At 39.5% G+C, this 288,358-nt stretch overlaps 2 protein-coding genes across 3 annotated transcripts; both read left to right on the top strand.

The window, feature by feature from the left end:
- The first annotated feature begins 12,481 nt into the window (after positions 1–12,481).
- Positions 12,482–20,335, top strand: ARL14EPL (ADP ribosylation factor like GTPase 14 effector protein like). The gene is made up of 4 exons (XM_044239888.1): positions 12,482–12,532; positions 12,805–12,923; positions 15,623–15,762; positions 19,308–20,335. The coding sequence occupies exons 2-4, from the start codon at positions 12,828–12,830 to the stop codon at positions 19,528–19,530; spliced, it is 459 nt and encodes a 152-aa protein (XP_044095823.1). The 5' UTR covers positions 12,482–12,532; positions 12,805–12,827; the 3' UTR covers positions 19,531–20,335.
- A 15,181-nt stretch (positions 20,336–35,516) lies between these two features.
- Positions 35,517–237,550, top strand: COMMD10 (COMM domain containing 10). 2 transcript variants are annotated; one of them, XM_044263267.1, is made up of 7 exons: positions 35,517–35,602; positions 36,942–37,032; positions 44,985–45,095; positions 47,170–47,325; positions 80,531–80,641; positions 235,599–235,658; positions 236,390–237,550. In XM_044263267.1, the coding sequence occupies exons 1-7, from the start codon at positions 35,562–35,564 to the stop codon at positions 236,426–236,428; spliced, it is 609 nt and encodes a 202-aa protein (XP_044119202.1). In that variant the 5' UTR covers positions 35,517–35,561; the 3' UTR covers positions 236,429–237,550. The 2 variants fall into 2 exon arrangements, with proteins under 2 accessions (XP_044119202.1, XP_044119211.1); XM_044263276.1 differs by lacking the exons at positions 235,599–235,658; positions 236,390–237,550 and adding an exon at positions 85,996–86,019.
- The last annotated feature ends 50,808 nt before the right edge of the window (positions 237,551–288,358 follow it).

Genomic DNA, 288,358 nt, shown 5'->3' on the forward strand with positions numbered 1-288,358 from the left:
TAGTCAGTTTAACACTAAGAACAGTAAAATGATCTTTTAGAAAAAAATGATTCACTTGCACATGATATAAACTTACATTGATCTCTGTTCGAATTACAAAAAAAAAAAAAAGGTGTAAAATCATTTCCCTAGTTTTCCAGAACAGAACTCCTAGAGCTCTTGGAACTACATACATGCCCCGATTCCTTTCTTTTCCCTTGCCTTCTGCCCGCCAACCCCTCCAGTTTCATCTTGGGAAAGACATTTATTAGAGTCTGTATAAATACACAGATCCCACTGATAAGGTTTCAGCCTTATCATAGCCCAGATAACTACTCCACCTCCCACTGGACCCTTCCAGAAAACGTAGACTTCTCCTACATTGAGCTCCTGCTCCAAACAGTTCCATCTCTGCCTGGTTTTCCCTGTTCATTTTTCTTTTTTCTTTTCTTTTCTTTCTCTCTCTCTCTCTCTCTCTCTTTTTTTTAAGATTTTATTTATTTGACAGAGAGATCACAAGAAGTCAGAGAGTCAGGCAGAGGGAGAGGGAGCAGCAGACCCCTGTGGAGCAGAGAGCAGGGTTCCATCCCAGGACCCTGGGATCATGATCTGAGCTGGAGACAGCCACCCAACCGACACAGCCACCCATGTTCCCCTTCCCTATTCATTTTTCAAGATTAACTCAATGGCCACCTCTTCTCGGGAGCCCTCCTTGACATCTCCCTCCCCAGGGAAAGCCATGTGTCTCTTCAATCCCTCCCCTGCCCCCTGCCCCCCCACCACACCCAGTGTCCTGAGCAATCGTGATGCACATGTAGTATGTCTTTGATTACATATCTCCTTCTAGACTTGTGAGCTCTCTGGAGAGGAGCCATGTTTTAATGGTGTTGCTACCTTGCACACAGTTCCTGACCAATGACAGGTATTTAATCAATGCCTGCTGAGTGAATGATGGGATGAGTAGCAGTAATGGATAACCACTCCCTACCCTCCCCACCTGGGGAGAGGGAGCCATGGCTTCTGGCTCAGGCTATGAGTTCCATGCACTCACTGGACCTCCTGGGTGATTCCTTTTCAAAAGCACAACCCATCATGGTTTCATAGTGTAATAGCACCTTACTTAATCAAACACCAGCCACAGTGAACCTGCTGCGATAGTGCCCAGACAATAAGAATTATTCTCAATTGGCTTTTTTTTTCATTAGTCGGCTAACAAACCCATGAGAGGCTGTTCAGGAGCTGCTGAAGATGCTAACACATTTAGCCAGATAAAGCTGGAACCTTTCCCACGGCAGCCCTTCCCTAGATGCCGACGACTCTCAGAGCCGGTGACTTTTTAATTATTTCCCAAGCCATGCCCTACATCAGATTGAGTTGATTGGAATTATTTGGCTACAAGTAACAACTTGTCTCATATCCTTATGTATTATACTAGTAGAGCATAGGTACATGGAGGGTAGATATTCTACGGTACTCTGTCATTTTCATTAATTATTATAGTCTGTAATCACTCTATATCCTTGCATAGGGATATATGCATATATATCCCTGCATAGGAATACATCTTCCTCACTTTTTTCTCACAGATGCATTGTATCCCATGCCTACAAATAGGCATTCCAATATTTTGCAACAATAAACTATACTACAAGAAATAAGCTTATGAGCCATGTTGCTTGTAAAATACAGTGTATATTTCACATTAACATGCAGCTAGCTACAAATTGCTATAATAAGGTAACACAACTCACAAACGTATAAAGATTTTTACTCTCCAGGAATTAGTATGTGAACTGAGGGGAGTTTTAGTAGGTGAATCCTTCATTCAAAAAAGCAACCAGTTTTATTTTACCTTCCGTTTCTTCTCCCGAAACCCTGAGCATTATCTAAAGAGAAAAAAAAAGTAATATTTTCTTAGCAGAAGTCATGTTGAAATTGCACTAAAGGGATGCCTGACTGGCTCAGTCTGTGGAGATACAAGTCTTGATCTCGGTGTCACGAGTTTAAGCCCCATGCTGGGCATAGAGCCTACTTTTTAAAAAATTGCAATAAATTCAGGAGTTGCAAATTTGCAAGATATTATTAACTTTAAAAAATACTCCAACTTTTATGATTAAATGTTTATCTTTTTGAAAACATGATGTAAAGTTCTTCTGAAGATTTGCCAGTTGAGCCATTAGTCTGAATAGCTAGTAGATTTTGCGGGAGAAACTTGGAAATCATACAGGACAATTATTTTATATGATTTATTTTCCTTCTTAAGTTAAAGAACTAAGAGGAAGCAATAATTTTCAATCCTCTGGTTCACTGTTCTTTCTTAGAACTATATATATATATATTTTTTTTTATTTTTATTATTTTTTTTTTTTTTTAGTTTTCAGTTGGGACTTGGGTTGGTGAAAATCCTTATGCTTTAAAAGACTTTCTGCCATCTGGTTTTTAGAGGATTCCTATCCTTGCATTTGGCCCATAATGTGTTTGTTCTTTGTGTTCATCTTGTGTGGTGAAATCAGGGAGGAGTCCCTTTTCCGGTCGGGTGTGTAAGAACAAAGCCAAACGTGGGCCAAAGAATGTATATTTGTAAGGTGTGATTGCAAAAAAGCCTGGTGGGATTTTTAGCCGCTTTGAGGTGTTTCAGTCCTTAATTTGCAAGATGGCATTGGCAATCCTTAAGTGGCAAGATGGCAAATTTTTTATATGCAAAAATGCCTGTGCGATCTCAAAAAGGTAGCCGTAACTTCACGGATATAAGGAATAGTATCATTGCCGGATGGGTCACAAACTCTTCTAACTGAAGATTTTGTTTCTTTTCCTTGCTCTTTGTACCAAAAGTAATTAAGAATGAAATGGTTGTTTGTACCCTCTAATTCACAAATGAATGGGGTGGGTATGAAACTGCCATGAAGTAGTTTTAATGACTCACAGCACAATATCCTAGCTCTCGAAGCAGAGGCCGGTAGCGAGGGGGCTGTGATTTAGAGAATAATATGTATTTTAGGCACAACTTATAAACATGATTTCATTTTCTCTTGGGACAATGCAGCTTTTCCCTATACGGTTTTTAGCTTAAATGTATATATTTTTAAATTTCGATGTGCAAAATTTACTGTGTAATCTCAAAAACAGAGCAGTTGCTTAATGGATGTGAGGTTTAAATCAAAGATATTTAATCCTGGCACAACCTTAAGTTTTTATAGCATTGCCAGATGGGTTGAAGGCTCTTATAAGTGAAGATTTTCCTCTGCTTATTCTTTCCAAGAACACTATTTTATTCATTTATCTTTTCAAGAGTGTATAGATAATATGAAATATATTACATAAAGATTATGTAATAGAAATAATATATCATATATAAATTATATATGCTACAATTATGTATCATATAAATTATATATAATATGTTACATATAAATTATATAAATAGTATATGGTATATAATAAAATAAATAATATAAATAATAAAGATAATATAGAGATACAATTTTGCAGTGATAGTGTTTTAATATAACTATATAATATAAATTATATAATAATATAATAATGTAAGCTCTATTCTCTATATACTCTGTGTGTGTGTGTGTGTGTGTGTGTGTCTATGTGGAGGTGTGTATGCTATTTACACTGATCTATAATTACAGCCAGCGGGAAATTGGTGTTAATATTAGTTGAACATTTGAAGTCAACATATGAGACTCAAAAGTAGAGTCAAAACTAAAGGTCGAGACCGGAAGATGGTACAGATGAACGATCATTCCGTGATGTTGTATAATTTTAGAATAGGCTCTCAGTGGAAGAGTTGACACCACTAACCAGCCCCCACCTCTCCGTCTCTCAGCCATTGTTAAAAAAAGGAGCACCTTGGAGGCCTTGTGACTTTCTCCCCAGGGGGCTCTACGGTTCCTCTGCAAAACAAAGGAAACAAGGAAGGACAGTTTCTCTTGTTTCCAGTATTTCTTCCTTCTTTTTCATCCAGCGGAAAGGTATGTGCACTTTCTCTCTGCTGCTGGCCCCGGGGCTTGCTGAGCGACTGTCCTTAGGAAGGGGTGACAGAGGCGGGAGATCAGTCCTCGCAAGGTGGATCCTTTTCTAAGGGTGCATTTACACCGGATCCCCTCTGAGGCTGGGAGAGAGAGATGAGGCGAATGGTGGCCACCAGATGTTGACTCTGAAAATATATCGCCATATTAATGTGTTGTAGTTAGGAGTGGAAGAGAATTGGGGTCCTTTTGTGGCAGCATGGACTGAAATAAAAATGGAAGCAAAGAAATGAGCTTAAGAGAATGTTCAGGGTCTGGAGAAAAGAACCTCCGCACTTAAAATGTGGGAGGACTGGTTGGAAGTGTACTTACCAGGACAGTGCTGTGTCAGGGAAGGAAGAATTTCCTCTACCCTTCACGATTCTTCTAGCTGGACTTAGAATCAAATCGAAAGCAGACCGATTAACAGGAGAAAATCAAATGTAATAGTGTACAAACAGAGAATTCACAGGGACATGGGAATTCCAAAGAGAGTGAGGCAATGGAGATTTATAGGAGCTAAAGAGAGGGGCAGGCGGCTGAAGATACAAGAGGAGGAAGACCATTGGCAGGAAGGTGAGAGGAGATGTTTGGAAAACAAAGGGGTTGCCTGGTTATGTAGGTATGTTTCTTAGGTAGAGGGGAGTGTCTGTTAATTGCTCTCTTCCTAGTACAAACAGGCAGTTAAAGGGGAGATAAAAAGCTTTTCCCTGAATCTGCTGGGTTTTGATGGCTTTTATCTCAAAATAATGTTCATGATCCAGTGGCCCATTTAGGGGTGGCCTGCCCTTGGCCCCTACAGCTGAAAATGGGCTAATCTTCTGATCTCCTTAAGAGAATCGCCTTCCTTCTCTCTTTTGCATTGACGGCGCGGACTACACACGCAGGTTTCTGGCTTTTATAATCTTTAAAACTGCAGGGAACGGTGAAAATGTATAATTCAGGAGATCCAGGTTATGAGGAAGGCATGAGGGGAGAGGCCCTCATGGCTGTGGATCTGCTCAGTGACCCCGATGGGTTTTGCAAGGGGTTTGGTCTCAGAGCAATGGCAGATTGCCACATTCCGGCAGCAGGAAGGACAGTTCTCGGTCACTCTGTGCTCCTGTCACTTACCCATCTGTGCTGGGCATCCCCTCAAATTACTTTAAATACAGGATACTTGTTTTCACTTTTTATTTTATTTTATTTTATTTCTTATTTTTGGGGGGAGGGAGATAGAAAGCAGAGGCGAGACAAAGGGAGAGGAAAAGAGAATCTCAAGCAGATTCCCTGCCCAGCATGAAGCCAGACACGGGTCGCCATCTCATGACCTGGAGATCATGATCTGAGCCAAAATCAAGAATCAGACCCTTCACTGACTGAGCCACCTAGGCATCCCTGTTTTCACATTATTTTACACTGAGCCACAGAAGGGTGTGTGTGTGTGTGAGAGAGAGAGAGAGAGAAAATACAGCATAGGATATATCCTTCTATTTTGTAAATCAAGCTGTTTCTAAAGCATTTGCATTGTTTAAGAGCACTCCCAAAGGCTTGGATGCAAATTACCATTCATTCTTAGGGACAAATAGCCAGGAAGATTTTGTGGGAGGTTCTTGTGTGGTTTTGTGGCTTTGAAAACAGCTGACTGAGCTGGGAGGGAGCCGCAGGGGAATGGCTTAATTGATCAGCAGCACCGCTGCTGTTTCTCTCTCCCGCCCGCGTCCCTGGTGGGGTCCATCTCACCCATCAATTACCTCCGTGACCTGTCCTTTTTAGCAAGTAGAGGAAACTAAGGCTGGAGACCGGATGAGATTAAAACAGCTTAAATCTGCTCTTTGATTCACACATTTTCCTGAAAACCTTTCCATTAAGTCACTACTGGATGATGCATTTGAATGTTGCCCGTGGATGTCCACTTGCAGTCTCTTCTAAATCTTTTCTGCAGAGCGTCTTACAGAGAGTGTCTCAGAATCAACGGCTTTATCAGCTCCTGAATAAAAGCAGAGGCCAACTTTTCAGCGAGGATGTAAATGCAGGGTTTTCTTTGCTTTGATAATCTGCTAGTGTCATTAGAGATAAAAGTAGAAAAAAATACTTTTTCTATCTTATGCAAGATATAATCAGCCCTCAAAAATCCAACTGTATGGTGCCAGGGGTGGGGTGGGGGCTTCCAAGCATGGGCCATTTTGCCCTCGTTCTCATCCATGACCGGTGCCCCAGGTTGAATGGGAAAGTAACCCTGACCCAGAGCTGTTTCTGAGGCGACCCGGTACCCGAGGCCCCTGCAGAGCGAGCAACTTGCCAGGGGATGTGATTCTGAGGTTTAAAGGTCAACAGTTTATCTGTGATGGCTCCTTGGCAAAAGCCAACTACTTCACTTGGTGGTCAATCTATTCCCTATGTAGCATTTTGAAGGCATTTTCAAGGTAATTTTGTTGGCATGTGACTTTCTTCTTCTTCCTCTTCTTCTTCCCCTCCTCCTCCTCATCCTCCTCCTTCTCCTTCATCTCTACACTCAGAACCCAGGACCTCAAGGTCAAGCGGAGCACGCTCTCCTGACTGAGCCAGCCAGGCACCCCTCAGGGCTTTCTTCTTTTGTGCTGCCTTCGGGATTCCATCCTGAAATCAGGTGGGGCTCCTGTGCCTAAGGTGGGAGTCTTTTCTCAGCTCACCCTTTGAGATGTGGGGGCAACTTTGAGAAGCTCTATAAAGTATATCCTCCCTTATTCCTTCTCCACGTTTCTCTTTGAAAAGGCTCTGTGTGGCTGGCATGAACTGCATCCCCTCCTTTGGCATCGTCCTGTGTAGATGTGATGGCCATCATTAAAGCAAACCTTAACGCTGTGTAACCCTCTGGAAAAAGTTTCATCTAGGGAGCCAGACAGATCTGGGTTTCAAACTCATGTAGCCTACGTGTACCTACGGGGCCAGAAGGAACTTTCTGGGCCTCAGTTTGGTCATCTGAACGATAGAGATATCATCTAATTCACAGCTGTCGTGGAATTGAAGGAAGTAGTACATGTAGGATGTTTCGCCCCGTGCCTGACACATAGTAGGTCTCTAATCATTGGCATCCACTAGTGTAATATTCATGAGGTATCTCCTGAGCCTTGTGTACTTGTTCCAGGCTAGCTGGGGGGGTGGGGGGCGGTGGCGGCGATAAGGAAAGGTATCAAGACTACTTCTGGAGCTCAAGACCTCACAGAACTCCAGAGCTTCTCAAGGTCCCTGATCTGGTGAATTACAGAACTTGTATTCCCGGTGAACTCCCTCCTCTAGGAAGTCCAGCTTGCTACGAAGAAAAAAATGTCCGCTACACTACCCGATGTTCTTAGTGACTCAGTGGATTCCCATTCCAGCCCAAGCCTGCCACTAAAGAGTTGTCCCATCCTTGGGCCCTGCTTGGAGGAGCCCTGCTCCCAGAGTCTATGCGACCCTAGCCCCGAGGGGAGCCTCTTCTTTTTGTGCTAGACTGTATTTCGGTTCTTTCAGACGCAATCAGATGTAATGTTAGGACAAAACACAGAGCTGGTCAAATTGACGTCCTTTACTTTGTGTTCCATTGACTGCAGGAACCTAGGCTAGACCATGCTGCCGCCGACCCTGGGCTTGAAGATGAGCCTCTTCTGTGGCCAGAATCTGTGGGGGGTTTTTGACTCTATAATCAGTGGAAGTGGGGGCAGGGGGGCCTCCCTGCCTCTCTGCAAGGGTTCTTCACGTTACTTTTGTGTCCTAGACCCCTTTGATCAACTGTGACATCTATGGACAATTTCTGAGAATGTTCGTTTGTTTAGAATAATGTTTTTATTTTTTAATTATTTTTTTTTAAGAATGTATTTATTTGAGAGAGAGAGAGAAAATAGGAGCATGGGGAGGGCCAAAGGGAGAAGGAGAAGGAGACTCCCCCTTGAGCAGGGAGCCTAGTGAGGGACTCGATCACAACCTGAGTCAAAGGCAGACCCTCAACCACTGAGCCACCCAGGTGCCCTTTTTAAATTTTTTTTAAAAAATTTTATTTATTTAAATTATCTCTCAGGGTGCCTGGGTGGCCTCTCTTCCTGCTTGTGATCTCTCTCACTGTCAAGTGGATAAATAAATAAAAAGTCTTAAAAAAAAATAAATACATTATCTCTCCACCCCACATGAGGCCCAAACTCATGACCCCAAGATCAAGAACCTCCTTGACGAAGCCAGCCAGGCACCCCAGGGATGCTATTTTCAATCATAGGGAATAAAATCTGTAGGGTTGCAAAGGAAACCAATTATCTGGAAATACACTTACCAAAGGTTAGAAACAATCTGTGGCAGTAATGCATGTGTTTCATTATTAACCTATCAAATACATCTGAGTAGCGGGCCTAAGAACTATCATCATTTTGAAGTGAGAAGTGTAAATAACATTTTGACATAGATCTACAGCAGCTCTAATGGGTGATGAAAACATCTGCGTTTTCTCAGGCAAGAAATTCACAAGTCCTGCTAGCATTGTTTTTATTTGTTGTCTGCCTTTTATAATAGAAGGAAATGCCAGAATTTCAGTTAGAGGTTAGTTGGAAGAAGCATGCACTGTATGCTTTCCTCATCCAAGATCAAGGGCCCTGCATTCCTTCTCCGGTTAAGAATCCCTGTCTTGCTAAGGGGGCTAAGCTAAGCAGGGAAAAATGGGGGGGAATTCTATACATATTCATTACTTTTTTGTGGGACAGATAATTTGGGCTTATAATAAAATCCAATTAAATTTCAGTCCCCAGTGAAATTCGATTATAATTTCCTTTTGATTTATTTGAAATATAAAGGGGCAAGATCCATCCCCCACAAACCTATTTGTGGAGAACTGTATTCCAGAGAGGACTTAAATAAAAAGCCTCTCAGGTGGAAGGTTTTCGTAAGATATTCATTTCTCCCCTTGTGGTTACATGGATGCTGTCTTAGGAAAAATTCTAGATTGCAAAGATGGTCATAAGGTCGTATGTATTTCCACGACGAGGAAAATGTATTACATGAACATGGTAGGGTCCCTCTGGGGGGAATTTTCTTGAGGAACCACCAAAGAGAGCCCCAGGGAAGAAGGGGCCTTCAAGGACTAGAAAGGTAGGGGAGGTTTCTAGAGGCTTCCTAGAACTCAGGTGAAGGTTCAAAGGCTGAGTGCTGAGTTAGGTAAGAGATGGGAGGTGTGTTTGTTAATGGGAGTGGTGAGGTCCCATAAGGTTGGCCTGAGAGGAGGTGTGTGAGGGGAGCTGAGCCTAGGCAGATGGGCTGGGGGTAGCCACGAGGGACCTTCTCTGCCTTGTTGAGCTTGTGGGATATTACTAGCAGAAGGAAGTCACTGAGGCCTTCTAATAGGAATGAGATAAAGAAATATCTGATTTAGGAATATTAACACAACTACAATGGTTCAGATGCATTTGAGTGTAGGAAGAAAACACAGATAATACTTTTAGGATCAGATGACAAGATCGGATGCAGAAAATTCTACCGACTTTCCCTAGCCTATCTTCTCCCATCATGGCTTAAGGAGAGGATTCACCTGTGGGGCTCATTAATTATACAGATTACCAAGATTCTCCTCTGCACATTATAACCCCAGGCCTGGAATTTGACAGGGTAACTGGGCCCTAGAGGTGACTCTGGGGTTCCCAAACAGGCCAGGTTTGGCCACTCTCCGCTGACCAAGTACAAAGGGAGAGAGACAGGTGGTGGTCCAACAAGAAAGGATTTATTTCCGTGAGGCAAACACCAGGAAGACAGTGGATGAACATCTCAAAGCCCATCTCCAAAGTGCTAGAGATACTTTTAGTTTCATAGGAGGAAAATGGGGGACAAAGGTTAGTGGGTAAGTGCACGTGGGCAGTAGAGGTCAAGTGTGTCATTGTCTTGGGGTCAGTCACAGGGTCTTCCTGGCTCATGGGGGGTAGTTTTGTTCCCATCAGGGGGGCGCCTTGCCCATCAAATCTTTTGCCTGGGGACGCCTGGGTGGCGCAGTTGGTTGGACGACTGCCTTCGGCTCAGGGCGTGATCCTGGAGTCCCGGGATCGAGTCCCACATCGGGCTCCCAGCTCCATGGGGAGTCTGCTTCGCTCTCCGACCTTCTCCTCGCTCATGCTCTCTCTCACTGTCTCTCTCTCTCAAATAAATAAATAAAATCTTTAAAAAAAAAAATCTTTTGCCTGAATTAAGAGTTAAGCTAGAAAAAAGAGCTTAATTAGGAAGTCGAGACAGAGGTCACATTGGAGACAAGTTGAAATCCTCTTGAACAGGGGATTTCCAATTCTTCAAACAGCCCCCTGTGATTTTATCTCTAGACATATTGGAAAATGCTCCCCAAGAATGTTTGGCTGATCAGATATGAAATGGCACGGGCGGTCGTCAAAGTCACAACTGCACCAGACAAAGTTAAACTTTTGTCAAAGAAGACTCTATTCAAGGCAGTGGTGATGGGGGGGGGACCGGAAGTCCGTGTGAACTCAGCGTGAAATAAAATAAGGAAGGAAAATGCTGAGGGACTTGAGGGAGATAGATCATGGGACATGTGGAGCACATGGAGTTGTTCTCGAGTTTGCAAATGTTGTTCTCTGTGATTAAGCCACCTGTGTGTCTAATTGGCACCCACCAATTAGCAAGTTAGGCTTCTGCCTTTCCCACAGAGACTGGTGAACGTAGACGCCATTTTTCTGACGGATTACATTAGAAAGGGACGCCTCCTCATCTTTGAGGAAGACATTCCTGGGTTGTAAACCTGCCAAGAGGCTCAGAGAAGATTTACATCTCAATGGGACAGAGAAAGTAATTTTCAGGGATGAGTCTTAAGTAAAAGCTCTAAGGAAAAGGAGGTCAGGGCCAAGAGTCAGGAAGAGAAGCCTGGGCTGGGGTTTTGTCGAGCTGACAGGAACATTAAGGCTGTCCTTGTCAAGGGTAAGTAATGTTAATTCTACTATCCTATCTGGAGGGTAGATTTTGTCCCATACAGAAGACAAGGAAAATCAATGTTAGGGATGCTATGAAAGAAAAATCAGCTTCCTTTTCTTCTTCTTCTTTTTTTATTAACATATAATGTATTATTTGTTTCAGGGGTACAGGTCTGTGATTCATCAATCTTACACAATTCACAGTGCTCACCATAGCATGTATACACTCCCCAGTGTCCATCACCCAGCCACCCCATCCCTCCACACCCCTCCCCTCAAGCCACCCTCAGTTTGTTCCCTGAGATTAAGAGTCTCTTATGGTTTGTCTCCCTCTCTTGTCTCCCTCTCTGGTTTTGTCTTATTTCATTCTTCCTTCCCTCCCTCCCCTATGATCCTCTGTCTTGCTTCTCAAATTCGTCATATCCGTGAGATCATATGATAATTGTCTTTCTCTGACTGACTTATTTTGCTGAGCATAATACCCTCTAGTTCCATGTATGTCATTGCAAATGGCAAGATTTTACTTTTTGATGGCTGCATAGTATTCCTGTGTGTGTGTGTGTGTGTGTGTGTGTGTGTGCGTGTGTGCGTGTGTGCGTGTGTGTGTGTGTGTGTGTGTGTGTGTGTATCTTCTTTTTTATCCATTCATCTGTTGATGGACATCTAGGTTCTTCCTATAGTTTGGCTATTGTGAACATTGCTGCTGTATACATTCGGGTGCACTGCCCCTTCAGATCATTTGCCTTCAGATACATTTGTATCTTTAGAGTAAATACCCAGTAGTGTGATTGCTGGTCATAGGGTAGCTCCATTTTCAACTCTCTGAGGAACCTCCATGCTGTTTTCCAGAGTGACTGCACCAGCTTGCATTCCCCACAACAGTGTAGGAGGGTTCCCCTTTCTCCACATCCTCGCCAACACCTGTCATTTCCTGACTTGTTAATTTTAGCCAGAAAAATCAGCTTCTTGACCTAATACTGGAAACTGGAGAATGGGCGGTCAATGTCGACTGACCCAAACCTGGGAGCACAGAGAAGGAACGTCAAGCGGACAGGCAAGTGGGGCACCATATGACCCAGGCCTCCTTGGTAAATCACAACTCAGGCTCCTTTGGTAGAAACAGCGCCCTAAGGACGGCACCAGTAGCGGATATGGGAGAAGAATATCAGAGGGCTGTGGGTCTTGGTCCTTTCTGAGAGAGCACTGCAGAGCAGCCTGGGCCGTGAATTTGAGATTAGCATCCTGTGCTGACTTCACCTGAGTCACACACATGTCTTGGTGTCCTGTGTGTACAACAAAGTAAATTCCAGGCGTGTCCGCAGCTGGGTTTTATGGAAAATCGATGCCTTCCCTTGAGCTCCCATTGTACTAGAAATTTGTCAGAAAATGTGAGTGAGGAGGTCAGGGGTTTTTGAGACCCCCCGGGAAACTCTCTCTGCAAAAGGGTGACACCGAAACCACAGGAGTGGATAAGATTTTCACAGGGTTACCGGGGATGTGGGACATCAGTGCATCTTCCTTTTTTCCAAGGGACTGAAAAAAAGAATGGGGGAAAGAATGGAGGTCTAAGAATTCATACTCCTCTTCAAGAGAAGTAGATGGTCCCTGTGTGGCCTGTTCCAGCAAGGTCTTCGATATCAAGAACTGTAAAAGGTACGTTTGATTTGCTCGTGGGACACCCAGAAGAGAAGAATGTCAGTCAAGTGGTTGCGTGAGCAGGGCGGGGTTGGGAGGGAGGGGGGTATGCCAGATCTAAGAGTGAGTGGCAAAAAAGCGACCAGGAGGGCTGATGGCTTTTGCAGGAAACCTGGCTTTGCAAGAGAGAAAGCTACAGGGAAAGAGCCAGAAAGTTATAGGATGAAGTTACCGCGGACATATGATATTAATACGTCCTACTTCCCCTCTACCCGACCTGCCCCCTCCAGTTAATTTTTTTCAGTGAACAGAAATGAATGAACAACCAGACAAAAACAGTTCCACTCACGAGGGACACACAGGTCAAAGTCCTCCTGAGAAAAACTGTCAGATTGGACAAAAGCAACTGGTATGGCAAATGGATATATTAGGGGTTCATGGTATTTGGAGAGGGTTCAACTTGGGGATCTCTGAGGTGAGCCTGGACTTGGGTGGAATGTGGGTCCCCTCAGGATTTCACGGGGAAGGTTCTCTGCTGCTCTGTGATGATGGGGCTCCCCTACCCCACCCCCCCACTTTTCACTCTGCTCCTGGCAGGGCTGGTCACATTTCACACATCTTCTCTCTGTCACTCACCTCCCTTGATTTTATAGCCCAGTGTTCTGTGCAGTAAAATCCTGCCCCTGGAGAAGAATATTTGTGGAGAAGATAGTGATTTTATAGGGTCCAGTGTTTTTATTTTTTTAAAAAACCTAACTTTTCTCCCCTGTGTTTTTAAAGATTTTATTTATTTATTCGAAGGAGAGAGAGCGTGAGCTTGAGCAGGTGGGGAAGGAGCAGAGGCAGAAGGAGAAGCAGACTCCCCGCTGAGCAGGGAGCCCCATGTAGGACTCGAACCCAGCACTCTGAGATCATGGCCTGAGCCCAAGGCAGGCACTCAACTGACTGAGCCACGCAGGCGCCCTGTGATTCTAAATCTTTGCATATATGAATCCACCAAATCCTTCTCCCAAGATAATCCTGTTACCCCATTTTGCAAAAAGGGGGCACTAAGTCTCAGAGAAGTAGGAGCTTGCTCAAGGCCTACCACTAGCAAGTGGCAGAGCCAAGATCTGGACACAGAGAGGCTTACCCTCGTGTCTCTGTTCCTGAACTTTTGCCATGGGAACCGAGAATGGTAATAGATGGTACAAAGTTGAATTGTCTCGTAAGGTTAAGTTTATTACCCCCGCCCCCCTCCCCCACACACACCAAGGTGAAAATTTAAAGAAATGTATTTATATTATTTAGGACAGCCTGGACTATTATTAAGCTAAATAAACAGCATATGAGGCTGAGATTCCGTTACTAATCTGTTACACTGAAATTCACACTTTCAAAGTTTCCCTTTTGTTTCCAGGTGAAGTATTTCATTTGTATGTCAGTCTCTGTGTTTGGGGGCCCTTCAGATTATATTCTTCTAAAATCTTTCAGAAGAACCTTCCTTTCCCTACGTGTGCTACAGTTTTAAAATAAGTTATCGGGGTTTACCGAAGCATCTTTGTTGCTTGTCTTTTCCATTAAGCTCCCTTTCTTTTCCAATGGCAAATGTCTCCAGGTCAAGTCTTTTGAAATGTTCCACTAACGCTCTTGAAAGCCATTCTGGGAAAATTCTCCTTTTCAAATCTGGCTTTTACTGAGAGTAGAGCTTTCAGGTAGCTGCAAAGCCCTGATGGGTCTACACGCCCAGGGGTGTGATTGTTCAGAAACTGAACCTCAGAACACCCAAGGGGGGGGGGCTGTGTGCCCCCTGGGTTCTCACTGTGCCTTGAGACACTTCAGACAATCCACCTGAGTCTGTCCAGCCAACAGCTGCAGAAAGGTTTTACTCCCTTGTTCCTGTCCTCCATAAATGCTAATTGGGACTTTCATCCCCATCAGATTTCAGAAGCCAACTGGTATTTTGCAAGTATAAAGGGAATTCTGTTCCAGCTTGGTTGCTGGTTTTTTTTTTTAAGACTTTGTTTATTTATTTGACAGACAGAGATCACAACTAGGCAGAGACAGGTGGGGGGGGTTGGGGGGTTGGGGTGGGAAGCAGGCTCCCTGCGGAGCAGAGAGCCTGATGTGGGGCTTGATCCCAGGACCCTGGGATCATGACCTGAGCTGAAGGCAGAGGCTTTAACCCACTGAGCCACCCAGGTGTCCCTGCTTGGTTGTTTTTAATATTGTATATGTATATTTGTATATATTATATATTTATATATTTATATTTTTAAGCCTAAATATATATTTATATGTATTTATTTTAAAGTAGGCCCCATGCCCAGAATGAAGCCCAACATGGGGCTTGAACTTGCAACCTTGACATCAATACCCAGGCTGAGGGGCACCTGGGTGGCACAGATGGTTAAGCATCCAACTCTTGATCTTGGCTCAGGTCACGATCTCAGTGGTGACACTGAGCCCTGTGTGGGGCTCTGCGCTCAGTGTGGAGTCTGCTTAAGACTGTCTCTTCCTGGGGTGCCTGGGTGGCTCAGTGGGTTAAAGCCTCTGCCTTTGGCTCAGGTCATGATCTCAGGGTCCTGGGATTGAGCCCCATATGGGGCTCTCTGCTCAGCGAGGAGCCTGCTTCCTCCTCTCTCTCTGCCTGCTTGTGATCTCTGTCAGTCAAATAAATAAATAAAATCTAAAAAAAAAAAAAAAAAAAAAAAAAAAGACTGTCTCTTCCTCTCCCTCTGCCCCTCCTTGTCTTTAAAATAAATAAGTAAATTTTTTTAAAAACAACAATCCAGAAAGTCCCAAGCTAAGATCAGGAGTCAGAGATTCACTGACTGAGCTACTCAGTGCCTTATATATATATTAGGTACCATTACCTTACTTATACCAGGTACCCTTATATATATATATTTATTATATAAATTTTATACCATGGATTTCTTTATTCAGAATCACCTAACTTGAGGAAATTCACAACATCTTTTGAAAATCAAATTAAGCTGTTTATTTCTGTAGGTGAAACATCTGTACTTCCATGACATTATGGCAAAAGTTATGGAACATTTACTTTCATACAACATAAAACAAAATTATCCTGTTCTTACTCTGAATACGTTGTCTGTTTCATAGCAACAGATAGAGCGGCAGTTAAAATGCTTGGCGTTTCAAAACCCCGGACCACAGGTAGCAGACTTTAATCCTGAAACAAGGCAGCAGAAAAAGAAAGCTCGGATGTCAAAGATGAATGAGTATTTTTCTGTAAAATACAAGTAAGATTCATGATTTATTACATTTGATTTGTGGGATTACAAAATGCAATCCTTGGCATTTTTGGCATTTCTTGGCAAAGGAAGAGTTGCCCCCTTTTTATGTTTTAAAAATCTCTTTTCTAAAGTACAATATCGTCCTGTGTGTTTGGAAGTTAGCAACTTCAAGAAATAGACAATAATCCCAAGCTGCGAATCAATTATTTTTAAAGGCTTCAGAAGCTCTTTGGTTAGAGTAATAGCTTCAGTAAGAAAGATGATTAAAAGTAAGAAAAATGTTCTCACTTGAAGGAGAAATAATATAACTGTGGGAATGGATTCAGTGTCAAATGTGTACAGATATGTCATAAGTACAATGATAACTGATGTAGGAAAGATGTTGGGGTTTGGAGCCAATGGCCAAGAAAGAATTCTTGAGATGTCTTTGGTGCACAAAGGTGGTTTTATGAAAGAAAACACAGGGACAGGATCTGTGGGCGGAAGGAGCTATACTGTGGTCACGAGGAGAGGTCCATCATATACTTTCAAGTTGGGAGGGGGTTAGGGATAGAGTGAGTCTCTAAGGAATTTTGGAAGTAAGGTATTCAGGACTTGAGGGAACTAGCTATTGTTGGGATAAGGTCATTTATTACCATCTAATAAAACCTTAGTCATGAGAGCCTTCAGATGTCTGTCGGTGGGTCATATGCTTGGGGGCTGACCGCCAACGTATATTAAGTGGTAGAGATAAAGGAAGTTTCCAAAGGAATTTTTATATGTGAAAGCTGATGAATTTGACAAAATGAAAATTAAGAATTTATGCCCATCTCTTGATCATCAAGAGATGGGCATAAATTTCATTAAAAACAATGAAAGACAACCACAAGACAGGAGAAGCTATTTGTAATTTGAAAGATCAGTGTCCAAAATATACACAAGTCAACAAGAAAAATATAAGCATTCAAAGAAAAAAAATGAACCACTCAATGAATAGGCATTTCGTAGAAAAGGCTAATAAATATTCGAATACAGCATCTCGTCAGTATGATGAGAGGCAGAAAGACAGCATTTAGTCTGATGATATCAATGTTGATGAAGCCACTGGACATGGGTTGAGCGTAATATTATACAACCACTCTAAAAAGCCTGGTATTACCTGTTTTCCTTAGGACCTAACATCTTCCCTCCTGGATATGTATCCCAGAAAAGCTCCTGTAGAGGTATACCAGGAGACACGTTCAAAAGTCTCATAGCATTGCTATGATAGTAAAGAAAATAAGATAGTAATAATTAAAATGCCTACCCACAATGGAAAAAATGAGAAACTTGTATATTCATACAGCAGAATGCATATAGAAGTGAAAATATTTCAGTAACAGCTAAATGCACCATCATGGTTGAATCACAGATAACGATGTAGGGAAATGCACTGTTCTTGGAATTCACACAAATGTAGCTAGGACCGGGAGGTGAATTTTTATTTTATTTTATTTTATTTATTTATTTTTTTACACCCAACATGGGGCTTGAACTCACGACTCTAAGCCCCGGCACCCTGAGATCAAAAGTTGTGTGCTCTACCGACTGAGCCAGCCAGGGCCCGGAAGGAGATGGTTTTTATAAGAACAAGCTGTGGTTCCTCTTGGAAGGCAGGGTTGAGGGATGCAGTGGGCAAGGCACCCAACTTTTATTAAGTTGGGTGGTGAGAATGTGGAGGTTGTCTTTATTGTTCTTTTTCTGTCCATGTACATTTTGCACTCTTTTGTGTGTATGATAATTCAGAATTTTAGAAAAGATGGCCTACGGTGGGCAGGAAACGATAACATTTGCCTCTTGATGTCTGAGTTAAGGCGAGGTAATATTTGGGTTAAGACAAAGGGACAAGGACAAAATCTGACGGGGCAATTTCATGGCTTCAAGACTATGATTTCCATTGTGGATTTTAAGTCTCCTGTCTGCGGACACCTGCATTTCCTGGTGGGCTTGGGAGGGAGTGGGGAGCCCTCTTCCCACAGATGAAATGCGTCAAATATAAATCCTGCCCAAGTGAGAAAGTCAGGCAGCAAGTTTCCATAGGGTTCCTCAGCCTGCCCTGCTCTGTGAGGAGAGGGAAGGAGAGGGAACAGCGTTACTTAAATGGAACTGGGGGGAGACGTGAACACCTGTTTCAAGATGAAGGGTGGAGAAGTTCATAATCTCACCACACCAGCTGAGGGCCGACTCCTCCCCCCCCTTTTTTTTTAACTCCCAGTGGTTAATAAAGGATACAAACTGTCTAGAGACGCTTTGGTCCTCCTCAGACTTTCAAGCCGCTCAATTCTGAAAGGTTTATTTCTCAATTCTGAAAGGTTTATTTCAAAAGGGCCCGAATGTGAGAGGGTGGTAGAAATCTTGTGACAGCTTTCGTCTCCCGGACACGTTGTAGGGGCTGACACAGAAAGTGTGGGGACTCAAGTGGGGTGTAGGCTCTGGTGCGTCCCTCTGGTACAGAACTTCTTGCCTTCACCTAGAGCTTCTGAGGGAGCCCGCCATCTTGGTCACCTGCCCTGTCGCTCCACGCTGGGTAGCAAACAGAATCAGAAAGGAGCAGAAGCAGCATGGCACCTGGAGACTCTTACCAAAGGAGTGTGTGTGTGTCTCTGTGTGTGTGTGTGTGTGTGTGTATGTTCTTCTGTTAATGATGACAGCGTAATCACGGACCGTTCTTATGTTTATCTTGAGTCGTTAAAAACCATAATCGTGTTCACTAGAGTGCTTTTCGGTAGAAAGAGAAAAGAGTGTAATTTATCAGGGAAAACCCCATCAGGAATGATTATATTTAAACAGTATTCATTTTTTTTTTAAAGATTTTATTTATTTATCAGAGAGAGAGAGGGAGAGAGCGAGCACAGGCAGAGGCAGAGGCAGTGGGAGAAGCAGGCTCCCCGCCGAGCAAGGAGCCCGATGTGGGACTCGATCCCAGGACACCGGGATCATGACCTGAACCGAAGGCAGCTGCTTAACCAACTGAGCCACCCAGGCGTCCCAAGAATGATTATATTTAAAGATTTTATTTATTTATTTGACAGAGAGAGATTACAAGTAGGCAGAGAGGCAGGTAGAGAAGGAGGAGGAAGCAGGCTCCCTGCTGAGCAGAGAGCCCGATGCGGGACTCGATCCCAGGACCCCGAGATCATGACCTGAGCCGAAGGCAGCGGCTTAACCCACTGAGCCACCAGGCGCCCAAGAATGATTATATTTATAAAGAAAAATGGGGGGAGGGCTGGAATTTATAGGAAGAACCTTTTATTCAGCTCTTCTTTTTGATTGGTTTCAATAGACTATCACATTCCCCAGGGTGCTGGCAAAACAAAGGGTCCCATCAGTGACTAGCCCAGCTGTGTTGGAAAGCGTGGCACGTGGGCTGAGTCTCCCAGGACAAGGCTGCCATCTACTATTGGGAAGCATGGCTGGGTAATCCTTCGGGTGCTGGTTCCTCGGAATAAAGGGATCGGATTTATGGAGGAGGCTGGTGAATGGTTCATTCTCCCTGATGGGGACACTGGTACTGTCTTCTGTTCTCTTGGCAGAGTTAGGAAGAAGTATGACAAGAGTGGCAGGCTGATCTGTAACGACGCCGATCTGTGTGACTGCCTGGAGAAGAACTGTCTGGGGTGCTTCTACCCTTGCCCCAAGTGCAACTCCAACAAGTGCGGGCCCGAGTGCCGTTGCAACCGACGCTGGGTCTATGATGCCATTGTCACCGAAGCCGGGGAGGTCGTCAGCTCGCTGCCCTACCCGGTCCCGGACTAGGGGCTGTTGCACATGGGCTGGCTTGGTTCTCCTTCCTGAGAGCTAAGCCATCCTCTTTCTCCTGGGGGGTTAGTTTTAGGATGTAGGGAAGATCCTGGGAAAGCATAGTGAAGACTTATGTTCTCTGAAGAACAATGTAGCAGGGGCAGTCACGCTGTTCCGTCTCCTGTGTCATCCTACACACCTTCACCTTGTACCCAGAGAATGACAGTGTGTGATCTCAGCATCGCCTCCCTGGGACACCCCTCTCTCTGCTCTTGGTGAACAATCTCTTGCATCTTTTACTACCTGCGACCAGGTGGTTTTATGATTTTCAGAATTCTGCAGCTGGGAGCTTTTCTTACGTAAGACACAAAACCCTGAGCTTATCAGACCCGCTGACCCGTGCCCCAGTTCCAAGTCGGAAGTGCTCTCTGAATGAAAAATAGTCTCACACCTTGTGATTTTGTACTGTATGTGCATATCTTATTTTCTTATTACTGTTTTGATAATATTCAGAGTAAATTTGGTCACACTTGGCAAAATTTTTATGAACACCTTGTGTTTTACTTGTAAAATTGAGAAATTAGGACTTGAATGTCCTAAAAGGTAGTAGTTTCATTTCCCGCCCCCCATCTCAGGATCAGTATTTTTGTTGAAAGGAGGAAATGAGTTATTATATAAAAGTGTACTGTTGCATGTTAGTTCAGGGGTAGTGTTGATATGCAGTTGACTAGACACATGTGATTTTTTTTTTCAATGCTGATACATTGTAGGGGGTATACAGAAATTTGAGCTAAGCCTTCTTTGGATTTCCTTTTTTTTTTTTTTTAAGATTTTTATTTTTAAGTAATCTATAAACCCAATGTGGGGCTCGAACTCCCAACCCTGAGATCAAGATTTTCATGCTTCACTGACTAAGCCAGGCGCCCCTGTTCTTTAGTTCCGTAAGTATTTATTTCTGCACAGTCCCTAGGTGTCAGGCAAGGTTCCTAATAATTCTTGACTTGTTACGTGACTGTATGTTTTGGGGCTAAAGTCACAAAAATCCTAAAAGCCCTCCTATGACTACGGTTTTCCTGTATGTGTAGCAGGAGCACTTACTCTGTTTTCTGCATAATTTTTTGGGTTTTCCAGGTTCAACTCACTTCTGCTGAGCCTCTACTGACCTTTGTGAGCCGACAGAGATGCTCAGGACCTCCCGTTCATTACCCTGCAAAGAAGGCATGAGATCAAGTTACCCAAGTCTGATCCTTTGAAATGCTTACCAGCAATGTGCTGGGAGAAAGGAGTGGATGCTTTTTTTGTTTTGTTTTGTTTTGTTTCTATTTTGTTTGGGTTTAAGAATAACTATGGTTTTGTCCGTGGCTGACCAAATAAATAGGTGCCTTTTTTTTTTAAACTTATTTTTAGAATCGTATAATTTTTTACACTTGCAAAGGGATCTTGCCTGGGGTCTACTAGTGAATTAGTCAACAGATTCTGGGAGGTTCTTAGGGGATGCACACCAAGCTAGGCACAGGGGATCTAGCTGTGAACATAGTCCAGCAGGGACTATGTTATAATCTCCTGTCTTTGAGGGGACTATAGGCTATACCCCTTCCTGTTGTTTTATTTTTACAACTGTGGGTTTAGCCCCAGTGAGATAAAGGGACTCAGTTAAGGACACATAGGAGAGCTGGCCGCCTTGGAATTTTGAACCCCGTGACTAGGTCAGTGTTCTTTCCCTGACAACAAGTATTTCCCGAATTTGCTAGATTGCAAAGCTTCTTCAACTGCTTTTAATAACACCCATTCCTGCGCCCCATCCCAAACCTCGGGAGTCAGAACCCAAGGATGAGGTCTGGAAATCCTCACTTGTCATCCAACACCCCAGGTCAGTCTCTTGTTCAGATAAGTTTGAGAAACACTCTCTTATTGCTGGCTGTCCTTTTTCTCATATTTAAAAAAATTAATCTGAGGCAGATGAACCTTCAAGGATCTTTCCCTTTTGTCTCATCTCATCTTTTAGTCTTAAACAGGAGATGGGATCATCTGATTTAAAATGGACTGGTTTAGAAAATGTGCTGGTAAATGGTGCTGGTAAGTTTTCCAAGTAATGCAAAACATGAAGTAAAAAATTGTATGATTAAGGAGCAGACACCTAATAGTGCTTTTAGGAACCCCTAGCAAAATACTTGATGGAGGGGCATTTTTTAAGAGATCGCATGATTTCATCTGAATCTAATGCCAAGTCTATGCATTTCTAAAAAGGCTCCCACACTAAATGATTGGGGCATAGATAAATTTATGTGAATTGTTGGAATCTTATTTTGCAAGTGTCTCATTTTGTCACAAAATGAATACAGCTCTTCAGTGATTTGAACGAAATTCACATTAACGAGGAGTATAGCTGTACTGTCTGAGGACATTAACCAAGGAAATTGTCTTATCCGTAGAACAGGATGTTCCTTTCTCTGCTTGGCCCTCTTTCAGTTCTGGTGGTGCATCTTCATGAATATGTATAGAAATCGTAGATATCAGGGTGTCATTCTGTAATGCCTTGGAAACTGAAACATTTATTTGAGCTAGTGTTGGCCAGCTAGGATATTAGCTGTGTGCCTAAGGGGTGCCTTTTGTAGGGATGATACTGTGAACAACGCCCCCTACAGTTGTTCAGCAAAGTGACCCCTCAAGCAGGTGTCATTCGATGCAGGGATTTCTTGATTGTCTAGGATTTATCAGTATTTGGTACATGTGAAGCATTGATGACCTCCTATCCTTGTATAAAATAGTGGGCAGAGAATCCTTATATCTTTTTTTTAAGATTTTATTTATTTGAAAGAGAGAGAGTGCATACGAGGTGAGGAAGGGGCAGAGGGAGAGAGAAAAGCAGATACCCCGCTGAGGAAGGAGCTTGACGTGGCAGGGTTCGATCCGAGGACCCTGGGGTCATGCCTGAGCTTTCAGCTCAGATGCTTAGCCGACTGAGCCATCCAGGCGCTACAGAGAATCCTTGTATCTTATTTCTTTGCCATCCTTCTCCATGGTGTCTACAACAGCAGAAGTCAGTTTTCAGGTTATTCAGGATTGAATCGCTCACAGTTACAATCTAGCCAAGCAGCTTTACACTGTGTTTCTTTCTCACCGTCTCTACTTTAATCCTGTATTTGGAATATTCTTTCTCATCTTCACAGATTGCCTAAAATTCTTCTTTTTTCCATGGTACTGTTCTTTGCTCTGTAGAAAGGAAATGACATCATCACCGGTCATGGCTAAGAAGCAGCTGATTTTTGTTCATAGCTTGTAGTTTTAGCAGATCTCTCCCATCCCTTTGGATGACTGTGTGTTCTTACACTGGCCAACTATATATATAATATAGATAATAAATTCAGAGATCAGGGACTGAATTTAATTGTTTTTTTTTCTTCAATAGTGTTTTCAATAGCCCTTCATGCTTAATAAACCCACTCCTTAGTGATCTCTCAGCCATTGATTTATTCATTCATTCATTTACCAGGCACCTCTTACTTGCCTCACACTTTATTAGGTGCCAGGGACATGGTGGATAAGAGAGAAAGAAAAAAATCCTAGGCTTTATGAAGTTAAAAAAAAAAAAAAAAGTGCCCTTTCCCAGTGTATCCTTCCTTCTGTCTGAGGTCCTTGTCCATCTGCTAGCCTCTCTCCACCTTTCAGAATCTTCTTATTATGTTTGTTTTATTTATAATGTCCTGCCTTCTTCTCCATACATACTGAGAGGAATAGAAAAGGTACCTCTGCCCCATCTTTCTGGAAGTGGAAGTCCCTTGTTTGGGTTTCGAGATCCAGGTAATACTAGCTTCTTATAAGAAGTGGGAATTACTTTCTCTTTTTTCTTCTCTGGAAGACTGTGTTTCAGATGACATTCTCCTTCCTTAAATATCTCTTGGAAATTGCCAGTAAAGCCATTTGGGCCTGAAGTGTGTTTTTAAAATCCATTTTAATTAAATTCTCAAATTCGTGAATGTTAAGTCGCACAAAATAAACTCTTACCATTTTTATGTAGAAAATATCTTCTCCCAAATTTTCACTATAAACTACTAAGAGGATAGTGCCAACTGTATCCTTTCAATAAATTCCTTTCCCCTCTTACATGGCCAAAAAAGGAAACACCCTGACTAAGGCAGGTACCACCCAGAAAACAGAGAGACATTTATACTTGCAGAAAATCCCTTCTCAACAAACTTTCATGAGGAGTGTGTGTTCCTTTTTCTTTCGTAAGGTATCTGAAGCCTGATTTCAGAGGTCTGAGTTAGAGGCAATATGACTTCTTCTCAACACACCTGTTTCCAGTGTGAACCAAGATGCTCCCCACGGTGACAACTGAAAAAGTGTTGTTATACGACTCAGAATGTGTCACCTGAAATAGAATATAAACCACCTACTTTTTAGGAGTTCTTGTGTGCCAGTGCCAGAGAGGGAAGAGAGGGGAGAACAAGCAAGATTTTTAGAACTACTTGAAATTCAGAATTCTCCTTCCAGCCTTAAGATTTTCTATACAGCACTTGGCAGCAGAGTAGCATGAAGTTATATGATTTCTATGATTTTTGCATATACTTTGGGAAGATGAGGCTCATTTGCATTTTGCAGTTTTTAATCCATGCTCCTGAAAGCTTTGTAGCAGGAAAAAAAGTGACACGCGTGGTTTTGGCTCCCTCTGCTGGCCATGCTTAGGTACTTTAAATTTTACCCAGAGAACAAAACCAACATGCCATTCCCAAAACAGATTTGGGGTTTTTTCCCCTCAAAATTTAACCCAACATTTTAGTTTAACATTTCCAAATCTACAACAGACCTTTAGGTTTGCTAAATATATTTTTATTTTGGTACTTTTTTTTTGGCTTCAGAACTATAACTGAAAATGATCCATTTAGCAGAAGAAGAGTTTAGAAAATATTTCAGGTAGGGGTGCCTGGGTGGCTCAGTGGATTAAAGCCTCTGCCTCTGGCAGGTCATGATCTCAAGGTCCTGGATAGAGCCCCACGTCAGGCTCTCTGCTCAGCAGGGAGCCTGCTTCCCCTTCTCTCTCTGTCTACTTGTAATCTCTCTCTGTCAAATAAATAAAATCTTTTAAAAAAATATTTCAGGTAAAAAGTGTAACTCCCATGATGTGTCTTTCTCAAGCTGTCCAAGGTGAAGATACCCAGTTGGTTATGTGGACTGATATTGGATTGTAGAGTAGCTGATTAAAGCAACAAATGAGCCAAAGCAGAAGACCCAAGCCTTCATTCACGGTCATGGCATAAGAGGGATCTCACAACAAGACAGGGCAGGGCTCCCTCCATTCCATCTTCTTCCTGGTGCAGGTTCAAGTGTATCTGTGAAAACACTGCTGAGGGAACCCCAGACAAAAGTGTCCTGAAGTTCTGTTGGGGGAGACAAGGTGAGTAAGGTCTAGGAGTGGAAGGGTACTGGCTACCGAGTCAGGGTGGGGAAAGGTGTCTCTCAGATTCCCTCCTCCCCCCGGTAAGGAACCCCCAGCAGAAGTGCCAGAGGAAGACCCATGCCCAGAGTCTCAGATAAAGACGTCAAGGAATGAAAGCACATGGTGAGAAATACTGGTATGTTGAGAGCATGAGCCGAAGGGGCTTAGTCCTTGATGGTTAACTCCCCTCAGTCTCAGTGCCCAGGCTGTGCACCCCATTGGGCACGGGGCAGGCAACTTTCCTCCTGAAGGGTGCCAGGGAAGGCTTCAGTATGGTTAGGCTGAAAAATCACACAGAGGTGTTTAACCTGGAGCCAGACTCCACATCGTTGTTGGGATGAATCAGCTCTGACCATTTTTGTCCTGGTGACATTTTGTCCGGGTGACCATTTTGTCACTCATGTTTCCAAGTCCCCTGGGGACAGTGTTAAATGGTCCTAAGGTGGGTCAGAAACTCCTGCCCTCCCACTTCAGACTCTCAGTCCCAACCAGACAGCGTGGAGTGGGAGAAGAGGGATACTCTACGTCAGGTCCTGCTGCAAAACTGAGTGGAAGAGAAGCCAGGCAGGTCAGCTCAACATCCAAGCACCACCATGCTTAGATTTCCTCTTTCTTAGAAAAACTCAGTCTTCTGTTGTGCATTCATCAAAAGTTTCCGCTGAGGTCTTGAAGGTCATGCTCCTAGTTGCCTTCTGAAACTGTCAGCGGGAGAGTGGGTAAGAGCCGGGTCTTGAGTTAGCCCATGGGGTTCAGGTCCTGGCTCGCACCCACCACCATTGAGTGACCATGAGAAAGTCATGCAAATTCTCTTTGTGAGTTTCGTTATCTAGGCAGGTGGACCTGCCCACAGGGCTCTTGTGAGATCCAGTGAAATAATGTTTGTTAAGTGCTTACAACCATGCTGGGCACATGGTCAGAATAGCTTGATAAAGGTTGTACCATGTTATATTCAAAGTATCCACAGTGACCCGTGTTCACATCAATCGTGGCACTCTTTTCTACTTTGTATTGTCTTTATTATTATTTTTTAAAAATTTCGGCTGAGTTTGTAAGTTCTTTGAAGGGAAGGACTGTGTTCTTTAAATACCAGATCTTAGATTAATATGGCATATTTATTATCATTAATAAAGCAATACAGACACATTGTTATTAACTCAAATTCATACTTTATTCAGATGTATTAGCTTTCACCCAATGTCCTTTTTCTGTTTGAGAGCTTATCACGAGGGAGAAATGACTCCAGTCTAGACACAGAGCTGAGAATGGGCTGGTGTGTTTGTTGGAACAACAAGGAAATTGGATGAAATGTCAGACAAATCCTAGGAGTTACCTGGGGTTCTCATGAGACCAGGGAGTACCTCTCTGGATATTTGACTTGAGAGAAGGATCACCTTAGCTTCAGTAATGCTATGCTGACTGATTATGAAGGAAAGTAACCACATCCCTCTCATCAATTCACTAATCTAAACAAACACTAAAAGGAAAACCTCTTCAAATCCTGTGTAAATGAAAGATGGGCAGCTACGCTGAAGAGAAAAGTGTTCTCGTTCGTTCCAAATGGAGTAGTATTAATAATTTACTTTGAACCTTTCTTTAACACTGGAAAGACCTTAAGTGAATTCTGATGATGATTAATGAATTACTATTATTTACAAGTTACCACGAGAAATGATGTTAATATTTGGGGTCACTCAAAGTAATGTTATTGATGTGTAATCTCTTTTAGCACCTAATGTTAAGAAAAAAAAAAACACCAAAACCTGGGCACATAAGTAATTCACTTTGTTTTCATTACGTTTTGAATGATGACTTTACTGTTTCTGTGCAAACAATATATTCTTGTTAGTGGAGATTCCAGCAAGACAGAGAAGTACAAAGTAGAGGGTGAAAAATTGTAGAAAAATCTTACTAACCAGGAACTGTGAACATTTGCCAAACTGAACTCCAGTTTTCCTTATATGCGTATTTATGTCTTGATCTCTACCTGTATGTGATATACAGAAATGATTTTAGTGGGAGCGGATAAGAGAAGGAAAAGAAACCAAATAAATTATTTCAGATTGTTTTTTTCTTTCTTAAAACTTTTATTTATTTATTTGACAGACAGAGATCACAAGTAGGCAGAGAGGCAGGCAGAGAGAGAGGAGGAAGCAGGCTCCCCGCTGAGCAGAGAGCCCGATGCGGGGCTTGATCCCAGGACCCTGAGATCATGACCTGAGCTGAAGGCAGATGCTTAACCCACTGAGCCACCCCGGTGCCCCTAGATTGTCTTTTCTTTAACAAAGGCATGTATGTTCCTAAAATACTGCTTGCTCTAAAGCAGGGATCTCAATCAAACTCAAGTGCCTTCAGGAGTAGAAAATGATTCATGAAGCCAGCTATAAATATCAGGTCACTTTCATATTGTTTTCAAAATAAAAACTGCTCTTATTACATTGCGTCTGTCATCATCGAGTGGATCAAACAAAATGAGCAAAATGTTTCCACAGGAATATTGATGGACCTTATTCAGACCACAGTTCTCCAATTTGTTACCCTTGCAGAGATTAAGAAAAGACTAAGAAATTATAGTGAATTTATTGCGTAAGCGATATCTTTCATTTAAGACAGTGTGAAAGATTTAGAAATTAGTACTCTTAAAACTTGATTGCCCCTGTTTTGTCCATTCTGAAACTAGTTTCTTAGCAATACGTTAGTTTTATATTATCAAACATTAAAATACTTATATATCATTTCATAAACCTAATTTCCATTTTAACGAAACCTTGGTTCTAAATGGATTTAATATTCACTAAATGCTAACACACCCCCCTTCCTGATTTCTTTATTTTCATTAATCTCTCAGTTGACTTGTTTTCATGTCAGTTTTCCGAAAAGGAACTCATAAAAACTATGAATGCAATCCTGGTTGAGAATATGTAACTATTGCTTAATAGTTGAATAGCATTTTGGCTCAAGATTAGCTTTTTTTTTTTTTTTTCTTCTCAAAACTTTGTAGGCTTTGCTATAAAGAAGTCTGGTGGATTCTTTTTCTTCTTACTTTTCTCATTTGGCTGCCCAGAGAATTTTCTCTTTATCCTTGGAGTTTGATAACTTGACCAGAACGTGTCCCAGGATCACTGTTTTATATCAGGTTCTTTGGAACACAATATGCTCTTCCAACAAACTACACAAGCAATTTTTCCAGTATTATGGAGAAATTTCTTCTGGCATATATCCCATAGAAATGAGGCGGACTCGACCCCCACCAGTTGGAACTGGGTTTGGTGTGAAGACTGATGAAGGTACACACACACACACGCACACACGCACTGAGAAGGTCTGAAAAGGTTTATTACTGAAATAGTGAGGCTTTCTGGGAGGAGCAGGGCGGTGTCCAAGCAGGTCTAAAAATGGCTTGGGAGAAGGCAGAAGGGCTCTTGACATGGGGTTTCAGGGTGTTTAGGGACAGGGCTCCAGCACCAAGATTACCGCGTGCAGATCATAAGTTTTTATGTTTGGAACTTCTTGCCAATGCAAAAACAGAGAGTCCTGGGTTTCCTGATTCGTCTGCCTGGGTGTGGGGCAGCACGGGGGAAGGGGCGACCAGGGCTTGAAAGCTTTGAGCCCTCAAACATCAAAAGCGGAGTCAGACTCCTTACTACAACATTTGAATGTATTTTTGTGTCTATTTGTTGGGTTCTTTGCCTTGGGGACATAGTTATCTTTGGGTTGGCCTTTCTGTGTTCTCAGTATCTACTTTGTGTTTGTCTCTTTCCTTTGCTGTGATTAGTCCTTCCTTTCTGTTAAAAACTCAATTTGCTATTGTGTTTAGTCTGTTTCTCTCCATTTCTGGTTTATGTATTAGTTAGGAGATGGTGTGCTTTTAGTCCTCAATCTCTTTGGTTTCCCAACACCTTCTACGTCTAATTTTTATGTTTTTTTCCAAGTTATCTTTTAGCTCTTGTTCCACTGAATTAATTTTCTTACTAAGTGCTATCTTGAGCATTCACATGGGATTTTCTTCTGTCTCTTAGGCTATATTTTATTCCAGATTGCACTTTTTATCTGTTTTTGTGGGTTTTTTTTTTTTGCATACTGTATCTCTCTTTTTTGTATATTTTTAGGATGACTGCAGAGTTGCCGTGTCCCTTTTTCTCATCCTATTTGTGCAGACCGTGGACAGCTCTGCCCAGACCTCTGATGTGGTGCCAGAGTTTTCTAGTTCTTTTGCCTGCTGCTGTGAGAGCTCTCATCTGTGTGTTTTTCCATCCAGGATGCCAGCTTGATGGCTCATTATTGCCTTCCATCTATTTCTCTCCCAAAACTTAAGGGGATGTTGGAGCTGAGGGTAGCATTTTTTTTTTTTTTAAATTTTCATGGATTTAATTTTCAGCTTCTCTACTCTGAGATTTTATTCACTGTCCTGTATCCGGAATTACTCCACTTTTAGGGGCATGTTCGGTCCCCGAGCAGGGATGCCCTAGGCTTTTTAGATCAATCCTTCATTAACTGTGGCACCACAGAGCCTCTGAGTCCTCCTGAGCCAGACCTGAGGTTCGCTTCCCTATTCCTTAAGACTTGCCCCCTTTTTTGAGGATTGGGGCGGGGGCAGAGGGAGAAGGAGTGAGAATGTTTAGCAGGATCCACACTCAGCATGGAGCCCCCACCTGGGGCTTGACCTCAGGACCCTGAGATCATGACCTGAGCCAAGATCCTGAGTCAGACTCTTAATCTACCAAGCCACCCAGGTGCCCCTCACTTCCCTATTTCATTCTTTTGATTTCCACTTCGTATAGGGGAGGGACTCGGGCGCCCACAGATTTCAGCCAGTGTTAACAGGGCAGGGGGAGGGTTGTTGAGGGGCATCTGTTTTCACTGCAGCTCCAATGTAACTGTTCCCACTGACTTCCTTCTTACCTTCTCTTTTCAAATTTCCAACTCCTTACTTCTCACTTGGAATACGAGATATAGTTTTGTTGTTCCTGCCTGACTGCTCTATTTTTCCCTTTGACCAGAGGCAACGGAAGAGAGATTTCTCCACTGGGTCCCTTATCGGTACTTCACAGACTTCAAGCCTTCAGGGATTTCCCACACCTTCCCCTTGGCTAGTTACCTCCCATTCTGCTCCTCTCTAAATGGGGGAATATGTAAACGGGGGAATTCTCGTGGCTTTGTGGGTGCCTTCTTTTTCTAGCCCTGTTTTAGCAGGCGGGGGAAATCACCTTTAGAGTCCGTCTTAAGCAGGGCAGATGCTTGGTTTCTTTTCCTGGCCGACATTTCTGCAAATGTGTGATTAAGTTACGCTTTTCTCGTTCGCCGTTGATGACTGGGTTTTTCTTTTTCTGTTGCATGTTTTTGGTGTCTACTACTTTTATTTCTTTGCTAGTCACTGGGTACAAGGCACCCATGCAATACGTGTGGAAAGCGCCACCAACTTATTTTCCAACTGTGTTCGCTGGTGGAAATTACTGAAGAAACCGTTTAATCCTTCACACGGCTTATGTGTAAATATCAGTCCCGTTAATGACACAGGCCTCGGGGAAGAAGAATGGAGGAAACTAGGTGCAAATTAAAATGGAGGGGTGATAATTTGAGATGGGTTTCAACTGTAAGAATAGATCAGAAAGGGATCTGTTCATGTATCACGGAGTAGCTATTTGTCACATTTTAATAAATGTTTCTCTCCCATGCCCTTGCCCACCCTCCATTTGGTAAATACTCTTTGTTATGGGCAAATGTGGCTTCGATACTATTCCTTCTTTTCTTTTCTCTTTTCCTTTCCTTCTAAGCTTCTCACCTCCTTTCCACATCACAGCCTGGTATGCAAATACTCAGAGGACAGGTGATGCTTGTGCCTTCTTTATTCCTGATGTATCTCACATCAGACAGGAACAGTCACATAACTGCCTCATAAATAAAAATAGGCAATTTTGAAACTTCGTTCCCCCGAGAACTGATGGAGAAAATGTGGACGGAACAATTACATGTGTCTCATCTAGAACGGTGTTCTTTAGTTCCACGCCGAATGATTCTCTCACACCTATGAGGCAAGTGCTGGCTAGGGAGCTAAAAACAGGCCTCACAACTGTGACCGAGGGGTGGTGTGGAGAGGGGGAGGTGTGTGCTCCGTGTGGTGTTGAGGAGGAGAAAAACTGGGCCGATGGCTTCTGCAAGCGAATGCAACAAAGCAGCTGAATGTGAATTTTGTGTTTGATAATCATCTGGGGCATAGGGCAGTGAGTAGCGGGTAGTTCTGGCCTTCTGCCCTTATGTGACTATAAACTACCTTTGATAGTTCACCCAAAAACCTCAGGATGGGTTTGAAGGTCTGAAGGACAGACCTTCACAGCATTAAGGACCTGGGCTAGAAGCTTAGCTAACCCACCGCCAGAATATTCTAGGTGCATAATAAAATGTCTATACCCCCCAGTTTGACTCTATTTATCAGGAGCTTACTTGCAAGGTCATCCCTACTGGACTGGGTTCCTGGGGCTCAGATACTAGTGTGTTGGGTGAATAGTGTTACCCTTTCTCCAAAGATAACCATTTGCATGAATTTGGTTGGGCTGGTCTCTTGGGTGTACTCACGGTTTACTTAAGGTTTGGTGGAGACTTTGGATGGGGGAAGGCTCAGATCTTGTATTTACTTCACTGAGTGTCAAAGATATAAATCACGCCCAGTGGGGGAGAGAGTGGGTGCAGACTGTATTGCAGAAAATGGTCTTGGGGCCCTTGAGAAAGAACTCACCCAAAGGGAGGGGCTCCAAACAGGGCAAAGGTCACACCCAGAAGGCAATGTTAGCTTCCAGCACACAGTGGACCTCACTCCAACCGTGCTGCTGTAGACTTTGGTAAAACCACCAGGCATAGGTGAACTAAATAGGTTGCATCACCAAAGAGCTAAAGCATTCAAGGATCAAGGAACTAACTCCTTGGTTGACATTCCACCTGAGGAGCAAAACCATCTCTGAGTGATGTACCTCTCCAGATATGCTCAGCCTCGCTGTGTCTCAGGCAGTGTCTTGTTCAAATTTCCCAGTAAATGGGCCCTGGGAACTTAGAACTGTTTTAGGGCCCCTGCCACTTGCTCCCATCCTTGGCTGGTGCGGGGTGGGTAGGAGAGGAGATATCTGGAGGGAGGGGTGGGGAGGGATTGAGCCCTGAGCTCACCTCTGCTATAGGTTTGGGAATCAGATCCTACTCTGGGTTTTCCAGTGAATGCCTACAGGTGCCAGGGGACATACCCCAGGGGTCCAGAGGAGGTCTGAGCCATGGGACAAATTTTGATAAACAAGAGACAGAACACTGGAAAGAGTCTATAGACAAATTTGCTCCTTCCCACCTCCTGGCTGTTCTAAGACACAGTACCTCGAAATAGTGTTTCTGGAAATATGACAGTACTGAGAAATACACAAGGTTTTCAATCTGTAACCAGCTAGATAACACGCCACCTTGTATTTTCTTCCCTCCTTTTCTTCCTTCCCTTTTGCCCGCACACTCCTAGTTCCCTGCAATGACTGTCCCCAGGGATGCCCTAGCAGGTAATTCAGGCTGTTTTCTAGAGAACGCAGGCTAACACAGAACGAAAAAAAAAAAAAAAGTTGGATTTGGCAAAAGTTGCAACGAAGGCAAGGATATGGAAGAAATTGGGGGGCATTCAGTATGTGTCATAGTCCTAACCGATCAGGGGCAACTGATCTGGTCTATGGATCGATCATCAAGATGGGTTGACAGGTTTAAGGGTTAGGGGTACAGTGTACTATAGAACCGTGTTTTGAGGAGGTGCGTATCCTGTCTCTAGCAGGTGGTCACAGGTAGACAACTACGAAGGACTTCTTCATAGATCCATATGCATATACGCCAGAGACCACAGAAATATTTTGGCTGAGGGTCTCACTTAAGGGGTGAAATTATTCTCTGCCTCAAGCCTTTATAGCAACAAGTACCAATAAAAAGTGATAACCCCCATCAGTGAAACCAAGAAAAATCCTGGAGACTTTTTTTTTTTTCCAAAATCTTGGAAGTCTGTGCTTTGAGTTATGAGGAGGGGAGAGTGCTTCTCCCATACACACGTGATACTGTTTAATTCTTACCACAGCCCAGGGAAGCCAACACAGACATTATAAGACATGAATAAGAAATTTTTTTTTTTAAAAGATTTTATTTATTTATTTGTCAGAGAGAGAGGGAGAGAGAGCGAGCACAGGCAGACAGAGAGGCAGGCAGAGGCAGAGGGAGAAGCAGGCTCCCTGCCGAGCAAGGAGCCCGATGTGGGACTCGATCCCAGGACGCTGGGATCATGACCTGAGCCGAAGGCAGCTGCTTAACCAACTGAGCCACCCAGGCGTCCCTGAATAAGAAATTTAAGAGAGGAAAAGTGCTCTGTTCCAAGTTACATGGTTTCAGGGCTCCAACCATCTTGATGCTATTTCCCTCAAAATCCCAGCTGTGGTTGAGAAGGAACTGAGGAGGTAAATTTCACTAGTGATTCCAAATGGTTTTAAAAGGGTGGTAGCCCTGCTTCAGGCAATGAATGAGGACTAAAGGAAACTTATTCAGAAGTCAAGGGAAACTGGGGTTCTTCTAAAATTATGCCAGGTATAGTAATCTGTGTTTGTATCAGAGACCTATAATTTATGTAGATTCGCATACATCTTTTTCAGACACTGCACAAATTGGGGAGTGTGTGGAGTGTTGTGGAATTAAATGTATTTGTATGTGTTCAACACACTGTATAATTGACTCAATTATCCATGTGGGGATTATTCACTTTTAATTTGCAATCTGGCTTCTCCTTTCAGTTAGGATGTTTTTGGGGTTGCTCTAGGAATGCCAACTAATTTAAATAATAATTTAAGTAAAACATAATTAGGTAGGAAAATTAAATTCAATCTTTTGCCAGCTCCCAAAGATTCTACAGCTGAAATGTAACACTAACTCACTCGCTATATTTCTTCACTCTCCAAAGCTATTTTACTACCATGGGATTTTACTGCTTTCCATAGATTATTGCAATAGTTCCCTGTTTGACTTTCTGCTTACCTCTTGCCAATCCAATCATCATTCCACTGACAGTAATTTTCAAAAGACAAAAACCAAAAAGAAGACCAACAAAAGGACGGCAGCTCTCATCACAAAAATTTCTCTGCTTGAAAACATTAATGGGGGCGCCAGATTGGCTCAGTCGGTTAAGGGTGCTCAGGTCATGATCCCAGGGTTCTGGAATCGAGCCCCCCCCACCCCCCACCCCTGCATGGGGCTCCCTGCTCAGCCGAGAACCTGCATCTCCCTCTCCCTGCTTGTGCTCTCTCTCTCTGTCCAATAAATAAATAAATATTTTTAAAAAAGAAAAGAAAAGAAAAAACATTAATGACTCCCCATTTCTCACTAAGCTCCAGCGCACATGCCCTAATCTTTCCTTCAAGACCTCAAGCCACCTGCAACAGGAAATTTTCCCGAACCTATCCCCCGTGCTCGCCACTCTTCCCATCCCTGAATCCCTGGAGGGCCCTTCGTGTTTTTCTCTGAGGCGGGCAAACGTATTTATGAACCCACGTTGTGCCCCTGCTCTACTGTGAGGTTCTAAATGGCATTCTCTGCGGGGCTGAATGTCCCCCTACGAAGCAGTACCTAGCTCAGCACCGCACCGCAGAGGGGCGCAATGAAACGTCCGTTTGAACTACGAGCAAACCCCGAGGGCAGGAATTTTGGTCTTTTCGGTCCCCAGTGCCTAGCACAGTATCTGGTATACAGTAGGTGCTCAATGAATACAGGGATACAGATACAGGAAGCGCCGAGGCTGGAGCTGGTGGCAGGACCTCTCCAGTGGGTGGGTGTGGGACATCCAGGCTGCTTTCAGGGAGAGCGTTTCACGGCCTTCCCCTCTGCAGCGCAGGCTAGACACTAGCTATGGTGGGCACTTAAAGTTCCTCTGTTAAAAAAAATAATAATATGTGTATGTACACGCACCTAAATAGATGCTCATACGTGCCAACGACGTAAAAATACATGCCCATATCCAGGTATGTGCACAGCTGACCCTGGCACAGCACAGGTGTGAGCTGTGCAGGCCCACTCATGCTCGGGTCCTTTTGATAAATGGACTACAGCACCGTCATGTGTTATCCTTACGGTTTTCTCAATAACATCGTCTTTTCTCCAGCTTTCTTCCGCTTATGTTATTGTAATAATGGAGTATATACTATATACAGCATGCACAATACACATACCGACTGTTACCGGTAAGGCAAGGCGTCCAGCCAACAGGTGGGTGTTCATACTTAAGTTTTGGGGGGGATTCAAAAGTTCCATGTGGATTTTTGACTTGAGGCAGGGTGGGCAACCTTAGCCGCTCGTTGTTCAAGGGTCCGCTGTGCATGGATAATAGGCAAACAGGTAAATATACATAAGTTCATAGGCGAACAGGCTTGAGGCAGAACAGGGACAGCGGCGGAAGACAATGAGGAGGGTCCCCCTTCCCTGGAAGACCCAGCACGGAATTCGCTCAAGCGTCCAGAGGCGAAGGCGGAGGCGGCGCGGCTTGGGCCTTCCGGCCTTCCGTAGGCCTGCGGTCATTGGCTGGGCTGGAGGCAGCTGACAGGCGGAGGCAGGCGAGGGAGCTTCAAGGATGGCGGCCGCCACGGCGCTGATCCTGCCGGAGAGCCCCAGGTAGCCGCCCAGGGGTGGCACGGACCGGGCGCCGCTAGGACGCTCCAGCTGGCTGTCGCCTTGGCTCCGAGGCTGGGCCCGGCGGTGGGGGGTGGGCGCCGAGCTGGCGAAGTCGCGGTGCGGCCCCGCGGGAGTGCCGGGGGCTGTGGGCGTCTCACCCTCTCGGTGGTTCACCTCCGTGGGGCTCCAGTGCCTGGCAGCTGGGGTCAGTAGGGCAGTGTGTCACCGTGCCCAGAGTGTGGGGTCTAAACTGCCCACGCCCGCCTGCAGTAGTGCTGAATCACGTGCAAAGCTATACCCTTTTTCTGTTTTCGGCTCGCTCTCAGGCCTGAGTATGAGAAACGCTCGCCATGGGGCTGGACGGTCTTGAATCCGTAACAGGTGTCAGTGTCCCTTTTCAATCAAGAGAGAATAGTCCTCAGGTTGGGAGTTTGGGGCTGGTAACAGTATCAAGCCAGAGTTTGGTAACATGGGTTTGGATTTCATTTTTTTTTTTTTTTTTAAATTTCTAGTTCATTTCTACTTATGGTAGGTAAGGTCGGGGGCCCAAAGTAGTGATAGAAAGTTCTCTGTTAAAATGCAGTTACTTGAATAGAAATGACTCCCATTTCATGAAAGATAAATACTAGGGCAGGTAGTGTGCGGATCCGGGAAAAAGTGCTGAGATGTTGGCAAGTACTTTCCATGTCCCTGAATTGGACAGGGATCTTCTTGAAGAAGAGAACTGTCATTTCAGAGTTCTTCCTTATTTCTGGATTCTTTGAGTCCTGACTCCCAGTTCCTCCCCTCACTTCAGTGTCCTGTTTAACACCCACCACGAGTAAGCCATAACCTGTATGATAATTTTAAAGTTGATTAATACCGTTGAGGCACAACTTTAAAACAACTGTGTACCGTTATCCCAAATGACTTTGCCTTATATGTATTTATTCCATTACCTGCCATGCAGCATTCTTTTTTTTTTTTTTTTTTTTTTGTATTTTGGTATCAATCCCACTTTCCTCCTTCCATTCTTTTCATAGTTCCGTTGTGGGTTAGGGTTAGTAAATATTCACTGCTGAGTTAATGCCATCCCCCACGAGGTGCAAGCTTCCTCTAGTTGCAGGCCTTGCCCCCAAAGAAAGAGAAACTTCCCAAATGGACAAGTTCTTTTGGGAGGCATCTTTTTGGAATCGTCCTGCCTCCTTTGCGGGCCATCATTTGGACTTCTTTATAGCAATCAGAGTTGTTGAAATGGAAACTCTGAAACAGCAGCAATTGTAAACAAGTGTACTTATGGCAAGAACAGTTCACTCATTTTAAAACTCATTTTAAAATTTTGTTTTACAAATTTATTTAGCATGAAAAAAGCAGTGTCGCTGATAAATGCAATAGATACAGGAAGATTTCCACGATTGCTCACCCGAATTCTTCAAAAACTTCACCTGAAGGTTTGTATTATTGTATTTCTGTAGTTTCTACTTTCTTGTGATTGCACTGAAACTCTTTGTTTCTCCTTGGAAAACTTTTTCCGAAGTGTAGTGTTCCCCAGTGTGTCCTTGGCTCTCTAGGACATTTTGTGATGTGCCATGGTCGTAAGTTTGGGAAACTCTCCTTTCATTAAAGCTAATCTTCTTTATTATGGAACTTTTCAGAGTGTATATATTATATATATTTTTTCGGAGTATATTTTATGGTAATGTTTACAGTAAATATTTAAGGGTGAATATGGTGTGCAAGATTTTCCAAACATGTGTGACCTTGGAACTGTCTTATCATGGTAAATATTTGGAGACTCAGGTTCTGTGTAATATGTTTTGGGAAAATTCTGATTTCATTCTTTTCTTAAAAATAATGTTGTCGTTTTGTTAACACCCTGTATTTAATATTTAATTTAATGTGCCTCTTCTTTTTATTTCAAGGTTTTGGTCATTTTGGACACATTGACGTTTACTGATTCACTGCTTGGTCACTGTTCTTAGTTAATTTCTGCATCGGTTATACAAATTTAATTCCATCCAACACATGTTTATGGCACACCTAGTAACTAGTAACTGCTCTGCCTGGTGGTGTCAGGTACCACCATTAAATGAGAACCTGGACTTTTTTTTAGTTTTCACTTAAATTCCAGTTAGTACAGTGTAACACTAGTTTCAGGTGTACAGTACAGTGACTCAACACTTCTTTACCATACCTGGAGAACCTGGACCCTTTCCTCCTCTTTTTCCTGGGAGCCGGCCCCCTTCTGAGCCCTTTCTTCCTCTGATGTGTCTCTCAAATCCTGGTTTTCTTTATAGTCCTAGTTCACATCCTTAACACCCCTGCTGTAGACTGCAGTAACTGCCTTCAAACTGGTGTCTCTGCCGGAAGCCTTCTCCCTCCTATCGCTGCTTCATAATGCCAGTCCATTCATCTCTCCAAATGTTTTTTTTTTCCCTAAGAAACAAAAAATGAAAAAAAAAACCCCAATTGATCATATCTGTATAGTGTTTAAAGCCATCGTTGACTTCCCATTGCCCCATGGGAAAAAGTTCAAAATCTTTCACATTGTATCATATTAAAATCACCTTATAATGACAGTATAATAATGGCCACAAGCCGTATTATTCCCACTTGCAAGTGCTCCAGTCACACTGGGCTGTACTCTTTTACGAGACTAATACTGCGAACTTTTCCAACTCTTATGTCTGTGTGTATACTCTTTCCCTTATCTGAAATGCCTTTCTTCCCTTCTGTTTTGAAGAAACTAGGTCAAGGATTTGGCCGTCTTGCTCTCAGCAGTTTGTTTTCTGTGCTTCTAAAACACTCGCTTCATTGGTACATCGTTTCAGTACTGCATTGTAGTTGTTTTAGGATACAGGGTCTTTTGCTGACTTTGAATACCTTGAGTATCATGTCTTAAATCATCTTTACATTTTCCATACCTAACTCCTTGGTGCTGATGCAGTTGGCACCCAAGAGCCATTCTTGGAGTTCATTCTTTGCCTTGTGTGGGAAACACAAAACCCATGCAGGCCCTCTAAATTCCTGGCTATAAGGAGTCTCTGATAGAGATGGAGAGACAGGAGGAATCACCACAGCAATCTAAGAGCAGCCACATTCTGTGGTTTTGTTATTCACAGTTACATCACTCTCTCTGCTACTGCTCTAATGGCTTTGTGTTATTAGTTCATCTGATCCTTAAAGCAACTTTAGGAAGTAGGTACTATTGTTATCCCTATTTTATCCACACAGAAACTGAGATAGAGACCAGTTAAATAATTTGCCCAAGGTCACACAGCTAGTGAGTAAGCAGCCTGGTTCCAGAATCCTTTAACCCCTTACGGTACACCTCAAGAAAAGCGCACAGTACATTATATAAATTAGTCTAAAAGTAAAGGATGTAGGCAGTCAATATAGAAGTTCTGCTTTGATTTCCTGAGCTGGTGGCTGCCTTCTTACACTTATTGAAAACATGGGACAAAAAACTCTTAGATACATCTTTTGTTCTCTATAGCAAGGGAGGCTGGGACATTAGCAGGAAAACTGAGTAGTTTGTCTTTGACCCTCTCAGTCATATCGAGTTCTAAGTAAGTTAGTGTCCATCTTAGAGTAAGTGGGTGGCCAGAGAATTCCACAGAGGTGTTTGAATGCTACGCTGTCGGTGGTTGGGGGGGGTGGATACAAGAAGGTGAGGTTGTTGGCAGCTGAAGCAACTGAGAACAAAAACATACGTAGCTAATAATTTGCCCGCTAAGAAAGAAAGTCAGGAAAGGTGCAATTTTTTTTTTTTCCTGGGCAGTTTCAGGGAATGTGCTTAGAGGGGCTCCTCTTGTGATAAGAGTTCTAATCGAATAAAGTTTGCATTGACATTCAGGATATGCCAGCTTTCTTTTATGTACTCTTGGTCTGTTAAGTGGACGTTTGCCTTGAGACAAGCTGAGTCCTTCGAACAGTGAAACCTGGCATGGGTAGATCGGTGAAGAGTTTTAGAGATTGGGTTGCTGTTCTAAATGTTATCAGCTTGACACTTTGATTTGCTTGCGGGCAGAGGGTATCTGTTTTTGTCCAGACTGGTTCCATGAATTCCCTAATGAGAATAAACATAGGAAAAGTAAGCGGAGATATAGAATATAGGTGTGTCTAAACTTGGGTCTGGAAGTCGTCTTTGAACTGATCATCTTCTTGGCTTGTCCTAGCATATAGAAACACTTGGGAAGTTTTGGAGTGTTTTAGTTTTTCTGTTTGTTTGTTTGTTTGTTTTTGCAACGTGTGGAGGGTGCTGTTGGCATTTAATGCCCAGGAACTAAATGTCTTGCAATGTGCAGAACGGTCTTGCCCAAATTGCCCTGTCTAGCATGCTAATAGAGTCTGCACTGGAGAACACTGACAGAAGTCAGAGTAACTTCCATAGCTGAGGACTCAGAGATAACAATTTATGGCCTCAGAGTTTAAAAAAAAAAATGGCTTTCATAACTCCTGCAATTAGAAAGACTCTTGTACTTTGCTCTGCTAGAGAGACTTATAGGTCATACACAAAGCCTGTTGATCTAACTGTGCTGTGTGTTTCATTCGGAGAGATCGGCTCGCTGAATTCCTGGCCATGGCAGACTAGACCCAGCCAACCAGGGGATGAAGAAGGGCCAGTGATGGGCATGGGGGCGATTCGAAGAATTGACAGCTGATCATGGAAGGAAGTGGGAGAATCATGCAAATTAGACTCAAGACAATGAAATGCCCAGAAATCTGAGGGTTTTTTTTCCTGAAGTGAAAAATCACCAATGTCTCTTAAAAGTTTTTTATGATACTGTACCCCAGGATTCTGATGCTCATAATTGTGACCTGAGTCATCGTAAAAAATGAGTTTAATATGAAATACTTTGTTTACAAAAGTCTAGAATGGGTACTGTAAATTTCAGAAAGATTGCTTTCAGAAGTTTAAAGTAAAAGTTCTTTTACTTGATAGATTCACTTGTGACTACCTCTTTTTCCCCCATTTTGACACAATGAAATCTCTCATTATGTTAAATAAAGGACAATCACACATGTGAACTCCAGCCTTAGAATTTTTCTGGGCTGTTACAACGTATGGAGGGTGCTGCGGGCGTATAATGCCTGTGCTTTTACGTGGCTTGTGTGTAGGAGATTCTTACGCGAAGGAGCATTTGCCCCGCCTGTGTGGACCAAAAAGTAAAGGGCACTTAATCTCTGCAAATATATTTATTTTGTAGTTACTGTAAGATGAAAGGCTTCTTACAAATTGGTTTATTGAGTAAGAACAAATTGGTTTATTGAGTAAGAACAATGCTCTTTCAATTACGGTATTTCCAGAATACTAGTACCGTGTGTTCTTTCACGGAGGTCTTTGTGTGTATGTATGACTTTGAACGTGAGTCAGAGCTTGGGCTCTGGACAGTGGGCTGCTCTGTCTCTGAATCCATGCTCTGAGTTTTTAAAAGCTAACTACTTTCATAATTATTTAGATAATATCCTATGTTCATAGAAGACAGCTCTCCTTTTCTAAAGAATGTGATCTGATTTCAACTGAGGTTAGTTTACTCATCACACATATTAAGGAAATGAATTCTTAAAAAAAAACAACCCAAAAAGTTGGAAAAAGGGATTTTTTAGTTGCTTCTTTTGTGCCCTTCTAGTTCAAAATTCTCATAGTGCTTAATTTAAGCATCTTAATAAGTTTTAAATTCCGTAGTTTCTGAATAAGTTTTTTTTTTTTTTAAAGAAATTTAAGTAGTATGGCAAACTGAAATGCCCCCTTGGTTAACTTTGGCCCTCCTATCCATCTTAATTCTCCCCTGTATTAGTTATCTGTTGCTGAATTACAAGTTAACTCAAAACTTAGCACCTTGAAATAAACAATCAACATTTATTATACTCACAGTCCCTGTAGGTCAGGAGTTTAGGGTGGCTTGACTGGGTGATTCTGTCTCGGGGTTCTGGTGAGGGTGCTGTCAGATGTTGTTTGGGCTGCTATAACTGAAGGTTTGGCTGGCGTTGGAGGATTTCTTTCCATTATGGCTGCCTGGTGGGAGTTACTTGCTACACAAGCCTTTCCTCTCGACATGGAAGTTGACTTCATCCAGAACCAGTAACCCAAAAGAGGGAGGTGTGTCCTTTTTATGAACTCGCCTGGGATAACACATAGCTTCACTTTTACTATATTCCTTTTTTTTTTTTTTTAAGATTTAATTTATTTATTTGACAGAGAGAGACATAAATGAGAGAGGGAACACAAGCAGGGGAAGTGGGAGAGGGAGAAGCAGGTTCCCCACTAAGCAGGGAGCCCAATGCTGGGGTCGATCCCAGGACCCAGGATCATGACCTGAGCCGAAGGCCAACGCTCAACAACTGAGCCACCCAGGCACCCCTATATTCTTTTTGTTAGGAGTAATTCACTAAGCCTGGATCGCATTCAAGGGAAAGAAATTAGGCTCCATCTTGAAGGGAGGAGTGCTAAAGAATTTTCAGGTATCATAAAACCACCACTCCTTCCCAGGGGTAGCCTTCACCAATTTGGTTTCTATTGCAGATCTTTTTCCATGTGTTAGTAAATACACATATGCATACACACAAGTGCATACACTTAGAAATGTGTAGTTCGTGTGTTTTTGTGTATCTTCTTCACTTACCACTTTTATCAGAGATCGTTTCATGTGAGTCTATATAGTACTACCTTGCATTCTTTTTTTTTTTTTTAAAGTTTTTTTTTAAATTTATTTGTCAGAAAGAGAGAGAGAGAAAGCACACAAGCAGGCAGAGAGGCAGGCAGAGGCAGAGAGAGAGGCAGGCTCCCTGCTGAGCGAGGAGCTCGATGCGGGACTCGATCCCAGGACCCCGGGATCATGACCTGAGCTGAAGGCAGTGGCTTAACCTACTGAGCCACCCAGGCGTCCCCTTTTTTTTTTTTTTAAAGATTTTATTCATTTATTTGACAGACAGAGATCACAAGCAGCAGAGAGGCAGGCAGAGAGAGAGGAGGAAGCAGGCTCCCTGCTGAGCATAGAGCCCGATGCGGGACTTGATCCCAGGACCCTGAGATCATGACCTGAGCCGAAGGCAGAGCCTTTAACCCACTGAGCCAGCCAGGTGCCCCTACCTTGTATTCTTTATGTGTTGTTTTTCCTTTCTGCGTGTGTATGTGTGTGTGTGTGTGTGTGTGTGTGTGTATGGTCTACTCTCTTTAAACATGTAGAAAAAAATTAGCAGTCACTTTCCATTTTTAAAATTTAAGTTTCTTGGACACTCATTCTCTAATTTTATAAACCTGGGCTTTAATTTTTTCGCATTGAGAGGATAAAAAAGAATGTGTCTCTTTTACCTTCTCTTTTACTCCTAGGTATGGGGAGGTGTTTTTGGTAGAGAGATAAGTGAAATGGCTGCTGTTTTGGAAACAAATAGAGGTACTTAATGTTTGGTATTTATCTACCCAAGGTGGTTTTTGGAGCAAGGTGTTGACTCTCTGTTTGGAACTTCTTGTATAGCTGTATTCTCTGTTTAAGCTCCCATATTTTAAGCTCCACCTTATTTGAAGGTTGCATGACTTGTGTTCCCCTTGTGGATGGGGGAAGATAAATATTCCCTCGTACCGCTTCACTCCACACCACTTTATTAATATAAGTCCTTGAAAATCTTGAGAGTGTCTCTCTCTCTCTTTTTTTTTGTGTATCTTTTAAATTTATTTTTGTTTATTTATTTATTGTTTTTTTAAGATTTTATTTATTTATTTGACAGAGATCACGAGTAATCAGAGAGGCAGGCAGAGAGAGAGAGAGGGAGAAGCAGTCTCCCCGCCGAGCAGAGAGCCCAATGTGGGACTTGATCCCAGGACCCTGAGATTATGACCTGAGCCGAAGGCAGAGCCTTTAACCCACTGAGCCACCCCAGGCATCCTGGTGTATCTTTTTTTTTTTTTTTTTTTTTTTTTTTAAGATTTTATTCATTTATTTGACAGACAGAGATCCACAAGCAGCAGAGAGGCAGGCAGAGAGAGAGAGGAGGAAGCAGGCTCCCGCCGAGCAGAGAGCCTGATGCGGGCTCGATCCCTGGACCCTGGGATCATGACCTGAGCTGAAGGCAGAGGCTTTAACCCACTGAGCCACCCAGTGGTGTATCTTTTTAAAAAACCTCCCTTCCTTATACATATTGGGGACACTGAAGTTTATTTTTCTACCTGCTCAATCACTAATACTATTTTGTCAAAGCAGCTTACTTGTTAAAAGGAATCCAGTGGACTAACTTGGAAGTTAAACTATAAATATCCGTTGAATTTAATGCAACATGTGGTTCAGTGGTTATATATATGTAATATCATTGGTATATTCCACATATTGATAAAATCTGGTACCATAGGTCATTTTTTCACGAAGATATATGGTAGTCACAGAAATGCTGAAACTTTTAAGTCAGAATATTGCTTTGAGATAAGTGATGGGCCTTTTGGCCAAATTCAGTTCACTATTTTCTCAGTTGTAAAACAGGTAGTAGGGGCTGGGAGTTCTGGCGACTGGCCTTCCAAAATATGCTTGCTTCAAGTTCCAGTGCTGCTTCGGTTCAATAGCCGTCTAAGTGTACCTCATCCAAGCTGGACAGGCAAGTACTCGAGGAACTTCTGAAATTTCTCCATGTTGCTGTTAGGGAGAGGCGGCTGCATGGAAAGGTGTTTTTAGTATGTGTGGATGAAGTAGTTCTTTTTATTTTAAAGTTGTTCTAGTAGTGTACGTTTTTCATACTTACTAGACCAGTGTGTTTAGATCGAGGAGATTATTTTGGATATGAAAGAAAGGAGACTAGGCAGAGATTCTACTCAGGTGGCTAACTATCTTTGATATATTGGTCATAAAGTTAATGCATAACATAGAGATTTTGGAAAATATGTATTAAAATTCTAAAAAAGACTTAATTTCCTGCTTTATAGAAGCTCTTGTCATAACTCACATTTTTGCAGAACTCCTCAAAATGAAAATTACTTGAATATTTGTTTTTATGTGCCATTCTAACTTGAGTATTGTATACTTGAGGACGTGAACTTTCTCTATAGCACGTAATAAATACTCAGTAAATATATTTGCGTAAGGAAGATGGACATTTCTATTAATTGTTATTAACGTTTTGGGGTTTTACCTTCTAGTATTTTTTTCTAAATGTCCATTTCTTTTGGTATTTACAGTTAGTTTCCATATCCTCTAAATCATAGAACTTAATGTCTTTTTTTAAATTCAAAATGAGCTTGATTTGGCGTGATCTAACACTCCGATTGTACTCATTTTGAGATATTGAAATTTACAGACACTTCTCCTTTCAGTTTCTCATCCATGTATGAATATATGAATCTTCAGGGACTCTTCTGTCAAGTGTTTTAAGTTTTGAATACCTGATGTGGGCTACTAGCTTGCTTTTTATGTTCTAGGCTGAGAACAGTTTCAGTGAAGAAGAAGAAGAAAAACTTCAAGCTGCATTTTCTCTGGAGAAACAAGATCTTCATCTGGTTCTCGAAACAATCTCGTTCATTTTAGAACAGGTATTCCAAGTGCCCCAAACTTTGTAACCATGGTTTGTTTACTGCTGATTTGTATCGCTTTGGTAGCTGTAACATTTTATTTCTTCAAAAAAAGTGTACAGATGGGAGCTATGGATGTATTCTAATTGAGAATTTTAATGTATTAAAAGAAAAAATTGAGGGGGCACCTGGGTGGCTCAGTGGGTTAAAGCCTCTGTCTTCAGGGTTCCAGGGTCCTGGGATCGAGCCCCCTATCGGGCTTTTTGCTCAGCAGGGAGCCTGCTTCCCTCTCTCTCTCTGCCTGCCTCTCTGCCTGCTTGTGATCTCTGTCTGTCAAATAAATAAATAAAATCTTAAAAATAAAAATTGAATGTATGGTTTTTTCCTACAGTATTGTGTTCTTCCAAAAATCTGAATGTTGGGTAGCATAAGTAAAGTATTTGACAGCATGACTCAAGACTTCATTGACTTGAGACAGGTATAAAACATTTTTATTCATTGTTACTTGGTGTGATAACTTGGAGAAACAAACACCTCTTATTTAAGAACAATGATTTGGGGGGATTTCTTTAACTAGGATGATAAATAAAACATTTAGAAGAGAAGTAGTTGTCAAAGGGCTTTTGTCAAGTTCTTCCTACTGAGCTTCCATTTTGCTTCCCTTGCTTTTGTCTGTGTTCAGCACACTAAGCTTCTGTTCATCTGTTCAAGTCCCATCTCTTCTCACTGCTGCCGTGACCCTTACACTTGGCAATCGTCCCCTACTTCGGATTCCTTTTATCCTTGGCTTATCAGAGTGGAGCACATCATTAGTCTTTTATTTCCTGTGTGTCAGCCTTCTCTAGCTTTTGAATTTGTGAGGGACCTATCATATCTTTAGCTCATCTTCTATAAACCGAGCACATTGCTGGGCTTAAATTAGGGTCTCCGTAAATTCCTGAAGGTTGACTTCGTAGAATATTTGTGAAATTAAAGCTTAAATGGAGGCACCTGGGCGGCTCAGTGGGTTAAGCCTCTGTCTTCGGCTCAAGTCATGATCTCAGGTTCTTGGGATCGAGCTCCACATCGGCTCTTTGCTCAACAGGAGGCCTGCTACCCGCCCCCCCCCCCCCCCGCCCCACGCTGCCTCCCTCTCTGCCTACTTGTGATCTCTCTCTCTGTCAAATAAATAAATAAAATCTTCAAAAAAAAAAAAGTTTAAATAGTACTGTAGTTTCATGAGCCTTTTAGTGAACAGACACTGTTTAGGAAGACAAGCTCCCAGGCATCTACTTCATACAGCCTTGTACAGATTACAGATACTAAGATGATTACTGTTCTTAACCCTGGGGAGCTTTTACTAGTAGTAAAGGATAATTAAGTGGGACAGAGAAACATGGGGTTGAAGAGAAATTTGTTCCAGAATTATATTAAGAAATAGAACAGTTGTTATTAGAAATGTTTATAATATTTTATTATGTAGTACCTAGGAAGTTGACAGATGAAGGTAGTTTTGAGAAAGTGCTTCTTGGAAAAATTTTTGTTAGTTGTTGTACATTTCTTTGTTTTTTGTTTGTTTTAAAGATTTATTTATTTGAGAGACGGAGAGAGAGAGAGCATGAATGGGGTGGAGGGCGAGCAGAGGGAGAGAGAGAATTGCAAGCAGACTCCCTCCTGAATGTGGGGCCCAGCTTGGGGCTCGATCCCACAACCCTGAGTTCATGACCTGAGCTCAAGGGAGATACCTAACCGACTGAGCCTGAAACAGTTCTTTGAAATTGTTAAGTGAAATAAGGAAATGATAATTTAATTAGGGTACCATTTGCACAGCTAAAGCAGAGAAGTTTTTGTGTTAAGTGGTATTAGGATTACTTAAAACAGAGGCAAAAGTGGAGACGTGTAGCCTGAATAGTTTAGGCCTTTCAACCCTGCATCTTCCAGTTGTGTATATTATTATTGGTAAAACAACAAAAAAAAAGATCTACAATAAAATAGGAAATGTTCTTTTAATTTAAATCATTTAGAAATAATTTTGTATTTGGTTATAATCCGAGGTCTCTGCGTGAATATTGGGGATATATATGACTTATTTATTTATTTTTTTCCTCTTGCATAGGCGGTGTATCACAACGTGAAGCCAGCGGCTTTGCAGCAGCAGTTAGAGGCCATTCATCTCACACAAGACAAAGCAGAGGCATTCAGCAGTGCTTGGTCTTCTATGGGTCAAGAGACCATTGAAAAATTCAGGCAGAGGATTCTTGCTCCCCACAAGGTAGAGGACTCTCCTATGCCAATAAGAATGACAAACATCGGGGTGCCTGGGAGCTTCAGCCGGTTAAGCCTCTGCCTTTGGCTCAGGTCATGGTCTCAGGGTCCCGGGATCAAACCCTTCATTCAGCTCTCTGCTCAGCGGGGAGCCTGCTTCCCCCTCTCTGTTTGCCTGCCTCTCCACCCACTTGTGATCTCTCTCTCTATGTCAAATAAAAAGTAAAATCTTAAAAAAAAAAAAAAAAAAAGAATGTAAACATCGTTGTATCTTAAGGGTTTTAAAGGTAGTAATGTTTTATAGAGAGATGGTTAGGAAAAAGAAAGTATATACAGTATATATTCCTATAAAATTATTTCCAGACATATTGGCTGCCAGAGTGTGACTTAGTTTTACTTGCCAGTTTAAAATTTGCCTCTGTGGCTTCAGAATAGGAATGAGGCAGTCCAGGATGCCTGGGTCACTCAGTCTCCCTCTCCCACTCCTCCTGCGTTTGTTCCCTCTCTCTCTGTGTCTCTCTCTGTCAAATAAATAAATAAAACTTAAAAAAAAAAAAAAAAGAATGAGACAGTCCTCCTTTTTTTTCCCCCTGAGTACTGGGGCAGAGTTGTTTTTTCTTTTCTTTTCTTTTTTTTTTTTTTTAAGATTTAGTTTATTTGACAGAGACTACTTATGAGTAGGCAGAGAGGCAGGCAGAGAGGGTGGGGGGAAGCAGGCTCCCCTCCGAGCAGAGAGCCCAATGCGGGGCTCCATCCCAGTACCCTGAGACCATGACCTGAGCCGAAGGCAGAGGCTTTAACCGACTGAGCCACCCAGGCGCCCCTTGTTTTTTCTCTTTAATTGCGTACCCGAGTGTACGACTTCCAGCATTTGAACTGAATCACAGAATTAGTTTGTTTCTGTGTGTCTGTGTTAGTGCCTCACAGAATATATGAGCACCAATTAGCGAAGTCAATGCTTTGAGGCAAACACAAAATAACAGCAGTGTTTCAGAGCTCTTCAGTAACCTTTACTCAGTGGAGGTTAAGAGGATCATAGAGATTTTGACCTTTTTCTCCTAGTAGGTTCTATTACATAACTGATTTTCAGGTTTACATCCCACTCTGTCTTCCTGGGATCAATCTCACTTGCCTGTGGAGTATTGTCCTTTCATATGTTGCTATTTGGCTTGCTAATATTTTGTTAAAAATTTTTCTGTCTGTGTTCTTAAAAGAGATCAGTCTGTGGTTTCCTTGTGATGTCTTCGGCAGCATCAGGGAAAAATGGCATTGCAAAACCAGCTGGGAAGTGTTCTCCCTCCTCTCTGATTTCCTGTAAGGACCTGTGAAGGATTGGTATTACTGCGTATTCTCCCCGTGTTCTGTGAGAGTTCCTGTACCCGTCACTACTTGGTATTGTCAGTTGCTTTTATCAAAGCTATTCTACTAAGGTTTGTAGTGGTATTTTGTGTTTTTAATTTGTATTTTCCTAGTAACAAATTAAGTGGATGATCTTTTTTCTTAATTATGTTATGTTTACCCAACATAAAGTAGTACATCATTACATACATGTAGTACATCATTAATTTTAGAGGTAGTGCTCCATGATTTATGGCTAGTGTATAATACCCAGTGTTCCATGCCATCCATGCCCTCCTTAATGCCCATCACCAGGCCAAGCCATCCCCCTACCCCCTCCCTTCTAAAACTCTTAGTTTGTTTCCTGGAGTCCTTAGTCTCTCATGGTTCATCTCCCCCTCCAATCCCGCCCCCCCTTCATTTTTCCCTTGCTTCTCCTAATGTCCTCCATGCTATTCCTTATGTTCCACAGATAAGTGAAACCATGTAATTGACTTTCTCTGCTTGACTTACTTCACTCAGCATAATCTCCTCCAGTTTCATCCATGTTGATGCAAAAGCTGGGTATTCATCCTTTCTGATGGTTGTATATATGGACCACATTGTATATATGGACCACATCTTCTTTATCCATTTGTCTGTTGAAGGGCACACTTGGGCTGTCATGAACATTGCTGCTATGAACATTGGGTTGCATATGGCCCTTCTTTTCACTACATCTGTATCTTTGGGGCAAATACCCAGTTGTACAATTGCTGGGTCAGAGGGAAGCTCTATTTTTAATTTTTTTGGAACCTCTACGCTGTTTTCCAAAGTGGCTGCACCAATTTGCATTCCCACCAACAGTATAAGAGGGTTCCCCTTTGTCCACAGCTTCTCCAACATTTGTTGTTTTCTTGCCTTGTCAGTTTTTGCCTTTCTAACTGGTGTAAGGTGGTATCTCCATGTGGTTTTGATTTGAATCTCCCTGATAGCTAATGATGATGAACCTTTTTTCATGTGTCTGTTAGCCATTTGTATGTCGTCTTTGGAGAAGTGTTCATGTCTTCTGACCATTGTTTGACTCGATTAATTGTTTTTTGGATGTTGAATTTGAGGAGTTCTTTATAGATCTTGGATATCAGCCCCTTGTATATAGTGTCGTTTGCAAATATCTTCTCCCATTCTGTGGATTGCTTCTTCGTTTTGTTGGCTGTTTCCTTTGCTGTGCAGAGGCTTTTTATCTTGATGAAATCCCAAAAGTTCATTTTCGCTTTTGTTTCTCTTGCCTTTGGAGATGTGTCTTTTTTTTTTTTTTTTTTTAAAGATTTTATTTATTTGTCAGAGAGAGAGAGGGAGAGAGAGCGAGCACAGGCAGACAGAATGGCAGGCAGAGGCAGAGGGAGAAGCAGGCTCCCTGCCGAGCAAGGAGCCCGATGTGGGACTCGATCCCAGGACGCTGGGATCATGACCTGAGCCAAAGGCAGCTGCTTAACCAACTGAGCCACCCAGGCGTCCCTGGAGATGTGTCTTGAAAGAACTTGCTGTGGCTGATGTTGAAGAGGTTACTGCCTGTGTTCTGCTCTAGGATTTTGATGGATTCTTATCTCACACTGAGGTCTTTCATCCATTTTGAGTTTATCTTTGTGTATGGTGTAAGAGAATGGTCGAGTTTCATTCTTCTGCATGTGGCTGTCCAATTTTCCCAGCACCATTTTTTGAAGAGATTGTCTTTTTTCTATTGATTATTTTTTCCCGCTTTGTTGAAGATGAGTTGACCCTAGATTTGAGGGTCCATTTCTGGGCTCTCTATTCTGTTCAGTTGATCTGTGTGTCTGTTTTTGTGCCAGTACCATGCTGTCTTGGTGATCACAGCTTTGTAATAGAGCTTGAAATCAGGCAACGTGATCCCCCCAGCTTTGTTTTTCTTTTTCATCATTTCCTTGGCAATTCGGGTTCTTCTTATGCGCTTGCTTGTCTCCATATATCTTCATGGGTAAAATGTCTGTTCAGATCTTTTGCTTGTTATTTTCACACTATGACAGATAAGGAAGTTCCATGATAGTAATTTAAAGGACAGTCAGGTGTAAATACCAGCACACAGAATGTATGGGAATGCTTTTGCTCTAGGTTGTTAAAATGTGGGGAGGGTGTTTGTTTTCTTTCCATTGAGTTTTTGAGTTTTTTATATATTCGGGGCGTGTTTCCTTTCTCCAGCGGGGTTTGGAGATACTTTCTCCTTGTCCATAGGTTTTCATTTTCTTAGCAGTGGCTTTTGCAGAATAAAGTCTTTTAATTTTGATGAAGTTTGACTTCTCAATTAATTTCTTTTATCACTCCTGCTTTTGGTTTTGTATCTAAGAATTTGTAGCCTAATGCAGTGTCACAAAGATTTTCTCTTTGTTTTCTTCTTTTTTATAGGTTTATGTTTTACATTTAGCTATAAGATCCGTTTTGAGTTAATTTGGTATAACGTGCAGATTAAATTTCCTTTTTTCTGCATATAGTTGCTCATTTTAGATGTTCATTTATACACATGCAGCATAATTTATTGATAACATCCTTTTGTCACTGAATTGCCTTGGCCCCTTTGTCAAAAATCATTTGATGTATTTGTGTTAGTCTTTCTCTGGACTTTTGTGTTTGGTTCCATTGATCTCTTTGTCTATGCCAATATCATACTGCTTTAATTACTCTAGCTTTGTAGTAAGCCTTCACATCAGGAACTGTAAGTCTGCCAACTTTGGGTTTTTTTCATAATTGTTTTGCATATTCTAGTTTCTTTGACTTTCCATATAAATTTGAAAAGCAAGTTTTCTAGATCTATAAACAAATCCAACTGGGAGTTTGATGGAAATTATGTTTAATGTATAGATTACTTTGGGGGAAAATGGCTTCTTAGCCATATTGAGTATAACTCTCCATGTATTTAGGTTCTCTTTGATTTTTTTATATCAGTTTTGTTCATTTTTCAGTGTACAGATCCTGCACATACTTTGTTAGACTTGTGCCTAAGTAGTTCTTGTTTTTGGAGTTGTTATAAATGGTAGTATTTTTAAGATTCTGGTTTTTAGTTGTTTATTGCTAGTATGTAGAAACACAATTGATTTTTGTATATTGACCTTGTATTCTGTAACCTTAATAAACTCATTAATTAGTTAGAGCAGTTTTTTTGTGGGTTCCTTGTGATTTTCTTTATAGATTAGTTATTTTGTCCGTGAATAGAGATAATTCATTTCTTCTTTTCCAGTCTGTTCAGCTTTATTTGTTTTGTTAAGCTTTTTATTGTTTTGTTTTTCCTTATTGCATTAAGTAGGACTTTTAATATGATGTTAAGTAGAAGTTGCAAGCCTAAACATCCTGCCATGTTTCCAGTATTTAATTAATTAATTAATTTTTAAAAAGATTTTATTTATTTTATTTTGAGAGAGAGAGTGAGCGAGAGAGCATGAGCAGGGTTAGAGGCAGAGGGGGAGAGAGAGAGAGAGAGGAGCAGACTCCCCGCTGGACAGGGAACCCAGTAGTTTATTTTTGTTTTTATTTCTCTTGCCTGAAGAGATACAACCAAAAAAAAAAAACAACGTTGCTATGGCTGATGTCAAATATATTTATATATTTACTGGCTATGATTCCTTCTGGAAATTTTTTGATTTTATGTTTCACATTGAGATCTTTAATGCATTTTGAGTTCATTTTGTGTACGGTCTGAGAAAGTGGTCCAGGTTCATTCTTTCTTGTGTCGCTGTCCAGCTTGCTTGGCGCCATGTATCAAAGACACTGTCTATTCCCCATTGTCTGTTCTTGCCTCCTTTGTCATAGGTTCGTTCACAGTATGTGTGGGTTGCTTTCTGCGCTCTCTGTTCTGTTCCGTTGATCTCTGTGTCTGGTTTTTAGCCAGGACCATACTGTTTTGGTTACCACAGCTTGGCAGGATATCTTGGAATCTGGAAGTGTGATACCTCCAGCTTTGTTCTTCTTTCTTAAGATCATAGCAAACATTTCTTTTGTTTATTGTGGGCCAAATACTCGACTAAGTGCTTTGCATCTTGTCAAACCTTTTAATAGTTAGAGTTTGTGTTGAAACTAAAATTGAGGCTTGGAAGGATTAAATAACTGGTTCAGGGTCACGCAGCTGAGCAGGTGGCGGAGCTGAGATTTGACACAGTCGTCACACTCCGGCTCCATCATACAGTATTTCCACCTAGGTGTTTGCTGCCAAAGTTTTCCTATGTCAGGCACAATGTTTCTGTGCTAGTGTGGTTTACATAGTTCTGTGTGTATGTATGATATCCTTGAAAAGGAAGAAAATAAACGCTTATAAAATAGAACTTTATCAGGGTTTCGTGTGTAGCAGAGCAGCTCCCTCGCTGAGATCTATTGAAAGTCAGCCCTCGACACAAGGGCTTGTAAATAAATAAATAAATAAATAAAACAAAGAATAAGGAAAAAACAAAACAAAACAATATATATATAACTTTACCACCTCCCCCCAGTTGGTCTGTGGTGAAACGGACAGGAGAATCGGATCTGTTTCTGAAGCCTTGCTCCTTTTCAGTCATGCTGCCTCTAGCAGCTCGAGTGCTCTGTTCCTTTTTGGCTCTGATAACTATTTAGGCTGTATGTTAAAATAGAGCCCGTCATTCAAATTCCAACAGAAATTCATGGCAGAGACTTCCTAGGAAATGAACCAAAGGTGTATTTACAATGACTGTGTTTTGGGTAATTTAGGGGCTCACTCGCCTGAACTCCCTATGCAGTTCTTGCACGGGGACATTTCTGGGTAATAATTCCAAATTCAAAGAGTCAGATTCAATTAAGTAATACGTTAAAAATCTTAGGTGCTTATTTTTAATTTCATTTTTAAAAACACCCCTTTTCATCCTTTGCTGTTTATGTCCAGTAAGTGGGAGGCTGGTTGAAAACTGATCTTAATGGCAGCTTTTTGCCCAATATGATTGAGGGGATTATAAAATTTTATCCCATCTCACTTTTTTTAAAAATGTACTTTATCTTAATCTCTTTGGAGACTCGAGATTGAAATGTCGCCACCACTTATTTGCGTTTTGTTTTCTTGCCTTAATCAGCATTGCCTGCATCCTCCTAAGACGGCTTTCTCTTCATTTTGTTATAATGCCTGTGTGATGACATTTATTAAATTGTGAATTTCCCTTTGGACAGAACTTGAATCCTGTATTCAATTTTACTCCTCTGACATTCTGTTTAGAGTTCTCTTACAGATATTCCTACTCTACTAAATGTAAAAACTTACATTTCAGATATTATTGACTTAATTTGTCTATTTTCTGAGACCTTAATGTGCCAGGAGCTGGGATTTGACACAAGTAATCACACTCACACTCCTAAGCTGTTAAGCTGTAACACCTAGGTGTTAGCTATGTGATTTTTTTTCTGTGTCCTGTGATATTATGGAATATTTTTATTTAATGATATAATTTTCCTCCCCAAATAATTTTACATTCCAAAATTACTCTGCTCCTCTGTAACAGATGTGATGATGAGAAATAGATGTGAGACATATTTTAAGCACTCTGAGTAGCCTGCTTCTTTTTAAAAAAATGCATTTATATGTTTGTTAGGGAGGTTTTAAATACATATTTGACACTTAAATTTGCTTGAAGTAGGTTTAACGTGAATTTCTCCTATTAAGAGTATTCTTAACTTTACCAATTACATGGCAAACTTATTCACAATATTTACTTATTCATTGTACACTCCAGTGAAATCTCATCATATCTTCTTGCAGGTTCTTGAGAAATCTCCATTTAAAAATGGATAGCTAATGTTTCTAAGATCATAATGTTCCTCTAACAGTCCTCAAAATATATTCTTCTTAAGCCTTTATAGTCCAATTTATTGTTAAGTGTTGTTGAATATGTGTTTTTTTATATGGAGTATAAGAAAGTAGGCATTTGGATTTGATATTTATAAAATTTATTGTATTATTTTGCTTTAGCATTTTCTTTTTTTTTTTTTTTAAGATTTTATTAATCTATTCGACAGACAGAAGTCACAAGTAGGCAGAGAGGCAGGCAGAGAGAGAGGAGGAAGCAGGCTCCCTGCCGAGCAGAGAGCCCGATGTGGGGCTTGATCCCAGGACCCTGGGATCATGACCTGGGCTGAAGGTAGAGGCTTTAACCCCCTGAGCCACCCCGGCGCCCCGCTTTAGCATTTTCTTTAATATCCATATTACTTCATTTCTTTTGGAATTCTATGAATGGATGAATAGCTTTATGTAAAGAGGGCAGGAAAAGCATACTTCATGAAGCTGAATCTTGAAAGACAGTGTATGGCTGTGACCATGTATTTGAACACTTCTAGGTTTGAATACTTCTTAACATTATCATCTGCACTTATAGGAAAGGTATTCTGTTGTAATTATAATCCACATACAAGCTGAATTTCTGCCTGTTGTTACTTTAGTTGTTAGCATGTTATGAATCAAGTGAAAGGCGTATTTTTGCCGTGTGCTGGGATTGACTGAATAAATGTTTGTGAGGTTTAAAAGCTGCTAGAGTTAGTTACTGCTTTTTATTGAAATACAATTTACCTGTAGTAAAATACCTAGATTTTAAGAGTCCGGTTTATGAGTTCAGAAATTATATACACCCATTTTATCACTATCCATAACAAATTAAAGAAAATTACCATCATCTGGAAAATGCCCAGTTTCGATTCCTCCATTCTTGTCCTCATTTTCTGTCACCATAGATTGGTTTTGTCTGTTCTTCAAGTCAGTGTAAATGGACTCGAATGTGTCTGACTCATATCTTCTAACATAGTGTTTGGAATTCATTCATGTTACTTGTAGCCTTTATTTATTTATTATTTTATTTTTTTGTCACTGAGTAGTAAGTTTACCCTATAAAAATATCACTGTTTGTTTATCCGTATTCCTGTTGATGGACCTTTGGGTTGTTTCCAGTTTCTGGCTATTGTGAATAAGGCTGTTGTGAACATTTATGTACAAGTCTCTTTGTGGATATATATTTTGATTTTTCTTGGGTCAGTACCACAGAATGGGTTTGCTGACCTGTGCAGAGAAATCTGAGGCTTTCTCTTTGAGCAACCCATCTTCATGGATTGGGGAAACACATATAAATGTGAATCTGTTGCCTTGTGTGGTTCTTGTCATATATGAGTTGAATTCCCTTAACTTCTAGCTGCTTTTAGTTGTCCTCCAATGCTTTCAAATCATTGTTTTTAAGATATTTTGCCTAGAGGCACGTGGGTGTCCTAGTTGGTTAAGCGTCTGGATCTTGATTTTGGCTCAGGTCGTGATATCAGGGTCGTAGATCAAGCCCCATGCGGGACTCTGTGCTGAGCAGCAGGATTCTCTCTCTCTCTCTGGCCCTCTGCCTCTCCCCCATTCTCTAAAAAATAATAAAAAAATAAAATATTTTGTCTAGTAGTTACAATTTTTACTTGTAAGGACGGTAATGTGGTATAAATGGCTTTCTACCATTATCAGATTAAGAACTCTAAAAGTGATTTTTTAAAATTCTAAATCTTATTCTATCCCTCTTTTGCTCCAAATCCACCAAAGACTTTCCACGAGTTTTGCAATAGAAATTAAATTTCTTGTGATTGCTTTTAAGGTTCTTCGTGATCTATAACCCCCTCAGTTCGCTACCTTATCTCGTTGACCTTCACCTCTTAACGTCCTAAACCTGCCTGACTTTGGTCACATCCAGTCTCTTTACTTCAGAAGCTTTTCTCCTGGAGGTCTATTCCCTTTTCCAGCTGTTTGTTCTAATGTCACATTTGTCGTTGAATCTTGCCCTGATCATCATAGTGGAAAGGGCCCTTAGGTCTATGGTACTTTCTTACTTTACTTTTTTTAACATAACATTCATTCCCATCTGGCACGTTACATATTTTATTTATTTTTTTAAATTTTCTGTCTCTTACTGAACCCTAAGCTCCGCAAGAGCATTTGTTTACTGTTGTATTTCCATTACTTTAAATAGCCCTTGGAGGATAGTGGGTTCTTAATAAATAGTTGTTGAATGAGTAATTGCACAATATGTCTAATTTACAAATTGTGCTCTTTTCAAGTGCAGTTTATTGGGTTTTCTTATAAAGAAGGATATTTGTACTTACTGGAGGAGAAAGAACAAACAAGAAGGGATTGTGGATTATACCTTTTTTATTTCCTAGTTTTTTTTTTTTTTTAAAGATTTGCTGATTTATTTAGAGAGTGGGAGAGCATGGGTGGGGAAGGGGCAGAGGTAGAAGAAGAGAGAGAATCTCAAGCAGACTCCACGCTGAGCGTGGGGCTCGATCTCGTGACCCTGAGATCATGACCTGAGCTGAAACCGGGATCAGACACTTAACTGACTGAGCCACCCAGGAGCCCCTATTTCCCAGTATTCTTTTTTTTTTTTTTTAAGTTTATTTATTTATTTTAAGTAATCTGTACCTCCAGCATGGGGCTTGAGCTCATGATCCCAAGATCAAGAGTTGTATGCTCTTTTGACTGAGTCAGCTGGGCACCCCTCCCAGTACTCTTTTGTGTTTTCACTTTGTGAAACCTTTTGTGGTTCATTTTTTTTTTTTATGACTCTTGAATTTTGCTGGAATCCTTGACCCAACCATTTAAGTTTTTTCCATTTTCAAAGTGGAAATAGAGAAAGAATGGCTTTAGTTTGAAATGGAGATTCTCCAGGAAACAAGGTGATGTCATTAGCTGCATTACAGCAATCAATTTAAATAGCTTTAGATCTAAGAGACCCTTAATCAGTCTTATTTGAAACAGAAATGTGTTCCCTGCTTTATAGATAATTGCCTAAAACCAGAACCATTAACAAATTAAATAAAGATTTTACTAATGCCAGAAATTGTGCTGTTAGCAAAATTAGTCTTATTATGTGCATAGTATTCAAAGATTGTTAAATCGAGTTGATGTACTCTTTCAGAGTGTTGCCAATTGTGAGAGCATTAGTTGAATGACATTTCAGTGTCCTCAAACTTGTGCTGTCGTTTTCATATGTTCTTAGTAGGCAGTGGGGGCCAACAGTTTGAAGGATGGTTCACTGATGATTTCCCTCATCACTTTCCAGCTTGGATATGAAGACCATGATTAGGTATTCTGGCCATGTTGGTGAGTCAAGGCATATAACGAAGTTCCATGCCACCCTTGCAGTGAGATGAGGTTGACTTTAGTGGCATCTGAACTTAAGGATATAGGTTAGGGGGTATCCCTAAGTTGGATATTTGTAATAAAGCATTTGAACCTCTTATTATGATTTGGTGTAGCATCAGCATTAAAAGAAGGGCTTTGGTTTAGTCACTTTCAGATTTTTGATGTCTTCTGAAGATCACCTAACATGTAGCTCTTTGCAGTATGATTTATGCAGTGTGTTTTGTCAAGGTGGGCCATCACCCAGGTGCAGGGTAACTCCAGTATTAATTCAGGGCATTTATCTGCATCTTTATGATAAGTGGTTGTGTACTCATATTTGTGTCATATGGTCTAATAGTCATCTCTGAGGTCCTGGCATTGTCTTCATGTACTTAGAGACGTTACAACTGAGGCTTCTTTCTGTAGGACGCAACTGGTTGTACGGTTTGGTCCTCGAGGCTTATTGTCCCCTGTTCTTGCAACGACTAGAGGATGACAAAGAGAGTGGTGGGAATGGGCAGCTGGACATGTGCTCCCATTGCATGTACACATTCTTTGGTCACAACCTTTAGTACACTGGATCTTTTAAACATAATGTTATTACATTATAATTTACATAGTGTAAACTGCTTCCTTTTAAATTGTACAGTTTGAGGAATTTTGATAACATGTGCACTCAGGAGATCACTCCCGTCATCAAAACACAGAGCATTTTCATCACCTTCTAGAGTTCCCTCAAGCCTGTTGGACATCCCTCTCGCCCCTAACCCTGGCCCGAGGAAACCACTGATGTTTGGGCTATTTCTGGTTTTTGGCTGTTTTGAATAAATCTGTTAATACTCCTGTTTACATTGTTATATAGGCATATCTTTTCTTTTTAAGATATTTATTTATTCGAGAGAGAGAGTACATAAGCAAGGGGAGTGGGAGAAGGAGAAGCCGACTCCCCACTGACTGGGGGAGTGGGAGAGGGAGAAGCAGACACTACCACTCCCCGCCCCCACCATGTGGGGCTCAATCCCAGGACCGTGAGATCGTGACCTGAGCTGAAGGCAGACGCTTAACCGACTGAGTCACCCAGGTGCCTCGGACATATCTTTTCATTTGTCTTGGAAGAATACTTAGTCATGGATTGATTGGGCAGCTATAATGACCAAACAGTTTTCCAAACTGATTTTACTAGTTTACATTCCAACCTGTCATTTTTTTTTTCACATATTGGTCAACACTTGGTATTGCCAATCTTTTAAATTTTAGTCCTTCTAATAGGTGTAAGGATCGTGAACATTAAAGATGTTGAGTATCTTTTTATGTGTTTTTTGGCCATTTGTGTATCTTTTGTGAATGATCTGTTCAAATCTTTGCCCCCTTTTTTTTTTGTATAGACTTCTTTGTCTTACTCTTATTGAGTGATAAGAATTCTTGATATAGTTTGGATACAAGTCCTTTGTCGGTGTATTTATTATGAATATATTATCACCTGGTAGCTTGCCTTTCCTTTTTCTTAATGGTGACATTTGAAGAACAGAATTTCTAATTTTGGTAAAATCCAGTTTACAGTTTTTTTCTTTTATGATTAATGCTTTTAATGTTCTTTATATCTTTGCTTTATATCTAATGCTTTTAATGTTCTTTATATCTTTGCCTATCTCAGGATGACAAGGATTTTCTTTTGTGTTTTCTTTCTAGAAGTTTGATGGTTTCAGCACTTACATTTAGGTCTGTGATGCATTTTGAGTTCATTTCTGTGTTGCTGTTAGGAAGGGGTTGTTGTATGTTTTCTTTCTGTTGAGATAGCTAGTTGTTCCAGGATCATTTACCTTGGCATCTTTGTCAGAGTCAATTGATATGTCTGTATTTCTGTTCTTTTGCCAATGGCGCATTATCTTTATTGCTGTGGCTTTATAATAAATCTTGAAGTTAGGTAGTGTAGCTTTTCCAAATTAAAAAAAAAAAAAGAGAGAGAGAGAAAACTGCTTTGCCTCTTTTAGGTCATTTCCATTCCATTTAAATTTTAGAATCAGCTTGTTAATTTCTATAGGAAGTGCCTGCTGGGAATTGTGTTGGATTGCACTAAATCTGTAGATCACTTTTGGTGGAACTGACATTTTAATAATATTAAGACTTTCAATTTATGAACATGGTATATCTCCATATACTGGTACTTTCTTTAATTTATTCCAGTAACTTTTGTAGTTTTTCAGTGACCAGGATTTACACAGATTTTGTTAAAATGTATCCCTGTGCTGTAGACTGAATGTTTGTGTCTTCTGACAATTCATAAGTTGAAATTTAACCTTCAAGGCAATGATATTAGGAGGTGGGGCCTGGGAGGTGATAGTTCATGGGGGCAGATCCCTACTATTTGGGATTAATGCCCTTATAAAAGAAACCAGAGAGAGCTGCTTTATCTCCTTCTGCCATGCGAGAACACGGAGAATTCAGCAGCCCTCAAGCCACCATGGTGGCACACTGATCTTGGACTTCCAGCCTCCAGAACTGTGAGAAGTATTTATTATTATTAAGCTATGTAGTCTGTTGTATTTTGTCATAGCAGCTAGAACAGACCATGACACTATGCATTAGCATGATTTTGGTTGCTATACAAATGGGATTGTATTTTTTTTATATTTTCTAGTTGTTTCTGTTATCTTGAAATACTGTTGATTTTTTACAATAATCTTGTGTGCCATAACTTTCCTAAAATCATGAACTAGTTTCTGAGCCTTTTAGTAGATTACTTCAGATTTTCTACATACGTGATGACATGTTACATCAAAATTGTTTTTGTACATATTTATCTTCATCACTAGACTTGGAATTTTGAGGACGGAGATTATAAATTATTCATTTTTGATTGTCACCAGAACCTAAGATGGTATAAAAGGCAGATCCATACTTCCTGATTTTTCTTCTTTCTGGATGCCTTCTGTAGTCATGTTTGCTACTTTCTCATTTGCACAATTTTGCATATTGCCAGGACTCACTTCCCTGGCACTTTCATCTTCCCTGGCCATTTCATCTAGTTGTCAGGGTTTAAATGCTAGCTTATGAAATTTTTTTTCTCTAGCCTGGGCCTGCCTACTTGATAATTTTATTGGATGTCTAATAGGCATCTCAGACTTAACATTAAAAAAATAAATAACCTGATCCTTGGATCTTCCTCTTGAAATTATTTTTTTTCTTTTTTTTTTTCCAATTTATTTATTTTCAGAAAAACAGTATTCATCTTCCTCTTGAAATTATTACTGTAGTTTTTCCATCTCAGTTCATGGTAACTACGTTTTGTTTTTGTTTTTGTTTTTTTCCATTTGCACAAGCTGTCTTTTTATCATTTTGCCATTGCTATTTAAAAATGAATAGAAAACCAGGATGAAAGTTGGATTCTCTTGATAAGAAGTGGAGGTTTCTTAAAGTTAATGGAATCATTAGTATCCTGAAAGCACCAAGTTATTTCTCAAATTGCATGCTTGTGTTTAGGCTGCTAAATATGTACATAATACTTAAGAAAACCACATAGATAAAATGCTGGAAATTGAAGATTTGTCTTAATCCTAAAATATTGCTTGTTATTAGCCATCAGATGAGAGGATTTAACTTTGTTATGTTTTGAGCTTTAGGTACTCCCTCTGGTTAGGACAAAAGTAGGGAACCACTTGTGTTTCTTCTGTTAAATCACTTTGTAATTTAATCACCATTTATAATGTTCATCTACTTGCAAATTCATTCTAAGTTCCACAGGGACGTTTTAAGAATGCAACATTGTAAATTGTCCACAACCACCTTAAAAATGGGGAATAAAATTTGAAATTTCCTAGAGAGCCTCCAAATGGTAGACTGTGTAACATTTTGCTAATTTGATTAATGAATCTTTTTGAGCTGATAATAAGTACCTTCTTCATAGTTGTTAGCATTTTTCTTTCCAAAGAAGGTAAATAACTGAGGGAAAATAATCTGTATACTCTTACTGGTATATAGAACGTTTCCAGTGAAATGTACTCCTTAATTGGTAGTGTCAATTTGGATTTTTTTGTCCTTTGGCCTGTGTTCCCTGAGGAGGTAAATCTCCATACATTATAATGGAAAAAGTGGAAACTTCTCTGTTTTAGACAAATGTAAAAATTACTCTGGCTCTATCATTTTAAATAAAGATTAATTGCATATGCATACATATACCCATGCTATTACTGAAGGATCATGAATATGACCTTTTATATATTCAGAAATTGATTTTCCCAGCAGGTATTGCTTTCTTGGTGATACATATTTATAATGAGAAATGCTTCAAAGAAGCTAACCTTATTAAACATATTACATTGAATTGAGAAATTCCCTTTTACCCTGTGTGAAAGATGTGGAAGAAGTTCTTTATCTCATGCTTTATTTTTATCCATGTAATTTTGGGAAACAAAGAATATAGAAAAACCACTTAGAATTATAGAGACCTTGTAGAGCAGTAGGTTTTCTTTAAATGCCATAATCTTGTACCTAAGAATGAGGTATAAATATGAATTTAGCAGAATTTCCATAATTATGTACATTTATTAATAATCTTTCTCCTCTTCTCCATGCTAGTGAACTAGCCTTTTGATAATGATAGAGATACATGCAGTAGGAAGAAGTAATACAGAAAGATCCCATGTACCCTTCACCCAGTTCACCCCAGTGATAACATCTTGCTTAAATACAGTGCAACATCACAAGCAGGACAGTAACATTCTTACAGTCAAGATACAGGATATTTTCATTACCACGAGGTTCCCTCATGTTACCTTTTTTTTTTTTTTTTCTTTTTTCCTTTGGTCTCATGTTACCTTTTAGGGCCATACCACTTTTCTCTTATGCCCACCCCACACCATTTAGGCAATCATCTATTTCTTCTGTATTTCTATAGTTTCTGTGATTTCAAGAAGTGTAATATAAATGGAGTCATACAATATGCAATGTTCTGGGCTTGACTTTTTTTTCCATTTACCATAATTCTCTGGGTATTCATTCTGATTGTTAGAAGGTTTGTTTTGTTTTGTTGAGAGAGAGAGGTGGAGGGAGGGACTGAAAGAGAGCAGGGAGAGAGAATCACAAGTGAACTCCTCCCTGAGCGCAGAGCTCAACACGGGGCTTGATCTCAAGACCCTGAGATCATGACCCGAGCTGAAATCAGAAGTCAGATGCTTAACCATTTGAACCACCCAAGCTCCCCTCTGGTTGTTAGAGGTATTAAATGTTCATTCCTTTTTATTGCTATGTAGTATTCCCTGGCACATATAAAAAACAGATTAATTAAGTACTTAGCTTTTGAAAGATATGAGTTGTTTTCAGTTTTATGGTTAAAAATGAAGTTGCCATGGATATTTATGTTTAGGTTTTTGCATGAACTTAAGTAATTAGTTCTCTAGCATAAATACGAGTGCAGTTTCCTGGTGGTATGGTAGTTACATGGTTAGTTTCATAAGAAACTCTCAAACAGTTTTCCAGAATGCTATATCATTTTGCATTCTCATCAGCAGTGTATGAAGGATCCACTTCCTCTGCATCCTTTCCAGCATTTGGAGTTGTCACTGTTTTTTATTGTGATTGTTTTGGTAGGTGTGCAGTGATAGCTCATTGTGGCTTTAATTTGCATTTCTTGGATAACTAATGACGTTGAACGTTTTTTTCTTGTATTTATTTTGCCATCTGTATATCCTCTTCCGGGAGATGTCTCTAGGCTGTTTGCACATTTTCTAATTAGAGTCCTTTTTTTTTTAACTATTAAGTTTTGAGAGTTGTTTCTATATTTTAGAGACTTATCCTTTCAGCTATGTGGTTTGCAAATGTTTTCTACTAGTCTGTAATTTGACTTCTCATAGGGCTGATTGCAGAGCAAACATTTTTCATTTTGTTGAAGACCAAATGATCAGTTTTTCTTGGAATGGATTTTGTTTTTAGTGTCATGTCTCAGAACTTTTTCCCCTGCCTTAGACCATTTAAGCACTCTTGGCTTAGCTATTTTTTTTTCTCCCAAGAAGTTTATAGTTTTATATTTTTTATTTGTATCAGTGATCTCCCCCCCCCACCTTTAAAAAAATATTATTTATTTATTTATTTGTTAGAGAGTGAGACAGCATGAGCATGGGATAGGGTAGGGAGAGATGTAGACTACACGCTGCATAGGGAGCCTGATGTGGGACTCACTCCCAAGACCCTGGCACCATGGCGTGAGCAGAAGGCAGACACTTAACTGACTGAGCTGCCCGGGTGCCCCCATGATCCCTTTTGCATTAATTTTTACATAATGTGTGTCTTGGTTGAGGTTAATTATTTTGCCTGTAGTTCTTGAGGTCTTAGATTATGGATTTAAGATTTTTCCTCTTCACGTTTAAGTATTTGGTGCTTTAAATTTTCTTCTCAGCATTGCTTCAGCTGTAACCCACAAATTTTGATACATTGTGTTTTTTATTTTCAAGTAGTTCACTGTATATTTGGGTTTTCCTTGAGACTCTGTGATTATTTAGAAGTGTGATGTTTAGTTTCCAAGTGTTTGGAAATTTTCCTCTTTTTGTTACTGATTTCTAGTTTAGTACTATTGTGGTCAGAAAACACTTCCAGTATGATTTCAGTATTTTTATTTGTTAAGGCATATGTTTTATGGGCCACAATGTGGTCTATCTTGGTATACGTTTTTGAGTGTTTGAAAAGAATATGTATTCTGCTGTTGTTGAGTGAAGTGTTCTATAAATATGAGTTAGATTGTTTTGGTTGATTATGTGGTTGAATTCTTTATAGGCTTGCTGATTTTCTGTCAAGTTATTCTATCAGTTGTTGAGAAACAAGTTTTGAAGACTCTAACTTTAGTTGTGGATTTGTCTAGTTCTTTTAGTTCTATCAATTTTTGCTTGACATATATTGCAGGTCCAAGACCTTTAGCGTTGTTAGGTCTTGGTGTATTGGTCCTTTTATTGTTATTCAATGTCCTTCCCTGTCTTGGATAATTTTATAGCCCTCCCTGCTTTGTTTTGATTAATGTTTACATGATACATCTTTTTCCATCATTGAACTTTCAAACTGCCTATGTCGGTATTTTCAAAGTGTTTTTCCCAAGACAGCGTGTAGTTGTGTCATTTTTAAAAAATTGAGATCACATTGGCCTATAACATTATTTCCATTTCAGGTGTGTAATGATTCAGTATTTATATATCTTATAAAGTAATCACTACAGTAAGTCTAGTTAATGTCCATCACCACACATAGTTAGCAGTTGTTTTTCTGTGATGAGAGCTTTTAAGATACACTCTCTTAGCTACTTTCAAATATGATGCAGTAGTATTAACTGTAATCACCATGCTGTACATTATATCTACAAGATCTATTTATTTGTTTCCTGCAAGTTAGTACCTTTTTTTTTTGATGAATGTGATTTTTTAAAAATTTTTTATAAACATATAATATATTTTTATCCCCAGGGGTACAGGTCTGCGAATCACCAGGTTTACACACTTCACAGCACTCACCATAGCACATACCCTCCCCAATGTCCATAACCCTACCCCACCTCTGAAACCCCCTCCCCCCAGCAACCCTCAGTTTGTTTTGTGAGATTAAGAGTCACTTATGGTTTGTCTTCCTCCCGATCCCATCTTCTTTCATTCATTCTTCTCCTACCCCCTTAACCCCCCATGTTGCATCTTCACTTCCTCATATCAGGGAGATCATATGATAGTTGTCTTTCTCTGATTGACTTATTTCGCTAAGCATGATACCCTCTAGTTCCATCCACGTCGTCGCAAATGGCAAGATTTCATTTCTTTTGATGGCTGCATAGTATTCCACTGTGTATATATACCACCTCTTCTTTATCCATTCATCTGTTGATGGACATCTAGGTTCTTCCCATGGTTTGGCTATTGTAGACATTGCTGCTATAAACATTCGGGTGCACGTGCCCCTTCGGATCACTACGTTTGTATCTTTAGGGTAAATACCCAGTAGTGCAATTGCTGGGTCGTAGGGTTGTTCTATTTTCAACATTTTGAGGATCCTCCATGCTGTTTTACAGAGTGGTTGCACCAGCTTGCATTCCCACCAACAGTGTAGGAGGGTTCCCCTTTCTCCGCATCCTCGCCAGCATCTGTCATTTCTGACTTGTTGATTTTAGCCATTCTGACTGGTGTGAGGTGATATCTCATTGTGGTTTTGATTTGTATTTCCCTGATGCCGAGTGATACGGAGCACTTTTTCATGTGTCTGTTGGCCATCTGGATGTCTTCTTTGCAGAAATGTCTGTTCATGTCTTCTGCCCATTTCTTGATTGGATTATTTGTTCTTTGGGTGTTGAGTTTGCTAAGTTCTTTATAGATTTTGGACACTAGTCCTTTATCTGATATGTTGTTTGCAAATATCTTTTCCCATTCTATCAGTTGTCTTTTGGTTTTGTTAACTTTACTTTTCTGTGCAAAAGCTTTTGATCTTGATAAAATCCCAATAGTTCATTTTTGCTCTTGCTTCCCTTGCCTTTGGCGATGTTCCTAGGAGGATGTTGTTGCGGCTGAGGTTGAAGAGATTGCTGCCTGTGTTATCCTCAAGGATTTTGATGGATTCCTTTCTCACATTGAGGTCCTTCATCCATTTTGAGTCTATTTTCGTGTGTGGTATAAGGAAATGGTCCAATTTAATTTTTCTGCATGTGGCTGTCTAATTTTCCCAACACCATTTATTACAGAGGCACTCCTTTTTCCATTGGGCATTCTTTCCTGCTTTGTTGAAGATTAGTTGACCATAGAGTTGAGGGTCAATTTCTGAGCTCTCTATTCTGTTCCATTGATCTATGTGTTTGTTTTTGTGCCAGTACCATGCTGTCTTGATGATGACAGCTTTGTAATAGAGCTTGAAGTCCGGAATTGTGATGCCACCAACTTTGGCTTTCTTTTTCAATATTCCTTTGGCTATTCGAGGTCTTTTCTGGTTCCATATAAATTTTAGGATTCTTTTGTTCTATTTCTTTGAAGAAAATGGATGGTACTTTGATAGGAATTGCATTAAATGTGTAGATTGCTTTAGGTAGCATAGGCATTTTCACAATATTTATTCTTCCAATCCAGGAGCATGGAACATTTTTCCATTTCTTTGTGTCTTCCTCAATTTCTTTCATGAGTACTCTATAGTTTTCTGAGTATAGATTCTTAGCCTCTTTGGTTAGGTTTATTCCTAGGTATCTTATAGTTTTGGGTGCAATTGTAAATGGGATTGACTCCTTAATTTCTCTTTCTTCTGTCTTGTTGTTGGTGTAGAGAAATGCAACTGATTTCTGTGCATTGATTTTATATCCTGACACTTTACTGAATTCCTGTACAAGTTCTAGCAGTTTTGGAGTGGAGTCTTTTGGGTTTTCCACATACGGTATCATATCATCTGCGAAGAGTGATAGTTTGACTTCTTCTTTGCCGATTTAGATGCCTTTAATTTCCTTTTGTTGTCTGATTGCTGAGGCTAGGACTTCTAGTACTATGTTGAATAGCAGTGGTGATAATGGACATCCCTGCCATGTTCCTGACCTCAGCGGAAAAGCTTTCAGTTTTTCTCCATTGAGAATGATATTTGCGGTGGGTTTTTCATAGATGGCTTTGATGATATTGAGGTATGTGCCCTCTATCCCTGCACTTTGAAGAGTTTTGATCAGGAAGGGATGCTGTACTTTGTCAAATGCTTTTTCAGCATCTGTTGAGAGTATCCTGTGGTTCTTGTTCTTTCTTTTATTAATGTGTTGTATCACATTGACTGATTTGCGGATGTTGAACCAACCTTGCAGCCCTGGAATAAATCTCACTTGGTCTTGGTGAATAATCCTTTTAATGTACTGTTGAATCCTATTGCCTCGTATTTTAGTGAGAATTTTCACATCTGTGTTCATCAAGGATATTGGTCTGTAGTTCTCTTTTTTGATGGGATCCTTGTCTGGTTTTGGGATCAAGGTGATGCTGGCCTCATAAAATGAGTTTGGAAGTTTTCCTTCCATATTTATTTTTTGGAACAGTTTCTGGAGAATAGGAATTAGTTCTTTAAACGTTTTGTAGAATTCCCCTGGGAAGCCGTCTGGCCCTGGACTTTTTGTTTGTTTGGAGATTTTTGATGACTGTTTCGATCTCCTTACTGGTTATGGGTCTGTTCTTTCTTCCTGCTTCAGTTGTGGTAGTTTTTATGTCTCTAGAAATGTATCCATTTCTTCCAGATTGTCAAATTTGTTTGCATAGAGTTGCTTATAGTATGTTCTTATCATTGTTTGTATTTCTTTGGTGTTAGTTTTGATCTGTCCTCTTTCATTCATGATTTTATTTATTTGGGTCCTTTCTCTTTTCTTTTTGATAAGTCTGGCCAGGGGTTCATCAATCTTATTAATTCTTTCAAAGAACCAGCTCCTAGTTTCGTTGATTTGTTCTATTGTTTATTTGGTTTCTATTTCATTGATTTCTGCTCTGATCTTTATGATTTCTCTTCTCCTGCTGGATTTAGGGTTTCTTTCTTGTTCTTTCTCCAGCTCCTTTAGGTGTAGGGTTAGGTTGTATACCTGAGACCTTTCTTGTTTCTTGAGGAAGGCTTTAACCGCTATATATTTTCCTCTCAGGACTGCCTTTGTTGTGTCCCACAAATTTTGAACCGTTATGTTTTCATTATCATTTGTTTCCATGAATTTTTTCAGTTCTTCTTTAATTTCCTGGTTGACCCATTCATTCTTTAGAAGGATGCTGTTTAGTCTCCATGTATTTGGGTTCTTTCCAAATTCCTCTTGTGATTGGGTTCTAGCTTCAGAGCATTGTGGTCTGAAAATATGCAGGAAATGATCCCAATCTTCTGATACTGTTTGAGGCCTGATTTAGGACCGAGGATGTGATCTATTCTGGAGAATGTTCCATGTGCACCAGAGAAGAATGTATATTCTGTTGCTTTGGGATGAAATGTTCTGAATATATCTGTGATGTCCATCTGGTCCAGTGTGTCATTTAAGGCCTTTATTTCCTTGTTGATCTTTTGCTTGGATGATCTGTCCATTTCAGTGAGGGGAGTGTTAAAGTCCCCTACTGTTATTGTATTATTGTTGATGTGTTTCTTTGATTTTGTTATTAATTGGTTTATATAGTTGGCTGCTCCCATGTTAGGGGCATAGATATTTAAAATTGTTAGTTCTTCTTGGTGGACAGACCCTTAGAGTATGATATAGTGTCTTTCATCATCTCTTATTATAGTCTTTGGCTTAAAATCTAATTGATCTGATATAAGGATTGCCACCCCAGCTTTCTTCTGATGTCCATTAGCATGGTAAGTTGTTTTCCACCCCCTCACCTTAAATCTGGAGGTGTCTTAGGGTCTGAAATGAGTTTCTTGTAGGCAGCATATAGATGGGTTTTGTTTTTTTATCCATTCTGATACCTTGTGTCTTTTGACTGGGGCATTTAGCCCATTAACATTCAGGGTAACTATTGAGAGATATGAATTTAGTGCCATTGTATTGCCTGTAAGGTGACTGTTACTGTATATTGTCTCTGTTCCTTTCTGATCTACTACTTCTAGGCTCTCTCTTTGCTTAGAGGACCCCTTTCAGTATTTCCTGTAGAGCTGGTTTGGTGCTTGCAAATTCTTTCAGTTTTTGTTTGTCCTGGAAGCTTTTTATCTCTCCTTCTATTTTCAATGATAACCTAGCTGGATATAGTATTCTTGGCTGCATGTTTTTCTCGTTTAGTGCTCTGAATATATCATACCAGCTCTTTCTGGCCTGCCAGGTCTCTGTGGATAAGTCTGCTGCCAATCTAATATTTTTACCATTGTATGTTACCGACTTCTTTTCCCGGGCTGCTTTCAGGATTTTCTCTTTGTCACTCAGACTTGTAAATTTTACTATTAGGTGATGGGGTGTGGACCTATTCTTGTTGATTTTGAGGGGGGTTCTCTGCCGCTCCTGGATTTTGATGCTTGTTCCCTTTGCCATATTGGGGAAATTCTCTTCAATATACCTTCTGGTGTCCCCCCCCCCCAACTTTCTTCTTCTTCTGGAATCCCAATTATTCTAATGTTTTGTCTTATAGTGTCACTTATCTTTCGAATTCTCCCCTCGTGGTGCTGTTTGTCCCTCTTTTGTTCAGCTTCTTTATTCTCTGTCATTTGGTCTTCTATATCGTTAATTCTTTCTTCTGCCTCATTTATCCTAGCAGTCAGAGTCCCCATTTTTTATTGTACCTCATTAGCTTTTTTTATTTCAACTTGGTTAGATTTTAGTTCTTTTATTTTTCCAGAAAGGGCTTTTATATCTCCTGAGAGGGTTTCTCTAACATCTTCCATGTGTTTTTCGAGCCCGGCTAGAACCATGAGAATCGTCATTCTGAACTCTAGATCTGACATATTACCAATGTTTGTATTGATTAGGTCCCTAGCCTTCGGTACTGCCTCTTGTTCTTTTTTTTGTGGTGAATTTTTACGTCTTGTCATTTTGTCCAGATAAGAGTATATGAAGGAGCAAGTAAAATACTAAAAGGGTGGCAAGGACCTCAGGAAAATATGCTTTAACCAAATCAGAAGAGATCCCAAATTGTGAGGGGGGAGAAAGGGGATAAAAAGAGGTTCAGAAAGGAAAAAGAAAAAGAAACAATTAAAGAAAGAAAATGAAAAAAAAATGAGTAAAGAAAAAATATAAATAAATAAATAAATAAATAAATATATATTAGATATACTAGTTAAAAAACGTTAAAAAAAAGAAAAGGGTAAAAGTTAAAAAAAGATTTAGCAGAAGAAGAGAGAAAAAAATTGAAAAAGAAAAAAATTAAATTAACTGCAAGACTAAAGAATCATGGGGAGAAAGCCATGTGTTCCGTGCTTTGCTTTCACCTCCTCTGGAATTCCGCTGCTCTCCTTGGTATTGAAACTGCACTCCTTGGTAGGTGAACTTGGTCCTGACTGGATTTCTTGTTGATCTTCTGGGGGAGGGACCTGTTGTAGTGATTCTCAAGTGTCTTTGCCCCAGGCGGAATTGCACCGCCCTTACCAGGGACCGGGCTGAGTAATCCGTTCGGGTTTGCTTTCGGGAGCTTTTGTCCCCTGAGCGGTTTCCGGAGAGAGGACAGGAATGAAAATGGTGGCCTCCTGGTCTCCGGCCCGGAGGAGCCGAGAGCCCAGGGCCCCACTCCTCAGTGCACCCTCAAAGAACAGCGCCCAATTATTCCTATCTCCCTGGCCTCTGGCTGCCCTCCGAGCTTACTGAGCCTGCAAACGATTCAAGGTAACCCCGAGCTGTGAGCTCACTGTCGGCTCTGTCTCTGTAGCCGGCTTCCCTGTTCTAATACCTGCAAACTCTGTGACACTCAGACACCCCTGATCCTTCTGTGACCCTGCGGGACCTGAGGCCATGCTGACCCCGCATGGGCTTCACCCCGGTTTAGCCTCTGGAGCAATGTCCCTCAGCGGAACAGACTTTTAAAAGTCCTGATTTTGTGCTTTGTTGCTCCGCAGCTTGCCAGGAGCCGGCCCCTCCCCCCAGGGTCTACTTGTCGCTTTGGATTCACTTCTGCACAAGTCCTACCTTTCTGAAAGTGGTTGATTTTCTGTTTCTAGAATTGTTGTTCTTCTTCTCTTATCTCCTCTTGGATATGTAGGTGTTTGCAAACTTTAGATAAGCTATCTAGCTTATCTCCTGCTAGCTGAAGTAGTCTCAGCCTGCTACTTCTCCGCCATCTTGACTCCTCCACCAAGATTGTACCTTTTGATAACCTTCATTCATTTCACCCACCTGCCTCCCCTCCATGGCCCTCTACATCTGGCAACTCCAGTCTTTTCTTTGTAGCAATGGGTTTGTTTGGTGGTAGTTGGTTTTTTAGATTCTGCATATAAGTGAGGTCATACAGTGTGTATTTTTGAGTTTGACTTATTTCATTTATATAATGCCCTCAGAGTTTACCCATGTTGTTGCAAATGGCAGGATTTTCTTCTTTTTTTGTGGTAGAATAATATTCCTCTGTGTGTGTGTATCTCATTTTCTTTAGCCATTCATTGTTCTTGGACATGTAGGTTGTTTTCACATCTTGGCTATTGTAAGTATAGCTGCAGTGGACATGGGGTTATGGGTATCTTCTTGAGTCAGTGGTCTCAGACAAATAGCCACTTTTTAATAATCACTGAGTCTGATTGCTGGATCATATGTAGTTCTATTTTTAATTTTTTGAGGAACTCCATATTGCTTTCCGTAGCAGCTGTACCAGTTTACATTCTCATCAGCAGTATACAAAGGTTCCCTTTTTTCCACATCCTCACCAACACTTGTTATTTCTTGTGTTTTTGATAGTCATTCCAACAGGTGTGAGATGACATCTCACTGTGGCTTTGACTTGTATTTCCCCGATGATTACTGATGTCAAATGCCTGTACATGGATGTGTTAGCCATATGTATGTCTTCTTTGGAAAGATGTCTACTTACACATCTGTTCATTTTTAAAACAGGTTGTTTATTTTTTTTTGCAGTTGAGTTTTATGAGTTTTTACATATATTTTGGATATTAACCCCTTATCAGATATATGATTTGCAAATATTTTCTCCCATTTGGTGGGTTGTGTTTTCATTTTGTCGATGGTTTCTTTTGCTGTGCGTAAGATTTTTGATTTTAATCCCACTAGTATATTTTTGTTTGTGTTACATTTGCTTTTGGTGTCAAATCCAAAAATTCCTCACCAAGAGTGATGTCAAGGAGCTTACCTTTATGTTTTCTTCTAGGTTTCAGGTCTTATGTTCAAGTCTTTAATTTATTTTGAGTTAGTTTTTGTGTGTGGTGTTAAGATAGCGCTCTGCTTTCATTCTTTTGAATAGGCTGTTCAGTTTTCCTAACATTGTTTATTGAAGAGATTGGACTTTCTCCGTTGTATATTTTTGGCTTCTTTATTGTAAATTAATCGACCATGTATATATGATCCAATATATGTGGACTCGTTTCTGGACTTTCTTTGTGTTCCATTGATCTACATGTTTGTTTCTATGCCAGTACCATGTTTTGGTTACTATAACTTTGTGATGGAGTTTGAAATCAGGAAGCATGTTGCCTCCAGCTTTGTTCTTTCTCAGGATTGCTTTGGCTATTTGGAGTCTTCTCTGGTTCCATACAAATTTTAGGATTGTTTGTTTTATTTCTGCAAAAAACCATTGAAGTGAATTTATAGATTGTTTGGGTAGGATGGAGTACTGATTCTGTGATATTGATTCTTTTAATCCACAAGCATGGATTATTTTTCCATATTTTTATGTCTTCATTTCCTTTCATCAGTGTCTTGTGATTTTCAGTGTACAGATCTTTCACCTCTTTGGTTAAATTTATTCCTAGGTATTTTATTCTTTTGATGCAATCGTGAATGGGATTGTCTTCTTAATTTCTTTCTGATAGTTCATTATTATTGTGTAGAATTGTAGTAAATTTTTGTATGTTGATTTTGTGTCACACAGCTTTCCTGAATTCATTTATTAATTCCAAGGGTTATTCGGTGGAGTTATTAGGATTTTTTGTATATAAAATCTTACCATTTACACTGGCAGTTTTATATGTTCCTTTCTGATCTGGATGCTAATTATTTATTTTTTCTGGCCTAATCACTCTGGCTAGGACTTCCAGTATTTTATTGAGTAAAAGTGGCAAGAGTGGCCATTCTTGTCTTATTCCTGATCTTAGAGGAAAAATAATCAACATTTCACCATTGAGTATGATGCTAGCTGTGGGCTTGACATATCTAGCCTTTATTATGTTGAGGTATCTTCTCCCTGTACCCAGTCTTTGAGAGTTGTTTTGTTTTTATCATAAATGGATGTTGAATTTTGTCAGATGTTTTTTCTGTGTCTATTGAGATGATTATATGATTTTTATCTTTGATTTTCTTAATGTGGTATATAGCACATTGATTGATATGTGGGTGTTGAACCATCCTTGTGTCCTTGGAATAAATGCCACTTGATCGTGGTGTATGGTCCTTCTAATGTATTGTTGAATTTGTTTTGGTAATATTTTGTTGCGGATTTCTGCATCAGTGTTTATCAAGGATATTGGCCTGTAATTTTCTTTTCTTGTGGTTCCTTTGTCTGGTTTTTGTATTGATAATACGGGCCTTGTAAAATGAGTTTGGAAGTATTACATCATCTTTTGTTTTGGGGAAGAATTTGAGAAGGACTGGTATTTATTCTTCTGTAAATATTTGGTAGAATTCACCAGTGAAGCCATCTGGTCCTGTACTTTTGTTTGTTGGGAAGTTTTTGTTTAGTGATTCAATCTCCTCATTAGGAATTTGTCTGTTCAGATTTTCTGTTTGTTTGTTTATTTATTTATTTATTTGTGATTCAACCTTGATAGGTTGTATGTTTCTAGGAATTTATCTGTTTCTTATAGTGTGTCCAGTTTGTTGGCATGTAATTGTTCATAGTATTCGTTTATGGTCTTTTCTCTTTCTGTGGTATTGGTTGTAATGTCTCCTCTTTCATTTCTGATTTTATTTCTTTTCTCCCCTGCCCCCCCTTTTTTTGGTGAGTCTAGCTAAAGGTTTGTTAATTTTTGTTTATCTTTTCAAAAAAAAAGCTCAAATCAATGAATCATGGAACACTTGGGGCATCTGGGTGGCTCAGTTGGTTGGGTGTCTGCCTCTGGCTCAGGTCGTGATCCTGGGGTCCTGGGATCGGGCCCAACATCAGGCTCCTTGCTCAATGGGAAGCCTGCTTCTCCCTCTGCCGGCTGTTCCCCCTGCTTGTGTTTTCTCTCACTCTCAGGTAAATGAGTAAAATCTTAAAAAAAAACAAAAACAAACATGTAAACTAACGATGTACTGTATGGTGACTAACATAACAATTTAAAAAATTAAAAAAAAAAACCACTCAGCTCTTAGTTTGATCTTTTTAAATTAATATTTTTAGTTTCTATTTATTTCTAATATTTTTTTTTCCATCTTTCTGCTTACTTTGGGTTTTGTTTGTTCTTTTTCTAGCTGAGGTGTAAAGAAAGTTGGGTTGTTAGAGATCTTTTTTGTTTATCGGTGCAGGCATTTATTGATATGACATCATTCTTAGAACTGCTTTTGTGGCATCCGAGAAATTTTGGTATGCTGTATTTTCAATTTAATTTGTTGTGAAATAGTTTTTTTAGTTCTCTTTGATTTCTTCTTTGATACATGGCTGCTAACATTGCGTTATGTTTTGATTCTCCAAAATCTATATGCTTTTTTTTCATACAGAGCCCTAAGATAGTTGTTCTTTGTGTTTTGTTGAGAGTTTGTACATATTGTGTGTGGAAAGGTGTTTTTCTTTTTTTCTTTTTTCTTTTTTTTTAGGTGCATAGTCCTTGATACCAGAAGTCACTTTCTTAAATTGGCAACTTCATAGAATTAAGCAGTCAGAAGTGGCTAAGAAAAAATTTGTGGAGCAAGTATCTAGCTAAGCTTTACAAATAGGTTTATGTTCTTATATGAAACATTTAGTCAGCTGCTTAATTTTTGTATTTCATTAGAGTAAATAGAGGTGTATAGTTTCTGTAATTAGCCATACAGAAGTGAAATTTCTGCTTATGGTATTTTCTAGTTATAAAGTAAATGGTGGCTTATAGCAATGGAATATAGATAGTGTTTTCTATTTTAACAGTTACAGCCCTAATTTTATGTGTTTTCATGATTTATCATGATAAATAATAAAATGTTTCATGAATACCTATGCACATGGTTCCTAAATCTCATTCAGTATTTCTGAGTAGTTTTTTTCTAACTATAGATAGCCTGAAATGTTAGTGGTTTAGTGGGTAATGAAATCAGTTTAGGGACGCCTGGGTGGCGCAGTTGGTTAAACGACTGCCTCCGGCTCAGGGCGTGATCCTGGAGTCCCGGGATCGAGTCCCACATCGGGCTCCCAGCTCCATGGGGAGTCTGCTTCTCCCTCTGACCTTCTCCTCGCTCATGCTCTCTCTCACTGTCTCTCTCTCTCAAATAAATAAAATAAAATCTTAAAAAAAAAAAAAATTAAAAAAAAAAAAAAAAAAGAAATCAGTTTAGAGGGTTTCCAAATAGCATTTTCAAAATGAAACATAATAAAGCTTGTTAAAGAACATGGCTCCAGGAAAAAAATTTTCTGTGGAACTTCGGGTTGTGTATATCAGTTTGCAACATAGAAAGTATTTTTTACTGTGTTGTATGGTTCAAACAGTGACTACTCTTTTAGAGCACCTCACTAGTTAAAATCTGGTGTAAAACTTTACATTTTCTTTTTCCATTTAAAAGGGTTAATATAGGGGTGTCCGGGTGGCTCAGTGGGTTTAAACCTCTGCCTTCACCTCAGGTCATGATCTCAGGGTCCTGGGATCCAGCCCCACATCCAGCTCTCTGCTTAGCAGGGAGCCTGTTCCCCCCCTGCCCCCCCACGCCTGCTGCGCTGCCTACTTGTGATTTCTCTCTGTCAAATAAATGAAATTTTTTAAAAAATAAAAATAAAAGGGTTAATATAATCATAATTTTGGATGATTTTGTGTGAGCTTGGAATTGTGGTTTACAAAGCACTTATGAGAATTTAGGCTTATGCTGAGATCATTACATGGAAATATGAGATAGAATGAAGAAGTCATATGTATAATGGATTATTTTAAGTCGTTATATTTTGAACTGACATCTTGGTAACATCAAGTAAGAAGTAATGTTAGTGAGATGGGTAAGAACTATCACTTAAACAGTTTGGTTTGGGTTGAAAAACATTAAAAACATTAGTGTCTTATTTTTCTTGTGTTTTATGTTATTTTGATGACATTTAAATCTAGGAGGTTAAGATATAAGGACTCTCAGATTTAAATCTGAGTATGGAATAAGAAAACAAATATTAAAATAGTTCCTGGTATTTTAATATACTATCTGCTGTACACAAGGCAACATTTTATTTTAAATAGAAGCAAATATAGTCGAGCTTATGTAAGTCAAAATGCTATACTAGATTGACTTGTTTTTTTTTTTTAAGATTTTTTAAATTTATTTGACAGATCACAAGTACACAGAGAGGCAGGCAGAGAGAGAGAGGAGGAAGCAGGCTCCCTGCTGTGCTGAGAGACCCCTGCGGGGCTACATCCCAGGACCCTAGGATCATGACCTGAGCCAAAGGCAGAGGCTTTAACCCACTGAGCCACCCAGGCGCCCCTAGATTTACTTGTTTTATATGTAATTAAAATATTGACGACCATTGGATTTGTTTCTTAGTTGTGAGTCACAAAGGAATAATGATTCAATAGTATACTATACAGTTTTCACCTATGCAATGGGATTTTGCTTACTCTTATTTCTATTATTAGTGCCAGTTAAAGACACAGCCAACAATATAGTGGTATGTTATAAACAATGTAAGGAATGACTTCTTTCTCAGCGTTTCTTTGTTTGTTTGTTTTTTTAGGACATTTATGTTTTTGAAGTGTATGTGTCACTTATTTTTCCTGATGTTCCTCCATTTTTCTTTTTCTTTTGTTTCTTCATAATCAAATGGAGGTTATGATTTTTTGTCTAGAAAGCTACATCAGTGGTGTTGTGGTCTTTGTAAGGTATCATGGGCAGAGACACGGAATCTTGTGTTGCGCATTTGGATGATACTGATTTTGACCTCTGGTTAAGATCTTTGTTTTCTTCACTGCATAATGATGTTTTTCTTTTCTAACTGACAAGCGGGAGTGGGTGGAGACTTCTGTGATTTTGCATTTCAAACCAAACTTTTCTGGACTGAGTATCCATTTAATATCCACTGATGATTTTTAATTGAATTAATTTCTTAGAGAAGTTTTTATTTTGATTTTTATGTAATTTCAAACTTAGAGAAAAACTGCAATATTTTTTTTTAAAAGATTATTTATTTATTTATTTGACAGAGAGAGATCACAAGTAGGCAGAGAGGAAGGCAGAGAGAGAGAGAGGAGGAAGCAGGCTCCCTGCCGAGCAGAGAGCCCGATGTGGGACTCGATCCCAGGACCCTGAGATCATGACCTGAGCCGAAGGCAGCGGCTTAACCCACTGAGCCACCCAGGTGCCCTGCAATATTAATATCAGAAACTTTTCTATCTTCTTTGTTCCCAGTTCCCCAATTGTTTACATTTTACATATTTAAACTGTAAAATGAGTATGAGTCCCTGTCTCAAGCAGTATTGATTTTCTTTGTCTCCTACTTTCACTTCAGAGGGTTTATTTGTTTTCTTTTTCTTACTCTGTGTAGTTGTACAGAATTCTTTTATAATTCTTGTTCTTTCTGCATCCCCTCTTCATTTAAAGTTGCTGAATACTGATCATTTTCTGAGAAATTTTATGAGTGGGTGTGCATATGTGCATCTATATACATATGAACTTAGCAATCTTATTCACTTCTTAAATTGTTCTTTAAAATGGGCATGGGACAAATATTTTTAAATCACAAGGTTGCATAGAAAAGGCTCTAGAGTTAAGGAAGCCAATCCACCAGCTCATTTTGTCATGACTCTTAAAAATTACCTTTCCTTGGGGCACCAGGGTGGCTCTGTCATTATGCATCTGGCTTTGGCTCAGGTCATGATCCCAGGGTCCTGGGATCAAACCCCACATGGGTCTCCCCACTTGGAGGAAGCCTGCTTCTCCCTCTCTGGCTGTCTCTCTCTGTCAAATAAGTAAGTAAAATCTTTTTTAAAAAAAATTACCTTTCCGGGCGCCTGGGTGGCTCAGTGGGTTAAGCTGCTGCCTTTGGCTCAGGTCATGATCTCAGGGTCCTGGGATCGAGTCCCACATCGGGCTCTCTGCTCAGCAGGGAGCCTGCTTCCTCCTCTCTATCTCTCTGCTTGCCTCTTTGCCTACTTGTGATCTCTCTCTGTCAAATAAATAAATACATAAAATCTTTAAAAAAATTACCTTTCCTTGTGAGTATTCTTTGATTTAATTCAATTCAACAGATATAGAATGGCTGCTGTGTTTAAAAGATACCGTAAAAAGAATCAAGTCGTTAAAATGCCTAAAATTTATAATACTTTGCAGTTTCCGAAACATCTTTGAATATGCATTTTCTTAATTGTTATTACCAATAACTCAGGAAGGTAGATAGTTCCGATAGATTTAGTCCCATTTTATATGAAGAAATTGAGGTCTTGAAAGATTGTGACTTAACCCTGGGCCCAGTGAGTGACAGCTGAAGCATGAACCAAAGTATAAGCTCAGGGCTCTTGTAAATTCTCCTTTACTCCCTTTATGCAGTGACTAAGGATGCATTAATTTATGCAAATTCCTGGCCACAATGAGGGTGTGTTTTAATTCATTCACTTAGTATTTTAAATGTTTCAAGGTCTGGGATAGGATCAATAAAATAAGATCAAGACAGTGTCTCATAGGTTCATATAGTAGCATATGAGTAAGGTGCTTTTCGATTTAAGACAGTGACACATATCAAAATGCTTGGGTATGTGAGAGTGGTTACAGCATGCTTTCTCTCGATTCATCGGTGGGTCTTTTGAACGTGTGTGTTGAAAGTAGTGCTGGGCTGGGATCAGAGACTGCCGCTTACTGTGATCTGTGAGTAAGATCGGTACGTTCAGGATCCTTACTTAATATGCACCATTAAATTGATGTCTTCCTTACGGGATTGTGGATTTTGTCCATGCAACATCTTCCCTCTTGTTACCATTACCCCTCAAAGGTTCAGTGCCAGAAAGAACAGGACTGTATCTTTATTTTCTCATCACATCCTCTCTTGAATAGATCATACTTTCATTGCTGTCTTTCCAGTTTGGCTCTGACTCACTGCTGTGATTCTAGCTGTTGAACAGTCTTTCAAGTTAGCAGTTAGTATTCTGGTTAAGTAAAAATTGTCACGAGGGTGCCATTCTTAGTACTGTAGCTAGGGCAGTTTTACTAAATCAGTTATTAGGCCCCTTTTGTCAGAGGCATATATAATGATTGCATGTCACAGCCCTCCCTAAATATTGATATTTGAGATTTCCTGGAAATTCAGTCTGAAACTTTATTATACTTCTAGTTTTGAGTTTAGAGAAACCAAATGTCAATAAAGCGATATTTGTACTGTTTTAATATTTTAGAAGAAAACTTAAACTGTTGTAGTCTGTCTTTACTATTTTTGCCTTACCTGATTAAATTTTGCTGTTGTGTTAATAAGTTCAAAGGAAATGTTCTCATTAGTTTTTGTCGTAACTGGGAACCGTAAGTTAGAGTACTTTGGAAAGTATGATAACACCTGCTCACTAGTAAATATCAATTCTTTGTCTGGCTCTTTTCCAGTCTCACTAACTGTGTCTAAATGTGTGAACCTCTTACCATCTGGGTACTTCAATTTTCTTCTAAATTTAAACAAAAACTCTTCCCTGTATTCTACCTAATACAGTTTTGAAAAATAATGGGAGGTCATGAAAGTGCTAGCTAAAATCTAACTATTTAGAAATCATTGGCTTTAAATATATACTACCTTAAAATACTAATTTACTACTTAAAAGCCGTTGACTCTTTTATTGCTTAGTCTTTCATTGCTTAGTCTAAGACCTCTATTTTTAGAATACAGTGTATTTGAAGACCAAGCTTCATTGTTGAATTTGACAGGCATGGCATAAGGCCAGTGTGATGAGCCCAAAGGGAGAATTTGCAGAATATGCAGGTTGAAGGAGCCCCGGGACTGACTTTCCACGAAGTCCACGCTATCTGTGTTCATTCCCATTAATGAACTTGAAGATTTGCTTCAAGTTGACTGTTGTCTTCCTTTTGTACCATCTTATTCCAGTCTGCACTTGTCTTTTATAGCTCGAGACCGTCGGATGGCAGCTTAACCTTCAGATGGCTCACTCTGCTCAGGCGAAACTGAAGTCTCCTCAGGCTGTATTACAGCTAGGAGTGAGCAATGAAGATTCCAAGGTAAGACATGGTATCTCACTGAAATGGTGTATTTTGTTTACTAGGTCTTGTACTTTATTGTTAGCAGGGTCTTTGCCCTCTGGATTGAAAATTTAAACACATTTAAATTAAATAAGGATTAATGAATCGACCGATCTTTATTTGTGACAGTTTTTGATATCACATTGGCTTATTGCTTTATTATTCCTTTGAAGAAGTATCTTGTCTTGCAAGGTGCCTCTCTTGCAAGAGCATTTCATAGTATCACCTTTTAAATTCTGCAATTGGTAAACTTGGTAATGCCAGATAAAAGTAAGATTTTTAATGATTCAGATACTTGTGGATATTTCTGTGTGTTTTAAGCTGCATATATATGGTAGAGGGAATGTTGTTGCCTAATCAACACCTGAATTATGAATGTAACGTGAATTGTATATTTGTGTGTGTGTGTGTGTGTGTGTGTATGTGTATGTCACTTGTGTGCATGTGTTTAAATCCCAATTCTTGCAAGATAGAATTTGGGATTCGTTTTTTCTTTTTTTAACTGCTTGATGATTTCTCCTTTAGTGTTAATTTCAGGAAGTTTAAACATGTTACCAAGTTTAAAGAGTTGTCATGGAGTTTTTTGTTTGTTTGTTTGTTTGTTTGTTTTTTACTATAGCATATAGAGAAATATATATTTAAGATATCAATAAAAGATACTGTATCTTTATTGTAATTAATTGTGTTTCTAAGATAGATAAAGTGAGGTAACTTTTTCTCCCTAAATGAAGGAGACTTTGCTTCATTTTAAGACAAAACAGAGGTGATAATGAGGTAGAAAGATCCGAGGAAGGACAGATTACTGTGTCTGGATGTGATCAGAGAATGCGGGGAGAATGTTATTGCTTATAATGGGCATTGAAAGATGGGATACTTATTTGTTGGAACTTTTATGATGTATTATATCATGCACATTTTTGTCTTCCATATTGGTGAGACCAATACCTGGCCCACGTTCCATGTCTACAGAATTTTAGGCAGTTGAATTGGGGCTCACTGCATATAATTAATTAATTCATTGCAGTGTGCCAAAGTATTTCATTTCACACATTTTAAGTTGGTAAATATAATACAGATAATAATATGTAAAATAATATAAATTTAGTGGTTAAGAGTTGCACTGACTAGTATATATGGTCTAGTATATATAGTATTTATGGTACTAGTATATATATTTAGTAGCAATGTAGCTTGGGGCAACACTTTAATCTCTGAGTGGGGCAACACTCATAATCTTTATGGGTATCAGTTTCTTCACCTATAAAATGGGGGTAATATTACCTGTCTCACAGGGTTTATGTGAAGAATAGTTACCCAATGTATGTAGTTCTTAGTTCAATGCCTAATACTTGGTAGATGCTCAAAAAATGCAGGCCACTACCACCATCATCATCATCAATAAGATGTTCTTTGGCCACTGAATAAATAAAAATCTTTGTTTAAACTAAAGCTGACAATAAACTTTTTTTTACTAATGGAGTTAATCTTTTCCCTTTTTTTTTAACTTTCTTCCCCTGTTTTAATTCTTGATTATGTTTTTCATATTTAGGCTAACTGGGAGTTGGGGAGGCAAAGGACAGCCTGGAAAGGCCTTTTTTTCTTCTCATAAACTAGGCAGGGAAGGCATTCCCTTAGGTTTCGCATAATAATCTGGAACTCCTTGGTATAGACTAGGACTATTCTGCATGAAAACACACGTATGTACCTGGGTACATTGTACATTCTTACACACATGCATACATTCTCCAAGGGGCCGTACCCCTTGACTGTTGTATTTCTCATGACTACCATATGTTATGTCTGAGTAGCTAAATGCAAATTATAGGTGGGACGGATGCTATTTTGATCATATATTGGGTATAATCTAAGTATTATGGTTTAGGCAATGCTTGACTATGGGATGTGTGAGTCCTCCCACCTCCTTTATTATGTCCTCAAAATATGTTTGTATGTCAGTTATATTTTTAGGCAGATGTGAAATTCAACTCATTGGAGAGAGAGGCCTGAGTGCATTAGATTTTTCTGTGCATTGCTAGTTTGAAATTTTGAATGAACCTTTGGTTATCTTTAACAACTTGTAGAGCTAGAGAACCATTTTCTTTTTTTTTAAGATTTTTATTTATTATTTGACAGAGAGAGATCACAAGTACCATAGCTAATTGGGTAAATACCCCAAATGAGATTCTGATGTTTCTATAGCAATTGCTATCTTATTATTCCACTTACAGAGGATGTCATATTATAAGTGGAGATAAATATATGATGAACTAACATTCTATATTCTTCAATTTATGAGACATAGGTAATTCTGAAGAACATTTAATTGTAGGTACGCATGCTTATAGTTGATCATAAAAATGGCCTTGGTTCTTTACTCTTCCCATGGAGTCAGGGTCTATGTCCAGGTCCGTTGAATATGGATTTATGACTTGCTTTGGACAAAAAGGTAGGCAGAGAGGCAGGCAGAGAGAGAGAGAGGAGGAAGCAGGCTCTCCGCTGAGCAGAAAGCCCGATGCGGGACTCCATCCCAGGACCCCAAGACCATGACCCGAGCTGAAGGCAGAGGCCCAACCCACTGAGCCACCCAGGCACCCCTAGAGAACCATTTTTATGGGCAAACAGACCCTTGGGAAGAAGAGCAGCGGCACACAAAGGCAAAGGATACCATGTCAGGCTCTTTGCTCAGTGGGGAATCTGCTTCTCCCTCGCCCTCTGTGCTCTGTCTTGTTCTTTCTGAAATAAAGCTTAAAAGCATTAAAGGATATTTTCATTTGGTATGCAGATTTAAGTGAACCTCTTTGTCCGTATGCCCATCTTCCCTATAGCATTGTGGGGATTTGGCTGCTGTTTCTTTGATCTGCTAAACAGAAGACACTAAATGAAGTGTCTTGCCCCCTGTCAGCCTGGACAGACACTTGTCATTTCCAGGTGCTGTGTGTCCTAACTCTAAGAAACAGTTGACGGCTTTACCTCTGTTCTTTCATTGAGCTGCTGCTGGGAAATGTGCTTTTTGTTTTTGTTGTTTTCATTCTCTTTTGTATGATCTGGTACACTATTCTTTGTACTTAAATGAGAGTTTGGGAATTCTTGAGCTGTTGGAATATTAGTTGAAAGGGACAGGAATATGGAAGATGTTTTAAAAGCCACGTTTGTTAAAAGAAGGCAGAGCTTTTATTCAAAGAACCATGAAAAGCTAACACCGGTTAATTTATGATGCAAAGTGTCTTAGAATACTGTTTCCATATGATGAAATTGGCATTTGTTTAAAACAGGAAGCAGTAAATAAAATTCTCTTAAGTGTGTATGACCCAGGGCAGTTATCCTGAAAATATACATGCATTGACATAATTCTGAGAGGATTAGTCAGTAAAAAATCATGAGAGAGACTATTTTTGATGGTGTTTACTTTTGAGCTGCTGAACTGAAAACTTCCTGTAATTCACCAAAGTGTGTGGTTTCTAAGAGTCTTTCTTCTCATTCGCTTCCAACGTACACATGAGAAGTGTAGCCTGCAGTGAAGTTTTAATTGCTATCACATTAGATAACATTGTTGTACTGGTCTCGTTTCTCTTGGAACATTCTTGTCTCAAGGCTTTCCTGTTTTGCTACTAATTTTATCATGAAAACTGGGTGATTGTAGCTTTTCCTACAGTATTTTGATATATATTCTTCTTGTTTGCAATTAATTGTCTTAGTGTTTCTCTGCTGTATTTAGCAAAGTAAGATTATTTTTCTGTTCTGAGATACCTCAAAATGAAGGGTTTTGGGTTTTTTTTTTTTTTTTTTTGGTTTATTTCATTAGAGGGCAGTAGAGCTCTTTGCTTACCTAACCTCTGGCATTTACAGTGTTATTTGAAATAACATTCAAAATAATGTGTGAAGTCAGTAGTTGTGGGAAATGCTAAGTGTTCACATTTCTAATCTGTATATAACAATAGAGTTCTCTTGTTTCCATCAACAAAATTAATGCCTATTAATCAGATATGTACAGAACAAATAAATGAAATCATTATGACTTCATTGTTTGTTAATTTTTTTATGATTATTTGCCAAAATGCAATTTATTAAAAAGCCTTCAACAGTATTGACATTTTTGTTACATTCTGTCACTTGAATTAATTTCTTTATGAGAAAAGAGAACCAAATAATTCCCAAGATAGTTGAATGGCTCTAATAAGTTTTATAGTTTAACTAGTTCCAGGCTAATTATAGACAGTTGGAGTTTCTTTATTTATAGAGAATAGCAAATTTATACTTAAGAAACATTGATAATTGTGACTATGCCAAGCACTTTAACTTTGAATATTCTAAAAACACTAAAATATTTAAATTTTGCTATTAAGTGTGCATTATTGCATTTTACCCAATAACTTTGCAATTACATCATATTTTGTTAGTACAGTGGTTCTGAATTTTTTTGGTACATCTTTTAAGAAAGAATCTTTGTGTTTCATTCTTTTCTCCTTTTGAAACAACTGGGATGAAAATCACCTTAAAAGGGAACTGTCATTTATTTACCTTAATGTTAAGTTGGATTATGTTTAGGTTGCACGTGATACTTTATGGATGGGTAATTATGATTGCAGCTGAGTTTAGGACTTTCAGTACCAGTTTTTTGAGTTAGAGACCTTTATTCTTATCTCCAGAATGGATGGCAAATTCTATTTAGAATGAAGAAAAAGGAGGGAAAACCCTGTTTTAGTGCTTACCCTCTGCTAGGCATGATCTCTCCTCCATTAAACTACATCTTTGAGGTGTGAATTCTTATTATTATCCATATTTTATAAAAAGGCTGAGAAATGGAAACAAATATGCCTTAAATTATTCCCTCAGGTTGTACAACTGAAAAACAGTAGAACTAGGATTTAAAACCAGACAATTTTACTTCAGAGCCCTGTGCTTTATTCATTGCTAAGATACTATATCTTTTCGCTTGTTTAATAACTTAGTAGTTGGTCCTGTGAGAAGTATATATGTTTGAGGGTGCTGAAAGCTGTTCCTTTTTTAAAAATTAATTAATTTACTTGAGAGAGAGAGAGAAAAGGAGGGGCAGAGGGAGCGGAAGAGAGAGAAAAGCGGGGGCAGAGGAAGAGGGAGAGAGAGAGACAATCCCAGACAGACTTTGTGCTGAGCATGGAGCCCAGCCTGAGGCTCGATACTAGGACCTGATACCACGACCTGAGTGGAAACCTGGAGTCAGACCCTTAACCTGCCGTGCCACGCAGGCGCCCTGAAAGAAAGACAAGGCAAAGAATGTCTTATCGTTGTTGGTTATTGCTCTCCATAAAGTGATAGGTATGCGTATTCTAAATTTCCATTTCTTTTTCTTTAAGTTGAAGTAATTTTACACTTTAAGTGAATGAGAGATACTACTACACACTTTCACACAGTAAGTAAAGTTGCGTGTTTGGATGTTACCTCCATTCAGCAGAGGCTCCATCTAGCAGCACTCTTCACTCTCGCAGCTGCATGGCATCATTGGTGTTGGCACCTCATGAACAAGGAAGTAGGCCATGTCATTGAAAAGAAAACCTCCTTAGATCTGTTTATGACAGATATCTTAGAAGAAGATATGTATATTGTTCAAATTATGAACTCTTGTAGTAGAAATTTAAAGTAGTTTGATTTCCTTTAAAGTGATGTTTGTACTGACTGATTTTGAAGGACCTTCAAATTTCTCTGAGCTACTCTAATAAGCAGGTCTGAATTTTACAACTGTTGTACTTTCTATAAATCTAATCTACACAGTGAATACATTTCAGTGTATTCCCTTGATAATTTCTGTTTATTTTTCTCTTGTATCATAGCTGTATTTTTATAATGGACATTTTCGGAAAATATAGGGGAAAACGTGGATTAAAACAAGGTCTAATTCTAATACCCACAACACTTGTTTGGTTTTGCTCTAGGACCTTCCAGTTTTTGTTTTGTTTTGTTTTGTTTTCCTATGGAACTCTTAACTTATGAGTGGTTTTTTAAAAAATAGTGATTACATTTGGTTGAAGCACAGAAATTGAGGTTTTACTATTATTGTTCAGTACTTGGTATGGTTATGAGAAGATAATCTCATTTGTTGGAATTTTTTCCCATTTTGATAAGAAGCAGTTTTTACCTTTTCTATGACATGCTTTCTGTGATCTGAAGAAACAGTCTATAAAGTCTTGGGCTTTTTACTCACTGATTTTGATGAGCAGTTTTATAAAATGAGCTTTGCCTCTGGCAGTTCCGTATCAAGATACTAATTCTCATTTTGTACAATATGGGATGTTATTTAGGGTTCCAAAAATTTTGAAGACATGTCAATGGTTTTTCTTCTCTAATCAAATGATTGATAAATATTGATTGTCTTTCTTTTTAAAAAATTATGGATTTTCTTAATTACTGAAGCTATGTATGTTTATTATAGAAAACTTGAAAATTCCAGAGATATAAAGAGAATCTCATAGATTTACCCCCAGGACGTAGCCAATCTATTCGATCTCTTTTATTTTGGTGTTTATTCTCCGAATACTTTATTTTGAGAGTGGAATCATATGAATTCTTTGATTTTATGTATAACTACTTTTTCACAAATCATGCAAAACCTCTTCCACATTGCTTCAAACTTACCATGAATGTATTTTAAATGACTGTGTCTTGCTTTGGCTATGACATACTATGATTTTGTGACAGTTCCTTTATTGTCAGATAATGGGTTTGTTTCCAGTATTTTCCTATTAAATTGTGATAAACATCTTTGTGTATATTGAGTAGGTGCTTAACAAACATGTACTGAATGATCGATGAATGAATTAAATGAATGAAGGAAGCCTCCTTGGTATAAAAGGTTGTTCTCCAGGAGTATAATTAGTAGATGAAAGGTCATAACCTAAAAAGAGGTCCTTTTAGTTTCATAAATGGCTTTCCATAATTCTTTTGCAAACACACACAGAAACTCAAAGGTCGTATCCAAAGAATTTAAGAGCTTTTAGAGAAGAGTGTAACATTACCATCTTAAATACAGATTCTTTGATAACTAGTTAATTACTTTGGATAATTTTAGGGGACCAGTGAAAAGCTCAGGTATTTCTGTAATATTAGAGAGCCCTCTATTTTATAATTTCTGTATTCCAGTAGTGTACAAATTAAAAAGCTTTCATTATACGTGTTTTATTTTATTATAGAACATGCAGAAGCAATTTGATCAAATACTCCGGCCATTAGGGAAAATAGAATCAACCCTTATTTGTGAGATAATTGCCCAGATACTCTGGGAAGAAAGCCTGGTTCTTTGGAATCGAATTTATTTAAGTATCGCTAAAGCTTTGTGGCTCTAGTTTTCTGATTCTTAATTTTGTTTTGTGTCTTTTTTCATTGTAATCAATTTCTCAATGATAGTGCCCTTCAGGTGTTGTATTTTCTACATAAAAGCAATACAAAATGTTTTTCCTCAATTTAGTGTATTTTTTTTTTTTTTGGTTCTGTGGTCAGCTGGACTTTCTAAAAGACTTTATGTATATAAGTACCTTGATGTGTTCTGATCATGTATGTAGAGCTCCTTGATATCATAGCGAACCCCCTTGTGTCTGAGAGTGAGTTTGTGTGTGTTAAACTTTCAGATTTCAGGCTCCCTAATGGAAACTCTGCATTTATCCATGATAAGACTTTATAAGCTAAAAGAAATATTGTTTTGGACACTATCTTTGATGGGTAAAGACAAGCAGAATATTGATACACAATTAGAGTGTGATAGAATTGAGTATTCATGTGGAGGAAGTGATAAAAGAGTCTTGGAGGAGAAAATCCTTTTTAAAAATACTCCAGAAAGTTCATACATTTGAGAATTAAAATACCATCTTTTTACTAACATTCTTTTGAAAAATGTTGTGGGATTCCAAAGTAGGGAAACAAATAATACCACCCTTGTTTGTCTTTCCTATCCTTGTAAGCTTTTTTTAACTTTTTATATCCAGAGGCAATTGATAATTATAGTATTTCACAGACCTAGTAGAACACATTTAGAAATACCTTTACATTTTGTTTAATGTATTTCTGTGGATTAGAAATGACAATAATGGAAACCTGTGGTTTAAATATTTTGAAATAAAAGTGTTTATATGAATTAGAAAGCTGAACAAATAAAATGCAGTTTCATAAATTAAACAGTAACTTTAGGAAGTAAACTTAAGGCAGACGCTTAACATCAAAACACTTTAAATAGCTCAAATTCCATTCAAGAAATATTTATTAAACATTGCCTGGGTAGGAAATACTAGACAAGGTATTACTGAGATGGAGAGTTTTATTTTTCATCATGGAGCTTCTGTTGTAGCAAGCCAGGAAATAGAAGTTTAGTGATTACTACAGAAGAGGAAATATATGGAGCTCTGGAAACTGACAGCAAGGAGTTAGAGACTGTAACAAGTTGGGGAGTTTCAGATGAGGAAAAAAGCACATGAAAAAGGATAGAGACTTACCTTTCAAGTGTGTGGAGTATGACATAGCTCTGATATCCAGGTAGAGATGGTTGGCCATTGGGGCTTGGGAGAAATTATAGACTAGAAATTGAGATTTGGAAATCGTTAAGGTTTAGATTATAGTTTCAGTCATGAGACTGGAGGAAATCAATCACTTAGGGACAGAATATAGAAATTTATGAGCTCCTAAATTTAAAAGGCCAGTAGAGCTTATGACAGTGATTGGAAAGGAACAGCCAGAGACTGAAGGAAGAACATTTCTTGGAGAATGAATTATGTCACATGCCGCTAAGGGGTAGAAGAGAAAAAAATAAATAAATTATCTCATCTCCCCCTCACAGCTATGAATTAGGTGCTAATATTTCCCCTAGTTTGCTCTGTGGTTAAATCTCAGTACCTAGGTTGGGTCCTAGAAACTGACAGAGTCAAGATTTGAATCCAGGTCCATCTCACTTAATAACCTGAGCTTATAATTACTATTCTGTGGTAAAAAAAAAAAAAAAGAATTTAGTGACATGGAGATCATTGGTGAGCACTGTCTGGGGCCAGGAGGAGATGTTTAAGTGGAAGGCAGTGTGGAATGCTGTTGAGGGGTCAGGAATAAGATAAGTGAGTGACTGATTTGATTGGTTGGACTTCTTTGATAACTTTGACAATTGTAATCTCAGTTACATTTGAGAAGAAGTAGAAACCTGATTGGATTAAATTGAGGAGAGAATTGGGGATTAAATTGGGGACACCAAGTGTAAGACTCCATCTAAGTAACTCTTTCAAGAAGCACAGAGATAGGACAGTCCGTGTAAGGGGTGTGGATTTAGTGAGTGCTGAAGGGAGAGGAGGTTGGCATGTTGCGGATCCCTCAGGGGAGAAATGGATAACGTAGGATAGAGAGGGCTATAATTACCTGGAGAAAGTGAGAAGATCCAGAGCCGTAATGGAAGGGTTGGACTGTGATGGGAGTGGGAACCTACCATTTGTTGTAATAGGAAGTAAGGAAGAGTGTGGGTGAGGTAGGTAGTTTTGGGTGTTAGAAGAGGAAGTTGTGTCTCTGATTGCTTCTGTTTCCTCCAGGCAGTCATTTGTTGGGAGAATGGGTAGGTCTAGGAGGCTTGAGAACAGAGTAGAAAGTATAAGAGTTTGTATACGGGGAAAATGAATGAACTAGTTATTTTAGTCTACTTTGCTGTGTTGGACAGTGCTGATTGCCCATTTGAGATTTGTGGCCATGGATTTAAAATGAGAACTGTTAGAAGGTTGCACATTTTTCTTGATCCATTTTTTGTTGCTTTGGTCTAGAGGTAGAATAGATGGATAATTGGATTTAAGCAGGGTTTCATCTTTGCCTGGTGTTATCAGATGAGGGGAAAAAGGGAGAAAGGATGCCATACACACACATGCACACACACATACACATGTGATTGGTTCTAAACGGGTCAGGTGGAAAGTGAGGCTGTGATATGTGTTGGGGGTGGGGTGATGGAGGGGCACTGGCTGGAAACAGCTGGAACCCTGGACCATAGCCTCCCTAGAGTAGTTTGTGGTACAGAGGACCCCCAGAGGGACATTTAGTTCCAGGATCATTCAGGGCTTTTTTTTCATTTGAATCTTCAGACTTCTGTGGCTTGGTCTAGTGTATATTGTATCCTTTAAGAGGGAAAAGTAGATAAAAGTAAGACTTAATATCTGTTCTTGTCTTAACTTTTATCCTTACATCCATTTGGAAACTGAAGTGGTCTAAATATATCAAGATTTGCTCTAGGTCATAGGAGTTCCTTATGTGTGGCCGGTGGCTACTCCTTGATCTGTTGCTTCTCTGGTTGAGGATATACCCAGCATCTGTAGGAAAATACTGGAGTCATTCATAACAAACCCTCTAGACCAATGATACTATAGCTAGAAATCAATTAAAATGTGAATGTTTTATATCTCAATTGAATTTACTGGTTTTTGAATATCTTTGGTGATTTTCTAAATTGCTTTTCTAAATCTAGTATTTTAATTTTAGGATGGCATTATAAATTTTATTTTTATATTTTTCAAAGATTTTATTTATTTGTCAGAGAGAGGGCACAAGGAGGGGGAGAGTCAGGCAGATGGAGAAGCAGGCCCCCTGCTGAGCAGGGAGCCCAATTTGGGGCTCGATCCCAGGAACCTGAGATCATGACCTGAACTAAAGGCAGACACTTAACCCACTGAGCAACCCAGGCACCTGGCATTATAAATTTTAGATTTAGGACACAGTAAGGATGGCCAGATTAGGTTTTTTCATAAGTAAATTACATTGTTGAATATTGAATCAGTCGTAATAATTTTGGCACAAAAAGGAGTTGACAAACACTTTTCTTTCCTGGCCTAGCTTTTTTTTTTTTTTTTTTAAGTTTTATTTATTTATTTGAAAGAGAGAGTGCAGGAGAGAGAGAGAGCAGGCATACAAGCTGGGGAAGAGGCAGAGGGAGAAGAGAAGCAGGCTCCCTGCTGAGTAAGGAGCTCGACGTGGGGCTCGATGCCAGGACCCTGAGATCGTGACCTGAGCGGAAGGCAGATGCTTAACCAACTGAACCACCCAGGCACCCTTCCTGGCCTAGTTTAAATGAGATTTTAGCACTTCTGGTGTGAGGTTGCCATATGAATGCTTAAATATATCTTTAATGGATTATGTAAATCGTGTTTCTTTCAAATTTTTTCTTTATAATGAGAATCATTTAGAGGAAATTAAACATATAAGGAAGAGGAGTCACTTTTATTATATAAGATACTTCTCTCAGAGCAAATTATTGGGCACTTTTGACTGTTCTTGTGGGATTTGGGAAATAAAGATTTTTCTAATATGTTCACATATAAAATCTCTTTATTTTTATTTTAATTTTTTTAAGCTTTTCAACTGTCTTTTATACTTATCGTCCAGCATTATGTAATCTTTAAATCTCATGTCCGTATATAAAGTGCTTTAAGGTTTTAATCATATCCTCAGATCTTGGGTTACCTGCCCTCTTACCTGGACACGTGGCCATCCCTAGATGCTGTGCCGCTCCGAGTCTGTGGCAGGCTACTTGTTTGTATGTAGCAGCAACTCGGCGTCACCAGTTTTGTTTTCGGTCTGTCTTTGGATGACATGTTTGCGAGTCAGTCTGTGCATGGGGAGGAGTCATGTTCAGTCACCTTATATAACGGGAAATGAAATTCGTGAGCAGTGGGAAAATGTCCTTACCCTGGCTTTTAGATGAACGAAGCAGTAGCGGTAGGAGCCGGAGAAGCAGAGTTATCCTCAGTAGTTTTTGTTAATTCATGAATTTCTCAAACAGAATTTGTTCCTAACTTCCTCTCTTCCTCTCTCTCTCTCATTCTCTTCCCCGTCCCCCAGCCCCCACCCCCGCCTTCCTTTCTTCTTTATAGTGGAGGAGAAGTGTAGTTTCTTTCAGAGATAACCCATTTTATCTCAAGGAGTTCTAATCATCCATCTTAGCAGGGTAATTTTATCTAAACTTAAAATGCCGCCACCTCCTTAATAAGGGCAATGTAATAAACACTACAAAATAACCCTGTTGTAATTCTCAACAGTAAAACAGAGAGAGTTATTCAGGTACAACTTTATTTATGGAATGAGTAAAGGCTCATGAGATTTTCCAGCAAAAAGAGATGTTAGATGGATTTGGCAATGGAATGTTAGATATGACATCAGAAATGCAAATGGCACAGAAAGAAGATAAATTGGACTCATCAGGGTGCCTGGGTGGCTCAGTGGGTTAAGCCCCTGCCTTCGGCTCAGGTCATGATCCCAGGGTCCTGGGATCGAGTCCCGCATCGGGCTCTCTGCTCAGCAGGGAGCCTGCTTCCTCCTCTCTCTCTGCCTGCCTCTCCATCTACTTGTGATTTCTCTCTGTCAAATAAATAAATAAAATCTTTAAAAAAAAAATTGGACTCATCATAACTGGAAACTTTTGTGCATCAAGAATGTTATGAAGAAAATGAAAAGATAACCTAAAGAATGGGAGAAAATATTTGCACATCATATATCTGCTAAGGGATTTGTATCTAAAGTATTTGAAGAACTCCTACAACTCAACAACAAAAAGACAACTCAAATAAAAATGGGTGAAGGACTGATAGACATTTCTCCAGAGAAATGTACAGCTCCAGAGAAGCTGTACAAATGGCCACCAAGCTCATGAAAAGATACTCAGCATCATTAGTCATTAGGGAAATGCAAATCCAAACTATACTCACTGGGCTGGCTATAATTAGAAAAGGAAGGAAGGAGGACAAAGGAAGAACATAGGTGGGGGTTAGAATGGGGAGATATTAGGACCACTGTGATTACTGATGGGGTTGAGCCACTGTGGAAAATATTTTGTTAGTTTCTCAGAAGTTCAAACACAGAGTCATCATATGACTCCACAACTCCAGTCATAGATATATACCTGTAAGGACTCAAGGAAGTACACGTGTGTATGTGCAGGTTGGTAGCAGTACTAGTCACCATAGCCGAAAGGTCCCAAATGTCCATCAGTGGATGAATGGATAAACATTGTGTGGTTTATACATACATTGGAATATTAATGAGCCGTAAGAAGGAATGAGGTACTGATACATGCTACAGCGTAGATAAACCTCAAAGACTTCTGCTTACTAAAAGAAACCAGACACAACAGGTGACATAAGTGATCCGACTTATATAAAATATCCAGATTAGGCAGAGCCATAGAAACAGCAAGCAGATAGCAGTTGCCAGTGCCTGGGGGCAGGGAAGATGGAGGAGTGACACCTTAAAGGTTTTGAGTTTGTTTTTGGGGTGATGAAATCTTCTGGAATCAGATAGTGGTAATGGTCGCACAATTCCGTGAGTGCATTAGGAGCCACCAAATTGTATTAAAACAATAAATTTGAGAGAGAGATCAAGAGAATAAGGGAAACCAACTTTAGGAATATATATTTTTTAAAGAATGATTTATTTATTTGAGACAGAGCAAGAGAGTGTGAGCTGGGGGAGAGAGAGGGGGTCTCAAATAGACTCTCCACTGAGCCTGATGGGGGGGCTTGATCTCCTGACCCTGAGATCATGACCTGAGTCAAAATTAGTAGTTGGACGCTTAACCAACTAAGCCACTCAGGTGCCCCCGACAGTGGGAATATTTCAACCTTCTGCATTTATTGATGAGAAAACTCAGGCCCAGTGAGGTTAAATGATAGTTCAGTAGATTATTGGCATAGCCAGATGAGACCCTAGTCTGACATAGGAGAGGGGACATGGATCGAAAGGGACAAAACTGAATTTAAATTCTTGGAATATGGGCGAGAATCTGAATCTTTCTGCAACAGACTTCCAAATTTGAAAATGTGGCTGGTAATACAGATCAAAATTATTGAAGAATTGAGATAACATCAGCGAAATGCCCATTCGAGTGAGCCTCACATAGTAGGTACTTAATATTAATTGAATTTGAATTTGCATTGATATGGTTTAACCTTGTGTTAGGAACATAAGTAATCCTGGAAAATATTTTGAGGAATATATTATCTTGGAAAATAGTTGAGTACTGGGGTGATAACTTATATAATAGTTTGTTCTTTTATTTTTTTTTATTAACATATAATGTATGATTTGCTTCACAGGTACAGGTCTGTGAATCATCAGTCCTATACAATTCCCAGCACTCCCCATAGCACACACCCTCCCCAGTATCTATCGCCCAGCCACCCATCCCTCCCAACACCCCATTCCTCCCCACTGCCTCCCCACAGCAAGGCTCAGTTTGTTTCCTGAGATTAGAGTCTCTTATGGTTTGTCTCCCTCTCTGGTTTCATCTTGTTTCATTTCATATTGTTCAGTATTACCATTTTCTAGTTTGTAACCATTGAGATTGAATTGTCTGTAGCCATCATTTTTTAACAAACCACTGCTCCTTTTCTCTTAATTAGTAGAAAGGATTCTCAAATGAATATAGAGGAAGAGTACTGTTTCTGTAATTGCTAATATTGCCTTGTAGGCGACTTGAACTCCCTGTGGGATTTTTTTTTTTTTCCTCCCACAGTGACCTTTCATAGAGTATGTGCTCTGAAAGAACAAGTCCACAGGGGTAGCATGGCAATCTGCCAATTATCAGTGTAATTTTATGTGATGTTAAATCATCTTTGCATTTATTTGACTATTCTCAGTGACAGTATTTTGTGTTTACTTAGTAGCTTTCAACTACAGGGCTCAAAATTCCTTGCAAATACTGAGCCTCAAAACACTCCTTTGAGGCGGCGTACTGTAATTATCCTTATGGATTAAGAGAGGAGGAGGATGGTATCCTTTAACTGTTAATGCTGTAATAAGAGAAGAAATCATCTGCAAAAAATAGGTTGCTAGTTATAGATGGTTTTATCTTAAAATGAGAAACTAGAAGTTTTTCTGCCTTATTAGATGATGCTCACGATTTTCATTCCCATTTTTATTTGGCCATTTTTTCCTGCTTTTCAGCTGGTCGTAAGGTGTACTGACTCCTTTTGTTTCTAAAGTACAGGAAAATAAGAAAATTGTAGCATGTATCCAAAGTAGTTTTATCCAACTATGTAAATTTATCCAGCCTTTTTGCTCTAGACAGATGAGTAGAATAATGTACATATTTCCTTTTTTAAAAGATTTTATTTATTTATTCATTTGAGAGAGAGGGAGCAGGGAAGGTGCAGAAGGTCAGGGAGAGAGAATCTCAAGCAGACTCCTTGCTAGGCACAGAGTCCCACATGGGGCTCCATCTCCTGATGCAGATATCAGCAAGAGTCAGACGCCCACTGACTGAGTCAACCAGGCAGGTGCCCCTATACGTTTCTTATCTTTGAGAGCGAGTACTATGTAGTCAGTTACAATAGTCACTATGTAGTCACATAATAGTCATGTCCTCAGGTATTTTCAGTTGGCATGGAAGTGACCATTTAATAATATTGCTGCCATGTAAGCGTATTCATGCTTCTCTTTGATGATGTGTTTTAAGAGCAAAGTACTACCTAATCCTGTATCTTTTGGCTCTTTCTTGGTCTTTGGAGATGGGGAAATATCCTACAGGTTAAGATACAGAACAAACTTAAAAATACAGTTTAAAATGGGGCCTACTTAAAAGTAATTCCTAAAAAAATACACAACATGACTCACAAACAAATTTAGTTTGTGTTAAGAAGCAAACCCCTAAGTTGCCTTATGTAGGTTTAATGTGGGTCAGGGTCCATTTGGAGGCTGAAGGGACATCTTAGCTGAGCTATATAGTTGTTGCTTCTGCAATTGTCTTTTGTTGAATTCCCATCAGCCTGGGTGGGGGGAGCTGATCAGAACCCAGTCTCAGTATCTGCAGCGCACAGACCATGAACAGCTATACTGACCCTACCATGTTCCGCCAATCAAGAAGATGATGGTAATTGATACCGTTTATTGACCACTTAATATATGCCAGGTATAATTCTTTGTGCTTTTTTGCTTTGTCTTGTTGGACCCTTGAAGTTAATAAACAGTAGAGTCACTTTTTATTATTTGCCCAGGGGGACTGAAAATAATTTACAATTTAATAAAGTAGCCACCGTGCTTCCCCAGTGATTACTTTGCCACCTGTCTTTAGTGAGGCCCATGGCGAATGCCTCTTCTCACAATCTTTATGGTTTTATCGTGCTCTTAAACATTTTGTTTGGAAAGCCATGAAAATCTCCTGAGGGTAGGTGATTTATTTCCGTTTGCCAAGTGTGCAGAGTGAGAGAATGACCTTGATAGAGATCAGACTGAGAGTTGGTCCTGTTCTTTTCTGGCGGGGCTGTCTGGGTGATAAAGTACATGTAGTACCAGAGAATCAGAGAATTTCTGGTAGGAAAACAATCTGTACTGAATTTTTCTAGAGCACAGCTCCTCTGCTGAAGTACAAGTAGCTAACAGGTCAGCTGAGATACCGACTGTTGCCCGTAGGGCCCTGGGCAGCGAGGCTGTGTCCACGGGGAGCTGGCGTTCCCGGCCAGTCACCCAGCCTCAAGCTGAATTGCTGGCTCGCCACACTGTAAAGTACGAACATACCATTTTTTTTTTTTTTTTTTGGTCCATGCCAGGATGGCAGTCAGTCTCCGGAAACAATTCCCCTCCAAAGTGGAAAAGAAGTAGAAATCAGAGGCACCTGGGTGGCTCAGTGGGTTAAAGCCTCTGCTTTCGGCTCAGGTCATGGTCCCAGGGTCCTGGGATCGAGCCCCATATCGGGCTCTCTGCTCAGCAGGGAGCCTGCTTCCTCCTCTCTCTCTCTACCTGCCTCTCTGCCTATTTGTGATCTCTGTCTGTCAAATAAATGAAATCTTTAAAAAAAAAAAAAAAAAAAAGAAGTAGAAATCGTACTTTATCTTTTTTTTTTTTTTTAAACCTAATTCTCTCTCACCTATTACTTAGTTCCCCAGGGGAGTGAGTGTGTTGGATTTAGACCTTGAAACTTGTATTTAGTCGCTCATTGTTGTGATCTCAGAAGTTAGCAGTATGACTTGCGTACATTTCCTGACTAGTATGTGTCCTCACTGATTGTGTGGATTAACAGAGGGCAAACTTGATCTGTTTTCAGAGGGTGCTTGTTTTTGCCTCTGTTATTCTTTTGGGGGAAGTTCGGGTTACTAGTCATTTTAGGTAATTTTTGGAGCTCTGGTGCAAAAATTCTTTGACACAGTAAGACTTTTCTTTATCATTGATTAACATACATTAAGTGGTTCATATGGCAAGTTGACCCGAATCAACTTCAGAGTGGATTCAGAGACCACCGTTATGAGTCCTGCAGTCTCATTTCCGCCAGCCTCTCCCACAAAACTTCTTAGTCTTCTTTTTGCACATTAATGTTAAAAAGAATGACAGCCACTTTTTTTTTTTTTTTTCTCTCATGTACAATGGCACCTCTTCTTAGGGAGATGCAGGTTTTAGAGTCCAACGCCTTGCAGGTGCTGATGATCTCATAGAGACCAGACTATTCTCAGGCAGAGGGAGTCCCTTAGGAATGCGCCACATGGGATCCCAGCATCACATTCCTGAATAAGTCGTGTCACCTGTGTTACTGCCCTTCAGGACTTGGTTAAACAGTCTGCCAGTTCTTCAGTTGAACATGGAGAGTTCACGTATGTGTTTTAGCTCTTGAACCACTGTCCGCCCACAGGGGCCCTCAGCACGCATTGACTGAGGTACTAAAGATGGACTTTTTCCACCTCACGCCGGGACTTACATTCATTCAGGGGAATACTGGGCCTAATTGCCCCCATGATTCAGTTCTCTGTTTGCAAAGTGTAGAGTTGAAGTCATGTAAGTGAATCACAATAGTTGAATTCACATAAATTTGCTATCATGTCACTCCCTTGTATTACCTGATGACTTGTGCTGTATGCGCTTTGTCTCTCAGATGTTTCACGTATTTATGCCTTCACAGTCTTTGGGCTCCTATTTCTTAGAATTTAAAAGTACTGCTGTGTTCATTAAGAAAGTCTCCTGCCTATTACCAACCTCCTACTGATTTATAGGATTAGAGCCTGTTAGGAGAGAGAAAGGTTTCTTAAATAGAACCTCACTGGTATTCTGTTATTTTTTTTTTAGCTGAATATATTCCTAGGGAATGTTGCAGGTAAACATTCTGTGTGCCCAGTAAAAAAGGGAAGGGGTAAGATTGTGAAGGTGTAAGCTGCTAATTTTTAAATTGACAGGGAGGAGTGTGAGTATATTGACCTAATAGCTACCAGTTTAAAGAATACAAATTCTAAAAGGATTCTGTTTCCCTCCAAATATATTGAGCTAGGTTCTGTTGCTAGCAGCCAAATAATTTTAATTGGATTTAGATTCGGATATGACTGTCTCCCATGGTTTCCACTCTTGGAGCCTCAACTTATGCCACTTTGTACAGTAGGGGTTTGCCTTAATTTATATTAGCAACATTAATCACCTGGGTTTTTTTTTTCTTCATTCTAGGCCATTAAAACATATCACATTCATTAGTGTAAGAAGAATTCTGCAAGTCAGTTATCCTTACAAATTAGGATCTGAAAATTTTGAAAACAGCTGTTAGGTTTAATTTACTGTATTTTAAGGGGTCTGGTTGAAGATTACTATTTGTGATTGTTGGTTGTTTTTTCTTTTGTTTTGTTTTCCCATGTCAGTACCCTTGCAGACTTTGTTCCCACCTAGGTGTGTGTCCTGGGACAAAGCATTTCACCTCCCTGATTTTGATGCTTTCCTGCCCAAACTAAAGGGCTTGCATGAAATGGTTTCTCCCATCCAGCTCATGAATAACTCCATACATATTAGATTTGACAGACAATGCAGAGTAAGGCGAACTGAAGGTGGCATTGATATGCAGTGAAAACAACTCAGGTTTCAGAATCACACTATTTGCCTCTCAGGAAGGAAGTAGTTGAAGGATCTCCAGCAGGTGACTTATCTCTTGGAGGCTCAAATTCTAATCTGAAAATTTGGACAATAATAGCTACCTAACAAGGTTTGTCCGAGAATTCAATATGATATAAAATGTAAAAGTGTCTATTACAGTACAGTTTAGTTCAGGGGTGTCTTTATCCTTTAAAGATAAGGTTAAGACAGGAAAATTGAAATGTCCTGCTCTTTACAAGGCCATTACTGAGTTCTGCCAAAAGTGGAACTAGCTGTGCAAGTAGAAGACATAAAGAAGATAATTCTTTGAATTTGCAAATATCCTCTAATATCTTTAGGATAGATTGCTATTTGACAGCAATTGGAAGAAAATACTTAAGAGACGTCTAGGTCTGTCACAAGACCTTACTGAACTTTTTTCTTTGGTGCTAGTAGCCTTCTTTTCTTTTTCCTGGCGCCTTTGAACTTAAGTCAGAAATGAACACTAGGTAAACATTCATGCAAAAGGCAGGATCCAGTTCAGTTCCTTTTTGAATGACTCTGGACTAATCACTTAACAGCTACTTACATCTCTAGAGATAATGTCAAATTTAGGAGTACTAAAATATACACAATATTGTGACTTTGTAAAGGAAATTTGTTATATATTTAGAAATAAAAGGTCAAAGAATATGTACCATCAGAACATTTGAGGAAATGGCTCACTCGTACAGGCAGATAGTATAGCCAATAAATTTGCCAGCATTTTCGGTTAGTGCCTCATTTGGTAGGCAATCTTAATGCAGTGGACCATCTTTTGAATTTGTGGCTATAATAGTTGGTATCTTCTAAAAATTTCTGGATATTTAATTATAATTTGGCATGCGTGTAGCCTTAAGCTGACTGTATTGGGTAATTATCAAGTATTTTATATACTAATTTGTTAAATACATTATTGATAGATTAGTTATAGTTGTGGTGTTCGAATTTTTGCTTTGTTTTGTTATCTTCTGTTAGGATTGCAAAATCTTTTATCACTAGTGTTGGGGTAGTCATTTGGGCTTATTGTGTTACTTGTGTAACTTTTATGTAGAATAAGTCAGTAAGATTCAACAATGGAAAAATTTAAAAAGCTGCATGCTTAAGAGAAAGCTTATCCTTATGTTTACAATAAATGAGAGAATAGTACTTTGAATGTTTGATGAATGCAGGACTTTGGCAAGAGTTACTGAGTATACCTGCTCAGTTTTAAGTTAAAAGAAGTTAGAAGTAGATTAGAGTATAAATTATTATGGAAAAATGTATAAAAGATAAAAGGAAGATTCTAGACATTCTAATTTCACATTTGTAATGAAGTTATGAAAAGTTAAATGAAGTCTTTTCAAATTTTGAATTTCTAACCAGGAAAAAGTTGTTTTCTATGAATACTTCTTTCAAAAAAAGCCACTGACTTGGTTCTTAAATATTTAGACTAAGTCCTGTAGAAGTTTTATCTGAAATGGTTGTAGAAGCATGCAGAATTAATGATTGTAATATATGTAATATAACACAGCATGGTGTTTGGATCTTCTAAAGCTGGTTCATGAAATTTGCTGAGTGCAATTTTACCCAAATGTATGTGACTCTGAGAATTTTTTCCTTTCTTTTAAAAATTTTTTACTTTAATTCCAGTTAGTCACTGACATTGTTAGATTAGTTTCAGTTTATAATACAGTAATTTAACACTTTTATATATCATCACCTTGTGCTGACAATGATAAGTGCAGTGCACTCCTTAATCCCCAAGAATTTTTTTTTTTAAGATTTTATTTATTTATTTGATAGAGACACAGTGAGAGAGGGAACACAGGCAGGGGGAGTGGGGGAGAGAGAAGCAGGCTTCCAACTGAGCCCGATGTGGGGCTCGATCCCAGGACCCTGGGATCATGACCTGACTGGAAGGCAGATGCTTAGCAACTCAGCCACCCAGGTGTCCCCCCCCAAGAATTTTTTTAAACAGTATTGCATACTGGGCACAGTGATGTTCTGTCAAAGAAGTTCAGTTAATTTGAAGCTAATTTTTTTTTTAAGATTTTATTTATTTGACAGAGATCACAAGGAGGCAGAAAGGCAGGCAAAGAGAGAGGGGGAAGCAGGCTCCCCACGGAACAGAGAGTCCAATGTGGGGCTCAATCCCAGGACCCTGGGATCATGACCTGAGCTGAAGGCAAAGGCTCAACCCACCGAGCCACCCAGGCGCCCCAAGCTAATTTTTTTTTAAAGGAGAATTTTTTTAAAATTTTTATTTATTTATTTGACAGAGATCCCAAGTAGGCAGAGAGGCGGGCAGAGAGAGAGGAAGGGAAGCAGGCTCCTTGCCAAGTGGAGAGCCTGATGCGGAGCTCGATCCCAGGACCCTGGGATCATGATCTGAGCTGAAAGCAGAGGCTTTAACTCACTGAGCCATCCAGGCGCCCCAATTTGGAGCTTATTTAAAGTTACTTAAGATTGGCACTTCGTTACGAGAAATTATTTCACCTGGCATTTCCCTCAGTTGAAAATGACATAAGCAGGGGTGCCTGAGTGGCTCAGTTGCTTAAGCGTCTGCCTTTGGCTCAGCTCATGATCCTGGGGTCCTGGGATCGAGCCCCGCATTGAACTCCCTGCTAAGTGGGGACCCTGCTTCTCCCTCTCCCTCTGCTGTTTCCCCTGTTGTGCTCTCTCTCCCAAGTAAATAAATAAAATTAAATTAAGTTAAAAACCGTAAGCAAAGAAGATTTAAAAAATATTATTGGTGAGTTTTCTTTCATTAAAGCCAAGAAAGTAAAGTTGTAACAAATTCGTTATTGATATAAAATATTTAAACTTAAAATGTTATGAGTTTCAGTTTTTCAGTTAATGTTATGGAAAAATATTAACCATTTAAAATATGCATTCAGGTATGTGCATGGCCTGCACAATTTTTTGCCTCAGGTTCCAAGTAAAGTAAATTACTCCTAAGTACTTTAAGAGTAGTATACTATTGCTTCCCCACTCCTGGCCTTTTGCTGTTGTTGCCATACATTTTTTTTTACATATGTCATAAAGCTCACACTATATGATTTTTGTTTTAACAGATAATTACCTTTTAAAAAATTTTATTTAAAATCCCAAGTCAGTTGACCCAAGACAGGGAGATTATTGGGGGGTTCCCAACCCATTCAGGTATGCTGTTTAAAATGTGCAAGTTTTCTCCGGCTGGTAGCAGAAAAGGAAGTAAAAAAGGTTCACAGGGCACAAGGGACTCCACATGTTGCCTCTGTGAAGATAGAGAATTGGTGAGGCAGAATGCGGGCAACCTCTAGAAGACAGTGTTCTCTGGTGGATGTCAGGGGAATGCAGATCGTTAGCTGCAAGAACTAGATTCTGCACCAGCCCAAGTGAGCTTGGAAGTGGTGCTTCTCCAGCACATCTGGACAGAGCCCTCCCTGAGTGACATCAGATGGTGTATATACCTATGTGCAACCCAAAGCAGAGAGGCCAGCCTGAAATTATGACCTACAGAACCATGACCTAACAATTGGATGTTTTTTTAAAAAAATTTGTTTCAGAGAGATACGTTGAGACAGAGATAGCACAAGCAGGGGGGGAGAGAGAGAAGCAGACTCCCTGCAGAGCAGGGAGCCCAATGCGGGGCTTGATCCCAGGACCCTGGGATCATGACGGGAGCTGAAAGCAGAGGCTTTACCCACTGAGCCACGCAGGCGTCCCGGATGCTTTTTTAAAGTCCCTATGTCTCTGGTAGTTCTATAGCAATAAAAAACTAATACACTTTGTGAGCCCTCTGGGGCTCTGTGTTAGATCCTTCTGAAGTCTCAGCATAGGATCTTCCAGTCCCACTCTAGATTTGATTTTTACCTGGAAGCTATTTCGTTCTTTGAGAATCATGTTATCACCTCGAGGTTACATCACAGAGCTTTACACAGAATTAACGGTGTCTTCTTTACCTCATCTCTTTCCTCTCACGTGTTAGCATCAGATGCAGTGAGAAGAAGCCTGCTGGCCCTTGAAGTCGTTGAGCTCATTAGGAACATGTCCTCTTTTCAAGTGTTGTGCCCACAACAGTATTTCTGAACTTCCTTCCAAAATACAACAAGGATCCCCTCAACCCTCGCTAGGTCTTCAGGCCTTCCGCTAACCCTCTCCTCAGTCTGGCCCTTTGGCTTTCGTGTTCTCCGTCTGGTTTCAAGGCCGCTAAATACCACAGGCGAGCATCCTAATTCAGAAGTGCACGGCATGTCTGTTGCCCAGCCCCATAAGTCACAGAGCATTATTTCTGTTGGCCTCTGTTGGTTGAAGCAATCACAAAGCTCTACTAGGTTCAAGGGGGAGCGGTCTGGACCCGACTTCTCTATGGGACAAATCTTACAGTTATATTTTAAGAGAGGGATAAGCAATACAGTGTCTGTGTTTGGAGAATTACATCCCTCACAGACCTCAAAATGTTGGCTTGTATTTTAAAATTGCATTTTGTCTGCTTTGTAATGCTCTTTTAAAATAAAATGGTACTAATCTACCCATTTTGCAATCACGGAGTCACGGGAAAATGTAAAGTTTTGTTTATACTAGTCCTACAGTACATCCACTGCTAACATCAACCAAATGGGGCATTCTAAATCTAATTAAAGTCACTAGGTGCCAGTTGCAGCCGAATTTTCTTTTTTTCTTGTTAACAAGTTTATCATTTTTAAAGAAAAGTATTCTCTTAACTGAATCTGTCTGTAACTCTTCTGTAGTTGTGTTACATATTTCAAAAACTGTCCAGCAGTAGACTATGAACTGGACAGGTGTGGATTTTCTGCATTTGTTTCAGAGAGGTGCCTTTTTCTTCTAAAGAGAAAGCTCTGATGGGAACTAGGTAGTATAGTGTGTTATTATCCCGTGCTGTCCGTATCTCTTCTCACACAGGTCAAACTGATAGTTCACCGGGCTACAGCATGGAAGCCTTGAGGGAGGTCGTGTCTTGCAGGGGTCCTCATCTCGGGGTTTCCGTTGCATAAGACCTTGCGCTTTCAGCTGTCGTGGCACGAGGAGGGACTTCTCCTCAAAGGTTTCTCATCACGTAAAACTCCACACAGAACTTGGGAAGAGCCACTAGGTAAACGATGGGGGAATCCTATGTTAATACGCCCAGACTTTCTGAACTGCTGGGTCACACACATCTCAGCAAACTATTATTGAAAGTGAAGGCGCGTTCCCGTTGAGACGCACTTGTGGCTCCGGTCGCCCCACAGCACCTGCTAGATTCTGTTAGGCTGTCGCTGACACAGGCAGTCCTTTCTACCCCTCCTCCTCTTAAACAGGCAGACAGAGTGAATCAGCATTGCTTTGATTACATGGATCGAATAAAAATCTCAGCAGAGCATCTCCTTTTAAAACATAGTTCTCTTCCGTGGTGCTCGCCAACCTGGGCAGCTGCCTCGTTGTGCGGCTCCCGCAGTCTGACCTGTGCCGTGACTCACAGCTCTCACACATGCCAAACGGTGTGCCTCCAGAAGCACGCATGGAACACAGAGGTGCGGCGGATCACAGAGCCAGCATCTGTGTAAGCACCACCCAGAACAAGGTATAAAACACTGCCAGCGTGCCAGACCTCTCCTTCACTTCTTCCAAATAAGTTCCCGCTCGTTCCCCTCTCATGCACTCTACCTCCTTTGATAACCTCCTGTTTGTCCGGGTATTTTTATCCCCTGCTCATAGATCTCTGAACACCACAGTTTGGCTTTGATAGTTTTATTTTTGACCACATTTCATGTAAATCATACTGATTGTGTTCTTTTGTTCCTGGCTTCTTCAACGTTATGTTCTTGATACTTATCCTTGTCATGCAGAGCTGTAGTCTGTTCATTTTCAGTGTTGTATAGAGGTTTTTTATATGAATAAACCACGTTTTACTTACTCATTGTAATGTTGAAATGCATTTGGGTTGTTTCCAGTGTTTAGCTAATTCATATACTGTTCCTGTGGATGGTCTTATATGTTGCCTCTTGTTACATATGGTCACCATTCCTGTTGGGCGATCTGCCCTATGAATGGATCTGCTGGGCATAGGCCCCGGGCCACACTGAAAATTCTTTCTGAGACCTGCCTCTTTCGGTAGACCTTCTTTGGGCATGTTGGATGTCTGTGAGACACCTCCTTGAAGACTGGGAGGCTTTTTACTTAACTGAGAGGCTCTGGTAGGCCCCTCCATGGTCCATTTAGGGCATTAACAAAGGGTTTTATGTGTACTCCCTTGATTTGGGCTATGGTCTTGTATATGGAGTCTCTAATCATATTTGGAGAATGTTTGCCAGCTGAGAGACTAGAGATGAGAAGCAACTCCTGGCCCCTCTTTCTTCCCCCTAAATTTCTCTTGTAAAGTGATCACTTTTTTCTTCAGGTCATCTTTTGCTTGCCATTAGTATCTTATCATGCAGGGCTATGAACAGTGAGCTGACTTTGAACATTTGCCTACACATCTCAGGCAAATCCAAATGTCCGTAAAGTAACTTTTTCACCTTCTGAATATTATATAGGTAACACAGTTTTGCCACTTACTATTTTTTTTTCACTGTGCACACAGGCTCCTTAATTTTTCAGCCTCCAATGAGAATTTTCATACCCTTCTCCAGCTCTTGCTAACAGTTTGCTCACCATTTTTCCAGCCTTAGGCTACTGTTAGGTTCCAGAGCCAATATTACATATATAATATATGTATAATTACATATAACTATTGGTATAATTATGGCAGTACTACACTTTGGGTACTGTTAGAGATTACTTTATAACAAACCACTTCAAAATTCAGCGGTTTGAAACACTAACCATTTATTAGTGTTCATGGGTCTGAGAGTGGGCAAGGTCCTTTGCTTTCGGGGCTCGGCCGATCCCCGCTGGCCTTGCTCTTGTGTCGCAGTTGGCTGGGGCAGGCCAGTTCAGCCTGGCTTTTATTCTCTGCTGTGACTGGGGTGTTTGGGCTTCACATCTTTCATCACTGAGCGGCTTAGCCTGGGCTTGCTCACTTGCTTCAGAGGGAACAGGAAACGACACCAGGCTCCTTGAGGCCCAGGTGCAGTACTGGCCCCCCGTTGTTTTCTTCACATCCTCTTGGCCAAAGTAAAGCCCACAGTAGGGAAATAGACCCTGATGATTTATGGAAGATGCTACAGAATCACATTTCAGAGATGATGTCTGTAGTAGGGGGTAAAGAATTGGGGTCATTTTTCCAATCTGCTAAAGTATGTATATGTTTGGTTTTAAAGTAGCTGTATGGAATGCACACCAGCTGTGTGTTGGAGTCATTGTTCAACATTGTCGCTGGAACTCGGTAATAAGTCTTTTTAGTTTTAGACTTTTTGGTGAATGTCACTTTTACTTTATTGTGGTTTTCATATTTATTTTGTAAGTTGCTAATAAGATGGCTTGTCTTTGCCCCCCCACCCTTTTTTAAATTGCCCATTTGAATGTTTGCCTCTCTTTCTTAAGGAAGGGAGGAGTGCCTCCAGGGGCCTGGTTTACTTCCCTGGGCTACTTCAGGATCCTGAACAAAAAAATCATCACTTTGTTGTTAGCTATCCGGAGCTTTCAAGGGAATGTTTTTGAATTTTTGTTCTTGATTACTTTTTTTGTCAAATTTTTCTATTTAATCCTTGGTGAGAGAGAGTTGGTCTTAGTCTCCCATTCTGGAAGGAGAGAATTCATTCCTATCTTTGTAGTTTGACTTTCATGAATCTGACGGATTTGGACTTGTGCATCTAAAGCTTTAAGGATTAATCTACCTTATGGAAAAACCTTTGTAAATAAAGTGTCATTTGCCTTGCAAACAATTATTTTATCCCCAGGTCTGACTAATTTGTTGGCAAACAGTTTTGTTGTGCTTTGACATGTAACAGGTACTAACATCCTTTGAAATCTTGTCGCCAGGAACAGGGGTCCTAGGTCACCATGTTCATTAATTAAGTCCAGGAAAATTTATTTCTCCTGTGTCTAATCATTTATACTTGACAAGCATATGTCATCTGTGCCTCTGATATCCCTGCTTTTGCCTTTGTTCTCTGAAGCTTAGTTTTCACCCAGTAGTGGTAATTTCTCAGCCTAGCTCAGATTATGTCCTTTCTCTGCTCAGTATACTGTGAGGGCTTCCCTTATTACTCAAAGTGATGACCCAGAGGCCTTAACATAGCCTAAAAGGTCCTCTGTGAGACCTACACGCTAAGTCCATCTCTTACCCTTTCCCCCTGCTCACTCTGTTCTAACCACAGAAGTCGCCTTGTTTTTCCCACAGCCCTTCCGACCTGCTCCTGCCTCATGACCTTTGCAGTACGTTCCTCTTCTGGAATGCTTCTTCACTTGATGTCCATGTGGATTGCTCTTCCCCCCACCCCTGTTAGGTATCTGCATAAATATCATAGTAGAAAAGGGCCTTCCTGGAACATGTTACACACAGTTACAGTGGCCCTCCTGTCACTCTGTCTCTCCCTTCACTTACTCTCCTTTTCTTCCTGGAACTGTCATGCCCTAACATCCTAGTACTTAGTATTTGTTTATACACTGTTCCCCCATCCTGAAATGTAAACTCCCAGAGAGCAGGAACATGCCTACCACAGTGCCTGGCACACAGTAGTCTTCAGTTATTACTATAGTTTTAATAAATGAATCTGTAGCCACCACAGTATTTTTTATTTCACACATACAGACTGTTTTAAGAGGCTGAGCTAAATTGTTAAGTTGGACAACAGTAAGGCACAGAATCTTTTACCGGCAGATAGAATGGAGACCTCTCTGACCCAGCAGAAGGGCAGTTTTGAGCCCTGAGCACATCAGGCCATGGTGATAATGTGAAAGACCTCTCTTCATGCACTGACAATGATAACTAGGGCGGGCATTGTTTTTCTGATGTTAAAAACCAGCAAACCTCCAATAAGGAACTGATTACAGAGGGAAATAGTTTTTCTACATCTTCATCTGGATAAGAATTTAAGATCAGTATGATTATTTTAAATAAGCATGTATTGCTGAGGAGGCTGGCTCTATAGGCAAATATTTTGTTGACAAGAATATGTCTTTTCCCCCCCAGATTTTTATCTAAATTCTAGCTAGTTAGCATACAGTGCAGTATTGGTTTTGGGAGTAGAATCCACTGGTTCAGCACTTTGACATTCATACATCACCCAGTGCTCATCACAACAAGTACCCTCCTTAATGCCCATCCCCCATGCACCTCCCACCATCAACCCTGTTTGTTCTCACCCTTTAGAGTCTCTTATCCTACTTCCCTCTCTCTCCTTTTTCTTCCCTCCTCCCCATATGTTCACCTGTTTTGTTTCTTAGATTCCACATATGGGTAAATCATATGGTAATTGTGTTCCTCTGACTCTTTCACTTAGCATAGTACACTCCAGCTCCATCCACAAAATATGCCTGTTTTAATGGGATGTAGGGAATTCAAATTTGGCATTGTAACAAATCCAACGTTTTGGTAATAAATGGGTTTGTGAATGGACTTAAAAAATTTAATAAATGTAATATTTTAAAATAGTGATTTCAGCTGTGATTTCAGTGTCATCAGGGGTAGTTTTCTCCTTGTCTGTACCTACCTTCTCTTGTCTTCCACCAATCAGAAAGCTCAGGATAGTCACCCAAGTGTTTTTTGGTGTTCTTTGTTAAACGCCTCTTTTTGAGTCCCACTGTCTAAAGTAAGATGTAGCCATTGCTGGAATGGGACCAGATCTGTGTCACAGGGACAACAGTGTCCATGTATTGGGTGTTTAGTATATGCCGGTGCTTAAAATACATTCTCTAATTTACTCTTCACTGTAGTTCTGTGAATTAGAGACTGTTTATCATCTCCATTCTAGAAGCAGAGAAATGGAGCAAGATCATACAGCTGGTAAGTAACTGGGTTGAGATCTGAATACAGGTCTGTCTGACTTCATTATAATAAAGCAGTCAGTGAGTGACTCCCGATTCAGAGACAAGTTATTTCAACAATTGATTTTCTATAGAAAAAGTGGAAAAAGAGTCAGGAATGAGAATACGATGTGTGGAAAAATATATTGATGCTGAGCAGTTATTTATAGCCATTTCAACGATAAAAGAAAAATCAAGAATCAAATTTTGCATTAGAATACTAAAACCTGAAGGTGCCCATGAAATGATATCTTATATTTTGGGTGAATACAGTTGTATATTCTGTAAAATGCATGGCGTTAGTAGAGTATGAAAGTCCGCCAAAACCTATTATGTGCCATGCTCTGTGATAGATGATGCTGTGTGGGGGGAAAAGGGGCGGGAAGGTTTCTCCTCGGGACAGACTGACAGTGATATGAGCAAGGCTTGGAAACAGTGCAGGTAATTGGGAAATTTGTTAAGCACCTAAAATGGTACCTGGTATGCTAATACTTCTAAATGGTAATGAGTGTGGAGGTTTATTCAAAGTGCAGCGTGAGCACCTAGATGTGTGGGATTGATCTTTTCTAGATCCCTAGGGAAGACTCCACAGAGGAGCACACGTTTGAATTAGGCCTTAAAAAGTGAGTGAACAAAGGAACGGATAATCTGAGTAAAGGGAAGAAGATACGCAATGAGTGACTAAATTTAGTAAGATTGAATCCTAAATACGGGATATTCTCCTTCTCTGAATTAATTCACCTTCTGTGTGTGTGTGTTTTTTTTTCTTTAAACAGAAAGCATTTTATTTACAGTGTGAGTAGATTGTTCCAAGAACATCGTATTATGACCTTAAAGGGAGTCAGTGACAAAATCGAGAATTTATTTTAATTTTTTTATATTTGTGCAATGTAGTTACATAACCTAACTGCACCATGTAAAGTATAGTACGTCAGGATACTGTTTAATCCTTAAAGGAAAGAATTTCCCAGCTATGTTGGCCTATAACAATTATTTCATAAAACCAGGAACTTTATTTCCAAGTAACCATTTAGAAGCTTTGCTCATCTAGTGGGTAAGCTCCATTCTGAAGACTTTTGAGAATAAACGAGGATGAAATAGTAATGGTTCAGGGACTGGAGGCAGTAACGTACCTGCCTCTCGTGGTACCCGAGACACTGGATGCTTATAAATGGTCATGAATTGTAGAGGTCAATTCCAGGTGCAATTGGGCAGCAAACAGCAGTGGTTTTTCTGTCCACGTGCCTCCCTTCCTAGATGTGATCCCATCCTCTGCCTAGTAAGTCAGGGAAATTACAAATACAGTGTTTGGAAAAAGGTAGATATCTAGATTTCCTTTTAGAAAATTTTACCAAACGTATTTATAATTTATTATGAAATGGTTGTATTAGTGACAAAGATATAATTTAAGGGGGCTTAATCAAATAATTAAGAAAATTGTTTTTTAATTGGATAAATGATTAAGTGAGAAATACCAGAGAAGCATGTTTATCTGCATTTTGAATGATACCAAACCTGTAGAGTGATTTTCCTTCTTCCTTGGTAAGCACTCTTATTGTTGGTAGTGTTCTTGTCAGCATATAGTATCAGCCGTTCTGTGGCCTGTGAGACTATCAGGGAATAGTTAAGGTGTTTAGACTGCTAAAATATCCAGAAACTTTCAGAGTTTTCATGCCAGCAGAGAAGCAATGGTATACAATCTGAAATTCCCTGTGTTTATTATTTAAATATGGAAGAAACTGTAGTGAGTATTTAGATGTATGTGCTCAGAATTCTTGTCTTTTGCTACCAGTCCCTGTTTGGAGGACAAACTATGAATTTATTAAAATACGAATTTATTCTGAAAATTTAGTTCAAATTCATCATTATTTACATATTTTTCTGGCTTGGCAGTGAGCTAATAAATTCATTATCTACTGACCCTCAAAGAGTAACTGCATCCTCATGTCAGATGCTGCATCAAAACATGAGAAAGACACAGTCCTTGCTCGTTTTAATTAAATGTGATAGGTAAGGCTGGAAAGACAGGAAAGCAGCTGAAGATGGATGAGTCTCCCAGGCAGGAGGTAACAGATTTATTCTTTTTAACTGTTCTTTCGATCGCATCAGGTGTAAAGATTTTAGCAAGAAGGACTGCTGTCTGTGAAGATACATAGTAATAGAGAAAATGTTCATTTGTTGGTGCCAAAGCTCCTTTACCTTCTTTGTAAGCCTCTGGTCATTTCTTTGTCCTCAGACCCTTGAAGGTCTTTCTTGAAGTTGTAAAACTTCAAGAAAACCCATGGCCTTGGTCAAGGTGACATGCCTTCTTACCACCTTGGTACTGAAAATTGGAAGAGTATGTAGGATAGTGTTTCAGGTTCCATGTTTTACTTCTGTCAGTGGAAACAGCATGCTTCAGCTCGCTCTTCTCATCGTCCAGCTGGAGGCCCTGTGCTGTTCTGTGGTGAAAATTGTGAAATAAGAAACAAGTCCTTCAAAGAAAGAACAGTTTGACAATCTTGATAACTGTTCTTTCTTCGAAGGGTTTGTTTCTTATTTTGTGATTATATCTTTCTGTTCTTTTTCATGGCATTATCCTTTTTTTAGAAAATGATGCTGATGGTAGTAGATGATAGTAGAGCTTTAAATAAATATGTGATTTCTTAGAAAATAAAATGTTTCCCATGTCATGAGGTCGAACAGTGTGTGTGTGTGTGTGTGTGTGTGTGTGTGTTGTACTGATCTGTTAGTCCGTTTGTGGGAACAGATGTAACTTTGTGTGTCAGTTACATTCAAGTAAAATAAAGGTGTGGAAGGCTGACACAGTGGATAGATCACAGGCTTTGTGTTCAGCGAACCTGGTTCAAATTCTTTCTCTGATGTGGTGCTCCTCTTGCTCATCTCTAAAATGGGTTGTGAATGCCTGTCTCCTAGAGTTGTTGTGACAACTGACTGTGATAATGTGGGTATAAGGGTGTCGTGCCAAGTGCGTGATGGTGTGTGGAATACTTTTAGTTTCCTCTCTTCTTTCTTCTTAGAGGTCATTGGGGGTGGAAGGGAATGTCAGGTAAAGTTACCATCTAACTTGAATGTAAACCCAAGAGAACAAATATAAAGCAAAGAAAAATACATCAAATTTAGAGAAAATTTGAGGTTTTAAATTTTATTGTATTGTATTATAGTAAAGTAAATCAGACAGTGAACAAAATACCATTTTTACATTAGTAAGTCATTTTGTTAAGTATTGAAAGTACGTTTTCCCAATCTCATTATTTATGCTTAGAACCATAATTGGTGGCAATTCAAATATGTGTTCTTTATTGTTCTAAAATATTTTTACATACTATGTCATTGATACTTCTAACTCTGTACTGTGCATATTCATATTAATAATAATAGATGAGAAAAGGCTGAAGGCAAGGTGATTAAGTGACTAGCATTGTTGTCATGGTCAGTAAGTGATAATCAGAACTAGATCATAGAGTTATCTTTTGTTTCTGTTGCTATTGTTTGTGTCAGAGACAACTTTAGGAGGACCCAGTGCATTTTTAGTGTTTTACTTTTCTCTTTTGCTTCCTATGAACCATTTTAATTCTTATTCTTACAAATTGGCAGTTTTATAAAGAGAGAGATTGATTTCCCCAAGGTCACGTTAATGATCTTATCATTCTGAAACAGAATATATCTAATCACTAAACTCCTTCTCTGGCCCTGATTTGCAGTGAGAACAATTGTTACCATGACAGTTGGATAAAATCAGCCAAAGGAAATCTTTCTTGGCGTAGACAGCTGGAATAGGTGTCCCAGATATCAGAGTTATGAGCAACCAAGGTTTTTGGATTTACATATTTTAGAGAACCTTTTTCAAATTACTTTAAACGTCTAGAGGTTTCCATGTAAAGCAATTCAACTGGACCAAACATACACAAATCAAACATACACAAATCACAAATATATAAAAATAGTTGTGATATATATCTGTAGTAGTATATATATATATATATTTTTTTTTTTTTTTGTATATAGTGTCAGCTGTATCTTTTATGATATTTGGGTGTAAGGGGAGGTGTTTAAAATTTTAAATTCTTGAAGGTTACAACCTTTGGGGCTCTTGTCTCTGTGATTAGGTTCCCATATACCGGAGTAGGCTCTGATCTAACCAAGTAGGTTTTGGTAAATTTCTTTGCTGTTAGGAAGAATGTATAAATTGGAGGTGGCGGGTGACCAGGCCCCAGGCCAGCTGGGTGGATTGTGTCTATTCATCATTCTTGATAATTGAATTTGGTTAATTTTGAACTAATTGTGGTTGAAGGCTTTAAGATATGGATAACCTGACAGTACAATTAGTAGCAAAAATGTGACCTTATTATGTGAAAGAGCAGTGTTTCTACTCTCTTGCCAGTTTTGTGAGGTGAAGTTGAGAAACATTAAATCTTTTGGAAGAGACACTGGTACATGTCCCCATCAGTGTTTGATTATCACACAGAGCATCTTACTTTGAGATCTTACCTTCTAGGATCTACTTTGGAGCAATAAGTTTGCAGCTATTTTAGGTGCAAGAGCCTGTCTTTAAATAGATTAGATACTCAGACCCACACCCCCTCAATTCTGCCCTGGTCTTAATGTGTGTGTGTGTGTGTGTGTGTGTTTGACAAACGTGGGACAACGTTGGGTAAACTGGAGTAAGGCAACCAGGTATTGTTAGTTATTACTGCACATACTTGCCCCCTGATTCCTGGAAACCTCTCTACCACCTTGAGGGCTCCTTGTCTTCTTTAGGAGTTCAAATAGGAAAAGAGGAGTCGTGCATGTAAAAAGCATAAGCTAAAGGGAAATGATTATTTAACTAAGTGCGAAATTTTTAAATATATCAATTGTATAGGTATACAAATACTGTTAATATCAAAATATCAAACATTTGTTAGTATCTCTTATGTAGATCTTTTTTAAAGCATCTTACAAAAATTTACTTTTTAAATGTTGGTTTTTTTCTTCTTGAGTAGAAGTTGAGATGTTGGTTTTTTCTTCTTCTTTTGAATAGATCTGTGATGAAATTTAAAATTTTCATCAGTTTGGACTAAGTCCTGCCAGTGAGCATGACTTTATGTCAAATCTTCCTACTGTTCCTGCTAATGAAATAAAAATGTCAAGGTAAAATGGTATCTGTTTAGCTTTTTAAACACAAACCGTAAAAGCTAACTGTCATATCGTGCACATGACCACATATATATTTTTATTTCTATCTTTTTATTGAGGTATAATTGACATACAAAGTTGTATTAGTTTTAGGTGTGTGTTATAATGATTCGATGTTTGTATACACTGGGAGATAAGCACAATAAGTCTAGTCACCATCACCATAAGTTAGAAAATAAATATATATGTATACATTTATATATACATCATATAATCTTTATATATATATTTATAAACTTTATATATCTGTATAGTGTCTGTGTGTGAGAGAGAGAATGCATGAGCTGAGCTTTCAATATTTACTCTCCCAGCACCTGGAAATATGCACCATAATACCACTGTCACCACACAATAAACCACATCCCAATGACCTGATCATTTTACAACTGGAAATGTGTACCTCCTGACCCCTGTGACCATTTTGTCCACCTCCCAACCCCCTGTCCAGCGACAGCCACACTGTCCTCTGTATCCATGAGTTTTATTTTGTTTTGTTTTTTTCTAGATTGCGTATATAAGTTAGATTGTATGGCATTTGTCTTTCTTTGTCTGACTTATCTCTCAGCATAATACCTTCAAGGTCTTTCCATGTTGCTGGAAATGGCAAGATTTCTTTTTTTTTTAATGGCGGAGTATATACCATTTGTGTGTGTGCATGTGTATCTGCCCATACATGTGTCCACATACACATGCACACACATATCCTCACTACATCTTCTTTATCCTTTCATCCTTCAGTGGGCCTTTAGGTTTTTTCCATATCTTGGTCCTTGTAAATGCTGCTGTATTGAGCACAGGGGTGCTCGGTGTTTTCATTTTTTTTCAGTAAGTCCAAGTAAGTGGAATTGCTTGGAACATATGGAAGTTTGAAAGTTTAAAAACAGTTTTAAAAAATTTAAAAACATTTTTAATGTTTTGAGGACCCTCTGTTCTGTTTTCATAGTGGCTGCACCAATTTACATTCCCACCAGCAGTGCAGGAGAGTTCCCTTTTCTCTACATCCTTGCCAGCAGTGTTATTTCTTATCTTTTTGATAATCAGGTGTGAAGTGGTATTTACAGTAAGACCACAATAGGTCTGATTTGCATTTCCCTGATGATTACTAATGCAGAGCACCTTTTCTTGTACCTGTTGACCATCTATGTGTTATCTTTGGAAAAATGTCTATTTTTCAATCAGATTGTTCTCTGGTTTTGTTTTTGTTTTGTTTTGTTTTTGTTTTGATGTTCAGCTGTATGAGTTCCTTATATATCTTGGCTCTTACCTCTTATTGGGTATATGGCTTGCAAATATTTTCTCCAGTGCGGTATGTTCTCTTTTCATTTTGTTGATAGTTTCCTTTCCTGTGCAGAAGCTTTTTAGTGATGCCGTCTTGCTTGTTTATTTTTTGCTTTTCTTGCCTTTGCTTTTGGAGTCAAATCCAAAAAGACATCTCCAAGACTGATGTCAAAGAGTTTACCCTCTTTTCTTCTATGAGTTTTATGGTTTCAGGGTTTTGTTCAAGTGTTTAATCCATTTTGCATTAATTTTTGTGTATGGTGTAATAGTCGAATTTCATTCTTCTGCATGTGTCTGTTCAGTTTTCCCAGCAACATTTATTAAAGAGACTGTCATTTCCTCATTTTATATTCTTGTACCCTTTCTCGTGAATGACTTTATTTTTAGACTCTTCTCTTCCATCGGTCTGTGTTTCTGGTATCGTGTCAGTACCATACTGTTTTGATTACTGCAGCTTAGAAATAGGGAACATGAAACCTCCAGCTTTGTTTTCCTTTCTCAAGGTTGCTTTGGCTATTTGGGACCTTTTGTGGTTTGATACAAATTTCAGGATTGTTCTAGTTTGGAGAAAAATGGGAGGGGACTTTGATGAAGTTAACATTAAATCTGTAGACACTTTGAATGTATTTTACCACTCCCTTCTGGCCTGCATTATTGTGCTGAAAAATCTGCTTGTAGTCTTATGGGCATTTCCATGTATGTAACAAGTTGTTCTTTTTTTTTCTTCTTCTTCTTCTTTTCTTTTTTTTTTTGGCTCTTCTGAGATTCTTTCTGTATCTTTAACTTTTGACATTTTAGTCATAATGTATAGTGATATGGCTCTTAAGGGTTCATCTTTTTTGAAACTCTCTGGGCATCCTGGATTTGGATGTTTGTTTCCTTCCCCAGATTGCAGAAGTTTTTAGCCATTATTTTTTCAAATAAGTTTTCTGCCTCTTTTTCTTCCCCTTCTTCTTCTGGAACCCCCTATAATATAATCATTAATCTGCTTGATGTCCTATGGGTCCCTTAAGCTATCTTCAGTTTTTCAAATTCATTTTTCTTTGTGCTGTTCCATTTGATTGAGTTCTATTACCCTGTCTTCTAGCTTGCTGATCCTTTCTTCTGTTTTATCTACTCTGCGATTGAATCTCTCTACCATATATTTCATTTCATTTATTGTATTCTTCAGCTCTATACTTCTGTTTGGTAGTTTCTTATATTTTCTCTCTCTTTGTTGGAAAGTTCTGACTGTGGCCATCCGTTCTTCCCCCAGTTTTGGTGACCATCTTTATTACTTTGAGCTCTCTAGCAGGTAAATTATTTGTCTCTGTTTCTTTGAAGTCTTTTTCTAAGAGGTTTTATGTTGTTCTTTGATTTGGAGCATTTTTTTTTTTCTCATTTTGCTTGACTCTTTGGTTTTTTTCCCTATGTATTTGGAGAAACTACTATGTCTCCCAGTCTTGAAGGAGAGGACTTGTGTAGGAAGTAAGCCGTATCTTTCAGCCTTGCCTTCGCTCTTGGTTGTCTCTCAAACCTTTGTGATTTAGGCTATCTAAGCAGCCTGATTTCATTCTTGATAGGTCCAGTTGTTGAGTATGTGCCAAGACCTGTCAGTGTTACAAAGTGAGAGATTTAAGTCAGCCCTGGTTTTGGACTGATTGGAAGCTAGACTCTCAGGCACTGCTTTTAAAGTATATAAATACATATAGTCCTGTGGTCCTGTAATCGTAATCTCTGTGGGTCTGCAGGCCCGGCAATTTGGAAGTGTCCTCTTGGGAACAATTGCAAAAAATTGGGGCTTTAGATGAATATAAAAGCTCCTTTTGGGGAAGTACGGAAGTTGTAGCAAGACCACGGAAGAGCGTTCAGAAGGCATCCCCTGTCCTACATGACCTTAGAGCGCCTTTGTAGCCTCTAGATGTGTGGCAAGCCTGAAGTCTGACCCTGAGGTCAGATAAATAGACCTTATTCATGGATAGAGTGGGGATGTTTCCCTCTGCTGTACGTGTAGTGCTCTGGAGTGATAGCCTGTCAAGAACAGTCTCTGTGATTGTTACAATGACGTGGGATCCAGGAATCCAAGCTCTCTGGCCACCAGAGACACGTGATCAAAGAATATCCCCTGAGTGGACTGCATGCTCCCACAGGCTTTACTAAGGCACTGGGACAATGCAGGGTCAGGGTGTGCCCACCGGCTTTCATGGGGCAGCAGAAGAGCACGGGGCCACAGCACACTGCCAAGTTTTCAGGCAGGCTGCAGGGGAACACAGGGCTAGGGTGATCCCCCAGTGCTGTCAGGGTAGAGGGAGAGCACAAAAATGGCACCTGCCAGCACCTCCATACCCAGAGAGAGGCGTAACAGGCCCCTCCGCCCAAGCAGATGCTTTAAGATTAGCTAACGAATCTCCACATAGAGTCTAGGTGCTTTTGAAATAGCTGCTTTTATGCTGGTCCCTGGGGTGAGTGAGCCCTTTAAGAGAGGTATCTTAGTTCCCTACAGCCCTTTGGGTCTTCTGGATATAAGCCCATTGGGCTTTTTTTGTTTTGTTTTTTGTTTTTTTAAAGATTTTATTTATTTATTTGACAGATGGAGATCACAAGCGGGCAGAGAAGCAGACAGAGAGAGGAGGAAGCAAGGGGGATGTGGGGCTCGATCCCAGAACCCTGGGATCATGACCTGAGCCGAAGGCAGAGGCTTTAACCCACTGAGCCACCCAGGCGCCCCAGCCCATTGGTTTTTAAAGCCTGCTCTTTGGGGGGTTATTTCTTTATTGTGGGTCCCAAGGGTTGAGGTGTCTCACGTGGGGCATGGACTTCTCAGTCTTCGGGAAGAAGCTCCAGAATTGTAAGATCCCTCCTGATTGTTGGTCACCATTTCAGGGGTGGGATTTTGGGCAGGACTGTGTCTCTGCCTCTCGTACCTATAATGATGTGGCTCTTTTACCATTTGTTGTGAAAAACCTGTTCAGCTAGTTTAGATTTTTCAGAGGGAGTTGTTCCATGTGTAGTTGTAGACTGGGTAGATGTTTGGGAGGAGGAAAGTTTAGGATCTTCCTGTGCTGCCATCTTGGACTAGCCCTTCCACATGTATCTTCATTTCAAAGAAGCTTACAGGTTCCTTCATATTTACTCAGAAAATACAGAGTTGTAAAAAGAAGATTGTTCTGTGGGCTTTACCACTTTCTAAGACTCAGTTTCATAATTGGGGGGGGGAAGTTTATACGTTTCTTAAGAGATTTTGTTGTACGGATCAAATTATTTTATATGCAGTCACTTAAGAAGCTGTAATGTGCTCTTGGCAAAATAGAACGAACAGTGGTTATAGTCTGAGCCTTAAGAACCTGTTTAAAGTCCTTGGAGGTTTCGGGCGCCTGGGTGGCTCAGTGGATTAAAACCTCTGCCTTCGGCTCAGGTCATGATCCCAGGGTCCTGGGATCAAGCCCTGCATCAGGCTCTCTGATCAGTGGGGAGCCTGCTTTCCTCTCTCTCTCTGCCTGCCTCTCTGCCTATTTGTGATCTCTATCTGTCAAATAAATAAATAAAATCTTAAAATAAAAAAGTCCTTGGAAGCTCGAGTAAAGCACACCTAAAGACTTGGAAGTGAAGAAAAAGCTTTGCCCTCTGATAGTTATCTTGTCCTATACAGAATGATTCATGGCCAAGATACAGAAAGTCACTGATAAGGCGAGTATTTATCTCAGTCGTAGGGTATAGCTGCTCTAGTTTATTAACATAGCTAAGAAAGTATGTGCCCCTTTGAAGTTGCTAATGTGGCCTTGTGCTGTTGAAGGCCAAAGAGAGCCTCCAAGAATCATTATTGGCAATGTATAAAGAAAGCAGATTTAACTCAGAAACATCTGAATAATGTGGTTCTCTTGTTAAGGGGGTGTCTCCTTGAGAAGGATATTTCAGGCTGTTAAAACATCACACCCTTTACGCTCCCCTGGTTTTGTTTTTTGGCTTCAGGCACAGTTCAGTTAAGGAATACAGTTGACCATGTCATATTTTTAGTAATTGTGCTTTCTTTACGTAAAGTGATAACTAGCCACTCTCATAGCTCTTACGTCCATAATGTATTAGTTTGCTCGAGCTGCCATAGCAAAATAGTACAGATTGGATGACTGAAACAGTGACCATCCTCACAGTTCCAGAAGCTACGCACGTCAAGATCAAGGTGCCAGCAAAGGCATTTTCTGGTGAGGGCTCTCTTCCTGGCTTTCTCCCTGTCCTCAGTGTCCTCTTTCCTCTGTGTTGGCGCTCAGAGAGAGCAGGTGAGCTCTCTGACGTCTCTGCTTATGAGAACGCGCATTCTGTCCTAGCAGGGCTCTGCCCTTGTAGCCTCCTTTGACCTTCATGATTTCCTTAGTGGCCCTATCCAAGTACAGCCGTGTGTGAGTTTGGGGGAGCTCAAAGGTTCAGTCATAACACTTGGATATTGTGTATGTGCCTCTGAGAGGTGCCGCCTCTATACTTTTTTTGATCAAATTAAGTCTGAAGGACTTGCACACTGTGAGTGTCCTGCTGTAGGAGACTATCTAAGCTTGTGGTTCTTTCTCTTGGGGAGCTATTCTCCATCCCATATGGAAAAGCCATAAAGTGAGATGCAAGGATTAGTTTCTTTTTTAAAAATTTTTTATAAAGGCATTCAGTGTTAGTTGCAAAGCTTAAGGAGTTGAACCCAAATCTTCTAATTCCATGCTTAGGATTCTGAGTGGCCAAACATTTTCATGTCCCCCAGAATGATTATAATTGCGTGTGGGCAGGTGCTCTGTGGAAAGTCCCAGAACATTCTATGTATAGTACCTTGTGCAGTAAATACTTTGTTTCGTGAATTATGTCTAAACTCAGCTACCAGTGGTTGGTGCCCCAAATAAAAGGTTCTACTTAGTGATATGTCTAGAGCTTACAGAAGAATAACCCAAGACTGGAAAAATACATTTCTTAGCCCAGCCACTTCACATATTGCATATTGGTAAGTTTGAAAAGCAGTAAGGAAACATCCCATATTGCCTTACCAGCTGGTTAATATCCAAGGCTGGATGGAGGTGGGAAGGAAAGTAGAGAAAAGCTTTGAATTATTACAGGACTGGGAAGGATATTATGTGCATTACATAAGGGCTAAGGCAGGGAGTGGTAAGAAAAGGGGGAAAGAGAGATTATGTAAAGAAAGATTCGGTTCTGATGCTAATTGCATCCTTTTATCTCTAAATTTCCTACTCCAGCTCATATTGTACCTTTAGCTTTTTGGGTCCACTAAAGCACAGGACTTGTTTCCTCATTAAGTCACTCATTTGAAGTGGTGAGGCTTTGGGGCTTGAACTCTGTACTTTTTAACTTTTTGAGAAAGAATTTACTATTTCAGTGACATTATTCTTATAAAAATTTGAGTAATACATAGATGAGTTAGTATGAGAAGACGTCTTTAATCATTTTATTTAATATAATCCAACCTTTGTCTTTTGCTCTTATAAATTTGTAAAATTTAAATTATGTTAGATTGTAGTCCTCATTGAAGTTTATAATAATGTAAATTAATACATGTAACCCTCTATTTTGTATTCTTTTTTTTTTTTCTTTTGAGAGAGAGCAGGTGCTGGGAGGAGGGGTGGGAGGGGCAAAGGGAGAGGGAGAGAGAGAGAGAGAATGAATCTTAAATATGCTCCACACTCAGCACAGAGCCCAACATGGGGCTTGATCTTACAACTCTGAAATCATGACCTGAGCTGAAACCAAGAGTCAGACACTTAACCAGCTGAGCCACCCAGACTCCCCTACTCCTGTTTTCTTTTAATATAGAATGAAAATGTTTACATAATAAATGAGATAAGGTCAAGGCAAAGCCATATAGTCTTAATTCATCGAATAGCTGTCTCATGTTCCCTACTTACTTCATTTTTAAAGTAATCTACAAATGAAAAAAGCCTTGGCATTAAACCCCCTTTCTTAGAAATGAGGAAATTCCTAAGTCATACTTTCTCTAGCAACTGTATTTCAATATTATTTCTATGAATATAGTAATTTTCAATTTTTTTGTTATCTATACCTTTCAAATGCCATATGAGCCAAATTAGGCAAGTTAGTAACATTAGGAGAATAAATGTTGCATTTCCTCACTTTTAAAATTTTAACTTTTTACTTTGCTTTGATGGGCTGGATCATGTGATTTAATTTATATAGTATAGATATATTTATATTCAAAGAGGTTATTTTCAGCCATCACACTGTGAAGTGCTTTTTAAAAAAAAGACTAATTTGCATTGTAGATAATGAAGTACTTGCTGTTTGCCCTTCACTTTTGGTAGCTTTCAATTTTCACCTTTGTAACTATGATCAGAAGTCATTCCAAAAGTTGCAGTGAGATTTTTTTGTTTGTTTGTTTTCAGTAGTTGCAGTTCAGTAATTATCCACCTTCTGTAGATATATTTGTACAATGCAAATAGAATTGTGTGTGCTATCCGAGGAAGCCAATGCATTGGGTGTTTATTTCCTTGTTGAAGTATTTTTCACCTGTTCATCTCCCCAGTAAGGACAATCAGATTACTAGTTAGAAGGATTCATTCATTCATGCATTCATCCAACAAGCTTGTATTGAAAGCATTCTGTGTGCCAGGTGCTTCTAGGTATTGGGGATAGAGGTTAATCAAAGCAGAGTCCCTGTCCCTCTTAGATATTTCATTCTAGAAGGTACAGAGGGAACATAAAGAGATTAAGTCTATATTCATAGCATTTATGCTGTGAAGAAAATCTAAGTGGAGTAGGGAGACAGAGAGTGATCATAGAGTACTGTTTTGGATGGGGTGGTCAGGGAAGGCCATGTTCTCTGATAAGGTCATAGCTAACTGGAAACCCATACAAGGTGTGTGTGTCTCAAGGAAGACCAATCCATTAAGTAGGAACAGCAAGTGCAGAGGCCCTGTGGTGGAAATGTGCTTGCGGGATTCCTAGAACAACGAAATTACTGACTGGAGAGTAGGAAGTGTGAGGGGGAAAAAAGGTTTCCCAGATGGGTGACAGCAAAAATGGAGGTGAGAGGACATAGGATCCTGTCATGCCTTATAGGCTTTGGTTAAAAGAACCTTAACTTTTACTCTGAGTGGAGGATGTGGGGCAGAAGAGATACATCCCAGAATAGTATCCCAAAACAGTAGATTAGTATAGTAATTCAGTCAAGAGATGATAGTGGGTTAGACCAGAATGACAGTGCGAGAGGAGGTGATGGGGGATTCTGGAATCCTTGGAAGGTGAAGATGGTAGAATTGGTTAGAGATAATGTGTGAGAGAAAGTGAGTCCTGTCCTTAAGACTGACTCCAGAGTTCACCTGGATAAACCCTCAGTTAGTTGCCTACTGCTGTGTTTACAGAAACCCTTTCCTCATCATTCTCGTGAAACCCCCCCCCCCCAAATAGTAGTCCCTGGGACTTAACATTTGTCAAAACTAGCTGTCTTCCTTTCAGTCTGTTGAAGTGTTGCATTTTAACTTTCCTAGAAGAAATGGTCAAATATTTAATGTTTCCCCAAAGTTTTGAAATTCTTTTAGACCATTTAAAATAGAAGGTTAACCCTGGGGCTAATAATATATGTTAGTTAATAAAAAAATTTTTTTAAATATATAAAAATAAAGTATGAATAATAAAAAAAATAGAAGGTAATCTTTTTTCTTTTAAATAATTATATTTTCTGGCATCTCTAGTAAAGTAGAGCCTGCTGATGAGAAGACGTGGAGAAGTAGTTTGCTGGGGAGCACATCTGTTCTTGTAGCCTCTCAGAGCAGTTTCCTCTCCTCCCCTCAGTCTTCTCCCATGACACCATTCCGAGAAGACTTCTCTCACCACTGCTCTGTTACTTTCTGTCACCTCACCTTGTTCTGTTTGTCTCCATGGAATTTATCATCATCTGTCATATGTTTCTTATTTTTATATCTGCGTCACCCCACTAAGATAGAAACTCTGTAAGGGGAGTAGCATCTTTTCCTCTGTTGTCCCAGGGTCTAGAACGGTATTCAACATGTAGTAGGTACTCAGTAAATGACTGTAATGTGTTGAATGAATGAATAGTTTTACGTGGGTGTCCTTAGGTGCAAACACAGCACAGTGTGGTGCAGAATTGGTGTTTACCAAATGGCAGCATGAAAAGAAAAATGGCCAACCTCGTGCATTGCTAGGGAGAGCATACAATAGTGCAGCCACCGTGGAAAATCATATTGCGATGTCTCAGAGAATTAAGTCTACAATTACCCTGTGACCCAGCAATTCCACTTCTGCGTATGTGCCCCGATGTGAAAGCAGGAACATAAACGTGTTTGTTCACCCGTGTTCGTATCAGCATCATTCACAGTAGCTGAAAGGTGGGGCAACCCAAATGCTCATTGACAGACGAATAGATAACAACATAGTAAATATACATAAAACGGGATATTACTGAGTCTTAAGAAGGAGTGAAATTGGGACACTTGCTAAGACATGGATGAGCCTTGGAGATATTATGCTAAACAAAATACAGCAGTCACAAAAGGACAAACACTCTATGATTGCGCTTGCAGGAACACCTGGAATCGTCAGATTCACGGAGACAGCAGAAGGGCGGCCGCCAGGGGCTGCGGGGAGGGCAGGGTGGGAAGGCAGTGTGTAGTGTTCAGGGGCTCTAGGGTTTCAGTCGGAGACGACGAAAACACTCTGGACATGGGTGGTACCGACAGTCACACAGTGATGTGAACGTACAGGGCCGCGCAGCGTATACTTCAGGGTGGTTAAGATGGTGAATTTTGTGCTATGCACATTTTACTACAGTTAAAAAAAAAATAGAAAAATGGGCCTGAAAGCAGGCTATTATGAGTTCGAATTTCACTTTGACCTCAGCTTCCTCTACTTGTTCATGGTTCAGGTCTAGGCTTTAACAAACAGAACCTGACGGATGCACCAAATCAGGGTCTTACCAGTCTTATTCTGAGGACTTGAAGCATTTTGTGTTTCCTCATTTCTAGGTGCTTGAACTCAAATGTTTTATGATTATTTTCTGTAGTTTGAAAAATGTTATGGTGTCTCTCACATTCTTATTCTAAAGCTTTAAATTCTGTTTTCTGATGTTTAGGTCCTATCTGGTTGTACTCTTCATAGATGGTTTACTTTATTATTCTCATTTTATTATTTATGAAAAAATTTCCTCGTTGTTAGTTCTCACTTTGTTTATTGTCAAATGATAAGTTACTTATTTTTATTATTGTTAGGAGAGCTTTCCAGGTCTAATCAGGAGACAGAAACCACAAAGTGATTTAAACAGGAGAATCTTAATATAGAGCTATTCAGCCACAATAGATGAGTAAGTATAAATTATAAAGAGAATGCTGATGGACACCCTAGGGCTGGAGGAGATTATTTAGGGAAGGAAAGCCTCTGAAGAGGGACCCACGCCCCAGAGCTGGAGTTTAGACCTTTCTACAGAAGACATGTTTGTAGCTCTGGGTGTGGACACGTTTGCTGGGTTGCCGGGGCCAGAGTTGGTCCCTAGGCACTGGGCAAGCAGGACACGACCCTGTGGGGCACAGTCCAGCTGAGGCTGCTGGGTGGACATGCAGAAGTAGTCGGGGAGCCACTGGTAGCATGAGGCTGGAGTGTAGGCCACAGCAATGGGGTCAGGAAGCTAAAAGATAGAGGAGAGAGGGAGACGGGGAATATGGAAGGAGTCGCTGCTAGTGGGTGGAGCAAAAAGAAGCTGGGGCATGTGGAATGAGGTGTGAGAGAGAATCCTAAGGAAGAGATTCACGAGAAAGCTTTATTTCTCTCTCTCTCTCGTAGTCCTCATATATTTAAAATATATACAAGTACTATAAATGCTACTTTTATTAATATCTTCCTCCCGTCCTCATTGTGTTAGCTTAGGCTTTCATCATCTCCATCCCAGGGGACTGCATTAATCTTCTAATTTACCATCCTGTACTCAGGAATCTTCCTTTTCCAATCTAGTATCATCAAAAATAAATAAAGAGGGGTGCCTAGGTGTCTCAGTCAGTTAAACGATCAACTCTTGATTTCAGCTCAGGTCACGATCTCGGGGTTGTGGGATCAAGCCCCAAATCAGGTTCGCAGCTGAGCAGGGAGTCTGCTTGAGATTCTCTCTACCCACCCTGCCACTCCCCCTTGCTTGCATACTGTCTCTCTCTTTCTCTCAAATAAATAAATTAATCTTTAATAAATAAATACATACATAAGGATCTGACATGACATTTTGTTGTTTATCATTCCTTAATGACCCCTCCTCACCTCCGTCCCTGCTGCTGAATGACTCCAAACTCCTTTGGTGGCATTCTGAGGCCCTGTACGTTACACCTCTGCCCTCTACTAGGCCCACCTTAGACACTTTCTTTATTGAATTTCTCTGAGATCTCCAGACATCATTTTCTTCCCTGCATATTTTGTCTCCTCTGTTGTCCCTTACCTTGCCATCTGGAAAAAACCTACTCATCCTTGAAATCTTACATGTCGCCTATTCTGTCCCTCTTTGCCCAAGTTTTTTTCAGTGCAAGGTGACCACTTTACTTTTAACCTATTTCTGTTTGTTGATGTATATCTCATCCTGCAATGGAACTGAGATGTTCTTTTTTTAACCTTAGGTCGTAGTCTGTTCAGGCTTCTCTAACAAAACTACAGACTGGATGGCTTATGAACAGCAGAAATGTATTGCTCACCGTCTGGAGGGTAAAGTTCAAGGTCAGGGTGCCAGCATGATGGGGGGGGCCCTCTTCTGATTGTGAGACTTCTCATTGTATCATTGCATGGTGGAAGGGGATCTCTCTGGAGCCTCTTTTGTTAGGCGTTAATCCCATTCATGAGGCTTCCATCCTCACGACTTATAATATACTTCCTAAGGCCCCATCTACTGACCTTCACAACGTGGGGTGGAGGGCGAGGGGGAAGACACACAAACATTCAGGCTATCGCAGCCTACTCGTCTTTCCATCTTGGTGCTTCATGTAGCGCACGGCCCATAGTAGGCCTTAGATGTTCATTAGGCGAACGAATGACCTGTCTCCATGCATACTTGGCTTCCAGTAGTTTTTTTACTCAAATAACATAATCATCTGCCATAACTGGGAAGAATAGACTTCAGAAGAATGTACATTGTGATTTAGAATTATTGGGGTTCTGTGTGTTTATACTTGCGTAAGAAATAATACCTTAATTTCTATACTTCTGTTTTCCTAATGCTTAAATATATACTGCTATGTGATGGGTAGAGCTCGGTAGAGATAAGGAAGATGAGGCAAAAGCCAGTTGGGTAGATGAATGATGGGGTTGAAGTTAGACACCAGTTTTCTTTATATGTGCTGCCGAAGTGAGCACAACACCAGTTTGCTTTAGATTATCTTCCTTCAACTTACTAGTCTTAAAAATCAAGCTGACAGATACTTATTTATTGAGCCCCTTTTATGTAAATTGTATTAGACCTGTGACTAGGTACTCTTCCACATCTCAGATTCTGTGATTACTTGGTGAGATTTAAGCTTTAAACAAAACTTATTTAAATATTTTCCTAATGTGTGTGGTTTTGTTAAATATTTATTACTCTATTGTAAAATTACCACATTAAATAAAACACAGTAAGGATATATAATATACAGAGCACTGCGGCATTCCTTGAGGATACTAAAAAATGTATCTTTTTATGTCTGCACATGCACATATTTACCCACAAACACATATGCGTAGTTATAATTTCTAAAATTGGCACAAAAATTAATAATTTAAAAATTTGCTCATAAATGTAATACAGATGGTGATGTCCCTGTTTTGAGTTCCTGTATCTGAAAAAATTGTACGATTCTAATTCTTAGGGAGCATGTACATTTTTAGTACCAGGAAATCAGGCCTTTTTGGCCAAGTTTGTTTTCTAGCCTAGATAAGGCCTTTTGCAGTTGGTTCTGCTCTTCTGAGTAGCCTTAAGGAAAATTGGTTAGATAAGATTGTAACAAAAATTTGATACCCTGACATATCCTCAAGAGCAGTTAGCTGTGAAAACTCGCCTAGAATATACTCATAGAAACTATTTTCCATTCCCTAGAGTTTGAAAACATAGTATCGTATGCCTTAATCACTCAGTTGTGTTATTCTGTATTAATATTCTACTAAATTATTCTGTAATGCACCTGGAAGTCCAGATACTCTTTGTAACAAAGTAAGCATGTTTTTAAATGTAATTCATCATGCTTTCTGGGCCTTGTTTATCCATGTAATTTCATGATCCCATAACTAAAATAAAATAGCTGAAAGGGAATCAATATGAAAAAAAGCAGTATTTTGCTATAGAAGTTGCTGAATGAGCTAAGTTAGAGTTTGCCACTCTTGCCACAGAATAATTTTCTGAAATACTGATTATAGCTAAGTATTAGCAAAAGTATTCTTACAGGCTTCCTAAAAAGAAATTCGGGGCGCCTGGGTGGCTCAGTGGGTTAAGCCGCTGCCTTCGGCTCAGGTCATGATCTCAGGGTCCTGGGATCGAGTCCCACATTGGGCTCTCTGCTCAGCAGGGAGCCTGCTTCCCTCTCTCTCTCTCTGTCTGCCTCTCCGTCTACTTGTGATTTCTTTCTGTCAAATAAATAAATAAAATCTTTAAAACAAAACAAAACAAAACAGAAATTCTAAGTTCCTGCTTTGTCATTTGCCACACACATTAATTGAGGAAAACAAAAGGAAGGGAAATTTTAAAAATCGAAACAAAGTGCCTCCCATATCCTAATTTCATGATTTTGAAATTATGACATAGATATCCTAAGGCTTTATGACTTAAAAAGGTATTGCTTTATTTACATTGCTTGATGTAAATAGAAGAGTTGTCAAAGGTAATCAGTCCTCTGTATTTATTAAGGATCCTCTTATGCTATGTCTTGTTGAGTTCGCAAAAGCATCTAATACATAACTTTTATCTTGAGAAAGTTTATAACCTAGTAAAGAAGATTAAATATAACCTAGTAAAGAAGATTAAATATAACCTAGTAAAGAAGATTAAATATAGATGAAAACTTTAATGCGTGAATAAGTGTTGAAGGATTAAGGCAGTAAATATTGTAGGAGTTTAAAGAATTTTCAAACCAAGGGAGATTTTAGAAATAATTTAATTCAGTTTCTCATTATATTAATGAGGAAACAGAAATCTAGAGTAGGTGTTACCTCAGAAACGTGCCCCAAGTCACCAGACTGGTTAAAGTCAGAAACAGAAGTAGAACCAATGTTCCCTGACCAGAGGCTTTTTGTAGTCCTTTCTGTTCGTAAGCAGCCATGAATCTGTATGGGTGGGATTGGTTCAAGACCAAAGAAGAAGTGAGTCCTTGAAGCGTAGGGTTTGGTTGTGGACAGAAGAGAGGATGTTCCATGATGGAGTGACACTGGAAGACCCGGAGAAGAGCGAAGAAGGGAACAGCCTTATGAGAGTAGAAGGCACAGAGTAGAGACTGTTGGTAACCTGGGGTTGGATTAAGGAGCCCTTTCAGACCAGGTAGATTTTTACATTTTGGGCATTGGGGTACTTTCATGGATTTCTCAAATGGAAAGACTTGGTAAAATTTTTGTTTTGGGAAGATCAGTCCATGTGGTGAACAGGAAGGATGGAAATTAAGAGAATTCCAAGGACAGGAAGACAGGGTAAGCTAGGGTATCAGGTTGTGGCAGTAGGAATGAAGCAGAAAATTCAAACCCACAAGGCACTTCTAGGAGGGGAAAACAATAGCCCTAGATTATAGTTTTCTAAAGAGAGTAAAGGGTCGAAGAGTGTAGAAGAATGGTATTTCCATGGACAGAAGTAAAATAACTTGAATAAGGACTAATGTGTATTGAGTTTTTTGTGTAAAAATTAAAATTAAGTTGTATGGGGCGCCTGGGTGGCTTAGTGGGTTAAAACCTCTGCATTCGGCTCAGGTCGTGGTCCTAGGGTCCTGGGATGTAGCCCCGTGTCGGGCTCTCTGCTCAGCAGAGATCCTGCTTCTCCCTCCTCTCTGCCTGCTTCTCTGCCTACTTGTGATCTCTGTCTGTCAAATAAATAAATAAAATCTTAAACAAAATAAATTAAAATTAAGTTGTAAAGGGTTTTGGAAATTATCTGTGCTGAGTTTGGGGACAATATGAGGTCATCTAACTGAATGGATTTGGGATTTGGGAATAGAGCATTGAAGTGAAAGGGCCAGAAGAGAGGTTTTAGGATCTTGTCTATATGATTGTGTTGGAAATGTCAGGAGATAGGAGCACACTAAAGAAATAAGAGTGAAGAAGAAGTCGGAGATGTTACCTACAACATAGGGGGAGGGAAAAGTAGAAGAGCTGGTGAGCAGTGGTGAGCAAAGTTACAGACTTTGGTCCCACATAGACCTAGAGTGAAGTCCATCTTCTATCTCCGGTTAGCTTTGTTCCATTGGATCAGTCATCTTTTTTCAAGACTTGGTTTTTCTCCTTTGTAAAATGCAGTAGTTATAGTACCTAGATCTTTAGTGGGGAGTACTGCAAGCATTGAATCAAGGCAGTAGAATGTTTAGCTAACATTCTACTATCAGTGCTTGACACCCAGGTACATTCAATAAACTTACAAGATAAATAAGACCATAGGATCTACAAAGAATAAAGAAATGACAGTGTCTCTGAAGAGCAGGAAGAGAAACTAACAGGGAGCATCTGAAAGGTGGGTTTTGGGTAAAGCAGCTATTGTAATAGAGTTATAATGCTGTTTAACTTCATGCACGTTTTAACGTACATTGTGCAGTGGTGAGTCAGCTTTGAAATAGAATTAAATACACCCCAACTCAAAGAATAAGGACTAAGGAAGCTTTTCCTGTTGTTCTTGATATTAAAAGGATTACATACTGAGTGCTAATGAAGGCTTACTGTAAGTGTATTAACATTTAACCTAAAATAGGATTTTAGGTTTTCATTTGAGAGTTTGCCGTATCTTTGGACAGCCAATAATGAAGTTTTTGCATTCTAATTTAGGGTTAATAAGCAGTTTACCTGCTGTGTACCCTTAGAAACCATTAGGTGTTCTCTGTACGTTTCTCAGTTATATGTACGAAAAATTTTGAATGGAAGGCTACTTATATTTGAGTTTATGAAAATCACTATGGTGCCGTCTGGGTGGCTCAGTCGGTTGAGATCCCATTCCTGATTTCAGCTCAGTTCATGATCTCAGGGGTTATGGGATGGAGCCTCACGTCAGGCTCCACGCCTAGCAGGGAGTCTCCCTGAGATTGTCTCCCTCTGCCCCTCTCCTCACTTGTGCGTGCACCCTTTCTCTCTCTCTCTCAAATAAATAAATAAGTCTTTGGGAAAAAACCCATTATGAATATGCTTTAAATCTCATAGCAGTAGTATACCTCATATGTCATTGTCATTACTCTTTTGCCTAGAACACATTGTTAACATGTTCAGGTCCCGTCTCCGATTAAGTTATTCATTTACCTTTTATTTAGATCCTAGGTCACTAAGATAGAGGAAAATGTAAGAAATGGGCATTTTTTTCCAGTTCAGTTTTTTTCCTGTATTATTTTTTGAATAATGGATTTATTTGTTCATACAACATGCTAGTGGTGCCTGACAGTTGTAATAATACTTGTCTGAATGAGAGTACAGTCTATTGTGACATTTTCTATGAGCAATTAATTCATAAACATTTGAGAAATCATTAGCTTTTATCTGTTTGTGGCCTCTCATCTAAAAGTTTGTTTGAAAAACAAATTTAATAAAACTAAATTAAAAAAAGATGAGTGCTAAGTGCTATATGCAACTGATAAATTATTGAATTATACATCAGAAACTAATTATGTACTAGATGTTGCATAATTGAATTTAAATTTTTTTAAAAAATGAAAAAAAAGGGGGAAACTTCCTGGTTAAAAAAATGAATTTTTAAAACTGTTTTCTTAAAATCAGTTCTTTTCATTCAAGGACATTTAGCGAAATTACATATATTAGAGTATCCTGTGAGCTCTTGACTACATTTTTATTCTTGTCATACGAAAGACTTTTTTTTTTTTTTTTTTGCTTTCATTTTGGGGAGAAAATTGAGAAATGTTTGTTAATAAATCTTATTATTCTTGCCATGCATCTATTTTAATCACATTTTATTTCTCAAGAGTACTTGTCTATTGAATAAAGTGAGATCATTGAAAATGTTGTAGTATGTGGAAGTCCGGTGTTTGGCTGTTGTATTTGTGACTTCTAAAAGCTGACTTTTATGCTGTGGATGTTTATTTATCAGTGTCCTTATTACAGACCATGGTTATGCATTGTATCCATCATCTTCTGCAAGTATATGAAATAGCAATATAAAGTAAATTAAACCAAGCGAATGATTTGTAACTAATGTGTAAGAAATTAGTAGAAATCAGAGTAGTTTAAACCTACGTAGTCACAGAGTTAAAAAGCATCAAGCATGCTTTATCATGAAAATCCACATAAAGAAATAAGGAAACAGGGAGTCTGTTCATTTGAACTCAGCTTTGTTGGAAACCCATCCTTTTGAAAAATCACCGTGATCCTGATATGCTGGTCCAGGGAAGACCCATTTGAAGTCATTAAGTTGAGAATGTGCATGAGGATTCTCTAATGCAAGAAAGTTATTTTTAATCTCTAGTATCTGTGGTCTTGTTTACCACAGTTGTATGTATTACAGAACTGACCAGCATCTCAGCATTTCTTCATCTAAACATATTTATTAATTTATTCAATAAATATCTACTAAACATTTAATACGAGGCAGGCATGTTTAGAGCAGGAGGTAAAAAGGAAGACAGAGGTGGTTCCTGCCTTCATGGGACTCACATTCTCCTGGGGGCCACAGAGAGACACTAACAGGTATACAAACAAATTACATGGTTCCCGCATGCTGTTGTCAGATGAAGGGCACACATAAGAGAAAGAAGATTGAGAAGATCAGAAAGTAAGCTATGTTAGCTACGGTGAAATGGATGAGATTGAAGTTGAAACCCAAAAAAGAGAAGGAACCAGGTCTTTAGAAGGGTCTTTTATAGGGACCCTTTTATAGGGACAATTCAGTGTGTATGAGGCAAGATTAAAATTCTTTATTCTAATAATTGGAAGTAGACTAGCCTGCTTATATATTTGGGTTTGGGAGCCAGGAGGTGGGGGGCAGGGAGAAGGAGGGAAATTAAGGGCAATCCTTAACTTTCTGGCTTTTGTAAATGGGTGAGTGATAGTGTTGTGTATGAAAATGGGGAGAGTTGTGGGTTTAAGGTTGGAGCTCAGCTCTGTTTTGAGAGAGTTTGGTTAAGAAGTGGTCAGTGGAGGTGATTACATTAAGGTGACTACATTAAGGTAAAATTACATGGAGAGGAAACTTTAATTATTACTAAGAAGCTCAGGATATCTCTCAAATGTTAATAAAATTTAGGGGGTACCTGGGTGGCTCAGTGGGTTAAAGCCTCTGCCTTCAGCTCAGGTCATGATCCCAGGGTGCTGGGATCAAGTCCCGTATCCGGCTCTCTGCTCAGTGGGGAGCCTGCTTCCCTTCCTCTCTCTGCCTGCCTCTCTGCCTACTTGTGATCTCTGTCTGTCAAATAAATAAATAAAAATCTTTTAAAAATAAAAATAAATAAATAAAATTTAGGGAGCCTAATAAGCAGTATTCTAGGGACACACCAGGGCTATTAAGGATTTAGAAAAAGCTATCTGTTTTGGGGGATTTAAAGTACTTTGACCCCCACAAAAATTAAAAAGTTAGAAAGTCAAGTAAAAAGGTATTATGTAATTCAAGCCAAGTGGAAAAAGGTAGATTGTCTGGAAAATAAGTGAACATAATAAATTAAAATGCGTAATCATCAAGAGATTGTTGGTGAGAGGGGACATTGGCTCATCAGATAATACGGAAAATAATTATGATAGACACAGAACATCTAACATTATTGTTCAAATATGAAATGTTAATATTTATGAGGGATGCTAAAGGGATGATGCCAGAAAAGAAGTTTCTAGAGGATCTAAAACCTAAAGATTTTAGCGAACTCCTTGAGAATAAACTTTAAATGCCTAAGTAGTTTTAAAAATCTGGGTTTAGCCAGCTCATGGCTATGAATTTCAATGACTACATAGAATATGAACTCATTAAAATGAGAGTCAATCTTGTTTTTATTTTTAATGTGATATTTCTCAGTGCTTTATGTCCTTATTTAGAAGGACTTAAATAATCCATATCCTTACAGGAGTGAATTATAGGCCTCCTTGAAATTAATAAGGGTAAAGACTTCCAGAGTAGCAGTTGGTTTCAACTTGTGACTTTCTTGCAAAAGAAAGCTTCATTCTTTGGGAACGCTGGTCTTTTACATTAGAGAAAAATAGACCATGTCTCTTCTGTTCACCAGGATGTTCATCACACTGAGCACAGTGCCAGATGCATAGGAGGCTTTTAGTAAATACTTGGTGAATGAATTAGAAGTTTTGCCGTCAGTTTAGGGGTTTTTGGAAAGCTGATAATCTTTCATCTGTGGGGCCTGAGGCGCTGGCTCTACCGTTACTGCTGTCAGTACCGGGCAAGGCTGGACCTGAGTAGTGATAGTGCTGTTCGTCAGAGATGGGGGAGAACATCTCCAAGATTCTCTCTTCCCAGGCTTTACAGAGAATACTGGCGTTAATTTAAGCCATTTTAATTTCCTCTTAGACGTTTTGTGGACTTTAATTATTTTGATCATTCTCTTCTTTAAAGTTAATAATTTGTGGTTGACCATGTTGTTCCTAAATTCCACATACTAAAGGATTGAGTTCATGATGCTTTTGAGAACAAATACTGTCAAGGACTATTGAAAAAACTTTTATGGATGACAGATAGGTAGCCCAGGACCTCATTTGACTTGGATTTATCTCTGGAAGTCCAGTAGATGTACTTAGTATTGTAATCATATGCAGAAAAATGACAGACCTCTCTATCTTCTCCATAGTTAATCTAGTTTTTTAGCCAGCAGATCAGTTTTTCTGTATTCACTCCCTAATTTTGTATCCATACTTTAGTTTCCCTAACTATGTATCTGACCTACCTTCCTTCTTTTCTTCCTTTTCTTTTTTTTTCTCTTTCCTTTTCTCATTTCATTTCATTTCATTTCCTCTTCTCCCCTCTTCCCTTTCCTTCCCTTCTCTTCCCTTCCCTCTTCTTCTCTTTTTTTCTGAAGCTCTTGATTAAAATCAACTTCCCGGGATGCCTGGGTGGCTCAGTCAGTTAAGTGTTAAGTGTTAGGTGGGCTCAGGTCATGATCCCAAGGTCTGGGATCAAGTCCTGAATGGTTGCAGGGCTGGGGTCCTTGGTCAGCAGAGAGCCTGCTCCTCCTTCTGCCTGCCTCTCCCCCTGCTTGTGCGCACTCTCTTGCTTTTTCTCTCTCACTTTCTCTCTCTGACAAATAAATAAATAAAATCTTCTTAAAAGTAAAATAAAATCAACTTCCCTCTAAAGTCATTTGAATTGACTTGGGCTCTCTTTGTCACAATCCTGTAATTTGGTGTTTATCTTCTCAAATATCAATTTCCATGACCTCTGTCCCTTTTACACAGACACAGTTTGTGGTTGCAGTTTCTTCTCCACCAGCCTTTCTGGAGAATCATATTGGTTTACCCTAACCCCTAGGATGGAACCTCATCAATCATGGGCATGTAGGATTAGGACATAATGAGGACTGAAGAAACAACATCGCCTTTCACTCTGGCAGCAGTGGGGAGCACCATTATTGACCAAAAAAAAACCCCATGATTGAGTGAAAGTCTGTTAGCGTGGCTGTGTTCTGTGCTGGGACTGAGAAACAGTTATATGAGAAATTCTCAAGGGTTGAGCTGTTTTTAATGTTATGTATGAGAAAGCATTCTCTGGGCTTATAGCTGGGAATTTTATATATAAATGGTAATAGAGGAACAGTGTAACATTTATGAAGTTGGAGGCAAGGTGATATGAATGGACTTTGGGGCTTTGGGATCAGGTGCTTCAAATCCCAACCCCCTTCAGTTAATAGCTTTGTAACTGTGGGCAAGTTACTTTGACCTCTCCAGGCCTCAGCCTCCTGTTTTGCAAAATGGAAATGATATGAATTCCTGAAAAGAATTTAAAGAGAATTGAATGCAGTTACGTCCAGAAAATGCCAGATATACCAGATGAAGCACTTGACACACCAGAGATGGGGGAGAACATCTCCATTTTCCTCCAAAGACAAATAGTTTATTGCTAAATAAGGAAAGGGAGATTTTTAAAAAGTTTCTCCATGATTCCCTTGAGCCCTGTGCCCATAGGCCTCTATATTGTCTCATCCTAAATGATCCCAAGAAGAATGTGTGTTTTAAAAGGGCATGGAGGGGTGCCTGGGTGGCTCAGTGGGTTAAAGCTTCTGCCTTCAGCTCAGGTCATGATCCCAGGGTCCTGGGATCGAGCCCCACATTGGGCTTACTTCTCAGCGGGTAGCCTGCTTCCACCTCTCTCTGTCTGCCTGCCTCTCTGCCTACTTGTGATCTCTGCCTCTCAAAAAATAAATAAAATCTTAAAAAAAAAAAGGGTGTGGAATTTTTGTATTTTTGTTTGCCTTGAACAGAAGGTGACTTTGTGCTCTGGGATGTAGGTGGCGGCTAGACGCAAGGATCTGGGAGGGAGGAGCTTGAGCAAGGGTAGTTTCACAGGCCCCAGGTCCTCCTTTCTAGCAGAGCAGCTAAACTTTTCAATTTTGCCTTTTGTATTTTCAGGGAAGAAAGATACTGATTGAGCAAAAAGGTCTGTGTTTTTCAAGAAAGTTTGAAAAAACAAAAGCAGGCTCATGCAGTCTGTTTCTTGCCTTCCCTCTCTCTCAGGTCTCACTCCACCTAGGCCTTTTCAAGTTTGTGGGAATGGGTGGCACAGGGAGAGGGGGTGGAGGTAGGAATTTTCCCGGCTGTTTTTTTGGTAGAGTTCTCAGCCAGCAAAGCATCACAAGATGACAGGGGTCCTGTGCAAAGAGGGGATTCCTGGTGGAACAGTTCTTGACCTCTTTACCTGCACAGGGGATCATCCACATAGAGACACGTGTCCAGACATGTCCAAACTTTGACGTACAAACACTGTTCACACATCTTGCTTCTGATTCCTTCCTCCTCGCTGCCTTTATTGGCATCTCTTTAGTTGACTCTTCTTATTTTCCTTTTCTTCTTTATCCATCTTGGACTCTGACCATCACTTGACTCTCCCTTCAGAGTTCTAAAGCTCTTTCCCCACTGCTCTTGCCCGCACGCAGCTGCAAGAACTCTGACTCTGGGCGCATCCATCTGACTTCCCTCTGCCATCCAGTGCTGTAAAGGAAGTAGCACATTGGGGGGTGAGCTGCTTGTAATATCCTGAGCACTGGCTGCCATGCCTTCTGGGTATCTGAGTGGCCTCCTTGGGCTCCATCCTTCGTCTTCCTCTCTCTCAGCCTCTTACGGACAACATGTAACCCTGCTCAAATGAATCCAAGCATCAAATGGAAGTAAGGTGTGTCGGCTGTTTGAGCGATAGCCTCATTCTCATCTCACAAACTTTTATTTAAAACAGGTTCATTTTCATGGTCTGCACAGTTTCTGCTGTTATAACCAAAATGGTTTTTGCAAATTTGTTTTGCTTTCCTGATTAATAATGTTTAGCAGCTTCTTATTAGCATGCAAGGGAGTCTCCTATCCCTCACCTTACATTCTGCTCCTCCTTTCCAGTCGTGCACGCTTTGTCCTTCCTCTCTGGGTTTTTACAGATTAGGCTCCTTCTGTCTGGAAAACAGTTCTGCTCAGGCTTACTATTCAGTTGTCCAGTGTCATCTCCTGAGAGAGATTTTCCCCTGATCCAGCCTGACCTGGTTTTGTCTTCCTGCTTCATTTTTACACCCTCCTCATATCCCTTGTCACATTCATGATCATTCATTTAGTGTCCTTCTTCCCATGTCTTTTAATGTGGCTTCTAGAGAACAGGGATCTCATTAGTCAGGGGACCCGTCACTCCTAAGGAGCCCAAGAAATATTTGGTTAAGAAGTGCCTGAGTAAAGGAACAACATAATCTCTCCGTGGCTCAGTAGATCAGTATGTCTTTGACCTTGTGAGACCTTGTTTTTCTTGGCAGGATAGTAAGTTTTAAGTGGAAGTGAAACCACTAGTTTCTCTACTGGAGTTGATTGAGCCAGTAGTGCCACGAACTCAGGCAGTGCGTAATGGCTGCACGGTATACATACTTTTTCCTTATGGTCTTCTGCCTTCTGCCTTTTTTTAAAAAAAAAAAACTAGAAATATGTAAAAATTTCAAACTTTTATTAGAAAGTTGAGTATTTTGTTTCTTGTGGCATTTTTATTATTATTTTATTTTTAAAGATTGTATTTATTTATTTGAGAGAGAGGGAGAAAGAAAGAGCATAAGCAGGAGAGAGAAGCAGGGGGTGAGGGACAGGCAGAATCCACGTTGAGCATAGAACCCGACTTGGGGCTCGGTCCCTCGACCCTGAGATTGTGACCCAAGCCCAAATCAAGAGTCTCTCACTATAACCAACTGAACCACCGAGATACCTCTCTTTTGGCATTTTTAATTAAGTCACACTCATTGAGTACTATTCAGTCTATGGCCAAATGAGAAGTTAAGATAGAGATAAATGACTCAAGTTTCCAAAAACCAAAAAATACACTTCAGAAACAGTTTAGAAATACATATCTCCAGAAGAGACCTTAAAAATTCTCTTTTTTTCTAAACGTATCAGACTTTCCTCAGCTTCTCCTGGTCTTGTCCATTAAATGTTACAAAACCTTTATAATTAAGAACTGACAGCTAAAATTACAGCTAAAAATAGAACATAAACTAGTGAATATCTGTAGGAGCAGATAGCAGTGACAGTGTATTTGTTTTGTGGAATTCTCATTTACAAACAAATGACAATGTGTATTTAAATATTATCGAATGTGACACCTATATGCAGAGATTTCTGCCATATTTTATGGATTAGTAAATAGCATTAGAGTAGAAGTTAGTTTAGTGTTTAAAAGTAACCTTTATATTATTGGCACAACTACTTCATTGATATAAAAATATATATATATTCCCCCATCAACCTATCTAGATACGAATATGACAAAGAATAGGGATAAGATTTGGGCTGCCTCTACAAAGTATCTCTTAATTACTTCATATATTAACATTTACATGTAAATATGTTCCTAGCATATTCTAATTCAAACTCAACAACAGAGATGTAGAAATGACTGTAGTTTAGATTTAACTGAGCTGAGAAAACATACTGTAGTAATTAAATTCTTTTTTTTTTAAACAAAACTTTTTTTATAAATAAAATTGCTGGCTTCCAAGTACTTGTACTTTAATAAAAACAACTGTATATTGCAAGCCACATTTTCCTCTTAAATGCTTCCTTTACATCTTATACTTCATTTTCTTTAAATTATAGCTCTGTGTTTGGGGTAGAGTTCTAAGAGAATAATAATGGATTTTATCCTCGAACCACAAAAGCAGTTTGGTAGTGTAGGAGCCAGGTGACAGCTTTTTTCCGCCGAGTATACAGATCCATAATCTGGACAGGAATCTGTAGGTTTGAGCTAACACACTCTCCTGTCACTGATGGCGGAATATTGACTCCATCAGTTTCCAGCAGCCATACTGGAAATCAACCTAGATGCACATGTTGCAGTAAGTGACTGACTACTTGACCAGATGTACTCATGTTGGGGAAAGACATGACTTGTTTATGACTTGGCATAACCTACCCCAGAAGTCAAACTTTGATTGTCTCCCAGGTTTATCGATTGTATTATTAAGCCCACTTGACTTAAATAAAGCATGTTGCACAGGCAGGGTACCTCCAGGGGAGGAGGTGGAGTTTATTTTTAAGGAATTCTTTCTGCTGGAATTAGAGCCAAAGAGTTGATTCAGAATAATCCATTTTGCTTGCTTTCTACCAATAATTGTGTGATTTGGGAAATTGTCTTTGTTGTGTTCCTTTTTAATGATGATCTATCAGTCATAGTGGACCACGGTGAAAAAACTTGCTGCATAATTACTTAAATTCTGCTTTTAGGCGAATAATAAATTACATTTATTAAGGGCTTATTCTAGGTTAGGGTCTACTCTAAGTGCTGAGGCCTTCATCTGCCCACAGTTGGGGCACCGATGGTCAGCAGTGATGGTTCTAGCATTTTCAGCAGAGGCTTCCGAGGCCAACCTGTCCTTCACCATGATTTTGGCTTCCTCGTGTCGTTCAGGTCCAGCTTGTTCCCAAGCCTGTTTCTTCAGCTTCATCATTTTGTATCCTTTTCTGCCCAAGTTCTCTGCAACTAAGAACCTGATTGGTACAATTATTTTTGGCAAAAGTTGGTCTCAATCTCTATTTGTAAATAGATCCTTTTTTTTTCTTTTTTAAAATATCCACAGCTGTCAAAAACCTGGATTTTAGTGTACAGTGTAAAAGGGAATTTGAGGAATGGAAAATATAAGTTTTAATGCTTTAAGTCGTGCTATCAGAAGGAAACAGCAGTGAAAGCCTAATGAATACTATTTTCAAGAAAATGTTCCTAGTTTTTAGCACATTAAAAAACTTAAGGCATTTTTTGTCAGGTGTTATTGTTCACATCATTTTTTAAAAAGATTTTTTTATTTGACAGAGAGAGACACAGAGAGAGAGGGAACACAAGCAGGGGGAGTGGGAGAGGGAAAAGCAGACTTCCTGCTGATCAGGGAGCCCGATGCAGAGCTCAGTCCCAGGGACCCAGGATCATGACCTGAGCCAAAGTTAGGTGCTTAACGACTGAGCCACCCAGGTGCCCCACACATCATTTTTATTATGAAAAGACATTATTTGTATTGGGCATGTATTCCTGACATTCTGAAAAACATCCTTTTGATTTTCCTTTGAGAATCCATCGCCTTCCCGTTCTGAGGGTCAGGCCGAAGCCACCCACTGTCTCAGACAGTGGATGTGAGCTCCGTCAATCAGCGGTCAACACATTGCACTTCCTTGGATATGCTCATTGGTCCAGATTGGTTAAGTACCTATCTATATACTTTGAAAGATGGCTGCAGGATCTTTGAGCAAGGAGAAGGAGGCCAACGTGCCAGAAAGTAGAACTAGAGGGTGGTCAGAGAGAAACTGAGTCCTGATGATATATTTTGAGGCCTAAACCCAGTGAGGCCTAAAGTGATCCCTATTTCTACACTTAGAATCCTTCGAGAAAATAGATTATCTTTTTGCCTTTGCCAGTTGGGTTAGCTTTTCTGTCATTGGCAATCAAGAGTTGTAGTTTCTTTGCAATGTGAATGCTAAATCATCTTGAATTGGTGTCATGATACATTGCTACCACACTTTACGACTTTTTATTTATATCTGAATTATATAAAAATTTGGATCTGAAATATTAATAAGGAAAAGCAGCTAATACTCGAAAGCGACATACCAGTCCAGAAGGAGATGAGCATGAAAATCCAAACCTTAAATTCTGTAAAACTGAAGTGGCTGCATTTTTACTTTCTATATGATTTAAATCTGTAAAATGTAAGGTGGGAAATGAAAACTTACAAAGACTATGTCAGTCATGTAAAATGTGTACTTTAACAAATCACATTAAACAAACATAATTACAAACATTTGCTGGATTATATTTGATTTGTCATAAACATTTCCCTGCCTCTTATACTGACTTGTTGCCTTATTATATTACTTTCTACAGTTTTGACATTGTAACATGTGGTTTTCTGTGAGACATCATGACTGAAAATAGGACTTCATGGCTGAGAGTCCCGCTCCTTCCAGATTTTGTACATAGATACCCTAAGTAGGAAAATGTATCTACTAACACTGCCTTTAACCATTCCAGTCCCATTCCGTATGCCTGTATTTACCCTTCAGTCATCATTCTGGAGCTGAAATTGAAATTACTTTTCCTCATTGGGAAATGGAGGGGAGAAAGCAAAGAACTAATGAACATGCTGATAGAGGATGGCCTCAAGACTCTTGAAAATCTTCGTCAGCCTTCTTTTGGGCGCTAGGGTCGGAGATCTAACCCAAATTAACTGAGTCACAACTTAGTAGCTCAGGTAGCAACTATGAAAAAAGAGGTGAATCTCTAGCCTCAGTCAGGGCAGGATTCAGGGCTTCATGTAACATCACCACAGCTCTGTCTCTGCACCCTTCAGGGCTGCCTTCCTCTTGTGGGCTTTATTCTCAGGCAGGTGCTGTCCATGGGCTGCTCTCGCCCAGGGGTATCTCATTCTCACAGTCCCAGATTTCACATCAGTGTGAATGACTTTTTGCCCAAGGGGCAATTGAAAATCTCCAGGGAATGTGAACTACTGGCCCTCCTTGGTTCTCCTGGGCCCCCGGGATTGGGGAGCGGGGAGGCGACATGATTGATAGTATACTGGTGGGTTGGAGGAGTGATACTTATAAGAAAACAAAACAAACCAAAACCAAAACCCCAAAAAACAGATACCAGGAAGAAAGTATACATGTCCTCTTTTGGAAGGCTGGTCTACTGCCCATGGCAAGCTGCCCTTCTTGCTTTTATTTCCCTATCTACTATGCCATCCTTGAAGTCAGTTAAGTTACCTCCTTTTTAAAAGGTGAAAACATTACTTCTGGTAGGGTTTAGTTACTTAAGTTCCGTGTACATTAGATTGCATAGTTTCTTTCATGTATCACCTGTATGGAAGGATTGGGGACTGGGGCTGTGGGAAGGAAAGTCTATATTTTGAAGTGTGGCTATGTCACGGTGTGGGAGACCGCAGGGACCTTGGAGGCCATGTGGATCTGGATATGACTTTTCTACTTCCCAGCTGTATGACTTTAGGCAAGTCATTTCATTTTTCAAAGCTTGATTTTTAAAAAGATCTGTAAGATGAAGATAATAACCTATCTCATAGTGTGGCTTTGAATCACAATGCTGAGCACACAGTGGTTGCTCAGTAGGTGAGAGCTAATATTATTCCCACTACAACAGTAATAATAAGCACTTGGCCTTTGCCACCCCTGTTTCTAGGTGGTCCCCAACTACGTAGAATGAAGAGTTCACAGTGGTTCCATAATTCCACTACATCAGGGCTCACATCAAATTTTACAAAAGAGGAAGTCTAACTGCTGTTCATGACATTGGTTCTATGGAGAAATTTTTTTTCAACTTGAAGAAAATACATTTTTGTAATATGAACTCTTTCTTCGATGGAGTTGGCCTCTATTTGCTGTGTTTTTCAGCTATATCTAGTTGTACCTTCTATGAGGGGCAGGCAGTCAAGTCAGGTTCAGAATCTGCTTCATAAATTCTAGAATAAAGTATATGCACAGAGACTTCTAACAGCTCTGTATGAACTTGTATTACAGTCATGTGGCTTGCTTTGGGGGCCGCTTAACTTGGAGCCTTAATTAAGCTACAAATGAAATTTCAAGCTTGTTCATTTTGGTTGTGTATTCATATGTTTAACATTTCACTTGAAAAGCTTTGTCCTAACTTGTGGCCCTTTATGGTGGTGGGCTGATTGACTCAATATGAGGAAATGTGGTTACGGTAAGCAGGCAAAGAATTCTCCTGAATTAGAGACTGTGTATTATTATGACCTGATCTCAATGAAAGCTACACAGATAGGCCAGGATAAATGCACAGGCCACATAGTGGGTGGTCAAGCAGATCTCTTGTCCCTGGTTTTATCAGTAATATACAGTGTAGATGGTTATTTTTCTAGGCTCTCTGTATTCAGAGAATTTAGAGGAATTGTACTTCTGCATATTTGCAAAAATTATTTTCCACTTTCCACTTGCTTTGTCGTCAATGATAATAAATTGGTGGATAAACAGTTTTAGGTATGCAGAGCTGTAAGGATGAATTTCTAGTATAAAAAAGTTAAACAACAAAATCTCTTACTATTCCCATGCCTGTTTTGGTTCACGTAGGTGATTGTCCCAGGATGTTAAGGGGTCATAGTTACGGAGTTGATACTGTACTGGCTTACTTTAAGAAAAAGAGTTCACTATTTATGGCTATAAATTGTGTATTTCATGCTGTTTTCATACATCCCTCATGCTGTTACTAGTCACAGAAATACGCATGCATGTATGAATGGCTCGTCCCAGTCTAATATAATGTTTGGAGAAATAGCTAATATAGTATATTCTGAATTATGTGTATGGGTAGCATGTTATTAATTTTCAAATTTATCAAGAAGACGCTAAAAACCTAACCAATAATGGATATTGTTTTATGTGACAGATGATTTTCTAAATAAAACTTGGCAGCGTTGCTGTACCTGTCTTCCTGTCTTCCAATATGTACACAAATAACATCTGGATAAATGTTTTCCCTTTATAGATTGTTAGTAACTTATATATTATACAGAAGTATATAATCAAGAAAGGATAATCGTTTCTGCCAGATCAAGTATCCATCCTTTTTTTTCTTTTCTGCTGTAAACACTTCTAGCATTTTTTAATGTGGGGTTGCCTTCCGTACTTCACTTAGTGTGGTTCACGAGGATGGGGTCTTCCGTTTTGGAAGAGACCATAAAGGTCATTTCATTCATTTCCCCGTCCATTTGATGGTAATTGCTTTGGAGACATAAGAGAAATTAACACCTTCGGTAACACAGTTGACTTTCTAAAATGCTGTTGTCTTTTGCGTGAACAGTTTGTTTTTTCTCCTTTTTGCCAATAAGTCCAGTTGAGGACAGAATTTTATTTTTGCACAACAGAACCTCTGGAAGAACTCCTCTGTTTGCTACCTGTCTTTTGAATAAACAGTTTGGTTTTTCTCCTTTTTGCCAATAAGAAGTCCAGTTGAGGACAGAATTTTATTTTTGCACAACAGAACCTCTGGAAGAACTCCATTTGCTACCTTTCTGAAAGTGCAGTGAAGTATAGATTCCCAGAGAGGCCCCCATGGAAGTGGCCAGTTATCCTGTGAATAGAATCCAGTACAGATACAGAAGCACGGGAAGCATGTTATGTGACTTGCCAACATTAAATATTGAGTTAGTGGAGGTAGGCTTGAAGTATACCAGCCCTGATTCTCAAGTCAGTTCAGCCCCATGCCAGAGCCATGAACGCTTTCTTTCCCTGTGTTTATCACATGGAAGGCTTGACAACCAAAGATGTAAAGAGAGTTGTCTCCCGTCGTGTCCCCGTCCCCTCCACTGCCCTCCACTCCCCCTTCACAGACATCATCTCGGAGATGTTCTATAATTTTTTTCTACCACCTATACACACATCCCCCCCCCCCACAACAGTTTTGATTAGCTTTTGAAAAGCTGAAGCCTTAAGTCAAGTTATCTTTCAAGCGGACATGTCCGCTGCTTCCCTTAAAGGGAAAGACTTTAGTGTTAGTCCCTATTGGAGAAAGAAGAGGAAGCCTCGAAGGAGCAGTTGTATTTTTCAAGCGCGTTTTGCTTTCCACCTTGCTATGTAGCGGAGATGCACGCTTTTTAGTAGATGTCCACCTGTCGTAGCCAGTCTCTTTACTTGCCCTGATACTACAAAGGATTCCTCATACTGGACTGACATCGGTTTGGTTGCTGTGGAAATCATGGGAATATCATCAGCTGCCCACCCCCCACCCCCCACACCCCCGACTTTACTGCATCAGCTGTAGGGAATAAGAAGTTGCTGTTTGGTTTGAAGTCTGTAAGGCAAATCCCTGGAAGGTTTTTGATTTATCCAAAGTTACATTAGTCTGTAAATGACAGAGGAGGGACTAGAATCTAACTATTTGCACTGCCAATCAAATTTTCTTTCTCCTGCACTAAATTCCGCTTTTCTGAAAAGGAATGAGAATGGTTCCTATAGGGAAATGTTACACTGGGGCTTAAATTATTATTTCTGATCTCATACTCATTTAAGTGTTTTCTTTTCCTCACTACTTCTCGGTACCTTCTTTATTAATTTTCCTTTTGGATCTGGTTCGTTGGCAGAATAGTTAGCTATAAACAGCAGGTATTTATACCATTTCGAGGAGAAAATAATGTCTAATAATGTAACCGTTTCTTTAAATTATAGGCAGAAGGAGAACTGGAGGACAAATCTGTCTTTCCTCTTCCTCATTGGAATTTATGGAATATGTTAAAATCAGTTGTAATATGCAAACAAAAGCATCATGCAGTCAGACTACTTAGGTGCTTAATAAGAATTCAGCCCGATAATTAAATCGCCAAGTTTAACCTCATTGTACTTCATTTTAATGCGAATATTTGATCTTCCATATAATGGATGTCTGCATGCAAACTTTTTATTTACTGGGGAGGTCGTAGTATAGGATATTAAAGAAGACATTCGGCTAGAGCTTGATTTGCCTTATGAGCTCCCAGGTTCCCATAGCAATTTTAGACAACACATGCTGTTCTAGGGGAAGAGTAACTAGAGGATAGAGTCTGATCACTCTCTCCCTCCCCTGGTAAACCTTCTGTTTGTCTGTGAATTTAGTAACTAAAGGTGCATGATAAAACCTGCCATCTCTGTTAGATGCTGCTAAATCACACAGTAATAAAATGGCTCCCAGGCTCCAGGAACTCTTCTTATTCCATTAAACATCGATTTTCTCGATAGTCATACATCTGGTGTATCTCAAACCTAACTCCGGAAATGCTAAAGTCTACGAGGTACATTTTAAACTCCAAACGAAAAGGAGAAGGGGGCTTCCTCAGAAGCGCACATGTACTTCCCACAAATGCAAGACAGGAATATCTTGCATGAGTTTATTTTCACTTTTCTGACCATCATATAATTTGCCTGGCAATATGAAACGGTTCCCTGCAGTCCCTCCCATTTAATTGTTGAAGCAGAAAAGTACATTAAATCTTAATTAGCCATACTACCTATGGCAGCAGCTGGTGTTACTGAGTTTTTGCCCGCATTGAGAAGCAGTGCAGTCATCATTCCTAACCTGGAGGAAAAGGTTCCATTGTTCTGTCTCATTAGGTAATCTTCCTCATCTCTTTCAGTTGCATGACTTGTTGAACAAAAATTACATGTTCAGTTACATGACTTGTTTCAAAAATATACTTATGCATACATACCCATATGCCTGCCCATGCACACACATGTGTTCATATACACACGTGTGTGTTGTACATTCATGTGTATATACACATGTTCCTTTCTAAATAGTATCCTGTTTTACGCTTCAGCAAAGTGTGAAATAGCAGCCAAGAAAATAAGATGGTGACGGCTTATTTTTAAGAAACTAAGTTATGTCGCATTCTTAAGTACCTTCACAGCACAGATATTGGGAAAAGTTGAGGATTATTAATTTGGTTTAGGCTTTTTTTTTAAAAAAAAGATTTTCTTTATTAGAGAAAAAGAGATACAGAGAAAGTGCATGTGTGAGAGAGCATGAGCAGAGCGGGGTGGGAGGGAAAGGAGGGAGAGGGAGAAGCAGACCACCTGCTGAGCAGGGAGCCCAATGTGGGGCCTCGATCCCAGGACCCTGGGATCCCATCTGAACCGAAGGTAGACGCTTAACCAACTGAACCACCCAGGCACCCCCTAGACATTTTTTTAAGCATTTGTTCGGTCTTTACTTTGTTTTCCTGATACTCTCAGTTATGTATTTGCTTCCTGTTATTCTCAGTATTTCTTACTTGCCTAAAACTCTTTGAATTCTACCTCCATGCATTCTTTTCCCTCTTTTGTTAGTTTATGTACGTTACTGATTTGCTACTATCTGAAAATAAAAAGGCAATTTAGAAATGAAGTTGAAGAAAATTTCATCATTTTTGTTTCTGAAAACTGTCGGCTAAAATTATTAGCTCCTTGCTGAATTGGCTTTAAGTCAAGCATTCCAGATATCAGCTACTAGGTGCTTGGTGATTAGTTTACAGTTGCAGCATATGATGATGTAGCGTGCAAAATTCATGAAGGACAATTCTACAAGTTTACCGTGAAGTTTTGGCCAACTTTTAAACTTCCTAATCCATTTGTTCCGCTGAGTGGTGTTCGAGTTGAAACAGCGGTTTTCACGTCCTTTATGGGTAGGTGAACCCATGTACACATTTATCACTGATTTCCAGTGCTGGAAAAATGTAGACGTTAGATGAATTTGCTCACTTAGAGTTAAAGGAGGTTGGATATTTTGAGGGAGTTTTCCTGAAAATAGGATTGGTGAAATAGAAGTTAAAATTCATACTGACTTTATGGAGATAAACTGCCAGAAGCAAACCTCTTTGGCAGATGTTTGAGTCAGAGATACATTCCAGCCAAGGCAGAGTCTTCTTTCTGACTTTCCTTTGAGAAGCAGGGACACCCCATGGTGTTTGGCTGACAGGCATAAGGAAGCAATCAGCTCTTCTCCTCTCCCTTCCTCCCCAGATATTATAAATAGAAATGTTGTGTCCAAGTAATGGCAAGGATAATATAGTTTTTTTCTTCTTCTATATTAGTAAGCCTTTTTATTTTTTACAAATTAAGGTTTATGAACTTGAAGAGAATTGGAAGTACTTTTTTTTTTTTTTTTTTGGTATTTATTTGACGGAGATCATAAGTAGGCAGAGAGGCAGGCAGAAGTTGAGAGAGAGAAGCAGGCTCCCTACCAAGCAGAGAGCCCAACTCGGGGCTTGATCCCGGGACCCTGGGATCATGACCTGAGCCGAAGGCAGAGGCTTAACCCACTGAGCCACCCAGGCGCCCCTGAAAGTACTTTTTTTTTTAGAACACTTTGGATCTTATTGAATTGAATTGGATAGACTTCTCTATTAATATAATTAATGCATTACTATGTGCAATACATTATAAGCAACCTAGAATATTTGGTCTTTTTATTCCTATAATCTTGAAATAAACATTTAATTTTCAGGTGTTACAAATGTCTAATAGCTGTGTTTCGACCTGATGTGATTTCATTATGTTTTGTTACTAGTAGTTTAGATGAAGCTATCTATCCAAGTCTCCACCCAGTAAAGTGAATAATGTGTTGTACAATAACAGGCTTAGAGATTTCAGTCCAGAAATCCTGGATTCTTCTTGTGGGTCCCTCAAGAGATGGCGTAAAGGTAATATATGTGTTTTGTCTTATTCGTCAGGTTTTCTCAGTTGGTTTCAGATCATTGCCTTATCAGAGAGGAGGAAAATCACGATTTTTTTTTTTTTTTAATCACACTCACCACCCCTAGCATTGCTTTTCATTCCTTCTTTTCACCTCTTATTTAACAGATGCCTGCATTGGCCTGACATTGTACAAAGCTCTAGCAATAAGTGACCTAATAGTTGTTGCCATCATGAAGTTACCATTTAGTAGAGATGACACATAAGAACACAGACTCTTAAGTTAACACTGCTTTGGTTTTACTCTTGGTTGCACCACTTCCTGGTGATTGGACAAGTCCCTTAATCACTTGTTTCCATTTTCTTACTGCTAAAATGAATGTAATCACTCTATATTAAAGGAGATAACATGTGTAGAACGCATACCAAACATTCAGCACTGGTGTTAGGAAAGAGTGCGTGTCAGCTCTCTCTAACCCTGTTACAGAAGTGACTCGATCAGCTTTATTCAGCTTATAATCATTTTATTTCATTTTGGGAGCCTTTTCCCAGCTCTGCTATAATGTTTGGCATATACTCTGCTCACGTTTCCTTTTTTCTTTCAAAGAGCTCCTCACTTAACGTCTCCTGGCTGGACACTGGTGTACAAGCGACACCCGTGAGTCCCTGCTGCACACTGTGTAATGTTGCTTGTACCCTGTTGCTAATGGGGATTGCTCGTTTATTTATTGAGAAAGACTGCGTGGTGTCTTTTCAGTTCTGTTTTATTCGTCTATTACTATAAGTCCTTAGGAGAGAAGAGACCATAGCAATCTGTGTGGTAGGCATTTCAGAATGGAAAGAAGAAAAAACAACTTTCCTTTTCAGTGGAAGTAAGCATGAATGTTTTCTCACCAGGCTGTTTATGTGGCCTAGAACAAACAGGGCTGTCAGAACTGTCCTATTATCTTACTCTTCAGATGCAGAGTCATACCAGTTTGTGTTGAGCCTTTTTTAAACGACTTGCCTTTTTCATTCGTAAAGCGTTTGCTGTTCTAACTGTATTTGTGGGATCCAGGTACTGTCTCTCCATTGTAGCTCATTTGTTAGATTAAACTTTGGGAATGATTTTTATTGTGAATGGCAATTTTCTAAATTTTTACTTCCGTTTTGCTTTTTGATTTTTCTGCTAGATTATTAACTCTCTTTGCTGAGTTATTAACATACTCAACTTTGATTCCTTTCCCACAGCCATTCTACTTTTTTCTTACTTTAAAGCCTTTCAGAGCTCTCCAATTAGACTAATAGATACTCTTCTTTCTTCTAATTCTGTGTAGAAATTTTACATTTTCATTCCCCACCCCATACTTTCTGGATACGTATATACTAAGGCTTTGTAAACTGGGCATTTCAGATTCTCATTGTTTTACAAGAGAAAAGTTGTCTTAACTGACTGCTTATCCCATAGGCTGCCATTTTGGTGCACCAGATCTGTCAGTTAAGACTGATTTTCTAGGGGCACCTGGGTGGCTCAGTGGGTTAAGCCTCTTCCTTCAGCCCAGGTCATGATCCCAGGGTCCTGGGATTGAGCCCTGCGTCGCAGGGAGCCTGCTTCCCTTCCTCTTTCTCTGCCTGCCTCTCTGCCTACTTGTGATCTCTGTCAAATAAATAAATAAAATCTTTTTAAAAAATTTAAATTAAAAAAAAAAAGATTGATTTTCTAGATAGTGTTCCTTGGCATAATAAAACCAAAGCTATAGAGTACTCTACATGATTTTTAGTTTTAAATAAGTAACATTAAAGTATTGCTATTCTTATTTTGTAGAGCAGAAAGACTTGTTATTTGTGCATTCATATTGCTAGTGGTATTGGCTGGTATGTGGTGGTATTACTAAACTTCAACCCAGGTTACCTGCCTCTTTGTTGAGTTGTCATAAATTAAAATCGAAACATTAAGAGGGCGCCTAGGCAGCTCAGTTGGTTAAGTGTCTGCCTTTGGCTCAGGTCATGATCCCAAGGTTCTGGGATTGAGTCCCACATTGGGCTCCCTGCTCCGTGTGGGGGAACCTGCTTTGCCCTCTACCTCTGCCTCTCTCTCTGTCCCTTATGAATAAATTAATAAATAAATAATTTAAATTAAAAAAAAAACACTAAGAAAAAAGTCAACACTTAGAAATGCAATAGAATTGATAACAGCACAGGGTATAAAGTTAACATCCTCAAGGCACTTCTTAAAGGATTTTTTTTTAAAGATTTTATTTATTTATTTATTTATTTATTTATTTGATAGGGAGAAAGAGAGCCCTGGGTTTGGGGGCGGGGTGGGGGTACGGGGACAGGGAGAAAGAGGGAGAAGCAGGCTTCCTGCTGAACTGGGTGCCAGACACAAGGTTCAATCCTAGGACTCTGAAATCATGACCTAAACCACCAACTGCCCTTTAAAAGATTTGTTTTTATGTACTTAAAAAAAACAAACAAAAAACTTAGTTGGCAGATTTGGCAGTCTTCTTTAAGACATTGCTAGTACTCATGTTGTATCAAAATGGTGACATATGGGCGCCTGGGTGGCTCAGTGGGTTAAAGCCTCTGCCTTCAGCTCAGGTCATGATCCCAGGGTCCTGGGATCAAGCCCCGCATCGGGCTTTCTGCTCAGTTGGGAGCTTGTTTCCTCCTCTCTCTCTCAGCCTGCCTCTCTGCCTACTTGTGATCTCTCTGTCAAATAAATAAATAAAATCCTTTTAAAAAAATGGTGACATATTAATTAGAAAATAACATTTTATATAGTTACTTGCTTTGTTAAGTTCAAGCATTTGATATTAAGATTACATATATATATATATATACATACACACACATATACAGATATACAGACGTATTCATATGTCTGTTTCATTTATAAATCTTTTTTCTGGAAGAATAATAATTCTTTGTTTACGAAGTTACTGTCGACTGATTGTTGGGATGACAACAGAGGAAGATTTGAAATACAATCTAAGTGTTATTATAGAGGACATACTCAGTACTTTGAAGACTGCCTAATAAATTAGTGTGCTTCTGTTGACAGGTAATAGATCATTCTCCAAACTTGTTATTAGATATTGTTATTCATCCAGGCAAACATTTATGAATAGTCTATCATAATCAGTGTATTCACACCCTGTATCCAACGCATCACAAATCATTTTATCTCTACTTCCAGAATATGTAGATGCTAAATGTAACTACTTCTCACTATCTTTATCACTGCTTCCTTATTTCAGAACCTTATTTCACCTTCTTGAAGACATTTTCCCTGTGCATGGTATCTTAAATACTCCCACATTCTTCCCCCTTTATTCTACTTAATTTTTTTTCACTAGCACTTTCTCCTTTTTGCTGTTACATCTTTTTAAAATTTTATTATTATCTATGTTTTATTGTTTGTCTCCTCATTAGAATGTAAGTACCACCAGGGCTAGGAGTCTTCCCTTCTTATTACTCTGATGGTCTCCAAATGTAGAACAGTGCCACAATGCCTGTCCTTTCTTAGGTATTCAGGAAAATGAATGTAGGAAGGAATGATTGCTGTGGAGATATAGGAATTTGATGTTGACTGTATTCACCAGGGTCAAGTTTAGTACCTTAACACATTTTTGCTTGATACATTTTTCAAAATTAAGAAAGGAATGAATGCATGAGTGAGTGAATGCAGAAATTAGACTTTGGTAGTCCACTTTGCAAAACTATTTGTCCTTGTCTTGTAAAATTGAGAAATCCATGTGCCTTGTAACCCAGAAATCCCATTTCTAGGTACATACCCAACGGATGTATAGTTATGTGTTCCCCAAAAGGCATGAACGGTGTTGTTCATAGCACTGCTGTTCATGAGAGCCCCAAGAGAGAAGCTAACCTAATGCACAAGAACAGTAGAATGGATAAATGCATTGTAGTATGGTGATACAATGAGATACTGTACATCAGTGGGAGTATAAGGCTACAGCTGTATTTAACACTAGGTGAATCACATAAGTAAAGTGTTGAATGGAAGAAGCCAAAGGCAAAAGAACACGTATAATTTTACTTATATAAAGTTCAAGTCTGGGTTGTTAATATCAGGATAGTCTTTACCCTTGAACACAGAGCACTGGAAGGGGGCATGAAGAGAAAGTTTTAGGGTGCTCTAACATTTTGTACCTTAAAGATACGTTTTATATTTAAAGATATTACAACCCAACGTTCCTAGCCTTAGAAGAACTAACTTAATATAAGGAGCAACCAGCATTAGGCTGATTAAAATAAATGATGTATAAAGTGCTTTCAGTATGCAGGGATGGAACTACTGATTTTATTGAGGTGCATGTGAAAAGATGACATTGTAAGTACTTTTAATGTCTTTAATATTGCCCTTTGTCATAAGTGCCAAATATTTTTATAGCATAAAACTTAAAAGTACTTTTCTTTTTAATTAACAGAATCCTCAAAACCAGGTAAGTTTACATTGAATAGGCTGAGGACTTTTTAACAGATACCGTCCTAACTAGTGGCAAAACTAGAACAAGAGGGAGAAATTATATTTCCAGACTTAAAATCTCAATTTTTTAAATGTTTTAAGTTATAGCAACTTGAAAATGACCATTAAAGTATGTAAATAACATCACAATACAGTGTCAGCATTAAGAAAAATAAATTTTTATATCAGTAATAAATTTCATTGATGAACCAGTGGAGTCTCAGGTAACAAACATGGATGAGATAGCATTTGGCTTACCCATCAAATTGGCAAAAATGGGAAGGTCTGATACTGCCAAGTATTTATGTAGGGAAATGAGAGCTCTTTATGCACTTCTGGTGGCAAAGTAAATTGGTATGATATAGGAAGTTTAAAAAGCAGTTATCTAACACCTAGTAATTTTAGAGATGTACAACCCTATGACCTTGAAGTTCATGCCTCCATATATCAACACCAGAGCAGTGTGTGTGTGTGTGTGTGTGTGTGTGTGTATGGCATTATATTTGTAATAGTGACAAAGTGATGATTAAAGAGGTTTCTTTGTACCCCGAGTACCCTGAGATGGAACAGTCAAAATGCAAAAATTGGACTTCTATATTGCCAATATGGATAAATTTCAAAAAGCAGTGCTGATTTTTTTTTTTTTTAAAGCAAGTTACAAAATGAGACATACAGTTTGGTGACCATTTCATAAAGTTGTTGTATTTATTTTTTAAAAAAAGATTTATTTATTCGTTTGAGAAAAAGAGAGAGAGAGAGCATGCCGGGGTTAGGGGGAGGCAAAGGGGGAGAGAGAATCCTCAAGCAGACTGCCTGCTGAGCACAGAGCCTGACTAGGGTCTTGATCTCATGACCCTGAAATCCTGACCTGATCCCAGATCAGGAGTTGAATGCTGAACTGACTAAGCCTCCCAGGCATCCCAATTTTGTAAAATTTTGAAACAAATCAATAGTATACCTTTTTTAATGTAATAAAATAGCAAATCTGATACTGTTCTCATAGCTCATTAAGTATCTCTACAGAGAAAATAATACAGTATAGGTTCCTTTCTTCTGCAAAGATTTGACTAGAGATTTGGGGGAAGAAAAGCAAAGTTTAAAAGTTAATGTTATTTGACATTGCCATTAACTTAACAAAATTTCAGTTTATTGCCTGATATATTATCAGGAGATAATGTTAAATATAAGAATTTGATAATTATTACTTTGCTTACTGGTTTTACTCATTATGGTTTTACTCATAAGTTTGTGTAAGGAATTTCTAGTAAGCTTCAAATCACATATATAGATCATTTCTTGGTTGCTTTTTCAAATATATGTAAAATTTTAAATACATAGATTTTGAAGATCAAAAAAGGTTCAACATATCTCTGTTTTAAACTACATTTTAAGGGCATGGCTCAATCAGTTAAGCATCTTACTCTTGATTTTGGCTCAGGTCATGTTCTTAGGGTAGTGAGATCGAGTCCCAAGCCCATGTCGGGCTCTGCGCATAGCAGGAAGTCCACTTGAGATTCTGTCCCTCTGCTCCTCCCCACACCACTCCCCCGCCCCCCGCTCTCACTTGCCACTCTCTCTCTAAAATAAATAAATATTTTTTTAAAAAACTACATTTTAAACACACTATCAACAACTCATAAAATAATTATACAGTGATACTCAAAACATTATATTATACAGCGGTATTTAAAAGTTGAAATAAATGCAGAAGACAGTGATGTGTAGTGTAGCAGCTTAGTGAACACACACAGATCAGATAGAACTGCCTTTGAATTGCAACCCTGGCAAATCAACTTACCTTTCTGTGGTTTTCATACAACTTGCTAAATAGTGATAATTCCCATTTTCTTGTGTTGATTAAATGAGAATATTTGTAAACCACCTCAGTACAGGGCCTCCTACCTAGCATACTCAGTAAACCATCAGAGTATTAATTCTAACTTCTTTCTCCTGAAAAATCATCTGATAAATACCATTTGGATTTCGGTTCCAGCTCTCAAAAGTTGACTTGATCCCTAATGTCACTCAGAGTCATATAAATAGTGCCTGGAGTAGGGCAGCCATCAATAGCAGTGGTTTGATGAAGAAAGACGGTCAGAGTTCCGATTTGAGGATCCAGAAACTACTCTCCTCACAAAGTCCTAGGAATAGAAGCATGAGTCGTCTCTGCAGGCACCCTTCTACCTTTTGAGGAGTAGGAGTGAATAAACCCACACACCTAAGCCAGTGGTGGTGGCTCTGGTTACCTGGGGCCAGAGCCTTCACGGGGTGCTAGCAAGGAGATTGAAGATGAGAAATGAGGTTCCTTTGTTAGGGAGGTTCTGAAACAGCACGCACATGCTCTCAGGGAGGATGCATAAAGGAGAGTGTAAGGGGCAGGGGTGATGGGTATAATAGAAGTTCTGATTGAAAAAAAAAAAAAAAAACCCACACTGAGATACCACCTTACACCAGTGAGAATGGCAAAAATTAACAAGACAGGAAACAGTAAAAGTGTTGGAGAGGATGTAGAGAAGGGAAACCCACTTACACTGTTGGTGGGAATGCAAGTTGGTACAGCCACTTAAGAAAACAGTGTGCAGGTTCCTCAAAAAGTTGAAATTTAATAGAGCTACCCTAGAATCCAGAAATTGCACTACTGGGTGTTTACTCCAAAGATACAGATGTAGTGAGATAAAGGGGCACCTGCACCCCAATGTTCATAGCAGCAATGTGTCCACAATAGCCAAACTGTGGAAAGAGCCTAGATGTCCATCGACAGATGAATGGATAAAGAAGATGTGGTCCATAAATACAATGGACTATTAGTCAGCCATCAGAAAGGACGAATACCTACCATTTGCATCAACATGGATGGGACTGGAGGAGATTATGCTGAGTGAAATAAGTCAAGCAGAGAAAGTCAATTATCACATGGTTTCATTTACTTGTGGAACATAGGGAATAGCATGGAGGACATTAGGAAAAGGAAGGGAAGAATGAAGGGGGGGGAAATCAGAGCAGGAGATGAACCATGAGGGACTGTGGACTCTGGGAAATAAACCAAGGGTTTTAGAGGGGACGGTTATAGGGGAAAGGGTGAGCCTGGTGATGGGTATTAAGGAGGGCACGTACTGCAATGAACACTGAGTGTTATACACAAACAATGAGTCATGGAACACTATATCAAATACTAATGACATGCTGTATGGTGACTAACATAATATAAATAAATAAATAGAAACCAATACCAAACATGCCAACTATACACTATTTGAAGAAATCACTCTTGGCATTTTGCTGAAATTAGATAATGAATTCATCAGCCTTGTTTAAGAGAACTAACTGGATTTCTAATGGTTTGTCTTCATGTGACATAAGTTAGTACAAACAGTGAAGGCCATTTGTCAGCAAACCCATGTTAGAACTTTAATGATTATAGAAATTGAAGAATACTGAAAATATATCTGATATTTCTGACTAATTGTTTTAGGGTGCCCATAATAAAACTTCAGCCATGTAGTTCTTTGTGGTCAGTATTTTTAGAAATAAAGTTAGTGTGGGTCGCCTGGGTGGCTCAGTCTGTTAAGCATCTGATGTATTTTTTTTAATATTTTATTTATTTATTTGACAGACAGAGATCACAAGTAGGCCGAGAGGCAGGCAGAAAGAAAGGAGGAAGCAGGCTCCCTGCTGAGCAGAGAGCCTGATGCGGGGCTCGATCCCAGGACCCTGGGATCATGACCTGAGCTGAAAGCAGAGTCTTTAACCCACTGAACCACCCAGGCGCCCCAAGCATCTGATATTGACTTCCACTCAGGTCATGGTCTCAGGGTCAAGAGACCACTCACAATCACTCTCTGTCTCTCGAATAAAAATAAATCTTAAAAAACAACAACAACAAAAAACCTGTTTCTATGAGAACATCTTATGTTCTCATCTGTGAGAACATCTTTATCTTATGTTTCCACTGAAACCACTGGGAAAAAACCCTTTCTGACCCATGTAAACATCATACACACATACACACTACATGTATTTTATGTGATCAGCTTTTCCTCATTTTGGTAATGCAGATACTTGAGAAGTTAGTAAAATAATCTTGTGAATTAACAAACACAACAGGCAGTATTACAAATAAAAACTCTAAAAATTCAAATTTTTTGCTCAATGTGAAATCTGATCAGTTTGCTATCTATTCTTTTTCCAGTAATAAAAACTGTAATGGTTGAAAATACATATTGAAGGAAGAAGGATTTCCTTAAGGTTAAAATGCTTCTGTTGTGTTTAAAAACATTGTATCCAAAAATATTGGACACTGTGTTCTTTTAGGATTAAACCTCTAATCTGTCTAAATGCAGAAAATTATCTGTGGTATAGGGAGATCTGAAGAACAACTCTCCCTTTGATATTAAATTCTTTAAATGTTAAAGCTTTTCCTTTCTCACAGGCAACCTCAAGAGCTACTTTTCTATTCTAATCTCGATAGTAAGAAGGAAAAAGCTGTTTTTCTTCCAGGCACTCAGTTTGTCTTCCAATATTTAAACCAAAATTTTCCTCACAAAGGAAATGTTTAATTAAAAAAAAAAAGCTCTGAATTGATCTACAAATGATTAGGAAATACAAAAAATACGGATTATAGACAAATAAGAATAAGAGAAAAAGCCATTTATTTTTAAGCTAAATGCTATGCCTGCATTAACAAAATATAGAATATAATCTTCACCATTGTCTTTTGAACTTGGCCATAATGCATCAGTAACACTGAAAATATTTATTTGAAGGTTATTTTCTTTAATGTAAATAAACTTTCTTTGTGTACTTAACATCTTTATATAATGCTGATACACAGATAGTAGAACTACATAAAACATGGTTCACATTTTATCAATCACATTCATTGACACTGCACTTGCATTAAAATACGAATTCACATTAAAAAAAAGAAATACCAACATATTACGAAAGGCTACACATTTTCGGACTGTAAAATTAAAATGAAACTGATCAACAAACCTACATAGTGTCTTCATCCCTCCTGAGGTATGTGCTATCTGTCGAGGAAATGAGATGGCACACCTCCGCAGGGGTTATGAATCCACTGGTCCTTAACCTTTGCGGGTTTATAGACTTAACAGTACTCATAAATGCTACAGACCTCTTCTCAGAAAAAAAAATATATATATATGTGTGCACATGGACAGAAAATGTAGCCAACAATTTTAGGAGCTTCACAGACCTTCTGAACACAGAACCTATACCCTTACACACACACCTGATATTCACTGGCTGTTTGCATGGTGACCCAAAGGTCCAGGGCATGTGGTCATTTGTCATTTTGCTGGGGCACTCAGTTAGGTCACACTAAAATAAAGTTGGAAGGCCGATGTGAAATAGTGAGTCACCTAGTTAGTGGAGGAGCCTGGCATTCCCATCTCAGTTTGACGCTGGCTGCTTTATAGCTCATCATTAGCTGAATAATTATGAGGAAGTGCTTTAGTGGTAATCATTAAGGTATTCTGAAGGTCTCTGAATTTCTCATAATAAAAAGGCTTCACTCTGCTTTCATATATCCTAAGGCTCCTCAACAAGTTATATCACGATTATTCTCTAAAAGAAAGCAGAATTATAAAAGATAACAAACTGATAAAAAAATAAAATATTTTATCTCCATAGTCATTCAGTAACATATTTATTAAATCCCTGCTTTGTAAAAGGCACTTCCTAGTCATTGCGAAGTTTACAGAAGTAAAAAAGATACATATGCAGTCTTCTAAGAGCATTCAATATTATACACTAAGTTTATATTTTTTAAGATTTATTTGAGAGAGAGAGAGCATGCGCATTATGTGCACAGGAGCGGGGAAGGGGGAGAGAAAGAGACAGAATCTCAAGCAGACTCCCTGTTGAACGGGGAGCCGTATTTGGGGCTTGATCCTAGGACTCTGAGATCATGACCTGAGCTGAAACCAAGAGTGAGCTGCTTAACTGACCGAGCCACCCAGCCGCCCTATCATAGAAATAGTTTTTAGAGTATTAGGTAATGTATTTATTGAAGACCCATATTTTCACCAAAACTATTATAAACAGCATAATTAATCACCAGTTCATTTTGTGCATGTCTAGCATGGAACTTTCTAAAGTGGATATAAATTAAACATACCAGTTCTGAATTGTAATTTTGTTGAAATTTTCATTATCTTTTATAATTCCTGTGTTATAAGCTGAAGTACAAAAAGGTAAAAACTTAAAGTAGGTTTGTAAGATCCACAAATATTTGGGGAGGGATAGATTTTAATAGATCCTTTTAAATATACCTTTGACCTACACACATTCATTAGCCGTTAAGAAACAATGACATAGGGGCGCCTGTGTGGCTCAGTGGGTTAAAGCCTCTGCCTTCAGCTCAGGTCACGATCTCAGGGTCCTGGGATCGAGCCCCACTAGGGCCCCCTGCTCGGCGGGGAGCCTGCCCCCATCCCGCTCTGTCTGCCTCTCTGCCTACTTGTGATCTCTGTCAAATAAATCAATAAAATCTTTAAAAAAAAAAAGAAAGAAAGAAACAATGACATATAGTTTTACGAAAGGGTTTTTTAATTCTCAAAGTCATAGATGACCTTATAGACGATTTAGAAAATACTGACGAGTATAAAGAAGGAACAAAAATCTCCCCAATTCCACCACCCCAAATCAACCGCTCTGAACCGTAAACTCCTTACAGATACTCATGACTGCATAGATTTTGGTTGTTTACAAGTTTACACTGGTAAAAACACTTTTGCCTTGCACAGTTTCGAAGCATACTTACTAATGAAAACACACAATTTTCTAGGTAAACGGATCCAACTTAGTAATTGAAATTAGCAGGTCTTTATTTGGACCTTAAGGACAGTACATGGGCTGGCAGTGGGAGTTTCCCTGATGCGGGTTTGGTGTATGTTTTCTGGAAGCAGAGAAAGTGGAGGCATAGGAAGCAGTCCCTTATGAGACAGGGTAGAACAAAGAATAGACACCGGGATAACCCTTTTGGGCCAGCGTGGGTTGTAGAGTAATAAGGGTTGAAAAAAAAACTTGGGGTTTTTTGTCATGAGGACAATTTAACTAGCCTTGATTAAGGGCTTTGACCATTCCCTGACATGAACCTTCTTGGAGAGTGTTATGGACTCACTTGTTTCCCCATAATTCATATGCTGAAGCCCTAGCCCCTGATGTGATCATATTTAGAGATAGGTCCCTTGAAGAGGTAATTATAGTTAAATGAGGTCTTAAGAGTGTGTCCCTAATCCAATACGACTAGTGTCCTTTTAAGAAGGGATACATTTGGGTGCCTGGGTGGCTCAGTGGGTTAAGCCTCTGCCTTCAGCTCAGGTCAGGATCTCAGGATCCCAGGATCAAGTACCGTGTCGGGCTCTCTGCTCAGCAGGGAGCCTGCTTCCCTGCCTGCCTCTCTACCTGCTTGTGATCTCTCTCTCTCTCTCTTTCTCTCTCTGTGTCAAATAAATAAATAAAATCTTTAAAAAAGAAGAAGAAGAAGAAGAAGGGATACATTTGCACAAAAGAGGCTATGTGAAGACAAAGCAAGAAAGTGGGGTGACCTGCAAGCCAGGGAGAGAAGCCTCAGTACTAACCAACCCTGCCTTGTGATTCTTTCATTCTACTCTGTTCTTACCTGAAAGAGGTAGGCATCATAGAATAATTAACTTTGGGAATGTTAGGGAATGATAGGAATGTATGTGTATGGATCAGTTTCTGAGTGGATGGCCTTGGCCATCAGTGGTGTCTTTCTCCCATCAGTGGTGGGAGAAAGACAAGTATTGCTAAGTTATGCTAAGAATCCATTGACATCTATTATTAAACCCAAACATTATCTAAACACTGAAAAAATAATACAGCATATATCTGTTATTTCAGGTTTTCATATACTCAGTTATTTCATAACTCATCTACATCTCCCAACTGAACCCTTGGGCTTTTTAATTTATGGCACATTTGGTTGTTACTCTTTTTAAGCAACAGGTAGTAAGAGTGTATATATCTTATCCCATGGGCATCTATAAAGGGTCTTGTTTTTATTTTGTTTTTTCTAAAGAGACTGTCGTCTAAATAAAAACTAACCCCTTTATCTTCTTGGTGATAGATACTCACATTTTTTCAGCTAGTCAGTCACAGACCCCTTGTAGGAGGCTTTGTTTTCAAGATCCCTTAGAAATGCTATGAAAAAGACTCCTTAGATTTACAATACTGATTACTGGTGTTGAACTTTGAAAAAGTACAGATACCTGCATCTCTTGACCATGGGCTCTGTATAGATTGAAAGTTATATCATTGCTTTCGGAAGTTACAGGATAGCTTTTGTTTTTATAAAATTGTTCTTAAATTTAGGGGCGCCTGGGTGGCTCAGTGGGTTAAAGCCTCTGCCTTCAGCTCAGGTCATGATCTCAGGGTCCTGGGATCGAGCCCCGCATCGGGCTCTCTGCTCAACAGGGAGCCTGCTTCTCTCTCTCTCTCTCTCTGCCTGCTTGTGATCTCTCCCTGTCTCTGTGTCAAATAAAAAAATAGTAATAATAATAAATAAATAAAAGTGAAAGGCAAAATGATAAAGCTTCAAGAAAAAATATAAGAGAATATCTTTATAAAAAATAAATAAATAAATAAATAATAAAATCCTTTGGAATATAAGAGGTTGAGAATCTAATGGGTATGGAAACCATAAATGTTAACCGAAATAATTCTAACCTGTATTACAGGTTTCCATGTTTTTACCAACAGAGATTTCAGGATAAGTAGATTTCTAAATTAAACTATTAAAATTTAATTCCAACTGTCAAAACTAACCTTTCTTAAGATCCACATAAACTGCCTTACTATTTATTCCTTTCTACTTCAGGAACATTTTCACAAAAATAGAATAACAGGCTTAAATTGAACTTAATTATCCCTAGACAGACACCACAATTTCTTCTTAATTGTACTCTGTGTCTTCCGCCCAACTCCTTAATACCCCAGGGAGCATTAACAAGTTTTCATCCCTTGATCACACATCTATTTGGAACACAGTCACAGAGTCGATGCTGGCTGTCCACCAGGCATCCCCACGCCCATATGGTCACTGAAGGACGCACACCTTTCACGGGAGCCAGAATAGTACATCTTCTCATAAACCTGCTATGCAGATTTGATTTTGTTTTTGTTTTATGGTTGAACTGTCTGTCTATCTTCCCATCTATTTATCTATCTAGTTATTTTTCCTCTGGTCAGGAAAAAAAAAATCTCAAAAAATAAAGGATTCCAAAAATCTACCCTGAGAACTAACACATAACATCTGAAACCACGAGCAGAGCCACCTCAAGCACAGCTTACTAAATTGAAAAGTACATAACATTTTTTAAAAATTTAAGAACAAATTTTAAAGACTTTAAAAATTTATTTGATAGACAGAGATCACAAGTAGGCAGAGAGGCACGCAGAGAGAGAGAGGAAGGGAAGCAGGCTGAGCTTAACCCACTGAGCCACTCAGGCGCCCCCCAAAGGATTTTAAATGGACTCATTGAGCCATCTAGTTAAATGGGAATATGCTGTTAAAAGTAGAATCGTCTCCTTGTAGTCATAAAGTTGACACAGTGCTTTATGAGCAAATTTAATGTTCTATTCAGGAACATGAGGTTGGACAGAAAGATAACCTTAAAGAAATTATCTCAGTTATTCATTCTGACCTTTTTTTTCCTCACAAAAGTAACTAGAATTCAAAAGAACACAACATTTTTTTACATTACAATTTTTTTTAGTTGATTGGTATCTGCAGATTGCTGTGAATTAGACTATATGAAATATTTAACAGTATTTTGTGTTATTTTAGTTTTGTCTGTGTCTGTTATTCCTTTCAAGTTGACACTTTTCACTGTATTTCTGCTGTTCGCCTATAAATTATATGTTACAGGTCTTTATAGGAATCAGATGTATTCTGTATTAAATGATTTTTTTAAAGATTTTATTTGTTTGACAGAGAGAGGCACAGCGAGAGAGGGAATACGAGCAGGGGGAGTGGGAAAGAGAGAAGCAGGCTTCCTGCCTAGCAGGGAGCCCGATGCAGGGCTTGATCCCAGGACCCTGAGCGGAAGTTAGATGCTTAATGACTGAGTCACCCAGGCGCCCCAACTGATACTTTTTTAAAAATTTTAAAAAAAAAAGAAAAGAAAAGAAACAGGAGGAAATGAAGTCTAGGAAATACTTTGGAAATGTCAGTGCATTTCTACTTAGTAATGAGGAGTGCAAAGTAAGTTAAATTTATATACCAAGGAAAAGAGCTTTCTCTACAAAATAATATGTGAAGTAAGAAATAATGAGTATACTTATCCATATTTTACCTGCATGACATTTATTCAACAAATATTTATTAAGTTCCAAACTGATTCTAGTGACTTTCTTACGCTCTGGGAATGTATTTGCAAATATTGGTGAATCAGATATTTCATTTAAAATTAGAAATTTTAGGAGTTCTAGGAAGGAGAAACTCATGGTACATTCATAGCACAGCGCACGGAGCCTTAACCTAGACCAGGGAACCTCAGGAAAGATCTAAGCTGAGATATGAACTGAAACTGTATGGTTAAATCAGAGCCAGAGAGAGACAGGAGGGGTTTGGAGAGACGGTAGTAGGCAGTGGGAGTAGGATGTTCAAAAACTCTGAAGAGACGATGATATATCGCAGGGAACTCTTAAAGTTAAGTTTATGATCGCTGGCATGCAGGCTGTGATAGGAGGCAAAGCCAGGCCGGAATGATTCAAAAAGCAACACTTGAAATCATCTGATTAAAATTAAGTACTCAGTGGAGCCCTAAGATTGAAGGTATTGCGCTCGGTGCTCCTTGCCTAATTGCTTCAAGCATTTTTATGTTGCTGAGAGGCGAACTCATTGTACATTTTTTTTCTAAGGGAAGCATGTATTAGAAGTACTGTTGTAAGTCTTTGGAAGTGGTTTTACTATTAATCTAGGTTTTTGCTGTGGAACATTTTAAGAACAAAGCATTTTGAGCTTCCATCTCCAGGTCTCTTCACTTATGATGTGCCTTTTGGTTCTTAAATCCAAGTCCTCTAAGGAAACTGAGTTTGGAAGTTTAACTGAACCACCCACACCCCTTTTTTTTTTTGCACACTGAACTCATATTTTTTCACTGAGAAATACTCCACAAGTCTTGCTGCTCAAGTAAGTCATTGATCTATATGAGGACTTTGGTAGGGAACTTACTTTATGTTTGTTCAGTAGAATTGGAAGGATGTAGATAGGAACCACCTCTGTTTTACTCATCATATCCCCCAATGCCCAGCCATTTCCTGGTCTATCATCAGTGCTCTATAAATATTTGCTCATTGAAGGAGTACTAAATTTTATTTTCGTTTTAATGCCCGCTCAGTGTCTTATAGTTCCATGGTTCTTTGATAAAATCTAGGCCCAAGTTGGATAAAGTGCTACAGTATGACTTGAGTCATTTTCTTTTATATTTAAACATAAGATAGAGAATATTATTTTAACATTTTATATATCACATAAGAATTGGTATGTGAATCTTCAGCTTATGAGGCTCTTGTTGAAGTCATTGTGAGGGTGATATTAAGAAGAAATTCGTTGTAGAATAAAATGAATAAGAATTGTATTGTTCATGAAGTTTTATAATTTAGTTGTATTGGGAATCACACAAAGCAGTTACATTCACAAAGCAGTTACTATCACATTTTCATTTGTAGGGAGACTAAGTTTTACTAGTCTTAAACTTTAAAAAAAAAAAACCCAAACACATTTATATGCTATAAGATTTACCTGTAAGTTTAAAATTTAATAATTTTTCACCAATTCATAGAATTGTACAACCATCACCATGGTCCAGTCTTAGAATATTTGCTTCAGTCTAAAATTTCCCTTAGGGACCTTTGTGATCATTCCTTGTACCCAGCCCTAGACAGTTAGTGATGTGCTATCCGTGTATATAGATTTGTTTTTTCTGGGGTTTCATAAATATGTGGTCTTTTGTGTCAGAATTCTTTCACTTAACATCATGTTTTCAACGTTCCTTGATGTTGTGGAATATATTGGTAGTTGGTCACTTTTTATTGTTTAATAGTATTTCATTGTATAAATACATCAGAATTTTTTCTGCATTCACAGCAGGTGGACAGTCGAATTTTTTCCAGTTTAGGACTGTTATGAATAATGCTTCTGTCACTCATGTGAAGGTCTTTATATGGACACATGCTTTCATTTCTCTTAGGCTAATATCTAGGAGTAGAGTTGGTGACTCATAAATGGTAGGTTTATGTTTAACTGTTTAAGAAATTGCTGGACTCTTCTAAAGTGGCTGTACTGTTTTACATTTCCACCAGCCTAGTGAGATGCTGATTTCAGTTTTTCTTCCTCAGTAACAGTTGATAATGTCAGCCTCGAAGACAATAGCCATTCTGTCAGATGTGTAGTGGTATCTAATTGTGGTTTTCAATTTGCATTTCCTTAAAGACTAATGACGTTGGCTGTATTTTCATGTGTGTGTTAGTCATCTTACATCTTCTGTTGTGGAATGTCTATTAAAATCTTTTGCCCATCTTTCCTGTGTTGTCTTCTTATTATGAGTTATTGAAATTTTTATATGTCCTTGATACGAGTGCTCTATCAGATTTACAAATGTTTTCTCCCACTTTGTGGTGTGTCTTCATTTTCTTAGTGATATCTTTTCAGGAGCAGAACTTTTTTTTTTTTTTAAAGATTTTATTTATTTATTTGACAGAGAGAGATCACAAACAGGCAGAGAGGCAGGCAGAGAGAGAGGAGGAAGCAGGCTCCCCGCTGAGCAGAGAGCACGATGCAGGGCTCGATCCCAGGACCCTGAGATCATGACCTGAGCCGAAGGCAGCGGCTTAACCCACTGAGCCACCCAGGCGCCCAGGAACAGAACTTTTTATTTTATTTTTTTATTTTTTTTAAAGATTTTAATTACTTATTTGACAGAGAGAGATCACAAGTAGGCAGAGAGGCAGGCAGAGAGAGAGGAAGGGAGCAGGCTCCCCGCTGAGCAGAAAGCCCGATGCGGGGCTCGATCCCAGGACCCTGAGATCATGACCTGAGCCGAGAGCAGCGGCTTAACCCCAGAACTTTTTAATGTTATGGTCCACTTAATCAAATTTTTCTTTCACTGATTATGTTTTTGGTGTCATATGTGGGAAATCTTGGTCTAGTCCAACGTCAAAACCGATTTTCTCCTATATTTTCTTCCAGAAGGTTTATAGTTTTATACAGGAAAGAGCAAGGGGTGCTGGGACAATTAGATAGCCATGTGGTCTGTTCTTTCCTTCAAATAATTCCCTGGTTGTACCTTTGTCTGAAATCAATTTATCATAAATGGAAGGGTTTATCTCTGGACTCTGTTGTGCTGCACTGAGGTAAATGTCTGTTTTTAGACCAATACCACATCATCTTAATTACTGTAGCTTTATAGAGGGTTTTTAAAGCTGGGTTATAAAATTTCTTCTACCTTCCTTTCTTCCTCAAAATTATTTTGCCCACTTTACATTCTTTGCATTTCTGTATATAAATTCTGTATGTTAAGATCAGTTTGGCAGCTTTTAGTGAATAGTTTGTTTTTGTTGCTGAATTTATTGCTAACGGTTTTATTTTTTTTAAAAGCTCTTATGAGTAGAGAGGCACCTGGGTGGCTCAGTGGGTTAAGCCTCTGCCTTTGGCTCAGGTCATGATCTCGGGGTCCTGGGATCGAGCCCCACATCTGGCTCTCTGCTCAACGGGGAGCCTGCGTCCCTCCCTCTCTCTGCCTACTTGTGATCTCTCTCTGTGTGTCAAATAAATAAATAAAATCTTTTGAAGAAAAAAAAAAAAAGCTCTTATGAGCTTTTGTTTTCTCAATTTCACTTTTGAATTATTCGTAGTATAGAAAGATATAAGTTAACTTTTACTTTTGGTCTTGTAGCTGTGATTTACCTCAATGTGTTTATTAGTTCCAGTAGTTTTTGGAGGAGGTGGATTTCTCAGGTTTCTCTATATATAGGATCGTGTCTGAGAATGCAAACATTTTACTTGTTTTCAAATGTGTTTGCTTTCAGTTTTTCTTTCTTACCTTATCTACCCTTACATTGATGAACAGAAGTGACTGCAGGATATTTATGTAGTCTGTTTGTACTAATCTTTGTAGGTTATTATAGTTGTCCTTGGCATTTTGTGGGACCACATCAGTCATGACCATAAGTTGAACTTACTCATCCTATTGATTTTAATAGAACATATATTTTCAAAAACCCTCTAAACATTCAATAAAATCTGAATGAAATTTTTAGGTATTAACTCATACCTCGGCTTTCCCAGTTCTGTGTTGATAGTTTATACTTTTTTTTAAAGGGACAGCAAATTTTTGTTTTAGCTGATGGGCTGTCTTCAGTTTCTGTAATTTGTGTCTATGTGTGTTCAATAGTGCAGTTCAATTCACTGTTCATTCTCACCTCTGTCAGATTTCTAGGCATTTGGTTGGAAATAATTTGGTACTGGACTTGGTGGTTTTTGGGGAACTTGGTATTAAAAGGCAGTGCACACCTCCCTCCTTAGTGCAGTAGACAGCGTGTCAGTCTCATAAAAGTCAGTGCACATATTTTTTTATTCTCAAAGGAAAATTTTATGTTCTACTGTGTTGTTGAATACTTTGTTCTGTTGTAAACTAACCAACCCATTTTTATGTTTTCTGCAATGACGAGTACTGTACCTACTGTGCACTCAGAATTTATTGATGGTTCCCAGGTTAAATCAGTAAACAGGTTATTGTCCTTTGTATTTGATGTGGGAATGTTTTCTCTAAGGAGACTAGAGTTTTTGTTCCTCCAGCTTTTCTAACATATTACCTCTGTTATTAGTTATTTTAATATAGTTTCATGAAATTATTGAGTTTTACAGCTGGAAGAGAAACATGATTAGTACTAACTTACTTTATTGATGACAAAACTAGAGTACAATAAGGTAAACTACTGTACTTGGTTAAATATTAATATGTCCTATCAGAACTAGTTCTTGAACCTCGCTGTGTCATCTACTCTCCTACACCTAATTCTACTCCCTTAACAGTGACAATGATGTCACTGTTAAGAAGCTTTTATGTCCCTTTCAGGAAACCATCTCAGAAGGACCTGGGTGGCTCAGTCTGTTGAGCATCTGACTCTTGATCTCAGCTCAAGTCTTGATCTCAGGGTTGTGAGTTTAAGCCCTGCACTGGGGAATGGAAGTCAAAGTGTCAAAATGTAAAAAAAAAAAAAAAAAGAAAGAAAGAAAGAAAGAAAAAAACCATCCCATCCCCAAGTTATAAAGTTCTCTTACTCTGTATATCTAGGTTTGGTTAGCACATACAGCTTCTTTTGTTAAGTTTTCCGAGTATCTTTTTTTTTTTTTTTTTAAGATTTTATTTATTTATTTGACAGAGAGAGAGATCACAGCAGGCAGAGAGGCAGGCAGAGGGAGAGGGGGGAAGCAGCCTGAGCCCGATGTGGGGCTCTATCCCAGGACCCTGAGATCATGACCCGAGCCAAAGGCAGAGGCTCAACCCACTGAGCCACCCAGGCGCTCCAAGTTTTCAGAGTATCTGAAGCTGCAAAAAACTTACCTTAAAATTTTACTTGGAATGAAACATCACTATATAGTTGTGGTTTTTCTAAGATAGGAAATGTTTTCTAAGATATAGAAGTGGAGAAGAACTTGGTTCCGGCATGAGTTTTAATTATAGTGTGTGCTTATTTTATGCAAATTATCTATTAAATAGAAAATAAATATGGAGATGGGGAGATAAATAATAACACTCAGCCTAGGTACATTGTATACCTTATCTAGTGTTGTAATATAAAGTAAGGATACTGGAATGCCTCCAGATAATGGCAGGGAGTCCTGCTGTCTCTCCACCTGCCCACTTCCCTCCCTTCTCTCCTTCCTTCTTCTTCCTTCCTTCTTCCTTCCTCCTAGTCTTCCTTCCTTCTTTACCTAGTTCTGTCCTAAATCATAGTTCTTTTTTCTTTTTTTTTAATTTAAATTTTAGGTAGTTAACATGCAGTGCGGCATTGGTTTCTGGAGTAGAATTCAGTGGTTCATCACTTAACAGATGTCATCCAATGCTCATCACAAGTGCCCTCCTTAGTACCCATCTCCCATCCAGCCCATCCTCCAGGCACCTCTCTCCATTAACCCTCAGTTTGTTCTCTGTAAGAGTCTCTTGTGACTTCTTTCCCTGTCCTTTCTTTTCACCTTTCCCATATATTCACCTCTTTTCTTTCTCAAATTTCACATATGACTGAGATCATCGGGTATTTGTCTTTCTCTGACTTACTTCACTTAGCATAATCACTCTAGCTCCATCCATGTTGTCATTCATTCTTTTTGATGGCTGAGTTACATTTCATTGTTTATATATACCACATCTTTTTTTTTTATCCATTCATCAGTCTCCATAGTTTGGCTTTTGTTGATAATGCTGCTCTAAATATCAGGGTACATATATCCCTTAGAATCTGTATTTTTGTATCCTTTGGGCAAACATCTAACAGTGCAATTGCTGGATTGTAGGAGAGCTCTATTTTTAACATTTTGAAGAACCTCCAGGCTGTTCTCCAGAGTGACTGCACCAGTTTGCATTCCCACCAACAGTGCAATAGGGTTCTTCCCCTTTCTCTGCATCCTCGCCAATATCTTTTGTTTCTAGCGTTGTTCAGTTTAGCCATTCTGACATGTGAGGTGGTATCTCTTTGTGGTTTTGATTTCTGTTTCCCTGGTGATGATGTTGAGCATCTTTTCATGTGTCTGTGAGCCATCTGGATGTCTTTTTTGGAAGAGTTGTCTATTCATGTCTTTTGCCCATTTCATAACTGGGTTATTGGTCTTGTGGGTATTGAGTTTTGATATGTTCTTTGTACATTTTGGATACTAACCCTTTATCAGATATGTCCTCTGCAAATATTTTCTCCCATTCCTTGGGTTGCCTTTTAGTTTTGTTAATTGCTTCCTTTGCTGTGCAGAAGCTTTTAATCTTTATGAAGTCCCAGTAGTTCATTTTTGCTCTTAGAATTCCCTTGCGTTTGGAGATGTGTCTAGTAAGAAGTTTGCTGCGGCTGCATAGCTCTTTTTCTAAAAGGCCCTTTGAGTGCACTGGGACTTGGATGTTTGTTTTGAAGAGTTTTACAGTTTGGTGTAATGTTACCTTAAATTTACTCAAGGCAGAAACTTGGGACTCAGCCCTTAATTCCTTTCTCTCATTCCCCCACTATTTCTTAGTCATATTGTTTCGCTCTTCAGATGGTATCTCAAGGCACACCTGGGTGGTTCAGTCATTGAATCAGCCAACTCTTGATTTTGGCCCAGGTCATAATCTCAGGGTCCTAGCATTTAGCCCCACATCAGTGGAATCTTATTGAGGATTTTCTCTCTCCCTCTCTGTCTGCCCCTGACCTCCAACTGCTCACACATGCTCTCTCTCTAAAATAAATAAAAAAATCTTTTTAAAAATTGTATCTTGGATCTGCTTCCTCTCCTATATCTATTGCCACCTGTTCCAAAGTGTCATTGTCCTTTGACTTTTTCCTGGCTCCCACTGCAGCCTCTCTAATCCATTTTTATACAGTTTAAAGTTGACCTTCTTAAAGTGTTATTTGGATCATATCACCCCTTGCTTAAAACACTTTGTCAGCAACTGTCCACTGCACTTAGCATAACATCCAGACTCTTTTCTGTGGCTTCTGCTACCTCGTCCATTGGGCCCAACTCTGTCGCTCTCCACCTGATCTCGTTCATTGACCACAGTCACACTGATGTCCTTGTCGTTCCTCACAGGGCAGTCATTTCCTGCTGAAGTTTATTTGCCATACGTTTTCATCCGCTTGGACCTCTTCTTCCACCTTTGCACATAGCTAGCTCCTTCTCACTTTCTTAACTCACGCATATGTCCTTGGGGAGGTGTGCCATGAGCACCACGTCTGTCCTATCTGTGGTGAATTTCTTTTTCACCTGTTTTTACAGCTTGCAGTTCTTTTGCCTGTTTTCTTGCATTTTCTTCCTTCTGAGGTGTAAGATTCACCAGGGTAAGAGATCCTGAATACACTGCCTAGTCCATAATAGGTATTCAATTTTTACCAACTGCTTGAATGAAAGTTAGAGTTTTTTAGACAAGTCGTTCAACTTAAGCTAGTGAGTCTGTAGGGAGAAAAAAAGAACCTGTAAAAGGCAATTGATTTTATCTAATCTTGCATTTTAAATGTGGCCATAAATTTATTTTGCCCCTATTAAATATAGCATTCAGTATGTAACATTAGACTGTAAATGTGTCTTAAAAATTTAAGTGCTGGTGTTCCAGACTACTTATCAACTGAAATTATGTCTTGCTTGAAGATTTATCATTTTTAAATGATCATACATAAACTAGCATGACCGTTTTGTATTTGGCCTTCTCATTTGTGACATTTTGTGCCATGTATGCTTATCGTTTATTGCTTATTTTGAAGAATTTCTTATAGTCCATTTCCTATGGAGTGCATACAGAGAGTTTTTATAATTCAAGTGGTAAATATTTTCCAACATGCACTTTTGTGAAGCCGAGTGGTGGTTGGGTCTGGAGTGGGTCTGGAGTGGAGGAAGACATTGGTTAGGTTGTGGACAGGATTCAAGGTATGGAATCCGCATTCCCCAGTTTAACAACGGGGAATTGAGGGGAACCTGGAGGTCAGCCTGACTAAAGTCATCTTCATTTCCTGGCGTCACTCCAAGCCACTTGAACTGGAGGAAATTCATCTTCTGCCCTTAAGCTGAGGAGCTATGACTTTCCTTGATATGGAGGGAACCCTGGGGGAATTCCAGCACATTGCAGAAACACTTTACGTACCATACAGACTATGACTCAGAATACCTGAACTCCACTCCTGTCCTGGTGAGCCTCAAGGTAGAGACTGAGGACATGGTTCATCGCCACTGTCCTATCCCTGCTTCTGGCCTTGACTAATGATACTCTTGGGTTTCCATGCTGTGCGCTCTCAGTGAAGCTTTCAGAAAGAATGCTTCTGAAGCGGAGGTCTTGCCCAAACATCCCTAGCTGCTGTCGGCTACCTTCCATGGAACCTTGGATAAAGTCTAAGCTCAGTTCCATTCTTCATGCGAGGTTCATAGCAGTACCTTCCTTTTAACATAATTTTGAGAATTCAGTGAGTTAACAAACAGTAAAGTGTTTTTGCATGCTCGGTGGCACTAGACAAATACCATTCGTTGTGGTCGTCATCCTCAGACATAAGAAAAGCACCAATACCCTCCTCCTCCCCTGAAGAACACCAATAGAGATGTTCTAAAGAATGTCACTAGGGAGAAGCATCCTTTTCTAAGCATAATAGAATGAGAAGTCTATTCTAGAGGATGTACTCTTCCCCCAACCTCTACCCTTTGCTAAATTGTTTCGCTCTCCCTTATCACATCTGTTGGAAGAGAACATTCTCAGAGACTCAAGGCACACCATTCTGGGGGTTCACGTGCAGTCATGTTAATGGTAATATCTCTTTGATATTGGTTCATGTCCTACCTGTCACCTCCCTGTAATGTGTTCCCCAGTTTATTCCGGTAGTCCCCAGGGCTGTTTCACTAGTGCACATAAGCTCCGTGTATTCCTCTGCTCTTGTCTCATCATGCATTCGCAGGAGGGTAGACCCATGCCCCCGCCTCTTCAGTGCATGCCTTGGGAAGCTTTTTGTCATTAAAGATGCTGTCTCTTGATGTTCTTACAGATGCTGATTTCAGAGCTTCCAAAATGGCATTGTGTTCACTCTAATCTTTGCCACTGTACTTGGACTCCAGGTCTCAGAGAATCCTTCCTGAAAACAATTTTTATCCACAGACCCCTTTTGTATGAGCCCAGCCTAGGCCTTTTCTCCCTTACGCCTCCTTGCCAGAAGCCGAGTGCCCGTTAGGTGTCTGCTCCCTGTGCTGATCATGTCAGGCGCACACTAGTGGATGTGCCTTCTCTCCCGCACTGCCCCTTAGCAGGCATCCAGGGACCTCTGAGTCCAGCATGACTTCAACCGCACCGAAATTCTGAATTTAGCCATAAAAATCACATTTACGCTTTATTATAACCCCTAATATACTATTAGGAGTTTTTCATATAGACAAATTGCTGATCTTGACCGTTTAAAACAGTAAGCATTCACTGTCAGACTTTGTCTAACTGGTCCTTCATTTTGCACAGATTCACGTCATTTCTGTGCCCGAGGCCCAGAGTGTTGGTAAATCTACCTGTCTTGCACACTCTGCCTGCCTGGCTCACTCTCTCCTGCCTTTCCGGCTCACAGGGGGTAAGCGGGACCCATTTCTATCAGTACTCCAGGCTCATTATCCTTGGCACAAGTTAGAATCGATCCTTTAAGAAGCATCATCCCTTAACTATTGGATTCAGGCCATGGACAGAAATCCTTTTCTCTTTATTTTTCCTTATTTCAGGGCCCTGAGCCTCTTCCCTAGTTCCCTGCTTGATGGAGCTTCGCATTTTCAATTGACAGGGCGTGGGTTTCCTTGAGCAGGCAGGATTATTCCTACCAGGAATTTTAATAACTTGATGGTAAATCGGTTATGCTTACCCACCCATCCTTTCTTCTCCAGCAGCTCATTTGGGGTACTCTTCTACTTTCCTTTTTCTATCTTTCACAGTATCTTTGAAAGACTCCTTGATTTTACGTCAGTAATCTGGTGCTCCCCGCGGAGACTTCTTATTCTTTTCATACTTCCTGATAATTTAAAATGGAATAGTTCTGTCCTTGAAATTCTGCATTTATGTTTTGTCTCAGAGGCCTCCCAGCGCCAGTCCACTGTTCCCTGTGGGGAGCAAGAACAGTGCCAGAAATACTAAGACCACCCACTTAGGTGGTTTCATTCCTGTTATCTTCATTTCCCAAGGTAGTGCCTTGGGTTTTTGTGGGGGGTTTTTTAAGCTTGTTATTACAGGGCTTCGTTTTCCAACTTGATTGATGATGCCAAGCATTCACTGCTTTTCAGTTTCTCAGTTTAGAAGCAAGGAATTTCAAAAAGTCACTATCGATGCCTTTTATCATGAAAAAGACAAGTAGAAGGAATTAGTCTCTCTCGCCCAGGGATGTCAGTGTGTGTATACCAGTGGGAACCAGACAGCATGTCTAGGTAAAATCACTTATCACAATGCAGCTACTTTTTCACTATGGTAATTTTAGCTGAACTGGGTCACCTTAGAAATGTCAACAGGGCAAGGGAGGGAATAAAATGTCATCGGAATAATGCACATATGCTTACATTTCAATGGAGCTTGAAATCTTTTCTAGGAATCAGGATTAGGAAGGGTTTTTCTTTTCATTATAGCGATAAATGTGAATGCAGTTACTGTCACTGCGACTCTCAGGTGTTCATTTTGGCCTCATTCCTGCTTTCCTTAAATTAGGGGGAAAAAAATCTCAAATTTGCCAATGGAAGTTCGTACAGATAGGAGATTTTCAGCTAAGTAGGTGATAGGCATTATAGTGGCTTGATTTAAAAAGAATACTCTGAATTCACCTTTAAAAAGTGGGTTAGGAGAAGTAAAATCTAGTGTAGTGTGAGCCACAAAACCACCATTTTGATACTAACATCATTTATATTCTAGGCCAGAGTTTTAAAATTGGAAAAATAAAACACAATTTTATTCATGATTGTTGATTTTGCATGACATGAACTAGATGTTAATTTTAATTTTAATTAATTTAGGCAAAGTAATCAAAGTTAAGGAAATAACACATTTATCATGTTCATAAATAGTAATTTTTTCTTATTTCAAGTAAGAATTAGAGATATAGAAGGTATAATGAAATAGATTTGTCAAAGAACCATTAAAAGGCTACTGCTTTTTTTTTTTTCTTCAGTTTCAATTAAATCTGAAGAGATGATATAATCCTGCTATGACTTTAGGTGAATGTTTTCGTGGCTGCCTAGATTGTGATTTATCTTGAGTTGTAGGATTGTAGATAACAATTAAGCCTGGATTCTGATCCTTTTCCTCTCAAGCTTATTAAAATAGGACCTTTTGGGACCACTGTGACTATCTCCTCAATTAGTTTCATGTTATAACTTAACCCTGGTTATAAACAGGCTTTAACTACTCCATAGCTCAGTTTAATCTTTCTGCATTGGCAAAAAAAAATTTATTCGCTGTAAACAAATAGGCATTGGGACATAGTCTTATATTATTTGGAAGATTAACTTCCTATGAAAATTGTGATTTTGATTTTGACTCCCAGCTTGTGATAGGATTAAGGTTGATTATTTCATCTCTTTATAAAGTAGTGTAAAATACATATCTGCCTATAGGCATTACAATTAACATGACCTTCACATATAGACATAAATATTGCCAGTACGTAGAGCACATGCCAATTATTCTTATTATATCCCTTTTTAACTATTTTTTAAATTCCCATTTATAGAATGAAAGATCCAGGCAATGAACTTATATATAGGATTGATCATTTGTTTTGGGTCAGGCAGAGACTAACAATGACGAGTCTGGTGCGTAGGTATTTTGGGTTTGGGCTCCAGGTGACAGGTCCTCCTTTGTAAATAAGGCGCACTACTGGAACTGGCATTGATTATCATTGTCATGGATAATCCTGGCAGGAGCAGCTTGAGTGAATAAATACAAAGATTGAATTTGCCTTCTTCTAGCCCGCTGGTCACAGAAGCAGGACAGAGTATAAAAGCTGACAGCACCACAGCATTAAATCTGTTCAACTGTACTTCAGAGAACAGAAATGACAGTGATTAAGGGTCCCGTTCGATTCCACAAGCATTCGTGGAGTAGTTCTGTAGCCCAGCGCTGTGTTAGTGGCTGAAAGATACAAAAGGAGAAGGCAGCCTGGTTTGGCCCAAAGAAGTTGATCATCTAATATGAGAGACAAACAATTCGTGGATGAAACAGCTGGAGAACCAAACACGATGATATATAATCCAGTGTGGGTGTGTTGGTGTGCCAGAAGACAGGCACAGCTGTTTGGCAAGTGGAAAGATAGATTCGTATCATGTAAAACTCTGTGTGGTGACGTGGGGTATCATAGCCTGGGTTATTGGAGATTTTTCATTATTTTAAAGGGGGGGGGAAAGGTAATTTAAAAGATATTTATTTAAAATGTTGTTGAGCCAGGGGCGCCTGGGTGGCTCAGTGGGTTAAGCCTCTGCCTTCTGCTCGGGTCATGATCTCAGGGTCCTGGGATCGAGCCCCACATCGGCCTCTCTGCTCAGCAGGAAGCCTGCTTCCTCCTCTCTCTCTGCCTGCCTCTCTGCCTGCTTGTGATCTCTGTCAAATAAATTTAAAAAATAAATAAAATAAAATAAAATAAAATGTTGTTGAGCCCAACCCCAACACCAGTTAGACACAAGATTAGGTACATGAGATAATAAATTCAGGAACACTTTCCTCCCTTTTTCTGGCTCAGTCCATAGAATATAAACCTCAATAGGTTTTATCCAGTATTAGTTCTTTTCCTTTAATATCCTAAAGATTCACTCAGTAAGTCTCTGTATTTTAAATATAGTTTATTTTTCCAATGTCCAGGTATTCTGAATTGTGTTCATTAGAAAGTTCCCCTTGGAGAGCGTAGTCCTCTGCTTAGCTTTTAGGAAGGAAGCTGTGCAGCTGAGCAGCCTCACTACTTCCTGGTTTTTTTTATTATTGTTTTTCTTCATTGCTGGCTGAGTGTTCATGGTCTAGGAGACTTATTGTTATTATTATTATTACTACTAGTACTGTGATAAGAACAACTGACATGTGATCTCTCAACAGATTTTTAAGTTTTAATACAGTATTGTTGGCTGTAGATAGATGCAGTGTCGTATGCACATCTTTTTTTTTTTTTTTTTTAAGATTTTATTTGAGAGAGAGAGAGAGAGCAAGAGAGAGAACATGAGTAGGTGGAGGGGCAGAGGGAGAGGGAAAAGCCGACTCCCCCTGTGCAGGGAGCCTGATATGGGACTTGATCCCAGGACCCCAGGATCATGACCTGAGGCGAAGGCAGATGCTTAACCTACTGAGTCATCCAGGCTCCCCTGACCACAGATCTTTAAAACTTAATCATCTTGCGTAACTAAAACTTGATACTTAAGTGTTTAGCAACTTCCCATTTTCCCTTCCCCCAGCCTGTGGCAGCTGACATTCTTCTCTCTGCTTCTGTGTGTCTGACTATTGTAGAGACCTCACATAAGTGGAATAATATCCTTTCTTTGACTAGCTCATTGCACCAAGGATAATGTCCTCGAAGTTCAGCTGTGTTGTTGCATTTTGCAGGATTTTTTTGGGGGGGGGGCTGTTAAGGCTGAAAAATATTGCATTCCATTCGATATACCACATTTTTTTTATCCATTCATCTGTTGATGGACATTTGAGGTTGTTTTGACATCTTGGCTATTGTGAATATTGCTGCAGTGAACATCAGTGCAAAATACCTCTTCAAGATCCTGATTTCAGTTCTTTTGGATAAAGACCTAGAAATGTAATTGTTGGGTCATATGGTATTTTTTTAAATGTTTTTCTTTAATTTTTATTAATTTGTCTGTTTGCTTATTTTTGAGGAACATCCATACTGCTTTCCACAGAACTTGCACCATTTTACATTCCCCCCAACAGGGTACAATAGTTCCAGGTTTTCCACATCTTCGCCAACACTTATTATCTCATGTTTTCTTTTCTTTTTCGTTTTTGTTTTTGTTTTTTTGATGACAAAAAATAAAGCTGTCCTAACAAGTGTGAGGTGATATCTTATTGTGGTTTTGATTTACATTTCCCTGATGGTTAGTGATGTTAAGCATCTTTTCATATACAGTTGGCCGTTTGTATGTCTTTGGGAAGTTATTCAATTCCTTTATCTATTTTTTAATCTAGTTATTTGGTTTTTTGCTCCATAAATTGGTGGCTTGGAGTGGTTCAAATTCAGAATAAATACACTTTGCTCCTTACCACTCCATACTCTTCAAAATGGTTTTGCCTACTCTTAGAGCCTTTCAAAGTCTAAAATAAGGTAGAGTTGATGCCATAGTCTATTGGTAGTAGGTATTAGTGCTGTTGTTTGACTGAATGTCATTGGCATGAAATACAATCATTAATCCAGTTAGTAAACTTACTGATTATTCACCTGCAAGTTTTGGTGTTGCAGTTTTTCATCATAGAGCTTTTCAATGTCCTATAGTTTCATTTTGGCTAGACTGTATTATATTGTATTACTTACTTAAACATGTTGCGGTAGTAGCTATAGTCACACTTTTCTGTATTCATGGTGTGGTCAGTGCTTACCAGAATTGGTCAGTACTTACCGGAATTGAACAGTATGGCCATTTTTTTCTTTGTTCCCATTAGTGGCACTTCTGGGACATCACAGTCACTTCAAGCAGTGCCCTAAATTGCTGTCGAGAACATTATATTTTAAACATAAAAATGAGATTATAGGAAACATTTTAAAAATAAACATCTTTGGGGCACCTAGGTGGCTCAGTTGGTTGAGGGTCCAGCTCTTGGTTTTGGCTCAGGTCATGATCTCAGGGTTGTGGGATCGAGCCCTGTATCAGCCTGGCGCTTAGAAGGGAATCTCTTTGAGATTCTCTCTCTCCCTCCTCCTCCCCACCGTGCTTCTCTCTCTCTCTTGCTCTCTCAAATAAATAAGTCTTTTAAAAATTTGCATTTGAAAACTCAAGTTGTTTTATTAATGTGGCACCAGATAAGTTCTTTCAACTTCATCAGAATTTTATCTATTTGTCCTAGTCCACCTCAAATGTACTTCCTTTTCTAAGGCTTTCCATTCTTGTCTCTCCATTCTGTTTTCTGTTTGTCCTCCTGAGTTCTCCTTTCTCTTCCCATATTTCTTTCTCCATTTATCTACCTTTTCCCATGGTACCTTTGCGTTCTGTATTCACCTGTATTCACTTCCTTTCTCGATGTTACCTACGTATCTCCTTCATGAGCTTTTCTGTCTTCCCCTTACTGAATCTAAAAAAGGACCGGACAAACCCGGTGTTGTTCTCTTCTTATCTGCCTGTCCTGTGTTCACTTTTATGTGACAAGAGTTGAAGGGAAATAAGAGTTTTGGGTAGGTAAAATAGAGGTTCATTTTTTTAAATATTTGTTATTAACTTTAATAAGTATTGTGATATTGTTAATTAACCTAAGAGTGGGTAAAATTCACAATGATTCTTGTGTGAAAAGTTACGTCAGTATAGACTTTTGGCGGAGAGACATGATGTAAATAGAGTACAGATCTGTGACTGACATTAGAAATACGTTTTGCTGTTCCCTTTAACTAAAGAGAAACAGTTAAGAATATTGATCTCTTCAGTGGGAGACATTTATTTTTTAAATTTAACTTGTTGATGCAGTATGTTGCTCTAGGATGCTGTGAATTAACTTTAAGCTTGAAGCAAAACCAAAACCAAAACGTGGGACAGCTAAATGCAAAGGCTTCAGAGCAGTTTGGGATCATCCAAATGGTTACCCCAAACAACTGAAGGCATTAAACAGATCCATATTTGAAAATGACAGAAATTGTTACTGGTTTAAGTATTACCAGTATTACCAGTATTAAGTATTACCAGTATTAAGTAATACCCAGTATTACCTTGTCAGAGGTAAGGCTCCATCACAGTCTTGGTTCTGTGCTTTGTTCAGCCCTCTCCCTGGTTGATTATCCCAATAAGGGGTATGGGTTTGGGTTTTCATATCGTTGCCAGTAGAAATAGAGTTTTATACCTTATGTAGAATCGATATTGCTCACTTGACTGAACTCCTAGGAAATGTACACATTAAAAAGTTTGGTTTTTTTTTAAGATTTTATTTATTATTTGACAGAGAGAGATACAGTGAGCAAGAGAGGGAACACAAGCAGGGGGAGTGGGAGAGGAAGAAGCATGCTTCCCGCTGAGCAGGGAGCCTGATGGGGGTCTTGATCCCAGGACCCTGGGATCATGACCCAAGCTGAAGGCAAACGCTTAACAAGTGAGCCACCCAGATGCCCCTAAGAAGTTTTTTTAACCAACTGTTAGGTTAATGTTGAAATGCACTACTAATCCTGTTACAGCATACAGGATACTTGCTTATGGGGTTCTCAGAGCAGAGCCTTGAGGTTTGTTGAATAAAACTTAATGGGAATTTAAGCTGGTTTCTAACTGTTAACAGATGTATCATTTAGGGAAACATTTTAAATTTACATTAAACCAGTTGAAAGTGGTCAGGACAATCATCAAAGATGTCAAGTTGCCCGGTCTAGATTCATTGAAAACTCCTGCCTTTAACCTATTAATCATGAAAATGTTCTGTTCTTAATTATCATATGCTCCAGAAAATTTGGGCAGTTTTTCTATGTCACCAGTGCTGTAAACAATTGGGCTGACAATTTCCTGAAAATGTTTTACTATGGTGGTTGCACGCCATTCTGGAAATAGTATTTTAAGAAGTGTCTTGCTTAGAACCATCATTTCTTCCAGGAAGGAGCCTTTCTTATTGGTCTAAAAACTTCAAGGATATGGCATCCTGTTGGAACTCTGGGGTATTACTATTTACAGGCCTTGTTTGTGTGCAACATGAGCCATATTGATTTTTAGATAATATGAATTTATTCAGAACAGGAGATTGTCACATGCTAGGATCAGCTCATTTTTAGTCTTATTAAATTTACTTGGATTACAACTAAGAAAATTACTTTGAAATACCAATGAGATTATATTCACACCCCTTACCATTGCTGTCATTTAATCACAACCAAGGATTCGACTATTAACCTCACTCTTCTCAGTAGGAACTGATAGTATTAGTACAAATGAGGAGACAAACGATTTAACAATAGTGTTGACTTGGAACAAATGCAGTACGTATTTATTGCATTTTAAAAAGTGAATATAATCCACTGAACCTTACTAAGTAATAATTTGACCATATAATCAAAAGCAAATTAGATATATAGCTACTTACATGATTGAAATATTTTCTGGGGCACCTGTATGACTCATTCATTAAGCATCTGACTCTTGATGTTAGGTCATGATCTCAAGGTCTTGAGATCGAGCCTCGCTTGGACTCTGTGCTGGGCACAGGCATGCAAACTCTATCTCTCTTTAAAAAATAAAAAAAGAGAGAGAGAGAGAAAGAGAAAAGCACCTGGGTGGCTCAGTTGGTTAAGTGTCTGCCTTCGGCTTAGATCATGATCTCACAGTATCGGGCTCCAGGCTCAGGGGGAGTCTGTTTCTCCCTCTCCCTCTATGACCCCTCACTCCTTCTCAAATAAATAAATAAAATATTTTAAAAAAAGAAAAATTTTCTAAGAGTACTTCAGCTTATAAGTCTTGCATATAATTTTTTTTGGCATCACTACAATTTAGAATAAAAGTATAGTGTGGTATTGTTCTTTTTCAAAATTTCTGGGCTTACGATAGAAATAAATTAAAAATAAATCACGTAGTTTTTATAACTGGAGTATTAAATCTATTTTAAGAATACTGGTGAAAGAGGAAATGCACAATTTAACTGTGCTTTTTACCCTGCAAAGACTGGCCATTTCACTCAAACTGAGAAGTCTGTATATTAGCCTACAAAATCCTAAATGATGTGGTGCCCTCAAGGTTTCTTTTCTCATTATATTTTCCACTTTTCTCTCCCCCTCACTCAGTTCACTTCAGCCACACTAGCCTTTTTACTGTTCCTCAAACATGCCAGGACCTTCTACTTTACTGTCTATCACTTTCCAACATTCTGTGTAATATTTTTATTTTTTAAGAACATAATGTGTCAAATAAAACACAGAAGGCTATTCAAAGATAATGGATATGCACAAATAATGTATGTGCACTACAGATAGGAAGTTAAGTAAAAAACCACTTTTACAAAATCCCAAGACCTGAAGAAAACTATTAATCTTCAGGTGGAAGGGCTAAGCAAGTGTCAGGAGAATAAATGAAGAAAATGCTCTTAAGAGTTTCAGTTTGCCAAAGGTAAAGAAGAAAATCTTAAGAGATTCCAAAGCAGCAAAAAAAGAGGTTACCAACAAAAGAACATGAATCAAACTGTTAAAGTCATCAGCAGCCCTGAATTCTGTGGCATAAGGAGGAAAGGTCATTATGGCTCTATATAGGACTGGTTTTGAAACTAGACGTGTATATATACCCAGCCAAACTATCCATGAAGTATGAACACAAAGATAACTTGGACGTGCAAAAACTCTGAAAGTTGCATCTCCAAAGATGAAGAGATGAGAGCCAGGGAGCAGGGAAGCTAGGCCCAGGAGTGTAATAGGAAAGTAAAACACCTGAAATCTGTACGGGACAGCTTTACAGGTGTCGGAGAAGGCAACTGAGTCAGATTGATGCTCACCATCTAAGAAACAATCAACATTCCCACAATTAGCAGCCACAGGGAATTACAGCTTTTACAATTCAGAATCCTGCAGGGCCAGAGAGACCCCTCTAAGAGATTAAAAAGTATTTACTATCTTCATTTAATGTGTTTCTGAATGATGAGCTGCTGCTTATCAGCCCGCACTGTCTCTTCTTAACTCTATCAGTGTTTTTTGTTTAAAAAAAGAAGTAGATAACTAGATTCTGGCACATTTCACAGGTGAAGAAAATAGACAATAATGTTTATTGTACATAAAATACTTAAGAAAAAACACAGATCTGAAGTTCTATCACACAAAATGATTGATGTGTGTGTCCTCTTACAAATAGTACCTTTGGGGTTGAGGTTCACTGGTAGGGTATAGACAGCTGGATGGACGGAGTGAGGATTTTCTAAGCAAGATGAAAAGTCAGAGACTGCTGTGACCCGACTCTTCTCTGAGTGGCCGGTTAGGAGAGCTGTTGCCCTTTCCACCCAGTACCCCCAAGGCTCCACGTCAGCTGCTTCCTGTGATCTGCCAACCATTTATACTTTAAGGGATCTCATCACAAAAAGGGCTCTGAGACCCTTTTAAAATCAGCTCTCTTAACCTTAAAGACAAAATTATCCTATTGGGTATGTTTTTAGAACTCATATGATTTTTTAGCTAGTTCATAACTCGATCTGTGTTTAAATTATTTACAGATGAGTACAGCTCCAGCCAAATTGCCCTATTTAAATGCATCATTACTGGACCCTTCAATAGTTTATTCATTGAACACTGAGTTTTTCTTCATTTCAAATATGTTTGCCTAAGTAGTCTGTGTCATTCCTTATTCATCCATTTTATTGTATTAAAGTAGCAGTTTTGCCCATCTTCAAAGCCATATGCATTAGATTATTGCTATCATGTGAATTTATATGTGAAGTATTTTCCTGTTTTCATGACCTTATTTTAATGACTGTTACAAAATTGAAGTGGTTTTCCCTTTCAGTGCTATCCAGTACTTTTTTGTTTGTTTTTAGAACGGGCGGTCTTTCCAGTGCCTTACTTAAGAGTGTCTGTTAGTTAGCAAAGTTGTCCAAATGATGTTCTCCATCTTTCCCTGGGAATATTTCTGTAAGGAATTCATTACGTTACTCTGGTGCTGCTGACTCTGCATTCCCCTTATTTCTGCCTCCACTGTCAACCTGGTGTCCACAGCAGATTTTGAATCAGTCCCATCTTCCCAGCCACAGAGCCACTGAGAATTTATCCTCTTCTCGAGTCCTTTCTTACTGCCAAAAGGGACCCTGACCCTTGGGACATGTTCGCTTTACTTATTACCATCCCCCTATTTTTGTTTGTTATTCTTCCCCTGTTCTGTTAATGTAAAACCTCAGTTTTGTAGTTACTGCGGATTTGTACAAAACTCTTATAACCCCAAATAATTTTGCATTTTGGTTTTCTGCACAAATCTCCCAAATGGCTTCCCATCTTAAAACAATTGCCATGATCCTAACAGTGGCCTTTTATAATGTGTCCCACTACTATCTCTCTTAATCAGTCATCCATTAATTTCCCTCTTGCTTACCGTGTTCCAGTCATAATGTCTCTTCGTTGTTGCTTAAAGACACCATACATCCTTTCTCCTCAGGGACTCTTTTCTTTGTCCAGAATGTGCTACTCCCAGATAATCCTGTGATTTATTCCTTCACTTCTGTTGAATCTTTATTCAAATGTCACCTTACCAGGGAGACCTTCCTGGTCTACCTCAGGAACTAATAATTCACCATATTTTTAGCTTACCCTGTGCCCCACAGCTTCATTCAAGCTATGTATATTATTAGATAAATTACATATTTATTGTCTGTTAGCCTCCCCTGGAACACATACTGCATGAGAGTGGGGAGCTTTAGTTTTATAAACTGTTATGTTCTAAGCAACCTAGAATAGTGCCTGACCCATCATAAATAAATGTTTTCTGAATGGATGAATATAATAATTGCTGCTGTGTTCCATAATTCATATGGGTGTACATTTTTGGTAGCATCGACCAGTCTCTTCCAGCATGAGCATGGAATTACGATCCAGTTACTTGGGTTCCAATACTATTCCTATGACCTTGTACAAGTACTTAACATCCCTATGTCTCACACCTTATCTCATAGGTTACTTGAGGATGGAGTTAACATGTATAAATCAATTTTAATAGTGTCTGGCATACATACTTTTATCATCTTATGTCTAATAAAATGTTCTACATCATCAAATTTGTGTTTGTCTTTTTTTTTTTCTTTTTTTCTTTTTTCAGATTTTCCAAGGGTTTTTATTTGTGAACATTTATGCTAAGGTTCTTTTGAGCCCAGAGTACTGGTGGTGACACTGTGGATTGAATTCTGTTCTAACTCTTTTTGTCTTATCTTTGTTTTCTTAGGATGATTTTGACACTTCAGTATAAAAAAACTTCCTTTAGGACAGAGAGATTTAGCTCATGTGTCCCAACGATGTTCCATAAACCCACTTGCAGACCTGTACCTTGTAACATGTTTGAAACCTTCCATTTCTGATCAGACCTGCTTTGGTTCAGCCCAGTTTGGTTCAAACCATTATGCCAGTGGGTTATTCACAAAAGGCAGCTGACATGCTGCTGGTAACAAAACAAACATGTAACTGTATCCCAGACTTCTAAAATAATTACAGTATGCAATCCTGACATGCCATTAGGGACAAACCCTTCAGAATGTGGCAGTGAAGTCTGTGGCTCTCCAGCTCCCAAAGAAAAATTCAGCTCAGTATGAAGTGGCTCTTGAGCTTGACACAGTTGAGCACAACTAATTTAGATAACTTCTCTGCTCTGGAGGGAGTGTGAAGTAGTGTTGTTCAGTTCAGAAGTAGTTGTTTTCATACGTATCTTAAGCAGTTCTTTAAATATGACTTGACTCTTCTTTTATGTGAAAAACATTTCATTCTATCCGCTTTCTCTGCTCGTTTCTGGATTATACTGAAACAATTGCCCCAGTATTCATGTTCACCTGTTATTACTTCTGTATTGGTTTCTCTGAAGACTTTAAAGTTTCCAGTGACAGTTCTATAAAAATTTAAAAACACACTTCCTAATGATGATTTTTTTTAAAAAATGAGAACATTTTAGCAATTATACTAAAATACTTTTATCTTTCCCACCTCGTTTGGGTTTTATGAAGTCAGAAGAAGACTTTGCCCATTGTTTAAGAAAATAATAAATTTTATCTTGAGACTGAAGTTCCTAAAGGTAGCCTTTGGTCTCCATATGTTTTAGTGAAGTATAGCATACCTACAGCTCAGTGAGTTACTCCGAAATGAATATTCCTGTGTAACCACCACCCACTAAAGAAGGAAAACATCTGCATCCCCACAAGTCCTGTTACTGATTCCTAACCACTACCCCTTCTTGTTCCCAAAGTTAACCACTTATCCTACTATTCTAATATCCTGGATTAGATTTGAATGTTTGTTAAATGTCATATACATTGAATCAGTCAGAAAGTACTTTTTGTCTCTGAGTCCTTTTGCCCAAGTTTGTGTGAGAGCCCTCCATATTTTGTATGCCTTTACTTTTGTCCCTGGCTGCATAGTAGTATTTCATCATAGGGCTGTACCAGAGTGGATTTAACCATTTTCCATACTGATGGGAATTTGAGTCCGTACCATGATTGGAGCACGTGTACATGCATTTCTGTTGAGTATGTACTTAGACATGAATTGTTGGATCACAGGTTCAATTTTAGTAGACAGTCAACGGCCCTGAGTCAAGTTTCCCAGAGTGACTCCTACCAGTGCGCTTCCCACCAGCTGTGTGTGAGAGCTGAGGTTGCTACACATCTTCAAAACTTGGTATTGAAAAACAAAAACAAAACAAAAAAAAACTCGGTATTGTTGTGTTTGTAATTTCTGGTGAGTTTGTAGACAGGTGTCACATGGAACTTGTAGTTTGCATTTCCTTACTTATCAGTGAGTCGGGTGTTGAACGCGTGCATTGACTACCTAGATAACCACTTATATAAAGTGCCTTTTCACATCCCTTGTCCATTTATCTATCAAGTGTCTTTATTTTTAGTACTGATTTGTAGATAGTCTAGATAACAGGCTTTTTGTTGATTGTGTATGCTGAAGTTCTCTTTTTATACTCTGTGGCTTGCTTGTAAACTGTCTTAAGGTGTCTTTTGAGGAAAAAAAATTTTAATTGTAATATGATACAATTTATCTCATTTATTTCTCAACTATTTCTCGCCCTTCTGCGTTCTGTGTCCTATTTAAGAAATAACTCCACTCTAATGTCATGAAATTTTCTTCAGTGTTGTTCTTAGAAAATTTTGTTTTTTTACTCCAACCTTCCTTGATTGTATACCCTATTAATGAAAATTAAAGGATATACACACTCTACATATAATTTATTAATATTTATTATATGTGTGCAGTGTACTCATTTTTACATTAAAAATACATATATGTCTTTACTTCCTCACCTCGGTATATTATATTATGCATTGCCTGATTTATACACACCATACTTTATGTCAAACTTTCTAGATTCAAATAATATTGTCAAGTAAGTTATTTAAACCGTCATGTAGGAGGGAGCCCCCCTGTACTTGCTGGATGGGATATGGCCCAATTCATGAATCACTTAATAAAGCCAATTAAATCTTCAAAATACATGAGTAAGTGAATGAAAATATACTTGCAAGTAGGAAACTTCACTCCTTGAAAATCCAGTCAGAAAGTTTTATTTGCAAATTCACTGGATACCACTTTGAGGAAATACTCTATAAGGTAGGAGTTATTCCCCCAGATTTTTACAAGTCATAGTTTAAGAACTGCCATAGTCTCAAATTAGGCACATGACAGACCCTCAGCAAATACTTGATTCTTTCCAAAATGCAGATTTAATTTTTTTATTTCCCTACTTTAAATCTTGAAATGAGTCACCAAACAGCTCCTCACATCATACATTTGTCAAAAGATTTTCTAATGTCTGTAAGATTTTCTTGGCTAGACTAAAGACAAACTAACAATGAAATATTAAGGGGGGGAAATGGCAGGGTTTTTTTTCCTTTTTCTTTCTTTCTTTCTTTATTTTTAAAATATCTGAGTAAAGACTTATGTATTTTAAAGAATTGTTCTGTCTTCCCACACATAAATTTGTGGATTATGAGGACTTCAGTCACTAAGCCCAATACATGTCCTCCAGCTTTTTCTTTGCTGAGAAAGCGTCTTATATGGGAGATCAGCAGTCCCAAAGTTAAACCTTTTACAGATGATGTTTTGGAATAGAAAAGCACATTTATATTATCTGTTTTCTGCAGGAATTCACATATTTTAAAATAACTCTTCTCTCAACTCAAAAAAAACTTCATATTTGTCTGTTTATTTGACCTTCTAATCTATTCATATCCTGGACAACTTAATTTGGGATCTTAATTAAAAAAAAAAGTAGAAAATAGTGATTATTTCTGACTTTTAAGTTATTATCGTTTTAATGTTCGAGTACTCCCTTCCATCAAAAATAAAATCCTATGACTTTTTCTTAGTGTCTATGTCAGTATAAGGTCGAAAGAAAAACAACTTAAAGAATATCTTAGTATTAATTAGGTTTCAAAACAATCAAGAAGGAAATAGATTTCCTGGAATTATTTAAGCATCTGGTTTTCCAATAACCTCCACTATGTAGCGTTTAGAGGTGACTACATAGTTATCAGAAGATCTGAATTCTGATGAAATGGAATTTTAAAGCATTTCGGCTAGAGTAAAACGTTGTAAGTTTGGATATAAAGAGTAAAAATAAAGGCTGGTGTCACAGAACTCATTGTACTCAGGGAACCTTCTGAAGTATATGTGTTTCATTAGTGTGTATATGTAGTCTGAAGGTTGGTAAATTACGTATGTTAACTCAAAAGATCAGTATTATTATTTTATTCATATAAGCTTACTAATTGCAGGGTAAGTAAGAAATTAGAAATTATTAAGGTAGAGGTGTTCCGGGATGGCTCTTTTGGTTTACCATCCAACTCGATCACATCACAGGTCTTGATCTCGGGGTCATGAGTTCAAGCCACACACTGGGCTCCACACTGGGCATAGAGTCTACTTAAAAAAAAAGAAGAAGAAGAAGATGATGATGAAATTATTAAGGCAGAATAAAATCCACTATAAAAACATTATAAACATTTTCCAAAAATGTAAGAGATTGCAGGATACAAATTTCAAACCAGACCACAATCCATCTGACCATTTCTAAGCCACATCATCTGTTTAAATCCAAAAGAGGGGTACGATGAAGTCACTACAATAGATCCTCTGTAATGACTGATGAAGATATTCTTATCACTGAGAGATGGTTTTGACTGAAAGATTATCAAAGTTTTTCCCTTCACATTGCTGAGTTCCATACCACTGGAATCTACCAGGATAGGTCATTGAGTTCACCTGCACTACTTTTCACCAGAAACTCGTGCTCTTTGTCATGTATTCCTTTTCTTAACTGCATAAGGGATCAAAACCTGTGTATTTTCCCTTATACCATACTACTGTGTGCTCACATCAGAATGTTCATGAAACAGGCATCCCTCTGTGACCTTGAATTCCCCTTAAATAAAATTTTAGAATGCATAAGTTGACTTCACTGTTGCTTTTGGGCAACACTGGATTTTTACTTCTAATACAGATGAACTGCAGGGCAACCCTGTAAGGAATAATTAGAGAAAGTACAATGTCAAAGTCAGGAAAGGTGATGGGGATTAAGGAGTACACTTGTGATGAGCACTGGCTGATGTGTGGGAGGAAGTGTTGAGTCACTATATTATATACCTGAAACTAACATAGCACTGTCCACTAACTCACATGAAAGTCAAAACTTAAAAATCAAAAAAAAGAAAAGAAAAGAAAAGGAAACCAAGAAAGAAAGCAAGCTTACAGAGGTAAACTGAATGAAAGAGGAAGAATAAAGAGTTTTACGCCAAAGACGTGGAAAGGTCGAGGAAGACATGAGAACATAAGCTGGTCTATGCCAGGTGTTCCAGACCCTAAGTAGGCATTAGAACAGCCTATGCAGTTTTAGGGCTTTTGATGTAATTTTGTTTTGTTTTAATGCATCTGTCCTGGTCTAAAGATTTGCAGGATCTTTGAGAGTGGTCCTGAGCATAGAAAATTTTTAATAGTAGTCCCTGTTGGTTCTGTTAGAACCAGAGTTGAAAACCACCGTTTTCTGCCTGGCTGTGCAGATAATCTTACTTTTCTTTACTTTCCCACCAGTCTTTAAAAACAATACTAAAGTAGAAACCAAAAAATAGCTCAGTATACATTATTATAATTTTATGCTATATTAAATGTTAGTAATATTTGTCTTTAGCAATTTTTACTGTTTCTAGTGAAAGAAAAAAAAGTATTAAACTATGTTATTAGTTCACTTCAAAACCTAGTTACCAGCATATTCTTCCTGTAAAGTCAAAATTTTACCACATACTCGATTTACTTTTGTCTATTTAAGACTCTTAATAGTTGGGGCTATTTCAAATATATAAATGATTAAAAGTAAGTATTTTTTATTGAAAAATCCTTTACTTTTTGTTTTATGCCAATAGTTAGTAGGTTCCCAAACATTATTCCAGTAATTATTGTGGTTCAGCATTTGGATCTTTCATCTGTCAGGCATCTGGATAAATTAAATGACCTGGCTGCACCAGATCACAAAGTCTGATTTTGTAGTGCTCATTTGTCTTAATGTAGGATCTCAATTCCAAACACATTCGTCTCATGTAGGATTTTGAAATTCCTGTGATATTAAATGAAAAGTAACTTTTATTTCTGATGGTACTGAAGCATTAATAAATAAAGAACTGAGACTGTGAAATTAACTAGAGGATTTAGAAATGAGAAGACATTGTGGAGGTCAGCGTATTCCCTTTTCCCACCTCTACCATGGTGTTCCTCTTCCGCTAGGTTAAATTTGAATTCTAAAAAATTATAGGATATTACTAGCATGGCAGAGATGTTCTGTGGGTTTAGATCACATAAACTATACTATTTTGTAATTTTTCAGAATGTTTTTCTAGAGTTTATTAAAATCTTAAAAATAGAGTATAATATGGTACAGATTTAAGCTGCCTTTATATGACTTGTGCTTCTTGTTATGCTTCTGTTTCTTTGGGAATTCTTGGCTAGAGATCAGTTCCATATCTGATTTTATGACCAGCAATGAGACAATGGCAGTGAAGTAATAAATCAACGTAATGATTCAATTAATTGTGATTCATATTGTCACTTAACAATCATATTTGTTATTCCGTGTTGTGTTTGTCATAAAGTTAGTATCTGTTTCTAGAATTTTTAAAGATTATATTATTGCTATTTTTTCAAATTTTATTTTATGAATAATGGCAAACTGTATTTCCCCAAAATTCCATATACTATCATCATTGATCCTTTTGACTCATTGTCTTCTTGAGGGGAAAAAAAAAGCAAGATTTTTGTTTTCATTATCTTGCTGATAATTCCTGAGTTAACTGGAAAAAAATGCATTTGATCTTTTAGTTTGTAAGGTAACCCTTGAACTCAACACAGAAAATGAATCTTCTTAAGATTCACTAGAGGGATTAGGTTTTCTTAAGTAAGCTTTGGGTGTAGCAGTAGTAATTTGTTAGCACTCAGGTATGAAAATCACTGCTGATTTCTCATCAATTTATATTAAATTGAAATGCTGTGGAGTTTTAAAATTTATTTAGAGCTGAGAAAGGTTAGCAGAGAAGACTTTTATACACAATTACAGGCACTAGCTGGAAGAAGTCTGATTCAGATTTTTGAAAAGTAGTCCCAGCTGGTGCAAGATGGAGGCCTGACTAGACAGGTAGACTTCCTGTCCCTCCTGACACTTCATGCAAATAGACACATAGGTGCGCCTAAAGGAGATCCATGCAGCACAGAAAGCCCAAGAGACTCACTAGCGTTTGCAGGTTTTCAAGAAGTTAGTGGGAGAAGAAAAGAGGGGAGTGAGCTGACGAATGAAACAAGCCTTAAGGGGGCCCAGAGGTGAGAGTACACTCGTCCACCTGGCTGAACCAGAAAGAGCCTCTGTGCTGAAAATCTGCGAGTGTGAGAAGGGCAGGAAGAAGATGTAGAACTGAAAAGCAGGAAGATTCATTACAGGTCTGTACATGAAATCAGGATGATAGACTTCCCTGCCCCTCATCTACATCCCCAGGTCAGGAACCAGAGCCTCATTTCCAAAGAAAGGGAGCAAGCCATAGAGGAAGGGGTAAGGTTTCTGTTGTGCCTCTTGGCACTGCACAAATAGGCCTGCATTATTCTGGCCTTTGAGCCTGGGAGACGGCTTCTTATGTACTCACTACAGCTCATGCCTAACATGGAGCTTGCCTATGTCCAGGTGCACCCGTGTGCACAGAACTCCTATTTAATGCTGCCAATCAGGGAGACCTGTTGTCATTATAATGCCTGTCCATTGTTTCTGAAGCCCTCATATCATTACAAATACTCAATTTTGTGTTACGTTATCTTCATATTTATTGTTCATTCACTATTCCCCATTTTACAGATTTTTCACAAATTGAAGCAGACCGTCTTTTCAAGAGTAATTCACTATTGGTGGCTCAATCTTAGGAATCTACCAAAAACTACATTTTTCCTCTGAAGATGTTTTCATTTGGTCATCTATTGATGGGATATAATTTAGGAACAATTAGTCTTTACGTTTCATGATTTTAGTTTGAATTTAATGATAGTGTAAGCCAACACTAATATTTAATAGTGTACATATATGCTAACTGCAAATTCAAATTTATTTAGACTCTTGGACTGTATCTTTTTGCCTGTAGGAGATACAAAATGCTTTATTAAAATATTGAGAAATGTTGATCTCATTAAGTGGGAGAGAAAAACATATTTCTTGTCTTTGAAACATTTACCAATGTTTATTGAGTTGCAGTGTACAGAAACATTGCAGTTAGAGCCAATCTTAATTTTTCTCATTTTCTTAAATTTTCATGGATATGCATATGGAGCTATTTTTGTATTCATTCTCAGCTAAATAAATTAGCCCAAATATGCATGACTGAAATTACCTTCTATAAAAATTTCCAAAAGCATTTGAAAAATATCCCAAGGGTGGCAAGTCCACAATATTTTACCATATTAAAATGCTGTGGCTGGCTTCTGGATAGATATGATCAGAAGAAAAGAATCTAAAATGTAATGAAAGTTGACCATACTGTTATAAAGTCCAAGATGATCTTGTATTGCTGAATGAGACTGAACTAGGGGACTTGGGGAAACTTCTCATGGTACAGTTTGCAACTTCTATTCATTTTGGAGCTACTAAATACATGAAGAACATTGTCATACCTATTCCTAAAGGTCAGTAAGCATGGGTAAGATTATGCTGAAATATAATTTGGGTATTATTTTAAATCTGTAATAGACTTTTACATTTTATATTTGGGTGCTACAGAAATTACCAGTTCCATGTATCTATATGACAGTTGAAATCTGAAGAGTGTTGGTTAATGGTCCTTGGATTTATGTTTTAAGAAGTTAGAAGATGGGCAGCTTCTCCCCTCTTTGTCATATTGACATTTGTTTTGTTTTTTTAAGTTTTGTTTATTTATTTTAGAGGGGGGAGGGGCAGATGGAGAGAATCCTCATGGAGATTCCCCACTGAGTGTGTAGCCTGAGGTAGGGCTTGATCCCAGGACCTTGAGATCATGACCCAAGCAGAAACCAGGAGTCAGGCACTCAACCAACTGAGCCACCCAGGCCCCTCATATTGACATTTGAAACAAGATACAAAAATGTCTGGGGCATCTGGGTGGCTCAGTCAGTTAAGCATCTGACTCTTGATTTCAGCTCAGATGATCTCAGGGTCATGAGATTGAACTCTGTGACAGGCTCCCCTCTCAGTGCTGAATCTGCTTAAGATTCTCTCTCCTTGTTCTCTGTTTAAAAAAAAAGTCATCTGATTCTTATAAAGACCCTTTATAGATACTTAAAGTATACAGTTTGTTGTTTACTCAGTAGTACTAAAACAACAACAAATAGAATTTAACTAAGTAAATTTGAAAGATTTTACTAGCATTTTTCCCCCAACCATTTATGAATCAGGCAGCATCCCATCTAGCAGATAGAAAGGAGCTCCAAAGAGCAGCACAAAGATTTTCATAGGCAGGAGGGAATGGGCCCTCTACCTAAAGTCATGGTGCTAGCTTACGACTTGCTATTCTTTTTAGTAAATACCAATTCTTTTCAAAATTATGTACATTTCTTAGAAAGAAAAGGAAAACACCAAACTTGTTCACTGAACAAAAGGAAGGCCATTTTGGTAGGTTCCAGTCAATTTTAATTGGAACATTAGCTATAGATAATTTGAAGATTTGTATGTATGGACTGCTTTTATGCAATATAACTCCATGATCAAGATTCTATGGTCAAGAGAGGAAGATGGTCACAGAATAGAAGGACCCTAGGTTCTCCTCATCCCCAAAACACAATGAGGTAATTCAATCATCATAAATACCCCAGATATTGACCTGAAGACTGATAGAACAAACTCCACAACTAAGGAGAGAGAAGAGGCCACATCAAAGAAACCAGGAGACATAAGTGGCTTTTTTAGCACAGAGACGAGGCAGACTTAGACAAAAATGCCAAGACAGAGAAATTTATCCCAAATGAAAGAAAAGGATAAGGCCATGGCCAGAGATCTAAGCAAAACAGATATAAATAGCATGCCTGCTAGAGAATTTAAAGCAACAATCACAAAGATACCCACTGGGCTTGAGAAAAGAATAGAAAACATAAGTGAGACTCTTACCACAGAGATAGAAGAGTTTTGAAAGAATCCATCAGAGATGAAGAGTGCAGTGAATGAGATTGGAAACAGGCTTGATGTTTCCATGAACATGGAAGCAGGCTGGAAGAAGCGGAGGAATGAATTAGTGATCTAGAAGTCAAAATAATGGAAAATAATGAAGCTGAATGAAAGAAAGGAGAATTAATGGAACATGAGAACAAACTTAGGGAATTCAGTGATTCCATCAAATGTAACAACATTTGTATTATAGTAATAAACCAATTAATAATAATGTAATATAATAATATTGAATAATGATATAATACTAATAAAGAAACTAATAATACAGTAATAATAGGGGACATTAACACCCTGCCTACATCAATGGAGACATCATCTAAATAGAAGATAAACAAGGTAACAATGTCTTTTTTTTTTTTAAGATTTTATTTATTTATTTGCCAGAGAGAGAGAGTGAGCACAGCAGAGACAGAGGGAAAAGCAGGCTCCCTGCCAAGCAAGGAGCCCGATGTGGGACTCGATTCCAGGACACTGGGATCATGACCTGAGCCGAAGGCAGCTGCTTAACCAATTGAGCCACCCAGGCGTCCCGGTAACAATGTCTTTGAGTGGCACACTGGACCAGAGGGACTTGACAAATATATTCAGAACATTCCATCCTAATACAGAATTCTGTAAGGATTGAAAAGAACAGAATTCTTTTCAAGTGCACGTGGAATAGTCTCCAGAAAGGTCACATAATAGGTCACAAAACCAGCCTCGACAAATAAAAAAATTTTGAAGTCATATCATGCACCTATCTTGACCACAATGCTTTGAAACTAAACTCAACCACAAGAAAAAAATTTGGAAAGACGTCAGGTATGTGGAGATTAAGCAACATGCTACTAAGAAATGAATGGGTCAACAAGGAAATAAAGAAGAATTTTTAAAAAATACATGGAAACAAATGAAAATGAAAGCACAATGGTCCAAAACCTTTGTGTTGCAGCAAAAGCCATCCTAGAGGGAAATTTATAGCAATACAGGCCTACCTCAAAAAGTAAGAAAAATCCCAAATAAACAACTTGACCTCACACCTAAAGGAGATAGAAAAAGAAACAAGCAAAGCCTAAAGTCAGCAAGAGGAGGGAAATAATAAAGATTAGAGCAGAAATAAGTGGTAGAGAAATTTAAAAAAAAAAAAAAAAACAGTAGAACAGACCAATGAAACCAGGAGCTTGTTCCTTGAAAAAATAAATAAAACGGATGAATCTCTAGCCAGGCTTATCAAAAAGAAAAGAGGAAGTACCCAAATAAATAGAATCACAAATGAGAGAGGAGAAATAAAAATACCACAGAAGTATAACAGTTATAAGAGGATATTATGAAAGCTTATATGCCAACAAATTGAACAACCTAGAAGAAATGGATAAATTCCTAGAAACATATCAAACTACCAGAACTGAACAAGAAGAATAGAAAACTTGAACACTAATAAGCAGCAAAGAGTTTGAATCAGTAATCAAAAAACTCCCAACAAACTCCCAAAAACGCCCAACAAAGTCCAGAACCAGATGGCTTCATGGGAAAAGTCTACCAAACATTTAAGGAAGAGTTAATACCTATTCTCAAACTATTCTGGAGAATAGAAGAGGAAGGGAATCTTCCAAATTTATTCTATGAGGCCAGCATCATACCACAAAGCTAGATAAAGACACCGCCAAGAAAGGTAATTATGGGCCAATATCCCTGGTGAGCAACAGATGCAAAAATTCTCAATAAAATACTAGCAAGCCGAACCCATCAACACATTAAAAAATCATTCCCTTCTGCACAGCAAAGGAAACAGTCAAAAAAACAAAGAGGCAACCCACGGAATGGGAGAAGATATTTGCAAATGACAGTACAGACAAAAGGTTGATATCCAGGATCTATAATGAACTCCTCAAACTCAACCCACACGAAACAGACAAACACATCAAAAAATGGGCAGAAGATATGAACAGACACTTCTCCAATCAAGAAATACAAATGGCTATCAGACACATGAAAAAATGCTCATCATCATTAGCCCTCAGGGAGATTCAAATTAAAACCACATTGAGATATCACCTTACACCAGTTAGAATGGCCAAAATTAACAAAACAGGAAACAACATGTGTTGGAGAGGATGTGGAGAAAGGGGAACCCTCTTACACTGTTGGTGGGAATGCAAGTTGGTGCAGCCTCTTTGGAGAACAGTGTGGAGATTCCTCAAGAAATTAAAAATAGAGCTTCCCTACGACCCTGCAATTGCACTCCTGGGTATTTACCCCAAAGATACAGATGTCGTGAAAAGAAGGGCCATCTGTACCCCAATGTTTATAGCAGCAATGGCCACAGTCGCCAAACTATGGAAAGAACCAAGATGCCCTTCAACGGATGAGTGGATAAGGAAGATGTGGTCCATATACACTATGGAGTATTATGCCTCCATCAGAAAGGACGAATATCCAACTTTTGTAGCAACATGGACGGGACTGGAAGAGATTATGCTGAGTGAAATCAGTCAAGCAGAGAGAGTCAATTATCATATGGTTTCACTCATTTGTGGAGCATAACCAATAGCATGGAGGACAAGGGGCGTTAGAGAGTAGTAGGGAATTTGGGTAAATTGGAAGGGGAGGTGAACCATGAGAGACTATGGACTCTGAAAAACAGTCTGAGGGGTTTGAAGTGGCGGGGGGGTGGGAGGTTGGGGTACCAGGTGGTGGGTATTATAGAGGGCACAGCTTGCATGGAGCACTGGGTGTGGTGAAAAAATAATGAATACTGTTTTTCTGAAAATAAATAAATTGGGGAAAAAAAAAAAAAAAACCCAGAATCTTGAGAGTGAATCGAGGTGCTAAATTCCTAGACAGGAATTTGGAACAGTAAATTTGTCCTGGGATATAGGGACATCCTGTTACTTAAATATTTTGATAAATATTTAAAATATTAAATAAAATAAATTTTAAATAAAATTAAAAAAAAAATCATTCCCTACAATCAAGTAGGATTTATTCTTGGATTGCAAGGGTGGCTCAATATTCGGAAATTAGGCAATGTAATACACCACTTTAATAAAAAGATAAGAACCATATGATCATTTTGATAAATGCAGAAAAAGTATTTGACAAATTCAACATCATTTCATAAAAACCCTCAACAAAGTAGGTTTAGAGGGAACATACCTCAACATAATAAATGCCATATATGAAAAACCCACAGTTAATATCATCCTAAACAGAGAAAAACAGAGAGCTTTTCCTTTACAGTCAGGAACAAGACAGGGATGTCCACTCTCAACACTGTTATTATTTTTTTTTTAATAAAGATTTTTTTTTATTTTTTATTTATCAGAGAGAGAGCGAGCACAGGCAGACAGAAAGGCAGGCAGAGGCAGAGGGAGAAGCAGGCTCCCCACCGAGCAAGGAGCCCGATGTGGGACTCGATCCCAGGACACTGGGATCATGACCTGAGCTGAAGGCAGCTGCCCAACCAACTGAGCCACCCAGGCATCCCTCAACGCTGTTATTTAACATAATACTGGAATCCCTAGCCACAGCAGTCAAAAAACAAAAAGCAATAAAAAGGCATAGAAATCAGTAAGGAAGAAGTAAAATGTTCACTTTATGTGGATGACATGATACTCTTTATAGAAAACCCAAAAGACTCCACCATGAAACTGCTAAGACCGAAACAAATTCGGTAAAATCACAGGATGCAAAATCATTGTACAGAAATCTAGTTGCATTTCTGTACACCAGTAATGAAGCAGCCTGAAGAGACATTAAAAAATCAATCCTATTTATAATTTGATCAAAACCCATAAAATACCTAGGAATAAACCTAGCCAAAGAGGTAAAAGACGTGTATTATGAAAACTGTAAAACACTGATGAAAGAAATTGAAGCCGACACAAAGAAATGGAAAGACGTTGCAGGCTTATGGATTGGAAAGAACAAATATTATTAAAATGCCTATAGTAGTCAAAGCAGTCTACACATTTTTTAGTGTAATCCCTGTCAAAGTACCAATAGTGTTTTTCGCAGAGCTAGAACAAACAATCCTAAAATTTGTATGGAACCACAAAAGACTCTGAATAGCCAAAGCAATCTTGAAAAACAAAAGCAAAGCTGGAAGCATCATAATTCCGGACTTCAAGTTCTGTTAGAAAGCTGCAGTGATGAAAGCAGCATGGTACTGACACAAAAATAGACACATAGGTCAATGGAACAGAATCTAAAACCCAGAAATGAACCCATAGTAGTATGTTCAGTTAATCTTCAACAAAGCAGGAAAGAATGTCCAGTGGGAAAAGCTCTCTTCAACAAATAGTGTTGGGGAAACTGGACAGCAACATGCAAAAGAATGAAAGTAGATCACCTTCTTAAACCATACACAAAAAGAAATTCAGAGTGGATTAAAGACCTAAATGTGAGACCTGAAACCATAAAAATCCTAGAAGAGTACACAGGAGCAACTTCTTTGACATTGGCCATAGCAACTTTTTTCTAGAAATGTTTCCAGAGGCAAGGGAAACAAAAGGAAAAAAAAAAAAAAAGAACTATTGGGATTCATCAAAATTAAAAGCTTCTGCACAGTGAATGAACCAACAGTACTAAGGCAGCCTATAGAATGGGAGAAGATGTCTGCAAATTACCTACCTGATAAGGGATTAATATCCAATATCTATGAAGAACTTAGAAAATTCAATACCCAAAAAACAATCCAATTAAAAAAATGGGCAGAAGACATGCACAGACATTTTTCCAAAGAAGACATACAGATGGCCAATAGATACATGAAAAGATGCTCAATATCACTCACCATCAGGGAAATACAAATCAAAATTACAATGAGCTGTCACCTCACCTGTCAGAATGGCTAAAATCAACAACATGATGTTAGCGAGAATCAACAAGAATCAACAGTTGATAGCGAGGTTGTGGAGAAAGGGGAACCCTCTTAACACTTGGTGAGAATGCAGACTGCTGCAGCCACTCTGGAAAACAGTATGGAGGATCCTCAAAAGGTTAAAAATAGACTTACCTTGTTATGCAGCAGTTGCAGTACTAGATATTTACCCTAACAACACAAATATACTAATTCAAGGGATACATGCACCCCGATGTTAATAGCAGAATTATCTACAATAGCCAAATTACGGATAGCTTAACAGCCATCAACTGATGGATGGATAAGGAGGATGTGGTGTGTGTATGTATACATACTTGTGTTACATATATTAAAATATATAGTGGAATATTACTCAGCCATAAAAAAGAATGACATCTTGCCGTTTCCAACAGCATGGATTGAGCTAGAGGGTATTATCCTAAGTGAAATAAGTCAATTGGAGAAAGACAGGTAGCATATGATTTCATTCACATGCGGAATTTAAGAAATGAAACCAATGAGCAAAGAGAATAAAAGAGATAGAGGCAAACCAAGAAAAAAATCTTAACTATAGAGAACAAACTGATGGTTACCAGAGGGGGGTTGGTTGGTAGGTTGGGTTTTATGGGTGATGGGGATTAAGGAGAGCATTTGTTGTGATGAGCACTGGGTGTTGTGTGTACAGGTATTGAATCACTGTATTGTATGCCTGAAACGCATATTGCACTGTATGTTAACTAACTGGAATCTAAATTAAAACTTGAAAAAAATAAAATGTATGAAACCTAAAAAAAAAAATTCTGTGGTCGGGTGCCCGGGTGGCTCAGTGGGTTAAGCCGCTGCCTTCAGCTCAGGTCATGGTCTCAGGGTCCTGGGATCGAGTCCCGCATCGGGCTCTCTGCTCGCAGGGAGCCTGCTTCCCTCTCTCTCTCTCTCTGCCTGTCTCTCCATCTGCTTGTGATTTCTCTCTATCAAATAAATAAATAAAATCTTTAAAAAAAAAAATTCTGTGATCATCTGAATTTTGGAGGATGTGTTTTCCAAGAATTAATACTGAACCTTTCTGAGTCCATAATTTCATAGACCTGACTTCATTGTTTGGTTCCAATCCATATAGGACATTCAATGCCATATATTATCATTTTTGTCTAATTAGTTTTAAAGAGGGCTCAGTAGCTCCAGGAGCAGTATTATGGTGATATTTGTATACTAGTAAGGATTTAATTGATTTTTAAATAGGGGTATATCTGGAGACAAGCAAGCTCATATTAAATATAAAGGCACAGAAATGAGTCTCTTATTTTTTTCTTTTTTGGGCATTTCTTTGTATAACCGAATAAAAAGAATATTTTGAGAACACCCGAAAACATTGCTTTCACTGAAAGTTGGTATTCTTTCCAAATAATATCTAGAGCTTTTTAGTATATGTGTATTATTTCTTCCCTGGTTTTATTTTAAAATGTTCTGTGCCTTAATTTTAGATTATTTCTTTTTAACATTATGTATCAGTAATTTTTTTTAGTTTTACTAAATTTAACTTACTGAATTGAGTTTTTTTTTTTCCCCAATTTATTTATTTTCAGAAAAACAGTATTCATTATTTTTTCACCACACCCAGTGCTCCATGCAAGCTGTGCCCTCTATAATACCCACCACCTGGTACCCCAACCTCCCACCCCCTGAATTGAGTTTTACTGCTTTTCGGCATCACAGTTTCATTGTACATCCTCCTCATTGATTTATTTTGTTTTATTTTAGTAGAATTGACCACTTAGTTATTCTTTTAGATTGTATCTGAAGGTATAAACTAGCCTGAGTCTTTACATGACTGAACGTGTACATTTAATCTCTCGCTTGATTGCTTATTAGATTTGACAGAATTCTCCGTTTAAATAACTGTACATTCAAGTTTTGAAGAGATTGCTCTAGTGACTTTCATTATCTGATTTTGTCAAAAAGAATTCTGATGTCAATGTGATTTTCATATCTTTGTAGATGACTCCCTTTCTCCTTTGGTCTTTTCTTCTCTTCAACCCCACACCCCCCAGAAGATTTTGAAATTTGTGTTCACAGAGTTCTGGTATTATACCAACATGTGATTAAGTATCTGTTTTTATTAATAGTGTTCTCCTTTAGGTGCCTCCACCCACTTTTGTCTGAAAGCCTGAATCTGTTCTTACCCAAGGAAAATTTTCTTCTTTTATTTCTGTGATTACTTTTTCACCCTCTTCTGTTTTATCCTTCTGTTAGGTAGCTGCTGGAACTTCTAAATCTGCCTTCCATTTCTCTTACTTTATGTTTTTTCTCATTTTGCAGTAGATTGTGGAGAATCAATCTCTTGTCCTTTTTGTCTGGGCTCAATGATTTGATCTTTAGATGGGTCCTTTATGTTCAGTCCATTTTGTTAGGCTTTTTTTGTCTTTATTTTATCGGGCATATTTTTAATTTTGTGGAGATCTTTTTCAAAATAGCCTCTTTTAAATTGAAGTGTAGTTGACATCCAGTATTCTATTAGTTTCACATGTACAACATTGTGATTCAACAATTCTGTACATTATATGGTGCTTACCACAAAAGGTATAATTACCATCTGTCCCATACAAAGTTATTAAAATATTATTGACGGTCTTCCTTATGCTGTACTTTTAATCCCCGTGACTTACTTATTTTATAATTGGAAGTTTGTACCTCTCAATCCCTTTCACCTAATTCAACAATACATTAAAAGAATTGTTCACCAACTTTAAATGGCATTTGTTCCAGGAATGCAAGAATGATTCAGTATCTGCAAATCAATTTGCGTGCTCTACCACATTAACAAAATGAAGGATAAAAGCCATGTGATCTTCTCAGTAGATGCAGAAGCATTTGACAAAATTCAACATCTGTATATTATTAAAAACTCAACAGAGTGGATATAGAGGGAATGTGCTCAATATAATAAAGAACATATAGGAGAGACCCACAGATAACAGCATACTCAGTGGGGGAAAACTGAAAGCTATACCTTCATGATCAGGAACAAGATACGGATGCCCCTCTTGCCACTTTCATTCAACATAGTACTAGAAGTCCTAGCCACAGCAATCAGACAAAGAAAAGAAATATTAAAAGCATCCAAATTGGTCAGAAAGAAGTAAAGATGCCAGTATTTGGAGATGACCTGATACCATTTATACATGGTATATGAATGTTTTATATGTATATAATATATATATAATATAAATAAATATATATAAATATAAATATTTATATATATATAGAAAATCCTAAAGACAACCCTAAAAATTATTAGAACTAATGAATGAATTCAGTAAAGTTGCAGGATGCAAAATTAAAATACTTTGCATTTCTATTGCATTGCTATACATTAATAATGAAGTAGCAGTAAGGGAAGTTAAGAAAGCAATCCCATTTGCAATTGCATCAAAAAGAATAAAATACCTAGGAGTAAATTTAATCAAAAGGGTGACAGACCTGTACTCTGGAAACTATAAGATACTGGTGGAAAAAAATTGAAGATGACACCAAAAAACGCAAAGATATACCATGCTCATGGATTGGAAGAATTAATATTGTTAAAATATCTATACTACCCAAAGCAATCTACAGATTTAATGTGATCCCTATCAAAATATCAATTGCCTATTCCTTTTGTTGTTGTTGATGTGCTATTTTTTTCATTTCACTGAGAGTGTTAATTATATTTTGCTCTGCTGGTGTGTTATTACTTCAGTTTAAATATGATGACTTTCTTGCTAACGTTTCCCTAAATGATTGGTGATTGTTGATTGTTTGTACATATAGTTGAAACTCTAGGTTGAGCAGTTTTCATGGTTGTACAGTATTTACTCCCCAGTCCAAATAAGAATCCATTCTTCTTTATTTCTTGGGGTTAATAAAATACGTATTAAGAAGTCTTCATCCAGTGATTTACAGGGCAAAATGAGAAAGTGTGGCTAGGCAGGGTATTCCTTGTTGCAGGAATTTGTCGTCTGGGTTTAGGACTTCCTTCTCATACGTGACCTGAAACCTTGCTTTGTTCCTCTGATCCCACTGTTCGCTCTGGGACTCTGCATGGTCAGAAAGCACATTTGAGAAAATATGCTCTGCCTTTAATATTTACCGATCTGAGCTTTGTTTTTCTGAGCTTATATATAGCAGCTTCTCCTTTGCTTGTTTTTAGTCCAGTTTTCTCTGATTTGATTTTTTTCCCTTTAACCAAATCTCCGATTTTTGGGGCCTCTGGGTGGCTCATTCAGTTAAGCATCCAACTCTTGATTTGGGCTCAGGTCATAATCTCAAGGTTGTAGGATCAAGCCCTGCATTGGGCTCTGAGCTGAGCATGGGGCCTACTTGGGATCCTGTCTCTCCCCTATTCTGTACCCCCTTGCATTCTCTCTCTTAAAAAAAAAAGCATAAAAGAAAACAAAAACCTCCTCTGATTTTTAGCTTATAGAACTTCCTCTAATTTTCTGTTCTGTGATGGTATTATTTCTTGTTTTCCTGAATTATTGGTGTTTCTATTCTTAAACAATATAGTCTATTGGGAATTTGAGGGGAAGGGGAAGAGATAAATGTGTCCTCATTTGCTATCATGATCCATTTTCTCTTAAAGTTGTAAGGAAGTACAGATTTTGAAATTAATAGAAACTAGGAAAATGATGAGACCATTTAATGGAGGCTTATCAATATACTTTAACCGGAGGAAAATGCTTTGAATGTTTATACTGCTTAATGAGTCTGTAAAAGCTGTTTATTTAGTGTTAACCTTTTTGGTTGGTTCATTTTCTTCCCCCAGTTCTTGGGTATTGTGTATAGTCAGTTATCCTATTTAAGAAGAACTTGCTGAAGTGGTATTTTTATCCAGAGTAATGTGGAGTATTTTGATATATTCAGTATTCATTTGACCCATTTTATTAAGTAGGTATGTTGTTTTCAAAATAGCATGGCGATCAGTACATTTTAACTATCAGTATTAAAAGAAGTAAACAGATATCTTAGTGGGCATTATGAAAGAATGTCACTACCTTATTCTAGACAAGACTCGATACAAAGAGAAAATCATGTATTAATAGTCATGCAAAGCAATAGCTAATCTGAGCAAGTAGATTTTCTTCTAAAATAGGCAGAATTGATTTTTTTATTTCTTTTTTTATCTTCTTTTTTTTTTTATTTAATTTTATTTTTTCAGTTCCAGGATTCATTGTTTATGCACCATACCTAGTGCTCCATGCAATACATGCCCTCCTTAATACCCACCACCAGGCTTTCTTTATAACCTCATTTTAATTATATTTTTGGAAAATGAATGTGATTTAAAATTAGACCTCAGGTTTGAATTTGTCATATTTTTCTTAATTGTATTTTAGAACAAAGTTTGCTAATAGGTATTTAGAAAAGAATAAGCAAGTTTTTCATTTACATGGTACTGATTTATTTATGGGATTGTATTATGTGCTTTTTCATTAAACTCTTCAAAAATAGGAATGCATGAGGCAACATGTCCTCTTAGTGAAAGTTAGAAAATAACAAATCAGTTCAGAGTAGTTTTGTGCATGAACTGCCTCATGGAGACTTAAAAATTTTGACTTCACTTTTACTATTTCTAACAAAATCAGTATCTAGTTCAGAGACATCAGTAACCCATGGAAATTTGTTGCTTTTCTTTTAAAAGTGCACCTGCATCCAAAACTGATTAAAAACATACTTAGAAAGAAAACTGCCATAATGAATTACATTTCTCAGTACTACCTAATTTGCCAATATGACTAGTTTTGATTAAAAAGAAGTTGATTATAATGTTCAAAACTGTTTATTGAACAAAAAAGCTGGCTGCAATCAGAAATCAGAGGTGTACCCATGGAGATACTGAATCTGAAAATTCTGATGCGACAGTTGCTATTTCCTTTTAAGGTTTGGCCAGTGTTGCCAGGGTAATACTAAGTAGCTCTTCTGCAAGAATTTGGAAGATCTTTTGGATCTTTTTGCGGGGGTAGGCGGGTGGAGGGAGGTGATGGTGTTTATTTTTATTTTTTAGTATAAACGTTAGAGTGATGTTCAAGTGTATTATTTTCACATGTTGGTAAAGTTCTTTCATCAAATTGATCAGTCCAGCCTGCAGCTAGGTACTTCCAAAAATATGTTACCATGTCTAGAAGTTTTCATTTCAGTGCATTTATTTCACATCTTTCTGGTTATTAGCGACCAAAACACCTGACTCCTGCCTCTTTTTTTCTTTGTTCTCTTTCATCCTTTGTTTCACTGTTACTTTACAGCCTTTGGCATATATATAGATCTCTGGCTTGTTCATTCCTATCAACTGGAGCTGAGTTTTAGTTTCTTAACTTTTATCATCACTTACCAACTTCAGTTGTTCTTGTTTAAGATGTACCAGCAGATGCCATGCTCCTGTTCTGTATCTTCCGGATCTCTCCTCATTACAAGCCAGCCATTTTAGCGTTTGGGCTTCAGAAATAACTGTGTTTCTCTTAGTTTTTAATAATATTACCTAATGCTTATTGAGCACTTACTTTGTGTCATTTGCTATTCCAAGACGTTACATGTCATAAGATCTTTGTGATAAACCTGAGTGAAGTTACTCTCAGATAAGGAGTGTGAGGCACAGAGAGATTAATTACTTTCTCTGAAGCCCAACATCTTAGTATTGGTAGACCAAGGATTCACACACGGGCAGTCTGACTCCAGAGCCGTGACTTTTAACTTCTCTCATCTTTTTCTGTTTGAGTCTATGTTTTCATGTTGTCTTTTGGCCCCCACTTACCTATTATGTTAAACATTTTTATATCCCTCAAAACTGTCTAAGTATCAGTTAATGTAATTTTCAACAAAGTGGAAGTTTAATACACGTTATGGACAGATTTCTTTTTGTTGCCCTTTGTAATTAAATTTAGGAAGAACAGGGGCTCTTGGGTGGCTCAGTCATTAAGCGTCTGCCTTTGGCTCAGGTCATGATCCTAGGGTCCTGGGATTGAGCTGTGCGTTGGGCTCCCTGCTCCGCGGGAAGCCTGCTTCTCCTTCTCCCACTCCCCCTGCTTGTGTTACCTCTCCCGCTGTGTCTCTCTCTGTCACATAAATAAATAAAATCTCAATAAATAAATTTAAAGAGAACAGTCATTACTAGGTTCAAAGTTAGGCTTAAGAGGATTTATATGTGACGTACATACATGTTTTTACTCAGTAAATCTTTATTTCTTAATTACCAGTACCATAACAAGACATTATAATGCCCATATTTTATCATTTGAGATTAAGGTATGATTTTCTTAGAGTGAAGAGTGAACGTAGGGCCAGTTTTTTCAGTATTAATTATTTGGAAATGTACGACTACTCGTACATATTAGGCAAGGATTCTTGCCTAATAAGTATGGGTTGTCAGGTCCAAGTCTGTGTGTTTCCATGTCTTTTATTCTGACACGTTACTTTTTGTACTTGCGCAACAAATATAATTTGGGGGGGCTTTGTTCTTCATTTCTAGAATAAGGCAGCTTGTCCAATATTTGGCAATATTTCTCTGTCACAGAAATCTATGCTCTTGCTGTAAAATGGCCCGTGTATTATCAGGCACCGTTATTTCCTTTGTGAATAAAATTTGAAAACATTGCTTTGGAAATTATCTCTTCAGGCTCTATAGTAGAAACAGTTCGTGTAGCAAAGGAAGAAAACCTGGAATGAGGTTTGGTATTTGGTTGTCATGACTGAACATGTCTGCGGTTTTACAGAAGTCCTTTGCTAATATATAAGCAAGTTTTATTTATACACACACATGCTTTTTAGAAAATGAATAGTTCATACTTTGCTCTTTGGGGACTTCATTTGAACGAGTATTAAATGCTAAAATGTATTTTAAACACAGCAAACCATACTTCCCCGGAAGATTAAGAATTAAAGGGAGCTGGGCTTTCTCCAGAGTGTGAACCTGGTACTTGAGAACCTTATACTAATAGCGTTGCCCCTAAATCAAGCCAGGCTGCTCCATGTACTTCCTGCCTGTTGCCGTACAGGGTGCATCTGGCTCTGCTTTCTCGGGTGTACATTTTCTGGGAGAACTCCTAGTGATCAAAGTGCAGGACATAGTGGCCCATGGGGGTCGGGAGGGAATGGTTGGTTATCTTGCCACAGTTGCTCACTGGTAATCCAGGTCAAATTTTGAATGTGGGTATGAAGCCATACTACTGTTTATATTCTAGTTCATTCCCTTCAGGAGTCAGAAAGTGCACTGCTTCATGCAAGTTCAACTACTCAGGATATCCCTTCCCTAAAATCTGGCTCTGCCGTTTTGCAACATGTCACAGTACCTACCCATCCCAATATCCCCACAGCAGCACTTACCCGCAAAGGCTTGATTTTCTGCGAGTCTTAGTTTCTTCTCTTATTCGAAGATAGAAGGACATTAACCACACTACACTCTAAAACACAAATTAAGGGACACCTGGGTGGCTCAGATGCCTTTGGCTCAGGTCATGATCCCAGGGTCCTGCTCAGCAGGGAGTCTGCTTCTCCCTCTCCCTCTGCCTGCTGCTCCCTCTGCCTGTGCGCTCTCTCTCTCTCTCTCTCTCTCTCTGTCAAATAAATGCATAAAAATCTTTTAAAAACAGAAAGAAAACCCAAATCAAGGTCTAATCTAAAAATAGAAGCATGCAGTTTTGAGGCCTCCTTATGGACAAAACACAAACAGCATTGTGATTTCCATTGTGACCGTAGGGTCTGAGCCCTGTGTTACATTGCTAATGTCTTGCTTGCCTGTCTTAGCATGTATTTTTCCAAATTAAGAGCTTGGTGGAGAGAGATACTGTTTTGGTCACTTTTTGCAAAATATCTCAGCCTCTTTGAAATGTAGTATTCCTCTAAATCCAAAACGTGGCCTGATCTTTTAGTGTGAGACATCATTTGATTACTTGCCTTGCCTTTAAGAGTAATACTCACTTCTTTGAAACAGATTTGTACTGTATATATGGCTATATAGTACTAAGCCACTAATAAGTTCATGTCCTAAAAGCCTGATACTGACTATATTTGGAGCAGTTGGCATTTCATTTTGTTTTCACGTATTCATGAAAAAGAGTAGTGAAAATATTTCTCATACCATTATTACAGCTTCATCTCTGGATTAGGTCACCAGTGAACATGAACTCTGTAGACTCAGCCTATTAAAGTCATTTTGTCTACTTCACAAAATGGTAACGTAGTTTTGCATTGTTTGGTGGTCTGTGTTCAAGAGACATTTCACCTAAAAATAGCTTGAAGTTGCAGTTTTAATATGAAGCTTTAATATGCTTCGTATTATTTTTTAAAGATTTATTTATTTATGTGACAGATCACAGGTAGGCAGAGAGGCAGGCAAAGAGAGAAGAAGGGCGCTGAGCAGAGAACCCAATGTGGGGCTCGATCCCAGGACCCTGGGATCATGACCTGAGCCGAAGGCAGAGGCTTTAACCCACTGACCCACCCAGGCGCCCCAATATATGCTTCATATTAAAATTGCAACTTCTAGCTATTATTAGCTAGAAGGAAAAAGAAGGCAGTCTTCCCCATGCTCTCTGCCTAGAACATGATATTCTAAATACTGGCTGTTTTTCATTCCCTGCCCAGATTCAGGATCTTCTGTGCATTTCTGATAATGCTATTGGAACTGACCTTCATTTTACATGTGAAGAATCTCTCAGACAACCTGTGGGTATGAAAGCAACTTTCAGAATTGTAACCGTATTCAGATTATATCCCCATATTCAGATTATATCCACGCAGTGCTATTTCACCCTTTCCAAAAAGTTAACGTATTTGGACATTTATATCACTCTATGTCTTTGATTATTTATTGCTTATTTAAAATGTTACATTTGTGGGGCTCCTGGGTGGCTCAGTGGGTTAAGCCGCTGCCTTCGGCTCGGGTCATGATCCCAGGGTCCTGGGATCGAGCCCCGCATCGGGCTCTCTGCTCAGCAGGGAGCCTGCTTCCTCCTCTCTCTCTGCCTGCCTCTCTGCCTACTTGTGATCTCTCTCTGTCAAATAAGTAAATAAAATCTTTAAAAATAAATAAATAAAATGTTACATTTGAGAGAGTTTTTTGTTTACTTTTCCCTAGTCAGTATTTTTTATATGTGGCTTTATTTTCCATTTGATTTAAAAGACCAGAAAATATTCAACTTAGAAAGCATATATTAAACATCTGTTCTAGTCAAGGCTCTGGGCTAGGTACACGTGGAGCATGAATGAGGAGGATGGTGATGACTGTGATTCCAAACACTTGCAATCATTTCTGTTCCCTGAATAGCAGACCAGGTCCCTGGCCCATGTGCCTCTATGTAAAACACGTGCATAATCTTCAGTTCCTTTTCAGGTGGGTGCCCTTATCGCGTATTGCAAATAAGGAAGCTGTAGCATAGAATATCTCATAATTTGCTCAAGACAGTGACTTATAAAGACTGGTTTAAAACACAAGCAGTCACGGTGAGCCTGGGTGGCTCAGTCATTAAGCATCTGCCTTCGACTCAGATCATGATCTCCGGGTCCTGGGATTGAGCCCCACATCAGGCTCCCTGCACAGTGAGCCTGCTTCTCCCTCTCCCTCTGCCTGCTGTTCCCCCTTCTGTGCTCTCTCTCTGTCAAATAAATAAATAAAATCTTTAAAATTAAAAAAAAAATAAAAAGCTGTGTGACGCCATGGGCCACATTCTTAACCATGGTGATATATGTATAGATATATTTGTATCTATATGTATATAGGTATAGACATAGATATAGGTATAGATGTGTGAAAGCAAAGACAAGATCCTACCCTCAGAAAGCTTTTATCCTACTAGAAAAGTGATGCTGTATTGTGGGGGGAAATGCAACACCAGGTAGAATGTGTCCAGTGCTGCCACCTCAAGTCTGAAAGGTATTGAGGCTCAGAGGGAGAGATGCATTCCTTTTGGGAGATGGGGAAAGCCTCATGGAAGAGGTGTTTGAGCTGAACCCAGAGGAATGATGGGATTTGGGCACATGGAAGTTATTTAGAGGGATACATTCTCATTGAAGGCAATGGGAACAAAAGCATTGTTCTGAGAAAACACGAATGTTCCAGGGTAGTAATTAGCAAATTTGTATAGCATCCTTGGGGAGGTAATAGGAAGAAGATAATTCAACTTGAATTGTTGAAGGATTGAAGTGGCAGCCTAGGGAATTTGGACTTTTGCCAATAATGAAAACTCTTCAAAAGATCTACAACTCCAGAAAAAGAAGTCCATGATCAGAGTTTGATGGGTTGAAGCGGGAAGAGAAGAATGGCCCTGGGATTTTTTGAAACTTGGACAGAGAGCATATTTAGGAATTGCATCACATATTTAAAATATATTTTACCTCTGTACCTCAGTGAAAACTGGGGCGGACAAAGTTAGTTTGACTATGCAGAAAAGAAAAATCTTTGTGCTTACACAGATCGTTGAATATAATACACATGATTTTAGTTGAAATTGGAAACTTTATTTCATTTTTGAGGTGTTAGTAAGTTATAGATCCAAATTATAGATTCTTTTAAAATTGAATTGCTACATTTTTCTTCTTTAAATGTTGGAGACTAGTTCAGTGGGAAAAAGTTATCCAAACTAGCATCTGGCCAAAGGGCTGAGGATTTGCATTGCTTTCTTAGAAAGATGTTGTAAAATATTGTATAGGTTTCAATGTTGGTTTACTTCTAATCTTAAAAGACACTTATCTGTAGCTGAACTAATAGGTCTGTGTTGATGCAGCAAAAATAAATCTATCTTCTAAAGAACGACTCTTACTACACTTTTTAACTTAAATTTCTTCCTGCAATTTGCCAGTATTTAAAGTATAACCTGAAAGAGAATTGCACTCACAACAAAATTTCATGTTTACTGCCGTGTGAGGGCCCTGAGTCCCTTTCTTCCAAGTACTGAAATAGTGTTCTTGGAACACAGTGTTTCTAGAGGGGGATTTCCTACCAAGCCTGCCAGTGGAAAGCTGATACACTTGGAGAAATCGCGAGTCACCTACCAAACCTGTGATTTCCCAACCTAGTTTATGAACCAAGTTATGCTGAAATCATTACGCAGTCTGTGATTCCTTCTTACGAATTTCACATCTTACTTCGTAGGCTATACTGACCTTTGGATTTCAGGCAGTAAATAAAAAAAAATCTTACTCTGCTCATCTTAGAAAAAATTGGATTAGTCTGAGCTGTACTTTTGCCTGATGTCTTGTCAGGCATTTTCATGTTACTTTTGTAATTTTTTATATAATAAACTATATATTTTTAATTTTGGGTTAATCTTCATCTTTTTTAAAAACATGTTTTAAATACCACACTTACTCTTTTCAGATACTGTAGCCCCTTAAGCATCCCCCATATTTTTCATGAATATGGCTATGTGCTGAGAAATAATTTTTGCCAATTATTTTGTTTCCTTGGATTGCAGGCCATCTTGGTTTGCGCACATACAGATTTTTAAAGAAAGTAACTGTCTCCTTACTCCTCTGATCTATGCCTTGCCAGTCTTAGTTTTCTACTTTTTGGTAGAAGAAGAGGGATGGAGGTGGGATAGTTAATGAATTCTCTTAACCCTTTTCTGCATATTCAAATCGCATCTCCAAACACCAGATCTGATCTCATCTCTAGCGCAAGTTCGAAAGGAAGGTGAAAGAGGTATTAATTGCTATTTTATTGTTCCCTTCTCATTTTCAGCTTTCCAGTCTAAGATTAATAAATGGATAACATTTAAAAAATAATTATTCTTACCTCGATGTAGTTAATAATTCTGTTTTACATTTTTAAGTCTTTTGTTCATTGTCTCTGATTTCCTGCTTTACATTTTTATCTCCACGAAGTCTTCATCTTCCTCAAGGGAAGGATGTAGGATGAGTGGTGGCTGACTTTAAGTGTATTCTTTATCTACTCTTTCTAAAGGCAGAATGGTAATATGAGATAGATATGGGTGTTGGAATAATACATGAATATCTGCCACATTCATCTCTGTAATTTTAATATTTTAAATATTTTGTAACTACAAAGGAAAAAGATAGACTGGGATCAGTTTATTGAAAGTTTTGTCCTGTAAGGCAGAAGAGGTAGAACTTTAACGGAGGGTCCTGGTAGAGATACTGACCACTCTTCCTGGAGGACAGCCTAATGAAAGCCATGCTTTACAAAGCTGAATTTGGCCCCTGTATTTAGAATGGTCTAGAGAATGACAATACTGAAGAAACAGAATTGAAGCAAATTCAGCATTCTGGTTTTTGATAAATAAGTTCTTAGACCAGGTGTTGGCATCGAGAATAGAGAGGAAAGAGGAAGGAATACTGCTTCTTTATATCATCACTTCTGGTAAGCATTCCAGAAAGAGAGTTAGAATGTAGTACCAATTCTGCTTAACCCATTTTGTAGAGTACCTATCTCAGATCTAGTTGTTAACTGCTTGAACATAAGCTCTGTCTCTGAACTGGGTGAACATTTTCAAAGCAAGACCAAACTGAGATCATGACCTGTGATTTGGTCACCCATGTGGAAGATCATCTGAGAAATGGCTCAGTTAGCTCTGTTACCAACAATACAGATTTCTAATTAGTCTGGCCCGTCTGCATGGAGCCTGTGTCTGTTTGGCAGAACTCTGAATGGCAACATAGTCTTTGGCTGCTTCTGCAAGTTTCTGCAAACTTTTATTGAAGCCAGTCTCTTTGTAAACATCTAAAAGAGAAATCCTTGCACCATTATTTCACCCCACCTTAAATAGCATTGCTCCACACAAATACTCTGTGTTTTTTAAAAAATCACTGACTTTTTCCAAATTTTGTGACAGAAGTAAGTAGTTCTTTCACAGTTATTTGGGTAAATCCCGCCAACCTTATCAGTTCTACATTTGTTAACTCAGATCTGACTTGAAAGTAAAAATTACCTGTAATCACTTTGGGGTTAAACAGATCTAACCTCTTCCAATATTGTATTCCAGTCATCTCTGGAATAATATACGCCCAAATTCCCTATTCCATTAATCCGTGATTTTGAAGCAGCCCTATGTGACCTGTAATCAAAAAGCAGTGTTTGATAGATGCTTTTACCATTCTGTCACTATTTTCCCCCATCCAGGATAGGAAATGCCTTTGAAACCCTTGTTTATTTTCTAGCACTATAAAAAAAATTCTGTAAAGTAATTTCAACTTCAAAATTATTGAGAACTTCTTAATAGGATATTTAAGGTTTTATTTTTATTAACTTGGCCTAGGTCACAAAACTCATTAATATTAATGACTTAGACTAGAGAGGCATTAAGGCTCTCTAATCATCAACAGATACAAAGCATTAAACCAAATTATATAGCTTTATTATGTTATGAGTCATTCCAGGCAGAGACCACATAGGACAAACAAAAGCTGAACAATTTAGTTTTAATGTTTCTGATCCAAATCTTTGGTTTCTTACTTCCTTTTGTAGATAAACTGGAGTTTTAGAACTGACACCCGGACAAATTTTTTTATGGATTTCATAGGAGTATATGACTCATTAAAATAAAACCCTTGGAACTAATCATTCAGAAAAGCATTTATTAGCAATAAACTTTAGAAAAGAGATAAAACTTGAGCCAATAATTGCTTTTTTAAAAAATTACCAATTTTTAAATCACACTTGTATTCTCTTACTTGTGCATAAGATAAGATTTTACTAATGTTTGCAAAGTTATATAAATATAAGCTGATAAGTAATGTATTTATTCTACATAATCAGAAGATAGGATCTAATAGCCTCTGGGCCTATCAGCCGGAAGTTTTCAATCTTGAGATGAGTAATAATTACACTGTGTTCAGGACAGCTAATTTTACTTACCTCTCCTTGCATATAAACAACTGGGCCTTTAGAAACTGATGGCAAGTATGATTTGGCCTTGGAATAGAGTTTAGTTACCCTGGTCTACATTTGACTTCCTTACTCTGTACTCATCCCTCTAATCAGCAGGGATTAGCTTCTCCCCACTGAGCCACTGAAAATACTTGGGTCAATGTCACTAACACTTTCTTGGTCTTGGAATCTGAAATAAAACTTACCAATGCTTGTCTCAGTTGGTTCGTGGGAGCCTTTGACACTTGAAACACACTTTCATTCTTAAAACTCTTTTCTTTGGGTCCATGATAATACTTTTCTGCTTTTTTTCTGGTTTCCCAGTTTTTATCCTACCTCTCAAGGCATTCTTCATTTTTTGTGTGTTTGCAAAGTTCTACTTGTTTATACCATCCTTTAAATATTGGTGTGCATTAGGGATCTGTTTAAAATTTATATTGTTTCCGGAATAGGCATATCTATAGGCATAGAAAATAGTTTTCTAGGTGCGTAGGTCTGGGGTTAGGAAGGTGGTTAGATTATATCTCTATGGCATGGGGTTTCTTTTGAGGGTGATAAAAATGCTTTAAAATTAATTGTGGTGATAGTTTTATAACTGAATATATTAAAAAACCACTGAATTATGCACTTTAAATAGGTGAGTTGTGTAGTGTATTATTATCTCCATAAAGCTGTTAAAAAATTATGAGCTAATGGGGCATTTGGGTGACTCAGTTGGTTAAGCATCTGACTCTTGTTTCCACTTAGGTTGTGATATCAGGGTCACGAGAGCAAACCCCACATTGGGCCCATGTCAGACTCTATCCTCAAGCAGGGAATGTGTTGGAGATTCTCTCCCTCTCCCTCTGCTTCTCCCCCCAGCTTGGGCTCACTCATGTGTGCACTCTCTCTCTCTTTCTGTCAAATAAATAAATAAATTCTTTAAAAAAAATTGTTAGTGTTAAATTCCCCAATGTTATATTCCCCCAGATTAAAAATAAAACCCATTTCCACCCTTTCCTCAAATACCATAATCCTGAGTGAACTATCTGCAAGTTTATCCATGTTGAGTTCATTGTAGTATGTGCCAGACACAGTAGTATACACCATTTATATATATATATATATATTAGGTATAGTAGCTACATTTGTCCATACCAGTACATCACTTTCAAAAACACTATTTTTACTGACTATGTAATGTTCCATTGAATGGTGATGAATTTCTTTGACATTAATCCTCTTTGAACTTTTTTATTTCTTAGACTGGATTTCTTGGAAGAGTATTATTACTGAGTCAAAAAAGCATGAACTTTTTTGAAAAACTAGTATGTACAAGCAGATACTATATTTTAAATGTGAAATATAACCCTTATTCACGAGCTCCATATACACTCAGGATTAGGGAAAAGTGCCAACTTGTTAGAACCATTTCATTTTTGGAATATGCACTGTTAATTTCATGATTCTGAGAGGATTGTGCAACTTGTAATCAGGTAATTAGGTTAGCAGGGAACTAATGTGGATGGAAAAATGAGCTCAGTCTTCATCTGTCACCATTACACGTTAAAAATTTGTAATGGAACAACGTGATTACAAGATAACAATTTCTTCTAGACAATTACTGCATAAAATTAATCTCATAATCAGATTAGTTATTGTCCCTGCCTGTCTTTAGGACTTTGGGTCCATTAAGTGTTGAGAGTAGAATGGGGTGGGGGTGTCTTATGATTGTATGATTGCAGGTTTACAAACAGTGCGTTCTCAGGTATCCTTTACGTGATGAATTCAGTGCCCTTCAGAGCAGGAAGCAAATGCTGAATTTACCCATTTTTGTTTCCCAGAAACAGAGCCTCCAATTAGCCAATAAGAAGTATAAATTGTAACTAAATTGTGAAATTAATACTCATTTAGGTACAATTGTTAATCCTCTTTCCCTTGAAGACTAACATGACAACACCAGAAAGAAGAAAATTAAACCAACATATGTTTTTAATTACCTTTTTCTTAACATTGTGAATTGCATGAGGTTATTTAATTTAGGATGCAAAATCCATGGTAGCTGTGGAAAGTCCACACACATCATCCAAATTTCTGTCTCTGAATACAATAAAGTGATTTTACAAATAAGACATAAACCCCAGTTTGGGCATTGAGCTCATAGTCTTTAAAACCATGCACAGGGAACAGGAATTCTATTTAGTTTACCCGAATCCCTCAGCTGGGATACTAACATATACTTTGAGAAGTAAAGTCATGCAGCCATTCAAAATCTGTAATGATAATGCTTCAGTAATCAGATAAGTACTTAAAATGAGAATAAAGAGTAATTTCCAGAAAAAGATAGCGTCACCTATAATATTTATTACAGAAAAACCGCTCCATTTTGTAGCCGTCAATGCTCTTAACATAATTTCTCACTACGTTGAAGGAGCTTCTTGTAATCATATTCAAAACCTCTTATCTTGCTGATTATATTCAGCAACCATAGCTAAATATTTCAGTAGCAGAGCTGAAAATCATAATGACATATCAGCATACACATAATAAATTACAGCTAATGAATACTGTAGGAAGTGCACGTTGATTGGCTCCAAGTTTGCGATCTGCTCATGCACAGCACGCTGTAATTTTTAAGAGGACAGAAAGTACAGTGACGGTATGCCTGCCAAACATACCGTTTTGTCTCTGAAAGAACAAAGTAATATTTTAGCCAGAATGAAAAGGGCACATACAGATAACGGGTTAAATGTCCTAGCAGCTGAAGTAGATACCTCTGATGGAGCATTTTGTGACACTGTGTCATGCACAGTTTGACAATTTTTATATTGAGTAAAGGTTTCTGGTCAAAGATGGTTTGTTGTTCTCGTGACGGTGTAAACTCGTGTTTTTAGCTAAATATGTGCAAAACCTCAAATTCTGATTTCACCAGCTTAGACAGGGACATTCAAGTGTGAAAAGCTAATTTTCAAGCTAAGTAGGAAACCTATAGATAAATAACTGTACTTTGTAATCCGCATATATACTGAATAAACAAGACTTATGAGACCCCCCCCCATTAGTGGGGCAAATACTATATAGTATGATTGGAAAATACTGTTACTATTTAGACAAAATCCAATTACTCTGATACTCTCTATCATTACTCTCACTAAAAGAAAAAGGCATATTTAAATTTAGCACCCATCTTCTCTCTCTTTTTTTTTTTTAAGATTTTATTTATTTATTTGACAGACAAGATCACAAGTAGGCAGAGCAGCAGGCAGAGAGAGAGGAGGAAGAAGGCTTCCTGCTGAGCAGAGAACCCGATGTGGAGCTCGATCCCAAGACCCTGGGATCATGACCTGAGGCGAAGTCAGAGGCTTAGCCCACTGAGCCACCCAGGTACCCCACAACCAGCTTAACACTGAGCTTAGTTAAGGGCCATGTTGGGGGCTCAGTCCATTGAGCATCCAGCTCTTGGTTTCAGCTCAGGTCATGATCTCAGGGTCATAAGATCAAGCCCTATGTCAGGGTCCACCCTGGGCATGCAGCCTGCTTGAGATTCTCTCTCTCCCTCTCCTGCCCCACCCACCCCTGCTCACATGCAGGAGCTGTCTGTCTCTCAAAAATAAATTTATTTATTTATTTATTTATTTATTTATTTTAAAAATTGAGCTCAATAAACATGTATGTCAGTAAGTACTATGATCAGTACTGTACTTGGCTATTGGTCTACCTAAAGAAGGCAGAGCCCCCGGCCCTTGAAGAGCCTACCATCTATTATACAAAGATGGGTCATTCCATCCCATGTAGTAGGGAAAGGCAGTGATTAAGATATGCATGGGGGGCTGTTACATCAACTGAGTTGAGAATTAAGGGGTCTAGCCAAATGCACATACACACGCGAAGGCATGGGTAGAGCCATTGGGAGCGCTGCTAAGACAACACAGAACAGCTTGAACAAAGACCCAAAGGACAGTGTGCAGTGCTTGCTGGTACTGCTGGTGCATACGGTGCATTGAGAGGACAGGAGGCTAGAATTCAAGGCTACAGGAGGAGTCAGGGGCCAGATTTTCAAAAGTCTTGAATGCTCTGCTAATAAGCATGACATTTGGTTTTGCTTTGTATATGCTGCCTACATTCTTAAATAGACAAGCATTTTGTCTATTTTTCAAAGACTTAAAAAAGAAAATCTATAATTTGGAGGAAAATGCCTTTTGTGGCTTATACATCTCTTTGTTGCCATTGTCCTTTTGTATCTTTTGTCACACCTTGTATCAGCTCAGGTTTCCAGTTTGCCTTCTCCCCTCCTCCAGCAGAAGGGCGCTCCATGCCCAGGAGATGTTGGGACCTACTGGACCAGGCAGTTATTTTCAGGAAGAGCCTTTGGAATCACTGGGTTTGGTGGAGCGATCGAAATAAGCTTCATGGGGCGCCTGAGTGGCTCAGTGGGTTAAGCCGCTGCCTTCGGCTCAGGTCATGATCTCAGGGTCCTGGGATCGAGCCCCACATCAGGCTCTCTGCTGAGCAGAGAGCCTGCTTCCTCCTCTCTCTCTGCTTGCCTCTCTGCCTACTTGTGATCTCTCTCTCTGTCAAATAAATAAATAAAATATTTGAAAAAAAGAAAAGAAGAAGGAAAAAAAAAAGAAAGAAGCTTCATGGTCAGGTGCAAGTGATTGTCTCTGTCTCTGTGATGCACTGTATTCATTGGGCTGACATATTTTTGTTTGTTTGGAATTAGAATTTTAAACATGGCAATGTTTACTTTTGTGAAATACTCCTAGTGGTTCTTTTTTTTTTTTTTAATTAAAACAGATTAGCTTTTTTTTTTTTTGTAAAATTTTGAGGTTTGAAGACTTTAACTTCACATTATTTCTCCATTACTTAAGACATGTTCGTGTCTCATCAGCCTTATTCCTCAAAATATTTACCCTCAGCATCGCTTTTATGTATTTCTGTGTAGACTCAGAGAGGGGATGTAAATGTGCAAGTTCATGGAGAGAACTTTTTCTATAAATCAGCTTGATCTGCAGGTGAAAGCATTGTTTTATCTTGAGAGCTCATAGTAACACTGACGTGGAAAGAACAATGATTTGTCTCCCCGTTATACACTTCCTGTTGGTTCATCTCTCAGGGACCAGCTGCCTCATCTTTTGAATAAAAGGGTTGAACTAAAAAAAAAAAAAAAAAAAAAAAGGGTTGAACTACATTATTGCCAAAGCTCTTTCTTACTGACATTTTGTGGTTCTCTTCACGACCTCACTTCACCAGTGTAGTTTGCTTGCATAGGTTTGCCTTTCCACATCTTCGAGCCCTTGAATTGAAAAGGACCTTGGGAGGTCATGTAGTCAAGCTGCTCCAGAGAAAAGTGGAAATCTGCTTCCCCTCTACCTACGATGCTTGTGCTCGCATCTTCCCAAGCTGGCATCATATGAATCAGAGCTGGTTGTAACATCTGTCACCCCTTTGGTTGCCAGGATTGATTCCACTGATCTGACAGATGGGCAGCGGATCCCTTCCTCCCTTTTCTCCCATGTACCTTCTTCCTGTCGTTGGGAGTGTAGCTGTAAAGGGCAACCAGCCTACCTAGAGAAGGACCTTTCTTTGGTCAAGGGTATACACCTCCCTGTTTGTCATTGTATTGGCAGTCTGTAATGTTTCTTGACTGATGAGATTTTATGGGTGACAAAAATGGCTAATGCTTGTATGTAACAGTAGAATTTCATGGGGCTTTTTTTTTTTCCAGTCTGTGGTGAGAGCTTAAATTTCATCCCTAGTTTTTTTGTTTTTTGTTTTTTGGGGGTTTTTTGAGCAATAATAATAAATAGAGATACTGGACTGTATTTACAATTACCTTTTCCTGCATATACTTAGAGGGAACATAATCTGTAGGTGTATTTATTAAATAAACGGTGCCTAATGATTTTTGTATTATAAGCCCATTCAGCATTCAGTAGAGCTTGAAATATTATTTACATACTATCTTTGCCCTTCGTTTCTGTAATTGAAAAGGAGAAAACTTCCTCTTTGAGTATCTAGCAAAGCATTTTTAGATTCAATCAGAACATGAGATTGGTCATTTTCTTTTACTGGAATCCTTCCCTCCTGATTTCCTAGTTGAAAAGCTAATTGTATCATTTCTAATTCCAATAGCCAACTAAGCAATGTAAATTTGGTTTAACTCTTAGCTAGTTGATATTTGTGTTATTTAGAGGCTGTTTTTACTTGGGTGATCTGTGCAGGGGCTAATGCATTTCTCTCTTGGAAAATGTGTATGTATTCCCAATTCCCAACTAATGGGAAAGCAGAGGATATTTTTACTGTCAGCTTTCATCAAGTTAGACCTCTCTGAAGGCCTTACTGGCTTTTATCTCCATGGGAATTTTGCTAATACCCATCCAGGTGCTTGTAGACGAGACTACAAATTAAAAATGAAAAGGAATGGCAGAACAAATACATCTTTCTTATCTTTTAAGAAGTTGGTAGAATTTTAATCTCGTACTCTCATTTTCACTTTGCAGTGTGTTCAGAAAGGATGCAGAAAGTCTAAGTTGGGTTTTAGTGTAGGAGACCAGCTTAGGCAATGTAAGTAATGAATTTCCTAAATGGGTTCTTGGTTGTAATCTTATATGTAGAAGGCAGAAGAAAGAGAGTAAATCTTCTAGTCTGTATATGTTTACCTAATAATATTAGTGACTTTAATGTGTTTTACTGGAAAATGGAAGATTGAAGACATATTTGAAAATAAGCTGCCTAGTTTTATTGCCTGTATACTAACTCACTAAATTATTTTGATCCACGTAATAAATGCCCACCCTACATTTCCAAGTACCATACAGCTGTCAGTGCTCTTAACTTCATTTCTCTGAACGTAATTTGTGAACCTGGTGGTACTTGTCATTTAGAGAACACCCACCTACCCTAGATCCTGGAGTTTCATGGGGTTCAGCCCCAGGCTTCCCTCTCTTCTCATACTGTGTTCTTTTCCTGGGCAATCCTATCCACTCTGCAGTTTTGTTTTGTTTTGTTTTGTTTAAGATTGTTTAGAGAGAGAGCATAAGTGGGGGGAGGGACAAAGGGAGAGAATTCTCAAGCAGACTCCCTGCTGAGCATGGAGCCCCACATAGGGCTCAATCCCAGGACCCCAGATCCTGAGCTGAGCCCCAATCAAGCTGGCTGCTTAATCAACTACGCCACCCAGGCAGCCCAAGAGAGAATCTTAAGTAGCTCTGCGCTCGAGATTTATTTATTTAAGAGATAATTTTGTATTTAAGTTACTTAATAAATAAATATTTACTTATTTTAGGGAAGGAGCATGAGCAGGGGAAGGGGCAGAGGGAGAGAATCCTCCAACTCCCCACTGAGTGCAGAGCCCAACAGGGCACTCGGTCCCACAACCCTGAGGTCATGACCTGAGCTGAAATCAAGAGCCAGAAGCTTAACTGACTGAGTCACCCAGGTGCCCCACTCTTGCTGTTTTAAATATTAATATATCATAACAAAATATCAAGTATGTTTTTCTTGTTTGGCTTTTTAGACACTTACTTTCAGAAATCTCACATAATCGAGCTCCTTGTGTCTGAAACTGCCCCCTTGGGTTTGCTCCTTTTTCAGATCTTCTCTAGCATTTCCTTACCTCTGCTTCCTCCATCCAGTTTCTTTTGCCAGAGAGCTGAGAGTCATTCTGACTCCTTCTATTCCTGCACACACACCCTCACTCCAATCTGTCACCAAGTGCTATCTCTAACCACCTCTAAATCATATCTTCTATCTTTCTACTTTATCACTATTGCCATCACATTAGGTCAAATCAGTGTCTGGCCCGGACTAATGCATCCAGTTTGGCCAACTCGATTTACAAATAAAAGCCAAGGGCAATTGTTAATATGCAGATGTAATTATATCATTCTTATACTTAAAACTCTCCAGTGGCTTTCCATAGATCTTAGAAAAAAGCTCTTCTCTTCTGCCCATCCCGAAAGATGGGGCCTATCGAGTTTTCTAGGGCTGCCCTAACAGAGCACATCAGACCGGGTCATTTGTAACAGAAAATTACTTACTCATAGTCTGGAGGTTTGTAGTTTGAGATCAAGATGTCAACAGGATTGGTTTCTTCTAAGACCCCTTCTTGGCTTATGGATGGCCATATTTTCCCAGTGTCTTCACATGGTCTTCCTTCTGGGTGCTAAGCTCCTCTTTTTACAAGGAAACCTGTCATGTTGGACTTGGACCCATCTATGACTCTTTTGCCTTAATTACCTCTTTAAGACCTTAATGCTATATACAGTTACATTTTGACATACCAGGGGTTAGGATTTCAAAGTGAATTTTGGGGAGACACAACTCAGCCCACAACAGGGCCTAAACTAATGGTTGAGGGAGGAGTAAACGTGTAAAATGCACAACTCTGAGTAACATTTCCATGTTCCTTACGGTTTTGCATCTTTTCGTCAAAATCTTAACTGCTGTTAGGTCTACGTATTGCCTTACATAGCTGTTGAGAAGATACTAGAAACACTGTTTTATAGGTATCTGTTTCAGTCGCTGTCATCATTTCCTTTGGGTATATATTCAGGAGCGGAATTGCTAGGTCATACGGTAATTCTTTATTTAACTTTTTTAGGAATTTCATGCTATTTTCCACAGCCACTGCACCATTTTACATTCCTGCTAGCAATGTATATGGATCCAATTTCAAAATATCCTCACCAGCACTTGGGTTTTCTCGTCCTTACCCCCACAATTACATTCTTCTTACTAAGTATGAAGAGTTATCTCATTGCAGTCTTGATTTGTATTTCCCTAATGACTGATGTTGATTTTCTTTTCATGTGCTTACCTAACCATTTGTGTATCTTCTTCGTTCTGTTCTTTGCCTTTTTTTTTTTTAAATTGGCCTTGTCTTTTTGTTGTTGAATTATAGGAGTTCTTTATATCTTCGGGTTTTATATGCTTATTAGGTAATGATTTGCAAGTATTTTCTTCCATCCTATGGGTTGTCTTTTTCCTCTCTCACTTCTTTTAAATTTTAACTGAGATATCACCATCTCCGTGAGATCTTTCCTGGCCACTTACCCCTGAATCTCCACTTACCCACCTCCAGACAAACATCCCCTTTCCCTGCTTTATTATTTCTTCCTAACACCAAATACCAACAGACATTTCCACACGTATTATGTGGGTTGTTATTGTTGGTGGTGTTATTGTTACAAATCTTGTTTGTTGTCGCTCTTATTAACTAGAGGGAGGGGCATTTTTGTCTCCGTCTCTCCTTAAGTGTATATAGACTACTGTCTAGACCAAGACTTGTAGGTATTTAATCTATATGTATTGAATAAAAATGAAAGAATGAATTTAACACCTAGCAGTGCCATCTTCTTTTTTTTTTTTTTTAAGATTTTATTTATTTATTTGACAGAGCTCACAAGTGGGCAGAGAGGCAGGCAGAGAGGGGGAGGAAGCAGGCTCCCTGCTGAGCAGAGAGCCCAATGCAGGACTTGATCTCAGGACCCTGAGGTCATGACCTGAGCCGAAGGCAGAGGCTTTAACCCACTGAGCCACCCAGGCACCCCACCTTTTTTTTTTTTTTTTTTTAAATTGGGGAAATATGACACACACACACAGAAAGAGCACAGTGACTTATAAAAGAGCAACTTTGACCCCTCATGATCAAGATACATATACACTATTGTCATTAGGTCAGAACCCTCCCTCATGTTTCCTCCCAATTACTTCCTCCTCTGTCCTGTCACCCAGAGGTAATCACTATTCTAATACTTCTGGTAATAACTTTGTTACTTTATTACCTTATAGTTGTTCTACATAAGCATTTGTCTCTAAAAGCTTTTATTTTTTTTAAGATTTTATTTATTTATTTGACAGATCACAGGTAGGCAGAGAGGCAGTCAGAGAGAGGAGGAAGCAGGCTCCCTGCTGAGCAGAGGGCCCGATGTGGGGCTTGATCCCAAGACCCTGGGATCATGACCTGAGCCGAAGGCAGAGGCTTTAACCCACTGAGCCACCCAGGCGCCCCTCTAAAACCTTTTTAAAACTGTTTTTTTTTTTTTTAAAGATTTTATTTATTTATCTGTCAGAGAGAGAGGGAGAGAGAGTGAGCATAGGCAGACAGAGAGGCAGGCAGAGGCAGAGGGAGAAGCAGGCTCCCTGCCGAGCAAGGAGCCCGATGTGGGACTCGATCCCAGGACGCCGGGATCATGACCTGAGCCGAAGGCAGCTGCCCAACCAACTGAGCCACCCAGGCGTCCCTAAAACTGTTGTTTTTTAAATCCCGATATAAATGAACCCAATCAATATGTGTCTTCTGTGCCTTTCTCTGACATTTAGATATTTGGGAGTCATGCATGATGTCATATTTAGCTATAGCTTATTTTCATGTCTGTATAACCATCCATTGTATTGCCATACTATAATTTATGTATTCTTCCACTGAAAGAATGGTTACTTCTATTTTTTGGTTTTTTTGAGTATTGATGTTCTCAATATTCTTGTCTCCTGGTGTCCAAATGTGTATATTTCATTTGAACATGATACTAATACTTAGGAGTGAATTTGGGGTCAAAGGGCATTCATGTATTCAGCTTTAGTAAATAATACCAGATGAGTTTTCAGAGTAGTTACACAGGTTTTCATGCCTTGCAGCAGTATGGTTGCTAATATATTTTCAATTCATTTTGGCTGTCGGATATCTTTTGTAAAATGACTGTTCAAGTCTCTTGTCTTCTTTATTTATTTTTTTTCCTTTTTCTTTTTCTAAATCAGAGCAAGGCTGTCATGCAAGAGTGCTCCTGATCAACCTGGAGTACCCCCTGTCTCCTGGGGAAACTGCTAGGAAATCCACCAAGAGGAGGGCTGTCCATAATTTTTAGGTTCTTTCTCACTTGTATTCCACCAGAGGCAGGCTTGGAGATCAACATATTAGCTGGATCCCCTCTTCACAGTCCCATCTAACATCATGTGAGTCTCCTAATAGTTTGCTCCTTCACACCAGCCAAACACCACCACTCATGTGGCTTTCTTTTTGTCTTTTCATGAAGTGTAATTGACACAACATGGTATTAGTTTTAGGTGTACAATGCAATGACGGTGTATATGTTCTTATCCCTTTTTCATCTCAGTTTTGCTCTTTTTTATTGATTTGTGGGCATTTTTGTGTATTCTGGCTATGAGTCTCTAGCTTTCCTTTTAGTCTTTTGATAATGTGACTTGATGAGTGGAAGTTCTAGATTTTAATATACTCTCACTTATCAGTCATTTTCTTTATAGTTAATTTACTAGCAGCTTCCTTGCCAACTAAAGATTATATGGTTAGCGTATTTTCTTGTCATTTTAAGGGAGTCTTTATATACTCCAGGGTTATGGAGAAACTCAAGTATATTTTCTTTTAGCTTTTTCATTTTATCTTATCCACTTAGAATTACAGTCCATCTGGAAGGAGATGAATAAAAACTGGCAGGAAAGTGTGGGATATTTGGGAGATAATGAGTACAACAGTTTGGTTGGAGTACAGAGAGGTTTGGGTGTTTTGTTTTTGTTTTTGTTTTTTGGTGGGAAGAGTCTTATGGGAAATAAAACTTTTTAAGTTAGAATAGGGAAGATTGTGTCAAACTAAGAAAAATATTATTCTGGTCTGTTCTCACATGAGCAGGTAACACTTATAGTAGCGTCCAAAGCACGTTGGGGTATGAGCACTTTTGTCTCCAAAAAGGGGGCATGCAGTAGTGTGGATGACTCAGGACACATGACCCACACTCCTCACCCCCAGCCACACAATAACAACAAAGCAAAATAACACCAGTCTTCATTTACTTGGAAGAGAGTGTATTATAGTATCTTGACATGGTTGGGTGTTGTTAAATTACTTCCTTTTTTCTCTAGTAACATTTACCTACTGAAAGCTATCCGTACTTTACACATACAGTTCTGGATAGCCCTTAATTTCCTGCTCTGACCCTTCTAGTTCATTGTCCATTGTTACATGGTTGTTTTCCTTAGGTGGTTTTCTTACCACAGTGTGCCTCCATGTGCTCATCTGTTAAAGACAAATATTTTACGGCATGCCTACCTCCTTGGACTGTTTTAAAATTAATCTGAGGTTTTGTAGGTGATACCTGTGTCAGGTAATATAAGTGATTACCAATGGCAGGACTTCCAGAATACATATAATCATATGAGCCTATTCTTTATTTTTTACTTTTCTAATTGAGTAATTCTTTCTTTCTTTCTTTCTTTTTTAATTGAAATTTTAGTTAACATACAGTACAATATTGGTTTCTGGAGTAGAATTCAGTGACTCATCACTTAACATGTAACACCCAGGGATCATCAGAACAAGTACCCTCCTTACTACCCATCTGCCGTCTAGCCCATCCCCCACCCAGCTCCCTCCATCTCCCCTCAGTTTGTTTTCTATCGTCATGAGTCTCTTACGGCTTGTTACCCTCTCTCTTTTTCTTTTCCCCCTTCACATATAGTTCACCTGTCTTCTTTCTTCAGTTTCGCATATGAGTGAAATCATGCGGTATTTGTCTTTCTCTGACTGATGTGTTTTGCTCAGGATAATACCCTCTAGCTTCATCTGTTAGGTCCCCCAATAATGGGTCCGTGATTAAAGGAGCGAGACTGATAAAAAGCGAAGGTCAAGCAAAGCTTTATTTCACGCCAAGCATCAAGAATCAGATTGACCAGCCAGAGCCGCGCCTCTTACAGAGAGGGCGACCTTTCTCTGCTTCACAGACTAGCTTTTAAGGGCAAAGGCCATGTGGTTGGGCCTGGCCATGCACAGGTGGCCAATGAGATTGTAACACATAGAGAAAGCTGCACAGTCATGTTAGGTCATACGTAAGTGACCAATTGAATTATAATTTACCCTAGTAGATATTTGAACCAGCCTATCACCTTCATCAGAATTAGTGCCCAAAAGGCTCCCAAAGGGCAGGGCCCATACTCCGTGGTAACTAGGGAGACATTATGCGGCCCCCCCCATCTGATCGGATGTCTCCACCTGGCCTTACCCACTCTTGTATTTGGGCTTTGTTACCTGTTACCTTTGGTTTCCTGGACTTGTTTTTGAGTAAGTCCCTTGGGGAAAGCGGGGCAGGGACAGTTCCTACATTTATAGGAAGAAGGAATGATATAAACACAAATAACCTTACAGTTTTTGTGAGACCTGTGTGATCCACATCTGAAAGAGTTTTCCTAGGAGTTATCCATTACGGCTAAAGCCCTAGGGTGAATTTTCTTTTTCTTTCCTTTTTCTTAAAGTATATGTGGTGTGCAGTATTATACTACAGGTAACCCTTGGACAGTCTGGGTTTGAACCAGGCAGGTCCACTTATACATGGATTTTTTTTTCCATTAATACAGTATAGCACTGTAAATGCATTTTCTCTTCCTTATGGTTTTCTTAATGATATTTTCTTTTTTGTAGCTTAGTTTATGATAAGTATAAACAGTATATAAAGTAAAAACAGTATCTAATTCATGTAACTTACAGAATATGTATTAATCAACTTACAGAATATGTATTAATCAATTGATCAATATGTATTAATCAACAGAATATGTATTAATTATGTTATCTGTAAGGCTTCTGGTCAACAGTGGGCTATTAGTAGTTAAGTTTGGTCAGAGTTAAATGTTACATGTGGATTTTCAATTATATGGGGGGCCAGCTCCCCTAAGTCCCATGTTGTTCGAGGGTCAACTTTAGCTTCAGATGTACAAGTGCATTTATGTGCATTACAAGGTGATCACCATGATAAACTAGCTACCAACTGTGACCATATATAATTATTAAATATTATTAACTATATTCCCTGTGCTGTACATAGTATTCCTATTTCTTACTTATTTTATAAATGGAAGTTTGTACCTTTTAATCCTTTTTCCCTGTTTCACTTGTCCCCCCACCCCTTTCCCCTCTGGCCACCACCAGATTGTTCCCTGTTACCTATGAGTCTGTTTCTGCTTTGTTTTGTTGGTTCATTTGTTTTCTGTATTCCCCTTCTAAGTGAAAATATACAGTACTTGTCTTTCTCTGTTTGACTTACTTGACTTAGCATTATACCCTCTACATATACCATGCTGTCACGAATAGTAAGGTTTCATTCTCTTTTATGATTAATATTCCATTATATTTATATATACCATATCTTCTCTATCCATTCATCCATTGATGGACATTTAGGTTGCTTCCATATCTTGGCTATTACAGATAATGCTGCAGTGAACATAGGTGCGCATGTATCTCTTCAGGTTGGTGATTTGTTGGTTGTTTTTTGTTTTTTTTTTGTTTTCATAAACACCCAAAGATCGAATTGCTGAAACATATGGTAGTCCTATTTTAATTTTTTGAAGAACCTTCCTACTGTTTTCCATAGTGGCTGCACCAATTTACATTTCCACCAACAGCGCAGGGGAGTTCCCTTTTCTCCCCATTCTTGCCAGCACATGTTATTTCTTGTCCTTTTGTTAACAGCCATTCTGACAAGTCGTGAGATGATACCTCACTGTGGTTTGGTTTTGCATTTTCCTGATGATGAGTGATGTTGGGCACCTTTTCATATGTCTGTCTGTTGGCCATCTGTAAGTCTCTGGAGAAATGTCTGTTCCGTTCCTCTGCTTGTTTCCTATTCATGTTGTTTGGGATTTTTTCCTATTGAGTTGTGTGAAATTTTTTATATATCTTGGTAATTAACCCACTATCAGTTATATCATTTACAAATATCTTCTTTCCTTTAGTAATTTGCTTTTTTCTTTTGTTGATGGCTTCCTTTACCATACAAAAGCTTTTTAATTTGATGTAGTCTCATTTGTTTACTTCTGCTTTTATTGCCCTTTCCTGGGGAGACAGATCCAAAACAGTCTTGTTCAGACTGACATCAAAGAGCCTGTGTTTTCTTCCAGTAGTTTCAGGGTTTCTGGTCTTAAACTTAAGTCTTTAGTTGGTTTTGAGTGTATGTTTGTATACAGTGAAAGAAAGTGGTCCAGTTTTATTCTTTCACCTGTAGCTGTCCAGCTACATTTATTGAAGAAACTTTTCCCCATGGTATGTGTAAGGGCCTATTTAGCCAGAGCAGCTCCATCCTGACCCTGCCGCACCACCCCCACCCCCACCCCCCCATGCCCCACCCCCCCTTACCCCCACCCAGCACAGGGAACTTACTTAAGAACAAGTCCCAGAAACCAGTCCCAGGTAACAAAGCCCAAGTACAAGGGTGGGTCAGGCCTGGTGGAAGTATTCAATCAGTGGGGGCACATACTGTCTCCCTAGCTACCAAGGAGTATGAGCACCGCCCTTTGGGTGCCTATTCTGACCAAGGTGATAAGCTAGTTCAAGTATCTACTAGGGTAAATTGTAATTCAATTGGTCACTTACGTGTGACCTAGCAGCACTGTGCACTTTCTCTGTGTTACAATCTCATTGGCCACCTGTGCATGGCCAGGCCCACAACATGGCCTTTGCCCTTAAAAGCTAGTTTGTAAGACAGAGAGAGGTTGCCTCTTTGCAAGAGACGGCCCTGGACAGTCAGTTTGATTCTCGATGCTTAGTGCGAAATAAAGCCTCGCTTGACCTTCGCTTTGTATCAGTCTCACTCTTTTGACCATGGACCCAACTGTATGTTCTTGCCTCCTTTTTTTGAAGATGGATTGACTGTATAAGCATAGGTTTATTTCTGGTCTCTCTGTTCTATTCTGTTGATCTCTATTGCACACACACGCGCATGTGTGTGTGTATGTGTGTGTGTGTGTATGTACCAGTACTATACTGTTTTGATGACAGCAGCTTTGTATTACATCTTGATATCTGGGATTGTCATACCTCCAGTTTTGTTATTCTTTTTAAGAGTCCTTTAAATTATTTTGACTGTATACAAACTTTAGGATTGTTTGTTCTATTTCTGTGAAAGATGCTATTGGTTTTCAATGGGGATTGCATTGAATCTGTAGACTGTTTTGGGTGATACTAACATTTTAACAATATTAGTTCTAGTGCTCGCTTCGGCAGCACATATACTAAAACAATATTAGTTCTAATCCTTGAGCACAGAATATCTTTCATTTGTTTGTTTCATCTCAGTTTCTTTCATCAATGTCTTGTAGTTTTTTGAGTAGAGGTCTTTTACCTCCTTGGTTAAATTTATTCCTACGTATTTTATTCTTTTTGATGGAACTGTGAGTAATATTGTTTTTTAAATTTCTCTTTCTGATAATTTGTTGTAATTGCATAGAAGTGTCACAGATTTGTGTATTTTAATTTTGTATCCTTCAACTTTACGGAATTTTTTAGTTCTAATAGTTTTTTGGCGGAGTCTTTAAGGTTCTCTGTATCTAGTATCATGTCATCTGCACACTTTCACATCTTCCTTTCCAACTTGAGTGCCTTTTGTTTCTTTTTCTTGTGCAGTTACTATATCTAAGACTTACAGAACTCTGTTGAATAGAAAGTGGTGAGAGTGGCATCCTTGTCTTTGTACTGACCTTAGAGGAAAAGAAAGCTGTCAACCTTCCACCACCAAGTATCATGTTAGCTGTGGGTCTGTCTTAGGTACATTCCTTCTATATCCTCGCTGTCGAGAGTTTTTATCATAACCGTATATTGCATTTGATAAAATTCTGCATCTGTTGAGATGATCATATCATTTTTATCCTTTCTGTTAGTTTGATGTATCACATTGATGAATTTGTGGGTGTTGAACTGTCTTTGCATTTTTGGAATATGTTCTACCTGATTGTAGTGTATGATCAATCCTTTTAATTTGTGGTTGAGTTCAGTCTGCTCATATTTTGTTGAGGATTTTTGCATCAATCTTCCTTGAGGATATTCTCCTGCAGTTTTCTTTTTTTATGGTCACTTTGTCTGCTTTTGGTATCTGGGTAATTCTGACCTCATAGGATGAGTCTGGAAGCATTCCTTCTTCTTCAGTCTTTTGGGATAGTTTGAGAAGGATAGGTATTAACTCCAGTTGAAATCTTTTATGAATATACCTGTGAGGATGGTCTAAGATTTCTGTTTGTTGGGATGTTTTTTTTTTTTTATTACTGATTGAACTTCATTACTAGTCATCAGTGTGTTCAGATTTTCTGTATCTTCTGGACTCAGTCTTGAAAGATTGTGTGTTTATAGGAATTTATTCATTTCTTCTAGGTTATCCCATTTGTTGGCATGTAATTTTTTTTGTAATACTGCCTTATGATCCTTTGTATTTCTATGGTATTGGTTATAATTTCTCTTCTCCCATTTCTGATTTTATTTGGGCCCTCTCTTTTTTTTTTTTTTCCTTGATAGGTTTGGCTAAAGGTTTAGCACTTTTGTTTATATTTTCAAAGAAATAGCTCATTGATTTTTTTTTTGTTTCTGTTTCACTTATATCCACTCTTATCTTTATTATTTCCTTTCTTCTACTAACTTTGGTTTTACTTATTCTTTTTCTCATTCCTTTAGGTGTAAAGTTAGGTTGTCTGAGATTTTTTTTTTTTTAATTTCTTAAGGTGGCTCTGTAGTGCCATAAACTTGCCTCTTAGGTGTATTTTTGCTATATCCCATAGATTTTGAACTGTTGTGTTCCCATTTTTATTTGTCTCAAGGTATTTTTTTATTTATTCTTTTTCTGTTGACCCATTGTTTATTTATTAGCATACTGTTTAGCCTCCACATGTTTTCAGTTTTTCCAGCTTTCTTCTTGTGATTGGTTTTATTTTCATACCTGTAGGGTAGCAAACGATGCTTGATATGATGTCCATCTTCTTAAATTTATTAAGACTTGTTTTGTGACCTAACATGTAACCTTTCCTGCAGCATGTTCCATGTGCACTTGAGAAGAATATGTATTCTGCTCTTGGATGGAATGTTCTGTATATGTCTGTTAAGTCCATGTGGTCCTATGTGTCAGCTAAGGCCACTGTTTCCTCATTGATTTTCTGTCTGAATGATCTATCCATTGAAGTCAGTGGGGTGCTGAAACCCCTACTATTATTATATTACTCTCATTTTCTTCCTTTATGTCTGAATTTACTTTTTCTTCCTTCTTTATCAGATCTATGAAGTGTTAACCATGAGTTTTGGACAATAGCCAGTAGTATCCATTGATATTCCTTTAAACACACATGCAGTGAAAAGCCCTCCCGGAAATAATTTTTAGTACTTGCCTAGTCATTATATTCCCTTGGAAGAGAGTATAAATTCTCTGTTAGAATTACCTTAAAAAAAAAATTCTTTCAACTTAAAATGCAATTTGCCTTGTATAAAAATATTGCTTGTATCTGATTCCTGGAAGAATGGGGATGTAATATTCCCATAAACTTTTTCCCTAAACATTTGACTTTGTAAAAAGTGAAATACAGTACTACCTAAGATATATCTATATATACCTGTACATAAAAAAATACATACATGTATTACTTTCTTTCACCAAGTGATTAGAGGTGTGTAGTCCAAGTTGAAAATACTTTTGACATATGATTGACAAAATGACAGTGCATTTTGATTACTTGCAACTATCATTTTTTGTCACTAAGATATTTCTCTTCTTATTTAATATGACATAGTAGGCTACAGTTTATTGTCCAGACTTATCTTTTTGACTCTTTGGGAGGAAAAAAAAAAAAAAAAAACAAAAACAGGACCAAATAGTCAAGTCTCATCATCTATTGACAGTGATAGACAGCACATGGATAATTAAGCCCATCGTCAAATATAGCCTATAAAACTGTAGCCAGGATTTTTTGCATCTTCCTCCTGAAAGCTTGTTGTTAGAGTTGGGACTGATAGCTGAGATGTCACTGGTTTGAATATCAGTTTTATTTTCTCTTCTTCCCTTAACAAAGATACTAATGAACTATGAGTTGAGTCAGAGGCCCAGAGTGTTAGAGCTAGACAATCCAAGGCCAGGCACCCCTGAAATACTAATAATTGGACTCTTATTAAACTTAATGCACTTACATCCTTGTTGGGTCTAGACGGCCACTGATTTGTGTGCAGACATAAAACTGAAGAGAAGTTTTTCGAAAACAAGCCTCCTTAGTGAACTGAACCTTCCATACATTTTCTGAAGAGAAATGAAGCTAGAGAGTTGACCGTGGTTTGATAAAGCAGATTTGTGACTTTCTAGTTAAATTCTCAAAGAAGGCTCAGAGTGTGTTTTCCTCTTAAAAATGTCATGGTCCAAGGAAGGATTTTGATCACACCCATTCCTAATATTTATGGGACCTAAAGCAGGAGTAAAAATGGAGGCCTTGGGCCATATATCTAAATGTAAAGTCATAAATAAAGTTACCAAACTACTGAGTAAATGCAACCTATACTGCTTTCTTGATAATATACCTTAAGTAATGTCCTGGCAGGCGAGATTTGGATTTAGAATTCTTAGGCTCTCTGGGGTGTCATGTCAGAGCATGACAATGTGAGGACTTGGCCCTTAACCAGTCCCCCGTTCCTTTTTGTCCTACATATCTGTCTAAGTTCCATCATTACCCTCCTTAAACCACTGCTCTTGCCCACCCCTTGGGTAAATGTAGATTCTTAAATTCTAAGAATAATCTCTGTACACATGACATGGAACACTTAAAGCCATTTCTGTATTCTCCCATATTTTCACGGTCTTCCCTAAGTCACTGCGGGTTGAATGGGAAAAGATCATGATAATAGCTATCAGTGATTATACCTTCCAGACATTGGCTTTAGTTCTTTGCATATTTTATCTCGGGTATCAGCATTTTCCCTTCTTGGGGCTAAGTATTTCAGTAAAGCAAGACACTGAATTTATATACATAGCTCTGCCGTATAAACACACACACACACACACACACACACACACACACGCAGGTGCACATGGGCACGCATTATTTCAGCTGTTGATATTTTAGGAAGTATGTTTTCAAAGTCACCTTCCTTCCCTTTCCTCAGTGCCGCCCTTTAGAAAATACTAACTTGAAACAAAGCAAAATCCAGGATCCAAGAACCCAGCTTGGCTACGACCCCCGAGTGTTTGTACAGCAAATCAAGTTGTTCACAAACTGATTCAGTTCTTTATTCTCTCCCACCCACCCACCATTTGGATTGGTGAGAGAGTAATGAACTTGCCTTGCTTTTCCACAGGGTAAACTGAGGCCTGTCTTTGCCCTTTAACTGCTGGGAGGAAATATAGCACTGCTAGATAATGCTGATTTCAACCTTTGAAGGTTCAACGATGTGTGTCAGTTAGCCTGCTACTTTTTTCTCCTTCCTAAAGGAACAGGCTTTAAGGCAGATCTGCTTCTTGATTCATTTGAAAGCTTAACTACTTAGGTAGGTGTTACAAGAGCAAAGGAAGTGTGGAATTTAATCCTCTGTGCCTTGGCTTCTTGAAAAGGGAGGTGCCACATCTAAACACAGCCCCATTGACTCTCCTCAGTTAGCTGGAGATACTTTGTTTTGGAAATGTTGGCTTTGTAAGTAGAAATGGAAACCATTAAAACAGATAAAACAAAGAAAAAAGTAGCCATAGAAACAGAAGTAGAATTAAGAGAATGTTGGAAATGACCACAAGCAATGAAGTACATGAATTCATGTCTGTTTTCAACCTTTGTCCACTCTTCAGTTCATGGTGCCCGTTTGATGTCCTGTGAGCACAACAGTGTTGCCCATTCTTGGCATTCTCTCTCCTCATTAACTTGCACTTGCCAGAAGTACCTTGAATAAAACAGACACATTTGACCAATCTTCAGGAGCTACTTCGCGTGTTCCCTTAGTTTACAAGGTCATCCCAAAGCAGGTTGCAAGGGGCCAGACCCTCACTGCACGCTGCTGCGCCATCATGCAGACGTGCCCAGTGTCCCTCAGCACCCACAGCTCCCACGAAGGTTCCCCTGTCACATCTGAGGGAAAGAAGGAGCTTGGTTAAGTCTTCGCTTTGAAGCTGTCATGTTAATTGTGAAGTTTTGCTGAGTCTGTACCTTAAAAAAGGTAACCATCTCAGCATGTTAAGATCATAACTGCTAGATTAATGCTTGGAGGCAGCAGCTGTGCTGACGGGAGGCATTAATGGCTGGATGAGTTCAATCAGATAGGCCGCCTCCAGTGTCTTTGCGTAATGATATTTGCTAGATTCCAAATGGACTGCTGAGAAAGATGAAATACAATCTCATATATTATCTCTATCTTGAAAAAAAATAGAGAATGAAATTGTTCTCTTACTGGCTTCTATTTTATTAACCTTTGTGGAGGCAACTTAAAGAACAGATGTTCCTGTAGAGTTGAAACCTTTTGCTAAAGTGGAGTGTCATTAAGCGCGTCTGTGAGTTCTAGAACAGTGGGGTTGAGTGAAGCAGGTAAGTACTTTTTTTAAAACCACTCAGAAAATAATAGGGCATATTCTGGGGCTATCCAGAGAGAAAAAACTGGAGTGAACATTGTATACAAGTAAATTCATTCTTCTTTCTTCCTCTTCCATACAGAGCATGGAGAAAGTTCTTGTGGAATTCAGTCACAAGGAGTTGTTTGATTTCTATAACAAGGTCTGTATTTTTAAAATAATTTCTGCTATGTGGGGTTTTATATAATGTTGCCTTCTTTTTATGAATTCTTATTTTTAAATGACCTATTACAGAGCGAAGTTCTTTAAACATCCCTTGTAAACACCGTATGTTTCACGGCAGGAAGCATTGCCGAGACGAAGAGAATCTGACAAACTAAATCAGGAAGAAAGTGGAAATGGTTTTAATTAAAGCAATAGGATTGTTACTTTAAAGCAAAGCATTCAGTAATGAACTATGTGATACCTAGCCACACTGGCACTTTAGGTATATTTAACATTAAATATTTTAATTTCCGGGCCCAAAAGGAAAGGGAGGTGCCAGGCCTGTGAAGTTTTATCTTTGAGTGAATGTCCTTGTTTCTTTCCAAATCCTGACTTTGTGAGCCAGGAAGATGCACTCCCCCCTCAAGGCCCCCTTCAAAAGTCTTATGTAGTGAACATTTAAATTAAAGCAGCTGGGGGTATTTCAAAGAGTCAAATTTAGAAATCTTCCTTGACTCATTGGAAAACGTAGATCGCAGCCATGAATTCTAATATCTTCTTATGAACAGAAAACTTTCCTACGTGGTGAATCTGTTGCTTTGCGAATGGATGTAACATGCGTGGTCGCTGCTGCCGATCTGTCCCTCCCCTCGACAAGTTTCTGAGCAGCCCTTCATAGGCATTTCTCGCCTTTCAGCAACTTTTCTCTCGTTTCCTCTGTCTAAATAGCTGGAGACCATACAAGCGCAGCTGGATTCCCTCACATGATTGTTCCCGAAGACTGGCTTCTCCATCACACTCCTGCCACCTCATCATTCTGTCCCGAAGATGGGCTGCCAGGTTCTGTTTTCTGAAGGATTCGGTAGCTTTCCTCTTGTAAACAACAGGGCTTACCGCTTCTTAGAGTAATAACAGTCAAGGGAAATCATTGTCTCGAGAGCTTCTAATACCCATTCTCTCCTCCTGTGAGCCAACGGCAAACAGTTGTTAAGAATGCATTCGCTTGGAAGGAAACAGTAAATACCATATTGTTATTACCGTCTTGTTTTTGCTTTATTGCCTGACCTGCTCATTTTTTACATGTTAGATGACACCTTTATGTATCAAGGAAGGTCCACAGAGACAAGGGATACTGTGTACCTTAGAATATGAAACTCTAGTCATTACCTCATTAAAGCAAGGAAGTACAATCAGATACTTCGTTTTTCCTTGAATATAATGATGTTTTGCCTGGGAAATAACATAGGAACAAAATCTGAAATAGAGCTAGTGGTAGTGAACCAGTTAATTCCAGTGTGAGCTTCTATGTGCACTTCAATTTTTTGGTCTGAGTGTAATGATCTAATAATAGTCCAGGTTTCTGTGTGCTTTTCTTTGTACTGCAAATTAATAATGATTCACTTCATTGTAAGGGAGAGATTCTGATCATAAATAAAAATAATTGTCATGAGTGCTAAATAGTTATCCTTAAAATTCCAAAAACAGATACCTTCTATATTTTCTTTCTATAAATATGTTAATTAATTTAAGTCAATAAAATTTTTATGTTTTAGAATTCGGTGAACTGAAGTACACAGTATCTTATACTGTGATTGTATACAAACGTGAGTATGGTTGCCTATAAAAACATTACCAGTTGAATTTTTTATGAATGAAATATTTTTTCTTTGTTGTTTCCACAGAGACAGAGTAGGTGGGAGTGGGGAGATGGGAGGGGAGAAATTGAGGGAGTCGTAGACATTGATTTGAGTAAAACGTGACTTCATATGAAGGTATTTGATCTCAGAAATGTCCTATGGTTAACAGCCAGCCACTGAAATTAAATCACATTCCTTCTGTGAGATGATCTGCATTGATGGTCCCTCAAGTAAATGTTCACTGTATGGAATTTGTGCCTTTCTTTGTATGTGTGCTTTATGCCGTTGATGAGAACAGTTGGGAGTTCGGATGATTTCAGAAAGTAATATTATAGTTGCTGTCTGTAGTTGATTAATTTGAAAAGTTTCTTTAATGTCCATTGATACGCTATCTGGAAGACTTGTTTATAATACAGCGGCATTAATTTCCATATGCGGCTTATGGGAGCTGTCTTATTTTGTTACACTCTGTTCTGCCAGTTCCAGAGGGAGCTACCTGACTACTTAAACATTTTGGTAACTATTCCTTCAGACTTCTTATATACAAAAACACATACATCATCTCAAGTTAAATTTGTTAGACCCTCCTGACGGTGACCATATGGATAGGTGGAAGTTTTCATTGGTTTAATGGCCAATTTAACTCCCATGTAGGTATCTAAACTAAACGTGACAGTCCAAAATGAAATTCTTGATTAGTAGCTTGTTTTATGCTCCCTAAAAGACCTGATTTTATACTCTCTAGGAGTATTATCTAAAACTGTGCAAAAATGTAGTAAATAGTTTCCTCTCCATGAGTCTAGTTCAAGAAAGTCTGACCAAAGGCATTGAAGAAAGGCCTAATAGAAGGTCTGATTCCAACTAAGGACATAACTGTTCTTGAAATATATTTAATTGCAGATCATTTCATTCCTTAAGGCACCACCACTGCTCTGACACACAGGTCAAAGAAAATATCATTCCCAAACAGTGCGAATACCTGTGACTTTTTCGTAGAAATAAGGGACTTGGGGAGGCAAGTGCTAGAAGCTCCTCTCTCAGCACTCTTACTGGAGTGCCTGGCGTGAGGCTTGCACACAAATAGACTTACTTGCTAGAAAGGAGCCATTGTACTATCTTACCCCTACTACAAGTAATACCTGCAATGTTACAGTAGTAATTTGTGATTCTTTTTAATGAGGAAAACCCAAAAATCACAAAGAAGTAACCTTAAAGTACACTCTTATCATCCAAAACAGCCATTTAATGACATTTTGGTAGATTTTACTGAAGTGGTTTTTTCCTGCCCATATATCTTTCTCGTTCTTTTTTTTTTTCTTTTTTTAAGATTTTATTTATTTAGAGAGAGAAAACACAAAAGAGAGCAGAGGGCACAAGTAGGCAGAGCAGCAGGCAGAAGGAGAGGGAGAATCAGACCCCCCACCCAGCAGAAAGCCTGATGTGGGACTCGATCCCAGGACCCCAAGACCATGACCTGAGCTGAAGGCAGATGCCCAACCAACTGAGCCACCCAGGTGTCCCTCTCGTTCTTTTTTCTCTCTTTTTTTTTTCTTTTCCTAACACATTGGAATAATGCCATAAATACAGATTCATACTTTGCTTTATATAACATTATACATGAGCATTTTTTCCTGTCCTTACTACCTAAAACATAATTTCAGTATATATTAAATAACCCACCATGTGCATGAGTTAAACTTTAGTTATCCAGTCTCTTGTTGGATATTTAGACTATTTTCATTTTTTAACATACTACAGAACTAACTGGTGGCATATCATTATATCTATAACCCCTGGACCACATCTGTCATTATTTTATTACTACAAATTACTAGAGGTGGGATTATATAAGAAATATGAAGATTTATTTTCCATTTTTATCTTTAATGGTATTTTATTATAAAAATCATAGTTTCCCTTAGTTTAAAAAAAAAAAAGGTTCCTGTTTTGCCAGTCTCACTCCACTTCCCAGAAGTGCTCACCCAACTACTTAGAAATTTTGGTTTGTATCTTTTCAGATGTCTTATGCAAATACACACACACACAAGCCTTTTTGCATATGTTTATACTTGCATTTATTTATGTGTTTATTTATTTTTAAGTAGGCTCCATACCCAACATGGAGCCCGACATGGGGCTTGAACTCATGGCCCATATTCATTTATACCATCGCCAATGGTAAAGGAGAATTCACCTGCCTCAGGACAACTTCATCACCCTTTTCTCCTACTGCGCATTTCATTCTCCACATTCTCCTTAACCTGGGACCAGGTTTTGGGAACAGCATTGGGTGAGAGAGAATTGGACACTGAAACATCACTAATTACTTGGGTTTTTCATGCTGATAACTCTAGAAGAATCAAAGAGGAGATCTCTTCTATAATCAGCAAATGGGAGAGGCACTAGCACAGTATTTAAGTGTAAGGACACTGAAGTCAGACATTCATTTCCTCAACAAATACTCAGTGAGTGCCTATGATTCTAGGAACTTCATATGCTAGCACCGTGTTAACAATGTTGAACAAAATAAATATGGTTCCTGGCTTCTTAAAACATAATATTTTAAACATTCAATTTTTAAAAAGCAAGAAAATGTAATAAATTGTGAACAAGTATGGGATGAAAAACAATTGGCTTCTGTTAAAAGAAAAATCAGAGATACGACCAAGTTTAGATTGGGCATCAAGGAAAGATTCTCTGAGGAAGTGATACTTGAAGTGAGTCCACTTGAAGATAGAACAAAGCAATTGAAGAAGAGAGTAAATAATGGAAGACGAGAGTGAAAAGCATTCTGGACACAGAAAATGGCCCATCCAGCATCCCAGAGATTGGAAAAGGCTTATTAGCACCTTTCGGGAACCAAAGAAGATCCACAACACTCTGGTCATATGTCTTGTCATTTCTACTACCAAAATGGCTTGCAAACATTATCTCCAGGGCACTGCCTTTTCCAGGCTATTCCACCGTCTTTGCCCTGGACTTCTTGCCTCCACTTTACCCCACTTCAATCCACTCTTCAGGGCTGATGTTTCTGAAACATCAGTTACAGTAATTACACCATCTCTCTGCTTAGAACCCTGCAAAGGGGTCCTCTTACCCTAGAAATACAATTTAAGTGTCTGGACCCTCAGGATAGAGAGTCATGTCCTAGTTCCACTACTTTTTGTGGTGCTCCATTTAATCCAAGCTCAGTTTCCTTATCTTTGTAATGGGAATAAAAATAATCTACATAACATGGGAGTGCTTGTATAGATTAAATGAGAGAATTCATGGTAAACAGCATAATTCCTAATTTGTGATAATCACATAATAAATGTGGGCTGTCATTTTCATAATCATTAAGAAAATGACCAGGGTTTCTATTGAAATTGTTCCAGGTGGGTTTGAATTAAAGTCAGAATTGCAGAAACCCTGTTATGAAGCCCCTTCTCTTTAAATTTACTGGATTTCCATTAACAACTCTGTCCCATAATCACTGGATTCAAATGTAATGCCAATCTATCTCACCTTTAATTTTTTATTAATAAGGTAAGATAATCTGTATATATAGAATAGGCTCAGAATTTGAAATTGCTTTTCTAGGATTCTCTTTCTACATAGCTCCCCTGGTTCTGACCAATCCTTGGCTCTCCCTCTAGTCTATGAATTTCTGTCTCTTACCTTAAACAATGTTTTCTACACCTCATTCATTATTCCAGGGGTCAGCAAACTATGTCCAGCCTCCCACCCTTTATTTTTATGAAGTTTTATTGGAATACAGCTATAGTAGGGAACACAGGCTCCCAGTCATCCCTGCCTTTGGGTATTCACATCTCAGTACAATCCTCTGTCCTCAGCTGTGGGCACCACATGCTTCTAACCACTCAAATATGGCAAAGGAAATGGAATGTCACTCCCCTGGTCGTTGCGTTATGTAAAATTCTGTTGTGCTACCAAACTCTAGAGATTTTTTTCCCTTCTTGGCTTGGAAGAAGCAAGCGGCCATGTTGTGAGAGGGGCTGTGGGAAGAACTACATGATGAGGAACTGTGGGTGATCTCTAGGAGCTGAGGACGACCAGCAAAAAGCTGAGGCCCCAGGTCAGCAGTCCCACAGCCACAGGAAATAAATCTTCAAACAACCCAAGCGAGTTAGGAAGTATACTCTTCCCCAGTCAAGCCTGCAGTTGAGAACACAGTCACAACTGAACATGATTGCAGCCTTGTGAGATTCCACAGGAAGGACTCAGCCCCCTGACCCATGGTAACTGTGAGATAATAAATGCGTGTTGATTTGTCATAGTACAGTAATAATTTGTCACACTGTATAGTATAGTGATTTGTTACACTATAATGGATGCCTAAAACAACAGCCATGCTCTTTTGTTTACATGTAGTCTGTGACTCTTTTGCACTAGGATAGCAGACATGAGTAGTTGCCACAGAGAGTATGTGACCCTGAAAGAGCATGTGGCTCTTGAGAGGAAAAATTTGCAGACAAATGCCTTTGACCATGCTTCCCTGGGGCCTCCCTAGAGGATAGAGTGGTTGGCAAGGGATACAGAAATCTGTAAGGTGGGAGTGGTGTATCTTTCTTTTTTTTTTTTTTTTTTTTTTTTTTTTGGTTCTTTTTTTTTTTTTTTCCAATTTATTTATTTTCAGAAAAACAGTATTCATTATTTTTTCACCACACCCAGTGCTCCATGCAAGCTGTGCCCTCTATAATACCCACCACCTGGTACCCCAACCTCCCACCCCCCCGCCACTTCAAACCCCTCAGACTGTTTTTCAGAGTCCATAGTCTCTCATGGTTCATCTCCCCTTCCAATTTACCCAAAAGCACATACCCTCCCCAATGTCCATAACCTTCCCCCCTTCTCCCAACCCCCCTCCCCCCAGCAACCCACAGTTTGTTTCGTGAGATTAAGAGTCACTTATGGTTTGTCTCCCTCCCTATCCCATCTTGTTTCATGGATTCTTCTCCTACCCACTTAAGCCCCCATGTTGCATCACCACTCCCTCATATCAGGGAGATCATATGATAGTTGTCTTTCTCCGCTTGACTTATTTCGCTAAGCATGATACGCTCTAGTTCCATCCATGTTGTCGCAAATGGCAAGATTTCGTTTCTTTTGATGGCTGCATAGTATTCCATTGTGTATATATACCACATCTTCTTGATCCATTCATCTGTTGATGGACATCTAGGTTCTTTCCATAGTTTGGCTATTGTGGACATTGCTGCTATAAACATTCGGGTGCACGTGCCCCTTTGGATCACTACGTTTGTATCTTTAGGGTAAATTCCCAGTAGTGCAATTGCTGGGTCATAGGGCAGTTCTATTTTCAACATTTTGAGTAACCTCCATGCTGTTTTCCAGAGTGGTTGCACCAGCTTGCATTCCCACCAACAGTGTAGGAGGGTTCCCCTTTCTCCGCATCCTCGCCAGCATCTGTCATTTCCTGACTTGTTGATTTTAGCCATTCTGACTGGTGTGAGGTGATATCTCATTGTGGTTTTGATTTGTATTTCCCTGATGCCGAGTGATATGGAGCACTTTTTCATGTGTCTGTTGGCCATCTGGATGTCTTCTTGGCAGAAACGTCTGTTCATGTCCTCTGCCCATTTCTTGATTGGATTATTTGTTCTTTGGGTGTTGAGTTTGTTAAGTTCTTTATAGATTTTGGACACTAGTCCATTATCTGATATGTCGTTTGCAAATATCTTCTCCCATTCTGTCAGTTGTCTTTTGGTTTTGTTAACTGTTTCCTTTGCTGTGCAAAAGCTTTTGATTTTGATGAAATCCCAAAAGTTCATTTTTGCCCTTGCTTCCCTTGCCTTTGGCGATGTTCCTAGGAAGATGTTGCTGTGGCTGAGGTCGAAGAGGTTGCTGCCTGTGTTCTCCTCAAGGATTTTGATGGATTCCTTTCTCACAAATTATTTGGACCATTTCCTTACACCACACACAAAAATAGATTCAAAATGGATTAAGGACCTCATTGTGGTGTATCTTTCTTTAGCAGCCCTTTAATTTTTGCCAGCCACACGGCAATCAACTGGAAATTCTATTTTCTTTCTGTTTTTGTTGTTGTTGTTGTTGTTAAGATTTTATTTATTTATTGCCAGAGAGAGAGAGAAAGCAAGAGAGCACAAGTAGGGAAGTGGCAGAGGGAGAGGGAAAAGCAGACTCCCCGCTGAGCAGGGAGCCCAACGTGGGACTCGATCCCAGGATGCTAGGATCATGACCTGAGCCAAAGGCAGGTGTGTAACCAACTGAGCCACCCAGGTGCCCCGGAAATTATATTTTCCATCCTCTGCAGCTCCTGCAGCCATGTGACTAGGTCTTACCAGTGAAATGTGAGTGGAACTGACATTCCTCTTCAGTTTTCTTTCCCCTTCCTAGGGCTAAAACATAGATCTGGAGCTGGGTCAGCTTTGACTAAGCAGACAAGGATAATGCCGTGAGGGGTAGGGAGCAAGAAGATGGCAGGAAGTTGGGTGCCCGAATGTCCTGTGGAGCAGGGCTGCTGTTAGGCGCTTGGCAAGCTGCCATCTCTAGACCATCACATGAGGAATTCAATGTGTTGTGTGAGCAGCTCTGTTTGGGATCTGTTTAATCGGACAGCTTAGCCCAGAGCCTAACTAATATGGGGGTAACGTGATTTTAATTAGCCAGTTGTTTAGAACATTTATATTTTTAAAGAGACATGAATGTTTTTTGGCGTAGAGTTCAGGATACACATACATGTTAAGGAGAAAATGGGAAGTGTTTAAAAATCTTTTGCTTGCAACCTGGAACTTCGGGCTCTCCCCTCCCTCAGCATGGCTCCTTGGAAGAAGTTTGAAAAGCGGTGGATGTATATCGTCAGTTTCCCCGCAATGTCTTTGCAGAATCCTTTTTCCACTGTTGAGGAAGAGGGCCAGGACAATTCTGACTTGTTCAGGCTCATTAGTCAGAAGCTGCTCAGGAATTAGAATTTAAGTTTCAGATGAGTCCATTTTGCTTCCCTGAAACTTTGATTTTTGTCATCATTATGCAAATAGTTTTACTCGATACACCAGCCTCATTTAATGCTAAAATTAGGAACACATTAATTTGAAGGATTTTATAGTAAAGCTTAATGGCATTTATAATTCTAGAGAATTTCAAGGATTTTATTATTTCTTCTCTGCCTCCCCCCTCCCCACACACATACTTTTGAAGCTTTTAATAGTCTTTTGCTTTTCTCTGAGGTGTAAGGTTGTATTAGCTTATTGAAGGCCTACGATTTAAATCCAAGCGATGGCAGTTTTCACAGTCCGCTTTGCTTGTTGTATTTGAAATGAAAAGTTAACTAGTTTTTCAAAAGAAATAGTCTGCAAAGACAAGACAGTTGAAGCTCGTCCAGTCTAAAAATCTGTAAGGAAGAGGATGCTACAGGATTAGGGAAACTGGCAGGAAAAATAATGAATATATAATAAGGTTCCCTTCATAAAAACCAGAGTTCAGTCATTTTTAGCATCTTTTAATGAGAATCCGAGAATCCCATTTTCTAAATGACTTGGGTTTTTAAACTGTCTTTTCTTCAAAGGAATCTAGGTAAAGGATGGAAGGGGAAAGCAGTTAATAGCAAATGTAACAGTAGTACTTATTTCTGGAACTGAGTTTTAAAGAAGACAATACATCCCACCTGAATTGTTTAAGGGAAGGTCGATAATAAGGTTTTTCTCATCTGTAATAAATGTGGATTTGCTGCGAGGCGTGGAGCTCGGTGATGTCTCGAGGTCTCCCCCCATCCCTCCTTGCCTCTGATCCTGCTAGATTTCCTTTGTGCCCTGTTTCCAGTCCACATCTCTTGTTTTCCCTGCAGGGTTATTTCAGATTCTTCTTCCAGGCTCCTTAGGAACAAAGCAAAAAGCCGTCCCCAGAAACAGGCCGCTGTCTCCCTCCCACCTTGGAAGCTTCCGCACCCCTTCCTGTCCAGAAATGTAGTTATGCTCTGGCAGCAGAACACGGTAATTTTCCAAGTGATCCCCTGCCACGTGCTCTACTTGGCAGTCCAGCTTCTTGCTTTGTTACATGCCGATGTCAGTAATTCTGTGAGCATCGGGGTCCCTGGGAAATATTGGCTGAGTGAATTAACTAGTTTTTCTCCCCATGCCTCTCTTATTTGCACAGTACTGTCTGAATTCTTAAAAACACAGAGAACCGTCGTAAATCTCGGATTTACAAGAGTACTTTTCAGACTGATTTAGCAATGCATGGGGGACTCCCACAGGGGAAGAGCTACATCTGTTCTGGGGAGAAGCTCCTGAGAGTCACCGAGCAGGAGATGTTCATGGAGAGAATAACAGCCCACGAACCTCTCTCCCATCCAGAATGCTAGAGCCCGTTCTCCCACTGCTGTGAGATTGAAGATGCTCATGAAGTTGACCTAGACATGGCATTTGGTGCCAGTACTCTGAAGACTGGAAAGCGATGACGTTCCTCCCAAATTCAGAGATGATTTACGTACTGGGGGCCAGAGGTGCTCTGGGGAGATATCAGTAACCTTCTTACCTAGAGATCGATGATAGAGATCGATGAGCTCATCACCCAGATTTTCATCTCCTGCGGAAGAGTGTATCTTGACTTCAGACACGTATATCCTTTCCTCACTGAAGTGGGGCAGTTCATTGATACCGTTTTAGAGAGGTCTCCCCTTACGTGGCCCACATTGTTCATCACCAATACACAGTCTGGGCAAAAACCCGAAAATGTTCATCTAGATCACACGGAACGCAAGTGAGATGCCCAGAGCCACACAGAAAGCTGTGCAGGAACATCTTAATTAAAAATTTCCCAAGACAACCAACTGTTGACCTTGACGTCAAACCTTGACACACCCTCCTCCTCCCCATCACTTTTTCTTATTTTGACCTAGGACACTCCCAAAGGAAGCCTCACCTCCCCTTGCCCTAGCGTTGATCCCAGCCAACGTGGGGCCAAAACTTCCTACTTTAGATGTGGAGTCAGATGTGAGGGATCAGTTTCTTCTTGACAGACCGATGACTGAGAACCTCCAGCTTTTCTCCCTTGTGGTAGAAAAGGCGTTCTGGTGTTCCTTCCTGCAGAGTATGTGTGATCCAGAGCGATCAGGGCAGTAATCAGAAGTCAGCAAGTTTGGATGTGTCTACTTTCTGGTCCCAGCACAGGCACACCTCACCACGCAGGCTTGGAGGACTCTGGGAATGGCCACTTTTGCTAGGTACGCTGTTGAACTCTCCTGTATGTTTGGGTCCCTGATCGTGCTCAGTTCCTCCAATTCATTCCACAATTCTTAATGAATTGTGTTGACAGCTGCCCTGAGCAAACAGGCCAGGAGAGTGTAACCACCATCTGGGGGGTTATTCCCACTCTGTGGGCATCTGCCCAAATGTACCGATCTTAACACCGCTAGGGTTCTCCTCTATTGGCTTCCAGGAAACACTCCTCCCAGCTCCGAGATTCCTGGACCATTTTCCTTGGGTTAAATACATTTATACGTTTGGATCCCTTTTCTCTAGGTTACTTTCAATTAAGTTTACAATCTGAAAGACATTTTAATTCTTTTTTTTTTTTAATCAAAATCCTCAACAGGGTTTATGTTAAAACAGAAAGTGTAAGCATTCTTAAATGCTAATGTCATTCTGCTTTAGCCCTTTTTCTGCCCTCCTTCGGCCTTCTATGTGTTAGGGTCCGTGATCAAAGGAACAAGACTGATACAAAGCAAAGGTCAAGCAAAACTTTATTTCGCGCCAAGCATCAAGAATCAAACTGACCGGTCAGGGCTATCTCTTACGAAAAGGCGATGACGATGATCCCGACAAGATCAGTCCCAAGAAGGCCGCTCCAGACGAGGCTGCTCTAGATGAGGCTGCTCCGCAGATGAGGCCGCTCCATGATCGGAGCCGCTCCCAAGAAGAGGCCACTCCCAAGACAAGGCCGCTGCTCAATGAGGTTGCTCCCCGGACAAGGCCGCTCCCAAGAAGAGGCCATTCTGGACAAGACCGCTTCCCGGATGAGGCCGCTCCCGACGATGAAGAGGCGACGATGACAAGGAGGACAACCCAGATGACACAGACTCTGCTCCCCACGATGCCACTCTGACAAGGCTGCCACCCAGAGGAAGCCACCGCTGCGGACAAGGCTGCTCGTGGCTCGGGGTGGCAAGGCACTTTGCGGTGAGGCTGCTGGCAGCTAGGGGCCGTTGGCATCTCAGGGCCGCTGGCGTCTTGGGACCGCTGGCATCCAGGGGCTGCAGGTGTTGGGACCGCTGACGTCTAGGGGCTGCAGGCGTGGGGACTGCTGACTGCTGGACTGCTGGACCGCTGGTGTCTGGGCAGCTCGGGGCTGCTGGAAGCTGCAGGCGGCTGAAGGCTGCAGGTGGCTCAGGGCCGCCGGAGGCGGGACCACTGGAGGCGGGACCGCAGGCGGCTGGAAGCTGCAGGCAGCTGGTGGTTGCAGGCAGCGGCTCGGGGCTGCTGGAGGCAGGGCTGCAGGTGGCTGGAGGCTGCTGGCAGCTGGAGGCAGGCGGCGGCTCCGGGCCACTGGAGGTGGGACTGCCAGAGGCTGGAGACTGCCGGTGGCGGGACCGCTGGTGGCGGTTATTGCTCTTACAAAAGCTGTTACAGCTCCTCCACTCTTCCGACTCTTCTGCTCTCACCAACTCTTCCTTCTGCTCCCATCACAGCTCTCCTCTTCTTCCCCTGCTAGCCTCGCACAGCAACCTTTATGCGGTTGGTTGAGCCCCACCCCTATACAGGTGGCCAATCGGATCTCAATTCACCCTAGTGGATATACACATGCCGCACCGATTGGACATCTCCACCTGGCCTGCCCCACCTCTACATCCCGGGTCCACGAGCAAGTTCCTCTGGGAGGGGCAGGCCCTTAACACTATGCAATTTTATATATGACTTTATTTTTTTAATTTTAGTTCCATTAAAGTTACCGTACAGAGCTTAATGCTTATTTCAAGTGTACAGTAGTTAACTCAACACATCCATACATCACCCAGTGCTCATCACAGCAAGTGCCCTCTTTAGTCCCCGTCACCTGTTGCCTCCATCCCCCCTACCCATCTCCACTCTGGTGACCGTCATTTGTTCTCTGGTGTTAAGGGTTTGTTTCTTGGTTTGTCTCTGTCTCTCTTTTTCCTTTGCTCATTTGTTTTGTTTCTTAAATTCCATACATAAGTGAAATCATATGATATGTGTCTTTCTTTAACCGATTTATTTCGTTTAGGATTATACTCTCTGAGACTCCATCCATGACATACAAATGGCAAGATGTCATTCTTTATTATGGCTGAATAATACTCCATTGAATATATATGCCACATCTTCTTTACCACTCATCTAACAATGGACACTCAGCCTGCTTCCATAATTTGGCTATCGTAAATAATGCTGCAGAAACATAGACGTGTATGTATCCCTTTGAACTAGAGTTTTTGTATTTTTGAGGGTAAATACCCAGTAGTGTGATTCCTGGATCGTAGGGTGGTTCTGTTTTTAACTTTCTGAGTAACCTGCATGCTGTTTTCCAGAGTGACTGCACCAATTTGCATTCCCACCCACATCCTGGCCAACACCTGTTGTTTCTTGTATTTTTTATTTTAGCCATTCTGACAGGTATGAGATGATATCTCATTGTGGTTTTGATGTGCATTTCCCTGATGGTGACTGATGTTGAGCATCTTTTCACATGTCTATTACCCATTTGTATGTCTTCTTTGGAGATATGTCTATTCATGTCTCCTACCCATTTTTTAATTAGATTATTTGCTTTTTGGGTGTTGAGTTTTATATGTTCTTTAGATTTTGGATACTAATCCTTTATCAGTTATTGCATTTGCAAATCTTCTCCCATTCCCTAAGTTGCCTTTTAGTTTCATTGGTTGTTTCCTTTACTGTGCAGAAGCTATTTATTTGGATGTAGTCTCAATAGTTATTTTTGCTTTTGTTTCCCTTGCCTCAAGAGACCTATCTAGAAAAATGCTGCTACAGCCGATATCAGAGACCTTACTGCCTGTGCCCTCTTCTAGGACTCTTATGGCTTCAGGTCTCATACTTGCTTTTTGTTTAAAGTTAATAAATTTATTTTAGAGAGAAGGCACACACATATGTGAGTCCGGGGAGGGTGGGGGAGAGAATCTCTAAGCAGACTCCCCGCTGAGCAAGGAGCCCAGTGCAGAGCTATGTCTCTTGACCCTGTGATGATGACCTGAACCTAAAACCCAAGTCCAACGCTGAGCCACCCAGGCAGCCCTCAAGTTTCATATTTAGATCTTTAATCCATTTTGAGTTTATTTTTCATATATGGTGTACAAAGGTGGTCCACTTTCATTCTTTTGCATGTGGCTGTCTGGTTTTGCAACACCATTTGTTGAAGAGACTGTCTTTTTCCCAGTGGATATTCTTTCCTGGTGTGCTGAATATTAATTGACCATAGAGTTGGAGGTTTATTTCTGGGTTTTCTTTTCTGTTCCATTGATCTGTATCCACTTTTGTTCCAGCACCATAGTATTTTGATGACTACAGCTTTGTAATACAGCTTGAAGTCTGGAATTATGATACTTCCAGCTTTTCTTTTCTTTTTCAAGATTCCTTTGTCTATTTGGGGTCTTTTGTTGTTCCATACAAATTTTAGGGTTGTTTGTTCTGGTTGTGTGAAAATGCAGGTGGAATTTGGTGCAGATTGCATTAAATGTTTGGACTGCTTTGGGTAGTCTAGACATTTTAACAATATTTGTTCTCATCCGTGAGCATGGAATGTCTTTCCATTTCTTTGTGGCATCTCCAATTCTTTCATAAATGTTTTACAGTTTTCAGAGTACAAGCCTTTCACCTCTTTGGTTATGTTTATTCCTAGGTATCTTGTTATTTTTGGTACAGTTGTAAATGAAACTGTTTTCTTAATTTCTCATTATTAAAATATCTCCTCAAGCAAGGGAAACAAAGGCAAAAATAAACTACTGAGACGACATCAAAATAAAAAGCTTTCGTATGAAGGATAACCATCAAGAAAACAAAAAGGCAACCTACTAAATGGGAGAAGATATTTGTAAATGATATTTCTGATAAGGGATTAATATCTAAAATATATAAAGAACTTATACAGCTAAACACCGAAAACACAGTCTGGTTAAAAAAATGAGCAGGGGACCTGGATAGACTTTTTCCCAAAGACATCCAGATGACCAACAGACAGATGAAAAGACGCTCAACATCACTCATCACCAGGCAAATGCAAACATTAAATGCACAAAACCGCAATGAAATATCACCTTACACCTGTCAGAGTGGCTAAAATAAAAAAGACAAGAAATAACAAGGGTTGGTGAGGATTTGAAGAAAAAGGAACACTTGTTCACTATTTGTGAGAATATGAATTGGCGCAGCCACTGTGGAAGAGTATGGAGGTTCCCCCCAAAATTAGAAATACCATTTGATCCAGTAATTCCACTACTGGGTATTTACCCCAAAGGGGTGAAAAAAGACTAATTCAAAAACATACTTGCCCCCCCCAATGTTTATTGCAGTATTTTTTACAACAGCCAAGATAGGGAAGCAGCCAAGTGTCTGTCAGTAGATGAATGGGTAAAGAAGATGCGGAACAATGGAATATTGCTCAGCATTAAAAAGAATGAAATGTTGCCATTTGTGACAGCATGGAAGGATCTAGAGGGTGTTCTGCAATTAAATATGTTGGACTGAGAAAGACAAATACCAGATGATTCCATTCATATGTGGCATCTAAGAAGAAAAAAGAAGCAAAAAGAATCAGACCTATAAATACAGAGAGCAAACTAATGGTTGCCAGGACGTTGGGTGGGTGGGCAATGGGCAGAATGAGCAAAGGGGAGTGGGAGATACAGGCTTGCGGTTATGGAAGGAGTAAATCATGGTGATAAAAGGCACAACACAGGGAACACGGTCAGTGGTATGGGAATAGCATTGTATGGTGACAGACGGTGACGACACTTGTGAGCACAGCATAATGTATAGAGAAGTGGAACCATTATGTTGTATGTGTGAAACTGATGTAAAGTCGTGTCAACTGTACCCAAGTCAGTTTTTTTTCTAAAAATGAATAAAATGAAATCTTGTTGGCTCTGTTTACCAATGGACAGAGTACTGGGAAAAAAACCGTGTTTGTACACAGCCATCCTCTCTTGCATTCCCTGCTTTCACTCCATGGGATGGACTGCTAGTGGAACCAGGGATCCTTCTGGGTTTAGCCATCTTTCTCCACCTTATAAAAATGTTATTGTTTTAGTTCCATGCTGTCTAGTTGGCAGGATCCAGTGATACTCCAAAATCAGGGCTGAAGCAGAGGTATTTATAGGGGAAGAGGGTGGGAGGGTCATTCGTAAGCCTTAAGAGTGAACCGTGTGTTCTAAGCGAGCTTTATCAAGCTCTGGAAGGTAATAATAAAATGTCACTTTGTTTTCTATTTGCTGTCAGTTTTTCTGTATGCAGCTCTCTCGGGAATGTCAAAAGATGAGGAGTGATTGACAGGACAAGATTTGGGCGCTTGGTGGTTCTCTAGTCAAGTGCCATTGAGTGCCATCATAGTTTTCTCTCTGTCCCTTTCAGCTTTTCTTAGCAGATCTTATTTTTTTGGTGGTAAGCACGTTAGAGGGCTGTGGACAAAAAATATCTAAGGCATCATTTAAACCTTTCAATTCTCAAGTAGGCACTGAGTAAGAGATGAGGTCTTTTAAAATCAATGACTGACTCTCGCTGAAAAACACCAGCTTGACACTTGCAGCCCTCCATTCTAAATAAACAAAATACCCCCTTCTCTGAAAACAGGAGACATTTCTGAGTCCGTTTCAAAGGCTCATTGTTGGAGCACCCGCCCCAGCAGAGCAGTGAGACCAATTCCATGCAGGGCAGAAATTGACTACACCCTCACCTCCCTCTGTGTTTCTGAGAACTTGAGCTTCAACCTCTCCCTCCACTTCCCTAGGAAGCTAAGGAGGAATAGCCTGAGATGATTCTGTCTTCGGGCCTTTTGCTGAATTTGTGGAAGGACAAGAACCATCGAAATCCATGCTCTCTCCTTCCAGACCCAGTGCTTACAGTGCAACACAGCCAAGTAGGAAACTGAGCAAAAAAGCCCAGGAGATACTCACCAATTGACCAAGTTACCCTTATGTGGTACAGGGACAGATGACCAATACGCTTCAGGGCTACCTTTGTGCCTCCTTTTCTAATTGTTTGGCTATCTGCAAGTAGGTCTGATTCACATCCTATGAAACCCACAGGATTTGCCTCAGGCAGGGAAATGAATGAATTGAATTAAATACTTCTTCCATATGTTAATTTCCCTCAGAGCTATTTAACCCATCCCTGTGTGTATCAAAAGCAGCGCAAAGGGATTCTGCCACAGCTAGTTGTTTGTGCCTCTGACCGTTAATCAGGGCCATGCTGAAACCTCTATATGTGATCTTCGGTCACCCTTAAACTACAAAACGTGTCACTGGCACGACAAAAAATATTCTCATTGCATTGGTGATGTTAAGCTTTAAAGAGCATGAGATGCTTCAGTTCCCTGCACAGGCCTCTGAAATGTCCCAGGATGTGTTTGGGACTAATTAAACTTGCTAGCCTTTTTCTACTTCTCCTTCAGGACTGCCGTTGGTGGGGGAGGAGGGCCAGATGGCAGGAGGCTTCTCTCCTAGACTGATCCACATGTCTGCAGAGTTTTACCCCCTCCAGCCACAGCTGGCTCCCAGGTTTCTTCCTACCTAAATCAGCAATAGTGAATAGTGCAGAGTGGGAGGAGAAGACCCCCAGGAACTGACCCTTTACACACACAGAGAGAGACTCTTCTGACCTCAGAGAGCAGTACCTACAATGCCCAGAGAGAACCCTGCTATATTCTGTGGGCTTTGTGCTGCAGAAATCCAAAAGCAAATGAAGAAATCAGCAGTTGCTTTGCATAATACCTATATTTCTTCATTTATTTTTTTTAAGGGGAAAGAGTAAGAGAGATAGGAATTCACAGATTTTTTTTTTTTTTTTAAGACTTAGTTTATTTATTTGACAGACATCACAAGCAGGCAGAGAGAGAGGAGAAAGCAGGCTCTCTGCTGTGGGGCTTGATCCCAGGGCCCTGGGATCATGACCTGATCTGAAGGCAGAGGCTTTAGCCCACTGATCCACCCAGGCGCTCCTGACAGAGAATTTTATGTGCTTTTTAAAGGGATGTGTTTAAGCAGTGGTTGATTTGGGTAGCCTTATGATGATCATACTCAAATAGGATGCTGGGCAGGACCTTAGTTCGGTGGCTCTGCTTATTCATTCTTTCATTTATATGTTTATCCACCAACTATTTAATAGGTCAGCAAGTGGGGTCCTACTCGTTCTCCTGTTCTGCTTGAGTATCAGGATCTGCAACAAAGGCATTTCCCTGGGTCCCCAGGAAGAGGCTGATCAGGGGTAAAGGGGCTGATGCTTCCAGCAGCTTTCTTATGGTAGGGAAAGGTAGGAAAGCGTCCCTGTGAGCTACAGCGTGTCCGTCACTGGTCAGATTCAGCGTTACGTTCAGCTTCAGCTCCTCAGTTAATGAGACTCTTAATGAATGAGTAAAATAGCGCAGTTCTGGTAACAGACTTATCGACGGCCTGCTCTGTCACCTAACGCACTAAGTACCAGCCATTCATAATAAATAAGACAGGATGTCACCTCTGAGGCCTTAAGGCCAGATGGAGCGTCACCCAGCTTGATGGGGCAGCAAGTGTAGCACTGACCACTGCTAACACAGCAATGACCCGCTGCAGATGTGCAGCACCTCACGCTTTACAAAGCCCTGTCACACTCATGGGATCCTCGTGGGAGTTTAAACAGGTGCTATTTCCATTGTGCCAAGTGAATGAGCTGAGACTGAGATGCTCAAGTCACAAGCGCGCTCAGAATTTCTAACCCCTAGCTTGGGGCTCTTTGAGATCAGGTTTGGCCTCTTGGCTCCAAATGTCCCTTTCAGAACGTGCTCTGAGATCATGATTGGAATCCCCTGAAGCTCTTCTTTACAGTGATCACCGTGTTACCGTCTCTCAGTGGAAGGCGCTAGAGGAACAAGATAGGAAGAAGAGGCTTCTCCTGTGGGTTCTGCCAGCTGCCCTATCTGTCATTTGTGTGGGTATGAGGACACCTGGTCATGCTCCACCTCAGCCACAGGTCCAGAGTACTCACTCCTTGGGTGACCTTGCATGCCTGGCCTAGTCTGGTGAACACTTTCCCATGGTCCTCCCAACACAGACACCACATACTCTAGTCTTCCTGCCCAGAGCAACACCTTCCAGCCCCCTCTACGGGCCAGCTCACCTGCACCAACCATGATTCCCGCTGCTCATGTACCCTTCCCCTTCAGGTCTGCCCTCCTGATACGGACACCAGGTGTGCCAAGCCTCCTACAAACAGTGGCACTCCCTGTGCACCTGTACTCATCTGGTCACTGGCTGAGGCTTACCTACTTCCCAGAGGGTTGCTTCCTGCTCTCCCAGGGACTGTGGACCAGCTCTGGCTTGGGAAAGGCAACAAACTTCTCTTCTATCCAACAGGCTTCAACTCTACTTCCTCCCACCAAGTATGAACCTTAGCCTTGAAGAGGGGGATGCTGTTCCACGGTCATTCTTTGAGTACTCTCCCTCAGCCTATGGTTCCCTATAGAGTTCTCTTTTACAGTTAATGTTTTGTCATTGCTTAATAATTTTTTATGTGAAACTGCCCTTATTTAAATCACTGTATAGTTTCTGTCTCCTGATTGGACCCTGACTGGTAGACCCGCTAACAGTTGGTGTGGAGTCACGGAAAGGGAAGTAGAGTTTCTTAGGGGCAGGCATCTTTGACCAGTGCAAGCATCTGCCTACTTTTACCTGACACACTGAATAAGGACTGATTAACCAAGCATAATGGAATTTAATTTTAGCACTCCTATCTGACTGGAAGCAGTCGCAGCCCACAGAGAGCCAACATGCAGGATGGAGTCAGGAATTTGTTTATGTGTGTGTCTGTTCATTCATTTGCTCAGAAAAGTTGATCTTTGTTGATTTTCTGTTTAGATGATCTGTCCATTGATGTAAGTGGTGTCTTAAAGTCCTCTACTATTGTATTGTTACCAATGGGTTCCTTTATGTTTGTTATTAATTGTTTTATATATTTGGGTGCTCCCATGTTGGATGCATAAATATTTGCAATAGTTAGATCATCTTGTTGTGGTAAAGTTGATCAAATGCCAGTTGGAAGCAGCAGCATGGCCCCTCAACTGGGAGACCAAGTAAATGGTGGTTACTAGAAGACAAGTTAAAGGAACATTCTGGAAACAACATGGAAAGACCCAAAAGAACTAGGGAAATACCAAGTATGGTCTAACCACTTGTGAGTTTCAGAGAACACAAGTAACTTATCTAAGGCCATTTGGCCTCTTGTGGGCAGTTCCTGGAACAGAAAGCAATTCTCATGATCCTTAAGTTTGAATCCTTAACCGTGAGAATGACATTGTATTGCTTCTTCCAGTGGGATGCAAAGGGGTGATAGAAACTGCCATCTAAATACCCAAAATGGTTATCTCTTACCAAGTAGTTCAAAAGAATCTCTTTGGAAATTCCAAGAAATCGCCCTGCCAATGCTATTATTACCTTTGGGAAAGCGACTAGCAGTCTGTCAAGTATATTGAATTCAGGGTTTGTCACTCATTAAGGTAATTAGCCACCTGTTAACTCCCAGCATCCCAAGTTTGTGGGGCGAAGCAAAATATTCCCTGTCCTACCCTCCACAAAGCATCCCTGGCTTCTCTGACGTGGTTTGATACTTCACATAAAGCCTCTCCATCACTCCTTTATAATATCTCTGGCTCAGTTGTGCTAATGATTTTCCTTTATCATATTGGTTTACTTAGCAGGATATTTTGCTATTTCCAATCAGATATTTTCCAGGGAGCCAAGGCCTGGGTCTTACATAGTGGAGGAGGGCCAACAGAACGTGTTCCACACACTTCTCTGAAGCTTCCTCAAAAGCATGACTTCTAGCTTGAATCCTACAATGAACGTATGGGCATATGTGACATCCTGCATATCATTAATTTCGCACCAACAGATGGGTCACACGTGAGCCAAGGAGTATGGATGCAGCAAGAGCTGTGTGAACTAAGTCAAGCCATGTTTAGAATGTCTTTGTTGGATGTCATTGGGAAGCAGTCCATGCAGATTAATTGATTTGGGATGTGCGTACACTTCTGTGGTGGGAAGCAAGAGACACATGGGTGCAGAGAAAATAGACCTGCCTGGGAGTGGCCTGGGAGGGGCCAGATGCTCCCCAGTGAAAGGAGCATTACACTTTGCAGGCTGGCCTAGACTGGAGAGGCATCTTGTTGAGAGTTGTGGGTGCACGGGAAATAAAATTTCTCTCACTGGGGAATCTGCTTTCATGAGGATTATTCTCTTTACCTGGCCCAGCAAAATCAGTGAAGAAGAACACTGCCAAGATTGGCAAATGCTTGGGCTGTGTACTTCAAGGCTAGGCTTGCTCTAAGAGCCAGTACTGGGGCACTTCCTGGCCTGTTGGTTGTCTTTGAAGTCACTACTTTGCTTTCTCCCAAGCCACTCCGGTCTCAGTGTTTGCATTTGTACTATTTTTAGAGATCTGAGGTTTCCCCTGGAAATATGCTTCTTTTCCTTGCCTTATTCTTTCATCCGAGAGACACTGTGCTCTGGGAGTACAACAGCTCCTGATGGGACCGACCTCCTTGTTAGCCAAGACTTCATCACTCTCTCCTAACACCTCTAGGAGAGGGTTCTGTAAATAGAGACGTTCAGAATAGTGGACTTCTAGAGCTGGGCTGCTCCTATGTTTGAAGGAAAACAGTCGACTGTAGTCCAGTAGCTGGGTACATCTCAGGCCTTGTACTGGCAATGCATCTCCCTGGATGTTGAGATCCAGCTATCTGTCTGACAACTGAATATTAAAAGAAAAATAAAATCCCAGCAGAGAGAGTCAGTTATCATATGGTTTCACTTATTTGTGGAGCATAACAAATAGCATGGAGGACATGGGGAGTTAGAGAGAAGGGAGTTGGGTGAAATTGGAAGGGGAGGTGAATCATGAGAGACTATGGACTCTGGAAAACAATCTGAGGGGTATGAAGTGGTGGGGGGGTGGGAGGGTGGGTATTATAGAGGGCACGGATTGCATGGAGCACTGGGTGTGTTGCAAAAATAATGAATACTGTTATGCTGAAAATAAATAAATTTAATTAAAAAAAAGACACTAGGAAGAAAAAAAAATCCCAAATCTAAGTCAAATTTTTTATTTTTATTTAAATGTGTTGAGATTCCATTTACATGCAATAATGTATAGCCATTCAAGATATATACGTTCAGTAAGTTTTGACATATGTCTACATAGATTCCCATGACCACCGTTACAGTCAAGGTATAGAACATTCCACCTCCTGAAAGATTTCCTGTGCTCTTTTGTGCTCTCTCTTCCACCCATGGCCCCAGGCAACCACTAATTTATTTTCTGCCTTTGTAGATTAGTTGTGTCTATCCTAGAAGAATCTTATGTCAATGGGAGGTATACAGTATGTCCCTTTTGTACCTCACTTCTTTTGTTCAGCATATTTTTAAGATTTATCTGTGTTGTGATATGTATGTAAAGCTTGTTCCTTTTTATAGCCAAAGAATATTCCATTGAATGCATGTGCCACAAAATATTTATCTTCTTACCACATGATATGGAACCCTGGATTATTTCCAGTTTGGGCTTCTTATGAGTAAAGCCACCATGAACATTTGTGTCTGTCTTTGGTTTTGATTTTCCTTGTGGAAATGCCTAAGAACTAATGAGTTGTGTGGAAAATGTTTAACTTATAAGAAATTGCCAAACTTTTTTCCAGAACAGTTGTTCCACTTTACAGTCCCGTCATCCATCTATTGGGTTCTTACTGATTCACATCCTCACCAACACTTGGTGTTATCAGTCTTTCTAATTTTAGCCTTTCTAGAGGTGCAGTGGTTTTAATTTGTATTTCCATGATGGCTAATGCTATTGAGTAATTTCTCTTGTGCTCCTTGGCCATTCATATATTTTCTTTTGAGAATCATCCTTTCAAATATATAGCTTTTTTTAAATCATGATGATTGTCTTCTTAATGTTGATTTATAACAGTTCTTTATATTTTCTGGAAATATCTCCACTATCTGTTACATTTACCACATGTATTTTCTCCTTGTCAGTGGCTTGCCTTCCAAAAGCAGAGTGTTTACTTTTGAAAAAGTCTGCTCTTGGCAATTATTTTCTGTTATGTTCATGCTTTCTCTGTCCTAAGAAATCTTTGCCACCTTCAAATTCACAACATTTTCTCCTGTACTTGCTTTTAAACATAAAAGCTAAAATTACAATGTATTTTAAGGTAATTGTGATAAATGATATGAGGTAAAAGGCCAAGGTTCATTTTTTTCTAAACAAATATCCAGTTTTCCAGTATCATTTATTGAAAAGAGTACCATTTTCCCCATTAAATTATCTTGACACCTTTTTCAAGCTCTATTGACCATGGTTAATAGACAGTCTCTTTTGGACTCTTTACATGGTCTCATATTCTTATACCAAACCCACACTACTTGATCATTGTAGCTCTATAGTAACTCATGAAAAAACTTCATTATAATTTTTCAGGATTGATTAGGATATTCTAGAGCCTTTATGTTACTTTCTAAATTTTACAATTAAGCTGTCAACTGCTACAAAGGAAAAAAAAAAAAAACCTATGGGATTTTGACTGAAACCGCCTTTAATCTATAAATCGACTTGGAAAGAATTCAGATCTTAACAGTAGTGAATTTCCACTCGTTCTTTAATTTCTTTCAGCAATGTTTTGTTTTCAGTGCACAAGTCTTTTACTCATTTTATTAAATTTTTTAATGCCATGTTAAATGGTATTTTTTAAAATTAAGCTTTCTAATTGTTCACTGCTAAGATCTAAAAATAGAACTGATACTTTTTTTTAATCTTGCTTCCCGTGAACTTGATACATTCCTTTCTTAGTGCTGGTAACTTTTTGAAGATTCCTTTGGATTTTCTGCACATGTGATCATGCAGTCTGAGGGAAACGACAGTTTCCTTCTTCTTTCTGATTTTTTTAAAGATTTTATTTCTTTATTTGATAGAGGGAGAGGAGAAGCATGCTCCCTGCTGAGCAGAGAGCCCGATGTGGGGCTCCATCCCAAGACCTGGACTTCATGACCTGAGCTGAAGGCAGACACCCAACCGACTGAGCCACCTAGGCACCCCATCTTCTGATCTTTATGCAATTTTTTCTTATTGCACTAGCAGTGACCCCAAAACAAGATTAAATATTAAATAGTGCACCAACACTGACCCCAGGGATGAGAACAAACAACATTGCCTCCTTCCCTATCTCAGGAAGGTAAGTCTGTCTGTCTTTCCCTTTCTTTCGTTCATTCATTCTTTCTAGTCAGCTAACATACAGGGTAATATTGGTTTGTAGCATACAATACAGTGATTCAGCATTTCCATATAACACCTGGTGCTCATTACAAGTACACTCCCTAATCCCCATCACCTATTTAACCCATTCCCCTCCCCGCCCCACCTCTGATAACCATGGATTGGAAAAGCGAGTGTTGAAACCATCAAGTACCGTGTTAATTCTAAGTTTTTGGTGTATGTCACTCATGAGACTGAGAGTTCTTAGACTGCTGAGAATTTTTATCATGTATTAGTTCGACGGGTGCTTTTGCTGCACTTACAAGAAGAGCAAAGTGTTTTTATTTCTCCTTTATTCTATTAATATGATAGATTACATTGATTTTTGAATATTCAACCACATGTCCGTTCCTGGGATTCAATCCAAATTTGTCACTGTGTTGTGTAGGATTAGTACTTTTTTTTAAGTTAATAGGCTTGACCATAAAGCCTCATGAGTTTTATTTGTGGCAAATGATTTAGTGACACACTTATTTTCTTTATGTTTTTGAATTATCTTTGAGTCAACTTTGATCATTTGTTTCTTGAAAGGAAGTATCCGTTTCCTCCAAATTCTCAAAGTTATGGCCATAATGTTATTCATAATGATTCCTTGGCAGCTTTTTAATATCTGTAGAGTCTGTGATGATATTCGTCTTTTGTTTCTAATATTGGTAATTTGCATCTTCTCTCTTTTTTTCTTGATAATTCAGATGAAAGCTTATCATTTTATAGATCTTTTTTAAAAACTTAGCTTTTAGATTAATAGATTTCTCTGTTGTTTCTCTGTTTTCAATCTCATTGATTTCTATACTAATCTTTATTAGTATTTTTCTTTTTTCTGCCTCTTTGGATTTAATTTCTTTTTCTCTTACTCCTTAAGATAAAAGTTTACATTAATCCTTGTAGATCTTCTTCTAATCTTCATTTAATACTCTATATTTCTCGGGGCACCTTGGTGGCTCAGGGGGCTAAAGCCTCTGCCTTCAGCTCAGGTCATGATCCTAGAGTCCTGGGATCGAGCCCCATGTCAGGCTCTCTGCTCAACGGAGAGCCTGCTTCCCCCTCTCTCTCTGCCTGCCTCTCTGCCTACTTGTGATTTCTGTCTATCAAATACATAAAATCTTTTAAAAAATATTATATATTTCTCTGTAAGCACTGCCTTAGCTGCATCTCACAAATTTGACACATTTTGTTTTGAATTTCGTTCAATTTAAATTTTGTCCAGGAGTATATTGTTTAATTTTTCATTATTTGGGGGTTTTCCAAAATTGCTTTTATTTTTTATTAGCTGAATTCTGGTGGGCTAACAATATACTTTGGGTGATTTCTTTTCTTTCATAATTATTACAAAATTTGATGGGCCACACAGTTGGCTATCTTGGAGAATATTCTATTGCATTTAAGAAGAATCTGCATTTTGACATTATTGGATGGAATGTCCTATAAATCTCATGTAGGTCAAGTTGGTTGATAGTGTTGTTCAGATCAGATATTCTTGCCTATTTGTCCTATCAATTACTGAGAGAGGAGTGTTAAAATCTCCATCTGTAATTGTGGATTTGTATATTTCTCCCTTAAGGTCTCTCAGCTTTTGCCTTATTTGTTTTGAAACTCTGAGGTTAAACACATAGACATTTAGGATTATTGTGTCAACTTGGATGTAAAACCCCTCCTTATCTCTGGTTACATTCCTTGTTCAAAAGTCTGCTTCATCTGAAATTGAAATAGCTAATCCATTTTTTGTTGTTGTATAGCATACATTATATATCTTTGTCCACTCTTTACTTCTGACTTATATATGTCTTTACATTTATAGTGGGTTTCTTGCTGATGACTTTTCCCCCACACCCTCACATCTGATATTCTCCATCATTTAACTAATGTTTTTAGATAACTCAGATTTATTGTGATCATTATTGTTGTTGGATTAAAATCCACTTGTTCTTTATTTTTAACTCTTTTCCTGTTTCCTCTGTATTTACTTCAGTATTTTTTATTATCCCATTTTACCTGCTCTATTGACTTATTTATACTTCATAATTGTAGTGACTTTCCTTGGGTTTACAATATACATTTTTAAAGTAGTCTGAATCTACATGCATATAATATACTTATTTGTGTGTAGCTTAAGGACCTTACAAGATATTGTCAATACCTTCTACTCATCATTTGTGCTAATGTTGTTACATGTTTTAATTCTTGATAAGATATAAATGCATAATACATTGTTCTTACTTTGCTTTAGACTATTAGTTGTCTTTTAGAGCAGTTAAAAATAAGAAAGGTAAAATACTTCACTTTATCTTCATTTTTTTTTCTTTTGCAGTCTCTTCATTATTTTTATAGATCTAAATTTCTGGCCTATGTCCTCTTCATTTTGCCTGAAGAACTTCAGTTAACATTTTTTTGTAGAGTAGGTCTGCTGGCAGTGAATTGGAATTCTCCCATGTCCTAGTTTTTTCCATCGGAGAAAATATCTATTTCTCCTCCATTTAAAAGGATATTATATCAAAAATTAATGAAGTACTGTTTGGTGAGTAACATAACACAATAATTTTTTTTAAAGGATATTTTTATTTCGTTTAGTGTTCTGGGTTGACAGATTTTTCTTCAAGCCCATTTCAGATCTCTCTTCATTGTCTTCTTGCTTGGCTGGCTACTGATAAGCCATTGACTCTAATTTTTATGTGTGTTCTCTTATTGATAATATGTCTGCTTATTTGTTTTTCTGGCTGCCTTCAAGATTTTCTCTTTGTCTTTGGTTTTCAGCTCTTGGACTATGATATGTCCACCTAGGTTTTTGCTTTGTTTTTGTTTTAATCCTTCTTCATGTTCTCCGAGGTTCTTGCATCTGAGTTTGGTGTCTGGTGTCTTAATTTTGGAAAAATCTCAGCCACTGTTTCTTCAAATATTTACTTGAAGAAGTGAATTCTTCTTTTGCACGTTAGTCCATTTGATAGTGTCCTACAGCTCCTCGATGTGTTTTCTGATTCTTTTTTTTTTCTTTTTTTCCATTCCCTTTTCTTTGTTTTCAGGTGGCATGAATTCTATTGACTCTTCTATTCTTCCCCCATCGACCGTGGCATATGTACCAGTGAGCTCCCTGTTAACACTTGACGCTGTCTGGAGTTTGAAAAGTTACCACTTTAGGAGCAAGTGCTCATCATAACACCTTCCCAGCCCCCTCCAGTGAGGGAAACCCAGAAAAAGAAATGGAACCCCCAAGGGATCAAGTTTTAAAGAGGAATGCTCGCAGCCACTTATTTGGCTGTTTTGCTTTACTGTGACTCTTATTGTGATCTTAGCCCCCACATACACCATAATTCTTTGCATTTGAAAAGGCTCAAAGAAAAATAATAATAAAAAAAACCTTTTTCTGTGTCAATGCTGGTGAGATTGCTCTAAACTAAGCCACCTCCTTAGAGACCTGGTTGTGAATCCCAGGACAAAAAGGCCAAAAGTCTGCTTAGGACTGGATCAAGGATTCTGTAAACATTGTGGCTGTGGGTACTGTCCTAGTGGTTCTGAGATAAAACGACTCTCCCTATCTTCTTCTCACGGTCAAATGGCAAGAGACTTTGGGTCCAAGCCACAGAGCGGAATAGCTAGAGGTTTTAGGGAGTATGATTAAGATTTCCTTTCCACTTAAGTGACATTCTTTATCGTTAAAACCTTCATGTTACAGGGACAAGCTTTCCAAAACCTGATGAGCCATTTGTGTGCTTTTGAACTGACGACTATCCCCAGGTGAGTGTTGGTTCTTGTAGTGGACAATGGGCTCAAAGCTCAGACTTTTCTTAATAATTAGGTAAGCTCTTATAAAGCATTTTCTGAAAACTTAAAACTAGAATCAGGATGTGTTTTTAGAAGTAGGTAGTTTTCACCGAGAAGAGCATGCTAGGGCAAAAGTTGATATAGGCCCTGGGGAAATGTTAAGAATTCTTCTTACCAGGCATCACTGTTAGCATAGGTTACGTACCTCAGTGCCTCTCAAACTTTTTTTCACAGGATGCTGTGCACAGAAAATACTTGTCTAGCACATTGGAGTAAATCATAGAGGAGTTCTGAACCCTCAACTAGGCTACTTATGGCTTAGAAAGTTTAAAAGATGTTTGTGTCAGTGGGAAAGAGCTATACTCATGGTAATAAAGGGAGTTTCCACCTCAGTGAAATACACAGTGACCTGGTTAGTGGTCAGGTACCTACCTACCAAGCAGTTGCTGAACCTTAGGTCATGTTCCATTAAAGAGAGGATATAATGCTTGGTGGTCTTATTTGGATTCTACAAGTAGACTGTTTCTCATTGGGGTGGCAGCCCTGCCCATTCAGCAATTACCTGATTAAGATCTTTAGATGATCAGGATGCCTGGGTGGCTCAGTTGGTTAGGCGGCTGCCCTCAGCTCAGGCCATAATCTCAGGGTCCTGGGATTGAGTCGCAAATAGGGTTCCTTGCTCGGCAGGGAGCCTGCTTCTCCCTCTCTCTCTGCCTGCCTCTTCTCCTGCTTATGCTCTCTCTCTCTCTGTCTCTCGCTGACAAATAAATAAATAAATAACATCTTTTTTAAAAAAAATCTTTCTATCTAAATACTGAAAATATTTTGCTGCCCTAAGTAATCCAAAATAAATCTCTAGTTTATGAAAGACAGAATTCATATGTTTGCTAACATTAAAAATCTTTCTAGATTTTTAGATTTCAAAAATCTAAATAAATTTATTGAATGTGAATCAATCAGTTTCCCTCTCTTCCTCTATTTGTCTCTCTCCCCTGAGCAGATACTTATTCTGCTTAATGAATAACTAGCCTTCATTTGCCATGTGATTTTTTTTTTAGATTTTTTATGTTTACTTATTTTAGAGAGAGAGGATGAGCATTGGAGGGCAGAGGAACAGGGGAGAGAATCCCAAGCTGGCTGTCCATGGAGCGTGGAGCCCAGCAACACAGGGCTGATCCCACAACCCTAAGAACATGATTTGAGCCAAAATCGAGAGTCAGACATTTAACCAGCTGAGCCACCCAGGCACATTGCTATGTGACTTTTTAAAAAGCTGTGAGGCTTGAGTAGGTCTTAAGGAAAGAAAGAACACTCCAGTGGGTCTAGGCAGTGGTGCTAGTGACCCAGCAGATTTCCAAAAAATCTGTAGCTTGTGGTATCTGCAGCAATTTGGAGTATTACAGCAAGTCTCTGGTGAGGCTTGTAAGATTTTGAAGCAAAGTCTTTGCTCTTCGGACAGGTAACTGTTCTCCTTTTAGACATTACTCCTGGCTCTTTACTGGACTCTGGTGAATTTTGGACGTGGGCCCGTAAGTGACCCTGTGATCCAAACCAACCCCCAACATGAATGCTATCTGCTCTCCCTTTCTGTAATGATGAACAGGCTAAGAAGTATTTCATCATTGGCCAGAAGTGATGTTCATGAGACCAGGGCCTGTTCCATCCATCAGGACTCATGGAAAGTTCCTTGTGACCAACTACCTGAAGGGGAAAAATTAAAATTCAGGCCTAATTACAGGTGGGTTTGCATTAAATGTTTGGCAGCTGCAAATATTGGAAAGGTCAGCTACAGTATAACAGCCCCACTCAAGGTATGTTGAAAGACGGAAAGGCAGGGGAATCTTCCCAGGAGATGGAACTTCTTGCTCAGTACATATTGTTGTCCATTTGTTGGAAAGCATATGTGGCTGAGCCCAGGAACACAGCCTATGCTGATTCCATCAGGAATTTGCACAAGGACTGAAAAAAATTGGAGCTCGTACTTGACATGTATAAAGTATATGAAGGTCATAGCCACCATCTATATACATACCTAAGCCTCAGGGACTCCCAGACAAGAATTAGCAGTTTTACCCATTACAGGTGACAGATAGCAGGAAAAATATATCCTTGGAGAATTGGGGTAAAGTCACTGCATTTTTCTCCAAAGGTCTCAAATAAATTCAGTTCAACTCAGCAAGCATTTATTAAGCAAGCACTTATCTGGTTCAGACACTGTGTTTGCTACTGAAGATCTGGCAGGACACAAAGCATGGTGCCTGTCCCAAGACTTAGTGGGATATTTCCCTCACATGGTGAAGGAACTGAAATGCATTTTTTTTTTCTGGGATCCCAGGACAGATCTCTATTGCACATATATGTATTGCTAAGGTAAGAGATTAGCCTGTTCCTGAGTACAGAGAGCGAGATGGTTGTGAAACATATTGGGGGTTTGAGAAATGATGGATAAAGTAATGACCAAAACTATATTCCTGAACCCTCTTTCCACAAATGTTGGCAGCTAAAGCCGTAAAAAGTGCCAATGGACACCTGCTAATGATCAGATCCTGTGATAATCCTGAGAGCCTGCCCCACTTGAGGCATGATTCTGAGCACATTCTGACCTTAAGAGCTGAAACATGGAGGGTCATACTACGTAATAATTAAACTCAAACTGCATACCATTATGCCTATGGTGGGTGGTGGCTTGGTTTTGAATTTAGTTATCAAAGGTTTAGCTACAAGCTCCTTCTAGCTCTCTCCAGAGGGCATGAGGCCTTAATCAGTTCTAGACTTGAACTAAGTTTACACACAGAATTAAGGTGTGATTTCCTCTGCCTCTCTCCTTTCCAACATTCCTTCTTAGATGGCTGTGGTTGTGCCATGGTTCTTTCTCTGCTTCCTGTGGACCATATGTTGGTGGATTTTCCTATAGAAGTTTCAGTGACCTGGCACTGGTGTTTCCACATCTGTGACTGCCTTCAGAGTAAAGTGACTGAACAAAGAAATTCATTCTATGCCAGCCACTTTCTAAATTTCAACTCCCTTCCATAATTAGCCTGTGTGTTTCTATCTCCAGAGCCTTCAGATAATTTTTTCCCCTTGTTTTGTAGTTTTTTGGGGGTAATACCTGTTACTGAAGGACTATAGGTTTCTTAGGAGCTCACTCCTTCTAAACTAAAAGCAGAGCCTCTAAGATACTTACTTTGCAGTTTCACGATGTCAGTTTGACTCATTTTAAATACAGATTCAAATTCTTTGTTGTAATGATTCACTTTTCCATCCAGTAGTTCTGTTCCTTTTTTCTGTTTTCTTTTTCTATTAATCTGATTTATTTTGACGATCTTGTCCTCAGACCTCAGTGTCTGGTTCATTTCTCAGTCTGCTTTTATTAACTGCTTTATCTCTTGATGATTAGTCACTTTTCTGCTTCTTAACTTTAGTTTTATTTTGTGGTATACTGGACAGTGTGGATTTTAAACTTTTTAGAGGCTTCAAATTATGTTATCTTTCACCAGAGTAGATTCTGCCTCTCCTTTATGAGGCTTACAGTGTGGTACTGATAACTAAGTCAGGGACTGAACTGAGAAATGCTTAGCTGCAGTTTTTGTAAGTCTCAGTCTATCTCTGGTTCATCCCTGCTCTAGGGTATAGTCCTCCATATCTGTCCTGATGTGGTCATTGGTTATACCTGTCTTGGTAAGTCCCAAACTCCAGTCTTTGTTTTCTCATCATTGTGAGACTACCCCAGAGTCCATTCTGCTTTTCATAGGTTTTCTACTTAGCTTTTTAGGTTTACAGTCAGTGTAGCTTCAGAATTTGGGAAGCATCTTTAGGGAAAAACTGGAGGTGTACTGAGTCCAGTCAGATTTCCAGCCCTGTGAGATGGCTCAGAAATTCTTCTGGTTTCTCTCATTCTGCTTCTTGGCTCAAGTCAACAAATGCCTACAGAGAAAAAGCAGCCACAGAGGATCAGTTTAGTTCTCTTCAGTTTCTCTCCAGAATTTTGGCCCGTTATCCCCTCAGGTGTCTTTATACAAATGATTTCTAAAAAGGAAAATGGTGTGGCTTTTTGTTACAGGGCTTAGCTGTTATCAGTGGGAGGCTTAGGATGTCACAAGCCAGAAGCCAGTCATAGGAAAACATAATGGACCTATAAATAAAACAAGAGAAATCTGAACAGACCAGTTATGATAATATTCCATGAACGAAGGAATATGATTCACTCTAACTTCTGTACTCCCAACAGCCAGAACAAGAAAGAAAACACGAAGAGAAAAAGAAAGGGAAGAGTTTCACAAGCATACTGTACAGTCTCATGCCCACCCACCCCGCCTTAGCACATGCTTTTCCTCTGCTGGAAAGACCCTAATTCATAAACAAGATACAAGGATGGGTAAAAACAATAAGACTTTATATTTTGGTCATAAAGGTAAAGGATGAGTCCATGTGGGAAGATGTGTCTTTGAGAAAAGGAGGAATGAGCCCTATCTGGGTCCATTTTACTTTTCTTGACCACCATTTTAGCAAGGAAAGGGGGAGAGGCACATTCATCTCAGAGAGGGGCTCCCCAGGGTTCCACCACTGATCATGCATCACGAGTGCTGAGCCTCTGCTCTGTCCAGCAGTACATTAGGCACTGAGAACAGGGGTAAAATGAAGCATGAATCTCTGCCCTGGGGGAGCTCCCACTGCCTTGTCACCGCTTTTCCTGCATGTTTGAGGGCCTAGCTAGCAGTTGCTAAGGGACAAGCTTTAGTAATGTGCTCAATGAGATGCCCTTTGTTTCTCCTTCCTGCCTGTATCTTCTGCCAACTTTGTATCTCTCCAATTAATGCCAACCAGGCAGAAAGTTGTAAGCAAAAGACATGAGAAAGTTTTGTGCTTCTCATAGCTTGAAACTGACCCCCTAGTCCACTATCCTTTGCTAAACACAGTGATGCCATTCTCGGAGCTCTGCCACCGTGTTGAAAATTGAACGGAAAATCTTTGTAGGGATTACTTTATCAACCAGATCCAATCAGGCCTGGGTCCTTTTCTGATAAGGTAAATGGGGGAGATTACTATCTAATGGTCTCTAGGCAGTAATAGTTAAACTATGAATTTGTATTTGAAGAAAATGTTAACAGTCCTGGCATGCAGAGATTATAGAAATGTAAATTGTATCATAAGAAATAGTCCCAGTTGTGTAGCTTTAAAAATACCAAATTCTACTTGTAATTATTGCCAGAGACTTAAAATTAAGTTTCCTTCCCTGGAGTAGTTTAACTGGCAATATGGTTACTTCCATCGTCTGCCCATCCAAAATTATTCAGTTGATTTAAACCCCTCAAAATTAGGGGATTTTCACCATGGGATTTAGCCCGGGGATTTTTCCAGCTTTGCTGATACCAACATTTAAAGTGATTATGTATAATCTATTTCCTTTCCACTATTTCATCTTAGAAAATACTATTTTCCCAATTTTTCTCTCTTCAGCAGAAAGAGAGAATTCTGGGTATACTATCAGAATATAGCTCTGGGCCATTTATTGGATGAAACACCTTTAAGAATTGCTGCTCAGGTCTCTCCAGCAGTGGATTCTCTTTCCAAAATCCTGATTTGTTCCAGCCAGAGCTGCGAGCAGGTCAGAGAAGAGTATGGTGTTGGGTTGTTGACATGAGAAAGGTTGGATAGCCCAGGAAACATTGATAGCCCAGGAGATATGGGCAGAGGTCTTTGTATCCCCCGTGAGTATTTTTTTTTCCAATTTATTTATTTTCAGAAAAACAGTATTCATTATTTTTTCACCACACCCAGTGCTCCATGCAAGCCGTGCCCTCTATAATACCCACCACCTGGTACCCCAACCTCCCACCCCCCGCCACTTCAAACCCCTCAGACTGTTTTTCAGAGTCCATAGTCTCTCATGGTTCACCTCCCCTTCCAATTTACCCAAATTCCCTACTCCTCTCTAACGCCCCTTGTCCTCCATGCTATTTGTTATGCTCCACAAATAAGTGAAACCATATGATAATTGACTCTCTCTGCTTGACTTATTTCACTCAGCATAATCTCTTCCAGTCCCGTCCATGTTGCTACAAAAGTTGGATATTCATCCTTTCTGATGGAGGCATAATACTCCATAGTGTATATGGACCACATCTTCCTTATCCATTCATCCGTTGAAGGGCATCTTGGTTCTTTCCATAGTTTGGCGACTGTGGCCATTGCTGCTATAAACATTGGGGTACAGATGGCCCTTCTTTTCACGACATCTGTGTCTTTGGGGTAAATACCCAGGAGTGCAATTGCAGGGTCGTAGGGAAGCTCTATTTTTAATTTCTTGAGGAATCTCCACACTGTTCTCCAAAGAGGCTGCACTAACTTGCATTCCCACCAACAGTGTAAGAGGGTTCCCCTTTCTCCACATCCTCTCCAACACATGTTGTTTCCTGTTTTGTTAATTTTGGCCATTGTAACTGCCCCGTGAGTATTTTTTATTTTGTATCCCCCATGAGTATTTCTGTTCAAAGTAATAGGAGTCAAGGAGAGGGAATGGGCATTGTTGTTTTGTTCATTGTCGAGGGGTGGTGGGAATTGACACAGCTTCATTATAGAGGTTAAAGTCTTAGCTGTATTCACAAAGGCAGAGAGTGAACAATAGATTTTACATATATTTAAAAAGTTGGGTCATTCATTATACTCGAGTACTAATACCCTTCACCATGTATTTCCTGCTTTCTGTACAGCAAAGGCCAGAGAGCTGATGCTATAAGGTAACTTAGATATGGTCCCAAATGGCTTATTGTTAATAATAGGGTCAAAATATTTAAGACATAAATATTTTGGACAACATTTATCAAAAAAACTTTTGGTCCCTTCAGTCTTTGGGAATGTGAATTTGAGGACAAGAACATGGTATAGCATTTCTGCATCTCCCTCTCCATCCCCAATAAACATAGATAAACTGTTTCTCCTTCTGTCCATGAAGGATTAACTGCTATAGAAGTGCTCATATAGGCGTCTTTTGAGTCTTTGGTTGTTACCAATCTGAGCATGCTATCTATGTGCAATGAATTAAAGGGAAACATGAACATAATGAGTCTGAAAGTGGGAAACACCCCATAAAGTTGGACAAGACCAACTTCCAATGTAAAATACTTACAGGAATACTATAAATAACACAGTTCCCAGAGCTCGCACAGGACTGGGGACTATTTGACTAATATGCAGCCACAGTAAAGACACACTTGAATTGAAGAACATTCACAGTAAAGATCTCAGAAAGACAAGTCTTAGAAGTGGGGAATAAGGGCTCTTTTTATATAGAAATTTTAAAAAACATTTCAAAGGGGTCAAATTTAATGTGAAAGTAACTTAACTACCTGCCAGAAAATATGGAACACTACTTAAAGGAATACAACAAAATTGAACACTCAATAGTGTTAAATTAACAATGTCAGGGTGACCAATAAAAATTACTATACTTATAAAGAACTGGGACAATGCAATCCAAACTGGTAGGAAAATCAATAAAGATAAACCCAAAATGATAGAGATAATTAAATTAGCAAAATGTGGTGCACCTGGGTGACTCAGTAGGTTAAGCCTCTGCCTTCGGCTCAGATCATGATCCCAGGGTCCTGGGATCAGGCCCCGAGTTGGGCTCTCTGCTTAGCGGGGAGCCTGCTTCCCCCTTTCTCTCTGCCTACCTCTCTGCCTACTTGTGATCTCTCTCTATGTGTCAAATAAATAAAACCTTAAAAAAAATAAATTCGCAAGATTTTAAAATAGCTATTATAAATATGCTCTGTTTATTCAATAATTAAAGAGAAACCTTGACATAATGAAGAAGGAAATGGAAGAAATAAAGAAGAATCAAATAGGGGCACCTGGTGGCTCAGTGGGTTGAAGCCTCTGCCTTCCTCTCGGTTCATGATCCCAGGGTCCTGGGATCGAGCCCTGCGTTGGGCTCTCTGCTCTGCAGGGAGTCTGCTTCCCCTCCTTCTCTCTCTACCTGCCTCTCTGCCTACTTGTGATCTCTGTCTGTCAAATAAATAAATAAAAATCCTTTTTAAAAAAGAATCAAATAGAACTTCAGATGATGAAAAGTACAATACCTGAAATGAAAACTTCACTGAATGAGTTTTAGAGCAGATCAGACACTGTCGAAGGGAAGATCAGCGAGCTTGGCAATATAGACTGTAAATCCAAATACAGAAGAGTTTATCCAAAAGTGAAACAAAGACAAAAAATTAAAAAAATATATATAAACAGAACATCTGTGAGCTATGTGACAGTATTAAGCAGTCAAATATATGTGTGATTATAATCCCAGAAGGAGAAGTAGGAGGAAGCAGAAAAGAGTATTTGAAGAAACAGCCACTAAGTTTTATCGAATTTTGACAAAACATAAAACCCATAGATCCAAGAAACTCAGTGAACTTCAAACAGAAGAAACAACCAAAAAATACACCTAGGCATATCATAAGCAAATTGCTGAAAACCAGTGACAAAGGGAAGATCTTAAAAAATACCCAGGCTTCTGGTTGGTATGTAAGGAATTTGGAACTCATCAATCCATCCTAACAAGTAAGAAGCTGGACACATTGAAATATCAACAACTTTTCTTAGATGTTTCAGAAACGTGAAGTCTTAGGGCAAAACCACTGTCTCCCGCATTGGAGAGACAGGCAAGTTCTCAAAATCACAAAATACTGGAGCAGAAATCCATGAGCAAAATGTTCTGTGGGAACCACTACCAGGTAGAAAACCTAAACTGTAAATGACAAATTGCTGGAGGCTCAATGTAGACAAGTAGGGGAGTTAAAAACTCCAGAGGGGACTAGTCAGAGAGGACCCTCCACACTTCAGTTAGGATTTACCACTAGGAACCCTACCACGTTCTCATGATGAATATTGGAGCAAAAAATCCTTTCATGCTTCTATAGTATGAGGAGGGGAAACGTTAACCTTTTAGAAATATGCCAGAGCATTCTGTTCTTAACAAGGCTTGCACTTAGGAAGAAACTATGTTGTCAGAGCCTAATCTGTTGGGGTTTTCCTGGAGCCTAGCCAACTTGGGGAAGGGAAAATACCTAACTCCAGTCCCTTCTAGCCATCATGGCCCACCTAAGAGGCGAAAACAATGAGAAGCCCTCGTGAAGTTCATAGTTCAGAGTCACAGGCTTCACTAAAAGACTGAAACCCAATTGTAGAACAGAATGCTTTCCTCTTCCTCATGCTCTACCACCATATAACTAAATGCCTATTTACCATTTCTTTTACCCAATACAGAAGGTGAGACTTTCATCAAAAGTTATAAGGCATAAAAAGGCAAAACAATGTTTGAAGGTGCAAAGCCAGCAGTAGAATCAGACTGAGACCCCAAATAGCCAGAGGAATTCTGAAAAAGAAAAAGCTAGTGGTGTCACAATGCCAGACTTCAAGCTGTATTACAATGTTGTAATCATCCAGACAGTATGGTACTGGCACAAAAACAGACACATAGATCAATGGAACAGAATAAAGAGCCCAGATATGGACCCTCAACTCTATGGTCAACCAATCTTCAACAAAGCAGGGAAGAATGTCCAGTGGAAAAAGGACAATCCCTTTAATAAATGATGCTGGGAAAATTGGACAGCCACATGTAGAAGAATGAAACTGGACCACCTTCTTACACCACACACAAAAATAGACTCAAAATGGATAAAAGACCTAAATGTGGGACCGGAATTCATCAAAATCCTAGAGAAGGACACAGGTAACAACCTCTTCGACCTCGACCACAGCAACTTCTTGTTAGACTTATCTCTAAAGGCAGGGAAACAAAAGCAAAAATGAACTATTGGGACTTCATCAAGACAAACGCTTCTGCACAGCAAAGGAAATAGTCATCAAAACTAAAAGGCAACCTACAAAATGGGAGAAGATATTTATTTGCAAATGACATATCAGATAAAGGACTAATATCCAAGATCTATAAAGAACTCCTCAAACTCAACACCCCCCCCCCAAAAAATAAATAAATAAATAAATAATCCAGAAGACATAAATAGAGACTTCAGCAAAGACATACGCATGGCCAACAGACCCATTAGAAAATGTTCCACATCACTAAGCATCAGGGAAATACAAATTAAAACCACAATGAGATACCACCTCACACCAGTCAGAATGGCTAAAATGAACACGACAGGAAACAACACATGTTGGCAAAGATGTGGAGAAAGGGGAACCCTCTTAACACTGTTGGTGGGGATAGACACTGGTACAGCCATTTTGGAAAATGGTATGGAAGTTCCTCCAGAAGTTAATAGTAGGGCTACCCTATGACCCAGTAATTGCACAACTAGGTAGTTACCCCAGGATACAAATGTAGTAATCCAAAGAGGCACCTTCACCCCAATGTTCATTACCACATCTTCACCCCAATGTTCATAGCCACAATGTCCAAAATAGCTAAACTATGGAAAGGGCCCAGATTCCATCAACAGATGAATGGATAAAGAAGATGTGGTATACATACACAGTGGAATATTTACTCAGCCATCAGAAAGGATGAATACTTACCATTTACATCGATGTAGATGGAACTGGAGGGTATTATGCTGTGTGAAATAAGTCAGAGGAGAACAATTATCATATGGTCTCACTTATATGTAGGGTATAAATAACAGCACAGAGGATCATAGGGGAAAGGAGGGAAAACTGAATGGGAAGTCATCAGAAAGAGAGAAAAATCAGAGATTCCTAACTCTGGGAAACAAACCAAGGGATGTGGAAAGGGAGGTGGGTGGGTAGATGGTGTAACTGGATGATGGTCATTAAGAAGGCACATGATGTGATGAGCACCAGGCGTTATATGCAACTAATGAGTCATTGAACTCTACATCAAAAACTAATGATGTACTATATGTTGACTAATTGAATTTAAATTAAAAATAAAAAAAGAACTAGACTGAGAAACATGGCTGAGGAGTTGCAATTATCGGACCGGAAATTTAAAACAACTCTGATTAATAGGCTAAAGGCTCTAATGGAAGAAGTAGATAACATGCAAGAACAGATGGGGAGTATAAGCGGTGAGATAGAAATTCAAAAGCACTGTAACAGAAACGAAGAATGCCTTTCATGGGCTCATTAGTAGACAGGACACAGCTGAACAAAGAATCTCTGAGCTTGAGGATGTGCAGATAGAAACTTTAAAACTGAAAAACCAAGGCAAAATGAAGACTATAAAAAAATGGAGCAGAGTATCCAAGCACTGTGGGATATAATTAAAAGGAAAAAGCAATATTTGAAGCGCTAATGATTGCAAATGCCCTCCAAATCAATGTCAGATAGCAAGCCACAGATCCAAAGCTCACAGGACACCAACAGGAGAAATGCAAAAATAAAAAACAAAAACACATCAAAAATGAAAAACTATGCCTATGCATGGAATGTTCAAACTGTAGAATTTTTAAAAAACTAATAAAAAGAAAAACTTAAAAGAACGATTGAGGCGGGGGAACATTACCTAAAGAGGAATAAAGATAAGGACTGCACCCACCTTATCCTTAGAAGCCACACAAGCAAGAGAGTGGAGTGAAATATTTCAAGTGTTGAGAGAGAAAACAAAACAAGACAACACACCAATTTAGAATTCTGTGTGCTGTGAAAGTGTTTTCAAAAGAGAAGAAATAAAGACTTTCTCAGACAAACAAAAACTGAGGGAATTGGTTGGCCATGGATCCACTTTGCAAGCAATGTTAAAATAACTTCTTCAGAGAGAAGGAAAATGATACAGGTTAGAAACTTGAATTTATATAAAGAAAGAAAGAACATTGGAGAAGGAATAAGTGAAGGCTAGAAGGCATAAAAATAATACTTTACATCTGGAGAAATAAAGCTAAATGTGACAGCAGACTTCTGAAGAATACAGTCAAATGACATCTTTAAAATGCAGGGGGGGTGGGTAGGGCCTGCAATGCTTGATTTCAGCCTCCTGTTAAAGCCCCGATGAGCGTGGTGGAGTCTTCTTTAAAATGGATGGAAGGAAGGAAGGAGGGGGGAGAGAGCTAAACCCAAGTTTCTTTTCTTCCAGAAGGCCAGTTATTAATATTTACCAACACAGAATGCCAGAGCATTCTGTTTTTAACAAGGCCTGTGCTTAAGATAAACAGGGAAAATAGTCCCTCTCATATTATCATTGTTCTGAACGTAAAGCCACAGAGCTTGTACATGGAATTTTGTTGATATCTGGGCAAATTTATTGATTGCACTCACTTTTCAAAGCAGCAGTTCAACTTCTAGGAGCATGGCCTAGATATTTCTGCATACATGTGAAATGCTATGCTCTTTTCTTTTTTCTTTTGTAATAGCACATATGTCCATTGATAGACAGTTGGTTTAAAAAATTGTAGTACATTTCATACAGTGGAATGCCAAGCCGCTATTAAAATAGATGAGAGCATCCTTTATGTCCTAAGGTGAAATGGGATCCCTCCAATAAGTATTATATATCTTTCTCTAAAATGCTGTGGTAAGGGCACCTGGGTGGCTCAGTGGATTAAGCCGCTGCCTTCAGCTCGGGTCATGATCCCAGGGTCCTGGGATCGAGCCCCGCATCGGGCTCTCTGCTCTGTGGGAAGCCTGCTTCCTCCTCTCTCTCTGCCTGCCTCTCGCCAACTTCTGATCTCTGTCTGTCAAATAAATAAATAAAATAAATCTTTAAAAAAAAAAATAAAATAATGGGACGCCTGGGTGGCTCAGTTGGTTGGACGACTGCCTTCGGCTCAGGTCATGATCCCGGAGTCCCGGGATCGAGTCCCACATCAGGCTCCCAGCTCCATGGGGAGTCTGCTTCGCTCTCTGACCTTCTCCTTGCTCATGCTCTCTCTCACTGTCTATCTCTCAAATAAATAAAATATTAAAAAAATAAAAATTAAAATAAAATGCTGTGGTAATACATAACAAGGACTTTTTTTTCCTCTTTAACATAACAATTACAGTTTTGGCTATTTATCCTGAGAAAATGAAGCAGAGGTGAAAACAAAGGTTTATATACAAGATGTTCATCATGGTGTTATTTATTTTTTAAAAGATTTTATTTATATTTTGAGAGAGAGAGAGAGAGCACATGCACAAAGTGGTGGGAGGGGCAGAGGGAGGGGAAGAGAGAGCATCTCGAGCAGACTCTGCGCTGAGCACGGAGCCCACCATGGGGCTCAGTCTCACAAGTCTGAGATCATGACTTGAGCTGAAATCAAGACTTGGATCTTTAACCCACTGAGCTACCCAGGTGCTGCCAACATGGTGTTATCTAGAACGGTGAAAGATGAGACATAGCCTAGATGTTCAGTGAAATGGAAAGGGTGAAATAAATTTGGTTCGACCCTACAAATGAAAGAATAGCCCTTAAAAATAAAGTTTTGAAAAAAATTTTAAATAACATCTTCAGAATATTGCAAATTGAAAAGATGTAAAGCATCATATATGTTATAACACTAATTTTGCTTAAAAGCCATGTGCACACATTCTCATGCTTAAATACAAATACAGGAACAAATACACACCATGTTAAGAGGATTATTTCTGGATAACTGGGTATCCTGGAATTGCAGTCTCTTCTTCATATGATTTTCAGGACTTTCTTTCTTTCTTTCTTCCTCTTTTTCTTTCTTCCTTTCTTTCTTTCATCTCTCTATCTATTTATCTATCTATTTCAGAGAACAAGAGAGCATGTGCACATGAGTGGTGGGTGGGAGAGGGAGAGAATCTACAAGCAGACTCCCTGCTGAGTGTGGACCCCCCACCTGGGGCTCGATCTCACGACCCCAGGATCAAGACCCAAGCTGAGACCAAGAGTCAGAGGCTTAACTGACTGAGCCCCCCAGGCACCCTGATTTTCAGTATCTTCTTGATGATCACCTATATTTTATAAATTTTTTATGATTAGCAAGTATTTTTTAAATCAACTTAAAGGGCATTTTGAAAAATTAAAATCTTTTATGCTTTACAGCATCTTAAACATAAATACCTTGCATCCTACTGTACAGTAACCGCCCCCCACACACACAATCGCTCTGTGCACTGTTACCAAATAAAGCATGTGGAGCTATAAAACATCTCATCCATAAGAATGAAGACAAAAATACAAATACATCCACTCATACCCAAATTTCCTTATTAAAAGTAGGGCTTCCAGAAGGAGAAGAGTCCTGTGATCAAATAAGCTAAAGAAATATTAAAGCCACGTTTCTTATCTTCCTCATAGTGATCTGTAATTAATAGTACTATATAAAAATGTCAGAATGGTCTGGCAGTAAGGAATATTGTTTCACTGTCTAGCTTATAGTTTCTTTTTCTCCCTCCCTCCCAGATATCTAAATATGGCCTTGTGTCTCAAAGAACATAGTTTAGGACATGTTCTAGCTCTGGATCTCCTGAGACTCCTTTCTCTTGTCTCAAACATTTTTTGGCTCAGTGTAACATCAGTGACAGCAAGTGTGAGGGCTGTGCTAACTCTCTTATCCTCCCCAAGGCAGGAAGTCACTCCTGGTCACTTCATTGTCCCCGAAACTCCCACTCCAGCAGGAAGGTTTATCTGCACATTATTACTCCTGCCCTTCGGCATATCAGAAGAAAAGGACCCAAAAATACTTGGGCCCATATTAAAATAGCCTGCATTGTGTTTCTCGTGGGACACAAATTATTACCATACAGGTTTCGCATTTTCTAGTGTTTCTATTTCCTTTAGAAGAGGAATCTCTTTTCTGTTTGTTTGTTTGTTTGCTCAGTTTTTCCCTTTCATTTACCTTACAAGGAAGTCTGCCATTTTTAGAGGTCCTCTTTGAGTTTCAGAGTTAGAGGTTTGGAAGGAAGTGGGGGGAAAGAAGGAGTTAACAGGCAAATTTGAAAGAGAAATACAAGGTGGAAGGATCCAGAATAATCGAGAGGAGAAGAAGGAAGAGAGAATTGGTATTTTAAGAATTGTTCTCTTGAATGAGTGTTGTTTTTGTGGTTTTCAAGAAAGGGTAAAGAAATGTGGGAGGAAGGAAACAAGGAAGAGAGGAAGAGAGGGAAGAAGGAAGGTTACCTGGAAAATTCTGTTTCAGTTGCTAGGCTGAAGTTCTGGGACCACAACACACACAGCACTTTGATGGGCCCCGGGAGCCACCTTCAGTCATAGAACAGGTTTCAGTGTGCATTCTCTAAAGCCCACCCACTGTTAAGGAGAAGATTTTATGGGCTTGGAGAAGAAAACTGCTGGGAGATTGCCAGTCACCCTGTGTCTTTGATTAGAAAGGAGAGGGGAAGTGAGCAGATTCTTGAGCACCAAGAGAGAAAAGAATGGCAGCCCTGAAATTAATATCTTAGTCACTCAGGTAACTGCATCCTAATCAGAAAATAGAGTTTAGGAGACTCTGAATGATCCTACACCCTGTAGGCGGCTTTCTGTTCTGAAAGGAAATGTAACCAGAAAGCTGAACTTGCCATGGGACAAACTAATGAAGAGGGGGAAAAGCAGAACAAAGCCAAGGCTGAACAGAGGAAATGCAGCAAATGGGAATCCGGTTAGCTCATCAGACGGGAACAGTTCAATGGCACTGTTTGAGAAGGAATGCAGATAATCATGCTCAGAGCATGAAAGAAAGAAAATATTGACTAAACTTGGTGTTGGAAAGGATGCCAATGGATTGGTACTTTTATAAACTGTTGTGATAGAGGGACTTTGAATGGGCAAACCTTTCTGAAGGGGAGTCTGGCAATATGTACCAGACTCTAAAATTGTAAATATGTACGCTCTTGGCATGGCACTTCTCTTTGTGAGAATTCATTCTGAGGCCATAACTAAATGAGTACATAAGGATGTGTGGATTTCTTTTAACTTATTTTTATATAATCACTAAACAAACTTGGAGTAACTTAATTATCCTCGAGTATGTGGCTTGCTTTAATAGATAAAGTGGAATACAGTGGAATACTTTGCCCTGTGGAGCTTTGAGTCAGGCTGTCCGAGTTCAGATACAACCCTACCACTAACTACCTGGGTGATTTTGATCACATGATTTAGTATCTCTTTGCCTATGTTTCCTAAGCTAGAGGATGTTTTAGAATCTATAAAATAGCTTCAAAATCTATAAAATCTATTCAGAAAGTTGTCTCAAAGATTAAATGAATTAATTACATTGAAAGTCCATGTACATAGTAAGTCCTCAGTCAGTGTTAGTATCATTATACAAACATTTTCCGTGATGATCTCTCTACTAACATGCAAAATGATCATGTTGGGCAAAAGTTACAGACTGGCAAGTAATACAGGTTTATATGGAATAAGGTATAATTGTGAATGTATGCATAGAAAGAATTCTGAGGTGTTTACTATAACTTAAATTTTAATAATTAGGTATTTCTGATATTTTTGTATTTTTCTTTTCTTTTTCTTTTCTTTTTTTTTTTTTTCTGCTTCAGTGTTTTTATTAACATAAAACGTAATAACTCCTGAACTGCTGAGTTAGGAAATGTAGATCAGCTTTTCTGCTGGGGAAAATCAAAGCTCCAGATGGAATATAAAAATTGCAATTTTAAAGCACTAAAGCGCCAAGTAGATAGGGAAGAATTACCAAGGCAAAATCTTGGAAGAGGTAAGTTACTCACTCAAAGTAACTTTTACTCTGAGGGCCTTTGCTGATCCAATAAGAAACAGATGCTAACCTGAGCTAGAGTTGTGATGGCCTCATGTGACAGGGGGAATAGAAGTTAAAGCCAAGGATTTGCAGCTCAGGATGTTAGTCTGATGCTTGTTTGTTCATGTACCTGTTAAGCTGGCATCCCAATTGGCTTCACCTTCAAAGTAAGCATGAACTAAAAGTAATTCCTTCTTTATTCAGTTTCTTCTCATTTCCCCTCCTCCTCCTCCTGTCCCTCTCCTCCTTCTCCTCTGCCTCTTCCTCTTCCTTCTCTCTTTGCCTCTCTCTCTCTCTCTGTTTCTCTCTCTCTCTCTTGCTCACTCTCTTTTAGCCTTGCAGCCTGAGTTAACATCACCTGGGTTGTCCAAAACAACTTTCAGCCCTAAACTTGGATTAAGATGATTCTGGACAGGTTTGTTTGCACAAAGCAAACAAAAGTCCTTTCTGAAGGAATGTAACTTCATCTTAGTTAGTTTTAAATTATTTCTAAAACATCTTTTTTTAAAAAAAGATTTTATTTATTTATTTGATAGAGAATGAGAATGAGAATGAGAGAGACAGAGAGCACAAGCACGGGGAGCAGCAGGCAGGAGAAGCATACTCCCTGCTAAGCAGGGAGGCCAATGTGGGGCTTGATCCCAGGACTCCGGTATCATGACCTGAGCCAAAGGCGGATGCTTAACCAACTGAGCCACTCAGGTGCCCCTAAAACATCTTATTTTTAAGCACAGTAGCCAGCACGCATTCAGGGTTAACCAAACATACAAGGAAATAAGACAATATGAGCAAGAACCAGCTCAAAGACATAATATAAACAGATTTTAAAAGAGTTGTCAAACACACTATCAAACTCTTATTACAGTCAGTTTGAACAGTAAAAGAACAGGAAAGTTAAAAAAGTGACATAGCAGATACTTAAAGGAGCCGAATAGAATTTCTAGAACCAAAAATGATATTATTTAAATTAAGAATTTGATAAATGGGATTTTAGCACAATAGACTAGACTAAAGAGAGAATTCATAAATTGGAAAATAGATCAAAAGAAATTATCTTAACTATAGCACAGAAAGACTAAAAGACTAATAAGAGAATAAAATACAGGAGAGGAATAGGCACAAGTGATAGAGTAAGAAGCCTTAAAATAAGTTTTAAAAGAGTTCTAGAAGAAGACAGAGGGAATAAAATAGAGGCAAATTTAAAGAGATGATTGCTGATAATTTTCTAGAACTGAAACCACAGATTGAAGGAACCCATCATATGCCGAACTGTATATACAGAAAAAAAATCAACCGCTGTATAATGAAACAACAGAAGACCAAACCAAAGAATCACAAAACAGAGAAAAAAGATAATCAAAGGAACAGCTATTAGAGTGACAGCCAACTTCTCCACAATCACATGGAAGCTAGTGACCAGTAAAATGATGAGATCAGTGTGTCGAAAGAACCAAATTCTACCAACAAAAAATTCTGTGCCCACCCAAGATAGTCTTCAAGAGTAAGAAGAAATAAAATACAAACATAAAATCTAGGAATAAAATACAAACATAAAATCTAGGACCAAAACAAAAGATGGAGATATTTTGCCACTGATAGACTCACACCAAAGAAAATTCTAAAGAATGTACTTTAGGCAGGAAGATAGTGATCCCAGATGGAAAGTATAAGACTGAAGAAAGAGCAAATAAAGTGGAAAATATGTAGGAAAATCTAAATGAACTATGATTCTACAGTAATATTATTTGGGGGGAGTTAATAATCAACTTTAAAATATAATTGCATGTGTGGGCATATACATGCACACATATAACAAAAAACAAGAGATTTATAAACATTTTCCTCTTGGGATCTAGAACAGTGTGCTGAAAATGTCACCTATAAGTGTGGAAAGAATCATCACAGGAAAATTGTCTGAGGGACACTTTCACCACAGCAGTCTTAAGCAGTATATTTTGAGAAAGGTACCAGATTGTGGTCAAGGAAGGTATAGTGGACCTCACCTTTTTTTTTTTTTGACCTGTAATCACCCTTCCTCTCATCTTGGAGCCACACACCCCTTTCCTTTGGAAGAACTTATCTTCCATTCCATCTGTATCCTTTTACTGGTACCTTCAATCGTAATACCCAATAGTCATGGAAATGGGCACAGTACCTGCATAGGTTGGTTACTGAGTGTCTAGTCTGTTTGGGCTGCTGTAATACAGACTGAGTGACTTATAAACAATAGAAATGTATATCTTATAGTTCTGTAGGGTGGAAATCTGAAATCAGGGTTCCAGCATGATTAAGTAAGAGCCCTCTCCCAGGCTAAAGACTTGTGTCCTCACATGGGGAAGAAGGTAGGGAATCTCTCTGGATCCTCTTTGCTAAGGCACCAGTCCCATTCATGAGGGCTCCTTCCTCACGATCCAGTCCCCTTCCAAAGTCCCCACCTCCTAATACCATCACTTTGGGGGGTTAGGAGAGAGGAACTCAAACATGCAGACCATGGCACTTAGAACAGGTCAATCATGATCCTCCCCTAGGAGTGTGTGTGTGTGTGTGTGTGTGTGTGTGTGTGTGTGCTGTAGAAAGAGATCAACCCTTCTCTGGTGACAGGCTGCACATTGTAGGAGTGGCTGATGGCCAGTTTCCAAACACATGAAGGAAGCTGGCCTCAGAAAATGAACTAGACATTAGAGAAGAGACTGGAGAAGGAAGTAACTGGAATTTCTGGGGTCTTTTGTCCCATTAGTTGTGAGGGGGGTCGGCTCCTTACCTTCCTTAAGGTCCCTTCCATTCCAAAGATGTACCTTTTTGCCTCAGCCAGTTCAATTACTAGTTGTTCTGTCACATACAGAGCGGGGCATGGGGCAAGCAGCAGGACCGTGTTTGGAAGCATGGTTGGGCTATTACAACGAAGCTGTGTAAACTGCAGAAGCCAGGGAGTGGAAGCAGGCGAAGTCCAGATCAGGAAGGGGACAAGCTTTTGTCCAACTGACAGGAGGTGGTTGGGGGCCCATTGCTGGGTCATTGGATTTTGTTTTGTTGTTTTTTGGCAGCCTGGGGTCAGGGGGATGCCACCTACATTTCATGGGAACAGAACAAACAGGCTAAAGGACGCTGTGGATGTTACCCAGAACTGTCAAGGCAGAAGCCACAGGTTATCTGTGGCTAGTGAGGGAGAAACCAGAGATGTGGATTGTAAAACCCAAGGTTTTCGGAGATGATGCGTGGAAACCATCAATAAGTTGAGAGAACAGCTTGTGTTAGTGAGAAAGCACTTCTTTGTACCTGTGAATTGTTAGTTGCTAGAATCTTATTAGATAGCCATCTTCCCTCACTTCTTAGAGTTTAGCGTTAGCATCAGTTTCTGCTCTAGTCGTTAGGAAAAGCTGGTATGTGCAGAAAGCACTGTACTTGTTGGGGGTCAAGGTGAGCTCATGGTCATGTTGGCCCCACGTTCCCTTCTTGGCAGCTGCTCACTTTGCAGGGGAAAGGCCCCCGTTGGGGATTGGACAGAGACTTCGCTCCTAGAGGAAATTGCTGAGACACAGTGTTTTCAAGTCTTGACTTTGTTGCTTCATTGTTTCTTCCCTCATCCCATGCCCTCAGCCTCCCCCTGCCAGTTTGGGGTGGTATTGTTGTGTAGCTTTCGAAAACAAAAGCATTCCACCTTCCAAACACTATTTCCTTGTAACATGCGCTGCTTCCACACATGTTGTCAAACATAGGTCCTACTACAGGCAACTCTCAGGAAGACATAGGAACCTCAGGTCCCTGGTATTTAGAGAATTCAAGTCCAGGTCAGAATCCCCAGGAGGGCTAGGTGGGAAGCGGGCTGTATGCTGACCTCAGGAAGAGAGGCCGCACCTCATGTCTCGAGGCTCAGATTTTTCTAGCATGGGAGCAGGGACCAGCACAGGCTCTGCTCACCAGTGGGCTGTGATTGTCCAAAATCCTGGCCAGCTAGGTGCCCATGGGTTGACCTCCCGGGTGGTACAGAAGTGGCAGGCCACTGTTCTTTCTGGTTAGCAGCTGGATTGCAGCAGCTGGGTGGCGTTGGCTGGATGGAAAAGTCCTTCTACTAGAACTTCCAGAATTTGAGGTCATGCCTTTCTTTTTTTTTTTTTTTTCTGCCTGTAAAGAATAAAAAACCCATTGTCAGAGGCACGAGTATTTCTTTTTAGGGCTTATTTGTTTAAATATTTCAAGTGCTTGGGTCTATGTAAGCAAGTAGACAGGTGATCTAAACAAGTGTCATAGCTGAGATCTCCCCACTCCTTGCATTTTATCAGTTTCCTAGCTCTCCCTGCCTCCCTATCCATGGTTCTATTACTGTCGGCCTAAAGCCCCACGGACCGAGTTTAAAATGCCTACCTTCAATGTCTGCCTTCTCAGAACCGTCTGACTCACAGATCCACAGCAGACCAGAAGAGCTCAGTCTCACAAGAATTTTACTGAGCACCTGCTGGGTACCAGGCCCTGGGGCAGCTACTGGAGACATAATCCTGGAAAAGACATACTCACGCCTTCCACAGCATTTCTTCTGAAACAGGTAGCAGGCTTCACAAGAGGTTTGATAAAATTCTGCCTTGAGCACGGGAGGCCCTAAGGTTCTAGAAGGACGTGCAAGGCCAAAATTCAACTATGACTGTGCTCGACCAGGGTGAGTGAACAGGGGTAAGGCTGACGAGTTTTAAGACCTGAGACTCTTTCTGATTCCGGGTCTGCCGTTTTCTCCATCCCTTTGGCCTCAGGGATGGACGGCGCCCAAATAGAAAACAAATCAGAACCTTAGGGTTATTGCTCATCAGAAAAGCCAATTAATGTTTCCTCACCACTTTATCCTCTGGATTTTCCTTTCCCATTGAGCCAAAGCCCTGTTGGGATCTGAAGGCCACACTGGCTCTCAGAGCCCGGTGATGCTCTGGGCTTCCTAAAAACCGGACATGTCACTCCCCCATACTGTCCTGTCTGGTTTTTTACATAAGATTATGCTGACCTTTCTGCTGCTGCTCCTAATCCCTCGCTAGCTGCTTTTGGGTGATTCAGGATGGGTTGAAGAAGGGGGGATTCCATGGGAGTACAGGGCGAGCGGCTGTGGGTACTGGGGAGCCAGAAAGAGGCGACAGAGGGAAGTGTGTGTGGCCCGGAGCGGGGGTTGGGGGGGTGCGTTAGCCACTGTATTTCAGCACAGGGGCTTGGGCTCTGCAGGAACAGCACTGTGAGTCTGGCCAGCCCCCACAAGCTTGGTCTGCAGACCCGAACCATCGGGAAAGGGAATCCGCTCCCCTTGAGCCAGGCCCTTTATATTGCTTTATGCTCCTTAATCCTCCCAGAAACCCTCATAGCAGAGCACTGCAGGGAACTGAAACCAAGGTGATTAAGTCCCGAGTTCACAAGACCACACAGAAGATGCTAGCCTCAGGTTCAAATAGGCCTGCTGATGTCAAAACTTGTGCTCTCTGCCACGCTGAGCCCTCTCAGTGGGGAAGGGCCCCTGCTCACGTGCCACGCAGCACGATACCAGTGGTGGTGTTCTAGGCTGCAGAGGACAAAGGCTGGGCACCCTGCAGCCTTTCTGTCGTTGGGGGGCTGTTCCGCAGCTGCCATTTGGTATTGACTCCTCTCCTGGTGTTTTTTGGACAAGTCATGTAGCCAGCCCATTTATTCCCCTTGCGCTGGACCGCCATAGAACGGCACAGCTGCCCAGCTGTATTTCTAGATGGAAGTTCATCGCTACGCTGTTAAATTCAATCTCGGAGTCTCCCCTCTCCAGCTCTCCCTGTGAGTGCTCGAGGTCCGCAGTTCTGGCTGGCTCTGAGCAAAGGTTCCCAGAAGATGCCGGCCACCCTGAGCGGTGTGGGTCGTCACCCCTGAGAACAGAGGCTGTGACCTCCGGCCCAGCCATGCAGACAGCCAGACTTTTGGGCTGTCAAGCACCAGCTCCTGGGACGGAGCCAAGACCCAGCCTCCTGCAAGACCCCCCGGGGACACCGCTTCCTTCTGGCATTATTTCTGTAACAAAGAGCAGGGGGACAGGAGAGAGGCAAGGCAGCCCTTGGGCCTGGAAGGCTCAGGAAAGGAGTGGAGAGCCGTCGCACGTATGATGCAAGGCTTTGGAGAAAACAAACAAGAGCTCGGTGCTTGTTTCCACCACGTAGATACGCTCGATGCCTCCGTTGCGCTGGTTTGCTTTTTTAAAAATAGAACCATTCCCCTGCGAATAAGCTGGCAGAGCTTGTGACATAGTTCTGCCAACACTTTGCTGCATCTTCAACTGTTGCTCCTTCATGTCCTCGTGCCTCTCCACTCCGTCTATTCTGCCTGCTCACTCCTCTCTCTCCTACCTCCTGATCTCCTGAGCTGTTTAGGTCCTTCCGGTGAGCTCAGCACATTTCCTTAGTTCCAGCCGTGTGCCGGGTCCGTGCATATAGCTCTCGTAATCTTCCCGGCAACTTGGGTATACATCTCCAGTTTCCAAATGAGAACACAAGCCCAGAGAGGTTCAGTCACTTGCTCCACGTTGCCCAGCTTCTCCTAAGCAGCGGACCTGGGCTTCAGGTTTCCCTCTGCTGCCAAGGGCTGGGCTCCTGCTACTACCTCCCAGGCACCTTACTGTTCTGGGAGGTAAGAGGCAGCTCCTCAAGCCCCACTCCAGTATCTGTGTTGTTGGCAGAGGAAGACCGAGCCCCGCATTCGGCTGCCGCTCCCGGGGACTGGATGTACCACACCACCTAGGGCTCTGGGTGTCCACTGTTGGCAGAAGCTTCCCCAGGGCTGTGTGCTGCCCTGAGCGAGCCATGAAGGGGCCCTCACCCTGCTCCCCGGGGAAGCAGCTGCTATTTCCAGCTCAGTGATTCGAGCGGGCCTCCCAAAGAAGGGGTGATTGCAAACCCGGCCTCCACCCCTCCCTCTTCCAGTGATTGCAACGCCTGGCTCTGGCTGGAGGTCTAGATTGCAAGATAAGGAAGGAGCGGGGCCAATTTTCTGGTGGCCTCTTGGCACGGAGTTCTCCTGTTTTTGCAGCAGCCACAGGCCCGACCTACATCCTTCCTGGAGACTCTAGGGTGGGGCACGAGCAAACTCCCCTCTCCCCACTTCCCCAGCCCCTGGCCCGGAGGCTGTCTTGATTTGCTATGCTCAGAGCCTCCCTTTGCGGGGCGGGGGCCTCCAGATGGCCCCCATTAGTGAAGGATGGTTTTCAAGGGGCTCCTGGAAATGGGTTGCAGGTGGGCTCCCGGGCACTTGGCTTCCCAACCGGCCTCTCCAGCTCTGTTTGCTTTGCCTAATTGTGTTTTCTCTGCTGATTTGTCTGAGTAAAGTTTTTCTTCCCCACTTTGTCCGAGGTCTCCATGGTGCATCTGGTACCCATTTGGCTGGGGAGGGGGCAGAAGCAGGGTCGTTAATTGAAGGCTTGGCACAGGACTGCGAGAAGCAAACTGAGAAGAGAAGCAAGTCCTGGGAGAGCTTGGGGAACGTGGTTGGCCCGAGCCTCCGTATGGGGCGCAAACTCCACAACGTCCATCCTTCCACTTGGTTTCCTTCCAGAAGCAGAGCTGCAGGGAGCCTGAGGAAAGGATTTTGGGGTGAGTCTGGCCGAGACTGCAACCCCTGCTTCAGTGTACGCCTGAGGGGGGGGCGGTTCATCTCTCCTGTGGGGGCAAGCCATGGCTTCTCAGCAGGTGGCCAGGGTGCCAGGAAGCCCTGCCTGCAAGGAGTGGGGGACAGCAGGGACTGGGAAAGAAACCTGGTCTCCATTCTTGCCTTCATCTCGTTTGGAGTCGGGTCTCTCATTCTGCAGCAGGAATTTTGGCGCCAGACTCTGGTCCGCTTCCCAGATGCCGAATAGAAGTAAAAGTGAAGCAGCACCAGTGGGAATCCCCGTTTCTGGCGGGGGGCCCGGGACGGGGGTGCTCTGTGCCCATTCACCTGCCTGTCTGTCTGTGCCTCTGACTTTGAGAGGAAAAAGAACACACACTCAGGAGTCACAAAGTTTGGGTTTCCTGCGGTTACTACTTCATGCATGCCCTTCAGTGAATGCCTATTCATTTTGGAGCCTCGATTTTCCATCTGGAAAATGGGCCCAATTACACTGTTGTGAACAGTCAATGAAATGATTCAAAACACATCAGCTCTGCACATCTTTAAGGACTGTACACGTATTCCTCCACCCTGTTTTAC

The sequence above is a fragment of the Neovison vison genome, chromosome 1 (assembly GCF_020171115.1).
Source record: "Neovison vison isolate M4711 chromosome 1, ASM_NN_V1, whole genome shotgun sequence".
Taxonomy (NCBI): Eukaryota; Metazoa; Chordata; class Mammalia; order Carnivora; family Mustelidae; genus Neogale; species Neogale vison.

What these genes read in the sequence shown, in the direction of transcription:
- ARL14EPL (XM_044239888.1), top strand. Translation starts at nt 12,828, where the DNA reads ATGAATGAACAACCAGACAAAAACAGTTCCACTCACGAGGGACACACA. An exon ending in AGATTGGACAAAAGCAACTG is followed by an intron (nt 12,924 to 15,622) that starts GTATGGCAAATG and finishes TCTGTTTCATAG; the next exon opens with CAACAGATAGAGCGGCAGTT. An exon ending in TATTTTTCTGTAAAATACAA is followed by an intron (nt 15,763 to 19,307) that starts GTAAGATTCATG and finishes TTCTCTTGGCAG; the next exon opens with AGTTAGGAAGAAGTATGACA.
- COMMD10 (XM_044263267.1), top strand. Translation starts at nt 35,562, where the DNA reads ATGGCGGCCGCCACGGCGCTGATCCTGCCGGAGAGCCCCAG. An exon ending in ATCCTGCCGGAGAGCCCCAG is followed by an intron (nt 35,603 to 36,941) that starts GTAGCCGCCCAG and finishes AAATTTATTTAG; the next exon opens with CATGAAAAAAGCAGTGTCGC. An exon ending in TGAGCAATGAAGATTCCAAG is followed by an intron (nt 80,642 to 235,598) that starts GTAAGACATGGT and finishes TCTTCCATACAG; the next exon opens with AGCATGGAGAAAGTTCTTGT.